Below are 288358 nucleotides of genomic sequence, written 5' to 3'. Positions count from 1 at the left end.
CTCCATCAGCCCCCTCCCTTTCCTGTGTAAAGAAAAGATTCTGTACTGCCTGGACTATCATAGCAGCGGGATGCTGGGCTCCTCTCCTCCGCACTGCTTAATGTCCTGCCTGGACTGTCATAGCACCTGGAGGCTGCCTCCTTCTCATTTTATCTCACTAACAAGTCACTGTTTCTTATTCCTGCAGTCTTTATAACTTCATGACACAAATGGGGGGGTCACTGCCACGGTAGCCCAGGAAGGTTGGGGGAGAAGGGAAGCAACGGGTGGGCTTGTTGCAGGGGCACCCCCCCATGAATGGCATGTAGCTCATCATTTCTGCGGGATCTGACACAAAGCAGCTGTGCTCTCTGATACACTAGTTCTCTAGTACACTTGCCCCATATTCTAGGCAGGACTGACTCTATTTTTAGAAATCATAAAGGAGGGATTGACTCGGAGTCATTCCCAGTTTTGCTTTTGCACCCCTGGCCGATCTCAGCCAGGGGCACCCATGATAGCAGCGGACAGTACAGAAAGACAGATAACCGTCTCTGCTATCATGCAAAAGCAAATGAATGCTGCTGTGTAGCACTGGAGTATCGCCTCTGTCCGCGGCATCCAGTATACATACGGTGACTGTTTTTTTAAAAAAAAAAAAAAAAGGCTGAACGGGCTCCATGGTTGCCGTGCTATGGCGTCTGCCAGGGCAATCCAGGGAAAAAGGGCGTGAAATGATTGTCTGCCGTTGCTTTCCTGGAGGAAGGAATGAGTGACGACTTTTACCCAAACCACTCGCGACAATGATTTTTGTCCCATCAGTCAATGGGCTCTCAACCCAGAATTCTAAGGGGCGGGAGAGACTGCGGGAACTATGGGATAGCTATGGAATAGCTACCCACAATGCAATGCTCCGGAAATCGACGCTAGTTCGGACCATGGACGCACACCGCCGAATTAATGTGCTCAGTGTGGCCGCGTGCACTCGACTTTATACAATCTGTTTTATAAACCGGTTTATGTAAAATCAGAATAATCCCGTAGTGTAGACGTACCCCCAGAAGTGTCTGCTCTGGAGCTTAGGCTCACTTAACACCTTGAGTAATGTAGCTAGTTTAGGTGTAGACCAGGCCTAAGTTTGTGAGTCTGTAGAAACCATTGGAATATCTGAGCACTATAAAGTGAATTAAGGATAGCAGATTAGCCTAGATGTGTCTGCCACATGCAGATGAATTTAAATTTAATTTAAATTCGGATACTGTCTCACTTCTTTAGAATTCCACTTTCCATTGCTCATTGTCCAGATTTTTCTGGAAAAGAATTAATGTTCTTAATAATTATTAGCTAGCTCTTGCCTTACTCCTGGTTTTTGCATTTTAATGAGTACAGAAAGCATCTTCATAATAGTGGAGTAGTAGTAAGAGGCAGTAGCAAGCAGAAAATAGGAAAATGTTCTTGTAGACCTTTTCTTTATAGAAAAAGGTCTTCCATTCTCCCTCAAAGCAATCCATGCAAACAAGCACGTAGCTTTTTAACTTTTTGTTTCAAAATTTTAGAGGTTTCAGTACTCATTGAGTTAAAATTGAAACCCGTGCCGATCTATATTTAACAATGGTGGTTACTCACTTCTGCTGTCATATGTAACAATGCAATGACTTGGGGGGGGTGTGGGGAGTTATTTAGCTGTGAACTTATAGAAAATACTTCATCTCTATTGCACATAAGTTGCTTTTCAGCTATATGACTACAAAAATGCTCTCTAAGAGGTTCTGATTAATGATAGTACAACAGTTTGATATACATAAATGCCAGAATTAACCTTGTTCAGGTTTCATGTAGTTTGTATGTGTGGGCCTACACCTAGGTAGAAGATAGGATGTTTTTCAGTCTTTCTAAAATGTTAACCATCGATGGATCCAGTAAACCATCAGTGAATTCTGTGAGCGTACATAGAATGTCACTGATGTGCAGAAAAGCCTCGAAATCAGTTGCTTAACACACTGAATACTGGTGCCAAAACTGCATTTGTGTGTTTAGGTAGCTAAAACACACATTCTTCATACCTCATAGGTAGAATGTTACTCATTACTATTTTAACCATAATTATTTCCAAGTTAGAAAGAAAGATAGGGCAGCATGGCCTACACTGTTACTGGAAGAAAGCTCTCAGCTTTCTGATATTTAACCAGCTTAAGCCACAGCTCTTGTGTACAGTTTTTAGAGGCAAGTACTAAAACTTGTTAGCCACTGATTGTATCTGAAGTCTTAGGGCTTGGCTACACTTGCGAGTTACAGCGCAATGAAGGAGCCCCAGGCACACTAGCTCACTCCCCGTCCACACTGCCAAGGCATGTAGAGCCCTTTGACTCCGTGGCTACACTGCTGCTGGTACTCCACCTTGGCGAGTGGAATAACGTTTGCTGTGCCCCCGCTGGAGCACCCCAGCGTCAGTATGAACGAGGTGTTGTTACTGCACTGCGATCAGCCTTCAGAAAGGTCCCATAATCCCCTTAAGTCAAGTGGCCACTCTTCTCATTGTTTTGAACTCGCTGTAGGAATGCTGATATGCCATTTGAAAGCTCCGTTTCTGACAGCTGGCTGCTTCTCTGCTCCAAGACAGATTAATGTGAAATGGTGTGTGTGTGTGTGAGAGAGAGGGTCTGTCTGCTGTCTGAACTTACAAGACAGCGTGCTGACCTGCTCTCAGCCCCCCAAAAATTCACTCTCTCCCCCTTCACATACACATAACACACTCACTGTCACACTTCACCCCACCCCGCACTCCCATTTGAAAAGCACGTTGCAGTCACTTGAATGCTGGGATAGCTGCCCATATTGCACTGCTCCCAATGCTACTGCAAGTGCCACGAATGTGGCCACACCAGTGCGCAAACAGCTGTCAGTGTGGACAGACTGCTGCGCTTTCCCTACTGTGCTCTCTGAACACGGGTTTAACTCACAGCCCTCTACATCTGCAAGTGTAGCCATGCCCTCAGTAAATATAAATGTAAGTAGCTTCTATGTTATGTACTTTATGCTTTAATGCTACTGTAGATGAATACAAAATACTTTATTTTACTGGAACTTTTAAAAGGTTTTAATGTTGAATGACTAATTAAGATTCTATAACGTTTTCCCCCTTAAAAATAACATTTTAATAGTTTCCATTTGTTTTTGGAAGCAAAGATTTATTCTAATGTAATACTGGATTTATTAACACATACCAAAAGTTATACAAAATGGAATGTGCAAGGGGTATATCTAAAAATTAAGCATGCCAGCAGAAAACAGGGGCATGGTTCGAGTTTTTGATCTTTCTGAGAAGGCTAGTTTTTCATTTTAGACGCTGCAAGAGATTCTAATCAGCAGGATATCTGGGCAAAATTGTTTGTCACAACTAGCTTAGCCAAATAGGGCTGTACTATTTACTGCTATGTTTAGCTACTATTTCGTTCTTGCATGGATTAATGTGTTGTATAACTTAGGGGTTTTTTTTAAACTTCCTCTCTTCTGGTGAACAGACAGCTTTACAATGTACAAGATGGAAAGAGCAGTCTTGCTTTAATTTACAGAAAGTATTACAAATGGTGCAAGGAAACTTGATAGGCACTGCTTCGTACTTAACAGTAAATACCTACAGTTTACATACCAGGATACTGACTCATGATATATTGGGGGGGAAAAATCCTCCATTTTGATAGAATTTAATAGGAACAGTGCTCCTATGGGGTATTTGGCCTGCTGTTCTTATAGTAGTTATCAGTATACCTAAAAGTTGGATTTATGATGCCGAAGTATTTTTCCTCATCCCAAAATGGATCTTTCCCAAATAGCTGTTTATAAAGATTTGTAAAATTTGTTTTTATAGGTTTTAAATTTTTGGACACTGGAGAGAACTGGATTTGTGCCATTGCGAAATTCTATTATATTCGGTTTAGGTGTAGATGCAGCAAATTTTGTGTCAGGTATTGAATGAGGGCCAGGAGTTTAAACATAATATGCTAGACAAGTGGAGTAAGTGAAATGATTTCAGAAGGAAGGGATGATATGAGGACCAATGATGGGGAAGATGACTTTTAGCTTCTGAGTTCAGCTGCTGTATTTTGGTCAGGGAAAACAGCCTTCCAACCTCATGAATCCTGGGGAAGGGATGACTTAATAGTGTGGATGCCATGGTGTCTGTATGGAGGACTGCTATCCTGTACTGATCTGTCTCATGTTCTCCCCAGACTTCACTTGGAACTGTGCTGCCATTGGCTAATTACATGGTTCTGTTAGAACATTCAATTAATAAAGAATGAGGGTCTCACAACACATGTTCCTATCACCAATGAATGTCATCTGTAGCTTAATTAAATCGAGGAGGCCAGTTCAGTTTCAGATGACAGACCATTATTGAATAATCAGAGTATTAAAAAGTTTAAGGAAAAGGAGGATTTGAAGTCCATGCACTCTGCAATGCTCAGTGTACTGAGATGTAATTACACTGGTATTAACGACTGCTTGTCAGGGCCGGTGCAACCATTTAGGCAAACTAGGCGTCCGCCTAGGGTGCCTAGTGGTTGGGGGCGCTTAAAAGTCCCCTCAGGCGAGGAGGTGGAGTGGAGGTGAGCTGGGGGGGGCGGGGAGGGCTACCCGCAGTAATGGGGGGGGTGCTCACAGGGGAATAGCTCCCCGCCCTAGCTTACCTCCACTCTGCCTCCTCTGCTGAGCACACAGTCCAGCTCGAAGTCTCCTCCAATCAGCGCCGCAAGCCTGGGCGGGGAGGAGAATTAGAGCAGCGCCAGCATGCTCAGTGGAGGAGGCGGAGCCAAGGTGAGCTGGGGTGGGCTACCTAGGCAGGTTTAGCTTCTGCAGGGGGAGGTCTTCCCAAGCAGGGTTAGCTGCCGTGGTGGAGGGGAGAGGGGGGAAGTCTCCCCAGGCAGAGTTAGCTTCTGTGGCAGAGGGGTGAGGGGAGAAGTCTCCCTCCCCAGGAAGGGTTAGCTGCCATGGTGGGGGGAGAGGGGTTAGCTGTCGCGTTGGGGGGGTAGCTGCTGCTGGGGGGCGAGGGGTTAGCTGTCGTGGTGGGGGGGTAGCTGCTGCGGGGGGGGAGAGGGGATAGCTGTCATGGTGGGGGTAGCTGCTGTGGGGGGGGCTGAGTTAGCTGCCGTGGGGGGGCGGGGTTAGCTGTGTAGGGGGTGCAAGGTGGAAGTTTCACGTGGCCCTGCTGCTAGTGTTTAAAGGGATAGACAGATGGAAGGTGGGAGCTGAGGTGGTAGTGGATCAGTGGTGAATCTATATTTAGATACCTATTGTGATCCTTTTTTATCTGACTCTACGGCTGGCCACTGGTTTTGTTTTAAAAATCTTGCTCTTCTCTGTGTGTGAATGCACTTAAAACTGCTGTATCCCACTTCATATAACAATTTTTGTGGAGGAAAATTACTCATGCAAAGCAAAATGTGTACATCCCGATGGTCAGAATTGTCAGGTCACTAAGGCAAAAAAACATGCTATGTCCAAACCAGATTCATCACTTTTACTTTCTGTCCTTCAGGGAACAACCCATCTTCAGCACCCGAGCTCATGTCTTCCAGATTGACCCAAACACTAAGAAGAACTGGGTTCCCACCAGCAAGCATGCTGTTACTGTGTCCTACTTCTATGACAGCACAAGAAATGTGTATAGGATAATCAGCTTGGATGGCTCAAAGGTATGTCTATTTATTTTAAGATCAACTTTTTAACTATGTTTCAGTCTGGCATATTTCACACATTCTTAGAAATGTGTCCTATGTCACAATCTCTCCCAACAGGAAATTTATTGTTGGCGTTTTAAAATGGGAACACTTTTATTGACAATGTTTAATCATGAGAAAATACTGTTGTCAATACATTTAATATATAAACCTATTACCAAAGTTCAGGAATTGGCTTTTAGTCGCTGGGCTATCTCAAAAAGTTCATTTATTGTAAAAGATACTGGAAGTTATGTGTAGGTGATGATCATATCTGTTTTCAGCTTTGTTTTCTATGGAGTATTAATATAACTAGTTCCTTGGCATTATGAAGGACATCTGTTCAGTGATCATAATCTCTCAGTAAATCCTTGTTTGACATATAATCCTCATTTCTGTATGGAAAAAATGACGACTTTTCTCCTATAATGCTTTCAAAAGTAACCTCTTATCAAAACTCAATACATATTTTGATTAGGTATTGTAAATTATCTAGTACCTGGATTTAGAGGACTAAAAATCAGGAATCTTTTTCTATTGTGTGATGTGAACAAGACCCTTGCCTGTCCCTCATATTAGCCGTCTGTAAAATACATATTAAAATACTGACATGGAGTTGTGAGCTATTAAATATTTGTAAAGTGTTTTGAAATCTATGGGCTAAGGGTATTATGTAAGTATAAAGTATAATTCAAAAATTTAAAAGCTGGAATTTTTCCCGAAAGTCTTAATTTACAAAAAGGTTGCAACTTCTGTGGGCTTTGCTGAATTGAAAAATAGGGATAGAGCAAAAACAACTCAAGAATTCTGGGGCACAGATGACATGTATCTTAACCAAAGTTTTAAGGCCTATACTAGTGCTAATTGCATGATGCAGTAGAGTGTTTTAATTCCTTAATTCATGTTCTGTATTACTTGAGGGTTTACTGTGTTTTGTAAAAATTTCGTAGGGTTGGGCAGAGTGATCCAATGGATAGAGCACAATAGTTGGAGTCAAACTCTTCGGATAAGCTTTCATGCCCACATGAGCTCCCATTGAAGTCAACAGGGTGTTGCATAGTCACAGAGATCAGAGGCCAACCCTAGTAAAATAAATTTTGCATACAGATATTTTGAATAAAAATAAGTGTAAGTTCTGACCAAAATTGACATGGTTTCATATCAGATATGTAAGGTGAACAAAAGCTTATAAGTGTAAGTACTCTGAAAATTACAATAGCTGCAGATGTAGCTTACAGGTGTCTTTATATTTACACTGACAATAATAAATGAAGTATGAATAGTAATATGACAATATTTGCTTCAAAGGTCTGTTTACATTGTGTTTAATATCAGTTTTCTTAAATACCCAAATCAACATAATGCTCACATCTGTATTGATAACTTTTTCTGCCTTGAATTTTATTTGGATCTGATTTGCATAATTAAAAAAGCCACAAGCTTGGGAGGTAAGGGGAGACACTAAAGTAGTGCAAAACTCTTACAAATTAAGTAGCATGATTTGGCGCAAAGTGCAGTTTCTAGAGGTTTTTTTAAATAAAACCTAAAATGTGAACCTCTGCATTTCTTAAATAACATTCTTGATGTTTTTTTAAATAAAATGAAAACCTTTTATTTTTATAGAAACCTGTAGGGTTTTTAAATGGATGTTTTGTATGACGCCACTTCAGGCAAGTTTAGAAGGGGGTATCAAAAGAATTCTAGCAGACTTCTCTAGTATTTATTTTAATTGCAGCTACTCTACTTAGCTGTTCTTCACATAGAAGGGAGAATGATATATGGCTTTCTTCCTGACTCTGCTGCAGACTTATTGTGTGATCTTAAGTCATTTGGTATCTCTCTCCATTTCGCTAACTGTAAAATAGGGATAATGCTTCTCTACCTCACAAAAGTGTTGAGCTATAATTCGGCAATGTTTGTAAAGTATTTGAAGATCTCAGATGGAATGTGCTATGTAAGAGCAAAGGTAGTAATTAAATCGGCTTATACCTAGATTTGTTCAATCTGTTTGCAGCACTAATCCTTATTCATATGTTCATCATTTTTTTCCTTGATGTATAGAGGCTTCGTTATGTAAAAGCATCAACAGTCCCAAAATAGTTGTTGAGTTGTGTTGTCCAACTGCTAGCATTTGAAGAGTGTAATACCTATATTTATCTATTGGATCTTTTCTTTTGTGTATTTATGTATGAGGGCAGCTCACATTAATAATTATCATTTCCTCTCCAAGCTTTCCATCAGTAATACAGTACTCACTGAGATCTTTGCAGAAAATACATGGGCTGCTGTTGCTATTTATTTTTTAATTTTAATTTTTTACTTGTTGCCCAGAAACCCCAGTCAGGATCGAGGTCCCTTTGAACTGGGTACTGCTGCAAACACTGAAATACACACATTCTACCTGTGTAAATAAGGCACTAGCGGAAGACTGAATTTCTAGTTTGAATCTTAAATTCAGGATATTACGCAGATGTATCTCTAGGAATTAAGCTGTATTTAGTCTTGACCCCTGCCCATTAAGTGTGTGCATGTGCATGAGTGGTGTGTAATATACATATATTGCTAAGCACACCATTCCGATATCACAAAACTTCAAGTTCAAATTGTATCCAGATGATATCTCTTCTACTTGGGATATAGCTGGGTGTCAATAACACATTGTTGTCATCTGAGCTTGTAGTGCCTTTCTCTATTGGTCAGACAAATGTTAAATTAGAGGAGGGAAAGTCTATAAAGCTTAGTTCCTGGAGCTGCTTGAGGTAATGCCTGCATTTAAAACTTCTTTCTTTAAGGAATAGATCAAAAATTTCCTCTTGCACCTTCATTTTTGCTTTATCTTTGAAACTCTCCCTGTATCTTGGCTACTTGAAGATCACAGGAAAAATTGTTATAAGTCTAATTATTAAATCATTCCTATACAAGTCTTAGAATCTCTTAAGAGGTTTTTATAATAAACTTATTTAGTTTTTACTTCTGCAGCATTCCCTTATTTCCTTCCCCTGTTTGCCTTTAGGTTCTTTCTGTTTCTTCAGAATGTGTGAAAAAGCCTAAGGGAAGGAAATATCTTGGTTTACCCTAGGTTTACCAGCACAGAGGAGTAAGGAAGTATAAGATGTTCCTTTACTCTCCCATAAGCTATTCACATTGTGAGAGACATGGAGAAAAGCCTCCCTGAAGCTGCTGCTGCTCTTCCTCTGTGTGCTAGAAGTGGGCAGAGCCTTGAGTGGTTCTGTGTGCAGACCAAAAGGCATGGCTATCAGTTGGAATAAATCTGAGGGAATATAGAAAGTAGTGTGCGCTTTTGCTGCATGCAAGGCACACTTTTAGGCACTCCCTCCTAAGATCATGTGTGATCCTGTGAGTGGACTGTACAATGCCTTCTCTTGGATCATTGATATGAGGTATGGAATAAAAGTGAATTTTTATATTGACTGTCTGAGGATATTCAATCCCAATTTTCACTTGAGCCTCTTGTTAGATTGCCGCTACCATTCATTCCAGATTTCTATTGGGATTTTGGTGCATAAGAATCAGGTTTTTAGTGTACTAAGAATATAAGAATGGCTGTACTGGATCAGACCAAAGGCCCATCTATCCCAGTATCCTGTCTTCTGACAGTGGCTGGTGCAAGATGGTTCAGAGGGAGTGAACCATCTTGGTTTAAAAACCATCAAGAACATATCCTCTGTGAAATTATCTAATTCTTTCTTGAACCTAGTTATATTTTTGGCCTTCACAAAATCCTCTGGCAACAAGTTTCACATGTTGATTGTGCATGATGTGAAGTACTTTCCTTACATTTGTTTTAAACCTACTGTCTGTTAATTTCATTTGTGACCCCCTGGTTCTTGTGCTATGTGGAAGTGTAAATTACACTTATTCACTTTCACCACACCTTTCGTGTTTTTATAGACCTCAGTTATCTCTCTTCTAAACTGAACAGTTTAGAAGAGAGATAACAGCAAGCTAGAGATAACAAGGTTAGTTCAATCAGGGAGGATGAGGGCCCTGTTCTAGCAGTTGAGGTGTGAAAACCAAGGGAGGAGAAACTGGTTTTGTAATTGTCCAAGCCATTCACAGTCTTTGTTAATCCTGAGCTGATGTCAAATTTGCAGATGAACTGAAGCTCAGCAGTTTCTCTTTGAAGTCTGGTCCTGAAGTTTTTTTGCTGCAGGATGGCCACCTTAAGGTCTGCTATAGTGTGGCCAGGGCGGGTTGAAGTGTTCTCCTACAGTTTTCTGTATATTGCCATTCCTAATACTTGATTTGTGTCCATTTATCTTTTCTGATAGAGACTGTCCAGTTGGCCGATGTAACATAGCAGAGGGGCATTGTTGGCATATGATGGCGTATATTACATTGATGGACGTGCAGGTGAATGAACCGGTGATCTGGTTAGGTCCTGTCATGGTGTCGCTGTGTAGATATGTGGGCAGAGTTGGCATTGAGGTTGTTGCATGATTGTTTCCTGAGCTAGAGTTACTATGGTGCGGTGTGCCGTTATTGGTGAGAATGTTTCAGGTTGGCAGGTTGTCTGTGGGCAAGGACTGGCCTGCTACCAAAGGCCTATGAAAGTGTGGTATTGTCCAGGATGGGTTGTAGATCCCTGACGATGCGGTGGAGGGGTTTTAGCTGGGGACTGTATGTGATGGCCAGTGGAGTCCTGTTGGTTTCTTTCTTGGGTTTGTCTTGCAGTAGGAGGCTTCTGGGTACATGTCTGGCTCTGTTGATCTGTTTCCTTATTTCCTTGTGCGGGTATTGTAGTTTTGAGAATGCTTGGTGGAGATTTTGTACGTGTTGGTCTCTGTCTGAGGCGTAAGAGCGGATGTGGTTGTACCTCAGTGCTTGGCTGTAGACAATGGATCGTGTGATGTGCCCGGGATGGAAGCTGGAGGCATGAAGGTAGGCATACCGGTCGGTAGGTTTTCTGTATAGGGTGATGTTAATGTGACCATCACTTATTTGCATCGTGGTGTCTAGGAAGTGGACCTCCCATGTAGATTGGTCCAGGCTGAGGTTGATGATGGGATGGAAGCTGTTGAAATCGTGGTGGAATTTTTCCAGAGTCTCCTTCTCATGGGTCCGGATGATGATGATGATGATGATGATGATGTCATCAATGTAGCATAGGTAGAGAAGGGGCGTGAGTGGACGAGAGCTGAGGAAATGTTGTTCCAGGTCGGCCGTAAAAATATTGGCATATTGTGGGGCCATGTGGGTGCCCATAGCAGTGCCACTGATCTGGAGATAATAATTGTCATCAAATTTGAAATAGTTGTGTGTGAGGATAAAGGCACAGAGCTCAGCAGCCAGTTGTGCTGTGGCATCATCAGGGATACTGTTCCTGACGGCTTGTATTCCATCTGTGTGTGGGATGTTTGTGTAGAGAGCCTCTACATCCATGGTGGCTAGGATGGGGTTTCTGGAAGGTCACCAATGCATTGTAGTTTCCTCAGGAAATCAGTGGTGTCACGGAGATAGCTGGGAGTGCTGGGTGGCAGAGAGTAGAGAGTCCCATATGCAGACAGTCCTTCAGTGAGAGTGCCGATGCCTGAGATGATGGTGATCCAGGATTTCCGGGTTTGTGGATCTTGGGTAGTAGATAGAATAACCCTGGTCAGAGCTCTAAAGGTATGTTGTTTTGTTCCAGTGTTAGTGTAGGAGTGTCTGAGTAGATGGTGCAGTTTCTTGTGTATTCCTCAGTGGTTCTGAGGGAAGTGGCCGTAGAATTTGGTATTGGAGAGTTGCTGGCGGCCTCCTTTGGTAGTCAGACCTGTTCATGATGATAACAGCACCTCCTTTATCAGCCTCTTTGATGATAATGTCAGGGTGGTTTCTGAGGCTGTGGATGGCACTATCAACTCAGGATTAAACAAAGACTGTGAATGGCTTGCCAACTACAAAACCAGTTTCTCCTCCCTTGGTTTTCACACCTCAACTGCTAGAATAGGGCATCATCCTCCCTGATTGAACTAACCTCATTATCTCTAGCTTGCTTGCATATATATACCTTCCCCTTGGAAATTTCCACTACATGCATCTGACGAAGTAGGTATTCACCCACGAAAGCTCATGCTCCAAAACGTCTGTTAGTCTATAAGGTGCCATAGGATTCTTTGCTGCTTTTACAGATCCAGACTAACACGGCTACCCCTCTGATACTATGTAGCATTGTTACTTTAAACTAGTGGACACTGACTTCCCAATTTAATCAAGTTTTGTTCACTCTGAGTCACGTGGAGGATGATAAACTCCAGTGCAAAATGGTGATTAGTTCTTCATTTAGTTTTTGCAAAAGTCTCAGAACAGGTGTTCTATAGTGCTTTGAATATGCAAAGTGCTATGTACGTGCGACATATCTCTTGTTTATTGATTTTATATGAAGTAATTCTTAATGAGTACAGGTAAACTCCTAATTTTTCAAATTTGTTGCACCCGAAATTGATGTTGCCATTATGGTAGTCTTAGGAAAAACTACTGTTTTGAGAAGGAATTGTTTCTGGGGAGCTACACAATTTATTTTCTATTATGGTGCTGCACTGAAGACCTTTCTTTGAGAGTTCAGGAGTGCAAATGACGATATCACACCTTAAGCAAGGAGGGGGAGGAACAGTAAGGGGCATTGTCCAGCTTGCTGGGGGAAGGGGAAAGGCACTTTACAGGTGGGAGGTGAGAGAGGGGCTCAGAAGCAGCTACAAAAGGGGGAGTGGACCAGCATGGCAATGCTGACTCGCCCCCAGGGATGGAAAGGCTGGGGAAGTGGAAAGCCTGGTGGAAGAAGCCCCTTTTCCCTGGACCAGGTGGAGCAGCACCCACCCACCCTCCCTCCGTCCCCTTGAGATGCCAAAAACCTGGTTTGGTAAGGACCTGCTGTGGGCATTGCACTAGCCGTTCCTTTCTAAGACTGCTGGGAAGCAATTTTTCCCTCACCACCAGATTTGGCTTAGGTGGAGTGCAGGTTTTTTCACCTTCCCCACAGCAGGTTTGGGAAGGGCTTTGTTATGATGAGATGGGATGGGAGTTAAGTTATGATGTCACAACTCATTGTGTAAGTTTGGGGCGGATGTCCCATGCAGATACTCCATAGGGAAGGGATACAGTGATCAGATAAATGTCTTGGTAAAAGACTTTTAGATAGTATTGGTTGAAGAGTGGAACCGGGAGGGAGGGGGTGCTTAGGGCTCCTATGACTGGCATGGCAGGGAACCACCACCCCTTCTTGATAGCCCACCTAAACACTCATTTGGGGAGGGGGGATGGTAGAGTCCTAGCAGTGGGTCAGGTGGAGGACCTGGATGGAAAAAGAGAGGGGCTGGCAGAAGCCTCTGGGTAGATATTGTACGATCATGGAGTTACCGGTACTGTACTTCCCCCCCCTCCCCCACCCCTGACGAGATAGTTCCAGACATCTAATATTTAAGTTGCAGACCGATTAAAACCATATCAAGTATCTCCTGTCCTTCTTTCATATAGAAGGACGAGGTAGGTTGTGTGTTTCAGAGGTCCTAGAAAAGAATTTAGCATCCCATCCCTTCCAAGGAGCAAGTTAATTGATCTAACTTCAGAGAGGCAACATCATAAAGACAGAGGTAAGAGGCAAGTGTGAAATCCTGGCCCTGCTGGAGTCAATGGCAAAACTCCCATCAACTTCAGTGGGGCCAGGAGTTCACCACCCCACCCTCCAGGCATGTTATGAGGTTTTGTTTTGTTTTGTTTTTAGGCCCTTGAAGTCACTAAGTATATCTTTAAGCCAGTAAGAACTTCTCAACAGAAATGTACTAGTTTTAGGAGATGTTATTTTTCTTCCATCTCCTGTAAAAAGGAAAGATTGATGTAATTATGGTGGAAGACTGTGGCCACCATAGAACTCTGAGTTGCAGACCTTGACAAAAAGTTTCTTTGTATGCAGTGTAGTTATAGCCATGGACGTTAGAGAGACAAGGTCAGTGAGGTAACATCTGTTATTGGATCAGCTTCTGTTGGAAAGAGACACAAGCTTTTGAGCCACAAAGAGCCATTTGAGGCGAAATGGCCCATTAACAGGCCTTCATCTTGAATGGCCCCTTGAAATCTGTGTTAACTATTTATGCTAAACAATCAGTTCCATCTTTGTATTTATCTGTGACACAAAGTCTGTTCTATACTACAGACCTATATTAGTATAACTGCGTCACTCAGGAGGTTGACAAATCAACACCCGTGAGCGACATAGTTATACCGACCTAACTCCTGTGTAGACTGCACTATTTTGGCAGGAGAGCTTCCTCAACCAGCATAGCTATTGCCTCTTAGGAAGGTGGTTTAACTACACTGACAGGAGAGCTCTTTAGTCACTGTAGAGCATCTCCGTCTCCAGGGACGGAGCACCCACAGAATTGGCACCGATGGTTCCATGAAACCTATTTTTGGATGTTTTGGCAGCTATTTTACAAAAAGAAACCATTTTCATCCATTCCAAACTGGCACTCTTCTGTGTACCAATTCACTTGCTCCTAACACCTTCACAAATACTGGGCGGTGTAGGGAGAATTCCAGTTATTTGTGCTTGCTCTCTCTGAGATTTGGGCTTGCGAAAGCTAATGTAGAACAAGAAGAGTGCTGCTCAGATTTGAAGACACCAGGAGCCACATGAGTGTTACTCATAAGCCAGCCATGAGTATATCACTGCTGGAGAGGATCTTTATATTTAACTGTTGTAAAATAAACTGGTTAAGTGTTATTATATTATCTGTTTAATAGTAAATATAGATTAAAATGAGGCTTTTAAAGTGGATCTTCACTGCTATGGTTTTTGAAGAAACTGAAAATTAATATTACCATTACTTTTAGTACAAAATAAAATATTTGACTGCAGCTGTTGTCTGTTTAGTCAGTGAAAAGAACAGCTCAGATATGTGCCTTATTTCCTCAAAGCCAGGTAAACTCAGTTGAAAGGAAAACATGAAAGCTATTTTATTATTCCAATCCAATTTAGAGGAGATAAAAAATGCAGTTTTCTTTAAAATGAAATTGATTGTTCAGTTAGTTCAATCAGGGAGGATGAGGCGCTCTTCTAGCAGTTGAGATGTGAAAACTAAGGGAGGAGAAACTGGTTTTGTAGTTGGCAAGCCATTCACAGTCTTTGTTTAATCCTGAGCTGATAGTGTCAAATTTGCAGATGAACTGAAGCTCAGCAGTTTCTCTTTGAAGTCTGGTCCTGAAGTTTTTTTTGCTACCTTTAAATCTGCTATTTTGTGTCTAGGGAGATTGAAGTATTCTCCTACAGGTTTTTGTATATTATCATTCCTAATATCTGATTGTGTCCATTTATCCTGAATGGAGGTGAGTGTACCCTGTTACAGGTCCTTAAGCAGGACCCATTCCACCAGGTACAAGTACCTGTCCCCACCCTCTCTCAACTCATGGGACTTTGGAACCCATGTCTTCTGCCTAGCGAGTGTTTAGTTGAGAGTGAGTCCCTCAGTCAGGGTATGCCAAGCACAGTTCTGCTGCCCTTGATTCACACAACAGGAATAACAACATTTTATTACAGCTGCCCCAATAACAAGGAGATTGTGGATTCAGCACCAGCCAAAAGTGATCATTTGGGCAACCAATCACATGCTGAGCACCTGGGCAGGGTGGGTGTGCCTATGCAAACAAGATCAGCTCCTGCAGTTGTCATAGATTTCAGGATAGAGCTCACTCAGACCCTGCTTACATATATATTGAACAGAAAGGGACCAAAACTGACCCTTGTGGAAGACCATTGCAGAGATGTTTCACTACTCATTTTTCTCCCTGAATTGCCATCTGACACTTCAGTTACTAAACAATTTCTTGTATGAACTGCACCATCGGCCTAACTTATGACTGCTCCCTTTGAGCCACTAGCAACCTGCTTGCTGCTGTACCTGTCCTGGAAGACAGCCTTCCTTGTAGCCATTACATCGGCAAGATGAGTTTCAGAGCTTCGGGCTCTCAGGGTGGACCCCTCTTATACAGTATTTCATAAGGACAAGGTACAGTTGTGACCACATCCAGCCTTCCTCCCTAAAGTGGTATTGGCCTTTCATATCAACCAGGATAGCTTCCTTCTGGTCTTCTTTCCGAAGCCACACTCATCACGCCGGGAGCAGCAACTGCGCTTCCTAGACGTCCATAGGGCGCTCGCATTTTATATCAAGCGAACAAAGCCCTTCCGTAAAACACCCCAACTCTCCATCGTGGTCGCAGACCGAATGAAGGGCCTGCCTGTCTCCTCCCAGAGCATTTCATCTTGGGTGACATTGTGCATCTGCACCTGCTATGACTTGGCTCCTGTTCCAATGAGCCACCTTACCGCTTATTCTACCAGGGCTCAGGCTTCATCTGCCACTTTCCTGGCTCATGTACCCATCCAGGAGATATGTCGTGCAGCTACCTGGTCCTTGGTCCACACCTTGGCGTCACATTACACATTGGTTCAACAGTCCAGAGATGACGCGGCATTTGGATCAGCAGTTCTATTACATTCTATGACATCTTATTCCGACCCCACCACCTAGGTAAGGCTTAGGAGTCACCTAATTGGAATCGATATGAACAAACACTCGAAGAAAAGACAGTTACTCACCTTTCTAACTGTTGTTCTTCGAGATGTGCTCATATCCATTCCAAACCCGCACTCCTTCCCCTCTGTCGGAATAGCCAGCAAGAAGGAACTGAGGGGTGGTTGGGTCGGCAGGGGTATATATCCGGTTCCATGACAGCGCCATTCCAGGGGGCGCCCAGCCGACCCACTGAGTGTTGCTAGGGTAAAAATCTTCGGACAAATGTGCACGCGGTGTGCGCACTCCTAATTGTAATGGATATGAGCAACACATCTCAAAGAACAACAGTTACAAAGGTGAGTAATCGTTTTTTAAGTGCACTTAACTATAGGTTTGTTTTGCCTCGTGGCATTGTCTCCTCATTTGGCTATTGTTACAGAATGTTTTTGTTTAAATGCGAACTCATAAAGTAATTCTCTAGCCCTTGCTCCTCTTCCTTCATTTGCTCTCCCTTCTCCCCACGCATTCTGCAAACACATGCCCTGATGCACAGGGTTTACCACAGGCTAAAGGAGAGATTTTTTTTTTATTTTTGTGAGGGATCTTTGTTAAAATATTTGTTGCACATACTGATCTGTTCTTAGGATGGGGAAGAGAAGAAACTGAAATTGCCAGTAACTTGTTTTGTTGTAGTCTTCCCTTTTTTCTGTGGTGCCAGCTTTTGTGGAAGGTTCCTGAGAAACTGTCTTGAGTGTTTGTGTTATATGCGCTTGTGGTGGAGGTTATAAAAAACTTTACTGTGTCTTTCACTTACTAAATCAATGCTTTTCCAGAGTTGCTCCTCCCCTCTGTTTTTAATAACTAAATCCAATAGGATTGGCTTTATTATGACTTAGCATTGAGGATGCTAGCACTGATTTGCTAACAGTGGTTTTTTTAGTCAATTGATGTCTCTAGGAAAAAGGTCCAATTCTTCTAATGTGGGTACTACATGCAAAATGATTACAGGCTTGTCTTCTCTTGAAAGTGAATGCAAAACAGAGTGTGAATTTAAAGTGCAGTAGCTCTTCCAGTATGGATGCCTTTGTTCCTGATTAAACCTGGGACTCTTCTGTCTCTCAGGATCCTAGAGCCCAGGCTCTAGCCCAAACCTGGAAGTCTACACAGCAATGAAACTGTCCCGCAGCCTGAGCTCCATGAACCCAAGTTTGCTGGCATGGGCTTGGGTGTCTAGTTGCTGTGTAGACATAGCCTTAGAGCTCAGAGTCATCAAACTGGTGTGTTTTACGACACTCACTGCAGATATTGACAGGCTGCAGTGTACTATGTAAATTAGCAAGGGGATGCCCACTCATCTCTCCCTCTGTCAAGAAGCAATCACTTTGGAAATATTGTCACCTACATAGAATGACGTCAGTGGTGCTCCATGTCTCAGGAGCCAGCAGTGACCAGACATATGTCCTAAACAGACTGTCTATCACAGGCCATGAGTGGTCGCCACAGAAATCAATCACCAACTTGATACTTCATCCATTGATAGAATTGTTCTGCTACCAAGGAAGATACCAAGTGTCAGAACTTCTGCCCAGTGCCGGCGCTACCATTTAGGCAGCCTAGGCAATCGCCTAGGGTGCCAGAATAATTGGTGGGTGCCATTTTGCCGTAGGGGGCGGCAGGCGGCTCCGGTGGAGCTGCCGCAGTGGTGCCTGGGGACGGTCCGGTGCTCCGCGGCTCCACTGGAGCTGCTGCAGTTGTGCCTGCGGATAGTTGGCTGCTCGCGCGGCTCCGGTGGACCGTCCACAGGCATGACTGCGGCAGCTCCACCAGAGCCACAGAGCACCGGATCCTCCGCAGGCACCACTGCGGCAGCTCCAGCGGAGCCGTGGGACCAGCGCGCGGGGTGGCGAAATTGCCGTCCGCCTAGGGTGCTCAAACCCCTAGCACCGGTCCTGCTTCTGCCCCAGAGGGGGGCATGAGTCCAGGATCACTACCAAAGCTTTTCTTGTACAGTGGAACTGAAACCTCATATATGCCTTTTCATGCAACTCTTCTATTCCAGGATAATTGCAAAGGCAGATGAGACTAGGCCGTTCTTTTGACTCTATTATGTATTTGCAATAACTACTATAGGTTGCCTAAATAGTAAGTTGGAAGTAGTTTGTAAAGACCCAGGCAAAGAGACATTGCCACATTTCATATTATCTGTAGTACAGAATAACATCTGCTGAATACTATGTAGCCAGTGTTTCTTGGTCAGTTTGGCTAGTACTGAATTTCAATAATCAATAGGTCTTGACTGATTTTGTTCATCTAACAGAGTATTTGGGTATTTATTAACACATTAAGTATTTTATTTTCACATGAATTTTGAGTCAGCTGAGTAGTCGTGCTTCACAGGGATTCGAATGTAGTCCAATTGACTTCAGTGGGGCCAAAAAGGTCACTCAATAGCTGCTTTTTTTTGGTGCTGTGTGTAACAGAGGAATACACAAAAACAACAAGGAGTCCAGTGGCACCTTAAAGACTAACAGTTTTATTTGAGCATAAGCTTTCGTGGGTAAAAAAACACCTCTCTTCTTCAGATGCAACAGAGGAATACATAAAGCTTTGCAGCTTGCTGTGCGTATGTAACTGATCTATCCTATGCTATATTGCAGTATTTTTCCTTGACTTTAATAAAGCTTTTGATACAGTATTCTTGCCAGCAAGTTAAAGTATGGGCTGGATGAATGGATTATAAGGTGGCTAGAAAGCTGGCTAGATCATTGGACTCAACGAGTAGCGATCAATGGCTCTCTGTCTAGTTGGCAGCCAATATCAAGCGGAGTGCCCAAAGGGTCGGTCCTGGAGCCGGTTTTGTTCAATATTTTCGTTAATGGACTGCACCCTCAGCAAGTTTGCAGATGACACTAAACTGGGACAAGTGGTAGATATGCTGGAGGGTAGGGATAGGATACAGAGGGACCTAGACAAATTAGAGGTTTAGATGAGGTTCAACAAGGACAAGTGCAGAGTCCTGCACTTAGGATGGAAGAATCCCATGCACTGCTAGGGACTAGGGACCAAGTGTCTAGGCAGCAGTTCTGCAGAAAAGGACCTAGGGGTTATTGTGGATGAGAAGCTGGATATGAATCAACAGTGTGCCCTTGTTACCAAGAAGGCCAATGGCATTTTGGGCCGTATAAGTACAGGCATTGTGAGCAGATCGAGGGATGTGATCATTCCCCTCTGTTCAACGTTGGTGAGGCTTCCTCTGGAGTACTGTGTCCAGTTTTGGGCCCAACGCTACAAGAAGGCTGTGGAGAAATTGGAAAGAGTCCGGCGGAAGGCAATGAAAATGATTAGGGGGCTTGAGCACATGACTTATGAGGAGAGGCTGAGGGAACAGGGATTGTTGATTCTGCAGAAGAGAAGAATGAGAGGGAATTTGATAGCTGCTTTCAATTACCTGAAAGGGGGTTCCAAAGAGGATGGATCTAGACTGTTCTTACTGGTACCAGATGACAACAAGGAGTAATGGTCTCAAGTTGCAGTGAGAGAGGTTTAGGTTGGATATTAGGAAAAACGTTTTCAGAAGGAGCGTAATGAAGCACTGGAATGGGTTACCTAGGGAGGTGGTGGAAACTCCTTCCTTAGAGGTTTTTAAGGTCAGGCTTGACAAAGCCCTGGCTGGGGCAATTTAGTTGGGGATTGGTTCTACTTTGAGCAGGGGGGTGGACTAGATCTCCTGAGTTCCCTTCCAATCCTGATATTCCATGATATTTAAAACACAGAAATGTGAGGTTTTTTCCTATAGTTAGGTGTTCTCTCATTAATGCTAGCCATGTTCACATAAAGGAACAATAAGAAGAGTACCGAAAACTACAAAATTGTGTTTCTGAACACACATTTTGAAGCTTTTATTTTCGTGTAAGACAACAGCTGTCTTAGCAGTATGTCTTTAGAATGCCGCATCAATGTACACATCACAAAATCTGTTTTTTGTGTTTTTTTCTTCTGACCCCATTGGCATCTCTCCTAGAAAAAAATGCCACTCTGCATATTAATAACTGTAGATGTGATTGGAACAGTTTGTATCACCTCTAAATCATGGCTACCAGTTTATATGACTTTGCTAAAGAGTTCTCTTGAGAGCATGTAACTATACCCACATATTTGGAGATATCTGCATGTTGGCTGATGGATCTTACATTATTTAAAATGCGGTGAAAACTTCTTACAACTGCTATTACATTTTCTTTGCAGGCAATAATTAATAGCACTATCACCCCCAACATGACATTTACTAAAACATCCCAGAAGTTTGGCCAGTGGGCAGACAGCAGGGCGAATACTGTCTATGGCTTGGGATTTTCCTCTGAACATCATCTTTCAAAAGTAAGTAAACGTGTTGTTTAAAAATACCCAAGAGATATGGAAATTCTGTCCCCCTACCCCCCCAAACAGGATGATTTATGAAGAGCTGGAACCAAATTAATATCTTGTATAGCCTTGACACTCAGTAGTGTTAAGGCTGGATTCAGAGAGTATGTAAATATTACCTTTTATAACCCGGAGAAGTGAGAAGGGCAACCCTGGAAACAAGCTTTTAAACTGCTTTGGTGATACCAATGAATTTTTTTTTTAAAGGAGAAATTTTACATTGATTTTTTTCTTTTAAAACCTTACTGTACAATGTAAAATGTCAGATTTTTTATAAAAGTGGGTTTTTTTTCCCCCATAGGAAACCAAAACATTTACGTGGAAGATCAGTTTACTTTTTTTCTTTTAAGGAAGAAGATTCAGGCCCTAAATTCAAATAGTTTTTCTTGCTATATTTAGATCTCATCAGGAAAATTTTTGCTCAGTCAGTGACGCACTTTTTTCAGCTGTAATTTTCACCCACATTCATGTTTCATCTTTTCCTCCATTCTCTGCCATATAACTATTTTATTACAAACATTTTAAGAATTGAAAACTTAAGAGAAAGTTAGAAAAATACAGCAGGGATAAAATAAAACTAATATTATTGGAGTATAGAAAATGCAAATAGATTCCAGCAATATTGAGAAACACCTTGTGAAGTATGTGAAATTTTATGCTGGCCTGCTTGAAAATAAAAGTCCATTTTCCTAGTGCGAGGTAAATTGCTCACATTTCCCAGAGAAAACCCAGTTAGTATTCCTGATGTCTTTAGTGCCACAGTTTGAACAACAGACTGCAAGTTGTTAGTAGCATATGCAGTAGTTCATAGGGTGTACTGAATAGAGAAACTCATGAAAGGTTTTCTCACTGGATTACCTGGTTTTCCAGTGAACCTTGGGCCTTCCAGAAGACGCTACCTTTGCTTTCCTTGGAGCTCTCTTAAACCAGATTATTGGCACTACTGCAGCCACTCTACACCTAGGGAAGTGTAGAGCCAGCCTCAGTCCAGATCAAGAAGTTACAACAGTTCCCTTGTGCCAACCCCCTTCAAAATATTTCCTGATGGAATATCTGTCCAGTTGGATATTATTGTGATTTACTTATTAAAATTATTTCTGCTTTACATAATCAAATAGCATCAATCTCTACGAAGTTACTTAAAACCAAGGAAGAAATTGTGAATGACATTGATTATAATATAATATGCATGTGCATTCTCACACATCACTGCATCAATAAGCTTAAAAAATAAGTTAATGTAGCTTGTTTTAAACTGGTGTCCATATCTACCCAAGAGACAATTACTCATTAACGTGGTGTATATATATTGCATTGCTAATACTTACACGGGTCATTTGATGAGTGCTGGTTTGATTTTCCTTTCTAATGTATTAGTTTGTTGCAGGTCACTTTCTCTTCACTTCTCAAAACAGAATATCAAAGGAGCTTAATAAGAGTGCCTTGTATTCAGAGCAGGAATTCATAGGGTGTGTTTGTTCGTTTTTTGTTTTTGTTTTCCTAGCATCTTGATACTGCCTCTTCATTTGCACCTTTCTGTGGTTCGTGGTTCTTAATCCTTTTGGGATGTGCATATACATTGACTATATCATTATTTTGCATGTGTGATACCAATGTGCTGATGAGGAATTGAAAAAAAATTAGAATTATTGTAGGAAGTGGTTGTTAAGCAGTGCACATCCTGAATTCCATGCTCTTTGGCAGATATGTAAACTTTTTTTTTTATAAAAATCAAACTGTCTTTCTGAAGTTCATGATAATGAACATTCAGTACATGTTCAGTGTGCTATATTCATGATGCCTTCCTTATCTTAATTATTAAACCTACGGATATGTTAGTCGCCAGTCCTTGTTGAGGACTCCCTCCACACCTCAGACACGAAACAAGACTGAAGTTTTAAAATTAAGCTGTTTTGTCAGTGTTGTTTTATTTAAATAGCAAAATGTAAGAAAAGGTTATGGAAACTTCTTAGCAGGGGAAAAGAAATCTTCACTTTTTGATCGTAATCTATTCAGTCACTTTTGAATTGGGAAATTAGTTTATTTAGTGGACACAGCACTGAGACAATAGAAGATCTGGGTTATAATCCAGCTCCATTAAATTCCTGTGTGACTTTGAGCAACTCACTTCCTCTATTGCTGTGTCCCCTTCCAAGTGTCCTGTCCACAGTGACTGCCTTTCACTAAGTGTTTGTACAGTGCCTAGTGGAATGGGACTTCAGTTGTGACTTGGGCCTGACGGTGCCAGAGAAATATTAATTTATATAAACATTTGTTTCTGAAACAATTTATTCCTTTACCTATAAATCCAATTTTAAAATTGCTTTTTTGTGTTTGTGACTAACAGTGCCCCTAAATGAGCTGTTTCATTTTTATATATAATTTGAGTTACATCAGTATACAGGGGCCCTAATCAGAGTCCCATTGGGCTAGCCGCTGTAAAAACATAGCAAAAAGATAGTTCTTACCCCAGGAAGCTTATTTTCTAGGTTTGAGTAGACACTGTAGATGGATGAAACAGACAAGCAGAGCTGTGGAGGACAAGGTAGCTGTAAAAATGAGTATCTTTTTTGTAATTAGTAGCTTTCTCAGCTTGCTACTTGCCTGACCATTGCCTGTTCCCTTAGCAGGTGGCACATCTTCTCTAGGTTGACAATAAATCCTTGTGCCGGTATTACTGCCCTCTCAAACCAATCATCCAAGCAGGATAGCCTCTTTCCTTAACACAGCAGCTATTGTAATCATTACTTTAGTGAAAATCACCAAACTGAAAATACTAATGCTGAAAAATAACAAAAGAGAAAGAAACAGCCTCTGGAATCTCTGGTGGCTCATGTGCAAATGTGTAACCTTGAAGAGAGAGAAGCTATAAATCAATCTTAAAATATGAGGATGAAATGAAGAATCTGCATTTAAACTTATCTGTTAATTGAGTTGTGCATTGGGAAAAGACATCTGTTACTGATGGTTAAGGAAGGCTCTCTTTAGTTTCTTGAACCAAATAATTTGCTGACAGAATAGGAGTACTGGAACTGTATACACAGTAGCTCCAAACGGTCATTAAGATAACTTGTTTCTTATCCAGGACATGAAGTCATGCTTCCTGGAACTAAACTACTATAATTGTTAGAAATTTTTCTCAGGCTTGTTAGCAGTTTGGAAGGTCTAAGAAAACTTCTAAAAGGAGTTGTTGGAATTTCAGTCTTAACTTTCTGACCTGATTTCCCACTGCTTTGCACCTTGTGTATTCATACACAAATGCACAACATGTAAAGTGCTACCCTACCAGAGCATCCTCCCTTTGTACTCATTTTGCACAAGAGTGAATGACTATGCAATGTGTGCAGCAATGGAAAATCTCTTCTTCTGAATGTAGCCAATAATCTTCAGATGGGGAACACGATGAGAATGTCCAAATAAAAAAGTTGATCTTTCAAGCTTGAGTCATTTAAACAGAGATAACATTCTCTTTTGCTTCCTTAAGAGTGGAATGTAGCTGATTTGCAGAATACAGAACTCCCCTGAATGAGAGGACTGTTCATTTTTGTTATGTATGGAAAATTCCTAAGGATGCAGCCAAATTATTTGTTTAGCGCACACTGAGGTGCCCGGGATGTTGGTAGCTAGCTTCAGGGAATATTGGAAATGTAATATTTAAAGGCAATGAGGTACCTAAATGGGATAGCGATGCTCTTTGGGGACCTTTGTGCACAGTGCCTCATTAGCCACAAAGCTATCAATCGTAATAATTTGTTGAAATATTTTTAGTCCACAAATTACATCTTAGTTGTGAAATGGTCCATTTCCTGAGTAGGGAACTTGTTTTCTTGTGCAGCTTTAATCTGATGGAGATCTTGGAATCCAAAGGAAGAAAGAGAAGAAAGAAACCTTAGCGTGAGAAATCCTAGTCATAGCTTGTCACTCCAAAATTGTAGCCAAAATCTGTTGTTCTCACTTATTTCAAATAGTTTCTCTGGAGGAGAGGATATTGACAAGGGGTACTGCATCAGACAGCATTCAAGTAATTGCGAAGGTGTCATAAACAGATACTCAAAGGTTAATGCCTCTTTTACCTGTAAAGGGTTAAGAAGCTCAGTAAACCTGGCTGACACCTGACCAGAGGACCAATAAGGGAACAAGATACTTTCAGATCTTGGTGGGGGGAAGTCTTTTTTGTGTTTGCTCTTTGTTTGGGAGTTGTTCGCGTTTGGGACTTAAAGGGACTAGACATCAATTCAGGCTCTCCAAAGCTTTCTGAACCAGTCTCTCATGTTTCAAGGCGTGTTAGTCTTGTTTTTGTTTTCTTAACTTGTAAATGTTCCTTTTTGCTGAGAGGATTTTACCTCTGTTTGCTGTAACCTTGAACCTAAGGCTAGAAGGGGTTCCTCTGGGCTATATGAATCTGATTACCCTGTAAAGTATTTTCCATTCTGATTTTACAGAGATAATTTTTACCTTTCTTTTCTTTAATTAAAAGCCTTTTTTTCTAAATACCTGATTGATTTCTCCTTGTTTTAAGTTCCAAGGGGTTTGGATCTGTGTTCACTGGGGAACTGGTGAAGTCCCTCAAGGCTACCCAGGGAGGGGAAAGTTTTTTGGGGGAACAAGGAGTGATCCAGACACTGAAAATTCTGGATGGGGACAGTGATACCAGACCTAAGCTAGTAGTTAAGCTTAGAAGTGTCCATGCAGGTCCCCACATCTGTACCCTAAAGTTCAGAGTGGGGAAGGAACCTTGACATGGTGGCAGAGGTGGGATCATTTTAAACCAAAAGCCAGTAGGTTTTTTTTTCTTCTTTCTAGATGCTTAGAAAGCAGCCTGAGGGCAGAGGTGTTAAGTTTATTTGACAAGGGTCTTTATTAAGAGAAGGCTTCAAGCTGTGAGCAAGCAACCAGCAAAAGGAATTTACAAGCTGAATTGTTTTTCTTTCTTTCTGCCTCTCGGGTGTAGCTAGTTAGAAAGTCTCTGTTAACCAAGCAGCCCTGAGCTGAGTGCATCCCAGTTTCAGTGAACTGTAGAGGGGTGTGGCCAGCATAAGAAAGCAGGAAAATGAGTACCAGTGAAGCAGCTAACAAACTAGAACTGGCTAGGCTGGAAGCAACAGAGAAATACAACGAACATAAGAGACAGATGGAACTGAAACAATTAGAAATTAATGCAGAAATAGCCAGGGAAGAAGCTGCCTACAAGAGAGCTATGGAGGCGAAGGAAAAAGAGATGGAGAGGAAAAGAGCGAGAAAGCATGAACTGGAATTAGCAAGGGCTAAGCAGAATGTACCAGCCAACCCTAACAACTCTTCTCCAGGTACTGTTTCCCATCCCAGAAAATTCCCCACCTACAAGGCCGATGATGATACTGAGGCCTTAGAAAATTTCGAAAGGGCCTACCATGGGTACAGCATCCCTACAGACCAGTAGATAGAGCTGAGGCCACAGCTCAGTGGACCCTTAGTAAAGGTGGCTGCTGAAATGCCTAAGGAGAACATGAACAATTATAAACTTTTTCAAACCAAGGCCAGAATCAGAATGGGGCTAACACCTGAGCATGCCCGTCGGCGGTTCAGAGCCCAAAGGTGAAAACCAGATGTGTCATTTACCCGACATGCCTATCACATTGGAAAGAATTGGGATGCCTGGATATCAGGAGCAAGTGCTAACTCTCTGGAAGAGCTGTCCTCCTAATGCAAATGGAATAGTTCTTAGAGGGTGTTCCTGAGGAAATAGAAAGGTACATCCTAGATGGGAAGCCCAAAACTGTAACCGAGGCGGGGGAGATTGGAGCCAAATGGGTGGAAGTGGCAGAAAAGAAAAAAACTACTAGCAAAGGGAGCAAATATCATAGGGGGCAAGCCGAAACTAAACCCTATCACCGGGGGCAACCCAAGGCCCCACCTACAACCCAAGGAAAGTCCCAGACACCCTATTGTCCCACCTCACCAGTCTCCAGCAACCCACCTCAGCCCAGTGACCAGTCAGCTGGGTGATGTTTTAAATGTAATGAACTGGGACACACAAAGGCCCACTGCCCCACGAACCCCAACTGATTACAGTTCATTACACCACAATCACACCAAAGATCCCCAGGCCCAGATGCCTCTCAAATACCCTCGGAGCGAAGGGAGAACTTGAGAGTGGGCGGAAAGAAGGTTATCGCGTTGAGAGACATGGGGGCACAAGTGTCAGCTATCCACCAATCCTTAGTGGACCCCAAATTCATCAACCCAAAGGCCCAAATGACAATTCACCCATTCATGTCAAAATCTGTAAACTTGCCTACAGCTGAGTTCCTGTCCAGTAGAAGGGCTGGTCAGGAATGTGGACTTTTGCAGTCTGACAATTATCCTATCGCCATGCTACTGGGGGAAGACTTGGCCAACCATGTGAAGCTGGCCAAGAAGGTGGGAATGGTCACACGCAGCCAGGCCAAGCAAGCTTCCACACCCATCCCTGTTCCTGAGCCATCCGCCAGGGCCTCCGTCTGTGTTACCAGAGACCCAGACAGAGGTGGTGGAACCGGATCTTCTACCCATGAATGCTACAGCCATAGTGAATCCAGTCCCAGAACCGGAACTGGCAAAGCAACCAACACCAGAACCGTTGTCAGCACTGACTCCAGCACTTGCAAACCCATCTACATCTCCAACGCCAGAGGGCATCAGCAGGCCTGAACTGGCAGAAGCAGCAGACAACCCTACCCAAGAGGCTCAGACAGAGCCTGAAATATCACCTAGTGCACCAGCGGAGAGTGATTCACAATCAACGAAAACAACCTCATCACCTACATCACTTCCACAGGGACCAAGCCCAAGTCCACAGTCTAAGGAGGAACTGATGTCTCCAGCATCAGGGGAACAGTTCCAGGCTGAGCAGGAAGCAGATGACAGCCTTCAGAAAGCTTGGGTGGTGGCACGGAGCACCCCACCACCTCTCAGCTCTTCTAACTGATCCCAATTTGTTGTAGAACAAGGACTTTTATACAAGGAGACTTTCTGGTGGACACCAGGAAAACTGGCATCCTCAAAGACAGTTGGTATTTCAACTAAGTACTGGGTAAAGCTCTTAAGCTTAGCCCATGATCATCCCAGTGGCCATTCTGGGGTGAACAGAACCAAAGGCAGGTTGGGGAAGTCTTTCCACTAGGAGGGAAAGGGCAAGGACATTTCTAATTATGTCCGGTCTTGTGAGGTGTGCCAACAAGTGGGAAAGCCCCAAGACCAAGTCAAAGTCCCTCTCTAGCCACTCCCCATAATTGAGGTCCCATTTCAGCAAGTAGCTGTGGATATTCTGGGTCCTTTCCCAAAAAAAGACCCCCAGAGGAAAGCAGTCCATACTGACTTTCATGGATTTTGCTATCCGATGGCCGGAAGCAGTAGCTCTAAGCAACATCAGGGCTAAAAGTGTGTGCCAAGCCTTAGCAGACATTTTTTTGCCAGGGTAGGTTGGCCCGCCGACATCCTTACAGATTCAGGAACTAATTTTCTGGCAGGGACCATGAAAAACCCGTGGGAAGCTCAGGGGTGAATCACTTGGTTGCCACCCCTTACCACCATCAAACCAGTGGCCTGGTGGAGAGGTGTAATGGGACTTTGGGGGCCATGATATGTAAATTCGTAAATGAACACTCCAATGATTGGGACCTAATGTTGCAGCGGTTGCTTTTTGCCTACAGGGCTGTACCACATCCCAGTTTAGGGTTTTCACCATTCTAACTTGTATTTGGCCACGAGGTTAAAGGGCCATTACAGGTGGTGAAGCAGCAATGGGAGGGGTTTATGCCTTCTCCAGGAACTAACATTGTAGACTTTGTAAGCAACCTACAAAGCACCCTCTGACACTCTTTTGCCTTTGCCAAAGAAAACCTAAAAGATGCTCAGGAAGAGCAAAAGGCCTGGTATGATAAACATACCAGAGAGCGTTCCTTCGAAGTAGGGGACCAGGTTATGGGCTTGAAGGCACTACAGGCCCATAAGATGGAAGCATCATGGGAAGGGCCATTCACAGCCCAAGAGCGCCTGGGAGCTTTCAACTATCTCATAGCATTCACCACCTCAATCCTAAAGCCTAAAGTGTACCATGTTAATTCTTTAAAGCCCTTTTAATCCAGAGAATTAAAGGTTTGTCAGTTTACAGCCCAGGGAGGAGATGACGCTGAGTGGCCTGAAGGTGTCTACTACGAAGAAAAAAGTGACGGTGGCATGGAAGAGGTGAACCTCTCCGCGGCCCTTGGACGTCTGCAGCGACAGCAAATCAAGGAGCTGTACACTAGCTTTGCACCAATGTTCTCAGCCACCCCAGGACAGATTGAACGGGCATACCACTCCTGTCATAACATTTTTTCCCAGATCTGGACCTTAGCATCCAAAATATGGGTGTTAGCATGAAAACCTCCAATCTTAGTTACCAGCTAGAACCTGGTGAAGCTGCCACCAGCCAGGAATTATACGGTGCCTAGCTCACTGTGGTCTCCCCAAAACCTTCCCTGGGGGACCCCCAGACTCAATGCCTTGAGTCCTACAACAAAGGGAAATAACCTCCTCCCCTTGTTTCGTGGTTACTTCCTCCCCTCCCTGGACGACCCTAGGAGATTCCCTGCTTCCAGTCCTGGAAACACAAGTACCGAGAGAGCTAATCTCTCTCCCCCCCTCACCCAGAGGGTATGCAAAGTCAGGCTTAGTAAATCTAACACAAAGAGATTTTTGCCCTGACTTCTTCCTCCCACCAATTCCCTGGTGAGCTGCAGACTCAATTCCCTAGAGTCCCCACTAAAGAAAAAACTTCAACAGGTCTTAAAAAGAAAGCTTTATATAAAAAGAAAGAAAAAGGACATTAAAAATAGGCTCTGTATCATGGTGACAATGTACAGGGTCAATTGCTTAAGAGAAAAAAGTGAATAAACAGCCTTATTCAAAAAGAATACAATTTAACACATTCCAGCAACTACACACATGTAAATACAAGAAAAACAATATAAACCTATTGTCTTACTATCCTTGTACTTACAACTTGGAAACAGAAGATTAGAAAGCTTGAAGATAGAGAGAGATCACTCTGAGCTGAGACGGTCACCGAACCAAGACAAAGAACTCACACCCCAAAACTTCCCTTCACCCAGATTTGAAAAAGTCTTGTTTCTTGATTGGTCCTCTGGTCAGGTGTTTCAGGTTACACCTTTCCAGGTGAAAGAGACATTAACCCTTAGCTATCTGTTTATGACAACTCCATTGACACAGGTAATGCTCACCCCGTTAGAACCCCACCCTACTGTCTCCTCCTGCCCAAGATGCTATAGAACAAGAGATCCAAAGCATGCTACAGATGGGTATAATCCACCCCTCTAACAGTGCATGGGCATCTCCAGTGGTTCTAGTTCCCAAACCAGATGGGGAAATACGCTTTTGCGTGGACTACCATAAGCTAAATGCTGTAACTTGTCCCGACAGCTGTCCAGTGCCACGCATCGATGAGCTATTGGAGAAATTGGGACATGCCCAGTTCATTTCTACTTTAGACTTAACCAAGGGGTACTGGCAAGTACCGCTAGATGAACCCACCAAGGAAAGGTCAGCCTTCATCACACATGCAGGGTTGTATGAATTTAATATACTTCCTTTCGGGCTGCAAAATGCACCCGCCACCTTCCAAAGACTTGTAGATGGTCTCCTAGCAGGATTAGGAAAATCTGCAGTTGCCTACCTCGATGATGTGGCCATTTTTTCTGATTCATGGGCAGAACACCTGGAACACTTAGAAAAAGTCTTCGAGTGCATCAGGCAGGCAGGACTAACTGTTAAGGCTAAAAAGTGTCAAATAGGCCAAAATGGAGTGACTTACCTTGGACATCAGGTGGGTCAAGGAACGATAAACCCCCTACAGGCCAAAGTGGATGCTATCCAAAAGTGGCCTGTCCCAAAGTCCAAGAAACAGGTCCAATCCTTCTTAGGCTTGGCTGGATATTACAGGCGATTTGTACCACACTACGGCCAAATCGCTGCCCCACTAACAGACCTGACCAGAAAAACACAGCCAAACGCAGTTCAGTGGACTGATAAGTGTCAGAAGGCCTTTACCCAGCTTAAGGCGACACTTATGTCTGACCATGTGCTAAGGGCCCCAGACTTTGACAAACCATTCCTAGTAACCACAGATGCATCTGAGTGTGATGTAGGAGCAGTTTTAATGCAGGAAGGATCGGATCAAAAATTCCATCCAGTTGTGTTTCTCAGCAAAAAACTGTCTGAGAAGGCAAGCCACTGGTCAGTCCCTGAAAAAGAATGCTACGCCATTGTGTATGCCCTGGAAAAGCTACGCCCATACGTTTGGGGATGGCCCTTCCAGCTACAAACCAACCTTGCTGCGCTAAAGTGGCTTCATACTGCCAAGAGAAACAAAAACTACTTTGATGGAGCTTAGCTCTCCAAGATATTGATTTTGAAATTCAACACATTTCGGGAGCTTCTAACAAAGTAGCTGATGCACTCTCCCGTGAAAGTTTCCCAGAATCCACTGGTTAAAAATTGTCCTTGAAATGTAAAAAATCTTGTTGTTTTACATAATTAGTAGTATATGTAAAGGTGCATGTCGTTTATTAACCTGTTTGTTCTAAAGTTCTTGGAAGAAATCACCGCCAGTGTGGTTCAACACTGTCTGAGATTTGGGGGGCGTGTCATAAACAGATAGTTAAGGGTTAATGCCTCTTTTACCTGTAAAGGGTTAAGAAGCTCAGTAAACCTGGCTGACACCTGACCAGAGGACCAATAAAGGGACAAGATACTTTCAAATCTTGGTGGGGGGAAGTCTTTTTTGTGTTTGCTCTTTGTTTGGGAGTTGTTCGCTCTTGGGACTAAGAGGGACCAGACATCAATCCAGGCTCTCCAAATCTTTCTGAACCAGTCTCTCATGTTTCAAACTTGTACGTAACAGCCAGGCAAGGCGTGTTAGTCTTATTTTTGTTTTCTCAACTTGTAAATGTTCCTTTTTGCTGAGAGGATTTTACCTCTGTTTACTGTAACTTTGAACCTAAGGCTAGAGGAGGTTCCTCTGGGCTATATGAATCTGATTACCCTGTAAAGTATTTTCTATCCTGATTTTACAGAGATGATTTTTACCTTTCTTTTCTTTAATTAAAAGCCTTTTTTTTCTTAATACCTGATTGATTTTTTCTTGTTTTAAGTTCCAAGGGGTTTGGATCTGTGTTCACCAGGGAATCGGTGAAGTCCCTCAAGGCTACCCAAGGAAGGGGAAAGTTTTTTGGGGGGACAGGGAGTGATCCAGACACTGAAAATTCTGGATGGTGGCAGTGATACCAAATCTAAACTAGTAACTAAGCTTAGAAGTGTCCATGCAGGTCCCCATATCTGTACCCTAAAGTTCAGAGTGGGGAAGGAACCTTGACAGAAGGCTTTCCACATTTGCATTTGGGGTCATTCCTCAGCTTCTACTTGGTCATACTGTCACCAGTCTTTTCCATCCCTTCTCACTCAATTTAGAGTACATCACTGTTTTTGTTCAAGGTCAGTACCTGGTGGGAGGTTTTTTTGGAAGGAACCAAGTTCTCCAAGGTGATTGGCATTTTCTGCCTTTTTTGTGTAGGAAGTAATGATAGTCTATTTTAGATGACACTAGTTTGCTCTTTTTTTGGTAAATGTTTATATTTGGTTTTTAAGAACTCAACTCAAAATATTTTATTGTCTGAAGGAGAGAACCAGGTCTCTTGTACTAGGATATGAAGGGCAGAATGATCTACCACAGCTTTCTTGAATTTACCTTTCTCTAGGAAAAGAGAAATTCTTGTTATAATCAGATTCCTGTTAGGAATCTGCAGTGTGTTTCAGGAAAGAGGCATAAACTTCTTGAAAAATTCTCCTGACTCATTTTCTCTCTAAATCACCACCTCCTGAGACTTTAGAGGAAGGAGATGTAATTCTGTACGCTTTCTCACATCTCCAGGCAAATAAATCTGAGTTTTATTGAAAATTGATACAATTCCCGTGAGGAGGATACCATATTCCTCCAGACTTTAGTGGACCATCTAGAAAACAGGTTTATTTACAGTAGCTGAGCAGTTGACCTCTGGATTAAGTTATTCAGAATTGCTTTCATTCTGAGAAACTGGTGCCTGCTTTGTCTCCATTTCTAGATCTTTGGCAACAGGTCAGGTTTTTCTTAAAAACAGGTGAGAAAGTTATATAATACAATAACATCTTCCATTCCCTCCAAATCCATGTGATCATATGCAGTGTAAAAAAACAACCAAAAATAACAGAGTATACCAGTATCAGAGAAATTAAAATATTTCTGCAAACTCTTTAATCAGATGTTGCTTCAAAACCAGTTGTTTTCAAGGAGGTCTTAATTAGAAAATCATAATTCAAATAAAAAAAATAGCTTGGGTACTATGCTGAGTGCAGTGCTTATCGGGTTTAGGCACATCAAGCCAAATTCATCTCTGTAATTCCATTACTTTAATAAAGTTGCTCAAAAGATTAATCCATCATGTTTAAATTTAGCATTTAATTCAGAATAATTTCTCAATCACTATTAGAACTAGAAGAAGAAGAATCTGTGCCGGAAACATTGACCTTTTATGAAAATTCATGAAGCAAAGTATGTGAATAGTAATCCTTGAAATTAATCTGAGCTAAATATTTACTTAGACATAATGAAACAAACTGAGACTTCATGTAACTCCATTGACTTCAGTGGAGCTACATCAGAGATTAATTTGGTTTAGTATTCCTCTGGTTGATTTTTTTCACCCATATGAGTTTCAGTTTTAGCCAAGATATGGAGAGAAATCAGTATATTTTCCATATGAGAAAGGATTAAGGCTATTGAAAACCAAGAGACTCCTATTGACTTCAGTGGGTTTTACATCCATCTCAACATCTGTAAGGAGAAAAATTAATTTCAAACTTCAAGGAAGCTTTTCAAGGCTACCTAACAAACCTAATACCCATGCTTGAAGTGGCTTTTTCACACTTTTTTCATTTGTGTATAGCATTATAGTTTGTTGGTATATCACAATTTTAATGTAGTGATTTGCTGATGGGCGTGTCTGTATTGCTAACATACAAATGGCTTCTTAAGTGTATGTAAACTCATGTACCATAAATAATACAACACAGTTTGGGTAAATGGTCATTTACTAAGGGAAAAACCCTTGACTGACTGAATCTGTAGTGGTCTTATTTTGTAAGATGTTTTGTAACAATTATTTTGTATTTATACTATAATCTTTTTAAACGTGTACCTTCAGTTTGCAGAAAAATTTCAGGAATTCAAAGAAGCTGCACGATTAGCAAAGGAGAAATCCCAAGAAAAGATGGAGCTAACAAGTACACCTTCACAGGTGGGTTTTATGGTTTGATCTGAGATCAGGTCTTTATAGCTTAAATTATTAAATACATAAACAAAATCTATTTGGCAGGCAGTGACCATTGTATAATGCAAGTGGTCACACTAGACTACTAACACGGGCCATGGACTTGAACCACGAATTAAGTCCTAATAGCTGTGCTTGAACTATAGCATTTTAAACCAGTGTAGCCTTTCTCCACTGTGGCTCTTTGGATATCTAGTAAAATATGCTTAAACAATTCCCAATTATCATTAGTATTTTTCTGTTTAAATTTTTTTTCTTCTAGCTGACTTGACTCTCAATTATTTTCTGCTATGTGAAATTGGCCCTTTTAAAGCAACAAGCACATATGTTACTGGCTTGGAATTGATTGAACTTATATAAACAGAATTAAGTTATGATTAGTTGTACTTAAAGCAGCCACTCATTTTGAGTTCTGAGATCAGTTCATTTGTCTCTGTCAAGACGAAGTCCTGAATAGAATTTCCCTGTGGTGGGTGCAGCACTTTTTGAGTTAAGAAATTGATATCTATATTTTTTTAGAAATTCGAAAGATGTTTTAGTATTGGCAGTGAGACCCCTCCAGCATGTCACTTGAATTGAAGTCTCCTATGTCAATGCAACTTTTTTTCCCTACACATTATAGATAAGTGAATAAGGAGCCAGTCATTCTGTTCTCTAGTGTGATTTGGTGATCTGTAGCAGATACCAGCTAGTTAACCCATCTTGTGTCTTATCTGTTAGAACACTAATCCATAAGCATTAAAGGTCATTTGCTTCAGAGTTGTCAGTGACCTGGAAACAAGTACAGTAGAACCACAGAATTATGAACACCAGAATTATGAACTGACCAGTCAAGCACACGTTTCATTTGGAACCAGAAGTGCACAATCAGGCAGCATCAGAGAGGGGGGAAAAAAGCAAATACAGTACAGTGCTGTGTTAAACATAAACTACATAAAAGGAAAGCAGCATTTTTCTTCTGCACAGTAAAGTTTTAAAGCTATAGTAAGTCAATGTTCAGTTGTAAAACTTTTGAAAGACCAACCATAATGCTTTGTTCAGAGTTATGAACATTTCAGAGTTACGAAAAACCTCCATTCCCAAGCTGTTCTGAGGTTCTACTGTAATGCTATTTTTGACAGAGTGCCACTCCCCCTCCCCCTTTGCTCCCACAGTCCTCTTTAAGAAGGTCATAACCATTCACATTCATGTTCCAATAATAGGAATCATCCCACCTGGTTTCAGTAATGTACTGAGTGTTGCTTAGTGTTTTTAAAATGACTTTTTTCTCCAGTTTTACCTTTTTTTTAAAATGCTTTATAGTCTGCTGCCATGTCAGTGTTCAAAGTAGACATTTAGGGTCTGATTCTCAATTACTGTAGCAACGAAGGCATTATTGTCATAGAATCATATGACTGGAATGGACCTTAGGAGGACATCTAGTCCAGTCCCCTGCACTCAAGGCAGGACTAAGTATTATCTAGACCATCCCTGAAAGGTGGTTGTCAAATCTGCTGTTAAAACCTCTCCAGTGATAGAGATTCCACAGCCTCCCTAGGCAATTTATTCCAGTGTTAAACTTCCTAACAGTCAGGGTGATTATTCCTAATGTTCAATCTAAACTGCTTGTACTGCAGTTTAAGCCCATTGCTTCTTGTCCTATCCTCCGAGGTTGAGAACAATTTTTCTCCCTCATCCTTGTAGCAACTTTTATATACTTGAAAACTGTTATCCTGTCCCCTCTGTCTTCTCTTCTTCAGACTAAACAAACCCAGTTTTCTCAATCTCCCCTCATAGGTCATGTTTTTTAGGCCATTCAATAAAAAAAAATTGAATGTCTTCTCTGGACATTCTCTGATTTGTCCACATCTTTCCTGAGAGATATGGTGCCCAGAACTGGACACAATACTCCAGCTGAGGCCTAATCAGTGCGGAGTAAAGCAGAAGTACTACTTTTTGTGTCTTGCTTACAACACTCCTGCTAATACATCCCAGAACGATGTTTGCTTTTTCAGTAATATGTTATACTGACTCATATTTAGCTTGTGGTCCACTCTAAGCCCCAGATCCTTTTTGTGCAGTACTCTTTTTCCTATGCATTCATTTACCATTTTGTATGTATGCAACTGATTGTTCCTTCCTAGGTGGAATAGTTTGCATTTGTCGTTATTGAATTTCATCCTATTTACTTCAGACCATTTCTCTAATTTATCCAGATCACTTTGAATTCTAATCCTATTCTCCAAAGCACTTGCAGTCCGTCCCAGTTTGGTATCCTCTGCAAACTATATAAGTATACTCTCTGTGCCATTATCTAAATAATTGAAGATATTATACAGAACCAGACCCAGAATTGATCCCTGTGGGACCCCATTTGATATGCCTTTCCAACTTGACTGTGAACCACTGATAACTACTCTTGGGAATAGTTTTCCAACCTGTTATGCACCCACCTTATAATAGCTCCTTCTAGGTTGCAGTTCCCTTGTTTGTTTATGAGATGATTCTGCAAGACGGTATCAAAAGCCTTACTAAAGTCAAGATATACTACATCTACTGCTTCCTCCCCATCCACAAAGCTTGTTACTTTGTCAAAGAAAGCTATTAAGTTGATGTGACATAATTTGTTCTTGACAAATCCATACTGACTGTTACTTATCTTATTATCTTCTAGGTGTTTGCAAATTGATTGCTTAATTATTTGTTCCATTATATTTTTGGGTACTGAAGTTCAGCTGACTGGTCTGTAATTCCCTGGGTTGTCCTTATTTTCCTCTTTATAGATTGGCACCCTATTTGATGTTTTCCAGTCCTCTGGAATCTCTCCCATCTTCCATGACTTTTCAAAGATAATCACTAATGTCTCAGCTATCTCCTCAGTCAGCTTCTTGACTATTCAAGGATGTATTTCATCAGGCCCTGGTGACTTGAAGACATCTAACTTTTCTAAGTAATTTTTAACTTGTTCTTTCCCTATTTTTAGCCTCTGATCCCACCTCATTTTCACTCGCATTTACTACGTTAGAGGTCCAATCGGTACTAAACTTTTTTGTGAAAATTGAAACAAACAAGTTATTTAGCACTTCTGCCATTTCCAGAAATCCTCAAATCTTGATTTTTCAAGACTTGAAGTTACAGAGAATCCACCATTTACTCTTGTGCAAACCAGCAAGTGACCCAGGCCTCGTGCTGCAGAGGAAGTTTAAAACTCTCCAAGATCTTTGTCAATCTGACCTGGGGGAAAATTCCTTTCCAACCCCAAGTGGGTATGCTCCACTACCCAGACAGCTGAGAGAGAATTATTGCTTTTATGTTCAGTAGAATTTGTCTTTCCTGATCACATATATTGATGGTACTTTCTAGAAGTTAGTCCCATATGTGACAATTTGATTTAACTTTCATACTGATTAAGATGGTGAGAATTTGTTTGAAAAGATCAGATTAGAAACAGTCTTTGATGTTTTCAAAGCCAGGAAAGAATTTCTCACTTTTGGAATACCAGTTGGCTGTAGGTAAAGAATTTAATATCTAGTGGAAGCTCTAATTATATGAGAGCCCTAATTATAATTTGATTGACCAACCTTATTGGAAAAATGGCTACTCGAAACTGATCTAGCCTTTCAAGATACAGATTTCATCTCTGAGATCTGTATGGATTTGGATGGAATAATTAAAATGAAGTATACTGATTTGTCAACAGAAGTCCATTGTTCTTAAAATAGATTAACTTGCTTTACCCCCAAAATGGTGCTAAATGTAATTTATGGATTTCTTTAAGTTAAACTGAACTAAAAATTTTCATGTTTAGGATAAGTTCTGACCTCAAATAGTTGTGCCTTTTTATCTAATGTCAGCAGAAGTTACTTTATGTATCTGAGGACAAAATTTGGGCTGTCTCTTTTACATATAATAGCATAATATATGCCTGTATGTATTTCTCCCAAACCTTCTGGCAGCAGTGTTCTTAAACTAGTTTTTTCCCACTTGAGACTGTTCTGCCTTTAACATTCATGGATCTAGACTGTTCTCAGTGGTACTGGATGACAGAACAAGAAGTAATGGTCTCAAGTTGCAGTAGGGGAGGTTTAGGTTGGATATTAGGAAAAACTTTTTCACTCAGAGTGGTGAAGCACTGGAATGGGTTACCTAGGGATGTGGTGGAATCTCCTTCCTTAGCGGTTTTTAAGGTCAGGCTTGACAAAGCCTTGGCTGGGATGATTTAGTTGGGAATTGGTCCTGCTTTGAGCAGGGGGTTGGACTAGATGGTCTCCTGAGGTCTCTTCCAACCTTGATATTCTATGATTCACTGTAGTTAAGACTAAATTCTGAGCTTCACTATAGTGCAAACAAAGAAAGTAGTTTTGGGCACAGAAATGGTAACAAGATTGAAAGAGAGAAGTGTGTACTCCCTATAATTTGAGTTAATAGACTCTTCATTCTGGACTGAAGTGGGAGGAAGGGAGGGAAATACTTATGTATTGTGTGACTTTATATTTTTTATTTTTTTTTAAAAACCAAAACATTTAACATAATACAACTATAAGTCAAGTATCACAGAAAACTGTTAAAAGGTACGTTTATATCATGCCGCTTTTGCAGCTCTTTAAGATATAAACACTGCATATATGAATCAAAAGAAAAATGTTAAGTTATTAAGCATTTGTCAACCATGTTTCAACGCTCTTGTAAAGGTCAAGTTGAAACTAACAAGTTTTGACTTGAATATTTTTGATTACACAATATCTGTCCTGTGGGGAGGGAAAAGAAACCTCCACTTTCAGTGCAGGTAAAGAAAACTATTGTTATTTGTCATCTGAAATTGGAACTTTGTGGTCTGCTTCTGTCTCGATAACCTCGTCAACTTTTCCTGCAGATTTAGTGATTCGGAGTAACTAGGTCAGATTCAGAAGTGGCAGCTCAAAAGGGTTAATACTTGTAAATTATAGCTTTTGTTTTTAGGGAATAAAACTAAATGGGGAAGAATGTGCACAATGAGGGCCTCGTCCTTTACAGTTGTGAGCACCTTTGACAAGGTTCTGTGGCCTTCAGTTCCCGTTGAGGTCAGTGTAATCAAGGGGATGGGGAGGATAGACATAACTCTTACAAGTGCAGCCTTTTCATTGCTCCAGCCCTTAGGGTTACGTAACAATAGCTTTTGTCACCCACCTTCCCCCCACACCCTTAATTCAGAGGTATAGGAAGTGCTAGTGTGACAGATTTTTGTTACCAATCTGCTTGAAGACATCAGTTGATCAGGCTGATGCCTCAGGATCTCAGGGAGAAGATGATGAAGCACACCAAAGGGTCTAAATTTTTTAAAGCTTTATTAATAAAATACAGCAGAGTGTGCTGGGAACGCTCCCACGTCACTCAGGGAAAAAAAGAAAGCATTAGAGCCCCAAGGCCTAACCCACTTTCATACTCTCACTCGCACTACCCATGACTGGCCAGGTCTGGTGTCATGTAAGAAGAAGAGAGGGGAGGGGTAGATGGAAGTTTTTGCCCTGGGCCCAGGTTGTCCAGGGAATCTGCTGTAATCTCCAAATTGCTCCAGCTCTCGGGAGGGTTTTTAAGTCTTGGGTTCCTTTGTGGGTGTTGTCGTCCAGGCCCCTCTCTGCCTGGTGCTCTTTGTACCAGTTCCAATCAGCTTGCTGTGGCCTTCTCAGCTGCCCAAAACACACTGGCTCTGAAGAATTTGTTTTCCCTTGTGTTGGCCATCACCGTTGCTGCCCCATTTGCTCTGTTTTTGCTGCTATCTTTGCAGCTCTGCTCCACTTAGTTCTCCTCTTCTCATGACTGGGCAGCTGTAGATTTCTTGTCTGTAGATTTTTTGTCTAGCCCATGACCTTGAGCCAGGGCCAGTGTCTCATCGTCACATGGAACTAGCTAAAGTGCCGAGTTAACCTGTTCTCTGCTTTCTCACACCCCCGCCCCTTGGCCTCTTGTGCTCCTGCAAAAGAATCTTCCATTCCCCACTTTCTCACCTTTGACCCTCCCCAAAATGCTTTGTGATGCTTGCAACAGCATTAGCCACATACAATGCTGATCTACCTTCCCTGGGGACTCCGAGGGAGGGGGCCATTGGCATGTGACACTAGAGACACAGGATGTGTTTAGTCATGGGAAAACATGGTGCTTCCTGTAACCTATTCATGTCAGGTAAATGATACATAGTGAGTGAAAAAAGTCTAATTCCTAGATTTAGGATTCAGGGTGAGCGATGTTTCTTTTAAAATTAAAATTACAGTGAAATATGTCTAATGACCAGGATTTAATAAATATTAGTTGCTTGACAAAGACAGCAAAACACAAATGTACCTGTGTTGTGGTGATGGAGATTGTACCAGTGCCATACAGCAGTGGATATCCTTTAAGTATAGTCAGGGATCCAGAGACCCACACTAGTGGAGACTGCTCAAGGGATGGGCTGAGTCATGGGCGGTGCATGACTCCTCCATTTGGGGAGGCTGCATGCACCTGGACCGTGGCCCTGCCCCAAGGCCTGCCCACTCTCAGCCTCTTCCCGGGAAGGCCCACCCATGTCCCATCCCCACTCGGCCCTCTCCCCAAGGTCCCCACACACACTACTTATGCCTCTTCCTCACCCACTGGCAAGCCACTCACATGCCTCTTCTCCTCCAGTCCCCCTGCCTGCCACTCACACCTCTTCGTATTTCCCCCCCGCCCCACGCACACACACCCCAGCTGGCCACTTACCGTTTGTACACACCTCTTCACCCTCAGCAAGGCTCCCATGTAAGCAGAGTGGGTACAAGAAGAGGCAGAGCCTTGGGGGAAGAGGACGAGTGGAACCAGGTCTTGGCGGGCAGGCTGCTTGGAGAGGCTTAGCCTCCCCTGGCCTCTTATACTTGCTGCCCATGGGCTGAGTCAGTACATAAACTAGCTGCCTTGGCCAGCACTAGCTAGGTCCAGGCCACGCTGCTGAACAAGGTTTGCAGATAGATTCTTGTACAGATTTTACTGTAATTAGTGTGCAGCTGAAGCTGTGATTGTACCAACAGTGATGCTTCCACTTTCAACTTTTGATTTTTTTTATTAAAGTAAAATGAGAAATAGCTTTAATACTTCAAGGTGGTTGCACTATGGTAAAATACAAAGTGGATGGTAAGAGTTGTAGTCATGGTTGTGAAGAATTTTCAATGACAAAGTCTGTACTAATGTGTAGGTAGAAGATAAAGGAAGGGAAAGAGGTCCAGGAACCCTATAAGGAGGAGACTGCATACTTGTTGATATATTGTACATATTGATGTGTACAATCTTTTCATACAAATAATATTAAGTTTCTGAATCATATCACATGATAGCTTGGGTGTGTTTGGTTGTTTTTTTTCAAATTTGTATACTGATTTTGGGTGCCTCAGCTTAATGTCATTTTAAAATTAGTAACCATGCACTTAAAAATGTTAATTTTGTCATTGTTTCTATGCACATTGTGGCATAAGCTTAATGTATAATTGTAATTTTTTTTCACTAAAGGAATCCGCAGGAGGGGACATTCAGTCTCCTTTAACACCAGAAAGCATTAATGGAACAGATGATGAAAGAACTCCAGAAGTGACACAGAACTCGGAACCAAGGGCTGAACCAACCCAGAATGCATTGCCATTTACACATAGGTACAGATTCAGTTCACAGATATTAATTAAGTAATTCATGTTTACTTCATTGTTAAAAGGATCTTTTTTTCTTCAGATGGCTCCAAAATGGCAGTGTCATGAATTAAAGAATCTAATATTTTTAAAAAAGCAAAGTACAGGACTCAGCTTCGTGTTTATAATAGTCTGTTTTCGCAGAAAAATTGTATAGGAAAATCTACTGAGGTGGTTTTTTGGAATTTCTCTTACAATGTGAATATTTTAGTACAAGCACTTTATTCCTGAACACAAGGTGTCCCTTTAACAGGAAGCAATACTTACATGCCTGAGACCTCAGCAGAATTAACTGCTTCAAAGAACTTGTTCCAATTAACTTACATTTTTTGTTCCCTTTCGAATTATTTTAAAAGATTGATAACGTTAGACTCAGCCTTGTGGTGATAAGTTGTTGAAAGATGAATGTGTCTATGTAATCCTGAAGTGCTTACATTTAAAACAGCCTTCTAATTAAACATCTCTCTGACTGTTTAAAATATTACTCGATATTTTTTTCAAATACAGAAGAAAGTTACATTTGCACTTCAGCATGAATTATAATTCATTGAACTGAGCATGTTTTGCTCCACTGCCCCTTAGGAAAATTGAAACAATGTTTTTATTTAAAGTTGAAAGTTCTAAGCTAAAATGGATCTAGCTTGAAATTATCATAAATGGGACATTCTTTCTCTGCAAGCAGAATAAATAGAGCAGGGAAAAGTTAGGTAAATATATAATCGAGCAAAGTTTTGAAATATTAAATTTCTCTTAAATTATGAGTTTGATTCAGTTTAAGAAGAGGTTTAAAAACTTTAAATTGCTAAGATAGTGCTTGAGAGACTGGGTGATAACAGAATCTTTTTTGAAATTTTGTGTAGGGAATTCAGGATGAGCAGAGACATGGACTTTAAATTGTTCAAGAATTCAGTATTCCTTATGAAGAATGTGTTAACATCACCCGGAAAAGCTCACAAATGTCCAAACTCTAAAATACTCAAAATTTTACACTTGAAAATTGTTTGACGAGTGACTGTGTGAGATGTCATTTTTATATTTGAACTGTCACCAGTGTAGTCACAGTACGTCTGTAGAGGAAATTGTCTTTTTGAGAGAGAGAGAGAGAGAGAGAAATTGTTTTTGAGGGAGGAATATTCGAACTATGGTAGACGCTTGTTTGCAGCAACAGCTTGTTAAAAGCAACCACTGCTGATGAGCAGTGTTCCCCCCAGGACCACTTTTTCTACTGTGAATTGTCAACACTCCCCATAGTAACAGCCACTTAGGAGCAACATAGCAACAGGACAATGATATGTTGCTACTAGGTTTGTCGATTAATCGCAGTAACTCACACGATTAACTCAAAAAAATCAGTCACGATTAATTGCAGTTTTAATTGCACTGTTAAACAATAGAATACCAATTGAAATTTATTAAATATTTTGGATGCTTTTCTACATTTTCAAATATATTGTTTTCAATTATAACACAGAATACAAAGTGTACAGTACTCACTTTATATTTTATTACAAATATTTGCACTGTAAAAATGGTAAACAAAAGAGAGTATTTCTCAGTTCACCTAATGCAAGTACAGTAATGTAATCTCTATTGTGAAAGCGCAACTTATAAATATATATATTTTTGTTACATTACTTGTATTCAAAAACAAAACAATGTAAAACTTGAGAGCCTGCAAGTCCACTTAGTCCTTGTTCAGCCAATTGTTCAGAGAAACAAGTTTGTTCTTCTTCGAGTGATTGCTCACATCCATTCCAGTTAGGTGTGCGCGCCGCGCGTGCACGTTCGTCGGAAACTTTTTTACCCTAGCAACTCCAGTGGGCCGGCAGGTCGCCCCCTAGAGTGGCGCCGCCATGGCGCTCCATATATACCCCTGCCGGCCCGCCCGCTCCTCAGTTCCTTCTTACCGCCGTGTCAGTCGTTGGAACTGTGGAGCGCGGCATAGCTGTCCTCCACGTCCCTAGCTCTCCTTGTTAACTTCGTTATTGTTCTAGTTGTTAGTTAGATTAAGTGTAGTTAGTGAGTAATTAAGTGTAAATAGTCTTGTAGATAGTTATTCGCCGGGGGCTGTAGCCCTCTCCGGCATCCGGCACTGGGCTCATGCCTGGTGCGCCGGGCTTCAAGCAGTGTGCGGCCTGTAGGAAGCCTATGCCTAGCAGCGACCCCCACGACGCGTGCCTGAAGTGCCTGGGGGAATCGCACAGATCGGACAAGTGCCGCATCTGCAAGGCTTTCAAGCCCAGGACAAAAAAGGAGAGAGAGATCAAAGCATCCCTGGATCCGGGAGACTGGTACGCCGCCCTCGACATGCAGGACGCGTATTTTCACATTGCCATTTGGCCACACCACAGACGTTTCCTTCGTTTCGTGGTGGGCCCCCTTCATTTCCAGTCCTCCCATTTGGCCTTTCTACGGGCCCGAGGGTATTTACAAAGTGCATGGCAGTTGTTGTGGCACATCTTCGACGCAGTTGTATCCACGTGTTCCCTTACCTAGACGATTGGTTAATTCGGGGCACGTCGGAACGGCAAGTTTGCAGCCATGTCCGCGTGATCACCGGCCTGTTTGCTACTTTGGGCCTCTTGATAAACATGGACAAGTCCACCCTGATCCCCACGCAGAAGGTGGAGTTCATCGGGGCCGTCCTGGACGCCACTGTGGCCAGGGCTCTGCTGCCGTTGCAGAGGTTCCAGGCATTGTCGGCGATCGTTCAACGAGTGCGGGCAGCCCCCTTGACATCAGTGCGGACATGTCTAGCCCTGTTAGGCCACATGGCGGCTTGCACCTTTGTGACCGGTTACGCTCGGCTCCGCATGAGGCCCCTCCAGTTGTGGCTCATCGATCATTACCGGCCGGCAAGACAGCCGCTAGACATGCTGGTCACGATCCCCCAAGGGGTGTTAGATTCTCTCGACTGGTGGCTGGACCAGTCCGTGCTATGTGCGGGGCTCCCTTTCCACCCACCTCAGCCCTCGGTGTCCTTGACAACGGATGCCTCAGATTTAGGCTGGGGGGCCCACCTGGGAACCCTGAGAACTCAGGGCCTGTGGTCCCCGAAGGAGGTGGGGTTGCACATCAACATGCGGGAGTTGAGAGCAGTCCGCCTTGCTTGTCAAACGTTCTGCCATCAGCTTCAAGGTCGTTGTGTCGCGGTGTTTACCGACAACACAACGACCATGTACTATATCAACAAGCAAGGCAGCACCAGATCCTCTCCCCTGTGTCACGAAGCGATGCGACTCTGGGACTTTTGTGTAGCACACTCCATTCACCTCACGGCTTCCTTCCTCCCCGGAGTACGGAACACGCTGGCGGATCGCTTGAGCAGATCCTTCCTGTCGCACGAGTGGTCCCTTCGCCCGGACATCGCCCTCTCCATCTTCCAGAGGTGGGGTTATCCCCGTGTGGACCTCTTCGCGTCCGGGGGGAACAAGAAGTGCCAGGCGTTCTGCTCCTTTCAGGGCAGGGAGCCCGGATCGATAGCGGATGCCTTCCTTATTCCGTGGTCGACCCACTTGTACTACGCGTTTCCCCCGTTCCCACTGGTCCACAGGGTCCTTCTGAAGGTGCGCAGGGACAGGGCTCGCGTGATCATGGTAGCCCCGGCGTGGCCCAGGCAACATTGGTACCCCATGTTGCTGGACCTGGCCATAGCCGACCCAGTTCCCCTGCCCCTTCACCCGGACCTGATTACCCAGGAGCACGGGACCCTCTGTCACCCGGACCTGCAGTCGCTGCACCTAGTGGCGTGGTTCCTGCCTGGCTGACCGGCTCTGAGCTGCGCTGCTCCACACCGGTGAGGGAGGTGCTTTTGGGCAGCAGGAAGCCTTCCACGAGAGTGACATATTCGGCCAAGTGGAAGCGTTTCTCCTGTTGGTGCGTGGAGAGAAATCTCCGCCCTAGGGAAGTTTCGGTGGCCAATATCTCAGACTACGTTTGGTCCCTCAAACAGCAGGGTCTGGCGATATCGTCGTTGCAAGTCCACCTGGCAGCTATCTCCACCTTTCACCCGGGTGCGGATGGTCGCTCTGTTTTTTCTCACCCGACGGTGTCTAGATTCCTTAAGGGTCTGGAACGGTTATACCCTAACGTCCGACTCCCTGCTCCAACCTGGGATCTTAACTTGGTGTTGTCTCGGCTCATGGGACCCCCCTTTGAGCCATTAGCTCCCTGCTCCCTGCTTTACCTCTCTTGGAAGACTGCCTTTTTAGTAGCTATCACCTCAGCTAGGCGGGTGTCGGAACTCCGGGCTCTTGTGGTAGACCCTCCGTATACAGTCTTCCACAAAGATAAGGTGCAGCTGAGGCCACACCCTGCCTTTCTGCCCAAGGTAGTCTCGTCCTTCCACATCAGCCAAGAGATATTCCTTCTGTTTTTTTCCCCAAAACCTCACTCCTCAGGCAGGGAGCAGCAGCTCCACTCGCTTGATGTCCGTAGGGCTCTCGCGTTCTACGTGGCGAGGACCAGGCCCTTCCGCAAATCCCCCCAGCTTTTCGTGGCGGTAGCGAACCGCATGAAGGGGCTTCCTATCTCCTCCCAGAGGTTATCCTCATGGGTAACGTCCTGTATCAGGACCTGCTATGACTTGGCCTACGGGCCGTGTGACTGCGCATTCTACCAGGGCGCAGGCGTCGTCGCTGGCTTTCCTCGCCCGTGTGCCCATCCAGGAAATCTGTCGGGCAGCGACCTGGTCATCGGTCCACACCTTTGCTTCCCACTACGCCCTGGTCCAGCAGTCAAGAGAGGATGCGGCCTTCGGATCTGCAGTGCTCCATGCCGCGACTTCTCACTCCGACCCCACCGCCTAGGTATGGCTTGGGATTCACCTAACTGGAATGGATGTGAGCAATCACTCGAAGAAGAAAAGACGGTTACTCACCTTTGTAACTGTTGTTCTTCGAGATGTGTTGCTCACATCCATTCCACACCCGCCCTCCTTCCCCACTGTCGGAGTAGCCGGCAAGAAGGAACTGAGGAGCGGGCGGGCCGGCAGGGGTATATATGGAGCGCCATGGCGGCGCCACTCTAGGGGGCGACCTGCCGGCCCACTGGAGTTGCTAGGGTAAAAAAGTTTCCGACGAACGTGCACGCGCGGCGCGCACACCTAACTGGAATGGATGTGAGCAACACATCTCGAAGAACAACAGTTACAAAGGTGAGTAACCGTCTTTTTTTGCAAGAGATAATGCTGTCTGCTTCTTATTTACAATGTCACCTGAAAGTGAGAACAGACGTTCACATGGCACTTTTGTAGTTGATATTGCAAGGTAATTACATGCCAGATATGCTAAATGTTTGCATGTCCCTTCAAGCTTTGGCCGCCATTCCAGAGGACATGCTTCCACGCTGCTGCTCATGCTCGTTCCAAAAGTAAGGCATTAATTAAATTTGTGACTGAACTCCTTGAGGGAGAATTGTAAGTCTTCTGCTCTGTGTTTTATCTGCATTCTGCCATACGTTTCATGTTATAGCCATCTCCGATGTTGTTCGTTTTAAAAACACTTTCACGGCAAATTTTGACAAAACGCAAAGAAGGTATCAAGGGGAGATTTGTAACAATAGCTCCAGCACTTGACCTAAGGTTTAAGAATCTGAAATGCCTTCTAAAATCTGAGAGGGACAAGGTGTGGAGCATGTTTTCAGAAGTCTTAAAAAAGCAACACTTTGATGCAGAAACTACAGAACCCGAACCACCAAAAAAGAAAATCAACCTTCTGCTGGTGGCATCTGACTCAGATGATGAAAATGAGTCGGTGGGCACTGCTTTGGATCATTTTTGAGTAGAACCTGTCATCAGCATGGACGCAAGTTCTCTGGAATGGTGGTTGAAGCATGAAGGGACATATGAATCTTTAGCATATCTGCCATGTAAATATCTTGCAACATCAGCTACAACAGTGCCATGTGAACGCTGTTCTCATGTTCAGCTGACATTGTAAACAAGAAGCGGGCAGCATTATCTCCTGCAAATGTAAACAAACTTGTTTGTCGGAGCGATTGACTGGACAAGAAGTAGAATTGAATGGATTCTTTACATTTGTAAGTTCAACTTTCATGATAGATTGCATTACAGTACTTGTATTAAATGAATTGAAAAATACTATTTTTATTTTTACAGTACAAATATAAAAAATTAATATAAAATGAGCACTGTACACTGTGTGGTCTGTGTTGTCATTGAAATCAATATATTTGAAAATGTGGAAAATATCCAAAATATTTATATAAATAGTATTCTATAATTTAACAGCATGATTAATCATGATTTAATTTTTTAAATTGCATATTAATTGTGATTGATTTTTTTAATTGCTTGACAGCCGCAGTTGCTAGTAATGAGCATCTACTGTATTGCACTTCTCTGAAATCCTGAAGACAGGGTTCTTGTCAATGGGTTTATTTAAACTTGTTACATTTGCATGTTTAAATTTTCTATAAATATGTTGTGTGAAAAGGGAAAGGGCTAAGTCCACAGTGTTTTTTGTTTGTTTTGTTTTTAAAAGAAAATTATGATCATTGCAGGAACTGCTCCTTACATAATTTAATAGTCATTTCTGTTACACCAGTATAGTAAATGGACCTCCATTTTCACTGAGTATGCACAGAAAAATTTACTTTGGACATTTTAAAAATGAGCCATATGAACCATTATTTTTCTGAAACTACGTTACAACAAATTTTCTGAATTTCTTTTTTCTATCTACTTCATGTATGTATTTTGAATTTTCTGTTTATTCTATTATACTATGTTTAACTTTACTAGCTAGGATTTGTCTTCCAGTATTGACTCTGTATTTTGAGTGTCACTTATTTATGAAGTTGATTTTCACAAAGCTAGTGTTTGTTTTGCTAATGGCTACTTACAAGTTAGCCAATGAGCCATTCATGTTTTTTTTTTTCAGAAGAAAATCCAAAGGAGGTAACCTTGTGAAAATTAAGTTATTTCTAGGTTAAGTAGTTTATACTGTAGTTCAATACAGATTACAGAAAACTATTTTTCTAATTTTACTAAAAAGCTCAATTGCAGATATTTATATAGTGATATTTAACATGGAGAGAAATATTATTCTTCAAGGAGTTTTACTTGTAGAAAATGTTTCATATGAAAGTTTTTTATTTTTATTAAGGATTATGAGAACTCAGTCTTTGCTATACTGGAATTCAGTATTTTTTCTGATAGAGATAAAGTTGCCTCTTTTCAGGAATAGCTCAATTAAGTAAAATCATTTTTTTTTCCCCAGCCTATGACCGAACTAAATTTTGAAAATCAATTGCTTTGATTATTCTGTAATGGTTTGGTGTTAGGTTTAATGAAGTCTCCATGGGCCAAATTCTGTAGTGCGTGTACAAAACAGATGTAAAATGATGTAGGCATGTAGTCATGGTCAGAAGTGCAAATATGAGATGGGATTCTACAATGTTGAATGGACGAGTTAGACAGATGCAGTTTTTGGTGCATTCATTGGTAGGGTACGTTGTATTGATTTAACAGTTCAGTTTTGCTATACAGTTCAACTTGCAGATGCCCTTAGGAAAACTGTTTTTGTGTTAGTCTACAGTGTTTAGTGTGTATTTATCTGGGATTTTCACAGGAACTGAACTATAGACAGGAATTACACTCCTGTAGTGCCTGCTATATCTTGATAGCATTTCTCAATACTTGGCAGATTTGATCTACCTTGAGATAGATAGATAGATAGATAGATAGATATTCTGATGCTTCCCCACCCAACCCCCACCACTCCAGATGCACAGATAACCAGTAATGTTTATTGACCATAGCATTGCTGTAAAGAACAAAGTGAATGTCCCCTTTCATTGTCACAGTAGTGCATTTCTGAAATTATTGCTACTATGCAATTGTCAGGTGTCTCCTTGGTGAATGTGTAGTGACAAAGTTGATATGTTGGCGTGTTTTTGGTTGTGAAAACTAATGGAGAGCTCTTATGTGTAGTTCTGTATTTTTAAAATGTTTAGTGTTTATTTTATTACTGATAGTGTCCACAATTTGCTAAGTATCAGAGGGTAGCCGTGTTAGTCTGGATCTGTAAAAGCAGCAAAGAATCCTGTGGCACCTTATAGACTAACAGACGTTTTGGAGCATGAGCTTTCGTGGGTGAATACCCACTTCCTCAGATGCAATTTGCTAGGTACTTTCTAAACACAAAAGCAGCCATGATCTTTTCTCCATGGAGTTCGCAGACAGAGAGTAGGGAGAAAGGATACAACAAATTAATAGCAAGGTAAAAATAGTGATGGGCCATATTTTGGTAAAATACAGTTAGCTTAACAAGTTTATTTCTCCAACAAATAGAGTGTGTGTGTGCATGTTACTCCCAGATATACAGAATAAGTCAGCTAGTTTTCCCACTGATGGTACAGTAGAAGTGGGTCTTCAGGAGAGATGTGAATGCAGGGAGCATGGTTGCCTTGAGTTCAGAAAATGCAGCTCCTGGAAGAAGGCATGGGAGCAATGTGGAAGAAGCTGACAAACTGGCAGACAGAGCTAATTTAATGGACAGAGCTGAGGAGGCAGGAGGGCCATGCAGATGAGACAAGGACAGGTACATAAGGAAAGGGAATGAAAGACTTTACAGGTAGTTACAGGAAGCTTGAACTTGATCCAGTAGCAGGAGAGAGAGTAGAAGGATTCAAAGAGGTGATGTAAGAATAACGGGGAGGATGTGAGTGTTGATGAGAACAGATGATCAGAGGTGTAGGGGGTGGTACTTTAGTTTGCACCTTTCCAGTTAGTCACTTCTAGTCTGCTAGCACATCTGCACAACAGGTTTGATTTATAGTTTTCTCATGATGTACCTTCTCTTTGGCCAGCCATACTCCCTTTGACAGACATACACTCGCCTCTTTTTGCCTGTTAGTGGAGTTGTTTTATTTTGCACATTTACACAATATGTCAGCATCATAAGTTTAGACTGTTTTGGTCAGACACAAGTGTAAGTAGCATTTTGCACCCAAATGTTACCTTACAGCACCATGTAAATCACCACACCACAGAGTTTTGGCTATTTTGTGAACTTTAACTTTTAATTATTTTAGTTAAATAATTAAAATATTGAGACAAATTCTGCTTGTCAGTAAATTGCTGTAACCCCATTCATATTCCGTGAATGTAACGGAGCAAAATTTTGTTCAGTCATTTCAATTCAACCTTAGTTGAACTAGTGTTAATACGCTTTGTAGCAGTTTTATTAAGTGGTCAGCATATCTTAAGGAGATCAGATTTTTTTTCAGCATATGCTAGTTTGCACAAATATTCAATGTGACCTTTACAAAGAAAGATAAACGCATACAATTAAATCTCTGCCTATTATCTTTGTTCAGAGTGACTACTGTAGTTAGCATTGACTGATCCAGTAATACTGTTTTGCAGTTCAATCTCTCCCTTCTGCAATAGTTAAAATATAGTATAGCATTAATCTTGCTCTGGTAACTGAAACCTGGGATAAAAAATAAAATGATTTGTAGCCTATGATGCCACAAGTAATCGTTGGCATCATGCACTTTTAAAGGTGCACTTTTCACTAGTCTTCTTTCTTCTCAGCCCTGTCTAGGCAATGTATATCCTGTATATGCAAACTAGTTTTTAGGAAGATACTAATGAACCAGAGGTCATGTGTAAAGTAAAATGAGACCTAGTAAAATGCGCAGATAATCTTCTCCCTTAACTTGAAAGGGGCAAGAAAGGACTAAGATTTTTAATACCATCAGATGTCTTTTTTTTTTTGGGGGGGGGAAAGGGTTGTAATTCTTTTTCACATCCTCAGTCTGAGTTTTATTTTTAAATGTTAACTGTAAAATGGCATCCAGAGAGAAGAAAGACAGTTAAGAAGGAGCACTCTTTTTGTTCAGCCTTTGAAAGCAGATCTAAAATTATAAGTTTAATAAATAGATCAGTGAACGCCTATCTTATTACTTTAAATTTGCCTAGTATCTGTTTGATGCTTTATAAAATATTGTTTTCCTAGCAGAGTTAATTTCATTTCTCAATACCTTGTAAAACTACGTGATAAACTTGAGCTTTCAGAGGCTTTACTAAATAGGTGAGGACTTTGTTTTTGACAAATCTTGAAAGATTTTTTTCTCAGCAACCATGACTTGAAGCTGTTACCTCACATTTCATGTTATGCAAAATCTTTCAGTACAATAAATTTAATTGGCATACTACAAATTTAATGAACCGTTACATATATGGTGTTATATTTTGGAAAAAGAAGTGTGTGTGCTACATAATGTTTTGACAGTAAACAGATATATAGATATATAGATATATAGATATAGATATAGATATGATAGATAGATAGCCTGTTCATTAAAATAATTCCTATTTTTGTATTCAAATAAGGTTTTTAATAAGAAAATTTGATTCATTGCCTTTAGTGAAAAATAGGCTTTTATTTCAAATGTTGGTTATATCTTAGATCTTTTATTGTCTAGACTGAATACCATTTGATAATGTTGTATGTAAATCCAGTGCTGTAACAACAAAAAACCTTGCTGCTAGTCCATGTTTTTCTATGGGTTTTCATTAAAGGTTGTGTGCAGAAATCTTATTAGTAGATCAATTTGCTTCTTTATTTTGTTACAATTGCACTTTTGCTAAAAGACTGAATATTTGTGGGTTTACTTCTGCATTATAGTAAACTATATTTTCATGGATTATGTTGAATTCTTACAAAGTTTATCTGAGTTACAAAGAGAAGTTGAGATTTGAAATAACTCCCTGATTATGGAGATAAATTTGTTCTGGAATCCAAATGTATATTTTCACTTTATTTATTGTCATTTTTAGCTTCTTTTGCATGGTCTTAAAAAAAGTTTTGAGTTAAAATGATTAAATTTGACCTTTTATAAAACAATATGGTTGATATATTGTCTCTGAATAGTAACCCAAAGAGAACTAGTTGCTTTTAAAAGTTTTTTGCCTTTTTATAAAATTAAGCAGTCTATAAGTGACCGGTAACTTTTTTTCATTAAAGATAAGTTCTGTGTGTATTGGAAGAACTCTAATGGATTCAGTTGTTTTATTGTGAAGAGAAAAAGAATCCCTTGAAGTGTGCTCAAAGCAGTGACTACTTCAGCCCATTAAACGACGTAATGCGTTCTCCCCTGCCAGTGCTGGGGGAGGGGGAAGTGGAGGGAGGGGCTAGCTGCATGTGGCTTTCACTTCAACCAACTTGTCCTTCACTAACTGTGGAGCACCTGTCTGTGGTGCTGTACTCTTATCCCTTTGTGCTCAAGAAGTTCCAGACCAGTATGCTGGTTGCCCACTGAACAACTGCAGAGAGAGAGGGGAAGAGCTTTCCTGCTTCCCCCTTCTCTCTGGCACTCCTCATGGGCTTCCAGAATTTAGCCTAAGGAGTTTCCTATCAGTAAAAAAAATAAATAAATAAATTCATAGTGTTTGTCAGTGTTATGTTCTTAATTTGAAAGAAATGATAGCCAGCCTTAACTGAATTAATGTTACTTGAATCTTTGAATTTCTTCTAAAGACTTTCCTAATTGTGACAATCCTGGTAAGTAATAAGGAATTTCTAGATTATATAGTCAGGCCTATGAAGACGTTCAAACCAGAAAATATTGTACTAAATATTTAATACAGATCTCTTTGATACTTACCTTTAGTTACACTAGCAATCTACAAAGGGGGGGGGAGCTTAATCATGCTGTTGTAAGTGTAGACATAAAGCATACATTGCTTGGTGCCTTGAAAAATCGTGTGCAAAACTGAAGTTTGCATTGGTTGGAGCTAATTTTTAGCAAATGTAGGAACTGATGATAACTGTAACTAAAAGCCATAAACAATTAGAATAATTATTTGTCACTATTTGTTTGACTAATATATAAAACAGTCTATCAAGCACATTCTTAGAAGACAAATACAATCATTATGTAGTTTACATAAAAGAATGTTCATACAATCTATATTGTCATGCTATTTTCCCCTCCAGCTTATCACATCCATAAGAATTCTATATAAAAATTAAAAGTTGGAGATGGCTTGCTTAACTGCTGAACTTATTTCTAATATCAGGAACAGCCAGTCTTCAACCAATCAAAAGCCAGATCTTTCAAACCCGGTATTTTTTTTTAAATATTTGATGATAAATACTATTTATGGCTCTATAAACCTGGATTGTGTCCTTTGGTACTTAAAAATAAGGAATCAAATTTCAAGTTCTCTATTGGTTAAGAGAGTTGCTTTTAAGCATAGCCATTAGGATTGCCCCAGCATGTCTCAAAAATACAAATTTGATTTCATTATTCCTGTTCAAATGCTCTTTCGCATATAGAGTGATGAGTTTCTTGTCCTTTTGAGGCACTGGTGAAAGAGCTTTGTCTCATTCAAATTTTGCTGAGATTATAGGTTAGTGATAAGATTGCTGCTGTTTAATTACTATTTGTCATAGTTTTTTCTAGTAAATGTCATTGAGAGTAGTAAGTCTTTATTTTAGTTGTAACATTATATGATGGTTTTGTGTTTGTCCTTGTGTGATTCCTCTGGTGTTCTTCTATGAGACAGTTTGGTCTGAAATGCTGTGAGAATATGTACACAGTTTACAATATCATGAGTTTTAAGACTGTGACCCTTATCTTCCTTCCAATGAAGAAATCTTTAGGGGATGAGTTGTAGGAAAAGCCTTCTATGAAAGATAGTTATGTCACCTTGTTGTGTTCTTACACACACTTCCATCTTTCAGCGCTTTTGTCATTTTTTGAACACTAGGGCACTACAAAGAGCAGATTTAAACTGCACGTTAGATCTTCTTTATTGTAGGACTAGGGATTCCAAGCTGCCATGTTCCATTCAGCAAATATCTGTCTTGTATTTGTGATACTTTCCTCTGAGCTAAATTGAAGATTCCAACTTTTGTCACAAAGATCTTTCCTGTCCAACATGTCTCTAAACATCTTAAAACATTTAAATCTTGTCTCAGAAAATAGACACCAAATTAATGTTGTGAATCCTAGCAAAGTGTATTCCCGAACGATCAAGCAGACTATCATAAAGCATTTTTAACCAAAAATACACAGTTCTTTTGTGGAAATGACATTTCTTGAGTCACCAGTAGGATGAGGGATGAAGAATTTACTTCTGTGTATTTTCTGTAACAACGAATGTCATCTTACTTGGATCTGAAACCACAAATGTGTATTTGGTCAAAGGTAACTCCTAAAGGCCTGCTGAAAGCTTTTCTTCCACAAAAAGGATGAAACTAATAAAACAATTTGCAGCTATTAGGAAAAATTATGATAAAGATGTTATCCAGATAGCCACAACAATACTTAAGATAGTCATGACTCTTCTCTAAGAAACATGCCTTTATGAAAATAAGGATTCTGCTATCTCAGGTCACACACACCTGTTGAACCATATCTATAACCAAACCTAACTCATCAATTGTAGTAAACATGCTTGCTGTCCCAATTAGCTAGAGAAGTTCATATGTGAAAGTATTTCATACCAGAATATTCTGCCTCTTCAGAGTCCTAGCTGAATGTAATAATACTTATAAAAATGCTTTAAATTGTCTTCAGAAATGAGGTACCTAACATTGTACTCATCAGAACAGATGCCCAGGAACTGGTGACTTTTGTCAGCCTGCGAGGGGTCATGTTCACCCTTCATTAGTGTGGGAAACTCTTAAAGGTTTGAAATTTGACTGTAGCAAAATTATTGCAATCTGTAAGAATATTGAACACTCGTTCACATGATACCTGCTTTCCTCTGCCTCTCCAAGTAAGAGCTGTCCAAAATATACCTGAGCAGCCTGTTATAAATTTAATACGCTAGGAGAAAAGAAACGCACTGGTGAAATGAAGGAACAGTGTACCCATTAAGTTAAGACTTACTTCTTACCATCTGATACCTCTAAGGGCAAAAGTTTCATCAAATACAAGAGAGAGAAGATTTATATAATTATAATTGCCTCTGCTGCCAGACAAATCTTCCCTTATATAATTCCAACTCAATAAACTAAGTACCTAACTAGATTCTATATCATGGTCTGGTTCCTATGGAGCAGAAGAAAGACTTGAACTTAGATTTCAGATGTCAGTATTCCTCATGGCTACTAGAAAGGACATCCAGCAGAAGGGCATATAGATTTAAACAGGAAAAGCTTAAGATACGGCTTGTAGGACTTAAGAGCCTTTTACTTCTACAAAATAACTGCTTCGCTATCTTTTTATCTATCCAGCATAATCTCAAGGTTAATTTGGTGTTCGGTTTTGAATTTTTATGATACATAAGATAAATTCATATCCTAATTTCCGGTTGTCTGATTTAGCCAAGGTCTGAGGCCTCTAAAACCTCCATCTAATGTTCTTTAATAATAATACCTAGCTTTTATATAGTGCTTTTTCATCAGCACATCTCAAAGTGCTTCACAAAAGAGGTTAGTATCATCAGCAGTAAAGGACAGTGCAACAGTACCTAACAAACTCTTCAGCTCCCAGGAGTCCAGAGCCTCCAAACTAGCTTTTCAGTAATTGAAAACTGATTTAAAGTGGGTGTGCATTTAGTGTGGGGCAGTTTTGCAAAGACAAGACTGTCAGATTTCACACTTCAAAATCTGTTTGTTGCATGTGCACAATAAACATTTTTGAAAAAAAAAACAGCTTTTATTCTTATGGTCCACATTAGATTGATACAGTACTAAATGCAGACTTGCACATTCATCACAGCTGGGCTAATGGATTAGTGCTGCACCTTTTAACTATTTTTAAAATTCATATTTGACTGAAAAATCCTCTGATGCTAGATTACTGATCAGGCCTCCAGGGACCCGGTTCAAAGCCTCATTGGGTTTATAGAAAACTGAGGCTGTCATGCAAAATAAAGTTGGGTGGGGGGAAGGAGGGTGAGATGGGGGTTGGTGTATGCACATTTCTTAAAATAAGTGGTTTTCTCCTCCCCCTGCGGGCTCTTTATTTTCCCTTGTTTTATGTTTTTATCCCTTTGCCCTCAAGCACACCCACTGCAGTTTGTCCATTCTTCTATTCCTCTCAAGTTCCTGCAGTACATAATTCTACTTCGCTGTTAATCTTTGCTATGTTTGGCTAGAATCCTGCTGTTTTAAAGAAACAACATAAAGTTTTTCAGAGATCAGGGCCCAAATTTAAATGTGAGTGTATGTATGCCTAAGGAAGACTAGCTTGGTGTAACTGGAAAGGAATGTATCCAGAAAAGCAACTACAAGCAGAGAGTAGTTTTAATTTGAATTCTTCTGTCAGTTATTTCTTCCCTAAGATTGACAGGGAAGCTACCTGAACATAGACCACTTTTTAATTTGTGCTTTGGTGTATTACTAAGGTTCTACTTTCTGGGCACATAGCAATTTTACACTGAAACTTTTAACTCCTCTTTCATGTATATTCTGGGGAAACCATTTCAACCCTTTAAACTTTGTGTCTGGGAGCACAAGTAGTTCCTTTGATGTATAGTATCCTAGCAGTGAAACATTCATCCTGGCCTGGAAGTCAGAACAATACACTTCTTTAGACAATGAATTAATTGTACTGGAAATTGCTATATTGAAAACATTCCATTTTAAAATTTCCAGTAACGCTGCTGGTACAGAGGGAGATACAGCAGCACCTACATATCTTTGTTTCCCAGTATGACTTAATGAGGTTAAGGCTCAGTCAGGGCCGGCTCCAGGCGACAGCGCGCCAAGCGTGTGCTTGGGGCAGCACACCGCAGGGGGCGCTCTGCTGGTTGCTGGGAGGGCAGCAGGCAGCTCCGGTGGACCTGCTGCAGGTGTTTTCTGCCGAGGGTCCGCTGGTCCTGCTGCTCTGGTGGATCTCCCGCAGACACGCCTGCGGCAGCTCCACCAGAGCCGCAGGACCAGCTGACCATCCGAAGAAACGCCTGCGGGAGGCCCACCGGAGCCGCGGGACTGGCGAGTGGCAGCGCGCCCCCCGCAGCGTGCCACTGTGCTTGGGGTGGCGAAATTGCTAGAGCCGCCCTGGGCTCAGTACAGTAAATAACATGGCCTTATATTCCAATGTTGGATATACTCCTCCTTGCTCCTTCAATATACCCACAGTGTTTCCAGCTTGGACCTGGATCATCAGACCAAAACTGAGTGTTTAAAATCTTGTATCTTCCTCCATATTCTTTGTATCCTGTTTTTGTTTTGTTTTGTTCTTATTTTTTACCTTTTTTTAGAAAGCGTGTGGAGAGCTTTGTTTTTCATATAAGTGTCTTTCATGCCAATCTAGCGCACATCATGAGTACAGGTAAACTTCAATGCATGCCATTTTTTAATAGTATTTGCCAGCAGATGCATAGTTATTCTTATTGTAAAGAAAGGGCGGTTGTGATATTTCATATGGTAACTAATGGCAAATAATGACTTTTAAAATGCCAACCACTGTACGGATTACTCTTTTTAGGCAACTAACACTGATTTTATTTTAGATAGCAGATAGGGAAACAAAATCAGATATCTTTACTGTTCAGAAGTCCTCTGTTTTAAACCTTACAATCCCAAAGATTATGATGATTTAGTTATGTACTATATATCTCAGGTGTCTCCTACAAAGACAGTCAACATTTCTGAGCAGATATCTCCAACAATACTGCCAGTTTTGAATTGTCTTTTTTTATTTCACTTGCATTCCTGGAGTGGTTGGTGACTATTTGTCATGCTGTTGCATGTTTCCAAACCTTAAAGGGTGGATGATCAAGTGGAACTGTTTTTTTGAATCTATAGCAGCTTTTCCTGACTTCTGAAAGCTGAGCCACTTCAGAGAAATGAAACCAAATATGCTCCCACTCCTCACTTCCATAAACTGTTAAAGGCTTAAGTATCTTCATTTAGACATTTTCCCATCCCCTTCAGCTAATTCTTTGTACGCTAATGTACCCCAGGAGGAGGGACACACCCCACACTTCGATAGAGTAGGCCAGAAATCGGCATTGATCACCACCACCTGTTGCAATAATTAGGGTTGAACAGTTTTAATTTTTTTTACCACAATTGGTGTTTATAAGGGCCCTATTATGTATGGAATTTATAATTACCCAATACATCTCTCACTGAAGCTTATACCACAGTGAACTTCAGATCTTAATAGCTATTGATGAGATTCTCAAGTCTCATGATGAATTATCAATCAGGGATTCACCCAAACTGTGTTTAGGAAAGTCATGAAGTGTTTGGTCAGTCATAAAACACTTGTTTTCATAAGCTCTGTGCCACCCCCCACCCTCTGGCCTACCACATTATTTGTAAACAACTGTATTTGAGTCAGAACAAGTTTCTTAGTTGGAAGTTTCCTCTTCGGCTGTGGCTGTAGAATCCCCCATGTATTACTTCTAAACTATCAACGTCAAATTAAGAATTTTTTTTCTTTTAAATTAAATTAGGGTGAGCTGGATTCTGAACTGTGCAGAGGGTTTGTCAGCAGTTGATTGCAGCTCCCAATATTCCCCCACACACACCCCTGTATAAGTTAGATCTGTTGAGAAACTCTATATTATACCTCTAGTGTAAAGTCTTTCAGTGACTATAAGCCAGTGGGAGATCAGAAATGGTATAGCTGAATGCTCTTATGCCCTGGAACATCACTTATCTACCTCTACATCTGGGGTGTGGGGGAGACCAGCACAGGAGCAGGCTCTTTTGCCTCTGCCAACTTTGTAGCAGTAGAGCTCCCCTGTGCAACTTTGTGCTGCCTGCATAGGCGCCGACTCTGTGGGTGTTCCGGGGCTGGAGCATCCCGCGGATCAGCTCCTTCCCCTTAACCCCAGCGCCTCCCACCCACTGGCAGCCGCGCCAATCAGTGCCTCCCAGGGGCCAGAAAAAGCACGGTGGGGTGGGAAGAGGTGAGGTGGGGGCAGGGCCTTGGGGAGAGGGTGGCGGGGCTGAGCACCCCACGGCTATTGACAAAGTTGGTATTCTGGTTGCCTCAGTGTTGTAAAGCAGCTGTACTGGGCTGGAGAATCCAACGCCAAGTCTCTGCATGTGTGTTGGCAGTATTGTACCTAAGTCATTCTGCCAAACTACTCATCTTCGATAGATCTTACATTTAAACTAGACTTAAAGAGAGACTTTCATTTTATGACGTGCTGATGCCTGCATTTAAGAGTCCTCCAAATTTTTGGAGTGGGGGGGAAGCACAATGCTTTTAAAAATAACATTAAATTATTGGAACTATTGAAATAATTTTTTAGTTGTTTTGGTAGTTTGAGTCAAATAAACACTAAACTTCATCAAGATATTACTTTGCCTTTAAAATGCATCTGAAATACTGGATATAATATCTGGCATCTCTATAGCACTTTTTAATACCAGGAGGTCACTTTTGTGAAAGTATACCCTACTGTGTTAGGAAAAACTCCTGTTATAACATGAAGGCCTACGAGATCTTAAAATGTTCACACAAAGCAGACAGCTTGCTTTTAACAATCTCCTTCAAAAGGCCCACGTAGAGTTTATTGCATGGTACTCTATGGACTCTATTTTTGTTAGATTAATTAAAGGATTCCTAAAGATCTTCCTCACCCCCAAATTTGAAAATGTGCTATTGCAGAAGTCTAACATATAGTAAATTCTTTGAGCAGTTCTCTTTGCAGTTCCCCAGTCAGACCCCAGTATTTACACAGAGCCCCACTGAATGGGGCTTACATCCATCCACACAGTTCTCTTTAGAGGATCAGGCATTTATTTGTGCCTTATGGTAGCCTCCTCATTTGAGTATTGTGTTTTGTTGTTGCAAAGTTCTTACTAACTGGGATGTCACAAAGTTACTTCATTCAAATTTCATAAAGTTTCTCATAAAGTTTAAGTAAACAGTGTTAAGGCAGTGAATTATTTTTCCTCCTGTAAGAAAATATTAATTTTCTTTTAGCTATTGTCATTTACAACTTTTATCATCACTGTTATAAGTACACAAATCAGATTTATTTTTTGCTGGTATGTGTATGTTTATAAATATGCAGTATTGTAGCTTCTAAAGATAGTAAACTGTTCATCAGAGTGAAATAGAACTGTGTTGTGTTTGCAGATAGTACAGCTGTAGAATGACAGACTTTTATAATTGACATCCTACATATTTGTGTAGGGACTTGGCAAAACCTGGTTCCTTCCCACCTCTAGCGTATGGAGCCACTCCATGAAGAGTACTCCAACTTGAGTAGAAGTAGTCTCCACTGGGACTTATGGGATTGTAGGAATCTATGTAGCAACAGATCCCCCAACCCCACTTTTGCCTTCCTCCAGCTCATCTATACTTTGTATGCCCTCAACCCTCTCCCCCCTACCCATTTGATTTTTCTCTAAAAGGGGGGCTGTACCTGAAGGAGGAGGCTGAGTTTGCCCCTAAAAAGCAAAGAGTGAAAGTTCATTGAAATGGGTTGAAAAGCTTTGAATTTCCACTTCACTGTAAACATAAATTTATAGATTCCAAAGCTAGAGGGACTGTTGTGATCATCTAGTGATAGTCTGATCTTCTGTATAACAGAGGTGAGAGAACTTCCCGAAAGTAATTCCAGTTCCACAATATCAGAGTTCACTGTAGATAGGGTTCCAAAGCTTGCATGTAACAGTGATATTAAAAATTGTAAATGACCTTAACCATCCAGTATTAATCCATCTGATGTCTAACATATCTTTCAAATACATTTAACTTACATGCAGAGCAAGAATTAGAGTATAGTGTCTAGAGGTCCCAGTCAAGGATTCGGGCACCATGATTCACACATGTAATAAAAAGACAGTCCCTGTTCCCACGAGATTAGAATCTGAATATAAATGAGAAGAGGGGATTACAACAAACAGACTGGAGGAGTCAGCTGTCTGTTTTTCTGGTTCTGTCCCATAATGGTCTAGTTTAAATGCCAACTGTGAATTTGAATGTAAGTTTTAATGTTGGGGTGTAGCTTATGGGCAACATTTATTAGCGTGTTTGTTTTGCTCAGGATAATTATTTTTTGTCACCACGTGGCAAGCAGAAGCCCCTTGCAGTGGAAGTTGAGTGATATTTCTTCTTAAAACTTTGATGTAGGTTTGGGCTTAGGAGCAGGTATGCAGATGGAAATGAGCACAGAGATGGACTTTTTATTATCTGGTGTTTAGATGAGAGAAGATTTAGCTTGGGTAGGGGGTTACAGTTAAGGGCAACAGCTCTAGGGGCACTGGAACAGTTTGTACAGTGGGGGTGCTGAGAGCCCTTTAACAAAACTGAAAACCCTGTATATGTTGGAAACCACTTCAAGCCAGGGGGTGTGGCAGCACCCCTAATTCTAGCACTCATGAACAGCTCCCTTATTTGGACATAGCCTCTCAAAAGCTTGAAATTTTTCAGGGTCTTAATAGTGCTAAAGATGCCAGTAAACCTTGACCTCAGAAAATTTCTCTTTGTGTTATATCAACAGCACCATAAATGCCAGTAGCAGTGGGTAATATTGTCAAATAAGATTTCACACTCCCTCTTGTTCTGATGATATAACCTGAAAAATCCTTAGTCTAGAGGTTAAAAGGTAGCTCTGTTTCTCCTTTTGTTTGCTGAGACAGTAATCTAGGTTGCCAGATAGTACCATTCGACCACCAAACTAATTTTACAGTGGTCAGCACAGAGCCATCAGATGCCAGCTACTTTTGATTAGTAGCAAGGCAGGTTGGATTCAAACTGGTAATCTAGAGGTGAAAGGCTATAGAACTTCTTATCAACCATCTGAGCCATTTAGTCAATAAAACCCTCAGGCTTTGTTTTTCTTAAACATATGTCCAAATGAGAGAAGCCAGCACACTTCAAATTAATTAAGAGGACAAAATAAAATGTCCAGGATACCTTTGACCTCTTTCCAATACACATATACAGGGATCTGTCATCAGGCCATTCATTATGATGAACTTTGATACTGGAGTTGCTATCATTGCAAATCTTGTCCAGTGGAAGGAAGAAGCCAGATGATCACTTGATGTGTGATAATGGTATTCCATCATCCTGTCATGACACACCCAATTTTTTAAATTATTTAAATATAAAGGATTTGGTATCCTGCAAGGTGTTCTTGCAGAGGATGTGACTGAGGTGTGAGAATTAGAAAGAATCTTGTGAAATTCAAATCAAATGGAAACCGTGTGATTTGATTAAGCCAGTGTGGGTCAGTCAAAGGAAGCCAACCCTGAAATGCTTCTAAAGCTCAAAATAAACTATCCAATTGCATAGTTTATCAAATAAATCTTCCCATAACAGAAATGAGATCTTATTCTCCTTTTCCATAGTTAAAAATGATGAATGAAATGTAAGTAGACTCATCATGTCAACATAAACCTAAATGTAATTGATCAGTTAAAAGAGCTGTTCACTTTATTCAGCTTCAAGTTTCAAATTTTAAAAATAAAATGAGATAACAGTGTCTGTCCTGTAGAATTGTCAAGTCATGCTTGCCAGAGGCTTGCATATTGCCTACTTTCTTGGCATGTTGGGCCAAGTCCTTAGTGAGCCTATGTTGAGTACAGTTGGAGATGGGAGAAAAAGGGCTTTAAGTTCCATGAGTTCTGTCACTTGGGGAATTTTTCTGGCATTTTAACTACCATGTTGTTTCCTGGAGGTTAAAATGCTGCCACCTGCCAGCGCTTATTTTTCCCCCCCCTACACTTGTGATCTTGCCAGTGAAGCTGAGACAATGGTAGCAATAGTGGAAAATTCTTTTGGCAAAAAAGTTAGTGTGGGCCTTGCTTTAGAGGCTAACGGGGTGGGGGGTGAGGGGGTGGGTCTGAAGATCCTCTTCTTGATGAAACTGTCGTTTCATTTTGCCTGAAACTTACAAACCATCCAAAAAGTACAGATGGCTATTTGCCACTCAGTCTGTTTCCTATGACTTACTTCAAGAGATGAATGACATAAACTGATAATAGTTTAAATGTTTCTTCAAAACTATTATTTCAATAGACTGTTGAACATACTCATCTTGCTCAACTATTTCATTCTGTAGTTTACAGATAAAGATGCCTTGACCTCTGCCAAGTTCATTCAAAAAAGGTGCTAACAGAAATCTAAGATACTTCAGGACCTGCAACTTCACTTAAAGTTTGGCTCGGGATCAAATTAAACTAGAAACTATCAGAGTCCAATGAATGAAGATCCAGCATTGGCTATGTAAAGTATCAGTTAACTTGCTTATTTCATATTGCCCACAATATTACTGTAACTAGGTTAAAAAAAATAGTACCCAACTATGTATGGAAGACAGTCAGGGAGGAAACGAAGGGGACAAACTAGGCCTTCATAAATCCTCTCATGGACCACTTTCCCATTACCACTCCAGTGCGTACACACACACCCCTCCCCACAAACACTTGGTTCTCAAAGCATGTTGTTGTAGGGAATGCAAGAAAGTTTCTGCTAATCAGAAATTGTTCTAAGACTATAATTTGAGCATCACTGTTCTTTACCAAGGAAGTGTGTATCTTTGAGTGAAAAAGTGAAAGTTTGACCCCTAGTAGCCTTTTCCTAGACTCAGATTTGGTTTAAGTGAAACAAATTTGATAGTTTTAGTCTAGTGTAAAATCCTGATGTTAAATGGCACAATTGTCAGTATCTGAACGCAGAGGGGTGTTGAAAGCCCATATTGAGTTATGTTGGCTTTGTGAGGGTTGAACACTGTGAGTCAGGTTATTGCTAATACTATGTTTCTTTCACATCCCTTAACATTTACTTGTTAGTATCTTTTAACAACTCAGAAGAAAGAATAGGTTTGGGCTGTCTATTTAAGCTACTGACTTTAAATTGCATGGTTATCAGGGGAAATATAACTAGGCTTAATTAAATTTACCATGATCTCATGTAGCTTTTGCTTCCTTAATGGAATTAAATTGTTGTTGTCAGCATGTAAAATGACAGTAGATCTTGTGCATTAATTATGCATTTAATGTGTCACTGTACTTATTTGGATAAGTAAAATAACAATCATAACATGAGTATGAGTGCAGCAGCTATTTGATATTACTGTTATAAGATAGCCTAGAACCCAGAACATACAGGAAATGAGGAACATCATCAAAACCAGTCAAAATAACCATTCTTAATCATTCGCCATCTTCCTAATCAAACCCCCATGGATGGCTCCCCTACTTTTTGTACTCAAATTGTGGGGCCTGTTAGCTGTGTCAGAGCTTCAGCTAGCCTCAGCATTGCCAAAGATAAAGGGATGGGCACTGACCCAGGGAAGGTGTGTGACACAGTTAAGGATATCACGAAGACATCTCAAACGGTTCAGGTAAATATTTAAACTTTAGTCCTTGTTTGAACTGAACCAAATCAGCCACTAGTAGCAGCTGTCAATGTGTTGTCATTGGTGGAAACGTCACAAGCAGGCTAAAGGCTAGGCTGTGATAGGCCTATACGCAAGGGTGCAAGCCTGGAAGTATGTGAAGACTCTGGCCTGGTCCACACTATGCTGTTAAACCGATTTTTAACAGCGTTAAATCGATTTAACGCTGCACCCGTCCACACTACACTGCTCTTTATATTGATTTAAAGGGCTCTTTAAATCGATTTCTGTACTCCTACAAAACGAGAGGAATAATGCTAAAATCGATATTACTATATCGATTTAGTGTTAGTGTGGATGCAAATCAACATTATTGGCCTCATTATTTTACAGTAGCTACCCACAGTGCACTGCTCCAGAAATCGACGCTAGCCTTGGACCACGGACGCACACCACCGAATTAATATGCCTAGTGTGGACGCGCACAATCGACTTTATAATATCTGTTTTATAAAATCGGTTTAAGCTAATTCGAATTTATCCTGTAGTGTAGACGTACTCTCTATCTCACCCCCTTGCCTGGCTGGCATAGAGCCTGTCAGCTGCCTTTCCTGCACTCAGAGACAGCACAGTTAATTACTTCCATGGCTTTGCTGAAGAGCACACTGTACTTGCGGAGAGGCAAGAAGAAGGTGGACGATGGATCTGTCCCCTTTGCAGTCCCCTTTGCTTATGCAGTCCCCCTGTATACTGGACTACTCAATTCCTCCCAGAGCTCATTGTAAGGCAATGTGAATGCCTGCCACCTGGTACACAGGGTTGTGTTGAAATTCAGCCCAGAAATGGTGGACGCAAAGGAACAGAAACACTTCTTAATTCCACCAATGTAAACATGGGAACCTCTACTGACTTTGATAGAGTTATTTTAGGTTTACAGTGGTGGAATTGAGAGCAGATTTTGCCCTTTTGTCTCTACCATCTTGGCGGGATTTGACAGAAAGAAAGAACCAATTCTGCTCTCAGCGACTCCATTGAAGCCAGTGGAATTTCTCAGATCTACACAGGTGTAACTGAGAACCTAATTTGCCCCAGCACTTACAATCTAGAACAATACTAGCACAATAAATAAGGGGACTCTAGGTTAGGGAACTCTACAGTAACTGGAACCTCCTTTACAGCAAAGTAATTTTCTCTTGGTAGTGCATGGATTGCAGCACTGTGTATATATCAATGATCACTTTGGATAACATTTCCAAAAGTGCCAAATTTCTTAGGTTCCTAAGTCTTATTTTTAAAAGTTACTAATTCGTATTGATTTTCATTGACTTTCAAATTTAGACAATAGAACTTAAGTACCTAAGTGACTTAGGAGCTCTTGAAATTGTATTCTTAATATAATTTCTAAGTAAGTATTTTGTACCACATCAACTGAAGGATATTCCAAGCCCAGGAGTCTGGAACAGCTTAAAGTATCTATCCTTTGTAACCATCAAAATCATGGAAAACAATAGTTGTGGTAAAAGTGCAAGACTATTGCACACCTATCCTAGCAGCACTGATGATCAATTCCAGTCATATCTGTGGATGGAGTACTAGAATGGTTTTTACTTTTTCAGAGTATATAGTAATACTTTACATTTACGAGACTGTAGTGTTAGTACAGTAGTGAAAAATGTTTAGAAAATATTTAACCCTTTGGGGGAGAGAGCTTTAGCAAAAACTTATAAAACAAAGTTGTTAATGCTAGCTAGACTTTCAGCAGAGGCACACAAAGGTGACCTAGGTGGTGGCATCCTTTTGTATTGTATAAATTAAATTACTAAGTTAAAGTATAGTATCTCTTTTTGAAATAATCGAGCTCACCAGATAGGACATGAGTTCCCCAAATTGTATCCTTATAATGCAAGTTAAATAACTACAACATATATACTTTTCTCACTAAACAATGTGCAAAAGGCACAAAGGACAATGCTGCTTACAGCACAAGTTCAATGAAAAACCAAGTAGAGCTAAACTGGAAAAAACCCTATATGGAAGTGGACAGGAAACTCTGAGATTGGCATTGTTCTGTTGGGGAGAAGAGGTATGTCTCCCTTCTTTGTTTGGGTGAGAGGTCTTGTCCCCAAATCTGTGGATTTCTCAAGTTCCACAGCAAAAGCGCTGTGCCTCGGCACTGTCTCTTAGTACTCTGGATTCCATGAGAGCCCGTTTCTAGAGCTATGATCACATGCTCTCATTCATTGTCTGCTAGCTCTGAAGCTATTCCTGGATGGTATATATTTCATTGTACAGTGGGTCAAACCCAGTTTTCCCTAGGGCATCATTCTCTTGCTCTGGAATGCCATATGGGGTTGGTGAGAGAGATCCTGTTATGGAGAACAGTTAGCTCTCTGGAAATGCAGAACCACGTTCCCTGTACTACTCCTGCATGGAAAGGTATTGTTTGCATTATGGTAGTACTGAGGGGCCCCAGTAATGGATCAGGGCCTCGTTGTGCTAGGTACTGTACACACACAACAAAAATATGATCCCTGCCCCTACGAGCTTACAGTTTAAATGTAATACTAGAGATAATAAATGGATTTAACAATTCCAGAGGCAGCTCTCCCCATTTCTATGGACCATGATTACACGGCTGACCTTCCAGAATTAGAGATCTTGGATCAAATTAAATGCTAAATGCAAATGAAAATAGTAAGTCTGAATATCAAAAGTCTTTGAAAGAGAAGCTTGAAATAGTCCCACAAATACCCACCCTGACACGCTTGTCCAAAAGAGTTGGTGTTTTCTCTCTTCCACTAAAAGGGAAAAAACAAAAAGACAGTAACAGATTCTTTCTTGCCTTCTCTTCCATTCCACTTGATTCAAGAAGCACGTCTGAGGGTGAGACTAAAGTGTTCAAATTACCTTGGTGGCCCCAGGAGCCTGCCTGTTTTTGTTTCTCGATACCCCTGTTCGCCAGGGAATCTACTCTGAATCATCAGGTTGCCCTAGATACTCTCCTTCAGAGGGGGTGTGTTTTCACCCTATTTCAGCATTGCTTCATGTGTTGTCTAGAATCTTGAGTCACAAGCTTTTGATACGCCTCATTCATTGACCAATATACAAAAATTTCTGTTACTGTCTAAAAAATTTCCACGTGAAAGACATACTTCCTGAAATGAGATCAATCTTCTATATTTGTCAAGAAGAAAAGAACCTCAGATAAGATCATGCGCAATGACTTTAGTCTGTTTAGCTGCCATTGCTGCTTTTCTTTAAGTGGTACAATAGATAAGTCTCTCTGTCCTTAACCTGTGTGTAATCAAAACATTCTTATAACACTTCGTTTATCTTTTTTCCTCTGATCAAATCTGAAATTTGGGGCCTGATTCACAAATGTATTTCTCCATTTCACACTGGCATAGCTCCATTGACTTAATATAAATATTCCTTAGTGCAGAGGGAAGAACAGATCTTTCACACTTAATGTTTCCTTGTCCTCTGCCTCTCCCCCATCCCGCTGGGAACTATCATCCTTTGCTAAAGATTCTTTTAAATGCTCTAATTAAGGATAAGGGTCCTTTTGAAAGTTAATTAGTCTTTGACTGGCCTTGTTTAAAGTGTTAAACCTGAAGCAAGTTCTCAGTATTTATCTCTTGGTCATATCTGTAAAGAGACCATATTTTGTTAAAAATTTCAATTAATCAATAACTTCAATCAATATCCAATATGATCTCCTTTGTGTACAATGTCTACTTAATCACAACAATAGACAGGAAAGAAGTACCCAGTAACCAAACCTTATCTCATGGTTTAAAAAAAGAAAAAATGTAACAAAACCATCATTCTTGTATTCTTTCTCCCATCGTACTTGTCCGTTGCTTTATATTATTTGGTTTAGATTATAAATATATTGGGGCAGGGAAATGTGTAATTACTCTGTAAATTGACACAAGTGTGATTCTATGAAAACGAGATTGAAATCATAGTGGCGGTACGTACGAACTATTTCTACAATTCTGAAGCAAAACTTAAAGCAAAATTTTGATATCTTGGTATATATTGGAGTGACCAAACTTACTGACCCTCAGAGCCTCATGTAACTGTCTTCATAAGTTCAAGAGCTGGGGTGCACCTGCTGGGGCTTCAGCCCTGTGGGGAGGGTGGTCTCAGGGCTTCAGCCCCATGGGAGGCACCTACTAGAGCTCAGGGCTTCAAGCCTACTCTGGCTGAAGCCCTGAGCCCTGGCAGGCATGCCCTGCAATCTGAAACGCCAAGACTCCCCTACCCACTCAGTAGAAGCCAGAGGTGACATGGGGGGGGTTCACATGCCTCCCCCTCCAGATTTTTGCAAGGGTTTGCTGACCCCACTCGGTCACATGATGCTGCCAGGCCCCCTCGCTGCTGGAGCCAGCAAGTTGGGAGTTGCGGCCTTGATGAGAGGCAGCAGCAAACAGCTGGGAGCTGCAGGGGGAACCATTGCTTTGCTGCTGCCTCTCTTCATGGACCTAAAGCAGTGGCCCCTACCTGCAGCTCCAGCTATTTGCCACTGCCTCTCCACATGGAGCTAACACCTGGGAACTCCAGAATGGGGCCGCTGGGACTAAGAGGGGGGATGTTACTGGGAGGTCATGACTCAAGCTGTTGGGTGTGTGTGAACCTTTAAATTGTGCCCCCCCCCACTCTTAGCAGACACCAGTTGTCTCTGGCAGAAGCCTCTAGCCCCCCACCCCTTCTCAGGGCAGAAGCCCCAAGCACCCCCCCCCCAACCCCTCTCCTGACTGGTAGGCAGACTGTGGGCGGGGGGGGGGGAGGGCTCTGCAAGCTGCACTTTAATTGTAAAAGAGCCACATGTGGCTAACAAGCCAGTTTGGCCATCCCTGCTATATACATAGTGCAGCAAACCAAATGAATAATCCTCTAGTGACTTGAAATGTAGAAAATATTTGTTACTTCGGCCATCTCTTGTATTCTCACATGTTGAAGACATCTGTTGGAATATCCTTCACGCTAAATGCAGCAATTTTTATTTATTTTTTTATTTTATTTTGGCAAAAACAACTAAATATGGTGATTTGAGCATTCAGGATTAATATTCTTAAGTGACCTAGTTTGCAGAAAAAAATAGGCATGCATTTATAGCCTCTGGCGCTGTATTCGGGTCACAGATGGACAGATAACAAAGCTATTCCTTAGTGATTTGCTTACATTATAATACTAATACCCAACAAGAATGAGGATAGGCTCAATGTTAATTGTTCATGTTGCCTACAAAGATGATCAGTGGAATATACTTTGATATTAAGCGAGGGAATCAAGGTTATTTCAAACATGTAAGTAAGCAGTTGTTTTGTACTGACAGTCAAATTATGAAAAAGACAAGGTAAGTGAGGTAATATATTTTATTGGACCAACTTCTGTTTGTGAGAGGGGCAAGCTTTTGAGCTTACACAGGGTATATCTAAATTTAAAAACGCATGGCTGGCTAGTGCCAGCTGACTCGAGCTTGCGGGGCTTGTACAAAGAGGCTATTTAATTGCAGTGTAGATTTTTGATTTCGGACTGAAGCCCAAGCTCTGGGACCCGCCCTCACCCCTCGTGGAACATTGTGGGACAGTTTCTGAAAGGCAGCAACAGTCAGTGTAAGCAATGCAGTGTCTACAGTGGCCCTGTGTCAACCTAACTACATCTACTTTAGCTCTATGCCTCTCACAGAGGTGGAGTTATTAAGTCAGTGTAGTGGGTGAGTTACATTGCTGGGAGCGAAATTTTAGTGTTAACACTTACAGAGTTAGGTCAATGTAAGGCAGCTTGTGTCGACCTAACTCTGTAGTGTAGAGCAGGCATAGGTCAATGGAAGAATTCTTCTGTTGACCCAGTGCTATCTACACCAGGCCTGCCAACAGCAATTCCGGACCCCAGGGCAGAACAGTCAATGGGCACTCTTCTGACATTGCCAGGTCTTCCACATGCCTGGCTGCCTTTGCCATTACCAGTACCACTCCATGCATGCCTAGGAGCATTGCAGCCTGCCTGGGTGATTTAAAAGGGCTGGGGGAAATGAGGAGAAAAAAATGGCTGGGGTAGGGATTTAGTGGGCTATATATTGTTGTAATAAGCCATAAATCCAGTGTGTCTAATCAGTGTGTGATTTTTAGTGACTAGCAAAGTTGTGAGACAAGATTTAGAGTTTACACAGAGCTCTTCTTCAGGTCTGAGAAATGTACTCAGAGTGTCACATCTAACTACAAGGTATTTAGCATAAGTAGTTAGCATATTTTAAGGAACTGTGAAGGTGAAGTGAACAGTAATACCTTTCCAGTCATGGGTGGGATGGGAAGGAGGGTAAAAAAGGCTAGGGTGCGAGGGGATTTAGTGGGTTATTGTTATTGTTATATAGATAGTTATAAGAAGACATAAATCAAGTGTCTCTAATCAGTCCATGATTCTTAGACCATGTCTACACTAGCCAGCTTACAGTGGCACTGCAAGATCCCTCGTGTAGGCGCTCTATACCGACAGGATGCGCGTCAGTAGCTATCTCCATTGAAGAAGCTCTCATAAGAGCGGCCATATGGGTCAGACAAAAGGTCCATCAAGCCCAGTATCCTGTTTTCTGACCGTGGCCAGTGCCAGGTGCTGACATAGCATTGTGCATTCTACCACTTAAGTCAGTGAAACTTATGTTGCTGGTGGGGTGTTTTTTCACACTCCTGAGTGACATAAGTTTTGCCAACATAAGTGTTAGTGTAGACATACCCTTAGTGACTAGCAGTTATGAATTTAAGCTTCCAGGCTTGTCTTTTGAAGGTGTTATGCTGGTTTCCTCTGAGAATGAGGACTGAGAGGTCAGATATAGAGTGATTGCTTTGTGAAAAGTAATTAAATTAGTAAACTTCTGTAGACACTAAAATTAGGGTTGCCAATTTTGATTGGATGTGTTCCTGGAGGTTTCATCACATGACACAATCTTTAATTAAAGATTAATCTTTAATTCCTGGAGACTCCAGGACAATCCTGGAAGGTTAATGACATAACTAAAATCCTCTCACGAGCAGGAGTTGTTCCCATGAAAGATATTACCTCATCCACCTTGTCTCTCTAATATCCTGGGACCAACATAGCTACAACACCACTGCAGTCAAATTATTATAAATCATAGAAGTTTGAGACTGAAGAAAATCTATTACTCTGAATCCCTCCCCTTGAGAAATGCAAGATTCATTCCCCAGATAGCAGATACACTATATCTACACCAGAAAGCCAGGAAAATATCTCATAGATTTCTAATGGACACTCAAACTCTTTCTCTCCCGCATGTGTTTATGATCATAAAGGCAAGTGATACATAAACATGGTTTTATGTACAGTAGATAAGCCTTTATAAATCTACTGTGGAAAGATTCCTCTGTATATTGTACATATCTACAGTATATGTATGTCGTAGTTGACCCTAGTAGCACTCATTTTATTATTACATAGCACTATGGTCTGTTTTCCTCTTTATCCACATGCCTGGAGGCCATATTACTGTAGCACTAGGGTTGTCACCCATCTGGATTTTACCTAGACAGTCTGTTTTTTGGCCTCTGTGTCTGGGTTCCATTTAGTGTTGCAGGTGCCCAGTTTTCAACTGGAAAGGGGAGGTGCCATGTCATTAACCCATGCCAGCCCCTACTCAGCTTGAGCTGCCTCCTATCTGCAGGCAGGCTCCTTGTCAGGATGCAGCAGCTCCCATTCCCAGAGCAGAGGGAGCCTAGCTGGGGGGAATGGTGGGGGAGGGAAGTGGAGACAATCCAGCTAGCAATGAGGGGAGGGGAGGAGAGGAGCAAGCCATGGAGACAGGAGTTTAGGGGAGAAGGCGGAGCAGGACTGCGGCCTGGGGGAAGAGGCAGAGAGAGGGCAGGACCTTGAGGGAGAGGTGGGGCAGGGAACGGGGCCTTTGTTAGAGGTTACCAGCAATTAGAAAGGTGGCAACCCTAAGTAACACTACTGTAGTTGTTGTTGAAAAGTCTCTTCCATTATAATCTATTTTCAGGCATTCACTGTTTTCTGAAATCCATCTGTTAGGCTGAAAATTTTCCTGCTTTATCATCCGTTATCAACTGGAGGACTGTAGTGCACTCCTCCATGATCGATATTCCACCCTATGGGCTGGAACTGTGGCTGCAACATCTCTGCATTTCCTGTGTAGTGACCGTATATACTCTTCATAAGCCAAATTTTTTTAGTAAAAAAGGGAAGGGGGTCAGCTTATGAACAGGTATAGAGAGGGAGAGGTGAGACACAGCCCCTCCCCCCAACAGAGGGAGCAAGGAGAGGCAGCAGAGCCAGAAGGGAAAAGTTGGGGCCAGAGTCTCTCCGCTTCTGGCCACACTGCTCTCCCCACAGCCTCTGACGCAGCTGCAGCTCCGGGGCTGGCAGGCTGCCGCGGTGCTGCTCGTCCCTCCCCCCAGAGTAGGCTGTGGCCACACCACCTAGCCTACCGGAGCATGCTGTGGCCGTGCCGCCTGGCCAAGCCCGCTGAAACATGCTGCGGCTGCGCAACCCGGTCTGGCTCACCGGAGCAGGCTGCAGCCATGCTGCCCAGCCTGCTGGAGCAGCTCCAGCCAGGCTAGAGACATCCTCCCCTGGCCCTCCCGAGATAAGGTGGGAAGGGAAGGGATGGGGAACGTGTGGGGGTCTCGGGCTAGGGGTGGGGTCATGTGGGGGGTGGCCACAGGAGTTACTCCCCTGACCCCCAACTCCTCCCCTCCACAAAACATTTCCCCACCAGTTGCTGTCCCGGCCCATTAGGGTAAGCAGCTGATGCGCTGGGATGCTTCGTTTACTTAGGTTTACCTCTGTGTCTGCGGACGCTTGAGGTAAACAAACCATCTCAGCCCACCAGCGGCTTATCCTGATGGGCCGGGAGCCATAGTCTGCTGACCCCTGAATTATAGGGTTGGCTTATGAACAGGTCATAAAAAATTTTCATTTTTACTTATCCATCTTGTGGGAATGGGCTTATAAACAAATCGGCTTATGATCGAGTATATGCGGTACTTTTAACTGTTAGATCCATGTAGCCCCTGCCTTGGCTTATGCCCTACCATCCTACCAGATTATGCACACAAAGCATGCAAAGAATGTATGTTTCCTGTGGGACTAATGACATGATATTAGTTAACTATGGTGTGGGCTACAAATGTGGACTGATTTCGTTAAACTGGTGTAAATGCCATTGTGGACACTCTGATTCCTAACAGATTTAAACTAATCCAAAATAAATCTGGTTTACCCAAAATAAGTATCCAAATAGCATTTTGCTCTGGATTCAGTCAATTTAAAATAATACCTTTAGTTAAACTGGTGCAATATCGGGGCAGATCTTCAGTCTGCATAAATTATTGTTGCTTTGTTTACTTCAAACCGGAAGCTTGACTTCAGTGGAGCTATGGCAGTTTGCACTATGTGAGGTTCTGCCCCTTGTGTAGACAAGCTCTATATTTCATGGGAAACCTGGAATTTTGATTTTCTCCGGGTATGTCCTCAGTTCAGTCAGCAAGTAGTTAATGCCAGCTTGCTTTACTTGTAGATATGATCTGCCTGTTTTGGTACTTGGGAAACCTCAGTCTGAATGGCTTGCATTGGAGTCTTGTTTGACATTTTTACTCTCTTTCGTGGATGTTATTCCTGTATTTTCAGCACTGCTATTGGAGGACATTGTTGGGCTATAATTGAGTTATTCTGCAGAGGTTTGCACAAAACGTCACTGTGATTATTAAGAAAATGAACAAAGTAATGTGATGCTGATTATTTTAATCAGGTCCTGATTCTATTAGGTATATAACTTCAAATATGTTCAAATCTTGTAATGTCCAAAGGAAAAGAAATTATAATAATATTGTCATAGTTTTGTTAGAGGATGTGCAATTTTATTAGGGGAAAGTACTAATACCAAAACAATTGTGAAGTTATTCTGCTTCATACAAAATAAAACTAGACAAATTAAGGAAGAATATGGCCAGTTATTTTATGTAATCATAAAAAATGAGCAGAAGGCACAGTAAAATCCTTTACAGAAGCACCACTATGTGTTGTGAACAATGTATTATGAAAGTCTGCATTAAAATAGCAATGTTCAAGTCCGCTGTATAAATCTATTGCCTGACAATATGCTTGAGAAATCATATTGGTGCAGTCTTATTGAAAATTCCCATTCTAAATATGTAAAAAGTTCTAGGGACAATGTCTAAGTTTTAGATCTGCATAGCTAGAGCTGTAATAGAATTGTTGCTGAATCTAATCTTCTAGAAAATGAATGCTTTGGGAATATTTAATGCCAATATCCTAGTGTTCAAGCAGTAATAAAACAGGCCAAGGCTGTTTACTTGGCATGGTGGTGAGGGGATAATACAAAAGTACAGGTGCAATGCATTCAGGAAAGATCACACTTGCATCATTATTTATAGTAGCTGGACTATACTTTCTGAAATCTTAATCATTCATAAGTTTACCTAGTATTAAGATGGGTATATAAAAATTAAACAAATATATCTACTTACCTATGCTGCATTAAATTAAAATATATAAAATAATCAATCCAGTCTTTGATTAGCCTGTGTATTTATTTGGAAAAAGAGCTTTCATGTGCTATAATACATTAGTATAAAATCTTGTACATATAATTGTTTCATAAGGAGGAAGGGGCCTCAAGTGTAAACACACATTTGAGCAACTGTACTCATGTGATTAGTCCTGTTAAATTCAGTGGGACTACTTGAATGCATTAAGTTACTTAGCTGGATAAGTGTGTGCAGGATCAGGACATAAGGGAGGAAATATGCATATGACATATAATTAAGTAATGCCTATTAAAGGGAATGATCTGGCTTCCTTAAGCATGTTCTTAATAGATTTTGCTCATCTGTTATGCTGCCACCACTGTAAAGTAAATCTGACCATCACCCGCAGAAGCAAAGAATGAGAAGTTCTTTTTCAATAGTTACTTCTCATGCCTTCTCTGGAAGAAATGTGTCACAATCTTCCCTTGTAATCTTCATACTTTTGAAAGTAGGATTTTCATTGTTTTAAAATTTAGTCATTTTACTCTAACAGTTGCGGGAGGCGGTTGACATTTCTAAAGTGTAAGCTTCTAACTAGTTGAATAGATCCTAAAATGCCATGCTAGAGGATATTTTCTACATTCTGATAGGAAGGGAGGTGGGTGATTTATTTAAAACAACAACACTATTCACTTTTTGTTGGGGGGAACCCATATGTAATTAGTGAAATGCAGGTTTAATGCTAAGAAGAATTGCATAGGATGTACTGAATTGCCCACAAGCACCCCTCAGCTGCTGGTTTAGAATGGCATAAACATCTTCTTAAAACTCTGTCAGCTAGTTGATATGTAAGGTTTGCAGCAGTGTAGGTAGGCTATGTATATGCATAGGATGAGAAAAGGAAACTCAATAGGTGAAATAGTAACACAGAATGAGATACTGCATATGTAGGCAATGTTCAAACCACATGTAAACCTGCAGGCAAACCCACTTTTCTTCAGGGGCAGAGAGCACTTGTTTTTAAATGTTGCTCTTGCTCTTGTAAAAACAAAACAAAACAGGCGAAATACATCATACTCACAGAGCAAGATAAATGCTTTTCAATCCATGCTTTCATATTTATTTATTTATATATTTATTTATTTGTTTAATGCCAACTTTGTGCAAGACTGTATGTTTGAGACTGTACATACCCAACTGTGTACATTAATACATTCACCTATGTGTATCTACCTTAGATGTTGTTTTCCTTCCTTTGTATGTATTGCATATTAATGTAGGGTTTGTGGATGATACTAGATTGATTACTCCTAGAAGCTGAAACTCTCTGTTTATCCAAAAAGCAACTACAGGATAGCCAGGGGCAGTTTACCTATAGTGCTCTGCCAATATATCTCAACCCCAACCTGGATGAACTTACTCTATGTGAGGGCAAGTCTACACTACAAACTTAAGTTGACTTAAGTTACATCGACTTACAGCCACTGCAGCAATTAAGTCACTTTTGCATATCTACACTGTGCTCCCAATGTCAGCGGTGCGCATTCTCACTAGTAATGCTTGCATCGATGCAGAGAGTAGTGCACCATGGGTAGCTATCTCACTGTGCAACTTGCCACCATCTAGCACAGGGTATTTTGGGAAGGTTTTGCATTGCCTCATGGGGGCAGATGAATCACGTACAGGTGACTAGGAACATGGTTTCAGTGTCCCATGATATAGTTTTCTCCATCCCATTTTATCTGCATCCCATAATGTTTTGTGCCTCTTTTCAAAAGCCCCGCAACCCTTCATGTCCTCTATCTCTGTGAAAAGCATGGATCCTGCACAGCTCTGCGCTATTGTGACGAGTGTTGTGAGCATGGTACACCTGATCCTGCAGTATTTGCGGAGCTGCCAGAGGAGTCCCAGGAACATTATAATTCCTTAGAGGGTAGCTTACTATGGGACACAGAACATAAGAACGGCCATACTGAGTCAGACCAAAGGTCCATCTAGCCCAGTATCCTATCTTCCGACAGTGGCCAATTCCAGGTGCCCCAGAGGGAATGAACAGAACAGGTAATCCTCAAGTGATCCATTCCCTGTCATTCATTCCCCACTCTGGCAAACAGAGGCTAGGGACACCATCCCTGCCGATCTTGGCTAATAGCCATTGATGGACCTATCCTCCATGAATGTATCTAATTGTTTTTTTGAACTCTGTTATAGTCTTGTCCTTCACAACATCCTCTGACAAGGAGTTCCACAGGTTGACTGTGCGTTGTGTGAAGAAATACTTCCTTTTGTTTGTTTTAAACCTGCTGCATAGTTCTTGTGTTATGAGAAACAATTCAAGGTTGTTGTTGGCATTCACGAAGCAGCTGCAGACAGTGGAGTGCCATTCTGGGCCCCAGAAACAAGTACTGACTGGTGAAATCACATCGTTATGCAGGTATGGGATGACGAGCAGTGGCTGCAGAACTTTTGGATGCACAGACCACATTCCTGGATGTGTGTGTGGTGCTTGCCACAGCCCTTCAGTGTAGTGACACCAGAATGAGAACTGCACTGACAGTGAGGAAGCAAGTGGTGAATGCTATGTGGAAGCTGGCAATGCTAGATTGCTACCATCAATCGGGAAATCCTCTGAGGAGGTTGTTGTGATGCAAGTGTGCAGGCCCATTAATGACATCCTGCTGCAAAGGACTGTGACTCTGGACAATGTGCAGAACATAATGGATAGTTTTGCAGCAATAAGGTTCCCAAACTGCAGTGGGGTAATAGATGGCATGCGTATCCTGATTTTGGCACCAGGCCACCTTGCCACTGACTATATCGACAGACAGGGCTACTTTTCTATGCTATTGCAAGCACTGTTGGATCACCAGAGATGTTTTTACTGACATCAGTGCGAGATGGTGAGGGATGCATGTGGGACTTCCTTTTCGGACCAGAAGATTACCATTGGGAATGTCGAAATGCCAATAGTGATCCTGGGATACCCCCCACCAGCCTAACCCTTACTCCCGTGGTTCATGAAGCTGTACACTGGCTACCTCGATAGCTGCAAGGAGCACTTCAACTACAGGCTCAGCAGGACAGTTGACTGTTTCTTTGACCATTTGAAAGGCTGCTGGCCCTGTCTGCATGTGAGATTAGACTGGACTTCACTGAAAAAAAATCTCAATGGTTATAGGTACTTGCTGTGTGCTTCATAATATCTGTGAAGCAAAAGGGGGAAAGTTTCCACCAGGGTGGAGGACAGAGGTGGTGCAGCTGTCTGTTGATTTTGAGCAGCCAGATACCAGGATTAGAAGAAGAGCTTGACAGGGAGCTATACAGTTCAGGGAAACTTTGAAAGACCATTTTAATAGTAAGCCACAGTAAGGTGTGTTGCTGTAGTGTGCTCTGCCTGGCATTGTTTTTTCGCCCTCTGGTATGAACCTTGTAATGAGTGTTGTGTGTGTAGTAATATAACATTGCAAATGTGCCTATTGCTATTATCTGTGAATTATGTCAGCCCCAGCCAGCATATGTTGTGAACTAATAAAAATGAATTAAGTTTCCATAGTAGACACCATGTGGAATGTGGGTGGGTGGGTGCGTGGGGATAAAAAGAAGTCCCGGAATGCAGTTCTCTGTGGGCTGCAGAGGGAGGTGAGCATGGGTCTGTTGAACCTAACGGTCAACAACAGTCCCCAGCATGTCTGTGTGCCACTTGAAAATCGCTAGCTTCTCCTGCTGCATGTGTCTCTCCTTTTTCTCCTCTCCCCTCTATCCTTGTCCATTCTGTCCATAAGGGTGATCCTCCAAGCCTTGTGCTTGGTTTCCACAGCACCAGAGGTTTGCAGGATCTCTTAGAACGTCATGCTGCATCTTCTCATCCTTATCTGACTGAGCTGCTCCACTGGTGTAGATGGAGAAACCCTCAAGGCCACATTTCCAGCTGCAAAAGATACAATGCACAGAGGCACTATTGTGAATATATTCACAAGATAAATGGAAATGTAGTATACTGAACTCACTCCCCTTGGTCCACACAAGTTGCAATCACTATATTCTCACTTCTCCTTGGGATTCAAAGAGCACAGAGGCTGTCCCAGCAGCCATAGTGACTGGCCTGGGAGGGAGAGAGCGAGCGAGTTGGGACAATAAGGGGGACGGGTGTGAGTATATGCAGATAGGTAGGGCAGTTAAACTGAATACTGGCACCATTTTCCACAGGCAGTGGTGATTTTAGCTGATATCTCATTCCCAAGGGTAATGGAGGCTGGTGATGTGCATTAATGGGGTTATGCACATGTCTGGCTGTAGACTGGATCCATATGCTGCTAGCTTGTGTGTTGCAATGATGCCTGCTTAAGTAATTGCTGAGTGGAATGGGAAAGTGTCCTACCATGGCAGAAAAAATAATACAGCCCTCCCTAGAAACCTTGAGCAGAGGCTTGCAGTGTACCTTCAGAAAAGTTTCTTCAAGATGCATCCTGGTGCACATAAACAAACTGTTCTGCAGGACCCCCTCTGCCTAACTCTACAGGGGAATAAGAAGCAGATAGTGTGTCTATCTCTGTTGGTTATTTCACTACCTTTTCTAGCATGATTAAAAAAGAGTAAATGAACAGGTGTGCCCCTGCAATATCAAAGCAAACTGCACACTTACCAGAGGTTCCTTCCCCGGCATCAGGCTTGCCCGTTCTGGACTGTAGGGATTGGCTTGACTATTCTGGAGTCAAAAACACGTCCTGGATCGCTGCACCACTGGATCCCCCAGTCACCTGTCCCGCATGCTGCTCCTCTTCCTCACCCAACACCTCCTCTTTACTGTTCACTTCAGCGGCCTGTGATCCGAGCTCCCCCGAAGTATGCACAGGGCCCTGGGGGGAGCAGGGAGTCCCCACCAAAGATGGCATGCAGCTCTTTGTAAAAGTGGCATGGCTGCAGCTCTGCACCACTGCGACTGTTGGACTCCATTGCCTTCTGGTACGCCTGCCTCAGCTCCTTGGCTTTCATGTGGCACTGCTGCAGGTCCCTCTTGTCGCCCTTCTCCCCATGCCCAAGTGATCTGCTCATAGATATAGACGTTTCTATCAGTAGTGTATCTGGCGGGATTCAGCAGAAGCAGCTGCTTCCCCTCAGACCGGCCGATGCAGAAGCAGCGCCTGCCGGCCGGCCACACACCCAAAGGAGCCGCGGGGCGGCAGTGGCAACCCAGCGTGGAAGTGATATCTGCCGGCCGGTGCTGCATCCCACACAGGCAGAGGAGCAGCGGGGCTGCAGGCTGGCATGGAAGCCGTGGCTGTCGGCCAGCGCTGCCCACCACACGGCCGGAGAAGCCGTGGGGTGGCAGCGGCAGGCAGCCCAGTGCGAAAGCGGCGCCTGCAAGCTGGCGCGGGGTGACAGGCCGGCGTGGAAGCTGTGCCTGCCAGCCGGTGCAGGCACAGCCAAGTGCAGGGACAGGCGGCACCGCAGGAGGGAAAGTGGGGGGGCGGGAGGGGTACGATCTGGGGGCATGGCCAGAGGGGGAGCCAAGGGAGGGGTGCCTTTTTTATGTTGTTTGCTCCCCCTATGCTGAAAACCTGGCTACGCCACTGGTTTCTATGGCCAGATCAGAGCTGTGCCTGCACAACCTCTTCTCCCCACTATCATAAACAGATAGTTAAGGGTTAATGTCTCTTTTACCTGTAAAGGTTTACAAACAGTGACCAATCAGGAGACAAGATACTTTCAAATCTCGATGGAGGGAAGTCTGTTTGTGTTTTCTTTGTCTGTTGTTCTCTCTGGGTTCTGAGAGTAACCTAACGTACCTACAGGCTCTCTAATTTTCTGTTCAAATAGTAAGTACAAGTACAAAGGCGGTTTAGTCTTTTTGATTGCTTTCTTTATTTGCAAATGTGTATTTTGCTGGAAGGATTTTAATTTGTATTTGTGCTGAGGAGAAGGCTTCTCTCTAGTGTCTATAAGCTAAAAGATCCTGTAATATTTACCATCTATTACAGAGACCACTTTTATTTTTTTCTTTCTTTTATTAAAAGCTTTTCTTTTTTAAGACCTGATTGATTTTTTTCCCCTTGTTGAGGCTCAAGGGAATTGAGTCGGTACTCACCAGGGAATTGGTGGGAGACAAGGAGAGGAAAGAGGAGGGGGGAAGGTGCATTTCCCTTTGTTCTAAGATTCAAGGAGTTTGAATCACAGTGATCTTCCAGGGTAACCCAGGAGGGAAAGCCTGGGAGAGGCAACAGTGGGGGAAAGGGTTTACTTTCCTTGTGTAAGATCCAGGGGGTCTGAGTCTTGGGGTCCTATGGGAAGGTTTTGGGGGGACCAGGGTGTACCAGGCACTGCAAGTCCTGGCTGGTGGCAGCACTACAGGATCTAAGCTGGTAATTAAGCTTAGGGGGATTCATACTGATACCCCATCTTTTGGATGCTAAGGTTCCAGAGTAGGGGTTATACCATGACACCCACAGACCCAGGAGATCCACCACCTCCTCTGTACTCCAGGCAGGCATATGTCTGCAGTGTGCAGCCAGCATGGTCAGCTGGGCAGTTGCTAGGTGCACTCTCCATGCCGAACAAATAGGAAATGGAATTCCAAAAGTTTGTGGGACTTTAAAGGGGAGGGCTGTCTACCTGGCCACCGGGTAGTGGAGTTCAAAATAGTGACCAGAGGGGTCATAGTAGGGCATTGTGGGAAACCTCTTGGAGGCCACTAAAGTCAACATAAGTCATGCAGTGTTTACACTGACACTGTATCAACCTAAGTGTCAGCCTAAGTGCTACGCCTCTCACAGATGTGGAGTTATTAGGTCGGTGTAGTGAGCATGTTACATCAGCAGGAGCAACATTTTAGTGTCGCTGCTTACAGAGTTAGGTCGACGTAAGCTGTCTTGCATCAATCTAACTCTGTATCGTAGACCAGGCCTAAGTCAGTGTAGTGGGTGATTTACATCAGTGGGAGCAGCATTTTAGTGTAGATACTTGCAGAATTAGGTCAACATAAGCTGTTTTACTGCGACTTAACTCTGTAATGTAGACCAGGGCTGAGGTAGAGTGATAAAAGCACCATGCCTATTCTGTCCTTGGTCTCTTTTGCTGATGCTGCTGACAAAAGTGTAATTGTTATGGTGATAGTTTTTGTGATGTGGAAATTTGTCCATTGGAATGGACTGAGGCAATGATTCTTTATTTAAGCCATTAACTTGGCTGGTTTTTTTCTACAGGCATTAACTGTGAAGCACAAAGAGAAATAGCTAAAATATTCCTTTCTGTTTGATAATTAATGTCAGTATTACATTATTTTATATTGTCATGTTAAAACACAGTACTGTAACTAGTTAGAATAGAAGAGCATTTGTGAAAAGCAAAGCTAGAAAATACTGGTATTTCTAATTATCTTTTTATAATTTGGATAAAAATCATTTTTATATGGACGCACAGATGTCAAATGGACTCTAGTTTTAGACAACTATGGTACTGAAGTTTTAAAATCCTGTGTGGACCTATGGACAACATTTAACCTCCATAAATGTAGATCAGGGAAGCCAATGTGGGATAAACCATTGGTCTTGATTCACTTGTGTGGATGCAGGGAGGGCAGCTGTATCCAAGAGAGATTTACCCTTAGTGAAGGAAAGCCTTAGGGAATGGCTACACTTGCAGCTGTACAGCGCTGGGAGTTACAGCTGTCTTTTATACAGCTGTGTAGGGAAAGCACTGCAGTGTGGCCACACTGACAGCTACCAGCGCTGCAGTGTGGCTGCATTTGCAGCACTGTTGGGAGTGGTGCATTATGGGCAGCTATCCCACAGAGCACCTCATCCCATTTTGGCGCCATGGGTTGTGGGAAGGGCACGGAAGGGTGTGGGTCATTCCGCTTCCTGTCCCAACACCTCGTGATGCATCACTTCACATCCCAGCAGTCACTGTTTTTCCATCCACGTTTGATGCCATTGTGACTCTTCCCAACGGTTTGTGTGTAGCGCGATTTCTGTGGGAAATGGAGCCCGAGCTGCTGAGGAGTATGCTGATGAGTCTCGCCAGCACATCTCGTTTGGCAGTTGAGCTATTCCTTAAGATCCAAAGTGACAGTGAGGAGTCCGATGATGATAGCGAGTCGCCTGATGCGTATGACACTAAATTGCTTGTGGCATTCACGGAAATGCTCAGCACCGTGGAACGCCGCTTTTGGGCTCGGGAAACAAGCACTGAGTGGTGGGATCACATCATCATGGAAGTCTGGGATGACGAGCAGTGGCTGCAGAACTTTCGGATGAGAAAAGCCACTTTCATGGGACTGTGTGCTGAGCTCCCCCCCACCCTGCGGCACAAGGACACAAGATTGAGAGCTGCCCTGCCAGTGGAGAAGCGGGTAGCTATTGCAATCTGGAAGCTGGCAACTCCGGACAGCTACCGATCGGTCACGAACCAGTTTGGAGTGGGAAAGTCGACCGTTGGAATCGTGTTGATGCAAGTTTGCAGGGCCATTAATTGCATCCTGATAAGAAGAACCGTTACTCTGGGGAACGTGCAGGACATTCTGGATGGCTTTGCACAAATGGGTTTGCCTACTGTGGAGGGGTGATAGATGGGATGCATATTCCTATTCTAGCACCACCCCACCTAGCATCCGAGTACATTAATTGGAAGGGGTATTTCTCTATGGTTCTTCAGGCGCTTGTGGATCACCGTGAGCGTTTCATTGACATTTACACAGGATGGCCTGGAAAGGTGCATGATGCACGCATCTTTCGGAACAGTGGCCTGTTCAGGAAGCTGCTGGCCGGGACTTTTTCCCCAGACCGGAAGATCACAGTAGGGGATGTCGAAATGCCCATTGTGATCCTTGGAGACCCTGCTTACCCGTTAATGCCTTCGCTCATGAAACCGTATACAGGGAAGCTTGATAGCAGCAAGCAACGGTTCAACTACAGGCTGAGCCAGTGCCGAATGACTGTGGAGTGTGCTTTCGGCCATTTAAAGGGCCACTGGAGATCTCTTTATGGGAAGCTAGACTTGGGGGAAAGCAGCATCCCTGCAGTTATATCCACGTGCTGTGCCCTCCATAATATTTGTGAAGGGAAGGGTGAAACATTCAGTCAGGAATGGACCTCTGAGGTTCAACGCCTGAAGGCTGAATTTGCACAGCCAGAGAGCAGGGGCTACTAGAGAGGCCCAGCACAGGGCTACAAGGATTAGGGATACTTTGAGGGAGGAATGTGAGGCTGAAAACCAACAGTAATGTTTGGTGCCTTGCACGGGAGTGAAGTGCAGTGGTTACAATGTTAGTAGGAATCTGTTTTTCCTAAGCTGATTTGCAGTGCCTGTTTCTTTTTGGGCTACGGTATCTTTAACTTTCTGCAATAATAAAGACTGTTTTCAAAGCCAAGAATTCATTTATTGAAAAGAAAATAACTTTCTTGACAGACACCCAACATTTTGGGAACCTAAAAGGGCAGGGGGGTGGGTTGGTGAACTGTACAGTCACAGGTTTGAATATGTCCTATCTGGAGTGCTGTGCAATGACTGCTGCACTTCAGAATGCCTATACTGCATGGTGATGGGGGTTGAGTGCAGAGGGTAGGGGTCGTAGTTCTCAGGGCTGGTTGGTGAACGTACAGGTGTTGGGGGCAGCTGGTGGTGGTAAGAACCTGGCTGCTGGGGAAGGGGGGTTGGAGCTGACATTGAGGCACAAGGGAAAGAGCTTTGGGACGGGGGTGGGCTGGCACGGTAGTGCTCTGCCTGCATGGCTACGAGTGACTGGATAGAGTCCGCTTGGCGCACCAGGATGCTTATCAGCTTCTTTGTGCTTTTCTTCTTAGCTGCTGCGTTTCTTTGGCGGATCCTGATTTCCCTTTCCCTCCAGTCCTGCAGTTTTTTCCTGCAGTTTTTTACTCTCTCTCTGGCAGAGTGATCCATAACTGCTTTCAGCATGTCGTCTTTGCTTTTTTCGTGGCTTCTTCCTGATGTTTTGTAGCCTCTGAGCAGTCGATGATACAGGCAGTCGAGTAGTCAAGGACACTTTTCGAAAGGCAAAAATGGCAACAGTTAACAGAGGCAGCATTGTTTATAATCTCACCCAGACAGTTATTCCCACACAGTGAAGGCGTTTACAGTCTTCTATTTAGCATACTTTTCTCATACCAAACAGAGCGCACATAACCCACAGGAGCCACGAAATGGTGAGTAAGGGGGACTGATTGCTTCAGGGCTGTGCTGGGGTTTCTGTGCATTGGGGAAAGCAAACTGCTGCAGGGGGCATCTACAGTGAACAGTCTCCCAACATTTTCCACAGGAGTTAATCCTGGAAGATATCTCGCTGCTGCGGGTTACCTGGGAAGAGCGGGAGGGTCTTCTACAGCAATGCAGATTCTGCCCTGGCCCCTATGCAGCTTGCCTGTGTGCAGCAATGGTCCCCCCACCCCTCGTGGCACAGTGGCGCAGACGCATTAGCCTGACTGGAACAAGGACCACAGTGGCTGTCCCTGTAAACTTGCACAAGCGCATTGCCTACGCTCTGGCTGAAACTTTTGAAGAGATTACTGAGGCCGATTATCGCGACGTGATAGACCACATCAATGGGCTGTTCCACATCTAGGCATGCATGCATGCAGCTCTAACCCCCCCCCCTCCTTTCCCCAAACATTTCCATCCTGAAAATAAAAGCCGCTTACCGGTAACCCGCTCCTCTGCTTGTCCTTCACCAAGTACCGGCTGCTGCAACTGGCTAGCTTCCTCCTGGCTTGAGAAGAGCTCCTGGCTGCATGCCTCCTGGGACTCCGAGGTGTCTCCCCCCACCCCAGTACCCTGAGTCTCGGTTCCCCCCCCCCCGCTCCACCCCACCTTGCTCTGAAGTGTCCATCATGGTCATTGGATTGGCGGTGGGGTCACCCCCAAGTATCGCGTCCAGCTCTTTGTAAAAACGGCAGGTCATGGGGGCAGCGCTGGAGCGGCGGTTTCCCTCTCGGGCTTTGCAATAGGCACTCCACAGCTCCTTCACTTTAACCCTGCACTGCACCCCGTCCCAGTCATGGCCTCTTTCCAGCTTGGCCCTTGATATCTTCCCATAGGTATCGTAATTCCTATGGCTGGAGCGCAGCTGTGACTGCACAGCTTCCTCCCCCCAAACACTGATGAGGTCCAGCAACTCGCCATTGCTCCATGCTGGGGCTCGTTTGGTCAACTGGAAAGATTCACTGATTGCACTCCACACCTGGATGAGCAAACAAGAAGGGGATTTTTTAAATTCCCGGGGCATTTAAAGGGCGGGTCACCTGAGGCCAGGGCAGAAGAGTGCGAACTGATGAGCAGAGTGGCTGAACAGGCATTCTGGGATACCTCCGAATACCTCTGGAGGCCAATAACAGTGCTTTTGGTGGCCACACTGGCGGTGCAGCACTGCATCACCAGCGCTGCAATCATTATACCCCAGACAGAGCAGGAGTACAGCCAGCACTGCAGCCAGGGAGATGCAGCGCTGTATGTGCCTTACAAGTGTGGACAGTGAGTAAGTTGCAGCACTGTAAACCCACCACCAGCACTGCAACTCTCCAGTGTAGCCAAGCCCTGAATCTCCATCTAGGGTAATAAGACTAAAAGGAACCTTTACTTCTATCTTGTCCTTATTGCAGGTAGTATTTATCTGCATAATATTTCCTTGGTGCAGGAAAAAATAATCCTTTAAAAGTAGCTAAAGTCATAGTAATTAATTTTATGGTTGTTTAGATTTGGTCATCAGATTCCACACATGATTTTTTTTAATCTTGTAATGAAATCTGAGAAGTAATCGCTGAGACATTTTACTATGTTAACTGAGGCCTCATCTTTTATCGTATTTAACACCTAGAGAAAAGGTTACAGAAACATGCATGATTTTCATACTGTTGACAACAGTGTTATCTGCATAGAAGTGTACCTGATTTTGATTATCTACAGATGACAGAAAAGCAGAATTACAGCGTTAGAAATAGGGATGCATATTTAGGGAAATATATTAATTCCCCATAAAATTATTCTCAAGGAGGTCCAGGATGGACTTCCTAGGAGGAGAAGCTTCCCAGTAAATTCAGGATGTTTGAATGTATGTTTGAGTATACTCTTCAGGTTTGATTTACTCCTGTACTAGAGATATCGTAATTAGGCTGACTAAACTGTAGCTCCAAACCACTGTATTAATTCTCTGAAATCAAGATGGTACATGAACTTTTTTAAAAATACACTTCGAAAATTTAAAGCTAAAAAAAATCAGTTACATATGAAGCATATATGTTTAAATCATTAGGATGGAATTATGTTGAATACATTTTTTAAATCATATGCAGTTACTTTTAGAAAGCAGCCCTGGGCTTCAGCATCTATTTGTGGGAGGATAAAGTGGACTTTGACGGTTTTTTATAATTATACTTTTCTATGGTGGAATCTATTTTAAGTGTTCTGAGAATTTTAACTTTGAACTATTTGAGCAACTAAACCAGCATGGATATCTTTCTCATGTGAGCTTTCAATGGAGTGAGATTTTTTTAATTAGTCCCGTTGATTTTCTGTATTTTGAATGTTTGTTTTCTGAAAGACAGCACTCTAGCGTTGAAGAGACAAAAAAAAAAAAAAACCACAACGTGATGCTTTGGTGATTTGCATTATTATGATTGTTCTTATTCTCTGTTTGTAGTTCGACAATCAGCAAGCACTGGGAGGCAGAACTGGCCACACTTAAGGGTAACAATGCTAAGCTCACAGCAGCTCTGCTGGAGTCCACTGCCAATGTAAAACAATGGAAACAACAGCTTGCTGCATATCAGGAGGAAGCAGAACGTCTACATAAGCGGGTGAGTCCAGACAAACAGCTAAGGTCTTTGAAATCCATAAGACTGAGGAGCTAATGAATATATATTGAATATATTTAATTATTTTGAAGTAAATCAAACATACAGTGTAGTAATCGCTCAAGAGACTATCTTTTCATATTGCAGTTGCCAAACTGCACCCAAGCAGGGTTTTGTAAGAGAGCGAGAGAGAGAGCATGTGTGTGTGTGTGAGAGAGAGAGAGCGAGCGCGCAATACACCTTAACATGTGCACTGACTTTTTTCTTAGGAATTTACTCAAAACCCAGGGTGGAGTGAAGTATTCTGTAACATGAAGGGTTGTAAATTGTCATAAGAAATGTGAATATTTTTATATCGCTTAGAGGGTGCTGTAGAGGTGTGGCACCTTATAGACATGGGCAGTGGGTGACGATTCCCCTGGGGGAGGCCAGCTCCCTGTCTACCTCTTCTGCCTGTGGTCCTGCCCACACTCTACCTCTGCCCACTCGCCACATCGCTCCTCTCCTTCCACCCTCATTGCTCCCTCCCCCCACAGCCCTCCTCCCACTGGAGCTCCACAATTCCCTGACCTCTGATTTCCCTGCATTGACCCATCCTCCATGCTGTGCACCCACTTCCCCTGCCCCCCATCCCACCCTGCCCCTTGCATATCCCTTCGCCCGGCTGTTGCCCCCTCATGCATCCTTGTTTCCCCTTCAGTCCCCTCTTGCTCACACCCCCGAACAGCTGATAAATGGATTTTCCCTGCAAGAGGTACACTGGGCTGCCCTGCTTCAGAGCACACAGAGTGCAATATAAGCTCCATAAATGGAGGAGGTCAAGAATACCTCTTTCAAAAGTAGCAGCAACTTTTCATTTAGCTTCAGAGCAAGGGGGTTTGGTGGAAGAAATAATGGTTCGTCAGCAAAATTCTGGTACCTAGGAGTGGGAAGGAAAATCTCTTCAATTGGAAGTCTCCTCCTTCACCTAACCCAGGGGTAGGCAACCTATGGCACACATGCCAAAGACGGCACACAAGCTGATTTTCAGTGACACTCACACTGCCCGGGTCCAGGCCACCGGTCCAGGGAGGTCTTTATTTTAATTTAATATTAAATTAAGCTTCTTAAACGTTTTGAAAACCTTATTTACTTTACGTACAACAATAGTTTAGTTATATATTATAGACTTATAGAAAGAGACCTTCTAAAAACGTTAAAATGCATTACTGGCACATGAAACCTTAAATCAGAGTGAATAAATGAAGACTCGGCACACCATTTCTGAAAGGTTGCCAACCCTGGACCTAACCCAATAAAGCCACTCTCTTAATAGACCGGGGTGGGGGGTTAAAACTGTGTTAGAAAGGAACATTATATTGCTCAAGATTCACCTCTCCAGCTGCAGCCAGTGCTCCAGGCTCCCCAGCAGCAGTCCCAGGGCTCAGGGACCTTGCAAGGAGCATGGGACCCAGAGTCACTGCAGCCGTAAGTGCAGTTCACTCCCTGCTGCTGCTGGGATGCAGGGAGTCCAGCCATTCTTCCTACCAGCTCCTTCTGGGTCATAACAAGGAGCCAATTCCATTGCACTGCAGTCCCACAGCCCCAGACCTTGCCTCTTGGTGGCTCCACATTCCCTGGGCATGGGCAGCTTCTCCCCGCATTAAGGGGGCATAGTACACAGAGGCCATTGTACTTCTATAGAAAGGTGTCCAGATCCTGGGGAGAGGAGAGGAGGGACCGGCAGTGGGGGTTAAGGGGGAGGAGAGAAGCAGCCAGGCAGCAGCGGGCTGCTTGGAGCTGCCTCTGAGCTTTGATATGTGCTGCTATTCAGGTTCCTAGGCATCTCAGGAGGCAGTATCTGATACTCAGCTTCCTGGGTTCATCAGTAATCTCCCTGGATTCCAAAGAGGTTGCTGATAAACCCAGGAAGCTGAGTAACACATACTGCCTCCTCAGCCACTTCAGAAACTGCATGGCGCATAATAAAAACTTCCTCCAGCAGAAGCCCAGACATGGAAACCTCAGTGCTCAGCATCCACAGTGAGGAGGTGGAGACTGAGAAGACTGCAGAAAAGAGTAGTCAAGTCAGAAGCAGGGTTTGGGGGCATCAATGTTGCTCTTACCTGGCTATATTATCTTTTCCACAAAGCTTCCATCTGGGGATCCTTGAGTAGCTGCAACCAGGGGAGTGCTCAGTAGCGAGATTGTAAAGGAAATGTAGTGCCAAGGTGCCTGTGCTAGGGGTTCTTTGTGAGTAGCTGCAGAGGCCCAGTCCCTCTTGTGGATTCCTGCGGCCTGCAAGGGGGGAGGTGGTGGTGAGGTAGATATTGGGATTGGGGGCGAATCTCGGGGAGGAGATCCTTGTGGATATTTCCTCCTCATAGTCTCCTTCTGAGGGTTTTTCTCTGGGAAGTAGGGTGACCAGACAGCAAGTGTGAAAAATCAGAACGGGGTGGGGGTAATAGGAGCCTATATAAGAAAAAGACCCAAAAATTGGGACTTTCCCTATAAAATCAGGACATCTGGTCACCCTTATGGAAAGGGATGATGATCTGGGCCCTGGCAGCATCCTTAGACACGATGAGCTTGATTGTCCGCTGACATGGGGTTTCTGACACAGAAGATGTTGGAGCTAATGGCAGAGCTGATCCGGGAAGAAATTCTCCAGTGGCATTCTCCAGGTGCTTTAGGTTCACTTTGTGTCAGTTCCACTATTTTCTGCAACAGATCTTACCTCCCACCCACCCAAATGCTGTACCTGACTCTCCACTGCTGTTAGTCCATGAGGTATCTTACATCTGTGGTGTAAGTTAAAGCTCCCTCCCCCGCCCCGCAACTTTTATATGCACCACAGAGAGGCAGCTGAGAATCAGAGTCACAGCCAACCTCCTGACAGCCTCTTCTCTCCGCTGCACCTGAGCACACTTGGGTTCATTAGAGAATCAAGCCCATCATGTCTCACTGAAAACCCAATCCTGCATACTCTTACATTACTATGCGTAGACCTATATGCTCAGTAGTAAATATCCTCCTATGTAAGCAGTGCAGAAGGAATTTGACAGACTAGAGAATCTGGCCTGATAATAGGGAGTATGACAATGCATGACAGAGGAATGAAGTTTACACAAAATTGAAGTAATGAAATGATCTGTTTCTGTAATATATGCATTGTGCTATTTCTCTTTTTTTCTTGTAATTATTTATATTTTAATATTATTTATTCTTTATATTAAGTTGGCACAGGAGTTTCACTCTGACCAGCCTGGAATGTGTTTCTGCACTTATGAAATCATATTTCCACATTTGTGAATAAATTAAAAAGCAAAGGCAGCATCAGTACTTGGAGAAAGGAGCTGTGACTTGTTTAGTGATTTGTTTACTATTTTATTAATTTGTTACCTTAGAAAATATTGTGAAGGTGACCTCAGTTTAAAAACAAACCCATAAATTTCTTCCATAAATGCCATCCTCTTGAGTATGCTGAAAGAAAAGCACAACTGGAAAAGATAAGTGTTTTAGAAAAGTGGTTCTCAGCCAGGGGCCAGACACCCCCTGGGGGGCCACCAAGCAGGACCAGCAGTAGATTTGCTGGAGCCCAGGGCAGAAAGCTGAAGCCCCACCACATGGGGCTGAAGTCTGACGCCCTGAGCTCCGCCACCCAGGTCTGAAGCGGAAGCCTGAGCACCTTAGCTTCCTGGAGCCCCATGAGGCATGTGGCCTGGGCAGTTGCCCTGCTTGCTACCCCCTAATGCCAGCCCTGGCTTTTATATGCCGAAAAGCAGTTGTTGTGGCAGAGGTGGGCTGTGGAGTTTTTATACACCTCTACCCCAATATAACGCTGTCCTTGAGAGCCAAAAAATCTTACCGCATTATAGGTGAAACTGCGTTATATCAAACTTGCTTTGATCCGCCAGAGAGCGCAGCCACACCACCCCAACCCCTCCGCTTTACCACATTGTATCTGACTTTGTGTTATATCGAGTCCTGTTATATCAGGGTAGAGGTGTAGTATGTTGGGGGGCGCCTCAGAGAGAAAAAGGTTGAGAATCCCTGTATTAGAAGTCAGATCCTTCCAGTTTGGTGTTATAAACTGGCATGTGAATACCTATTGCCATCTGTTCCATGGAATAATGTATGTTGAGTCTGCTTGTGTATATGTACAGGTTTCCTTTGCTACCTCTTTTAGTGAGCTACTCCCTTAGCTCTTGTAGATCTGTGTTTTTTGGGAATGTGAACATCAGTTGTAATCATGATGCTCCAGTTATGCAGCTGGCTGGTAGTTATGGTATGATGTCTATAGGTATGTAGTCATAAATTATTACAGTGGAATCTCACCCAGTATGCTGTTGTCTTTGGGAATTCCTAAGCATGGGAGATAGACCTGACCCAATAAATCCAGCTCTCTAAGCAAATATATAGAGTTCCGGCATTTTTAAAAAAAAGATCAACATCAATATGCAGTCAGTATGATTGATGCAAAAGTGGATCAAATCAGGATGCAGGTTGTTAATCTAGACTGGTCCTGATCCTGCAAGGTTCTGAGCACTTTCAACACTTCCCTCAGCACTTTACAAGAATCAGTCAGTACCTTTTAGGGTCAGGTCCCATGTTTGGAACTGGAGAAGCTGTTAGATTTGGTAGTTAATTCAGCGACATATTTTTTTAAAGCACAATTTTGACATCTCAGTTAGCTCCCTCTATAAAAAAGATAGAAACTGGTGTTTAAAATTCTGCTGAAACATTGGAATAAGACAAGGAGGCAATGTTTTAGCTACAGCGTATGATGGCAAGCAGAGGTTAAGTGACTGTGCCTGTTTTGACAAATGGATTATCATTATATTAGTTGTTAAATCTGACTCTTTCTTCAGAGGGCATATAGATGAAACATGACCAAAAATCTGTCCATTAAGCTCCTAAGAAACATGCCATTTGGTCCCGAGAGAGCCCTGTCAAGAAAAGAGACTCCTGTAATGAATAGCCCTGATTTTTAAAAATGTTCATATTAAGATAGATTTCAAGAGGAGGCAAAAACTCCAGTACAGGTTTTCATGTTAAAGGGTAGTTAAATGGGTTCTCTGTACACAAGATTTTTCTGTGAGAGCATCCTGCATGGGCAGTGTTTATATCTGTGCCTGTGTGTCTGTCTGTGTTCTCTTGGGAAGCTCACACATCAATCAGATTGCCCTAGAAAACCACAAAAAAAACAGTGTACATAGTGAGAGGGAGAACCCTAGTGGATAATCAATCACATTTGTTACTGAGAAAGGAAAGAAACAAAAATGAATTGGAGTTTCCAGAAATAATTACTTGTTTTACATCTGTTTAATGATGCATAGTGTAGTTTTGAAAATTAAATTTTCTATGTAATTTGGTAAAACTGCATTATAATTTGTATTTTAGAAGTGTAAGATCATTTACTTTAATTGAATTACTCATTTAAGTAAAGTAAAGTGAGTGAGTATTTGCAGGATGGCGGCCTAAGTCCTCAAGCTGGGAGCTGTAGCAGACTCTTATCCTCTATGAATCAAACACAGAAGCGACCTATCACACGTACTGAACAATGGGCTACATACTATTATCTTGATCTTATTTTTCTGTATTTAGTCCTGCCCTATTGTTTTTGTTGCTAAAATTGTTACTGCTTGCCTTTTTCCTGTATATTTTTATGTTCCCAGCACCTTGATGTTGTATCTTTATAATTAGCGTTCGTCTTTACAGTTCTATATAACCCTTCTTTCATGTTTTATTATTCTCATTAATCCTAGCCTGTCTATCTTGCTGTAGAATATCATAAGTATGATATCAGCCCTTTTCTGCATTTTTTTGAAGGTGTTGACACCCTAAAACCCACCTGCTCAGTTAGGCTACCAACAAGACTCTGTGTGCAGACACATTGCTCAGTGTCTGCCCTTCCAGACTGTGCTACCACTGAGCCCGTGGGGCCTGGGTTTGGAGGCAGCCCTGTTTTACTGCTCGCTCTATATTTCCCCTTGTTGTATTTCTCCTCTCATCCCTCTGTAAATAAATATTTCCCTTTCTTATATCCATTGTACTTTTCCTGTGGATATGTGTGTGTTCACTCTGGAAGGGGTTGGAACAGGTGCCCCTGGGGTGGAAGGGATTTCTCCTACTGCATTCCTGCTTACGCCTTCTGTTGGCCAGAGCTGCCTGCAGAGCAGACTCCATCTTGGCCATGAAGGCGCTAAAGTTACACAACTAAATATGTTGTTTGTTTATTTAAAGGTGCAGACAGTCAACATCTGAGTGTTTGTATTTAACTCTTTAGGGACTGTTGCTGAGTTTGTGACATGGTCACCCTGCTCCAGGCAGGCTGCCAGAACTTGTGGTCTAAGGCAGGGAACACCTGCAGTACCACACTTGGCCACACAAGAGGCACTGTGGAGCAGCCCCAGCTATCCCAACTTGGTATTAGCAATGGGATTAGCATGGTTCTCCTTTCTGTAAAGGAGAACCATGGAGGAGACTGTGTAAAGGAGATTCCCGGCTCTGCAGCAGGGGCTTTTCCTGGACAACAGGAAGCCAATGAGACCACGCAGAAGCAGCAAGCTGTGCTTCTCAAGCTACTGTAGAGGCAGCAGCCATAGCGGCAATGACAGTTGCAGGAGGCAATAAATGAGTGGATCACCAGTGGCTCCCATTCCAGAGTGACACTGTTGCGGTCAGGAATAGACCTTACCAAAATAGGACGTGATGATGATCTTGAGATACATGTTACGCTGTTCAGTGGGAAAAGACGACTAAGCTGCATGACTAGCTCCTTTTCTGTCTGCGGAAGCTCAGACAAGTTACTGGGCCTTCAATGATGAAGCCACAAAGGACTATGATACCCTGAAAGCTGCCATCTTTGACTGACAAGGGGTATCAATGGAGACTTACCAGCACTGGTTCCAGATAGAAACTTTCTCCTTTGGGACACAACCCTGTTCCATGGCCCAGCAACTAAAGGATTGAGCCACCCTGTTGCTTCAGCTGGTTTCCTGCTCTCCAGTCGAGATTGTAGAGTCTGTAGTGCTCAGACAGTATCTAGAGGCTTTGCAAACCACCACTCAAACCTACTGTATGCAGACATAACTCCAACACCACTGAAGGTGCCATCCTATTCACAGAGGACTTTATGCTGTTAGGTTGACCCGACCAGTGTGAGCCACCTAGGCCTAGAGAAGCCTGGCCCCAGCCTCCCGAGGAATCAACCTGAACTATCAGGAAAGGGCTGAGAGTTCTTGAAGAAGTCTCAGAATGAGGGGTACCCTCCTCATGGACCACAGAAGGCATCCCTCAACACCACCAAAAGAACATCAGAGAGGAAGTACATGGAGTCACAACTGGGAGCGAGTCAGGGAACTTCCCCTAAACAAATGATCATCTGTTTCTACTGTAGAAAGCTGGGGTACATCAGTCACTCATGTGATTTCACAGTGTGTGGTTTCATGGAGTACTGGGGTCTCTCAGGAAGAACAGATTAGAACTGTTGCTAAGGATTTGTAAATCCAGTAGTCCTATGGAGCTGAACAGTATCAGAGCTAATAAACTCAAGGGGCTGGTCTACACTAGGGGAGGGGATCGATCTAAGATATGCAACTTCAGCTACGTGAATAGCGTAGCTGAAGTTGAAGTATCTTAGATCAGTTACCTACCATCCTCACAGCGCGGGATCGACGTCCGTGGCTCCCCCTGTTGACTCCGCTACTGCCGTTCGCATTGGTGGCGTTCCGGAGTTGACCAGAGCGCATTCGGGGATTGATATATCGCATCTAGGTGAGATGTGATATATCAATCTCCGAGAAATCAATTGCTACCCGCCGATACGGCCAGTCGTGAAGACATACCCAAGGTGCTTCTGAACCATAGTCTGGGAGACCTTAGTGGATTCTGGAGAATAACAGGAGGATGATCCAGTGTATGTGACCTGAGTCCATGAGGATACTCATACCTACCCAATAGCCTGACGACATTTGAACATAGTGAACCAACCAGAATGCTTCAGGTTGGTGTAACACTCAGTTTGCCATGGGAAGTAATAATTGGGAGGGACTGGCAATGCTTCTCTTCGCTATTACTGCACCGCTTAGAGAGCTCAGATGTCAGATCTGATCACCGTTCTGACATCTTCCCAATTGTGGGCTCCAACCTCTGTAATGGCTTCTTGCAATTCAAGAAGACTCAGAAACAGAGACAACTTGCTTGATTGCAAACAGCCTTGACAGCTGACAAGATGGCTGGCAGCTCAGCAGAACAACCTCAGGATAACTCTCTCTTCCCAATGTCAACCCAATGCTGTTAGCCAGTTCCTTTGATTTGGTCTGAGAAGAACAAGGAGATGACACCCTTGGAGAGGCATACACATAGATTGTGGTGGTTAATGGAACCATCTGTCAGGAGGTTTAAACCTCCCAATGTCCTTATTTCAAGTGGCAAAATGACTTACTCTATTGTGTGGAGAAGAACTCCTGCCCAGGTGAGGTATGCCACTAGATCCTAGTGCTTTGAAACATTCAGAAAGAAATGCTACAGCTGGCACATGCAGTCCCTTCATTGCTCACTTGGGCAGAGACAAAACCCTAGAGAGGGTTCTGGGCAGATTTTATCAGCCAGGGGTCCACAAAGAAGTAGAGAATTTTTGTGAGGCTTGCCCTCAGTGCCAACAGGTAGCACCTAAAGGACACCTCTGGGATCCCTTGATCTCCTTCCTCTCATAAGTACATCATTGGAGCAGGGTATGAATGGACATAGCATGACTGTTAGGGGAGAGGAAATGCTTTCCTGGGAGTGGACCAGCTATTACACTAGGTTCATGCCCCACTTCACAAGCCTTGCAGCACCATCGAGACACCTCACAAAGGCCACTGCACCCAGAGCAGTCCAGTGGACAACTGACTGTGATGAAGCCAATATCAAGATAAAGAGTATCCTATGTCAGCAGCCTGTACTTCAGAGTCTGGACGTCTTCTCACGCCAGTTCTTACTGCAAATGGATGCTTCTGCAGTACATTTGGGAGCAGTGTCACAAAACTGTCAGGTTGTGGAAGATCTTATACTCTATGTAATTCAGAAGCTGCAGCCACTAGAGACTAGATTCTTCTTCATCAAACAAGAATGCCTGACCATCAAATAGGTTGTAGGGGAATTACATTATTATCTTTTAGGGTCTCCCTTTGACCTAATAATGGACAATCCACCCTGTAAATGGTTGCAGGTGATGAAGGACACTAGTCCTCGCATTACTCAATGTTGTTTGTCACTGCAACTATATGCCTTTTGTGTGCAATACCAAGGTTCACAGTGCTAGAATGCAGGTTTCTTTTCCCGGTATGGTGTGGATATTCTAGGAGGAGGAGATTGGGCCCTTGGGATCCATCAGGCCTTCTCTAACCCCAGGTGTTGGCATCTTGACACTTCCCTCCCCACACACACGTCCACACACACAGTCAGGCTGGGCTACCAACAACACTTAGTCCTCCAGAGCCCTAGAAGGGCAAGGAGGAGAACTGACCAATCAGAAACTAGCAGGCCAGTTAAGAATATTTCCCTGATTCTTCTCGGGCAGAGCTGGGTGAGACTGGGCAAAGACTCAATTCTGCCATGGGATCTCAATTAAGTCTTAGCGCAACTCATAAAGTTGCCTTTTGTGCCTTAGGCGGAGTGCTCTCGATTCTATTTGTCTATTAAAACTGCTTTTATAATAGCTATAATTTCAGCTGGGAAAGTGAGCAAGTTACATACTCTTGTGGCTGGACCAATTTTCACTATTTTTCACAAATATAAGGGTGGTGCTTTGTCCTAGCCCAGTATTTTTACTTAGTATTGAAGTTTCATATTAATCAAACAGTACATTTACCAGTTTTGTTCCTCACGGTGACAAGAGTGAATTGAGCTTACATACTTTGGATACTCAGAGAACTCTTATCTTGTCTAAATAAGACTAAGGAATTTCACAGGCTTCCTAAATCTTTTTTCCTATGCAGACAAGCTGTCTTGTCACAAACAATATCTAAATGGGTTAGACAATGTATTCAGGAACGCTATAGATTAGCAACTATTCTCCCCTTGCTGGATTATATCACATTCTGCTAGAGCAATGGCTACATCCTTGGCATATCTTAGACATGTGCCAGTTTGGAAGGTATGTAGGGCTGCCACTTGGAGCACTGTACATACATTTACTTAACATTACATATTAGTTCTGGCACCTAGAGTAGATACCCAGTTTGGTAGAGTTGTACTTCAGTCCTTATTTAATTATGACACTGAGTTCCACCTCCCATTTATGGAGTACTGCTTTCCAAACTATGCCATGAGTGGAAATATAAAGAGGACATTCAAAGAAGAAATGAAGGTTATGTACAATCAACCAATGGAACTCATTGCCAGAGGATGTTGTGAAGGCCAAAATTATATCTGGGTTCAAAAAAGTATTAGATAAGTTCATGGAGGGATAGGTATGTGACGTTGCACTCTATATGATTTTATGAAAGTATGCTGATGAGTATGAATATAATGTAAATGGAATATGCTTCAAGCAAAAGGTCTCTTGCAAGGTATTATTACAAAGCTTATAATCTACTGAGCATGGTCATCCTATTTGTATAAATGTATCACTCTTGTATGTGAAACTAGAAATATAAAATATAACTCTGAGGGCCTATTGTAATTATGTAAAGTGTGGGCCATCAATGGTGGTTTGGAATCTTGATGGTTCCCGTTAACCAGGACAATTGTCTGTACATGGCTTTGTTTTACTTGTAAGTCTTCCTGTATACATGTGTGCTGGCAAGTGGGTAATAAAGTCTTACAGTGACATGTGATCGTGTCACCTGAACTGAAATCCACCTTTAACCTTGTGCTTTTCCATTTAGAAGTGAGGGGTGGGAACTCAGAGGGACTAATGATTCCCACCTTATTCAAAAGATATATAAGTGGGTGAAGAGAACAAAAGTGAGGGCTGCAATCATGAGAAATCCCCTAGCTACCACCTGAGCTGGAACAAGGGCTGTACTAGGGAAAGAATTGTGCCCAGACTAGGAAAGCAGCAAAGAATCCTGTGGCACCTTATAGACTAACAGACGTTTTGGAGCATGAGCTCCAAAATCTTACATGCATCTGAGGAAGTGGGTATTCACCCACGAAAGCTCATGCTCCAAAACGTCTGTTAGTCTATAAGGTGCCACAGGATTCTTTGCTGCTTTTACAGATCCAGACTAACACGGCTACCCTCTGATACCAGACTAGGAAAGCATCCAGTCTGTGAAAGAAACTTATTGAAACTTCTCTGAGGGTGAGATTTTATCTGTATTCAGTTTTATTACTGTATTAGATTCAGATTTGTGTGTTTTATTTTATTTTACTTGGTAATTCACTTTGTTTTGTCTGTTACTACTTGGAACCACTTACATCCTACTTTCTGTATTTAATAAAATCACGTTTTACTTTTTTATTAACCCAAAGTATGTATTAATACCTGGAGGGGCGGGGGGGCAAACAGTTGTTCATCTCTCTCTATCAGTGTTATAGAGGGCGAATAATTCATGAGTTTATCCTGTATCAGCCTTATACAGGGTAAAATGGATTTATTTGGGGTTTGGACTCCATTGAGAGTTGGGCATCTGAGTGTTAAAGACAGGAACACTTCTGTAAGCTGCTTTCAGCTAAGCCTGCAGCTTTGGGGCATGTGGTTCAGACCCTGGATCTGTGTTGGAGCAGACAGGCATGTCTGGCTCAACAAGACAGGGTGCTGGAGTCCCAGGCTGGCAGGGAAAGCAGGGGCAGTAGTAGTCATGGTACATCAGTTGGCATCCCCAAGGAGGTTTCTGTGATCCAACCCATCACAAGGTACATCAATGGCTGTTAGCCAAGATAGTCAGGGATAATTGCCCTGTTCTTTTAATTCCCCTTGAAGCATCTGACATTGGCCATTGTCGGAAGACATGATATTGGGCTAGATGGACCACTGGTCTGACCCAGTATGTCTGTTCTTATGTTCTTACCTGTAACCAGAGTTCTTTGAGATGGGCTCTGGATAGTCACAATCTCCACACACGCGCGCACACACCCCCACCACTCTTCCTCGCAGTCTTAATAAAATCTACCTCTGAGGCAGGGGTGGAAGGAAGTGAGGCAGCAGCAGTTCCTTCCACTTTTTATAGCCTTTCTGTCAGAATATTCAGAACACTGAGGGAAGTGTCCCTTTAACGGACACTGCTAGGAGAAAGCTCCATTGTTCAGGCTGCACCAGGCAGCACAACCCATGAGTGTGAGTATGCAGAGTCCATCCTGAAGAACTCTGGTTTCATATAAGTAACCTTCATTTTAAACCGCTGAAAATCTGTCCTTTTTAAAAGATGCTTCATGCAAATTAGGAGCACATCGTATCTGTAATTGAACAGACTCTTTGTAATTATGGTCTTTAAAGAAAATTAGAGCCTTAAGCTTCAGAGGGAAATAATTTATTTAGAAAACTGAGTTGTTGCTTTGTGCAGTAATATTTTTCACTAACATTTTATTTATTATTCATAATATATTTTTAGCTTACTTCACACATGCAAGAGCTGGATTGATAGAAAACATAATGGCTCTATCAGTGTTCTGAATGATTTATGAACAACGTTTCTAAGTAGAATATTGTATTATAGAATATAATTCATGGATGTACAAAATGTTACCCATTATTCTCTCAAGGATCATTTGTTTGAGTATAACAACAGGCATATTAACATCTCTTCAAATCAAAATGGTACATGCCATTGCTGTGCGTTTTATCCAAAGACAGATGGACAGAGCACTCTGTCTGCTAATAAAGGGAACTCTGTAGTACCAAAATGTGCCATTTAGCCACTGGCCTAAAGGTGAGATCTGAAAATATAAAGGAGTTAAAATGTTTGCAGCCATGTGTTGGTAGGTAAGTATGCAGCACTACACCTTGCATGCAAATTCAGAAATTGAGTCTGAGAAATTGTAGTTGTCTTTTGGAGGACTGGGTGGTCATTGATTAACATGATGCAATATTAAAAACTTTCAATGGATAGATTAGATAGATCAGATTAGACAAATCTGTGATCAATCCTCTAGACCATGTGAACTCTAGAGAGATAATGCTGCTTCTTCTGAATGTTTTCAAAATTAGTAAGTGCACATTTTCATGCAAAAGGGGCTTTTTTCAGACTACAGAACCAATATTTTTCAGTTATCAGAAACTGCAACAAAATTTAGAATTTCAGAGGCTGGAAATATTATACAAAACAATTGGGTAAGGAATTTTATACTAATGTTTTACAAAAATATTTTCAGCATCTTAATCCATATATATTTTTACAGTTAATAAGTATATTTCAGCAGATGTATATTTCAGATGTAAGTGTTAATGCAAAGAGGCAATAGCACCTTGTAATTCTTCATGTTGTCACTTAATTTTATATTTATTGCTGACATTTATTTCTACAGGTGACTGAGCTGGAGTGTGTGAGCAGTCAAGCAAATGCAGTCCATACACATAAAACAGAATTAAACCAGACAATACAGGAATTAGAATCCACACTGAAGAAGAAAGAAGAGGTATTTGCTAACATTATTCATAACATTTTAAAGTGGCTTTAAAAATCATATTATTTATAACAGTTTGTAATGTAATCTTAAATCTGCTTGTGAGCACAGAGGTAATTTCTGTGTGGACTAAAGTAAGAAGAATCCATTTTTTAGCCTTTTTGAGGCTAATAAATTTTCTTACAGATTGTCAGTTACAACTATTGTGTGTATTTTAGTGTATCTGAGCCAAAAATCTGTGTTTTTCTGTTCACTCTCCCCAAGTACTTTTCTTTGCAAAAGAAAGCATGTACTGAAGCATGCAGCATTTCTTCACAGCAGCAGTCAAAATGAAGCACTGTGAATCCCATTTATAGACAAGCAATGTCAGTGCAAGTATTTATTTTAAAAAGTAGCTATAAGCACTGCTTTCCTTTATTGAGGAAGTGAGTTCGTGGTGAGAAACAAACCAGTCTTTATGAGTTAAGATTTATTTTAATATAGCTGATTTTGGGGTCCTAAGGGCCCTGCCCCTTTCTTCTAAATAAGCTCCACTCCGTATTTGGTGCTGCTTATTGTGCCGTCAGCCAGGATCTGGGCCAGCAGTAGGAAGGTATGGGGAATTAGAGAAGCCACCTGTGCTGCCCCGAAGTGAAGCATACCCGCCCCCAAAAGAGATAGCTAACTGTCTCCATACTGAAGGGGAAGGATAAAAGGGAGAAGGGAGCAGACTATGGCGGGAATTGGCTTTTCTGGTTCCCCCATTACCAAAGATTCTATAAGAAGCAGTATGTAGGAACATTGGCATTGCCATGCTGGATCAGACCAGAAGTTTCCAACAGTGGCCAGCACCAGATGTTTAAGAGAGAGTGCAAGAAACCTGGACATTGACAGTTATGGAATTACTTCCCCACAGGGCAAGTTTCTTCCTAACCCCTGTAAGAGGTCGGCTTGTGTCCTGAGATGTGGGGATGTGTATTGGTTTCTTTTTTCCTGTTGTTTTTTTAATCATTACTTTTGAAATTCTGTATGCTCTTGTTATCCATGTAAACATCCAGTCCTTCTTTGTTTCCTGCTAAGCTCTTGGCCTCAGTGATATCTTATGGCAAATTGGTCAACATGGTAATTGTGCGTTGTGGGGGAAAATATTTATCAGTTTTAAAGTTGCAGCCTTTCAATTTCATTGACTAACTGCTTGTTCTTGTATCATGAGAATGAGTGAACAGAAATGTCTTATCTAATCTCTATACCATTTATTTTGTATACTTTTATCACCTTCATTCCCTCATACTTTCTCTAAACTAAAAATACCATTTTTATCTATCTCTCTTCATATGGCAGTCAGTGGTCAGAACTTTGTATTCAGGCAATTTCTGTTCCCTCTCTCTTGCCGCTGCTGGCTTCATCCCTTGCTAATGATATAGGAAGCAGCTCCTCCCTTAAGTCTAGATTTCTCTTTTGAAAAGGAGGAGGAGTACATTAGTGTGCAGTAAAATATTGTTTTAAAGTAAGCACAGACCAGGATTGAACTTTAACTACCATGACCCTCAATTTTCCAGAAAAAATATTCCAGCCTTGCTGGGATGGGAGGGTAAGAGAAACTCCACAAAGGTTAAATGTTGATGGCAAATATGTTTGAGTTATTACACTTTTCAAGATGGAATTGCTCATTGTTGGTATATGTCTAACATGCAGATGAATAAATTGCAGAAGTTGCTGATTCCATACTATTAGTGTGTGTGTCTGGGTGGGGGGGTGTTGAACTCCACACACAAGTGTCGAGGTAAGCAGCTGCACAGTGTCCGTTTTGGTATAATTGGAATGATTTGGCCAGGAAGAGAATAAGTGGCTTATTTGCACTGAGTTAAGATCCGGTAATATGTAGTTAAAGGAATTGTTTTTCCTCTCTCAGGAAATAGAAAGATTGAAACAAGAAATTGATAATGCCAGAGAGCTTCAGGCACAGAGGGATGCTTTGACCCAGAAGCTCCAGGTAAGCATCAGTATTATATACATATTAATTTAGATGTAGGAGAAAAAGGAAGATGGGCAGTAGGCAGACACTTATAATTATCATATTGCAGCTTATCTGTTCCTGGCTAGGTTCACCCAAACTGACAGAGAGAGGTGTAACTTATGCCTCCATGAACCAGTCTGGAGTCCATATTCTCCAGGGGGAATTCACACCAAATTGCCATTTCCCTGCCCTTCGGCCATTTGACCTAACTGCTCCATAGGGGAGCAATTTTAAGTTGCAGCTGAAGCTCCATAGAAGCTACTGTAGTGGAAGCTGCTTAGGAGATGCACCACATTAATGCATTCTCTGGCCACATTCCTTCACTGGCCAACACTGTTCTCATTTTGAGCACTACTTGCTTCTCTTAGGCCTTTATGGCAGACCTGCTGCCATTGAGTGCCTTCATCAGGTTCTTTAGCACACACTGTAATGAATCTAGATCAAATTGCAACGGTACTCTGATTTTAAAGTGTCCATATATACAGTATCTCATTATTCCTTGTTCGTTTGAATAACTCAACAATTCTTAACATTCTCTCAGGAGTCTCTAAACCCAGGATTTGGGTTGGGGATCCTATTGGGGTGTGTTTGTTTTGTTCGTGAAAATTGTTTTGAGAGCTGAATGCCTCCACAAATTGGAAATGGAACATGGAGCCTTTCATCTCTGTCAGTTTAAATTTAGCACCAGTTTGAAAATAGTTAGTCTGACAATTCAGTAGTTCTGTGTAAAATGAATCGGTGACCTCAGTCTGTCCCTTTAACTGAAAACCCTATGGCAGACTCAGCAGAAGCCCAGATGTAGTTGGTGACTGAACTATTCTTTTATTTCGAGCAGAGATGGGCATTAAGTAAGTCCCTGTGTTCAAACACTTCCAAAATTTAGGAGCTTTGAAATTCGTATCTGAATTATGTCTCTTGGGCCCACATCTAATTCCTAGAATAGGTCTCTCTACAGATGTAGACTGAAATGTGTAGACAGGGCAAGGAAGAGGCTTGCATTGCCTTTTTCTGTATCTGTTAGAATCATAGAACCATTGGGTTAGAAGGGACTGCAAGGATCATCTAATCTACATCCCTGCCAAGATGCAGGATTTGTTGTGTCTAAACCATCCAAGACAGATGGCTATCCAGCCTTCTTTTTAAACTCACAATGAAAGAGTTTCCCTATGCAGTCTGTTCCATTGTCCTACTGCTCTTACAATTAGGACGTTTTTCCTGAGATTTAATCTAAATCTGCTATGCTGTAGTTTGAACCCATTTCCTCTTGTCCTGCCCTGTGTGGCAAGAGAGAACAACTTTTCTCCATCTTTTTTATGGCAGCCTTTCAAGTATTTGAAGACCGCTATCATGTCCCCCTTAATCTTCTCTTTTTAAAACTAAAGATGCCAAATTCCTTCTGCCTTTGCTCTGATATGGCTTGCATTTCATCCCTCTGATCATCCTTGTCACTTGCCTCTGGATCCTTTCCAGTTTCTCTGTATCCTTTCTATAAATTGTTGACCAAAATGGGACACTACTCCAGCTGAGGCCTAACCAGTGCTGAATAGAGCAGTATTATCACCTCTTGTGACTTGCATGTTATGCATCTGTTAATACAACCTAAATGCATTTGCTTTTTTTGCAACAGCATTGCATTACTGACTCATATTGATGTTGTGATCCACCACAACTCCTAGATCCTTTTCAGCAGTGCTGCTACCAAGCCAGTTACCCCCCTCCTCCAGTTTGTATGTGTGTATTTGTTTTTTCTTTCCTAAGTTCTTTGTTTGTCTTTGTTGAATTTAATTTTGTTGTCTATACCCCAGTTCTCCAATTTATCAAGATCCCTCTGAATTTTAGTTCTCAAGTTGCAGTGGGGGAAGTCTAGGTTGGATATTAGGAAAAAATATTTCACTAGGAGGATGGTGAAGCACTGGAATGGGTTAATTAGGGAGGTGGTGGAATCTCCATCTTAGAGGTTTTTAAGGTCTGGCTTGACAAAGCCCTGGCTGGGATGATTTAGTTGGGATTGGTCCTGCTTTGAGCAGGGGATTGGACTAGATGACCATTTGAGGTCTCTTCCAACCCTAATCTTATATGATTCTATGAGGAGTCAATCCTGGGTCTGGTATTATTAAATATTTTTATTAATGACTTGGATAATGTAGTGGAGAGTATGCTTATAATATTTGGAGATGACACCAACCTGGGGGGGTTGCAAGCACTTTGAAGATAGGATTAGAATTAAAAATGACCTTGACACATTAGAGAATTAGTCTGAAATCAGCAAGATGAAATTCAAAACAGACAAGGGTAGTAGTTGGCAACCTGCCACATGTGGTGCGTTGGGGTAATCCACTGGCGGGCTGCGAGACACTTTGTTTACATTGACCATCCGCAGCTACAGTCGCCCACAGCTCCCAGTGGCCGCCACCTGAGCACTGCAAGTTTCAGTGCTGTAAAGTGGCAGTGTAGACAGTGCACCAGCGCTGGGAGCCGCGCTCCCAGCACTGGTAGTTACTCTCCTTGTGGGGGTGGTTTTTTTACAGCTGGTGTGCTTTAACATTGCTAGTGAAGACATACCCTTAGATTAGATGTTAGGAGGAAAAGCTTTAATTATGTAGCTCTGCTCTGGACTAGGCTTCCAAGGGAGATTGTGGAATCTCCATCTTTGGAAGTTTTTAAGAACAGTTTGGACAACATCTGCCAGGGATGATCTAGGTTTACTTGGTCCTGCCTCAGCAAAGGGGTTTGGACTTGGTGACTTCTCAAGGTCCCTTTCAGCCCTGTATTTCTGTGATTCTCCGATCCATCACCTGTTTTCAGATCTCATTTAAAAACAGATGTTTTCTCCTTTCTGCATAACTATTCATTTCTCTCCTCTCTCGGTTTTATTTTTTATTTTCAATTTAATGTATTGTGTACCTCTAAAATATTTTAAAATACAACTTGTATAAAAAAGGCTATACAAAATAAAGTATATCACATTGTCCTGCATACCAACTCGATAAAAAGATATTGATGAACAGGAATGAAATAGAGAGTAATCCATTAATGGTAAGAACTCCAGTGGGGAACAGTATCAAATAAGCTATCACAGTAGAGGGGTAAGTATTGGGAGCCTTGTTAGTTAACATTTTCATTAATAATACAGAGAAAGCATACGCAATCAGCCATGATCACATAAGCTCACAATAAGTAAGTATTCCTTTATTAGAATAGCAGATTCATAATATAGCTTTTACTCAAAACATATATATTTAATTCTGATCTGTTACTACATACCTTGGACTAAGATCCACAGGACTTCATTATGATGGAAACAACAAACACTATTTGTTGTGTTAATATTTTTTTCATTTAGAATAAAAATGTTTTAAAAATTAATCACAATACCATTAGAATAGGAGGAGCTCAAAAACACAGGACAGAATATAGCTGCAAATGGACCTGGAGAGATCAGAAGAGTGAGTTGATTATAATAAGATGAGATTCATTACTAATAAAGTTAAATCTCATACCTGCAGATAGGAATGGAGAGAGACAGCTATCTGGAAGGCAACAAGTGTGAGAAAGATCTAGCTGTAATAGCAGACACTAAACTAAATACGAACTTGCAAGGCAATACTTGTGCCAAAAATGCTAGTGCTGTTCTTTGGGTGTATATGTAGGAAGGCTGTATGTAAAGCTAAGGAAATACATTTTTATAACACTTCAGCAACAGGAGCTGGAATATTGCATGCAGTTCTGTTTCCTGCAGATCAGTAAGTATACTGAATCAAAGAAGGGAAACAAATATGATGCAAGAATTGGAGGAAATATATATGAGAAATATTTGGGGAAGCTAACTGTGTATAGTTAAGAAAAGAAGACAAGAAAGGACATAAATACAGTCTGTAAGTACCCACAAAATAATTTAAATGAAGAAAGTAAGTATTCCTATTCTCAGAAAATATTAGGAAAAGGAGCAAGGGCACAGTAAGGAATGGAATGTTTATGCTAGATATTAGATAAAAATCCTAACTTTTTAAGAGCAATTGGACAGTGGACTAGATTGAGGAAGGTGTTCAATATTAGGTATAGGCAAATCAGCCATTATTTAGACCTGGATGATGCACATATTCAGGATTACTAATATTTAGATGATAGTCACACATCCATCTATATGAATATCATTAGATATGAGAAATGTTCTAGTACATCCTCTTGCCCTCCCTGCTTACAGTATTTTAAGTTCTTGGGATTAAGGAAGACCACCCCACTGCATGTAGCATTGGGAAATGGAGAAGGGGCTCTGCCAGGAGGTCAGAAAGAGAAGAGGAGAAAGAGAGCAAGTAATCAGTTCCACTTTGGAAGAAGAAATAGACATTGTGCAGCTAAAAAAAATATTAGAGAGTTAACACCTTCTTTTTAGGCATATGTCATGGATGATCTGGACAAAGGAGGCCTGAGTCTTTACTGCATTGCATTTGTGTAATCATTTACATGTAATTTGGTACAGTTTTACACACTTCACAGCACAGGTGTAAACACTAAAGAGCAGGGCAATAGAATTTAGCACAGGTATGGATTCAAAGATGGATAATTGGTCTGTTCTGTTATGGCAGTTGTTACATACCTAGTAATAATAGGAGCCTACAAAGCAGTGCTAAGTGCTCCAAACAATGCCATTCAGTATAAATAAATCTGAAATGCATCTTTTTCAGTCAATTCTCCCTTCTAAGTACTTCCAGAACTATCGTATAAACAGACTAAAAGCACTCTGCTGTGGACTCCAAGAGCAGGGGGGAAAGTCCTACTCGGATGGTTTGTACAAGACACAGTAATCAAAACCCAGTAATTTATTAAGATTTTTAATACTCCATATCTGTTTACAAATGAAAAGCAAGCACAGGGTTCCGGTTTAACTTTAATGTAACCCATGACCACATGCTCACGTAGGGCGGGTTGCTGTGCATACATGTAAGTGTGGTTTTTAAGCCTCCTTTGTGATTCTCTGATTCTGCAGCTTTCTGGCCCATAAAGGCTGCTGAAAGCTGTGCTTGCTGCCACATGCTCCAGGGGCTGTTCTTTGGGGCTGTTCTGAGGGGCTTTGGCCACATCATCTTTCCCCAAGTTGTATTCTGTGACCAGTAGTCAAAAGGTGGGATAGTGTAGGAGTCAATACAATTATCTGCACCACCCAAGGATTTCCCTGTGTAGTGAGAAGCTGATTACATGACTTTAGGGTAGTTTTGAGCCACTTGGTACCCCATCATTGGTGGGTGCTTATTGTCCTCGTCCAGCTCCCGCTGGTGTACGTCTGGGCCCATATCAATGGAAAACATTAGTACAGTCATTAGGGTAAGTGAGGTGGTGCAGGGGGGAATGGCAACAGGCAGTGCAGAGAGGGGAGGTGGTGAATGGAGGCAGCTGCAGGGAAGAGTAGGACACACAGGAGGAGAAAAAGTGGCCACTGTAAATTGACCGCTTCTCAAAGTGCTTTTCACCAGCAGCTTGAAACCAGTCATTGTAAAACCTAAAATGGGAACTATTAAATATTCCAAATTTAATTTGATAAAATGCCGCCGAGTTGAAAGTGACTCTTCTGTCACAGAGTGCTGCTGAAAGGGCAGCTGGCTTCTGGGAGATGGGAGGACAAGGGGAAGCCCAGTAGCCCACAAAATGATGAAAAAATGTTTATAAGTAAATATATAAATATTTTTTTCTGTCCGTTTCCTGAAAACAGTTTTTCATAGTAGAAGGTATATATATAAACCCTCCCTATGCTGTTTTTAAAAGATTTTTTAAATAACTGAAATTTAAATTGAGACACAATTATAACAATAAGCTACACCAGACACAAATAAGGCTCATGTTGATAACTTGTCAGGAGCCCCAGGGCAGCATGCAATTTGCATAAAATGTAGCTTATTATAGCCTGCCCTCCCCTTTAATACGTGACCCACAGAGATTAGAGGTCTGAGTATACAGTTCTGCATCTTGATCCAACAGCCTGATTTGAGCAGCATCGTGTTGTGTGACCTATAGCAACTGTGGGCTGCTCCTGTGCTTAAAGATGAGAAAAGACATTTACCATGGTGTAATTCCCCTTGAGCTGCATTTGAGATGCAGACACGTTGTCTCCCCTCCTACCCACTGTGATATTGGAACAGCTTCTATGTATGGCAGCTCAGAAACTACTCAAATAGCACCCAGGAGCAGAGAGAAGCTCTGAACATACATTTCAGTACAACAAAAGATGTAATTAGTACTTTGTTGTTTATACATTTGTACAGTTATCTTGATATTAGTCTTAATCTATATAGGTCAATGTGTCGTGTGAAATAGCATATACAGTGGGTTTACAGTGTGATAATATTCATTCACACATGAAGGATGTCTAAGACATGAAACCATTCTTTTTATTTAATGGGGTGTGTGTCCTTGAGTAATCTGTGTATTCTAAAATGGAGAATGGCTGGCTAAGATTAAAATAATCCCTTGAGAAGCCACTTTCAGTAAATGGCATATTTATATATCAGAAAACCATAGCAAATTTACTTCAGTTAACGTCTTGCATTCAAGATGGCACTCAGCGGCTATATAATTTTATCACTCTATTCCAAATGTCCTGTCCCTTGAATGTTTTACTGAGAAGATAAAAGGAGGGTAGCGTTTTTTTCAAACTCCTCACTGGCCTTCAACAAAAACCTGTGTTTTAGTTAGCAGTAACTGAAAGATTGCAAATAATTTAACTGTGGTCTTTTAAAACCTGGATTAACTGAGACAGACATGACTGACAGCAGAAAGAGAAAACTACATTCTATTTATAAACAGTATATTAACATACTGCATGTTTTCTCTGAAGGAAGTAGAAATTCGAAACAAGGACCTGGAAAGGACAGCTGTCTGATCTAGAGCAACGTCTGGAGAAAAGTCAGAATGAGCAAGAAGCTTTTCGCAATAACTTGAAGACACTTTTAGAAATTCTTGATGGAAAATCTTTGAACTAACAGAATTACGAGATAACCTGGCCAAGCTAATAGAATGCAGCTAAAGAAATGGGATTTCAGTGCCAATCATCTTAAAGATGCACTGTCTCTCTTCATGGGACTATGTTGGGCTCTGCATCAAAGTTGCACAAAATTAGAAAAATGCTCCTCCAAGAGGGCCTATTTTAAATTTGAACAGTATTTCAATGTAAAATTTAGAATTCATCTTGTAGCTAGTTAAAAAAGAAACACTTGAATTACAAATTACCTCCATGTATATTATTGGCCATAAATAACTTGAAGAAAGATATTAACAGTAATTAAATGCAATGATTTTCTCATTATTAGCCAGTGGAAGAATTAGCAGTGTCCCAGGTCACATCCCCTTTTTGTGTTAGACACAATGTAGATTATCTGCTTTTTTATTTAATTAAGATACCTAATTGATGTGGTTTGTGCAAAAACTTAGTGATGACAGCCCTGTCTTTTGTTGTAATCTTAATAATTTCTCAGGATATTTTGCACTGTTGAGAAACAGTGCCATTACCAATTAATTCTTGCCAGGAGTGAGAGAGAATTGCATCTTTAATTGAAACATAGTTAACAGAACTGCTTGTATAGAGTTCTTCCTTTTTTTTATACTGGAAGATACTGTATTTCTTTATGAAGTTCACTCTGGTGTTCTATAATATTGTCCAGTGTATGGTTTACTTTCCATATTAATTCCATGTATTTACAATGAGATACTGTCTCCCATTTTATTACACATTTTGAAGTCAACCAATGAAGGCAGGTGAGTTCCTCAGAAAAAAATTTTTTTAATTTAAAATTTGACATACACACATAAATATAGGTAGCCAGTCATTTATTGTCTGGCCTTATTAAACATCAAATATAATTAGAATATGCAGTTACTTGAAGATGTTTTATTAGCCTGTTTTGCAAGAAATCTTTTCTGAATGATCAGTGCATTTCAGTTTTGTGTAATAATGGCTAGTGGAGAACACTGTTTATTGATCATTTCAAGGATGCAGAGCTATTACAAGGGGATTACTTTTACGTTGAACTTGTGCAGCCAAGAGAAATGTCTCTAGAAGCTGTGTAGTCATAGCAATTGAAATGGAGACATGTTTTCTCTGTATAGTTCTTCACAGCACACCTTTATCAAAACTACACCAGGCAATATTCTGAACTGTTACATAGTTGTTCAAAAGAGGAACTGAATTCACTTATCCTCAGTGAATGGGTTTTTAAGTTGTTTTGATGTAATTTTAACAGACTTTTGGCAAACATGCATTTCTCTATATAATATTTATTTTAAGAAAAGTCATTGAAAGGTAAGCCAAGAGTCATATGTTTGCTTATTGAATGGGAAGTGCATCAAAGTATGTTGTTGCCATAAATTGCCTGCAATGTTGGAGAGTTTTAAAAAAAAAAAATGTATGAATGAGTATCAGACTCAAGAGTCTCAAGATGCACTGAGGTTTTGTTTGCACCCAAAATGAATTTGAATGTTAAATACAAAATCTAAATGATTACTAAATTTGTAAACAGACAATTTTCTCCACTTTTACAGAGTGATATTCAAAACTAGAAAGCGTAGGTCTGATTTGTGTGTGTATACCGTATGTATAACACATGTTCTGATTTACATTAGAAACAGAAAATACCTGGTTTGTTTATAAAATATCATTTTTCTTTACAAGTGATTTGTCAGGTTCCCCTGACAAGTCAGGAGAGCAGTTTAGATCAAATACTAAACCATCATGTATTATACTGTTTGTGGTGTACACATTTACGTTTCCTCCATATTTTTTAGTGTATTTTCTCACCTATTTTATTTATTAAGAGGGGGGAAAAGCTTAGTTCAGCGTGTGTATGACTGAAAGCTTTCTGTGGGAGTTACATATTTTTTATTTGGTGGATGTTAAATGATGATGATATGGGTAACTTCATCAGGTGAACAGAAATCACCAGGTTTTAATTTACATGAAGATATTTGGGGCTGATTCTCTTGTGATTTACACCAGTGATTACACACAGAAGAATCTTCAGTGATGTCAGTGGAGTTACACTGATTAAAACTGGTTTATGTGTCAGGAGAATCAAGCCCATTAAAACTGGATGGGCTTAATTAGGAGGAAGTAAAAGGTAAAACAAAAGCAAGTTGATAGGATATTATATTATTTTAAATTATATTATCAGAACTTTTAAAAATGTCATCATTTACATGTGGGAAAATAGCTTACAAAAATATTTCCACTTAATTTTTGTATATGTGTGTTACATGAGTATTTTTATGTGTACATACATACACATATGTATATATAGTACATGGAAAAAATTTAGATGTGCACATTTTTAATATTTTCCTAGTGAAATGAAATTTAAAATTGGAAAATATATTTGAAAATTTCTTTTCTCATAAAGTAGAGATGCTTGATTTCATTTTTTAAAATAATGCAATCTGCTGAGGGCTGCACCTTTTGAATTCCCACGTAGTCGTCAAACATGGATATGGGATAAGGTGGACATAAGTGCACATATAAATAAAATCTTATTGTTAAGAGTATTTTAAATGTTCATTTTCAGTAGGTGAGTGGTAGAATTGTAATCTAAAGTTCATAATTAGGTGGGTATACCTACTGTAGCCTCTCCACTTCTGTATTAAGATATTTGAAACATTAATTTTTCCCAGAGACAGGTATTGTACATTGTATCTAATTTAGATAAAACTGTGGGATATATATGCCAGAAAACAGCGTTGGGTACTGTAGCCTGAAAATGTGAAACCTAAACAGGAGAGGAGAGCAATCATATTATGTATAACTTGTTATAAGACAACTATGGAGTCTTGTAAAAAAAAAAATCGGAAAAAAGAACCCCAACAAGAAAGAAAGAGAAAAAAAAAACAAAAATATAATTTTATTTGAAATACACTTGCTGTCTCTGGAGAATGTACTTTTTCTCTTTATTTTTTCTTAAAACTTTTTCAAGTATTAAAAAGTGTGCAAGTGATGGCAGCAGTTACCTTAATCCTTCAGGTGCTACTGGATTTTACATTGGCATGTCATGTTGTGAAATCCTGACTTTGACATAAAGGGTTTTATAAGTACATCCCCGTCTGGAAAGTTAGTTTTTGGAGTGTCTCTCTCATAATCCATATGCCGGAATGATCCCGAAGTTGTATTCTTCTATACAGACGTATTAAAATCTGTCAGCTGTAATATAGGCCATGATTTCCTGCTCTCAGCAAACTTCCAAGTAAACTGGAGAGGATAACAAAATAATTCATCAACAGTGGACTTTACATGGTACAGGGAAGAATATGGAATAATTAATTGTTATAAAATCTCAAAGAAGAGCACATTTCAGGTAAGAAGTAGTTTAGCATAGTGAATACACAGATATAATTGAAACTGAATGTAAGAAAGTGGTGACTGTGACTAATACTGTGATGGTGACATTTGGAGAAGATAATTCCTTTATAATTAAGTAAATTTTTAATAAAAGAGAGTGGAGAAGAATGCATCAATTGAAGAAAAAATATTTTTGAATATACTCCTTCAGTTGCCAGCCATGGAAAGTTTCCTTTTTCCATGGCTTTTCCTTCTCCAGCCTATCAATTAAGGGTTAAATCCATGTTTAATTTGAGTAAATGGGTGAACCTCAGTTGGTTCCATCCTCATGTTCTCTGCTTCTGTGCTGAAGAGGCACAGAACAATGTCCTGTATGCATCGCATCCTTTGAAGGAGGTAGTTAGAGTCAAATGCAAAATTGGCATCAGGCTATTGTCACAGATTCAGGGTGGGAGGCAAAGGAGAAAAAGGCTGCAATCCTTTCTTGTCATTCTCTATTTTGCAAAGTCTGGCCCATTAGCATTAAGAATATATTGACTGCTTTACTTGTCATTACCTTAGAATAGGGCCGAATGTGAATCTGATTAGAGTACAGCGCTGAACATTGAGTAGTCATTTTAAAAAAATCAAGCCCACTTGAGCCAGAGGTGTGTGCACTCTCAGTAACTGACTATGCCAATTAGACATACAATTATGCACTCATTTTCTCTAAACAAGGCTCTGGATTGTGCAAAGCAATGTCCTGATTGGCTGGTTGAGTTTTTCCTTACATCCGTGCACCAACTCTCAATGGTATAAAGCTGGGACTTTATCGCTGAATAGTATTTTTAAAAGTCCTAATACTGCTTAATAAAACAAACCCCTGGATTTACCCAATTTACATCAGAGTTTAATTTGACCCACTATGTTAAATACAAGATAGTGAGTAGGGTCTGTGGGCTAGATCTTGGATCCTTGTTCAGCTACTTTCCACGGCTCTGGCAGTGTAAAGGAACTGGAAAGCTGGTCTAATAGTCTGTGTTCCACATGTGTAGGGCAATCCATAGGTGGAATAGTGGTTCCTGTGCTCCCCACTTTGCTCATGTCTTGGCATAAAGCAAAGGAGACTTGGGGAACCAATATGTCCAAACTGCCAGAATGACCTTTTAGGGTATGGGCAGCCAGCCCTGGGATCAGGAGAGCACATATATGATTTAGAGCCACATTTGCAGCTTGTGGTCCAATCTTGAATAAAGGTAAGCTCGGGTAGACCACTATATCTGGGATGTTATTTTAGATCATTTAGTTTGTGGACATGGAAAAAAGCACAAGTTTAAAAAATATTTTAGAATGTAAAAGAATCCTAAGAGCTTTCTCATCAAGAATCTGTCACATGACACAGCTTAGAAATTGACAAAGTTTCATAGCTTTCCAGGCAGGACATACAACTCCTGAAGTAGGGATCTGCATCAGCAGGTTCATGAAGAAGGCACGCTTCCAAATCCCTTATGCCACTCTAACTTCGGGTGCATCCAACCTAGCTGGATAACTCATTGTGCCAGGAGGAAGTGTCACACGCAACCAGGGATCCCAAGAGCAGTATAAAACATACTGCAATATGGAATATATTTTATAAATCCATTGAGAACCCTGGTACCTGCAAACCCCATTTTCTCATGGCCTTCTGCCTCCACAAATCCAGAAAGTAGTATTGTGGTGATCTTGCCATTCATAGTCTCTAAATACACTCTGCTTTGGTGTCACAGCAGCTGTAGGCCACCCATGTCTCACATCTGTACACTATTAGCATGACAGAAGGTTGCTCTTTGATTAATTTTTTCCCTTCCTTTCCATTTTTGGGTAGTTTAGGATGATCCACTGTTGAAACTTCCTCCAGTTGTTTATTCAGGATTTTCAATACTTGTCAAGCACTGCTTCCACTAGACAAACGAACTAAATATTTTAGTGGAAAATAACTTGCACTTCGGTGAATGTGGGAATTTTTGATGAGGAACAAATTCTTCCTGTAGGTCAGGTAGCACCAGCCTCCTCAGAAGCTAATGCAGAGGTTCCAGAACCTTCACAAATGAAGGCCACGCCGAGATGTTGAGAGAAGAAATAGAACCACAATTAACAGGTAAGATTAAACAAAAAAAATCTAGTATTAACAAAGTATGTCACCAGATGGGAAATCAAATTTTCCTCCATAGGATTTAGTGCCATTAGAGGTTAATGTGCTAAAAAAAAAAATTCAGAATTCCCAGACCATTAACTGATATTCATCCCCTGATAAGAGAAATCTCTTGGAGGGAAAAATCCTCCTGATATCCCTGCCTAGTAAGAGGATTATATCCTCCAACCAGCAGACGTAGATGCAAAGAAACCAAGCTCCACCGCTGCCACAAACACACACACATCCATCCCCTATGCAGGTCTGGCTGTCTGGATATGCTGTCCTTTACTTGTCTCTAGCAGCTGCTTTTCTGGGTTACCCCTCTACAACTTTCGTTTTGTTATTTTTTTGTAGGCATCCGTTTCTAGTTCTAAGTTAGCTCCCCAGGGGAGGTTTTTTGTATTCTTCAGTCCCCTCATTCTGCTCTAGTGTGGTTTGTATATACATAAACATGTAGCCGCAGAAAAAAATGAAGAGAGACCAGGAGAGAGAATTTTGTTCAGCAGCACTAAAAGGGAGAAGCAGAATTGGCAGCCAGGACTCAAGCTAGACAAATTTCTCTTCCCACGGAGCATTTTATTGCACCCTTTAAAAAAAAAAATAACCACATAGATGTCTGTGTTCTATCATTTCTGCATCACACTATTACATAAAAATGTCTTTATCTTCCTTGTATTTGTTTTTTCTTTCTCACTTTGTTTTTTCTATGCCCTTTTCAGTCTATTTTACCCTCGGAGAGGATCAATTTGCATCACTGATTTTAATCACAATTTAAATAATTGATTTGAATCTTGTTTTGCATTTTAATTATAGCTATTTTCCTAAAAAGAGGTTGATTCCCATTGATAGGTAACCAGTAAAACATGTTGATTTGCAACTGAATATACCCTTCACACTAAAATTGGGGAGGGGGGGGTTACTAACCAGGAGGACATAGTGTGTCTATATACATTTATGTAAGCAGTTATGTAGGTTTTAATTTATATTTATTCAGATTCTTAATCTTTACATGTTTATTGTTAGGAAAAATGGTGAATAATGCATTTATTTACTAGCTGATCATGTTTTACTCTTGATTTGTGCATTTGGATGAAAATTAGAATTCAATTAAAATTTTCATAAAATCTTTAAAAAAAAAATACCTTAAATTTGATACATAAGAAAAACAGTTTATCCAAACATGTTTTGCATTGAAACTCACTTATTACCTCACCTTTGTTGTTTAATATCTTTTATTGGACCAACTTCTGTTGGTGGAAGGGACAAGCTTTTGAGCTACACAGACATGCAGCGCTCTGTGTAGCTCAAAAACTCGTCCCTTCCACCAACAGAAGCTGGTCCAATAAAAGATACATCAGTAACAAGATGGGTAACGTATCCTGGGACCAACACAGCTAAGACACTGCAAACAATTACTAAACAAGGAAAGTATTATGTGTAGTTAGTGAACTGAACTGATTGTTTCTGGTTGCCATGTCTGTAAAGATTTTAGAACTAGCCGCTCTCATTGTCTCACAGCTAGTTGTTGTTGATGGCAAGAAGAAAACAAGCTTTCCGGCTTTTTCAGTTCCCAGTAAGTTTATTAACTTTGGCTGAACTAGCTGAGTAAACTCAATGAAGAAAATATTCTCCCTGCACCTTTACAAGAAGCTATTGCTGTCAAAATCTGGCTTAGCAGTTCAGCAGACTCTGCTTCCAGGTGACTAGCTAGTAACTTCCACCAGTTCAAGTAGCTTGACTATCTTGAAAACTTTGGCAGCAAACATATAACACTTGAATGGTATTATTTATTTTATTTAAATTATTTTATCATTTTAGTAAGTTTAGGCTTCAACATAGGTTGCCATAATTTCCAATTTAATAGTATTTTAATGTCTTAATACATCTAATTTGAATTTTAAAATCTTTTATCCATGCGACTTTCAGTATGTTTCTATATTGTGTAATAATTGTTCCTTCCTTTTCTTCCCCTTCCTCTTTCTTTCCTTTTGTTCTCTCTCCTTCCTTCAAGTTTTCTCACACTCCCTCTCTTCTCCTTTGCACTTGTTGGTGTTCCCTGATTCTAATTGCTCTACTCTTCCCCCTTAATTTTCTCTCTCATATACAGGTTCTCTCTCCCCCCACCAAACACTTTCCCACTCAGACTTTTTGCCTCCTAGCTTTCCTCTTCAGTTTCTCCTTCTAGACCTCTCCCTAGGCTCACCCTCTTCGCTCCCTCACTAATTCCCCCTGTCATAAATGGATAGTTAAGAGTTGATGGAATAGAAGTACTTCATATTGCTTTTGCCTGTAAAGGGTTAACAAGATCAGTGAGCCTGGCTGTCACCTGACCATAGGACCAATCAGGGGACAGGATACTTTCAAATCTTGAGGGAGGGAAGTTTTTGTGCTGTGCTGTTAGTGTTTGGTTGTTGATCACTCTGGGGGCTCAGAGTGACCAGACGTGCAACCAGGTTTCTCTCCAATCTCTCCAATACAGGCTCTTATAAGTTCAGAATAGTGAGTACTAGGTAGGTAAGGCAAGTTAGGCTTGTGTTTGTTTTCTTTATTTGCAAATGTGTATTTGGCTGGGAGGAGTTCAAATTGGTATTTTGCTGAAAAGATTTTAATTTGTACTTGTATACTTAGGCTGGGAGGGTATTCCCAGTGTCTATAGCTGAAAGACCCCGTACCTATTCCATTTTAAATTTACAAAGATAATTTTTACTGTTTTTTGCTCTTTAATTAAAAGCTTTTCTTGTTTAAGAACCTGATTGTTTTTTTATTCTGGTTGATACCCCAGGGACTTGGTCGATTCACCAGGGACTGGTGGGGAGAAAGGAGGGAAGGGGGAGAGAGAGGTTAATTTCTCTCTGTGTTAGGATTACTTTCTCTCTCAGGGAGAGTCTGGGAGGGGAGAGAGAAGGAGGGAGGAAGGTGAATTGTCCTCTCTGTTTTAAGATTCAAGGAGTTTGAATCACAGTGATCTTCCAAGGTAACCCAGGGAGGGGAAGCCTGGGAGAGGCAACAGTGAGGGAAAGGGTTTACTTTCCTTGTGTTAAGATCCAGAGGGTCTGGGTCTTGGGGGTCCCTGGGCAAGGTTTTGGGGGACCAGAGTGTACCAGGCACTGGAATTCCTGGTTGGTGGCAGTGCTACAGGTTCTAAGATGGTAATTGAGCTTGAGGTACCAGCATGAATTCCTCTATCTTTTGGACGCTAAGGTTCAGAGTGGGGGATTATACCATGACACCCCCATATGTCATTCCTGAGGCTCTTCTTACCCACCCTCATACTCTTCATTCCCCAGGCTGTCTTAATCATTTTCTCCTCTCTACCTCCTGATGTTTCCAGTCACCTCCTTCTCCTACTGCTGTCCTCTTAGGATAGAGGAGTAGGGAACAGCAGACCTGGCTCCTTTTTTAGGTAGCAGGCAAAGTTGGGAAGAACCACCACTATGAGAAAAAGTTAGTGAGAACATGCCCCCACTCTGATTGCATTTATGGCTTCATGAACAGGTCCATGTGTCCTACTCCCTTTAGAGGCAGGCATCAGTGTGGTGCTGGTTTAAGGTAACTCCTGGATTAGTCTTTGATAGCCTGATGGATAGTCTAGCCTCGTGGATAGGCAGAGGTGACTGAAAAAGAGAATTTCCATGGAAAATTCTTAACATTTTTTTTGTTCCAAACTGGGAGTCAAAACTTCACAGAAAGTTAAAGTTAAAAAAAAATCAAGTCAGGATTATTGAAATCGTTCTGAAGATTATATTTCTAGATTACATTTGTTTCAAAGTTAGTATTTTACTAAGTAAAATGTTGACATTAAACAAGTGAAAGCTATTTGTTTACTTTTCTGTTGAAAGTTTCATTAAAATTGAAATGATCCTATTAAGTGTTTTGATTTCTACAAAATTATTTTCTAGTGGAAATCTTTTGTCAAAAAGTTTGATCTATGCTAGTCGCAGACTCAGTGATTGATAGAACATCTGGCCTCATCAACTTCACTTACTCTTGGATTGCTGTTGTTGGCTATGAGTGTATGGGAGCAGCACCTAGGGAATCCTAAACTCCCACAGTTTTTAGTATCCCCGAGTCCCAGAGCTGTAGTTAATGTCCTCTCTGACATTATCAGTCCAGGGTCTGAGTCTCATTCAGCTATCAGATTATTTCCAGTAAGTGTGAAAAAAATTATATGATTCTGAGACTGATGTTTGACCTTGATGGGATTCCTGGAATGAGCCAGGAAGCCCGAGGGGAGTTGAGCACGGGCTAACACATGACTGGCATGGCAGGAAAGGAACATTTTTTCTAGCTACAACATGAGTGGGTTAGAGAGCAGGCAGGTGGAACTGCTGGAGCAGTGCAGACAATAGTATCAAAGGTGTGGAGGAGACTATTAGTAGTTGGGATAGAAAAGGTGGTGCAGAATTGGACAAGTTATAGAAAATGTGACACAATTCAATGAGTGGAGGACAGGATGACATCTCAGCAACCAAAGAGACATTTTACCTGCAGTCCTCCACTGTAGAAGTGGATAGAAGGTTGCCCTGTTAGAATATTGTGACTGAAGCGGGCTACTCACTTTGCTGAGCAGAGAAACAAGTGTATTGTAAACAGAAAGTTGAAGCTTTAGTAGACAGGAACTGCAGAGCAATCACATGATCAGTTGAAATGTTACCAGTTTGTGTGTATGGAAGTGTCCTAAAAAATTCTTTGTTTCACAGAGGCTGTCTTTTTGCTGTGGCAGTAGGTGTAACAGAATAGGTTTTCTCCAAGAAGAAACGGGAAGAGGAGCATTGGGAAAGGAATCGAGTGGTTTGGTTTTGTATAAAACTTCTTTCCCTTCGTTCATTTTCTGCTGTGAAAGGTGGCTAACCTACATCCCCCTTTGGTGGAGATAACAGCCTGATGTAATGCTTTATTCCTATAGGACTTGGAAGAAGAGGACTGTTACAAAGTGGCTTACTAGTGAGTAGCTATTCTTTGTATCTAGCATCTCTCTATTACCAAACGTGGCTAAGATCACCACTGTACTAATCATTTTATTTCTTAGTGGTGCTTGTTGAGTTATTCGCTAATTCACACAATCTAACATGCAAGGAGTAGCTCAGTTCCTAGGGTGCAGTGGTTCTGTGTACACATTAAAAATACATTGTTGAGATAGGGCCCAATCAATTAAGATGAAAGTGTGCACAGAGGAGCTGCTCATCCACTCAAGCCTATTCCAGAAGAGAGACCTTGCAATCTCTACACATGTTGCTCACAGCTGCTGATTCATACATGGAATGGCCTGAAAAGTCAGTAGAACTAAGGAATAAGTACAAAACACCAGGAAAGAGTAAGTACACTGCTGCAGCAGTCAGGGACAAGCATGTAGAGATGTATCCCAAGATTAAAAGATCCAGATGGAGATCAGTCACAAAAAATGATACAGAGATGTATCTGTTGAGTAGATCCCTAGTATAATCCACAGTACCAGACATGCCCTCCAAAATCTGTGTAAACTGAGCTAATTTAATATGAAATTTGAAACAGCAGAGGAACTCAAGAGTAACATCTTTTTACAAAGACACTTTGCAAAGTATAACTGCCCATCCAATGTAACCTTACTGCACTTTTAAAAAAAAAAAAAATTGGGAAAGACTGAGCAATCTTTGTGGTGCTTCCAACAACAATCTGCCTTTTTATATTTGCAAAATGCATAGCAGAGTCCCTAGCCTCCACAAGCTAACAATTTAATAGCAGATTCCTGCAAGTGGATTCAAATGGGTGTAGGATCCTAAATATCAAACAGAAAATGGCTCAGTATACAAGTAAATGGTATAGCCATATTCAATAATGTAGTAATTTAATATTTTTGTAAAAGGCTACATAGAACTTAGCTTTATGTCCATTTTGGGAGGTACTTAAATCAGCCAGTTGGCACAAAAGGTAATAGTTTCTCTTTGGAAATTTCACCCCGGTACCTATTTCTGGGTTCCTAGATAAAAAACTACTCTCTCTCCTCCCCAGAACACAAATGGGTGAATCTTTTCAAAACAACCATAAGAGCATTTTGTACATACAGTACTACAGGAGCTGGTAACTAGCCCTATATTTTGACTGCCTGACTCCATTATAATACCTAAGGACTCTCTCACACCACTGTTGCTTTCAAAATTGGGCAGGGAGAAGATCCTTAGGCCTTTTCTTTGTTCCATGAAATTCTGTTCAGGTTTGGGTGACACAAACTGTTAGACTTTTCCATCTGGCACTTGCATTGTCAGCAAAATTTTGAATTGTGCCAAAACCACAAATTTCATTCTAATGTAAGCACAAGTGAAAACATCAACAAGACATGCTGCACTGGAAATTAGGCATGGATACTGTGGCTGAAATATGATCTATCATAACAGCTATACCAGAGAAGACTAAATGGGAATGGAGATTTCCTAACATTTGTGTGCGTGACTTTGCAACCTGTGTAACACCCTTTTAATGCAGATTTATTTTTTGTAATAATGTAAGGGAATAACAAAGACACTAGAGATAGGTAGGCAGTCTGCTAATTTGGGGAAATCCATACTCATAATACAGTCTCTTAATTGTTTCTGGAAGATTATATTGTACATATTCCAATAAGCAAAGGCAAACTGATTTTTGTATTTGAGTCTATTTTAACTCTAACTCAGGTCTTTTTAAACCAAGTAATTCCATCTGGAGGCTTGTTTTGGTTCCACAATAAGATGTAGGTGCTACCTAGTTCCATAAAAGGATGAAAAAATAAATGCAGAATTTTTCAGTGTCTCTTTAAATATTCATGGATGCAACAGTGTAATGATAATACAAACACTCAGGAATTTAGAATCTCAGCGACCTGACATACACCTGTGCTTCAGCTGGCAAAATTTAACTCTTAGAAGTGCCTATCAGCAGTTAAGAATAGGATAGCAATGGAAGGCTAACAGTACATAAATGTTATCTTGGGAACTAAACTGTGTTGATTGTCTCTCCTCCACTTTTTAAAACAAACAATCTGATAAAACAAGTGTTCAAATAAATATCCTTTATTAAAGAAAAAAATCATTTTTAAGCACCAAAACTGTGAGTATGTTGTTACATCACCTGTACAAGAAAAAGGTAATTTCAGTACTTGGTGTACAGGTTTCACTTTGAAGTCATGATAGTAAAAACATGAAATACACAGAATAATAATAATTACAGAAAGTTGCACTAAAGAAAGAGCAAAGGGCAAACAGTCAAACCAATATTTTTTCTTTTTAGTTTTCAGGTATTGCTAGAAATGCTCAAATAGTTTTTATTTTTTACACTTGTTGCTTAATACTTAACATTGAGCATTATTAGGTATTGTAAATTTGCAGGAGTAGTTTTATAATACAATGTGCATTTAAAATGTCCATTTAAATATAATTGTGTTAAAGACTTTCTTAAAGCCAACCACAATGTGCTAGTGTTTGATTCTATTCATAATATTGCACAAAGCTAGTGGATGGTGAATCAGTTTTTTCTTATTTATTCAACCAAGCTAGAAAGTGTCAGTTTTCTTAACCCTTTATTCATGCAAATCTGCAGCTTTCTGCATTTTACCTACTTTGAGGCTCTGCACTTAGAAACACTAAGATAACTTGTAAAGTAGGCAGCAACCACAGAAACATGTATGGAGAGGTCATAGTGGTCTGTCTCTAATCACATACCTCTCCACAATTCATGAGGATGAAAAGTATCTTCCGATGGATGTGAAGACTTGAAAATCAAGCCACTCTACCGGTAAATTAATTACTGTGGAACCTCTGAATGGCCAAGCAGAATGTGAATAAAAACCATGATGAATTATTTATAAACTTGATGCTGTGCTTTGTATTTGTTGGGCTCCTACCCACTGAGACCATAAATGAGCAATATGCTCCTAGTCAAGATTTTTCTTTTAACAGACACCCGCTTAGTTGGTCTTTTCTATCAGCTGTAGGCAGTCTTCCTCATTCACATACTTATAGGCCCAGTAAAGTCACAAATTGGTCATATTCCATATTTAAAGATATCTGAACATCCACATGGGGGAATGGAAGGAAGACCATTTTGGTAATGTTAGGAGGCCCAAGGGCACAGGTTTTAGGAGATGGGATTTACAGAATTTCATTGTAATTCACAAGTTGCAGATTCACCATGGTCAAAGCCAGGAATTTTGGACGAAGTCGTAACTGAATGGGCAGTGCAAGGCATAATATATACAACACACCCTATCCCAAAATACATTGGCATACCCAGCCCCTTCCTAAAATTCTAACCTTTAATACACAATGTTTTAGGCAGCAACTAAATATAAATTCATTTTGTAGGAAAACTTTAAATTACAGTATATTCATAGGATAAAAACAGCCACTGCTGTATTTTACACAGCATTAGATAGCAATGCAGGTTAATGTGCTTCACTATACCAAAGAGCACTTTTAGACTGAACCTACTGTCCAATATACTTTATAGCATTCAGGGCTGATGGGGGGGAAGGGGAAGAACCCAGTACAAATTACCAGGGCCCAGCTTCATCAGCCCCATTTAGCCAGTCCACCCTTCCTGGGGGGGCTTGAAATTTTTTTTTAACAGGGGCCTGCACCTGCTCTTGGCAGCCCTGTTAGCATTCAGTAAATGCAACATGCTCTGTCAATAAGATGCTTCCAGTTCTTACTGCTTCTCTGTAGCACATTGATTCTCTAACATTATACATAGTATCTTGCTTCGTGCTTATGGAATCATTACCAGAAATAACACAGGTAAAGTAAGTACATAAGCATTACAATGAAAACAGCTGCTTAAACTACAGATAACCTTAATTTACAGTTACTTTAAATTCAGTGCAATAAAGGAATAAGAGAAACATTAACTAATGAAAGTTTCTGCTTCCTCATCTCAATTGGTTGCAATTTCAATAAAGAACTGCTCAGCGTTTGAAGATTTGACGTTACAGAACACAATGCTGAAAGGCAAAGTGATTCTTACAAAGAATCTGATTAAGTCTATTGACCCAAAGTCCCTGATGCAGCCATTGAACACCACAATATCTGATCAAGTTTATTTATTTAACAGCTATGTGGTGTTGCATACAGGCTGCTAAACTCTTTAAAGAAATCTTTACAGTAACATTTAAAAGAGAAACAAAACTTTCATCTATGCATTAAAACTAAATCACGCTCAAAATACGCAAACATAATATGCAAAAGTGAATAAAATAAGAATGTTAGTAATTTTAATGGATTTTGGGACCACTGTAGGAAGGTACAGAAATTGAAATAAATGCTAATCCCATTCCTGATCAAAAGACTATTGTTGTTTACCTTTCATTTTGGTTGCTCTAATAAACCATTTTAATTCCTTTTTCTCACTGATAAATCTCAGTCCCCAAAGTACAGTATATACTCATGCTTCATGAATCTATATGTATTTCAGATTGGGAAATTCCAATTCCTTACCTTAGTGAACCCATTTCACTACCAAACAGCTCTATTTTGAACAAGCAAGCAAGTATCTTGGCATGTAAAATCCGCAAAGTGAGCAATTGTTGAAGATCAGTGGCTAGGAACAGAACAATTCAGCATATCTGATGTAGTGCATCCATGAAGAGAAAATATGAAAATCTCTAGTGATCATTTTATGGGCAAGCTTTTTTTTTCCTCTTATACACAAGTAAGTATTAATGCCATCCCCATAGTGATGGTTGCCATGGTCTCTCAAGTGCAGAGCTGTTCAATAAACCTCCTGTCAGTTACAGCAAGGATTGTCCAATTCTCTACACACTTGTGAAAGTAGTTGGACTTTCCCCCATATAACTTTTATTGCAATACCAGTATAAATCATCATCTAAAAGCACTGGGAGTATTTTTATGCATGAATTGTAAATGGCTATTAAACTGAAGAACTATTTGAAACTGTGACATCCAGTAACGACTTTAGATTAAAATCTGATTTTTAATATTCTCTAGAAAACACACACCTTCTTTCCTTTTTAAAGTTGCATTTGAATTTGATATAAACTGTTATGCTCAGCACAGCACCTATCTTTTGTGTGCATGTGCATAAAATATGATATTCCTATTAATAAGCAATGTATACAGACTCAGTCAGGAATCTAATATTTTAACTAAATATAAGTCTATCAAGGACAGGTTATTTTTAATCATGAACAAGTTTTCAAGGCAAAGTTGACAAATCATATGTAGATAAATCTGAGAAACACCACAGTACAGAGCTATTTAAACATCTCCCTATATAGTGATAAATTTGTGGATAATAAATTTAGTGTAAGGGGAAGGAACATTATGCCTGTTTTTCAAATTACCTATTCACCCCCCAACTCAGTTTTATGCACACTGTCCAATCTGCACTTTTGTTTCTTGCAGCACTATATCATTCTAATTTGCAGATACTTCTGTTTTGTGCTACAGCTAAAAATTCATGCATTGGACCCAGTTTATAGTGTAATGTAATCTGGAATATGGATGCCTGTAAACCATCTGCACACAAACTACTTACATTTATGATCTATGCTAAATGATTACACATGATAAATTTTGAAATGATTAGTTAGGATGTAAAACCATAGAATAAACTGGGAAGAAGTTTAAGTTGTCAGGTCCTTGACAAGCTAATGATGGACAGAGCCTCGTTCTTGATACATCCAAGAAAGATACTGCCCCAAACCTGATACCTGGAGCAAAACTGGTATCATTCTGAAAATGCTGCTCATAAGCTTCCTTTTGAAATGAAAATGTTCACTAGACATTATAATAAGGCCAAAAAAAAATCAAGAAAAATGTCTATCAATGCCAAGTATAGTGTGGCAAATTATCTTTCAAAACATGACAGATCTTATTATTCAGGACATAATTGTAGAACAGCCTAAAGGTTCAAGATCTGAGGTTCATTTGGTTATATAACCTATTGCCAAGGTAGGTATCTGCTCCCACACCTATTTTAAGAAGAACTGTTATAAAAGTTGAGAATAGTACATCCGTTAAACAGTAGCAATTCACGAATCTGCTTCTAAATGAAAATGAGTACAGTCATTTGTCCTTCATAAAGTGAATACTGAACAAAAATATCATTTTGTAAAAGGAAAGGGGTGGCGTGTCTCTCAAACAGTACGTAAAATTTAATAAAAATAAACGCTGGTCAAGACTTTCATATAACTAGAGTGTTTCTCAACTAACAAACATTACACAGAGCCTTTAACATAGTACAAGATTACTTAGAGGTACATCTTATACAGAGTTCTAAGTACTCTGGCATTATAAAACTAGCTGCCCGCAGCTATTAGTCATGCAGTTCAGGATTATTTCTTTTTAAGTTCTCACTGCGTTGAAAACTGTACCCTCCCCTCCTTTAGAGCCACATACAGCCAGTATTAAAAGGAAGTGTAGTTTTCAGCCAAACAGGCTGTTAGGTATGGATGATTTTTTTGTAGCTGCTAAAGGAATATTAACAACTAACAGAGAAGCATAACTTCCGTAACTGATGTTAATATGTTAAGTTCCTGCGCTCTCCTTAAATAAGAAAGTAAAGAAGGTTGCATACAGTAATCAAACAAGAACAGTTCAAGCTAACAGAGAAAATAATGTAAGTATTATCAAATTACAAAATATTGCTTCTTATAACAAATGTGTATGTATGGTATAACTAACTCAGTTCATCTCACCTAAATATTACTGTTTACAAGAGCATGGAAATCTACTTTTAAAATGTAGGGTGTAAGATTATATATGACCTTCTAAAAGTTGCTGCAATATGCCATGTTAAGTGTACCATATTGTAAACCCTACATTCTTAAATACATGTATTCCACTATTATGGTACTTAGACTGTACAGTCATTTGTTGTTATTTTTCATACTAACATACATTTCTTTGCAGTGAGAAGAATAACTAAAGAGATCTTATTTGCATCTCTATCTGAATTTTAGCTATTGTGGTACAGCTATTAAATTTGTTTTTCAAGCAGATGATATTTTCAGTGCACTGAAAAGTAGAAGTAGGTTTCATAGCTGTCCTGATGTTTTAACTGCATCCCCCAGTAGCTTTATCAATGCAGCATTCTTCCACTTAAAATGTTCCCTCACTTAACTGGCCATATATACTAATGCAAATGTAAAAAGTGCTTAAATAATTGAGAAAACATCCTGAAGACCCTTTTCTCATTAGTTATATAAAATGCATATCTAAACAACTTAGCTTTTTGTCCAACCTTGCACTTGTGGAATGAATAAAAATAATCTGAAAAAAAAAATCAATGTTTCACGTTTTTTTCACATACTCAATCATTTGCCAAAAGAAGCTATTTCTGCCATGCAGCTGATGGTCAAAATTGCTGGCTTTGAATTTTCTGAAACGAAGAGGAAGATTGATCTCCAGCTGTGGGGTATTTTTTGTTGATGTTTTTTTCCTTTCTTCAGTGGCTGCTAGTCACCTGTGTAAAAAAACAAAACAAAGAATAACTGAAAAAAAATTTAATTTCAACTGTACAAACTGCCTCCATTAAATACATTAAGCAGCATTTTTAAACTCTTAGATTCTCCTTAATTCCAGTGGTTTAGAGCCATCATAATGGCTCCTAACAATCCCAGCAACCAGTGTATTGGGCACAGCCAGGGCTTCACTGTGCCCTCTTGGGCTTATTAGCAGCCAACACAAGTTAGAGCACTGTCAGGTTGCTCTAAACTGCAACAGGGAGCTGCACTGTCAAATAGCTGGCCCCAAATCAAGGTAGTCTAGAAAAATCTTAGTCACCCCATCCCTGGGCATTCCTTGGTCTCAGCTGAGAATCTGGGCTCTTATGTTATTACAACATTTGACTGATGACTCAAGTCAACACAAACTTCTTTAACAGAGACTATGCAATCTTAAAACGAAAAGTATAAAGGATCTAAAACTTCCAACTGGCTATTTTCTGAGCATCAACAATTTTCTGTGTGCCACTGCATCTGCTGGTAGTGATTCAAATGAATGCAGCTGACTCATGTGTTGTCTTGTAAGATTTAGAAATTATAGGGAAGACATCAATGGAAAAAAATTTAGTTTCAGAAGCTAACCCATATAACAGGTAGTTAGATTAAATCTGGTCTGTCAGAGGTTCCTTCATGTGTTGTTTCATTCTGTATATTTATAACTGTTTTTCAAATTACAATCTCATCTATAGGATTTCTAAAATACTTTCTTGTGAAAGTATACAAGGCTTGCTAAAATGCTTAAAATAGTGAATGGATATTCCACTTTTCCCTTTCATTATGGCATAAGCATGCAATTAACAGAGGATGATACTCCATGCAAGGAAGTATAAATTAAGTGCTTCAGAAAGTGCAAGAGGTGGATATTTTTTTTTTTTTAAAAAGGACAGTTTGTGTGATTTAAGGTCTTAGAAACAGGTAATTATTTGAAGACAAAGACGAAGAAAATATGAATGAGAAATGGAAGTTTCAACTCCCTTCTTAGTGTGTTAGTCTGAGGCGAACACTACATTTTAAAACTAGTAGAGAAACCAAATATTCCATTTCAAATGCTCAGTTTTACAATTCACATGCCTTCTCTTTTAAAACTTGTATAAATGCTAATTTCCCCTCAAAATGGAAGAAAAAAGCAATACTCCTTTCACTCCACCCTCTCCACAGCTCCCAAATAGCTTACCCTTCTTTTTTATCATACCCTATTTTATAAGCCCCCTGGGACAAGGACTTAGTCTTTGTTTGAGAACATGTGCATTTTTAAGACTGATTAATAAATTAGGATAAATATGTATGTATGTATTTATTAATAAATTAGGATACATATATATAGATATATATAATATCCTAGGGCACCCTATGAAGTACTTATAAAACATTATTACTAGGGTTGTCAAGCGTTTAAAAAATTAATCGTGATTAATCACACTGTTAATAGAATACCTTTTATTTACATATTTGTGGATGTTTTCTACATTTTCCAATATATTGATTTCAACTACAACACAAAATACAAAGTGCAAGTGCTCAATTTATTTTTATTACAAATATTTGCATCATAAAAGACAAAAGAAATAGTATTTTTAATTCACCTAATCCAAGTACTGTAATGCAATCTCTTTATGATGAAAGTTGAACTTACACCCTAGAAGTCCAATCAGTCCTACTTTTTGTTCAGCCAATCACTCAAACAACTTTGTTTACATTTGCAGAAAATAATGCTGCCTGCTTCTTGTTTACAATGTCACCTGAAAATGAGAACAGGTAGTTGCATAGCACTGTTGTGGCCAGCATCGCAAGATATTTACATGCCAGATGCAATAAAGATTCATATATCCCTTGATGCTTCAACCATCATTCCAGATTCTGCATGATAACAATCCAAAGCAGTGCGGACTGACACATGTTCATTTTCATTATCTAAGTCAGATGCCACCAGCAGAAGGTTGATTTTCTTTTTTGGTGGTGTGGGTTCTGTAGTTCCTGTGTCAGTCTTGCTCTTTTAAGACTTCTGAAAGTATGCGCCACACCTCATCCCTCTCAGATTTTGGGAGGCACTTCAGATTCTTAAATCTTGGGTCAAGTACTGTAGTTATCTTTAGAAAGTTCACACTGATATCTTCTTTGTATTTTGTCAAATTTGCAGTGAAAGTGTTTTTAAAACGAACAACATGTGCTGGGATTATCATCCGAGACTGCTATAACATGAAATATATGGCAGAATGCGAGTAAAATCATGGAGCAGGAGACATATAATTCTCTCCCCAGGAGTTCAGTCACAAATTTAATTAACACTTTTTTAAATTTTTTTTTTTTTTTAAACAAGCATATCAATGTGGAAGCATGTCCTCTGGAACAATGGCCAAAGCATGAAGAGGCATATTAATCTTTAGTGCATCTGACGTAAATATCTTGCAATGCCATCTATAACAGTGCCATGCAAATGCCTGTTCTCACTTCCAGGTGAAATTTTAATTAAGAAGTGGGCAGCATTATCTCCCATAAATGTAAACAAACTTGTTTCTCTTAGCAATTGGCTGAACAAGAAGTAGGACTAGGTGGACTACTTGTAGGCTCTAAAGTTTTATATTATTTTGGTTTTGCGTGCAGTTATGAAACAAAAAAAACCCTACCTTTGTAAGTTGCTCTTTCATGATAAAGAGATTGCTCTACAGTACTAGTATGATGTAAATTGAAAAATACTATTTCTTTTGTTTCATTTTTACAACGCAAATATTTGTAATAAATATAAAGTGGTCACTGTACACTTTGTATTCTGTGCTGTAATTGAAATCAATATATTTGAAAATGTAGAAAACATCCAAAATATTTAATAAATTTCAATTGGTATTCTATTGTTTAACCGTGTGATTAATCACAATTAAGTTTTTTGAGTTAATCACGTGAGTTAACTGTGATTAATGAACAGCCCTAATTGTTACACATCCTCTATACTTTTTTCCCCCAAAACCTTTACTGCTATTTGGAGTTATAACTAAGTTATCCGTATTCAGGGAAAGAAAGCATTTACCAAGCCATTTTACCATCTTCCTTATATTATAGGGAAGAGACGTATCCAAGATCAATCAAAGGGACACCTTTCTACCAAGTCAGCTCAGATTTTATTCCAATTTATTACAGACCGAATTTTTCTTAGGGCAATTCTTTTAAATTGTTTTATCCTCTGACTGCAGTTATAAAGGAAATTTTAATCAGCAATGAAATCCTTTTAAACAGATCCTGCCATTAAACTGATTGCCTTGTACTAGAAAACATGCTCTGAAATTTCTGCAGTAGACCATTATTTAAAGTACTAGGTAATTAATTCTGTTAAATCAATTTATACATTCAATCCAAGTAGGGTCATGTCTGTGAAAATAATAGTAATTCAGCAGAATAGTGTTACATATGTTTCAGTCTAATGCTTCTAAAATCAGATTATTTCATACAATTCCTCAGCATAGCCTAGTTTTTGTAAGGTTTGTTTGTTTTTAAACACAAACCATTACAACTCTATCAAAAACTGTCAGTTACAATTACATCTCACTGAAGTATTTTCATGGTAACAGAGTGTGGAGGGGGTAGAATGCAAATGCCAATGTGTGTATAAGTCTCTGCGGAACTCACAGTCCAAATTCCATAAGATTCTAAGCACCTTCAATTTACTTAGAATATTTAAGGCCCACATAATGTTAGCTTACAAAAGAAAATGGCAACTAGTGCCCTATCAATACCTCAGGTTAAAAAAAAAGGGAAGGATTTTGAGGAAAGCAGTTTACAATATTCTGAGGTATTAAAGAGTATTCTTCCCAAGAGGAAAACAAGATTCAAAAAAAGAACAGGAGTACACCTGTGGCACCTTAGAGACTAACAAATCAATTTCAGCATGAGCTTTCGTGAGCTACAGCATCTGTGCACAGGCATCTGAAGAAGTGAGCTGTAGCTCACGAAAGCTCATGCTGAAATAGATTTGTTAGTCTCTAAGGTGCCACAGGTACTCCTGTTCTTTTTGTGGATACAAACTAACACGGCTGCTACTCTGAAAAAAGATTCAAAAAGACGCAATTAGGTTTACAAAACTATTACATAAAACCAAATCACTGAAATAGGTTTGGTCAAATGTCTAGGAAGAGTGACAGAAGAACGAACACGCTAAAAAAGTAATTCAGCCCACATCTTCGATTTTATAACAATCGCCATCGGAAATCATGAGGGACCCAAACCTGTAATCGTGAAGTTAATAATAGTTTTGAGGAAGGCGTCAGCTCTTGAGTGATCAACAACTGTAGTGAGAGACAGAAAGCCCTGCAGATCATACCAGCTTTTGACTGTGCATTCCATCAGCATGCAAGCATATCTGCGCCTTCGGATTTAAGACAGGTTCACACTTCCTAGCAATAAAGCTGGATCAGGAGAAATACAGTAAAACTAAATCAAATAGATCAATTGATATGGCTCTCTAGTGACTAATCTACCAGTGGGGATGGAGGGGAGAACTGTTTATTTTCCTTTTTTAAAATTTAGAATAGGATATTAAATTGGCATAACAATTTATTTAATAGCTTTAATTTAGTAAAGATTGTAACCACATTAAAATACTACAGGTTGTTTGTTTTGCTGGGCTACCATCCCTTTTTAATACCTGTGGTACTTGCACTAAATGTCATTTCCCAGCTGTGGCAGTGTCCCAAAAGCTCTCAATCCCTGGAGTGCATTACTGCTTAATTATTAACATACAAATGGGGTTTCTTCTACTACCACTATATGTGGTTTGAATGCAAAATTTATTATTTATTCCCTTTAACTCACTATACACCTTGTGAGAGTCCATTTCTAAGAAAGTTTTTGAAATAAGTTCTTTAGAGATCCTTGTGGCTTTCTCCTCGATCTAGATTTACATTTTTATTTACTTATAAATATATTTATTTGAATCCTTTATTTATATTTAAATATGGCCATGTTCTAACAGCAGACTTGCTACAGAAAAACAGCACTCTGTCAGTCCAGTTCATAGGAGTAGCACAGAAGAATGTCTCTTTTTGACTACCACCACAATCTTGAAAATTAAAATTCCTTGGCTATTTCTGCATTGTTCTGAACTCACTAAAACTAGCTATCTTAAGTCTAAGTTCTGTTCTTGTATCACATCTAACTACAATGCCTGGAAATTTGTGGGGTATTTTATGAATAGCACAGGTGTAAATTATACTGGCATATTTACTGTTTATGATTTAGAAATCTAATCAGACCCTTCACAAATCTGAAAGAAAGCTATCAAAAAGCCAGCCACCAAGAAACCAGACAGACAGGGTAGCCAACAAGATTTCAATATGCTTAGTAGTCAGATCTAATCTTCTTTGACTTGTATTATTTAGCTTCAAGTGGGAAATACACTGGATTTTTACACATCAGAAGCAATTAGAAAACATTTGACATTAGTAAATGTAGGGGTATATTCAAGAGTGATTTTGTTGCATTATTATTTCTGAAAGCCCTTTTCAATCTTATAAGGTACAGTCTGGTCAATATACTGAGGTTTGGGTTTTTTGTGAGGACAATTTCTCTCACTGGTTTAGCAAAAAAATGCTTACCAAAAAAATGTCTGGCAACAGTCCAGAAATATGTTTCCCTTATAAGTTTAATTAACTCCCTTTGATATGCCATTGGTTCAGATTAGATATGCACATTTTTACTAGTTTATGTATACTGCATGATTTAGGCACACACCTAAGTCTCCTAGACTTTCTAGCCCAAGCTTAGCAGGTATTCCTAAAAAAAAGTGTCAACAAAATAAAATTTAATTTTTAAAAATATAGGAAATTTACAGGTTAATTTTCCCAGTCTGTGCAAGTCAAACTCTCCTCTTCATCTTCTGATTCAGGTGATGCCTCCTTAATTCTTCGCAGTGCTTCATGGATGCTACGTGTTAAAGGGTCAGTGTCAGGCAGAATTGTAAAAGACTCTCTCAGAACATCTTTCTGCACCTTCTTCAGTTTCACCCCTTTTCTTATCTGTGCCAAGATGTTATTGCTGTCATCTTCATCAGGGAAAGGAGGGAGATTTCTCTGCTCAACTTTTCTTAGGTGAAAACTACCACGCTTCAAGGAAGCCAGCACCTCATCCATTGGGGAACTCACTGCAGCAAATCAAAAGACCGCGTTAGTATTAAATTTAATATATTTACACTTTTCAGCATCTTTATTTTTATGTCCTATATGACAAAGGGTAGTTACCACAGCAATTTTGCATCCTAAATAGAGGAAAAACAGTTGGTAAGTGTTAACTTTCTAATGGTGTTTTTATCTTTTTATTTACTGGCAAGAAGAAATTATATTTGTACTGTGAACACTATAATATGACTTCTGAAAACCAAATAACATCAGCATATGGTATACAGTATGGCTACTTTGGCAGATAAGTTTTCCTGCTTGCAAGACAACAATCAGTTACAAAATCAAAATACATTATGATGTCTTTTTCCTGTGGCTGAAACTCTGATAGTGAGCACACAACTTAACTGACTGGACTGCATACTCTGTGTAATGCAAGCACCAGAGGAGAAACTGAATTCTCAGGACATGCCTGAGGTAGCTAGTTTGTATCCACTGCATGACTTCTACTACAAGCCATCCAGAACTAGCAGATGTGGTCAGCTGCAACAGCATGTATTTCCCTCTCCTTCAATCTGATATGCAGAGGTTTTGGCCAGTGGATTTTCACAGTACTAATCCCAGCCTTCTCAAATGCCCCCTCCCCTGTAATTAAAGCAAGCAGAGCAGTAATTTAGCTATGTTAAGGCACAGAGTAAAGGCCTTTTACAGTCAACCTGCAGCTTTACTCCCCTGTGGAACAAACATGGTATTTCAACTGGATTCTGGCTTTGCAGATCTACAAATTAGGTGGAGGCCAGGATTAGTGTGTGTCAAAAAAACAAAAAAACCCAGCATAGTATTTTCAATACAACAATGGGAACTAGCTATGTACCAACATAACACATACCCAAAGTGAAACATTTATCCATAGCTGAAAAACTCTCCCCAATTCTCCTAAGTGTATTGTGGAATACATTTTTATGACATCCTTTGTTATCCATTTGTGGATATCAACAATCCTGAGTTGGGACAAGCATTTTTATTTATTGATATATTTGCTGTGATGGGGCCTCACATTTGGAAGTGAGAGATGAAGTTTCTCTGGCAAATCAACATTATACTCAGCTCTAAGAAGCTACTCAGAAGTTTGGAATGTTAAATAAATCCAATGGGAGATGGATTAGTGGGGAGAGTGTATATGCAGAAGTCAAAGATATTCTTGGAGAGGAGAGGGTAGATTTATAGTTTTTATATTATATTACACAATGTAATGTGTGCAATTTGTTTTTATGTTTTTATTATTATTAGGGCTGGAAAACAATTGAAAAATTCTGATTTATCAAGAGATTAAAAAATAATCGCAATTAATCGCAGTCTTAATTGCACTATTAATAGCATACCATTTATTTAAATATTTTTTGATGTTTTCTACATTTTCAAATATACTGATTTAAATTACAACACAGTACAGCGTACAATGCTAACTTCATCTTTCTATTACAAATAATTGCATTGTAAAAGAGATAAACCAAAGAAATAGTTATTAATTCACCTCATACAACTACTGTAGAGCAATCTCATTGTGAAAGTGCAATTTACATAATTTAACTCAAAAATAAAACTTTAGCACCTACAAGTCCGCTCAGTCCTCCTTCTTGTTCAACCAATTGCTAAGACAAACAAGTTTGTTTACATTTACGGAAGATAATGCTGCCAGCTTGTTATTTACAATATTACCTGAAAGTGAGAACAGACATTCCCATGGCACTGTTGTAGCCAGCATTGCAAGGTATTTACGTGCCAGGTATGCTAAACATTTGTATGCCCCTTCATGCTTCAACCACTATTCCAGAGGACGTTTCCATGCTGATGAAAGGTTCTGCTCAATAATGATCCAAAGCAGTGTGGACCAACACACGTTCATTTTCATCATCTGAGTCAGATGCCACCAACAGAACATTTTCTTTTTTTGGTGGTTTGAGTTCTGTAGTTTCTGAATCGGAGTGTTGCTCTTTTAAGACTTCTGATAGCATGTTCCACGCCTCATCCTGCTCTGATTTTGGAAGGCACTTCAGATTCTTAAACCTTGGGTCCAGTGCTATAGCTATCTTTAGAAATCTCATACTGGTACCTTCTTTGCGTTTTGTCAAATCTACAATGAAAATGTTCTTAACTCTAACAACATATCCTGGGTCATCTTTCGAGACTACCATAACACAAAATATATAGCAGAATGTGGGTAAAACCATGGAGCAGGAGACATACAATTCTCCCCCAAGGAATTCAGTCACAAATTGAATTAATGCAATTTTTTTTTAAACCACTGTCATCAGCATGGAAGCATGTCCTTTGAAATAGTGGCCGAAGCACGAAGGGACATGTGAATGATTAGCATGTCTGGCACGTAAATACCTTGCAATGGCAGCTACAACAGCATTATCTTCCGTAACTGTAAACAAACTCATTTGTCTTAGAGACTGAGAAAGAAGTAGGATTGAGTGGACTTGTAGGCTCTAAAGTTTTACATAGATTTTTTTTTTTTAACATAACCACACTAAAAAACAAACCTAAGTTGCATTTTCCTGATAGAGATTACACTACAGTAGTTGTATGAGGGGAACTGAAAAATACTATTTCTCTGGTTTATCTTTTTATACAGCAAATATTTGTAATAAAAATAATAATATAAAGTGAGCACTGTACATTTTTATTCTGTGTTGTAATTTAAATCAATATATTTGAAAATACAGAAAGACATCCAAAATATTTATAATACATTTAAATTGATATTATTGTTTAACAGTATGATTAGAACAGTGATTAATCATGATTGATTTTTTAAGAGAGTTAATTTGTTTTGAGTTAATTGTGACTGACATGCAATTAAAGATGGGACTGGTAGCCCCTATTATTAATGTTGCCTGATGCTTTCCATTATTAGGTTCTGTTTTCAGTTGCTTACTTTACTAAACCAAGCATTTGGGTTGATAATTTCCGTATCGGGTGTCTGCTGCAAGCAAAATTTCTATGGAAAATTTCACCTAAAATGGTTTAGGTGTTTCTGAGAACAAGACTGAGGGAAAATGTTTTTTGTCCATGGAAAAAAACAAAACCTAGTGAGCTTTTTGTAAGAAAAGTCTAGCATCGCTATGCTTTGGAGCAGGGCCTTGGGCTTTGTGTCAGAGATATGCCTTTTGAAGTCCCTCCTCCTCTGTGAAAATCTGCCCAAATTTGGTCAAGCTAGCTCAGATTTTTGTAAAGACAAACACATAAGGGTACATTCTAAGCTCGTTGTCTGATCTGCTTATGATGTGTTCAAGGTTTGGATGGTCTCTCTGCAGTCACAAAAAGGGGAGTCTTTGGTTTTCCACTTGTGCATCAAGGATAGCAGCAGAATACGGACCCTGGACTTCAGAAAAGTGGACTCTGACTCCCTTAGGGAACTGATGGGCAGGATCCCCTGAGAGAATAATATGGAGGGGGAAAGGTGTCCAGGAGAGCTGGTTGTATTCTAAAGGATCCTTACTGAGGTTGCAGGAAAAAAACATCCCAATGTGTAGAAAGAATAGTAAATATGGCAGGCGACCACCTTGGCATAACAGTGAAATCCTTGCTGATCTTAAACGCAAAGAAGCAGCTTACAAGAAGTGGAAGACTGGACAAATAACCAGGGAGGAGTATAAAAATATTGTTCAGGCATGCAGGAGTGAAATCAGGAAGGCCAAATCACACTTGGAGTTGCAGCTAGCAAGAGATGTTAAGAATAACAAGAAGGGTTTCTTCAGGTATGTTAGCAACAAGAAAAAAGTCAAGGGAAGTGTGGGCCCCTTACTGAATGAGGGAGGAAGCCTAGTGACAAAGGATGTGGAAAAAGCTAATGTAATCAGTGATTTTTTTGCCTCTGTCTTCACAAACAAGGTCAGCTCCCAGACTGCTGCACTGGGCAGCACAGTATGGGGAGAAGGTGACCAGCCCTCTGTGGAGAAAGAAGTGGTTCGGGACTATTTAGAAAAACTGGACGAGCACAAGTCCATGGGGCCGGATGCGTCGCATCTGAGGGTGCTAAAGGAGTTGGCGGATGTGGGTGCAGAGCCATTGGCCATTATCTTTGAAAACTCATGGCGATCGGGGGAGGTCCTGGATGACTGGAAAAAGGCCAATGTAGTACCCATCTTTAAAAAAGGGAAGGAGAAGGATCCGGGGAACAACAGGCCAGTCAGCCTCACCTCAATCCCTGGAAAAATCATGGAGCAGGTCCTCAGGGAATCAATTCTGAAGCACTTAGAGGAGAGGAAAGTGATCAGGAACAGTCAGCATGGATTCACCAGGGCAAGTCCTGCCTGACTAACCTAATTGCCTTCTATGACGAGATAACTGGGTCTGTGGATGAGGGGAAAGCAGTGGATGTGTTATTCCTTGACTTTAGCAAAGCTTTTGTTATGGTCTCCCACAGTATTCTTGCCCGCAAATTAAAGAAGTATGGGCTGGATGAAAGGACTATAAGGTGGTTAGAAAGCTGGCTAGATCGTCGGGCTCAACGGATAGTGATCAACGGCTCCATGTCTATTTGGCAGCCGGTTTCAAGCGGAGTGCCTCAAGGGTTGGTTCTGGGGCCGGTTTTGTTCAATATCTTCATTAATGATCTGGAGGATGGCGTGGACTGCACTCTCAGCAAGTTTGCAGATTACACTAAACTGGGAGGAGTGGTAGATATGCTGGAGGGTAGAGATAGGATACAGAGGGACCTAGACAAATTAGAGGATTGGGCCAAAAGAAACCTGATGAGGTTCAACAAGGACAAGTGCAGACTCCTGTACTTAGGATGGAAGAATCCCATGCACTGCTACAGACTAGGGACTGAATGGCTAGGAAGCAGTTCTGCAGAAAAGGATCTAGAGGTTACAGTGGATGAGAAGCTGGATATGAGTCAACAATGTGTCCTTGTTGCCAAGAAGGATAATGGCATTTTGGGCTGTTTAAGTAGGGGCATTACCAGCAGATGGAGGGACATAATCATTCCCCTCTATTCGACACTGGTGAGGCCTCATCGGGAGTATTGTGCCCAGTTTTGGGCCCCACACTAAAAGAAAGTTGTGGAAAAATTGGAAAGAGTGCAGCAGAGGGCAACAAAACTGATTAGGGGGCTGGAGCACATTGCCCTATGAGGAGAGGCTGAGGGAACTGGGATTGTTTAGTCTGCAGAAGAGAAGAATGAGGGGGAATTTGATAGCTAGTTTCAGCTACCTGAAAGGGGGTTCCAAAGAGGATGGATCTAGACTGTTCTCAGTGGTACCAGATGACTGAACAAGGAGTAATGGTCTCAAGTTGCAGTGGGGGAGGTTTAGGTTGGATATTAGGAAAAACTTTTTCACTAGGAGGGTGGTGAAGCACTGGAATGGACTGCCTAGGGAGGTGGTAGAATCTCCTTCCTTAGGGGGTTTTTAAGGTCAGGCTTGACAAAGCCCTGTCTGGGATGATTTAGTTGGGGATTGGTCTTGCTTTGAGCAGGGGGTTGGACTAGATGACCTCCTGAGGTCCCTTCTAATCCTGATATTATGATTCTATGATAGCTGCACCTTTAATGATTGTTCAGGTGCAGTTCAGTGTGATCTAAAGTCTGTGTGGATGGTTGAAATGGGAGGGTGGCTTGCTGAGTCAGTAATAATGTACTTGTTTGGAATGGTAAATGTGGTCCAGTCACTTTGCCATTCCCTGGCCAGAGACATGAGATGTGATCCATAGTGGTTTTGGCAATTTCAGGTGTTGTTGGGGTATGTTATCCATAACCTGGCTGGATGGGAAGTTCTGGGTTGCCTTTGGCACAATTAGGTTCTTGTACTGCAGCTCTATCTCAGTGGTTGAAGGTTTGAAGTTTGCTAATACTGAAAGCTACAGGAGAGGTGCTGATTTTAAAGTTCCCATGATGATTTGCATGGTCTGATTCAGCTGCCTATCCACAAATGGAGTATGGTAGCTTCTTGTCCACACTTGTGCACAGTACTCAGCAACTGAGTTCATCAAGAGAGGGCTAGAAGCAGAATTTATAACTAATAAGTCCTACGGTGCATATATTGTTAACTGCTGCACTTCTCTTAGTGAAGAACTGACAGTGGTTACAAGTTCTATCAACTCTCATATTTTTCACCGAGTGACACCTGTAAGTGTTTTCAGGGTTGGCCTAGATCGAATGGCACCCCCGGTGAGGAGTATCTTCAGCATCCTCCCCTCCACGTATTTACCCACAAGGGCACAACTGACAACATTCTAGGTGGTTGAAGGAAAATGTCACTCAGGAAGTCTGCAAGGTTCCACAAGATTCTAAAAAGGTCCAGAACATTCTAGGAGGTTAGTGAAAAACAAATCCACATACAGAATACCTGAAACATTTTACATTCTATTTTTCCTTTTATCACTAACAACAAAAATAGCACCCTGAGCCTGGTACCCCAGGCGATCACTTGCCCCTAAATCTGGCCATGAGTGTCTTACAAGACCCAATAATGCTCCTGGAGTTTGACCAAAAGTAGCTGAAATATATTTAAACCTAACTTAAGAGAAATGATCCTATATATACACACACATTTGTTGTACCTTTGTGTGCCAAGCAGTTTAAATGCATCAAAATGTTGAGGACATTTTCCAAACACTGAAAAAACTGCTTTAAGCTGGACTAATATACTTCAATTGTCCCAAAAGTTTCCTTTCAGACCGACCACTAGGAATTTCAGGCCAAAAGACGTTTTTGGAAAAATCCAAAAGGAAGTTAAAAACAGACAAAGTTACAGAAACTCACAGAATTAACTGCTGAGGCATTAGTGTAATCCATATTAATACTAAACAAACATAATTATACTCTTCATTTCACACAGATTTTGCAATCCCTAAAATCAATGTAAAACAGAATTCTAGAGAGTAAGGATCATACCACCTAGAAACACATGGGTATATTAGACCCCAATCAAGCATGGAGTTTCATGTAGGCAGAGCTCTGGGGCACAGCTGACTTCAATAGAAAGCTGCCCAGCTGCATGGGTTTCCACACACAGACATCCTTGCAGGATCAGAGCCTTTGTGAGCTTACAATAGTAGAGAATTCTTTTGTGGATGGTATAAGAAGTTAGGAGCATCAATATATCAGTAACATTCACCTTTGCCACACACCGATCAACCTCAAGAAGAGTCTGTGCTGACATGCCCATGATGTCAGATACCTGACAACACCTTTGTGTCTCGGGAGATTTAAAAGTTCTTGCAACACTACGGAATTTTGACAATGAAGATAATTAAAGATTTGTACCCAAAATTTATAAGCTGGTCAAATGCTTAAGTTTCATTCAGACTTAATTTACAATCTGTTTGAACTTTACAGATTTGGGTCATGGACAAATTTGGACAACACTTTTTGAAAACAAAAATGTTTGTCATGGGTTTAAAAAAATAGACTGTTGAATCTACTTCAGACTAAAAATATCCTGTGGTCTCATTCGCCACAAGACATTTCAAAAGAAAAAAAAAATTTTTTTTTTTTTTGAAGGAGTTAGGTGATTAACAATAAGTATTGCAAATAAAGGCTCCATGGAGTCACTACCATAGCTCTGTTCATGAGGCACAAAAGGAGCTTCACTTATGTCCGACTACTACTCAGCACACTTTTAGTTAAGGTTAATAAAATCACAGTACTGGCACACAGCCAAACAGGTAGATACTTTAGAAAACAAACTTTGCTAAATGAAAAGTACAAAGTGTGAAATCCTGGCTCTATTTAAGTCAATGGGAAGATTGCTACTGACTTCTTGGAGCAAGGATTCCATCCTAAGTTGGTATGGAAAGACCATTTTCCCATGCTTCCCAGAGGAAACAATGAAAATTAAGTACTAAAATTTTAAAATTGATCACCTATGTCTCAATGTTTATTTAATTTCTAACTAGCAATCTGTGGTGGTTTATTCAAAGCTGCCAACACCAACTGGGTTGGTGGAAAGAAAAAGGATACACAGAGGTGGCAGGGTGAGACAGATAAGGTAAATACTGCAATTCATTTCATTTTTGTATACAGTATAAGTTTTTGCACCCATATTTGATCTAAAGACGTCTGTTATGTAATGTCTGTCAACTGAAAAACTGCATCATGAAGTGCAATTTGTAGTTTATGTGGAGTTATATATAACTGAATCAACAGCATACACTACAGTACAAATTCCCACCACATGAGATCACCAAACTTTTCAGTTGAGGGCATTAGAACAAGTGTTGCATTGCTAATTATACATAAAATCCAACATACCCTTTTCTACACAGCAATCAAAAAAGGAGGAAACAAAATGACAAGTACATTCTTTAGCAGTTAATTATGTTTAAATAAATATAAACAGAAATATTACCTCTCCTCCTTTGTAAACCCTCTAGATCTGTCTTCTTAAGTTTCTTCTTGGCACTGACTAACTGACTGCTATCAAAAAGATGTGCTGATGGGACAGTGGTAGACTGTGGGACTCCTGTATCCTCACTCTCCTGTTTAACAGGGCTGTCACTTTTCTCTAAAGGTTCAGTAGAGTCTTCCTTGATAGGCAGAGGTGGCGGCGGTGGTGGCGGCAGCGGCGGCAAAGGAGGCGGAAGTGGAACTACAGTAACAGTATCTGGTTGAAGCTCATTACTGGGAAGAAGAGGAGGAGTAGTATGATGAGACAGTTCAGAGGTAATGCCACTGGGAGGTAACGAACTATCTTCAAGTTGTTCTAAGCTTCTGGGCTCCTGGGTTTGGAAAGGCTGGATTACTTTTCCTGATTCCACCTCCTCAGTTTTCTTTTGGATCTGCGTGGTTACTGGTAGAGATTGAGGTTGATCTACACAGGGCACTGAGCTGGGTATACTACTACTTCTTGCATGAGCCAGTCGCAGTCTGGTTGATTTAAGTATTACTTGCCCAGGGTACCGCTAAATGGAAACAGTTATTTAAAATTAGGTAAGTGTATGCAATATACTATACTAGAAACTAAAGAACATGTGATCAGATGATTTTGCCTTTGTGACAAGGAAACTCACTTTAATATTTTTGTTCTTAGCTGTTGTATAGCACTGGAATTACATAGGAGGCCTCTTGCGCTGCAGTACATTTTCAAAAACACATTTCAATAAAATGTGCCAGCATATGGCAGTACAGTGGTGTACCGTGTGTGTGTGTGTGCGCACACACACACACACACACACACACACACACACACACACCCCATGTCATAGTTTAAAGTTTTGCAAACATGTAAATCCATCATTCCCAGATTATGACTTCCACATATTGCAAGCTTCCACCTTCTCCTCCCCTAACTCATACCAGGTGGTGATAGACAAGCACATTCCTCAAAAGTTTATAAATGCTGCACCACTGGGATTATCCCAGTCATCTTCTCTCCTCTTTATGTAACTACTGGTTACACCAAAGACCGGAATGGCAGAAAGATCCTACGTTCTAAATCAAGGGTGATCTAGTCTCACTGCGAGGTCTTGGTCAACTCAATCTTTGTGATTAAATCAACTCAGGGATGCAAATGGACAGACATCATACTTCTCCAAGAACCAAGCTCTTCATCTAAATTAATGGTTCCTGAATAATAAAAAAAATACAATCTTCCTTCTCCCCCCCATAAAATAGGCCAATGAGTTGCACTGGAGCATGTTCAGGCCATCAGGTCCGATGAGCTGGTCTCAGATGCAGCATTGTACTACTTACTCAGACAACAAGAAAATCTTCAACAGTTTTCAATAGTTCTCTTCTACTGGTACTCCAAATACTAGAATTTTTTGTCAAAGATGAGCTTTCAAAGTGGTCTTAATCTGGCTTCTTACATTTGCCCCCCTAGTTTGTGTCCTTGCAAATTGCAACTGTTCATACAAACTGCTGAAGGTGAAATTAAAGGCTGCTTTTGAAAACTGGGCCCAATGCGTATTTTTTTTAAAATTACCACAGATGACTTAAAACATAAAAATTTTACAAAGCTACATAGATCCTATCCATATGGATATACTATACATAATGTAGCCATTAATTACTTGATTAATATCCTATTGTTTCAATGTGTGAATTTACTAGTATATAGAAGCTGTAAGTTTCTAGCAGCCTTGCAAGCAATTCAGGTGGAAAGCTTCAGTTTTATATCACTACTAAACAAGATTTCTCGCTAATAATAGTATCAGAGGGGTAGCCGTGTTAGTCTGGATCTGTAAAAGTAGCAAAGAGTCTGTGGCACCTTATAGACTAACAGATATATTTCCTTGTATTCTCGTCAGCATCCATCTGTTGTCTGTTGTCTGGTATTAGGCTGTAAACTCTGAAGGTATGGCTACATTTGGAATTTCGGAGCGCTGCCGCGGCAGCGCTTTGAAGTGTGAGTGTAGTCAGAGCGGCAGCGCTGGGAGAGAGCTCTCCCAGCGCTGCATGTAAACCCTTATGGGTGTAGCGTGCCGTGCTCCCAGCGCTGCTGCCCTGATTACACTGACGCTTTACAGCGCTGTATCTTGCAGTGCTCAGGGGGGGTGTTTTTTCACACCCCAGTTGCAGCGCTGTAAAGTGTGAGACAAGGACTTTTAGGAACTATGGTAATACAAATAACAGGTCACATGATCCAATACATGTGTAAAACAGCACCTGGATTATATCTATAAGGAAAGACCAAGCTTCAGTTCCTGATTATTTTCCTGTAAATATTAAATAACTAAGAAGAGAAACTGCGAAGATGGAGGTTAAGCACAGAACTATGCTGCAATACATTCAAAGAACTTTATCTAACGCTGTACCTTATTTCCTCTTAAGTCTTAGAGTATGGGAATTTTAACACCTATTCCCAAAATGAATCCTTTAAGTATTTAAAGAAGAACAGATCTCTCTCTCAGGATATTACCAGAATATAACGGAAGCGTATTTTTATGAATAAATGCCACATGATGGTGAAAAGTGGTCATTACTTCTGTTACCTGTTTAAACGTGCGAAGTCTGTCCAGTGTTTTCTGTCGCTCCTGACTAACCCAGGAGCTCTTTCTTTCCTCTTCATCTTGCAGCTGATCTTGCTTCTAAGAAAGGACATCAAAAACACATCACTTACTATGTACAGAACAACATTCATCATAAGAATTTCCAATTCAAGGTATTGTTGAGGTCAAGAGCTTATCAGGATTCTACTCTTATCAAGATTAGATATGTATATGAATAACAAGAATATCCTGAGTTATAAAGGTAAACTAAACAAGAATTTTGAAAGGTGTATAAACTCTCAAACTTCAGGGCATAAACCAACCTTTAACTTTTGGGAGCTAGAAGTATGCTCCCCTGGGGACTAGTTACCCCATAACTGCTTACTGCAGATTTTCTCTCTCTGAAGCAGCCAATATTAGTCACTGTCAGAGATAACATATAGGACTCAATGGGCCACTGTTCGATCCAGTTTGGAAGATCCTATGTTATTAAGTAATTAAACTTAACTAAAAAAGGAATTGCTTAAAAAAATCAAGTGTGCTTTGGATTTCATGTTTTGACTATAAAACAGGTTCCCTGTAAGGAATTAGTGCAGTTGGAAGATTAAATGGATTTAAAGGCTCCCTAATGAGACCTCAGGTTTCAAATTTATTCTCAATTTATGCTGATACAAAAATGATCTAAAAATAAATATTCTTAATTTGCCAACAAAATTCAGCAAAACACATTCTTTGGCTCTAGATGTCCACTACTAGAAAAGGAGTGCAAATGCTGGCTGAAATACATTAACAGAAGTGTGGGAAAGACTGCACAGCATTGCCAATGTCATCCTTAGCTCAGATTGGTACTATTGGTCCCCTGCTTTCATATGTTTAGAACTGAATTTAGGTGCTTAAGAAAAATGATGAGCAAACAGAAAACTATTAGTTACGTTGATACATGCCCAGTCTACACATTAAAATGCCAGTCTATACAATTGTGAAAAGTGAATCAATTTAATGGTTCACTTTTTCTGGTGTAAAAGAATTCTTTTAAAACCCATTTGCAGTCAAATTAGAGAAAGTAGGTTTGGTCCCGTTCTCCTCCCCCCTCCCCAATAAAAGTATTTGCTTTGGCAATGTGAAGATACATATTACAAAATTTTGTATGAGAGGAAGCAGTTTAACTCCCTCAATCCCAACCCCAAGATGCTATCCCTCAATATGTGACTGCCAAAAGACAACACAAGTACAAACAGAAATACCAATTAATTCATACAAATATTACAAGTGGAACTGGTGGCACTGCCTGTTTGAAGGTTGGCCAATACTTCCCATTAAAAGACCTTGTTTTCAGATATTTATAAAAAACTTTGCCAAACTTTTACCATTTGTGCTGAAGTTTTCCATATTAAGTATCTACTTCATGCTGATTTTTTTGGTGTTTTAGTCAGAACGGTTTAGTGATTTCTGAGAACTAGACAAGGGCAAAATAATATTAATGTTAAAAGATTCTGACAACTTTGTCTATGAAAAGTGTTAGTGGCAGGCTTTGGAGTGGATACCTGAAATTTGGCAGGGATTGTGTGAGAGATATGCCTTTTGCCCTCCTGGAGAAAATCCATCCAAATTTGGCCAAGTTATAAGTCTATGAAAACAAACTGCACAAATTCTAGAGATTTAGATTTTAGTAGCTAAACTCCCTGAATATTCCATCCTCACCAAGCATGCTTGAGCCTCTCAGTTCTTAGTACTGACCAGACTGTGCATACACCATCTGCACGGAGCATACTGCACCAGAATTACAGGGGCAGAGCTAGACCTTCCTTGCAACTGCTGCTATTCTCCGCTGGAGAGGGGCTGGGCAGCAAAAATGACAACAAGAGGACTTCTCTCAACTGTACTCTCAATAATGGCCCTTGTCTAATACCCACACAGCATGGAGGAGGAAGCCACCTGACTTGAATTCACAGGAGACAAGAGCCTGACTGGAGGTGAGGGAGAGGAAGAAATACAAAGGATCAAAATGGAATGGAGAAGAGAGGGAGGAAGTGACAGGAACAGAAACTGTCATTGAGATTTGGTGGGAGGAAGGAGTCTGGAGCCAATGGCGGAAATGAGGATGAGGGGTTGAGTGCCAGTTGTCCAAGGATGGAGAGGACACTGAGATCAGCCAACGAGCTAGGGGGCAGAGGAGAACTGGGACTGGCTGGGCAGGGAGATTGAGAATGGAGAACCGTGAGGAGTGGAGACAGACGGGGACAGCAAGGTCTAGGGGACTAGGATAAGGAGCCCCATGCAGGAAAGAGACAGGACAGGGACAGGTTAGAGGGACCAGGACTGAAGGCATCAAGATTGGGGTGAGATGAGGTGAGAGAGAGAAAGAAAGGTGTTTGTGCCCACAAGAAAATACTCATTCCAAAGCCTGGAACAGAACCCAAGATCACTGAGCTTCACCACTCCTCTGCTGTCAGCAACGTCTGGGAAACCCTCTGGCAAAGTGTCTCTCATCCATCTCCAGTGTGTCCACATAGAGGATGACAACCTGTTACTGCTCTTAGTTATTCCAGAAACTCAAATGGCAGAGATCTGCGTGATGGATCTAGAAGTTCCCACTCTGACGACCCACGTGGACATCAATATAAGCCACATAATGGCATTTGATTTTTTCTGGTTTGCTTTTTTAAACACAGAGGAAATTACATACAAAAATTACATTAACAGAGCATTAAAGCTGACAAGTCAAACAGTCAAAAGTTAAGATATGCTAGAATTAAGATTCAGCCCCCTTTTACTTATGCAGTATGATACAGTCTTTAATTACAGGATCACATACTGTTTTTTCCATAGGCCCTTGCCTTGTTCATTGCACAGGATAGACATGTTCTGGGAATGACTCAGGGTTATATAGTGAGGAAGACTATTGATAGGACCCTCTGCCTCACTTGTAGAGGAAGAGGGAAACTGAGGCAGGGGACTGCAGGAAGAGAAAGAACAGTCATGGTTAAGGCAGCTGAATGCTGACTTGGATTATATCCCTGCCTCGGTCACGAAGTTCCTGGGTGATGCTAGATAAGTCACATAAACCACATTTTTCACAGGTAGTCACTAAGCTATGTCTACACTGTGAAGAAAAACCCATGGCTGGCCTGTGCCAGCTCACTTGGGCTGCCTGTGCTGTTTCATTGCAGTGCAGACTTCCAGGCTCAGGCTGCAGCCCAATCTCTGGTACCATTCCACCTCGCAGGGTCCTACAGTTTGGGCTGCAATGAAACAGCCCCGTAGTCCGAACCCTGCGAATCTGAGTCAACTGGCACGGGCCAGCCATGGATGTCTAATTGCTGTGTAGACATACCCAGATTGTCTGTTCCTTATTTTCTGGGTATCAAACTTGATATGCTGAAGTGTGATTTGCAGAAGTGCTAAGCACTCATAATTGCAACTGAAGTCACTAGGAGCTGTGCCTGAAGTGCTATACAATGCTAAGAACACTGAAGAATCAGGTGCTACGCACCTCAAATTGGGCACCTAAACTCAGAGAATACTTTTCATTTTAATCCCTCTGTACCTCCATTTCCCCATCAGAAATTCATTCCCTGATCTCACAGGGGTTTGTGAAGATAAATTCATTAATGGTCATGAAGTATTCATACTACAGTCATGAGCATCATAGAAAAGCCGAGGAGGAAAAACAGATACTTACCTGCACAGAAACTGTGGTTCTTCAAGACGTATTGTTCATATATACATATATAGTCCACTGCTGATGGGTGCAAACCCAATGCGCTTGAGCCGGAGACTAGGATGGTGCATGCGCCCTGCATGTCACTGTGCTTCCAAACCAAGGGCATAAGGGATGGGATCATTCCAACCACTCTCAATTCTCTCATCACCAGCAGACTCAATGATGAAAGACTCTACAGTAGTGGGAATGGAGGGCTGGTTATGGAATATATGTATGGACTATACATCTCAAAAGTAACCACAGTTATGATACATGCAACAGGTTCTTCGAGTGATTGTCTGATATATTGTATCTATATTTGTATGTTCAACTGTTGGTGACTCCCAAGCAGTGACCTGTTAAACAGAAAATGAAGCACAGTTCTACCAAAGACGGCATCATCTCCGCAAGCCTGTGAAATGGCATAGTGCTGAGTGAATGTGTGGACAGAAGGTCACATTGTTACTTCTCAAGTGCCTCAAAACAGTAGGTTCCTGAGAGAGACACTGGAGTGAATTGAGCTCTTATTGAATGAGAAATTATTTTATCAGGTGGGGTTTTACCAACCAGCTGATAAAGTCTCACGGGGAGATCCAACTGGAGATTCTTTGTGCAGAGATAGTGTCACCCTTGACTTTCTCGATGAGCTACAACCAATATAGGAGACTTTCTGAAGTCTTTAGTTTGTCAAAATAGATGTGCATAGAGTACTTTCTAATTAATGTAACCTCTGTTACCCTTTATCAGAATGTGGCTTTTGAAAAAACTTCAATGATCTGGTTTAAATAAAACTCTGAAGCCACTTTAGATAGAAACTTGGGGCGTGATTTTATGGAAACCTTGTTCTTGTGGGAAATTGTGTATGGAAGACCTGCCACCAATGCAACTCCCCTATCCAAAGTTCTTGTCACCAGGAAAGTTGCCTAAATGCAAGATGGAAAAGAGCATATGACCCAGGGTTTGAAGCGTGAGCACACAAGCCCTAACAGAACTAGATTTAAATCCCAAACTGTAACAGGATCTTTTACTGGAGGAAAAACTTTTGTTAAATCTTTCATAAATCTCTTTACCACTGGGTGAGAGAACACTGAGGATCCAAGTACAAGGGGATGAGATGGCTCCTAAGGGTATTTGCAGAGAGCTTAATCAAAGCCCTAATTTGTTAAGGTGTAATAAGTAATCATGAATAGTAAGAATCTGAGATTTTGATGGTGACAGATGTTGTAGCGCTGATTTGGAAAATCTCTTCGATTTTACTCGGTATGTAGACCTGGCAGAATACATTCTTTATGGTATTGTAAATTAACACTACAGCATAAGTTTCATCCAGAAACTGACTGGCATCCAACTCATATCATAAAGCATAAAACTCCACCTAATAAGTGCGTAGCCACATTTTGCACTAGCTTCAGCTTCCAAGTGGTATCAGTGTAAACAGCCCATGCTCCTTGTTTATATTTATAAAACATAGTGCTTGTGTTGTCCATTGATACTTGAATAGCAAGGCCTTTTATTTCTTGAAGAAAAACCTCAGAGGTTTGTAGATGGCCATTAACTACTGTATGTTTATGTGGAGGAACTCGTCCCAAGCAGACCAAACTCACTCAACTGTTAATCTGCCAATGTGGGCTCCCCAGTCCAGCACAGAACTGGAGGACCTTGGTTGGGATGTATACTAACACATGCAGGTGAGGTTTGCTTGGTCAGTATATTGATCCCAATCAGCTCTGCACATTTCTCAGATGGGAGACAAAGATGCGTGATGCCATGAGGCCTAGTCACCTGACGCACATTCTGACAGAAGTCAGTTGGTAGGCTTGGGAAGCACGGTGGGAGAGATTATATAACTGGACCATTGTTTAGAACGTTTCTGGAGCTAACTATGGTGGAGTCTAATACAATTCCGGTGAATTCTATTCTCTGAGAGAAGATCAATACAGACTTTTTTTTTTTTATTAATAGGTCCAGATGACAGAATAATTGAAGGATATGTTGACCGTTTTCCTCCACTTTTTGTGATGTCTCCCAAATTTACCCAGTGATCCAAGTACGGGAATACCTGGGTACCCATTTTTCTGAGGTAGGCTGCTATGACAGTTAGGCACTTTGTGAATATCCTGGGAGCTGCTGACAGTCCAAATGGTAGAACCCTGTATTGTCATAATGGTTTCCTACCATCAACCTCAGAAAGTGTTTGTGGACCAGATGGATTGTGATGTGAATGCAGAAATTCTCGCATAATCACTGACTCTAGTAGCTAAGGATTTATGGAAAAGAACAGTAAGTAGTGAGAAACTTGTGATAAAATGATGTGAGATGGCAACATGGTTAAGCTCTTTAAAGCTTACTGTAATTTTCAAGAGATACTGAAATCAGTTTTCCTTGTATGTCAGGATATGATGAATAAAACAGTAAATTAATTTACTTGACATACCAGAATCCTTTTCTTTATAGAAAAAGCTGAACTAAACTATCAATTTTTACTGTCAGAGTGAAATTTAATATTTTTGCATTTTCTTGAAAGGTTATATAAATTCATATGTGATATTTCACATGTAGCCCTTTCATGATGCTAATTATGAAACATGATCTCAGGACAAGTTTATCATACATGTTCGATATAAAATGTGTCCACTTTACCACTTTAATCAAAGTTTGACAGTGAAGAGACTATTTGGATTGTGGTGCATCTCTGTCCCAAGTATTGTTACTAAATATAAATATTTAAATATAAACAAGTGTCCAAGACCCACAAGGAATTCGGAAAAATCACCCCATCTAACCGGAACTGTGTGAGAAATATGGCAATTTAAACAGCTAATACGGCCTCTGTGATGGGGGCGAGAGGGGAAAAATGCCATGAAGTATACAGATGAGAGATTCTGGGACTACATATTGCTTTATTTAATACTTGGTAGAAAGTGACTTTTCGGAAAGTCCCTATAATTTCATCCCTACCATCTGTTGCTGAGACAGTATGAGATAGTTACCCAGGATTCTCAATGTCCAGTTACACATTGCTATGGAGGCTGGTAACTGTGAACATGCCAATGCGACTGAAATATAATTTTGACAAAGTCTGTAAGCAAGTGGATTCACCTACCCACATTAGGTTCAGTTGTGTGTGGCATGGCTGTAATTCATGGTGGAAAGCTATTGTTCAGATAGCACCACTCCCTGCCAGCTCTAGATGGGTTTCTGAAGGACAAGTATCAGGGATGGATACCGTGTTATAAACAGCCTTTGACTAACTGCATTTGGTGCCCAACTTAAATACAGCCGCAAACCCTAATGTAGCTACATAGTACAAGACAAGATTCACTGGCAGTTTAAATATGAAAGAAATCTTTCGTATGCTTTTCCAAGTTATATTATTTCACTGCTTTTTGCAAAACAACCTTTCAGCAGTTAATGGCAGCGATACTACTTCATATTCATAGACCACCACAATTTGCCAGTCTTGCCTAACTGGAAGAAAAATACCTGTTTCTTTGCAATTGTTAAGATACGGTACCAGAGAGACCTCAGTATTGATGGAAAATGATATTAAATTATACATTTTTAGTTGATAGGTCATTACAAACTTGTCTGCATCTTAACTGAATAATAAGACATAGCTACAAGTAGGTTATAGCCACAATAAAAAAACAATACATAACTAGCTAAACTTAATATGTCACAAAATGTTCAGTCTAATCAAAGAAATTCCATGAGGTTTCTGTTTGACTCCCAACGACAAGCAAATGCCAGAAAGATAACAACTCCTTAACCATAACCCATGTTTATTACCCATAAGAGTTTATACTATGAAAAACCTCTGCTACTCTTCAAAACGCCAGGAAAAACATTTGTAGTTGGAAATATTTTAAACCTTTTTTTATTTCTTAAATGTTTGTGAGATGCATGCTTGCAAATACGTTAACCAAATGCTAAGCTCCTAATATCATTCCTACATAAATGGTAAAATACTTTATGTACCAAGATGGACCTTGCTAACTAATTACTAATGTAAGAAGCTACTAAAGTATAGGCTATTTATATTCATGGCAGAAAATAATTAATTAATGGCAGTACTTAAGGAATTCTCATACCCAACTCAGGAAGACAAGGATCATCCTCTTTCTAAAAACTGTCACATAGAATCAACAACTTCTTTAATAACTGTTTAAGCCAAAGACTTTGCTTTAAGAACAAAAAAACAAAAACAAAAACAAAAACAAAACTTTTCTATAAAAACAGGAAGAGTTTCTGGAAACAATTTCATTTCCTGCTGAACTCCAATACCTTCATACATTAACAAACTACATATTCATAAGATGAAGAGGCCTCTAAGAACAACCCATGGAAGTAATCAAACAGTGAAGGGGTGACAGCAACCAACTTTTAATCTAAATAAATCTGAAAGGTTTGTTTTTCTATAATTTTATGAAAATAGGAAGAAGGGCATAAAACACACCCTCTGCTACCCTGCTCAAACACAGTACTCAATATAGTTCATCCTGTCCATCTCTACAAGTAAGCTACCACGAACAGCTACGAAAGAGAAGACTCAAAGAAATAACCCCATGAAAACCTCACCAAGATTTCAGCATGGTTTGAGAGAACATTAACTAAAACATTAAAACTCTTTTAATGATTTTATTGGGATGTAAAAATGCTGCTGTACCTTAAAATATTAACAGTTTTTCCTGTTAATTACAAGATGATTAAACCATGTATCCTCAGAGAGGAGACAGAAGCTAAACAGAAGAATAGTGGGGATTTAAGATTGTTGATATTTGTAAGTTGTCTGTTTCAAGACAGCTCCTTACAGGACTTCTAAATAGCTAATTTACTTATTTTGTTGATTTCTTAGGATTTAACTAAGATTGTTTACTATGGCCATCTATAAAACTGACTTTTTTATTAATAACTGGACGAGTCCCATCTGCCCTTAAACAAACTGTTTGTGTATGAGCAAAACAATTTAAGTATCTAATAAGATACTAAGAGTGAACTTACTGTAATTTGGGGAAACAATATAATTGTGTCTTGATTTAAGTTAAATTGGAAAAGATGGGGATGAATATGAAAGTTGTAAGGTGGATAAGGAACTGGTTAAAGGGGAGACTCCAGCAGGTCGTCTTGAAGGGTGAACTGTCAGGCTGGAAGGAGGTTACTAGTGGAGTCCCTCAAGGATCGGTTTTGGGACCGATCTTATTTAACCTTTTTATTACCAACCTTGGCACAAAGAGCGGGAATGTGCTAATAAAGTTTGCAGATGACACGAAGTTGGGGGGTATTGCTAACACGGAGAAGGACAGGAATACTATTCAGGAAGATCTGGACCACCTTGTGAACTGGAGTAAGAGTAATAGGATGAAATACAATAGTGAAAAGTGCAAGGTCATGCACTTAGGGATTAATAATAAGAATTTTAGATATACGTTGGGGACGCATCAGTTGGAAGCGACGGAGGAGGAGAAGGACCTTGGGGTATTGGTCGATAGCAGGATGACTATGAGCCGCCAATGCGATATGGCTGTTAAAAAAGCAAATGCGATTTTAGGATGTATTAGGCGAGGTATTTCCAGCAGGGATAAGGAGGTGTTAGTACCGTTATATAAGGCGCTGGTGAGACCCCATCTGGAATATCATGTGCAGGTCTGGTGTCCCATGTTCAAGAAGGATGAATTCAAACTGGAACAGGTCCAGAGACGGGCTACTAGGATGATCCGAGGAATGGAAAACCTGCCTTATGAAAGGAGACTCAAAGAGCTTGGCTTGTTTAGCCTGGCCAAAAGAAGGCTGCGGGGGGATATGCTTGCTCTATATAAATATATCAGGGGGGTTAACGTTAGGGAGGGAGAGGAATTATTTAAGTTTAGTACTAATGTAGGCACGAGGACGAATGGGTACAAACTGGATATTAGGAAGTTTAGACTTGAAATTAGACGAAGGTTTCTAACCATTAGGGGAGTGAAGTTTTGGAACAGCCTTCTGAGGGAAGTAGTGGGGGCAAAAGACTTATCTGGCTTCAAGACTAAACTTGATAAGTATATGGAGGGGATGTTATGATGGGATAGTTTAATTTGGGCAATTGATCTTGGATTATCACCAGATAAGTCTGCTCAGTGGTTTGCGGGGAGATGTGGGATGGGATGGGATGGGATGGGAACTGAGTTACTGCAGAGAATTCCTTCTTGGGTGCTGGCGGGTGAGTCTTGCCCACATGCTCAGGGTTTAGCTGATCGCCATATTTGGGGTCGGGAAGGAATTTTCCTCCAGGGCGGATTGGCAGGGGCCCTGGAGGTTTTTCGCCTTCCTCTGCAGCGTGAGGCATGGGTCGCTTGCTGGTGGATTCTCTGCAGTTTGAGGTCTTCAAACCAGTTTTGAGGATTTCAATAACTCAGTCCTGGGTTAGGGGTTGTTATAAAAGTGGATGGGTGGGGTTCTGTGGCCTGCCTTGTGCAGGGGGTCAGACTAGATGATCATATTGGTCCCTTCTGACCTATGAGTCTATGAGTCTAAGAGAAAAACGCTCCCCAAAGGCGGTTTACTTTCAAGGGTGTAATTTCTTTTAAAAACTCTCCACACAGACACATACAGAAGAGATCCTAACAGAAGTAACCAGTTTATCATTTATGTTGTCATGTGTGTTGTTTTGTTTAATGTTTTCTTTTCCTTTCTTTATAACCATGGTTAATAATTTATGATTATTTTGGTTGGACACAATCGTGGTATCCCCTAAGATATGTAAAAGAACCCCTCTGACTAAAATAATGGAGTTACACCCCAGAATTGGCAATAAGAAAAAAAAATTAAGAGCTGACTTACCATTTCTCTCTCTAAACTAAGTATTTTTATAATTTTTAAAATAAACTTACTGGACATCCAACAATTTAGATGAACCCCCTTTTTACAACACAACACATTTCAGGGTTCTAACTATATAGCAAAATATTTCGTTCAAGATATCGCTTTAAAAAACTAGTCCAAAGATCTATCTATAGTCACTCACTCACTCACTCATGCCCGTCACCCCAATCGCCAACCAAAGATCTCCAGAGTCCTCTATCCATTCGCTCTAGCTGGTTCCAAGTATAGCCCACTTTTTTGCTATCAGCCTGAAATTGGCTTAGTGGCTTCCACATGGCTTTTACCACCCAGCGTCATGCATCTTCGAGTTAAAGACCGTTCTTTTTCCAGGGTAAAAGTCTCTGTTGTTGGCGTTTCTGTAGCAGGTTGATTTTTTACGAGGTGGAGTTGCTAGCCCCACGCCCAACCCTCCTCCTTTATCCTGACTTGGGACAGGCAGATGGCCCCAAAGGAGTTCTATCTATAGTAAAAGAGAATAAATAACCTCCAATAATGTGTGGGAGTCATTAGTTTAACAACATCAGTTTTACTTTAAAAAATTAGATAAGATATCTTATCATGAACTTCTACTTACTCATCTTTATCCAAAGTTTCCAGGTTATATGCCAACTGTTCAAAATAGTAATCCATCTGAAAACACTGCTCTAATTAATGCATGGCAAGGGATATAAAAAATGAATCAAAGGCTAATTTCAATAACCGAGCACAAACTCACTAGTTGCACAGTATGATGCATTCTGTATTTCTCTTCACTCTGATGGCGCTGCTGGAACTTTTCATTATGCTTTGCGATGCAGATCTCCTGTAGAGACAAAATATTACCTATAAAGTATACATTCCAAATATCAACTTATAAAGGCATACGGTAATATTTTACAAACAGCACTAAGCATTAAAAAGTAAAATTGTTTAAGCAGTCATCATATAGTAATCTAATTTAACTTTGAATAAAGACACAAAACCTAAACAACTGTGTTAACACTGTTCTTGACTACCACCAGAGCATATAGGTAGCAGCTACTAGCCAAGTCTAACACCATTATCGATGTAGCACAACTCACTGATTTTTCAAAAAGTTGAGAGTGCACAGCTACTCCTGCAACTCCATTTTAACTGACGTGAGCAATGACTGCTAACATTGAAGCAAAATTAGATAATTATGTATTCAGCTAGACAACTGGCAACTCACAAGTGCAAATTCCTAATTTCCATGTGCAATTGGTGACTGCACACACAAACATGGATGCTATTGTATCTACATTTCTGCACCTGCACCTTATTTTCCAAGAGTCATTTCTGACATGTCTAATTTAAAGAACTGATGAAAAAATGGCTCTTTAGCTATTACACTTACTGTGTTACATTATACACACACAGTTACCTCACATTAATTACAGGAAGTTCTCACAATATTGTAAACTTGACCAAACTTCAGTTGGATTATGCTCCACATGTAGAACTGATTGCAAGCGTGCCCCTCCATAAGGGGAAAGAGGCACTGGGTATGCTCATCCATTACAGACAAGGCACCATCACAGGCATCATCAAAGATAGTTGATTTGACCTCAGCCATCAATCAACAGACACCTGCAGTGGTGTTAGGAAGGCTCAATTAAGTCAAGAAAACAAAGAAATCAAAATGTCTAATGGAGACCAAAAATACAGCAGAAGCCTAACACCAACTCTCAAACTTTAAGAAGGGAAAATCATTTACAATAGGAATAAAAAAGGGAAAATGCTACATTCTCCTCAAAGAGGACCAGTGGGGATAGTGATGGGCAAGAAGTAGGCAGAGTTTGTGTCCAGCCTCAACAGGCAATGTTACCTAAAAAATTTCAAAGAGCAGACACCTACATGGAAATTCATGCAGGCAATACTCAAAGAAGAATGTAGGTTCATAATGGAATATCCTTCTGAATTATTGGTAAATACTAACACTTTAAATTTTTAATCATTTTATTGGTCATTAATAGGGTTGGAAACCTGAATCCTCTATTTATCCATAAAATAAAGGCACTAGGCAGCAAACGTTTCCTATAAACTAAACTTTGGAAACTACAACAATAAATTTAGAATATGATAAATGACTTTCAGAAGCTGAGACTTAAACGTTAGATCTCTGTTTTGTTGTCTCTCAAACCTGTTAGCTTGTTTAAAAGATTATTGTAACTTTTTGGGCAAGGTACTGCATTTCTACGCTAATATATTTTAAGTTGTGACTAGTACGGTGAGGAGAAAAGAGAAATCAGAGAAAGAAAATGACAAAGGTTACTATACTTACAGATAATTCCTCAGACAAATGTACCAAAAATGCCATTTCACTTAAGAGTTGACAATCAAAACAATTTGAAACAACAAAAATGAAAGATGTTTCTAATGAGTCAGACAAGTAAACAATTAGCACAAAACCTATAGTGAGCTCACTTTCTAGTGATCAAGAAATGACCCATTCTAATATTTTAGGTCTCTATTTCTTTTATATCTAAATAAAAACTCTGATTTGGAACTATTAAATAAGACCTTTTAAATTTGAGATGCTCATTAGAATGTTGCTCTGATGTTACTTGAGCAGGACTGAATTTACAAATTATACACTTCCATTTACCCCAATTTTAAAAGTTATTAAACTTAAATAAAGCCCTGAAGAGAGAGAGAGTAATTCAAGGTCTTATATAAAAAGACACAAACATGAAAAGATGACTAAATGTTCAACTTTTATTTTTAGTACAGTTGCCCTTTCTTTGGTTGTAAGAAATGCTGATTATATGCTAATTAAAATAGGAAAGCTTAACGTTAAGATGAAAAAATAAAGGATGGTATCAATGTAAGAAATCAAAGTCTTTGTTCTGATGCTCTTTAATTTAGAAATTAGATATTCAGAAGATCATGCAGACTTAGCTAAAGATGCATGCTATTTGCATTTTACGGCTTTGTTTCAGAAAGCATATGGGAATAGCTCCAAAGAGTAGGCTTTTTTTAATGGATTCTATAGTAATAGGTTCTCTCTCTTCAAATCACTGGGCTAATTTCTACAGTGATATCAACGTGTGCTTCTATTTTTTAAAACAAAAAACAAACAAAAAAACCCAGAAAACCCTCAAGTTTACAAGCTATCTTCACTTTTTCTAACAAAAATCTGGTCAACCCTTTCAGCCTTTGTCACTTAATAAAACTACTTGATTACTACTAGCAAAAATGAACACATATGTTGATTTCCTAAACTTCCATTGTACTTTGTATTCATATTTAAATACAATGCATTAAAAAAATTGTCTTGCATGGGTTTGTACTCCATAGCACCGCTGTTATAGGCAGCGATGGTCACACTACCTGCAATAGTTATGTTTGCCTAACACTTTTCATTAAAAGATCCAGTTTTCAGTTGCTTGTAACTCTGCCAAATTTTAATAGTGAGTGTAATTAACCAATTTACCAAGAGTTGTGGTAAATTCTACATCACTGGAAATTTTAAAATCAAGACTGGATTTTTTTAAAGACGTGCTCTAGCTCAAAATAAATTATTCTGCGGAAGTTTTATTGCCTGTGTTATACAGGAGGTCAGAGCAGATGATCACAATGGTCCCTTCTGTCTTTGGAATCTATGAATTTAACCATTCAGGTTGAAATTTTCAATGCCATGTGTCTGCCTAAAGTTCTGGGAAAATGTCAGCAAAAATACTTCAGACATCAAGAATGAGGTTAGGGAAAAGCATACATCACTGGCAAAACAATGACTCTTACAACTGTTTAATTTAAAACATCTAGAGCAGCATTTCTCAAATGCAGCCACCATGGCTTTTTGTGCAGTCACAGCCTCCTGGACAGTGATTGCGGGGACAAACCAGTGTAAACAAACATATAAATATCACTTTTCATAGAAACAGACTTACTAGCTAGCAAGTCTTAATAAAAAACAACCAAAAAAGCAAAAGAAACAACAAAAACAAAAAACACAAGAACATGCAAAGTACATTATGTGTTTCTATTCTGTTTAGGTCCAGTAAAGAATAGAGACAACTGAACATTATTTTTATTTTTATTATTGAGCCTACAGAAACCTACAGAAATAAAAGCAGCAAAGAATCCTGTGGCACCTTATAGACTAACAGATGTTTTGGAGCATGAGCTTTCGTGGGTGAATACCCACTTCGTCAGATGCATGTCTATAAGGTGCCACAGGATTCTTTGCTGCTTTTACAGATCCAGACTAACACGGCTATCCTTCTGATACTACAGAAATAAACTACAATTTGGACATGTATGTGTGCATATTTATTTTTCTTAAAATTAATTATTTTAGGAAAAATTGTCAGAGTGGCCTCCAGCAAGAATTGGTGGCCACACTCCAAGACCACCAAAAAATTTCTTGAGAGCACTCTCACATTGGAGCTAGGATTTCGTATTTGATCCAGGGGTGGGGGAGGGAGGATCGCCCTGGGAACACAGAGATCTTTGCCTGTTGTCATGGAAATCCACCCAAAATTCAGCCAAGTTATAAGCCTCTGAACATCACCTTTTGTAGGTGCTCAGTAGAGGTTAAGGGGCATTTACAAAACTTTTTAAATATTTCACCTCCACTAAGCATTCTCCTCCCCCACAGAGCTCTGTGTCAGCCATACTGAGCAAAGCCTTTCCTGTAATTGTTCTTCCCAACTGCCAGGGTCCCTTGGACACTAGAACAGAGTATGGCGGCCGTATCTTCTTTGATCTCAAACATTCCGCTTGCTGGAATCCAGGCAGTATGGAGGAGAAGGAAACATCCTGAGGAAGAAAAGGGAAAGAGGTTGGGAGAGAGGGGAGAACCCCTGGGGCTTGATTTGCAGAAGCGTTAAGCACTGACCTGCAATTGAGGTCAATGGGCTCTGTGCTTCAAGTATATAAAATGCTATCTGATGACAAATACTCTGAAAAAGTCAAGTCCTAGAGTCTCAAACTGAGCACTCAAAATTAGTGGACAATGGTCAATTTTGTCCTTATTCTCTGTGCCTCAGCTCCCCAGCTTTAAAATCACATGACCTCACAGACGTGTGAAGAAAAAATGACCAATGTTCATGAAGCACTCCAAATACTAAAGTGATGAGTGCGATAAGAAAAAAGTCCATGAGAAATTAAAAATTTGGCATTCGATGCAAGGTTTGGATAGTGTGCAGTAAATAATGCATGAAGTCATAATAAGGATAAAAAGTAATATTGAATAACTATCATTCAGTGAGAAATGTCCATCCCATGTACTGAATTAAGCATCCTTAATTCTGGCATTTCCAGACTGAGTTCTTGACTTTGCAACTTTAATGTTCTTTTAAACAGTTTTTAAAAAAATACATACATAATCTAATCTATCAGGATTGAGGGCCATTTGTTAAGATATTACTACTTCCCAGGAGAGTTTGTAATCTTTGATCCAGCTTGTGATATTCTTACGGAATAGCACCTTACTCCACAAAATCTCACTCACTTCATCAGGGCTCATTGGGGAGGTGAGGCACTATCTTAGTGGAAATGTATGGTTTCCTCTTGCACTACTGGCTTTTCACTGATTGTGTGGAAATCCAAGCAGGCTCATGACGGGGGATAGGAAATCATTATTCATGGTGCCTAAGACAGCTTCATTGGCCAACTGTTTTCCCAGCCTGCCTATGATAAGGAATAAGTTCCCAGAGCAAGGAATATTTCAGGATCTTTACAGCTGTTCACTTGTTCCAGGATGTGCTCCCAGCAGGGTTGGCTCTAGGCACCAGCTCAGCAAGCAGGTGCTTGGGGCAGCCAAGGGGAAGGGGTGGCAAGTCGGGCTCTTCGGCTGTAATTCGGCAGCGGGTCCCTCGGTCCCTCTCGGAGGGAAGGGCCTGATGCCAAATTGACGCTGAAGAAGAAAGCAGCATGGTGGAGCTGCCGCTGATCACAATTGCGGCTTTTTTTTTTTTTGCTTTTTTTTCCCCCCCCACTGCTTGGGGCAGCAAAAACCCTGGAGCCCAGTGATGGCCCAGACACCTGCTTGAGCAGAAAAGTGGACACCACCTGTTCTTGAAGAAGGTATTGCGATCCATCTCTGTGCAGTAACTGCAGTTCTTCAAGAGGTTGTGTCCCTATGGGTGTGCCACTTCAGGTGCTCATGTGCCTCTTGAGCCTTTGATTGGAGATTTTCACTTAGTGTCTACTCGGCCCGCAAAAGCACTTAATACCACCTCGTGCCAGATACAAAGACTATATACGGGCATGCAGGCAAAGCACCCTCTGTTCCTTTCCCACCCAAACATCCCCTAAGGAATAATCCAAAGCAGAGGGCAAGGAGGCTGGGTAGTGGAGCACCCATAGTGACACATCTCAAAAAACTATGGTTACTGCACAAAGTGAGAACCTCTTTTTCTTGTCTGAGTAGCATCTTTATGGGTGCTCAACTTCAGGTGATGTCTGAGCAGTATCACCAGATGGAGGAGGGGGCTTCAGAATAGAGTCCAGAACTGAAGAGAGTACTGCACAACCAAGTGCCACAGCAGATCTGACAACATGAATCAGGGCACAATGTTCAAAAAACATATATATTGAAGCCCACGTAGAAGCCCTACATATTTTAGATACTGGTACATTCTTCAGTAATGCCACAGATGTTGCCTGTGATCTAGCTGAACATGTTTTCACACACACGCCCTTTTTGGGGTAAGAGAACGCCCACAGCATCGTAACAAGTGGTAATACATCCAGGTATCCATCTTGATAATCTGAGTAGAGATCGAGAACCCCATGAATCTATCCGCAAAGAAAATGAAGAGCCTACATGACTTCCTAAATTACTTGGTCCTATCTAAATAGAAGGATAATACCCTGCTAACACCCAGGATATGTAAACAGGATTCCTGTAGTGAACTATGTGGCTTCAGGAAAAATACTTGTATATGAATGGGTTGATTACGATGGAACTTCAATAGAATCTTAAGTAAGAATTTAGGGTGTGGCTGTAAGGAGAATGTGCCCTTAAAGAACACCATAAAGAGGGGGTGGGAGAAATCTGTCATCATGGCTCCAATCTCTCTGACCCTATGGGCCGATGTGATAGCTGCTAAGAAGGCCATCTTCACAGATAAATGCAACAGAGAACAGGTTACTAGTGTTCGAATGAAGGTCTCATAAGGTAACCGAGTACCAGGTTGAGGTCCCAGGTCAGAGTAGGTGCCTAATCTGTGGACATTTCTAATCTGTCTCCAAACCCTTAGTAAACCTAGACTATTCTGGGTGAACAAATATGGAGAATCCTTCTACCAGAGAATGAAAGGCTGATATTGCAGCCAAATAGACTTTAACTGAACTCATAACCCTGATTTCTTTAGATCCAATAGATCATCTAAGATGACAAAGTGACACTGCTGCAGGCAGAAAGCAGCAATGACACCATCAGTGGAAGAATCTCTTCCATTTCTGCAGGTAAGTAATGCAGGTTGATCTTTTCCTGGAAGTACAAGAGGTGTTACTGAGTAGTAGAGAGCAGGAGGATTCTAGTTCCGTGAACCATCGAGGAGTCATGCTTTGAGGTGGAGAACTACTAGGCTGGGATGAAGCACAACCCACAACCTGTAACAGGAGATGAGGAAAAGTTGGGAGCCTGAATGATGGTTGGACATCTAGGTGAAGCATGTAAGCATACCAAGCTTGTTTCGGTATTGCCAGCACTATAAGGATAACTCTCTCTGTCCCTGTTCATCATCCTTAGTATCAGTGGTGTTGGAGGAAATGCATAGAACAAACCCTTCTTCCAAAAAAGGCATCTCCCAAGGAGTGGTGGCCCAGACACCTGCTTGAGCAGAAAAGTGGACACCACCTGTTCTTGAAGAAGGTATTGAGATCCATCTCTGTGGCAGTCCCTATTTTAGGAACATGCTGTGGAGAACTTGAGTGTTCCGTACGTAATCCTGTGAAAAGTGTCTGTTGGGGATATCAACTGTGGCATTCTGAATATGTGGGGAGGCAGAGTGCTAAAATTTGGATCTGATGAGCTACACACCAATTCCATAGTTTCATGATAAGATTATGAATATAATAGATGGTAAGCTCTGGCCATCAACAAATCCAAATATGTCCCCACAAACTGTATCTTCCATACAGGGGTTAATGGGGACTTTTTTACATTCAGCTGCAGACCCAACACCTGGAACAGGCAAGGACGGTCTGGGTGGAAGACAGCACCACTTCATAGGAGCGGCCCTTGAATAGCCAGTCATCGAAGTACAGGACACTTCTTGTCAGATATAAACAGCTGCTACTGCCAGGACTTTTGACACCACCACTGGGGCTGACGAAAGACCAAAGGGAAGCACTCAGGAGTAGAAATGATCCTGACCTATAGTGAAGTGTAGGTATTTCCTGTGTGATGGGTATAGCATTATATGGAAATAGGCATCTTGTAGGTAGAGAGCCAAAAACCAATCCCCTTTCTCCAGTGAGGGAATTACAGCTGCCAGAGTCACCATCCTGAACTTTTGAGACTTTCTGAACTTGTTTTAGAAGTCTTGGATCTAAGATTGGTCTCCACTCTCTGTCCTCCTTTGGCAGAAGGAAATACTTCAAGTAAAACCCCTTGCCGTCCTAAGTTCCCTCTAAGCTGCACAGCTGCTCAGAAGGCTATCAAGTGCAATGCACTTCAGGTGCCCCTCCCCCTACACCATGCTGCTCCTGCCTTCTGACTTGGTGCTGCTCCCAGGAGCCTCTCCTGCTTGCTATGCAGAGCGGGGGGGGGGGGGCGGAGGGGGCGGAGAGGAGAGGGTTTGCTGAAGTTAGGGTGTCCCCCTGCTCCCACATCCCCTCTCCACAGAGCGGGGAGAACGTGACAGAGCTCAGGAGTGGGACAACGGGAGATTGTTGTTGACTGCTGCTGTGGCTGCTTTGAGTGCTGATCTGCTTAAAAGGGCAACATACTTAAAGCGGCAACGCGTCTCTGTCTCACACACAGTGTACACCTCCGTCTTTCACATTCACCTCCCAACACATATGTGTATTATTATTATTGTTATTTCTTGAAACTTCCTGCAATACACATATATTCTCAGTAATTTTATTCTTTCAGTGTGCTGCTGTTTGAGTTTTTTGACTGGTCTATGCACTTCATAATTTTTATTTCTCTCTTACGATTAAATTTAATTCTTTGAGTGGTGAATTCTAAAATGCCTAAACCGTCCTGGCTGAAGTAATTATCTGTATGGTAACTTTTTAAAAATGTATATTATATCGATGTTTTTTGTTTCTACTGGTGGCGCACATCCACACATTACCTCAATAATTTGGTGCCCATAACAAAATTCATTCCGCACATGGATGGGAAAAATTAGAGGGAACATTGTTCCCTGTGAGGCGGAGGAACCAGCGATCTTGCCCCTAATCAAAGGAGAGTTCATTTCTTGTCTCAATAAAAACTCAGAGAGGGGTCCCTGAACGATAGGAAGAGGGATGGAGTGGAGAAAGTGATGTAAAATGGATGGTATAACTCGATGTTATGACCTCTATGACCCACTTGTCTGTAGTGATCCACCTCCAAGCATGTTTGAAATAGGCAAGGTGATCTCCAAAATGGGGAAGGTGGGCTCATGGGCGCAGCTGTAAATCCAGAGGTGCAGGAGGATTTGAACCATCAACCAATCCATTAAAACTGTTGCTTCAAGATGGCTGGGTCATCATGGAGAGTGGTCATGCAGCCCTCTTTCTCTGAAATCTATGTCTCTTTCTAGCGGGGGGTTTGGTGGATCTATGGAACCTTGAACACTGAATGGGATGTGATCTCTGGGCAGTTTGTTATCTACTAAACTTTGTCTTATTTGTAGGTGTATGTATACCCAGGGATCATAAAACAGTCCTAGAGTCCTTTAGCATGCACAAGCAGTCACGCATGATTTCCAAGAACAGTTTACAACCAAAGGCAAGATCCTCCACAGCGGTCTGTACTTCCCTCAGATGCCCTGCTCATAACCACAGCCGTGGAGATGGACCTGGCAGCAGTGTGTGCGCAGCACACCAACATGCTTGACAGGCAGTTCTGACCACCAAGTGGCCCTCAGATGATGGACTGGAATTGCTCCCTATGTTCTTGTGGCAGCAATTCAATAAAAACTGTGAATCTGTTATAATGTGTAAAATTATATTTGGCCATGACCACCTGACAATTCATCATCCTGAAATACAGGGTTGCTGACAAAAAGGCCTTTCACCCAAAGAGATCCTGCCTTTTCTAGTCCTTATTATATGGGGTAGACCTGGAGAAGTGCTCCCTGCTCCACTTATTTACCACATCCACCATCTGGGAGTTAGGTGTTGGGTGGGAGAACAAGTAGTCAGAAACCATAGGGGAAACATAATACTTCTTATCCGCCTATTTCCACATGGGTGGAACAGTGGCAGATGTCTGCCACCAGTCTTATTCAGATCTACAAGTGCCTCAGTGATGGGTAACGCCACTCTGGACAGGTTACTGACTACAAGATATCCAACAGTTTGTGCTGTGAATCACTGACTACTTCAAGAGGAATTTGAAAAGCGTCAGCTACCTTCTTAACAAGGTCTTGAAACTGTCGAAAATCATCAGCCATGGATGGTGGCAGAGGCATAACCAAGTGTTTGAGGGGTGACCTCCTTATCTTATCCTTATCCTAGCTTCCTGAACCTCAAACATCTGCTATGGGAGGGCTGGCTGGGGAGGAAAGGGCTGTACAACTCTGGCCTTCCTATGAAGAGTACCAGTGGTCTGGAAAATTCTTGATAGGCTGCCCAGAGATCCAAGTATGGACACTGGGGGTGAGAGGGCATATGGAAGTGGGAGTGGCATGAGGGGCCACCTTGATAATGACCCCAATCTTCCCTACGTCTTTAAGAGAATGGGTTGCTGAACAGATATGTTGGAGAGGCCTGAACAAAAATAGAGACCGACTGAAAGTCTCTTCTCCTCCATCTGATCCAAAGAGAGAGCACCCAATAAAAGTGATGGAGAAACCTGCAGTACTGGAGGACAGTAGTCTGTAGATCAGGGTCTCAGTACCAAGAGATGATCACTACCCATAAATAGTAGGGACTCTGGTTATTATTGAGAGGTCCTCAGTATATCTTAATTCCTATGCTATCAAGTAGGGCATCGGTATCACCACAGTAGCTAAAGCCAATAGTGGGTGGCACCACTGTTTGCTTGGTGCCAAGAATGCAGCATGCATGGGTACCAATGGCTTGGCTGAACACATAGGTACCAACAGCTGGGTGAACTCGAGATCACCAGCCCCGAGTGTCTATGTTTGCCCTTCTTGCTGGTAGAGGGTACCAAGGCCCTATTGGAGATCTCTCTCTTCTTTGTGCTCTGGGACTTTATGGCCCCACCAGTACTGGAGGAGAAGCCGTTCAATTCAATGGCATGGGGTTGAGTTGAAAGGTCGAGGTTTCAGAAACCGTAGATCTCCCTGGGACCTGGACCTTTTCAGAGCTGTCTCCTTAAGGTGAAAGCATGCACTCCTCTTTTTGGAAGTTTTCCCTTTCTTAGGGGAAGCCTGTGCTGAGATAGAAGGGGTGCTGGAACACGTATGGGGGTGGAGGGATGGTAGGGGGGTGTCCTGACCTGACTCAGAAGCTGGCCATCATTAGCACTCTGAGTTTAATCTTCTTGTTTTTCCTTGCCCTGGACTTGAGGGACAGGCAGAAGTTGCAGTTCTGGGAGACATGGGACACCCCCAAGCAACGGACACACTTAGAATGGCCATCACTCACATGTATGGTCTCTTGGCAGAGGCGCAACATTTGAAACATGGAGAACCAGGCATGCCCTGCCAGGAAAAAAAAAACTCCCTGAGGGGAGAGAGGAGTAAAACAATTACAAATATACTAACAATTAACTATAAAAACTAATATTAGAAAAAAAACCAAAGCACGCTCAAGGCAGACACTATGGCTCCGTCTCAGGCCAAGATGGTTTAGAAGAAACAGAAGGCAGTTTGCCCATGCCTGCCTAATATGGCCTTTTTGACAAGTTTCAGAGTAGCAGCTGTGTTAGTCTCTATCCACAAAAAGAACTAGAGTAACTTGTGGTACCTTAGAGACTAACAGATTTATTTGCACGAAGAGGCACAGGGCGCATATATGGGCCAAACAGACACTCCTAACTGAAAATCTCCAATTAAGAGCTCAAGAGGAAAATGCGCACCTGATGTGGAGCAGCCATATGGACACTAATAGAAGAAAAGGCAGTTGCTCATGTCTGTTCCACGTCTGTGCATCAGTGCCAGAAGTTTTTCCCCTACCTGTATCCATAGGGGAGCACCCTAGCAAGCCTGGAGTGGCACCTCCATTGTGCGGTATAAGGGGCGCTGCACACTTCCCCCACCCTCAGTTCCTTCTTGCCAGACAACTCCAGCAGAGGGGAAGAAGGGTGGGATGTGGAATAGACATGAGCAACACACATCGAAGAACACTAGTTACGGAAAAGGCAACTCTTTTCTTCTTCGAGTGATTGCTCATGTGTAACCCACAATACGTGATTCCAAGCTATATCAGCTAGAGGTGGAAAGGAGTTCACAAACTGTCGGGACAGAGAACAGCCCTGCTGAACCCGGTGTTCTCCCTGGTCTGAGAGACAATCGCACAATGCGAAGTGAATGTGTGAACTGAAGACCACATGGCAGCCCTACAAATGTCCTGAATGGGGACATGGGCCAAAAAGGCAGCCAATGAGGCCTGTGCCCTAGTCGAGTGCACCTTCACAATTGGTGGCAGAGGGATTTCCGCCAGATCATAACAGGTACGGATGCACAAGGTGATCCGGTTGGAGAGCCACTGAGTGGAGATCAGCCGACCTTTCATGCACTCGGCCAAGGCAATGAACAGCTGCAAGGACTTTCTGAATGGCTCAGTCCACTCCAAGTAAAAAGACAGAGCCTGTCGCACATCCAGCATGTGGAGGCTGCGCATCTCACTGGACACATGGGGCTTGGGGCAGAGGACCAGCAGAAAAATGGCCTGATCCATATGATAGGCGGAGACCACCTTCGGGAGGAAAGAAGGGTGTGCGCGGAGCTGGACCTTATCTTTATGAAACACCCTGTACGGGGGCTCAGAGGTCAGGGCCCTGAGTTACAAGACCCACCTAGCCCACATGATTGCAACTAGGAAGGCCACCTTCCATAAAAGGTGTGACCAGGAGCATGTGGCTAGCAGCTCAAACAGGGGCCCCATGAGACGGAACAACACCAGGTTTAGGTCCCACTGTGGGACTGTGGGCCTAACTTATGGGAAGAGACGATCCAACCCCTTAAGGAATCGGCCAGTCATAGCATGGGACAATACCGTGTGGCCCTGAACTGGCGGATGGAAAGCTGAGATGGCCATTAAGTGCACCTTGACTGACGAGGGCGCCAGGCCCTGAGCTCTAAGGTGAAGGAGGTAGTCCAGAATAAGAGGAATTGGGGCAGCCCCCGGGGAAACACCCCACTCATCTGCCCATCTGGAAAACCGAGACCACTTTGCCAAGTAGGCTCAGAATGTGGAGGACTGCCTGCTTTCTAGGAGGACACGCACGTCCTTTCCTCCGTACCTAACCAGTGAGCAGCTATATCATGAGGTGGACTGCCGCTAGGTTGCGGTGGAGGAAGCAGCCCTGGTCCTGGGAGAGGCAACAGTGGGGTGACCACAAGGCCTGTGAGGGTCCCATACCAATGCAGCCTGGGCCAGGCCGGGGCAATCAGAAGGACCCGGGCCTTGTCTGTCTTTATCTTTTCCAGGACCTTGAAGATCAGTGGAAACATGGGAAAGGCATAGAGAAACTGGCTTGACCAGGACAGGAGGAAGTCATCAGACAGAGCACCCAGTCCCAGCCTCCCCGCCGGAGCAGAACTGGGGGGAGTCCTCAAACTTGGGCAGGGAGCCTCACAGATTGAACTCATACCGGCCCAAGAGAGCCTGGTGGTTCACCACCCATAACTGGAAGCTCAAGGATGAATAAATCTTTCTTCCAAATGAGTCCAGCCACCTTGAATCTTTATTTTTCAAATTAGGGGCTACTTGGCCCTGCCGTTCCCTGTGGTTGACTGACTCAACCATCAGGGAGTTAGGAGCGGGGTGGGTATGTATGTATTCATGCCTCTTGGCGGGTTCAAAAAACTTGCGTTCCACTCTCTTAGAGACTGAGGCCAATGAGGCTGGGGTTTGCCACAGGGCATTTGAAATTTTTGCCACCCCTCAGTGAAGAGGCAAGACTTATCTGCCTGGTGGCATTGTGGAGTCGGTGGTTTGGCCTGGCTGGCCTAGCCCATCGATGGACGACTATGAAGGGAGGCCGGGCTGACATACGACCTGCCGCTATCCCTGGACCGGGAGGAGCAGCGATGCTGGGAGTGATGCCGACCACGGGACCATGATCCCAATGTGGAGGACCTGTACTGTCGGTAACAGCTGCTTGGCGATCTGCTCCGGTGGGCGGACCCGTGACGGCGAGATGCCAGCAATTGACGCCCGGGGCTGCAGAGATGGTGCCATGGCGAGGTCCTGGAGCAGGATGACAAACAGGAATGACATCGACATTCGTGCCGTGACCAGCTGCGATAGCCCCTCCAAGATGAGGACCTTTGGCATTGTCTGCCTCGGTTCCGTCGCTGTTCGCTCCTTGAGGCAGAGCAGTGCCGAAAGTCTCAATCAGACAGAACCCAACCAGACAGCCTGGTGAGTGTCAAGGGAGATCCACGTGGACTTTTCACTGGATGGACGCTGGGTAGCGAACAGCGTCGGGCATGTTCCCTCGACCGAGACTGGTACCGAGCTGGGGGCGACTAGGGAGATCCCAGCAGTGGCTTGTCTTTGGAGTGCGGGCCTGACATCAGCGGTGCTCCTGGTACCGGCATGGATGTAACATCCCAGGCTGCCTGCAGAGCCTCCAATGTGGAGAACATCCGGGGAAGCCAGCTCTTAATGGGCCAGGCTACTCTGCTTGACTTGAGTCAGAAGCTTAGAGGCCAGTGGGGATCAAGGACTGCCCAACATGGGTCGAGCCTCTGTCCTGGGTTTACTCTGATGCCGCACCGAAGAAGGCCTCTTCCTAGCCTTCTTGGCATGCCCTGTGGATGGGGAGCGGAGCCAACTAGTCGATACTGCCACAGGGTCACTGCGTACTGACACCACGGTGCCCGGTGCTGACTCAGAATGGCGCACTGGAGCTGGGGTCAGCACCGATTCCATCAGAATAGTCCAGAACCTGATGTCCCTTTCTCTCTTGGTACAAGGCTTAAATGACTTGCAAATCTTGCAGCGATCACTGAGATGGGTTCCCCCTAAACAGCTTAAACAATCTGTGTCCAGATCACTCACCAGCATAGATCGCCTACAAGTGTTGCGCAACTTAAAACCTGGGGCACGGGGCATGCCCCAGCACTCTAGCTAAGCTAAGCTAAGCTAAGCTAAACAAAACAATTAACTAACTACAGGTTACTATACTGAACGAGCAAGCAGTTTTGGAGACAAGCTACAGCAAAGCTGGAGCAGAGCAGTTCTGAAGAACCTTCATTGGCGGAAAGAAGGAACTGATGATGGAGGGAGCGTATAGTGCCCCTTATACCGCACCATGGTGGCACCATTCCAGGGATCGCTAGGGGAGAAACTTCCAGCCCTGGTGCATGTGGTGAGCACGCACACCTATTGTGGAATACTCATGAGCAATCATTCGAAGAATACCTAATCCTATACTACTGTGCAGACATCCGGTGGTAGAAATAGGGTAACAATACAGCTACAACATTTGCAAGCAGAATCCAGAGCTGGCTGTTTAAGAACGATGGAAAATAAACAACTACTTTTACATTATATTACCTATTAAGAACTAGTTCATGAAGAACCACCTCACCTGGACTGAGGGAAGGGAAAACTAATAGCACTGGAAAAATGACTGACAAAGGTGAAAAAAGATCATCTGTGAAACAAATTTAAGTTTTACAAAGATAAGATGGTGCACAGTCAACTTAGATATAAGGCTTTCATCAAGCTATATGTTGCACTTACTTTTTCACCCTAATCTAAGCAATTCTGCCTCAGTGGCATCTTAAAAAAGTGTCTCAAAACACATGCTTCATGTACCGTGTAGGGGCTTCACTTTTAATGAAAGATAAGGTGTTTCCTTATTGATTTTAAATTGTAATAGTTTCTTACTTTATAAGGTTTGTTACAATGGTGCTATGATTTGACAATGTTTTCATAGAATCATAGATTATTAGGGTTGGAAGGGACCTTAGGAGATCATCTAGTCCAACCCCTTGCTCAAAGCAGGACCAATCCGTAAATCCCTAAATGTCCCCCTCAAGGACTGAGCTCACAACTCTGGATTTACCAGGCCAATGCTCAAACCACTGAGCTATCCCTCCAAAAGGAAAAAGAAAATGAAGTACAAGTTTTGAGAAAGATCTTACACTATTACCAAATGTCAGGTACAATGTGTATTATCAATTGTACATTACACTTCATTTTATGTTTCTGTATTTTTGACGTCAGAACTTTATGGATAAAAAGGATTTATAATACATCACTATATTTTAACTTTTCTGAGAGAGGGTTTTCAGTTTCTTGGACAATTAGATTAGCTATATCTCCTGCAAAAAAGAAACAAAAGCAGGAGCTAGTGAGGGAGATGCAATCCTAGTCTTCTCCTATTCAGGATTTTAGCTCAAAAGAGGCAGCAGGCTACAGAGAACCCTAATACCTAAAAATCTATACTGCAGCTAGAGATATTAGATTACTCTAATCTACAGCAGAACCTTGTGGCATATGCCATCTAACATACAGCTTGTTTTCTGTAGTTTGACTGCATAGGCTCTAAGGCAGGGGTGGGCAAACTATGGCCTGTGGGCTGGATTTGGCCCATCTGGGCTTTGGATCCGGCCCACGGAATTGCAACCTCTGTGGTGCCGCAGGCCCCACACTGCTCTCAGAAGCAACCTCAGCCACTGGAGGAGAGGGGGCAGAGGCCTGCGTGTGCTGCCCTTGTCTGTAGGCACCATCTCCCGCAACTCCCATTGGCAGGGAACGGGGAACTGCAGCCAATGGGAGCTTCGGGGGAGGTACCCACAGGCGAGTGAAGCGCACGGAGCCCTCTGCTCCCCCTCCCCCATGGGCTGCAGGGACGTGGTGCTGGCCACTTGCAGGAGAGGAGCAAGGCCAGGGCAGGCAGTCGGAGAGCCTTCCCTGGCCCCGGTGCATGCCGCTGCTACCCAGGAGCCACTCTAGGTAAGACAGTGGTGACTGAAAACCAGATAGTACCAAAAAAAAAAAAAAAAAAAAAAGTTAGCTGGTATAAAGATAACTGCTTGGTGACTGTTTTAACTCTTCAGCTGGTTTTCAAATTTAGTACACAGCAATGGATGAAAAAACTCAAGACTATCTCTAGTACTGTCATGTTTTTTGTGATGTTTTACTTTCAATAATATATTCACTCGTAAATAATGCATGTTCATATAATTGCATGGGCTTTAAGGGAACTACAGACAAGTCATTCAGAGAAATGAATGAATGTGCGTTTACCAAAATTTAACATATGACTTGAAAACGTAATCCATATTGCAACATTTCTGCATACAAATCACAACCGTTAATCTTTCAAGACAGGTTAATATTAAAGAGATAATCCATACCGTAACTTAAATCTCTTCACATACTGATTACAAATTAAAGTTCCATGAAAAACTGTTGCTTCTCTACTCAAGTCTTTTGACATTTTTTTAAATTGGGGGAAAAAAACCTGATTTTTCTTTAAAAGTCTATTTAATCTAATCTGGGAACCCAAACCCTGAAATGCCCTAATCGTAACATTGCATGAGGTCACTACAGGGCAGAGTTAAAGTTATTTCAGTGCTCTAAATTGTGAATTTTCACACTTCTAACAGGACTGAAACCAAGCTGCCCAAAGGAAAGATCGTGGCCCCTATGCTGTTACAAAGTAGAGAGGATGACTGAGCAGCAGATGAATGAAGACAGTGACTATCTTTGCTAAGGGCAGCCTGTGGTCTCCACCGCACTGGGAACAATCAGAGATGGAAGCCATTTTGAGAAGGGCATCTTAATTGTGGGGAGACTATGCTCCACTGAATTGGGAATAATAGCTATTTTGAAAGAGGATAATTCTTGGCAGAATTCTCTGTAGAAAAACATTAGCCTCTACTAAAGGAGAAACTTCCAGTTGTGAAGAACAGAAGCAGCCACCAAAATAAACAAACTAATGAATAAATATATTTAACGCTAACAAAAACTTCTTCAAAAACAAGGTTTCAGGACATTTTGATTATATTGGAAGTCTGAAGAGTCTGTTTTTCCATTATTAAGGTTACTAGAGACCAAAAAAAGTATTAAAGGACCCATTTTTAACAGACTGATTTATAAATTATCTAAAATGAATTATGTGCTCCAAGTGTTGTAATTGTGGGGTACAGAACAAGGTTGAACTGTTGCAAAACTTCTCAGCCTTCAGTGTGGAACTAAAACGGATAGCTCCATAATTTTAAGGAGCATCAAAAACTTGGTATCTTATATCCCTTATCCCAGAACACTAATGTGCAGCTACTGTTCCCGAAGAGATGCAATTTACAGGGTGTTGAGTCTCCCTCTGTGGACTCCCATCCAAGTTTGGATGTCTCTGTGGTTTTACTAAAAAGGGGACGTCTCTGTTAGAGAAGAATTGTACAATTTAATATTACCTTTTTATTTCTGAGGTAAGCTTTCTTGGCTGAAATGCGTCCACGCCTTGCTTCCAGCTGGCGGATTTTCTGTTGCAACTTCTGCAGCTCTTCTCTTTGTAAGTGTATAGATGTTGCCATATCTTCTTTTTCAAGCATGGCTTCCATACTTTCATAAGTATCGTAATATACCACTTCATCTTTCTTCTCTGTTTATAAAATGTCAGCAATAAAAAGTCAAATCAGTGAATGTGACTGAGATAAAACACTAAGTTAGTGGATTCCTTTTTTTTGTTTAACATTGAACCTTGCATTAGACAATGTGCAGGAAGAGCTGGTCATGACAAAAACAACAGTTGAGAGCCAACGTGTTAAAGAGGCACAACGTCCGAAGGCTCTACAGCAGGGGTCGGCAACCTACGGCATACATGCCAATGGTGGCACATGAGCCAATTTTGCCTGGCACGCGGCTGCCAGCCGGGGTCCCGGCCACCGGCCCCACTCAGCCCACTTTCAGCTGAGTGAACGGAATCCCAGGCCGGCAGGAGGCTGAGCGGGGCTGGCGGCCGGGATCCCGGAACGGTGGCAGGCACACCCCCCAGCTTCCCCCTCACTGTGCTCAGGTTCTGCAGCTCCCAGGAGTGTGAGCTACCAGGGCACGGGACCCTGAGCCTGCTCCGAGAGAGGTGGCAGTGGCAGCTCACACTCCTGGGAGCCGCAGAGCCCGAGCACAGCGAGGGAGGAGCCAGAAAGAGCACGGGGACTGCTGCCCGCATGCATCTGGTGCAGGAGCCCCCCGGGGGGGCACCAAGATTCAGGCTGGGCAGGCACATCCCTCGGCTCCCCCCTTACCGTGCTAGGGCTCTGCGGCTCCTGGAAGTGTGAGCTGCCGGCACTGCTGCCCCTCCCACAGCTCCCCCCCTTCCTGGCATGTGAAACTTTAAATCAGAGTGAATAAATGAAGACTCAGCACACCACTTCTGAAAGGTTGCCAACCCCTGCTCTACAGTTTAGCTAAAACATAAAAAGCTACATCAATTATGTACCTCCTGTACCTTATTGGCTCACACACCATTCTAAGAAAGAATAAATGTAAGCATGGATTTGGGAAGGAAACATAACCCCATGTCAACCCAACACTACAACCCTGGTGTTTGAACTTAACTAACGTGAGGGGAGAGAGTTTATGCTGCACAGTCATCCCATGTGACCTCCACTGTAAAGTTCAAGCTATATAGCCACTTCCTAGGGTGTCCGTTGTGTGACTCTTCTTCAGATATCTCTTATATATATATATATACACACACACACACACACACACACACACACAGCTTCTGCTCACCGGAGGCAGGGTGAGTACCTCTGCTAGGCTTCCCTTGAAGACACCACACTTAAGAGGACAATGACATTATCAAAAGTCATCTTATATCTCCTGCAGTCAGCCACCTCAGGAAAGCTGCTACTCTGGTTGCATACAACTCTAACTTCCTCCTACCCAGCTGTAGGATTCTTCTGGGGCAAGGGCTTCCCTCCTCCCTTCTATGAGGCTACCGATCTTAAAAGCAGCAGCCATTTACTGTGTCATCTGCATGAAGCATCTTCTGCCTCCTGGTGCTGACTATATCTCCCTGCTAACAAACAGCAACTCGGAAGAAGAAAGTGATTCTAGCAAGTAAGGACAGAACTTCATAACTCTAAAATTAAAACAATGTACAAAAAATCCCACACTAGTCATTGAACCTAGCACTCACTTAGAAAAAAAAATTCAACCAAAAAAAAAAAAGTCAGCCATACATATCACTGGACCACTTTATGAAAAATCAGCCTGCAAAATTTCATGTTTGAATCATCTAAAACTGTATTTTCTTAAGCAGCTATCAAAGAGAGAATCTGTGTGCAGTTTTCATTTTAAAATGAGGAAGAGTTGTAAAACAGGATTTTACAAATGAACTGACAGACTCAATTACTGGCTGGATAAAAATCAATGATTTAAAAAAACTAAATCAAAAAATGATTGGTTGGTTGGTTGGTTTTTTGGTAAAATGCTTTTTGAGGGGGAAAAACCTATCTAAAGATAGTTTTAATTAAGATACTTTATAGCTCAAAGATATCTCATCATGGAATAGGGATTATAAATTCGAATTCTATGGTATGAGACAATATATTCATGTAATGTTTAAGAAAAGTTTTTTAAATGAGTTCTAATAGTTCATGGATTAGGGACCCAATCTTATGGGGTCCCAGGAGTTTCATAGAATCATAACAGAGCAGATGTTGCAGGCAAATTGCTGGATAAAGTGTATGAAAGAGAAACTGAGCAGTGTGCAAAAGGTCTAGAGGGTAAAATTGCTAACCTGAGTCTTGATGGGTGGAGCAATGTCCACAGTGATCCTGCTGTATGTGCTTGTGTGACAACAGAAGAAAGGAATGTCTCTTTACAGAAACAATTGTTACATCAGGAAATGCGCACACAGTAGAATACTTACAAGAAGTAGCAGTAAAAGCAATTAAAAAAATCAAATGTCTAGTACACGGCTTGGTCACAGACAATGCTGCAAATGTATCCAAGATGAGAAGAAATTATTTAGAAGAGAGTCCCAAGCTAATAACATATGGTTGAAGTGCTTATTTGATGACCTCCTAGCCAAAGACTTCAGTGTTCAAGAAATAAAGGCTAATGTTGTTGAAACTGCAAAATACTTCTGTAACAACCACTTTGCAGTAGCTGCTCTGACAAAAGTGGGAAGAACCAAGCTAACTCTCCCACAAGATGTGCGACGGAACTCAGTAGTGGACTGTTTTGAGCACTATATCAAGAACTGGCCTCATCTGTGAACAAAATCGTGAAAAAATAGATGGCACTGTCACAGACAAAGTTCTCAACACTGGGCTTAAGAGAAATGTTGAATACATGCTGAGTACCCTGAAGCCTATTTCTATAGCCTTGAACAAAACGCAGGGAAATAGTTGTTTTATTGCTGACGCCATTGAAATTTGGAAGGAACTGAGTGAGATCTTAAAGAGAGAAATATGCAATGACAGACAGAGTTAAATTACAAGCATTAACAAAACAAATGGGACAAGCACTATCACCAGCTCATTTTCTTGCAAATATTCTCAATACTCAATTCTCAGTACCAGGGTCAAACCTTAACTACTGAAGAAGAATTGGCTATGACATGGACATCCAGCAATCATCCCTCTATAATGCCAACTATAATAAACTTCAGAGATAAGAGTGAACGAATCAGAAAATATATGTTTGCTGATAATGTTTTAAAGAAAGTCACACCAGTGAACTGGAGGAAGTCACTTAAGCACTTGGATTCAGAGACTGTTGAAGTGATAATCTCACTTTTAACAGCAGTAGCTTCTTCTCCCAGTGTAGAAAGAATATTTTCTTCCACTGGACTAATTCATTCCAAACTGAGAAATCATTTGGGACCTGAAAAGTAGGAAAGCTTGTTTTTCTTTTCTAGATTATGAACAAACAGGAAAATGAAGGTGAAGACGACTGAGTTACCTGCAGAACCCAATATTTTAAGTTTCTCATGTTGACCTGGCTGACACAGTCAATTTCTTTTTTTTTTAAATATTTAATTTAACTATTTTAGTTAAAAACAATGTTAACAAAAACAAACCTTATTTTAAAAAACTTGAATGTTTAACTACATTCAAAAATTCATTTGCTTGTTTTGTTAAAATATTTATTAAATGTTTGCCGTTGAAGAAAAAAAATCCACAACACAGAAGGCTGTTGTTTTAGTTAAATAAAACAGTTTAAATGTCTGTCTGGTGATATTCTCCTCCTAATACTGCATGGCAAGAAAATCCTCCAAATATTAATGATTAACCTGTTGATTTGGAGATAGTTCACTTCCCAATGACTTCAGAAATATCTGCTTCAATTACCTTTGGTAAATAAAATACCCAAACAATCATTCATCTTCTGATATAGCTGTAAAACTAATCTGAAAGGTTTCAAAATAAATCACTTTAAAAATGTATAGTGTGTCCTTTCTAAAAATGAAACCTACATCTATCTCTGAGTTGTGAAGAATGTGTATTAAGGTTATAACAACCAACAAGAATGCACTTTTATGTAGAAATCCATGATTAAATTGAGTCTTCCTGACTAGTGATTTAAATCAAATCCACCCTGCTCAATTATATCTTTAACAAGCACTTCAATGCTAAAACTGGGACATGCAAGAGTTTTCTTTAAAATATTTGTACATTAGCAGGTTCCCTTTCAATTCTATTGTTTCTTTCATCAGAAAAACACAAACTATTATTTTTGGCCTTTAAAACATGTCTGTGAGGTTGGTAAATACTGAAGCTCTCTTATAACCTGGAACATGAAAAATATGCAAATTAAAATAATTCCTTTTCAGTTTAGCCCCACAACATTCAGACTTGCCAGATAAATTAAAATACTAAGCTAGCAGCCAACTCTCACATTATCTGTTGATGACATTCCATCCACCAAAAATCCCTCAGCAGAGAGAAAGCTGGCCTGTTTGGGTATGTTGACCCTTTAAAAGCCTTAATTTACAGAATGTGAATTCAAGTACAGATCTTCTGTTGGTAACTCTAAAGGCCATCATCATGGAATTCTCTATTTACTGTTTCAATAGCTACCAGAGCAACGGGGTTCCATTTACAAGTAAAACAATGTTTTTTCCCTCCCTAACTAACAACTGGACATTCAAGTTAGGATTTTGAAGTAAAGTTGTGTTTTTTCTTTAATGCTTTAGCATTATCAAAAGAAGATTCTCAGCCAGAATTTAGTCAATTCTGCTGATGCCTTCTCATGGCACTACAGAGTGAATGTAGCTACCAGGAGTAAAAAGTAGTTCCAGTTTACAATGGTTACTAAAATGTACATAGTACAGATCTGTTTCATAAGAAAAATGCTACTTTTCTGACCATAACTGTACTTTAAAGGAAGTAGGATTGATTATCCAATAAACAGCACTTTTCTCTCTGAGTCAGTAGTAATTCGCGTGTGTTAGAGGCCACTGTACTTTGAGAGATGCCATGTTTCAGAGGAGATGCAGGATCCTATGGTATTTTTTACAAGAGTAACTGCACTAGTTCTGCTGGATTAATTCCAAATAGGTAGTTTCATTCTGCCTAACTAAAACTCCCCCATAAATTTCAACTGGACCAGTATTCTTTCAGTATTCTGTCCTAACTTGTATGTAGTATTGCTATACATTATTTAAAGACGCTAACTCCTAACAGACTGTTGCATTCAATAAAGTCTGTCAAACCCTTTAAGCTTTTTTGGATAAAGGCTTAAATATAAAAGTGTAATATTGTGAAATAAGAATATTTTTAAAACTTAAGCAGTGAGCTATGAAGAATTTTTCTGATTCAGTAATCATCTGAAAGCTTGCTTAAGTGTACCATAACCAAAACAGTGACGTATACTATTTTTACAGCAGTTCTACTGTTCTTTTGATGGAAAAGTTGGTAATAGTGGAATGATCTCAATACCCAAACTGAATTTAAGTACTGGTGACAATGTACCTCTCAACTCAGAGGTCCTTCAAATTACTGAGTGAACCTTCCAAAAGTAAAAGTCAACATAACATTATAGTTTTGCTAATATTAATTTAAAGAAAATTGATTTAATTACTTCTTCCTCCTTTGTCTCTCTTACTAGATAGGTTCCTTTCTGGCTGCATGAAAGTAAACTGTGCAGTGACATCAGGATCAAAACTAGAATCATATCCTAAAGCAGTCTGTGAACAAAGAGCTATCTATTGAGCACTTACTCATGGCCTGCAGAGAGCTGGCTAGGCTGACTGCTAAATTTCATTAAAAGACAGCTAAAAATGTATTAAGCTCTCTCTCTATGGGCTCAATTACAGTAATTGCCATAAGGATGTTATAGGATCAAACATGTGAGAAGAGACGGTCCACACTACTGTAAATGGGGGAAAAGGTGCCATCTCCCAAGACGTAACTCACAACATGAGCACATTTGAAAATTTCTGCTCTAGAGTGACTTTTCTGATGAACACTTCCTCCACAAGTCCTTTAGCATTGAGCCAGCATAGACAGCTAACATCTGAGTAAAAGTATAAGCATAAGAAAACCCAGGAAACCAGGCTGGACACAAACACACTAAATTTCCCTGCATCATGTCTATGAGTTGGTTTTAAATGATTTGTGAGCTAGATCAGGTCTAGGGGCCCTAGCTTGCTGTCCCTGATCTAAAAACTCTGTTATAAGGGCAGCATAAATGTTTCAAAATGTATCAAAAGCTCAGCTAGAGGATTCTAATTTGCATGACGCCTCCTTGACAGCCACTTGCTAGACTTAAAAGCAGCAAAGAGTCCTGTGGCATCTTATAGACTAACAGACGTATTGGAGCATGAGCTTTCGTGGGTGAATACCCACTTCGTCGGATGTCTAAAAGGTGCCACAGGACTCTTTGCTACTTTTACAGATCCAGACTCACATGGCTACCCCTCTGATACTTGCTACATTTAAACATTTATTTCAAAAATTTTGAGAGCAACAACTCTTGTAAGTTAGCCAAACATGCAGTACACAAGACTATTTAGAAAATAATTCCTTCCTTTCTAGTCCTAATTTTTCCAAATATTGCATAAGATGTTAGGTATGTGATTCCAACTGAAGGTAAGGAGACAAAGCAATACATTATTTGGGAATTGGTCCTGCTTTGAGCAGGGGGTTGGACTAGATGACCTCCTCAGGTCCCTTCCAACCCTGATATTCTACTATTCTATGATAAAGATTTAAAAATTTACCTCCTTCTCCCAGATGCAGATTTTAACTTATTTTAATTGTACTTATGTTCAAAGTCCTAAGTCTTTACTTATTTAGAGAATGCTAAAATTGCTGATTCTAAGTTTTACAGTTCTAGTAGTAGTACTGTCTTAGATAACAAAGATTATGCACATTAAACGTGTACTGCACCTGACAAAAGTCTTTTGATGCTTTCAAGTTGTGCTGTCAGCAGCAGCTCTTCATACTTCAAAATCTCAAACTGCACTTCATACAACTGAAGCTGTAGATCATAATAATCAGCTTCCAACTGGTCCAAATGGGCTATGGCTTCTGTACCACCTTGCAAAGTCTGCATCTGAATGGAGAGAAGAAAAAAAAAGAAAAAAAAAGAAAAGTGAATAAACACGTCCACAGGATCCTAGTAAAACCAAGACCTAGATATTCATTGTTATGTTAAAAAAATTAAAACATGAAAAAAGTAGTTTTAATAGAGGCAGTTCAGGTTATTGTAAATATGGATAAACTCAGTACTGTCAATGCTGTAAAAGTTTTGACTACTCTCACTTCAGATGTAATAGTCAACGTATTTTCAGTATAGCACTAGGAGGCCTGTAACATCAGGTTACAGTTTATGACTGCTCATTCTTTCAGGATGAGGAGAGTGAGGTACAGCCCCAACTTCCTGTTTCTTCTGTTTCTGTATGTATTTCATGTTTTTGTGTTTGTTTGTTTTTGTAGATAGAGCAATAGGGGTCTAATGTAACCATTCGGTACTGTGTTAGCTTAGATGCAAAAATGTTTTAAAATTGTTAGAGGCTGTTATACCAACAAAACCTAGAAAACTCAAGTTAAGATTGACAGTATAGGTCACGGTGAACTAAAAAAATGACTAGATGTATATCTCTCTCTCTCTCTCTCTCTCTCTCTCTCTCTCAATGGGACAACAACTGAGGAATCTTCCAGCAAATAAAATACATATACTTTACTCTATGTTTTCCACTCTCACACACTATGTGGCTAACCTTCCTAGATGCAGACATAAAGCAGCATACCTGCCTAACCCACAGGCTTTTGTGCCATTTCTCAGGCCTCCCTTCAAAATCTCAGGACATCCAGTGCTCCAGGAATGAACAGAAGAGAACTTTTAGATCCTTTTTAGTTAGAGAGAAAAGTTGATAGTTCTTGAGCCTCACTGTTTTGGGAGTAAAGTAAGAGAATAGAGAATTTCCCAGGTTTAAAACAATGATGTCAATTTTTCTGGTCATATGTCAGAAAGGAATATGTAAAACAAGGTTTCAGAAAACAGCCAAAATGCAAATTCCAAGCTTTTCCATTTCCCACAGTAGGCAAATATGCATAGCAGCCAGATCCTGTTTTGCTGGAAAGTGGGGATTGGAGTTCAGAACTGCACAGTCAGCTGATATTGAAAGGAATCTCTCATTCGTTGCTGCATTTTACAGAAGAATCTAGCTTTAGATTTCTCTGGTTATCTTTCCCACCTACCAGTCACTGCCAAAGCCAAACATAAGTTCTTAACAAAATGAGTCCCTATCAGCTTCTATGGAGTCTGGATCCCCTCCTAGCTGAGGCAGGAGAGAAAGACATTTTGGTTTCAGTTGGACACATTTTTCTAGTCTGCCCATCCTCTTTTCCTGAGGAAAGAGGATCCAGCTTCTATATTATAAATCCTCAACCAGGAAGTGGGGCCATCTAATGAGAAAATGCAAAACAAAGTAAAAGTTTGGGTTGTATTTTTTTTCAAATTAAAAATAACAAAATTTTACTTGCCAGTAGATTTAAGTTATGGTCATATCCTCAAGGATTAAAACTTCACTGTAATTAATAGTCAACCATAAATTGGCTTCCTAGTTTTTATTGATTTGAAATGATCTTTAAAGAGTTTTCTGAATTAGAAAAGCATGTTTCCACACAAGATTGAAGCATGAAGTGGGCAAACATGGACAGGCACTCTGTCCAAAAAGGCATTACCTGTTTCCAAGTCATTGGCAACTTAGAAGAAAATGATCATAAACACTTAAGGATCCATATTCTAACAGACAAAGCAGAAGATGTGGTAGTAGTTGGTGTTTGCTATAGATCACCAGCTCCCACTATAGCAGTGTTTCCCAACCTTTTCTAGTCTAAGGTACTTCAATAAAATGTGTGTGGGGCGTGCTAAAATTATTAAAAGAAAACTTACTTTTAATGAGAAATTTGAGCTTGCCCTGATGCACAGAGTCATTGAATCCTGGCAGGAAATGTAAACAATGCAACTTGGAGCTCTTGCTCCACCAATCTCAGACGCTCTTTGTTTTTGATGCAAGGCGGGCTTAAAAAACTTACACAGGTACATTGTTGAAAACAGGAACAGAATGGAGATAGCACAGTGTGACATTACTGGGTATTGATCTGCCACCATCAACCAGAATGAGTCCAAAGACATGTCACCATACTTTAAAGCACAGTCCATCCTTAATTTGGCAAGTTGCTCGAGCCATTTTTGTAAGATTCTTAGCACTTCCCATGGCAAAAGAACTCCAAAGATCCAGTCAAAATCTTTTGTATAGGCTGAAGAAAAATATAACCTGAATTTTTCTTCCAGACCTTTCAGATGTTCAGAAATTACATTGACCAAAATACTCCCAGTAGGATCTGCCATGTTTGTGAGGGGGGGACATTTCTACTGTGACTTCTGCTACCAGAAGGCTAACTTAGATCTAAACCAGGGGTCTGCAACCTTTCAAAGGTGGTGTGCCACATCTTCATTTATTCACTCTAATTTAAGGTTTCGCGTGCCAGTAATACATTTTAATGCTTTTAGAAGGTTTCTTTCTATGAGTCTACAACATATAACTAAACTATTGTTGTATGCAATAGTTGTATGCAAAAGTAAATAAGGTTTTAAAATGTTTAAGAAGCTTCATTTAAAATTAAATTATAAAGCCGAGCCCCCCAAACTGGTGGCCAGGACCCGGGCAGTGTGAGTGCCACTGAGAATCAGCTCGCGTGCCGCCTTCGGCACTCATGCCATAGGTTGTCTACCCCTGATCTAATCCCATGCAGTTTATCCATGCAAGAGAGAAGATTCTCATTTCTACCTTGCATTTTCCTGCTCACGTGGTGTTGCAATACATAAGCCAAATAAGCAAGTTTTGCACACCATGCCACATCAGGGATCAAGTCTGTATATGTGGATTCCTCCAAAGTTAAGAACAGTTTTAATTCGTCTCTCAGCTCATACAAATGAGCGAGAACTTTTCCATGGGAAAACCAGTGGATTTCTGTGTACAAAAGTAAACTCTGGTTTTCTGTTCATCTGCATCTCATCGCTACATCCTTTACAGACCTTTAAGGAATCTGATTATTATACCATTAGAAAAAACAGACTGGTTATCCATACAAAGGTGGAAAGCTGATACTGCTGCCAGATGAACCTTGGCAGAGGAAACTGCTAAGCCTTGATGTTTTAGGTGCAACAGACAGTCAAGGATATGTTGGATGGACGAATGCATCAACAAGATGCTGATTTGACAAGCCCAGAGAGAGAACCACTTCCATTTTGACAAGGAGGCGTCCTGTTGGAGGGGTTTCTACTTCTTAGTAAGACCTGGCAAATTTGCTCCGAGCAAGACTGTTCTCTGGAATTTAGCAATGGAGCTTCTAGGCCATTAGGTGAAGCGATTGCAGGTTCAGGTGGAGTAGCCAACCACAATCTTGGGAGATCAGATCCAGGTGCAATGGTAATGGGATTGGAGATGTCACTGGGAAGTCAAGTAGAGTGGAGGAACCAGTGCTGGGGCTATTCATATAAACCAGGCATGATCCTGTTTGATCTTTAATAGCACTCTGTAGGAGTGGGATCAGGAGGAAAGCATCGCTTTTCTGTCCAGGGTAACAGGAAGGTATCTGTGATTGAGCCTGGACTGTGGCCTTGCAGGGAGCAGAAAGTTGTTTGCAAATAGATCAATCTGGGGAGTCACCCACTGCTGGAAAATTAATCTTGCCTCATCCAGGCAAAAAGACTATTTGTGGTGACTAGAAAATGACCTGCTCAGATGGTCTGCTAGCTCATTCTTGCAGCTATGGAAAGAGGCCTTGCGGTTGATTGAATGGATTATGCAAAAATTCCTACAGGTGAACTGCTTCAACAGAGGAGGGATGAGTGAGTGCCTCCCTGCCTACTGAGGTAAAACATAGCTGTGATGTTGTCTGTTAGAACAAATGGCGTTTTCCCCCGCCCTTGAGGTCTATCACTAGAGATTGGAATTCAGACTCTGGGAGAAATGCTCTGGCCTGGGAAGACACAAACACAACCCCTAAAAACTATATCCTCTCTGTACTGGGCAAAGGGTATGTGACGTTGCACTCCATATAATTTTAGGGAAATATGCTAATGAGTGTGTCACATTACTGATTTGAACTGGAACCATATAGAACATGGTTGCAACCAAAGTCCTATAGAGGCACCAAATCTTGTATAAAGGGGGTCAAATGAGGTGTCTAAGACAAGGTTATGGGTTGCTGGTTATGATTATGCTGTCTATACGTCTGTATCAATTTTGCAGTTGAAGTTATGAATATTGGCTCTATACTGTCTGTATTTCAAACTTAAGCTATGCTTCTGGGAAACATCCCAGATAAGTTGGTGTTAGCTCTGCCTAGCCTGCTTGATGGCACATTAAGTATCATCAGCTATACAACTGGCCCATTGAGAGAAGGCAGATATACCTTATAACGCAGCAAAGTATGCAGGAACTTGCCCATGTAACTCCAGACTCCATTTTGCTGTAATTTTCCACAGTAAGAACTAAGAGGTGTTCTTTTATAGTCTGGAAAAGACTATAAAAGGCTGATGCCTCATCTCCATCTTGTCTTCAATCCTGTTTCTTACCTCTGGAGGGACTTTGCTACAAACTGAAGCTCTGGACAAAGGACTGTTGACCCATCCCAGCTGTGGATGTACTCCAGAGACTTGATTTGAACCTGCAGTTTATTCTAGCACTGCTATAAGCCTGAACCAAGACTTTGCCATTACTGTATGTAATTGATTCCATTTGACCAATTCTAGCTCTCATCTATATCTTTTTCCTTTTATGAATAAATCTTTAGATTTTATATTCTAAAGGATTGGCAAAAGCATAATTTGTGGGTAAGATCTCATTTGTATATTGACCTGGGTCTGGGGCTTGGTCCTTTGGGATCAAGAGAACCTTTTTTATTTTACTGGGGTATTGGTTTTCATAACCATTTGTCCCCATAATGAGTGGCACTGGTGGTGATACTGGGAGACTGGAGTGTCTAAGGGAATTGCTTGTGTGACTTGTGGCTAGCCAGTGGGGTGAGACCAAAGTCCTCTTTGTCTGGCTGGTTTGGTTTGCCTTAGAGGTCGAAAAACCCCAGCCTTGGGCTGTAAAAGACGGTTACTCACCTTTGTAACTGTTGTTCTTTGAGATGTGTTGCTCATATCCATTCCAGTTAGGTATGCGCGCGCCATGTGCACGTTCATCTGAAGATTTTTACCCTAGCAACACTCGGTGGGTCGGCTGGGCGCCCCCTGGAGTGGCGCTGCCATGGCGCCGGATATATACCCCTGCCGACCCAACCGCCCCTCAGTTCCTTCTTGCCGGCTACACTGACAGTGGGGAAGGAGGGCGGGTTTGAAATGGATTTGAGCAACACATCTCGAAGAACAACAGTTACAAAGGTGAGTAACCGTCTTTTCTTCGAGTGCTTGCTCATATCCATTCCAGTTAGGTGATTCCCAAGCCTTACCTAGGCGGTGGGGTCGGAGTGAGATATGGCAGAATGCAAAACTGCTGAGCCAAAAGGCAGCAGCATCTCTTGACTGTTGAACCACAGCATAATGTGAAGCAAAAGTGTGGATCGAGGACCAGGTAGCTGCGCGACATGTTTCCTGGATTGGTACATGAGCCAGGAAGGCAGCAGATGAAGCCTGAGCCCTGGTAGAATGTGAGGTGAGATGGCTCGAGGGAACATGAGCCAAGTCATAGCACGTATGGATGCATGCCATCACCCAAGATGAGATCCTCTGGGAGGAGACAGGTAGGCCCTTCATTCAGTCTGCCACTGTGATGAAGAGTTGGGGCGATTTACGAAAGGGCTTTGTCCGTTCGATATATAATGCGAGCGCCCTACGGACATCTAGGGAGTGCAATTGTTGCTCCTGTCGTGATGAGTGCAGCTTCGGGAAGAAGACCGGAAGGAAGATGTCCTGATTGATATGGAAGGCCGATACCACTTTAGAGAGGAACGTTGCATGTGGTCGCAACTGCAACTTGTCCTTGTGAAACACAGTATACGGTGGGTCCACCGTGAGCGCCCAAAGCTCGGAGACTCGTCTGGCCGATGTAATGGCTATGAGGAAAACTGTCTTCCAGTACAGGTATAGCAGCGAGCATGTTGCTAACGGCTCGAATGGTGGAGACATAAGTCCGGTTAAGACCAGGTTGAGGTCCCAGGTAGGGGCAGGGCGGCGTACTTGGGGGTATAGGCGCTCCAAGCCCTTGAGGAACCTGGAAACCATAGGGTGTGAAAAACGGAGAGGCCACTCTCCTCTGGGTGGAAGGTAGAAATGGCCACCAAGTGCAACCCTCAATGATAATACCGCTAGGCCCTGCTGTTTGAGAGACCAGAGGTAATCCAGGATGGTGGGCATCAAGACCTCGGGGGGAGTAACATTTTGCGTTTCGCACCAGCAGGAAAAACGCTTCCACTTGGCCAGATATGTAGACCGAGTGGAAGGTTTCCTGCTATCCAGGAGTATTTGTTGTACTGAGGCAGAGCAGCGTAACTCTGACTGGCTCAACCACGCAGAAGGCATGCCGTGAGGTGAAGGGACTGCAGGTCTGGGTGGTGAAGTCTGCCGTGGTCCTGAGTTATGAGGTCTGGGTGAAGAGGCAGGGTAATTGGGCTGGCTATCGACAGGTCGAGCAACATAGTGTACCAGTGCTGCCTGGGCCACGCTGAGGCGATCATGATCAAGCGAGCTCCATCCCTGTGGAGCTTTAGCAGGACCCTTTGTGAACCAGTGGGAATGGTGGAAAGGCGTAAAGCAGTTGGGTCGTCCACGGTATCAGGAAAGCATCCGAGATCAAGCCCAGGGAGAGACCTTGGAAGGAGCAGAACATCTGGCATTTCCTGTTCTCACAGGAAGCGAAGAGGTCTATGCAGGGAAATCCCCACTTCTGGAAAACAGAATGAATAATGTCCGGACGGATTGACCACTCGTGAGAGCGGAAGGATCTGCTGAGTTGATCTGCCAGAGTGTTCCGAACCCCTGGGAGAAAGGACGCTACCAGGTCTATCGAGTGGGCTATACAAAAGTCCCAGAGTTGAATGGTTTCCTGACAAAAGGGGGGAGGACCATGTCCCCCCCGTTTGTTTATGTAATACATGGCCGTTGTGTTGTCTGTGAACACCGAGACACAACGGCCTTGCAGATGCTGTTGAAACTCCTGGCATGCAAGGAGGACTGCTCTCAACTCTCGGACACTGATGTGCAAGGCCAGCTCCTGAGATGACCAAAGGCCTTGAGTGTGAAGATGTCTGAGGTGAGCACCCCAGCCAAGAGATGACGCATCCGTCGTCAGGGCCATAGAAGGCTAGGGCAGATGGAACGGCATTCCCTGCACACACCAGAGAGGGGGTCAACCACCAGTCGAGGGAGCCTAGGAGTCTCGGGGGAACCATGAGGATCCTGTCTATATTGTGTCTCCCCAGGTGGTATACTGAGGAGAGTCAAGTTTGAAGGGGACGTAGGCGTAGCCTGGCTCGCTTGGTAACGAACGTGCAGGCAGCCATGTGACCCAGGAGGCTGAGACAAATTTGAGCCGAAGTAGTTGGGAATTTTTGTAGGCCTTGTATGATAGATATCACTGCGTGAAACCACGGCTGTGGTAAGCAGGCCCTGGTGAGATTGGAGTCCAGAATGGCCCCAATGAACTCTATTCTTTGTGTGGGAACTAGAGTAGATTTCTCTAGGTTGATCATCAGGCCTTGTTGGATGAACAGGTCCTTGACGATGCTCACGTGCCGCGTTACTTGGGTCTCAAAGGCCCCGCGAATGAGCCAATCGTCGAGATACGGGAAGACGTGTATGCGTCGACGATGGAGGGAGGCGACGACTATGGCCATACACTTTGTGAACACTCTTGGGGCTGTGGAGAGGCCAAAAGGAAGGACCGTAATTTGGAAATGTTGATGCTTGACCACAAACCTGAGGTACCGTCTGTGCCGAGGATAAATGGCAATGTGAAAATACTCGTCCTTTATATCGAGGGTGGCATACCAGACTCCAGGATCCAAGGATGGGATGATGGTCCCCAGGGATACCATGCGGAACTTCAACTTTATCAAGAACTTGTTGAGTCCCTGCAGGTCTAGAATTGATCTGAGACCTCCCTTCGCCTTGGGGATTAGGTAATAGCAGGAGTAGAACCCCTTGCCCCTCAAGTCCTCTGGTACCTCTTCTATAGCCCCCATGGCAAGGAGGGACCGTACCTCCAGCAAGAGGATTTGCTCATGAGAGGGGTCCCTGAAGAAGGACGAGGATGGCGGATGGGGGGGGGGGGACAAAATAAACTGAAGGCGGTATCCAAATTCTACCGTGCGTAAGACCCAACGATCTGAAGTTAGTTGGGTCCACGCAGGGAGGAAAAAGGAGAGGCGGCTGCAAAAGGGAGGGAAAGGATCCTGTTGAACAACTGGTACGTTGCCCTCGGGTGCACCTTCAAAAGTTTGGTTTAGGTGCTGCGGGTGGTTTGGCAGGGCCGTGATTCTGACCCCCTTGGGGTCGGGACTGCAGTCTACGATTGCCTCGGCCAAGCCTCCTGCCGAAGTCCTGCCGCTGTCTAGGCGAGGGGTAAGGGTGCTGAGGCTGGGGCCGGAAGTGTCTGCGCTGAGTCTGCGGTGTGTGCATCCCGAGCGAACGCATGATCACCCTATTGTCCTTCAGACTCTGCAGCCTAGGGTCAGTCTTTTCCAAAAATAGGCCCTGACCTTCGAAGGGCAAGTCCTGTATTGTATGCGGCAATTCAGGTGGAAGGCCTGACACCTGAAGCCATGATATTCGCCTAATGGCAATTCCTGAAGCCAGAGTTCTGGCTGCGGAGTCAGCTCTGTCTAATGAGGCCTGGAGAGAAATTCTCGCCACCTTCTTTCCTTCCTCCAAAAGGGCTACAAACCCTCGACGCGAGTCTTGGGGGACTAACTCTGTGAATTTCTCAACTGCAACCCAGGTGTTATAGTTATAATGGCTAAGCAGGGCTTGTTGGTTTGCCACCCTGAGTTGGAGGCCTCCCGCAGAGTAGATTTTACGTACCAATAAATCCATGCGCCTAGCCTCCTTTGCTTTTGGGGCAGCGGCTTGCTGGCCATGGCGCTCCCTTTTGTTAACCGATTGGACGACTAGGGAGCAGGGAGGAGGGTGTACGTACAGGTACTCGTACGCCTTAGAGGGCACCATATACTTCCTCTCAACTCCCCTAGCCATGGGTGGAATAGATGCTGGAGACTGCCAGATGGTATCAGCCTTCGCTTGGATCATCCGAATAAATGGTAAGGCTACCCTTGTGGGAGTGTCAGCTGACAAAATATCTACCACCGGGTCCTCTATCTCCGGAACCTCCTCCACCTGGAGGTTCATATTCAGGACCATTCATCTCAGGAAGTCTTGATGTGACCTTAGGTCAACTGGAGGAGGGGCCGAGGAGGATGTCCCCGCCACCACTTCATCTGGAGAAGAGGAAGAGGAAAGGCCAGGGACAATTGGGTCCTCTGTTGTCTCATGGACTTGGGCAATGTCTGGCTCCGTGGGACCTGAGGGTCTGGTGCCTGAATAGGAGCGTCCTCCGTACCCACAGGACGGGGGGCAACTAACAGTAGCCTCCGGCACCCGGTGCTCCGAAGGTACGGAGTGTGATGGCACTGGAGGTCCACCTTGGGCTTGGCGATATGCCCAAGGCGTCCAGACGGACCACTGATGAGGTCCTTGGTCTTGAGCCTGGGTCTCTCGGAAGACACAGCTGGGGACATCTAAGTCACGGTCCTGTGCATAGGAAGCACTGTCCGCATGGGATGACATAGATGCATGGCGAGATGGCCAAGGAGGAGCTGAAAACCCGAGAAAGGTCTCCATCCCTGGGTAGTCTGTCTGTACGCTGCAGCGGAGAGCAGTACTGGGCGCTATACCGGTACCGGGAACAAGACCGGGACCTGCGACCAGAATGGTGCCGGGAGGTCGACCGGGATCTCGAAGCTCGACACCGGGAGCGGCTGTGAGAGGTGCTGTGCTGGGAGCGGTGTCGGGAGCTTGATCGATACCAAGAGTACCGGGCCAGCGAACGGGGTCCTGAACGGTGCCACGAGTGCGACCAGTACCAAGATGGAGAACGGTACCAGGACTGCAAGCGGCATCGGGACCGGGATCAGCGATGGGACCGAGAACGCCGGCGGGACCGCGATCGGTGCCTCTCAGCGGTGCCAATGGAGGATGGTCTCAGTACGGCAGGCTTGCCTATGGACTGTATAACCTGCACCGGTAGTGCCAGGGGTTGAGGCAGCGCAGACTCCATCAGTGCAATCAGTTCCCTTGCTGTAGAGAATGTCTCCGGTGTGGAGGGAATAGTAAGCTCAACTACGGCGCATGCGGGGGAGCTGTCAGGCACCAGACTCGATGGCGCTTGCGGGACCGGAATCGACGGTGCTGAAGTTGTCGGTGCCACGGCAGTTGTTGGTGCCAGGCGGTCAGACTTAGGCAGGTGCTCCAACTGCGACGTTTTTTTACCCATGGAGAGAGGGAGCGGTGCCGAGCAGACATCTGGGCCAGCGACGATTGGTGTCGAGGGGCCTTAGCGGTACCGGTGCGCTCCGATGCTGAAGATGCACTTCTCCCCAGTGCGGACTGTCTGGCACTCAGTGCCGAGGGTGGAGGAGTAAGAGCTGCCTCCATCAGGAGCTGTCTGAGATGAAAGTCCCGCTCCTTTTTGGTCCGCGGCTTGAAGGCCTTGCAAATGCGGCACTTATCTGCGAGGTGGGATTCCCCGAGGCACTTAAGGCAGGAGTCGTGAGGATCTCCTGTAGGCATCGGCTTGTGACAGGCCGAGCACGGTTTGAAACCCGGTGAACCGGGCGTGGGCCTTGGCACCGGGTGAGAGGAAGGGGCTAATCCCCGAACCCCTCTTAACTATATACACTATGTTAAATAAAATAATAAACTAACTGCAAGTATAGAAATTTGAACTATATAAACAATAACAACGAGAAAACTACAAGTAGCTAGAGAGGTGGAGATCCACTGTTCCAATGACCAACACGGGCGGTAAGAAGGAACTGAGGAGCGGTTGGGTCGGCAGGGGTATATATCCGGTGCCACGGCGGCACCACTCCAGGGGGCGCCCAGCCGACCCACCGAGTGTTGCTAGGGTAAAAATCTTCCAACAAACGTGCACGCGGCGCGTGCACACCTAACTGGAATGGATATGAGCAAGCACTCGAAGAAGAACTGCCTTGTTTTAAACAATTTGTCCTGAATTGGCACTCTCAGTTGGGTCCCATCAGAACCAGCATTTTTACAGAGTGTGAATATAATGTAACTGGGTTAACTGTACTCCAGTAATAAGGACCTGTGGCTTTCTCTAACTATCCTAATTTCTCTTCATGTTCTTGGCTTTTATAAATATTTAAAATTGCATCTGCACTATTGGCATCATCCCACAGGTGTCTGGTCAAGTCCCTTTGCAGTGCTAACCTAAGGGCAGCCCCTCCTGAACAATTAGGATGTGTAGAGGTGATTTGGAAATTAGATACGGGCAGTGTGAATTTTATGTTCCTAGAGTAGTATTAATCACAATCCATCGAAATCCTAACACCTCTCTTTCGAAGCCAATTAGGGAGGGCAGTCCATTCTGATGGTACTTGTCCATAAGCACAGAGCCCAGCCCCTGGAAGAACCCCACCCCACCATTTAACTCCACATTCCCAAGAATGGTCCCCACAAGTCCCTCTCTGCCACTTTACAATACTACATCTTTTTCACCAGGGTCAATTTTTAATGTCTTTAATAGTCAGGAATTCCTGGACCTTGGGGGTTTCAGCAGCATGAGTGTTCCTTCTTCTTTCCTGGAACAGCCATGGTTTAGCATTATGCAGGGGAGAGGTTAGTAGCACATCACCCTGATATGGTTTGGTTTGTCTAGCAAAGTCCAAATGCATCACAGGTCTGTCAGTGGACAAGAGAGAGGTTACTAGCACTTCATCTTGTCCTTTTCTTCTGATGTCACCTCAAAAAAGATATACTGGCACTGGAAAAAGTTCAGAAAAGGGCAACTAAAATGATTAGGGGTTTGGAGAGGGTCTCATATGAGGAAAGATTGAAGAGGCTAGGACTCATTATCTTGGAAAAGAGGAGACTAAGGGGGGATATGATAGAGGTATATAAAATCATGAGCGATGTGGAGAAAGTGAATAAGGAAAAGTTATTTACTTATTCCCATAATACAAGAACTAGGGGTCACCAAATGAAATTAATAGGCAGCAGGTTTAAAACAAATAAAAGGAAGTTCTTCTTCACGCAGCACACAGTCAACTTGTGGAACTCCTTACCTGAGGAGGTTGTGAAGGCTAGGACTATAACAGCATTTAAAAGAGAACTGGATAAATTCATGGTGGCTAAGTCCATAAATGGCTCTTAGCCAGGATGGGTAAGGAATGGTGTCCTTAGCCTCTGTTTGTCAGAGGATGGAGATGGATGGCAGGAGAGAGATCACTTGATCATTGCCTGTTAGGTTCACTCCCTCTGGGGCACCTGGCATTGGCAACTGTCAGTAGACAGATACTGGGCTAGATGGACCTTTGGTCTGACCTGGTACGGCTGTTCTTATGTTCTTATGGTGAGTTACATGTTGTTTCTGCCCTTAGTTCAATGACCCAGAAACTGCTACCACCAATGGTGCTAAACATCACTGGGGCTGGGAAGGAACTGCAGTGGGATCTGGCATGTTCAGAGGTTCACGATTTCCTGAATGCCCAGTTAATGGCCATTTGGAGTGATCTTGAGCATCAGGCTTGGCCCACTGTCCTTACAGATACTTCAGGAGTATCATCTGATCTATGGCCTGGAGACATACTTGGAGATTTTTTGGGTGGAAGTGCAAATGTTCGCAGTGCTCCTTCCAAGTGTATTGACCAAATGGAGGGATGTGGGCTCCCACAAACCGAACTCTGCCAGGTTCATGGGGAGGATGCATGTAGGATTGAATAATTCACCGAGAGATTTGGAAATTAAACTACCTGCTATGCCTAATCGCTTTTTAAGTCAATGCTCCTGCAATAACACCCGATATTTGGATAAGAATAAGGAATAAATGGACACACTGGCCGTTGGAACCCCCATAGCTTCAGTGTGTACAAAAACCCAGCAGAAGTTGTCACTGTTCATGACTGTGTTTGTTGGGAGGGTAGAGGACAAGGAAGTACCCTGACAGGACACCTACTTTTCTAAGCTAATAACAGCCGTATGTTAAGGCCACCACTTTGCAAAGCATACATTTTATTCTCACCACTGCTACAGGCAATAATATCATTTACTGGCCTGCAAATCGGATTGTAGAATCAGCCCTTAAGATTTCAAATACCCTTCAACTGGACTGCTTTAGTGCCTGACTGATTTCACAATTTGCTTTCACTCCTATCAAAGGTTCAGAAAATCTCTGAACTGCAAGGGACAATTCAGGTGCTCAAAAATATATATCAGATTGAAAAGCATGCTTTCCAGACTGCCCATAAAGTGTCTACTTTATGTACTAAGTATGACGTAATGTGTTCTGTGACTAAGGCTATACAACAACCCCATCATGCTATTACAATGGGAATGTTAATGCTCTTAGTGTTTTTAATATTTCTGTTTCGCTTGGGATCATGTTGTTGTTGTTGTTGTAAATGATGTAATAATAAATAAATATAGCAGCAGCACCTTCCATGTTCATACTGACCATGCATTGTTATCTTCAACCAGAACCCCAAAGGCTGAGCCATTTGATTTGGAATTAAAAATGCAAACTTTAATAAAAAATAAAGGTTTTTAGATTAATGGTGGCACTAAAAGAACAAAAGGGGGGATTGTAAGGGAAAATTGAGTAGGCCCAAACTTTAACCATGATAACTTTGATTAAAATAACTGTGTACAAGGGGCAGGAGGAGAGAGAGGATGAAAAATGCCAATCTTGCAAAATGTAACTGTAATCGCTAGTAGTCTTAACTGCAAAAGTACAACCTGATAATAAATAGGAAAGCGTGTTGCTTTTGTATTCCTAATAAGAGCTGTTTTTCTGTTTTAAAGGATATTACGAATGAAAAGTGTGTTTGACTGAACATGGTTTTAAGCTATACAAGCTTCTGTGTTCCTTTGTTAAACAGACCGGCTAGGCTGGCTGTGTCTCCCTGCATACTTATAATAAAAGAGCCTCAGGCTGTTCTGATCCAAACACATTGTGTGGTAATTTTTCCACCTCAGTAACTTACTTTGTTCTGTCTGTTATTACTTGGAACCACTTAAATCCTACTGTTTATACTTAATAAAATCACTTTTAGCTTATTAATTAACCCAGAGTAAGTAATTAATACCTGACGGAGCAAATAGCTGTGCATATCTATCAGTGTTATAGAGGGCAGATAGTTTGAGTTAACCCTGTATAAGCTTTATACAGAGTAAAACTGATTTATTTGAGGTTTGGATCCCATTGAGAGCTGGGTGTCTGGGTGCTAAAGACAGGAACACTTGCTAAGCCGTTTTCAGTTAAGTCTGCAGCTCTGGGGGCATGGGTCAGATCCTGGATCTGTATTGTAGCAGATTAGCATATCTGGCTCAACAAGACAGGGATCTGAAGTCCCAAGCTGGCAGGGAAAACGGTTTAAACATGTGCAACCACTTGAAAAATCAGTGATCATGGACTGCACACTCAGCAAGTTTGCAGATTACACTAAACTGGGAGGAGTGGTAGATACGCTGGAGGGTAGGGGTAGGATACAGAGGGACCTAGACAAATTAGAGGATTGGGCCAAAAGAAACTTGATGAGGTTCAACAAGGACAAGTGCAGACTCCTGCACTTAGGACGGAAGATTCACATGCACTGCTACAGACTAGGGACCGAATGGCTAGGCACCAGTTCTGCAGAAACGAACCAAGGGGTTACAGTGGCGAGAAGCTGGATATGAGTCAACAGTGTGCCCTTGTTGCCAAGAAGGCTAACGGCATTTTGGGCTGTATAAGTAGGGGCACTGCCAGCAGATCGAGGGACGTGATCATTCCCCTCTATTCGACATTGGTGAGGCCTCATCTGGAGTACTGGGTCCACCTTTGGGCCTCACACTACGAGAAGGATGTGGAAAAATTGGAAAGAGTCCAGCGGAGGACAACAAAAATTATTAGGGGGCTGGAACACGACTTATGAGGAGAGACTGAGGGAACTGGGATTGTTTAGTCTGCAGAAGAGAAGAATGGAGGGGTGGGGATCTGACAGCTGCTTTCAACTACTTGAAACGGAGTTCCAAAGAGGATGGATCTAGACTGTTCTCAGAGGTACCAGATGACATAAGGGTAGGCAACCTATGGCATGTGTGCCAAAGTCGGCACGTGAGCTGATTTTCAGTGGCACTGACACTGCCCGGGTCCTGGCCATCGGTCCAGGGGGCTCTGCATTTTAAATTTAATTTTAAATGAAGCTTCTTAACATTTTTAAAACCTTATTTACTTTACATACAACAACCATTTAGTTATATATTACAGATTTATAGAACGAGATCTTCTAAAAACATTAAAATGTATTACTGGCATGTGAAACCTTAAATTAGAGTAAATGATGACTCAGCGCACCACTTCTGAAAGGTTGCCAACCCCTAAGATGACAGAACAAGGAGTAATGGTCTCAAGTTGTAGTGGGGGGATATTAGGAAAAACGTTTTCACTAGGAGGGTGGTGAAGCACTGGAATGGGTTACCTAGGGAGATGGTGGAATCTCCTTCCTTAGAGGTTTTTAAGGTCAGGCTTGACTAAGCCCTGGCTGGGATGATTCAGTTGGGAATTGGTCCTGCTTTGAGCAGGGGGTTGGACTAGATGATCTCCTAAGGTCCCTTCCAACCCTGAAATTCTATGATTCTATTAATTGTAGGACAGGAAGGGACCTTGAGAGGTCATCTAGTCCAGTCCCCTGCATTCATGGCAGAACTTATCTAGAACACCCCTGACAAGTGATTGTCTAGTCTGCTCTTAAAAATCTCCAATGATGGAGATTCCACAACGTCCCTGGCAATTTATTCCAGTGCTTAACAATCCCGACAGCTAGGAAGCTTTTCCTAATGTCCAATCTAAACCTCCCTTGCTGCAATTTAAGCCCATTGTTTCTTGTTCTATCCTTAGAGGTTAAGGAGAACAACCTTTTATGTACTTGAAAACTTATCAGGTCCCCTTCTCTGTCTTCTCTTCTCCAGACTAAACAAACCCAATTTTTTCAATCTTCCTTCATAGGTCATGTTTTCTAGACCTTTCATCGTTTTTGTTGCTCTTCTCTGGACTTTCCCCAATTTGTCCACATCTTTCCTGAAAAGTGGCACCCAGAAATGGACACAATATTCCATCTGATGTCGTATCAGCACGGAATAGAATGGAAGATTCACTTCTTGTGTCTTGCTTACAACACTCCTGTTAATATGTCCCCAAATGTTTTGTTTTTGTTTTCGTTTTTTGGGCAAGTGTTACACTGTTGAGTCATATTTAGTTTGTGACCCACTATGACTCACAGATCTCTTTCTGCAGTAATCCTTCCTAGGCAGTCATTTCCCATTTTGTACATGTGCAATTGATTGTTTCTTCCTCAGTGGAGTACTTTGCACTTGTCTTATTGAATTTGATCCATTCAGTCGTTACTTTTAGATGAGGTGGTTCAGAAACAGTAGACACCAATAGGACAGACGCTCTTGCTCTGGAGCGGGCCAAAGAATCGGACCGCAAAGACCAATGAGCATCTCAAAGATTCCCAGAAGGCCACTGGACAAATGGACATGGCATTGCTGGCCAAGCCAAGAGCCCTGTCCTGCCAGCAGGAACAATGCTAATCCCAGTATCAAAGGTATCTGAGGATGGTCTCTGGCACCTATCAGGTGACAACGAACTGGAGGATGACCCCAATATGGATCTCAAGGAGTCCCAGAGATTCTCTGGTGACAGTGGGGGAGCCATCCCCAATGGACCAAATACATCATCGGACTCATCTGAATCTCAAAACAGGGACAGCATCAGTGTCAAAGAGGAATAAGGAATCTGCACTGGCAGTAATGAGCAAGACACTCCCACCTGATACCAGAGGAGGCACCAGCACTGAGGCCAAGGACAGGTACCTGCTGTCATGGCAATGATGGTGCCAAAAGACACACCCACACCAAGGAGGTCTTCAGTGCCAGGCACAGTGTTGGCCTCCATTCTACAGCCAGGGATACCAGTGGTGTGAATTGCAGTGCCGATGAACCTGGCAGCTCTGCAACACAGTCAAAAGCTACCAAGAGCCTTAGCAACTGCAGCACCAGAAAACTCCTGAAGTAGTGGAAAGACAGGGACTAAGAGATACAGCACCTCTAAAGCAGCCTGATACACGACCAGTGTGGAGACAGTCAGCACTGGCGCTAGCATCATTTGTACTGGACTCTAAGGATGCTCACGGCTAGAACTGGAATCAATGGTATGGTCTCTCACTGATCTCGGCCCAGTACGTGGAAGCAGTTAGACGGACCCGCTCCATTCAGTGTACCAGAAGGAGTCTGATGCCAGTCAGAACTCCTCTTAGAAGATGAGGAAGAGTCTTCCTAAGCCCTGGAGCAGTCCTGATTAGTTTTATGGGATCTCTTCCTCACTGCACCAGAAGAGGGAGAATGACTCCTTTTCCTCTTAGGGGAAACAGCAGGGTCTAAATGTGGAGCAGCATCACTTCTTAGTTCCGAAGGTGACTGCCAATCAGACAAGGGCCTCCATGCCAAAGTGTGCTTCATGGCCTACTCCAAAAGGTACTGCTTCAGCCATAAGTCCCTCACCACCCTAAGTCCTCTTTTGAACAACTTATATATGGCACATCATTCTTTAATGTGCCCATCACCAAGACAAAAGCACCTCCTATAGGGATTATTGGGGATGTGCCCCCCCCAGCCATGACAGACAATGCTTGAACCCTGGTAAAGGCAACACACGTCACCCAGCTACTATAAACAACACTATGATAACACTAAACTAAACCAAAAAGTACTACTAACTATTACCTAGAGCAGTGGTTCTCAGCTTATTTACCATTGAGGGCTGCAGATGCAGCTCTCTCTATCCTACGTGGGCTGCACCCATACAATATATATACACTACCTGTATGGCCTTGAGAATGTCACATACGCTGTAGCTGTGGGCTGACTGGGCCACAAGTGGGCCGTGGGTAGAGAACCACTGATCTAGAGGAAATAACCCTCAGAAAACAGACTAAAAATGTGAAGTGAAAACTCTATACCAAGCTCCATCTCCGTCCATGAAGAAGAAAGTGAAGGGGTTCGAGGCAGTGCTGCCATCCTATGGCCAGGAAGGAGCTAGGGCCACAAAGCACGAGCGCAACCCCTACGAGTACTGGTAGGCAAAATTCTCTGGCTTCAGTGCGCCGGGTGTGCACGCACACCAACATGAAATACACACCTGCATCTAAGAAAAGGCAAAAAAAGTGTTCAATAAATATCTGTTCTGAATTTGAAAAAAGCCAGATGTAGCCATATATGAGGATGAAACACTTTCTACTCCAATAGCAGTTCAGAGGGATATTAAAAACAGCAGCTACTAAACTTAGATATTTTTAAAATCAGCAGGTTTACATTACTTGCAACCCCCAGTTTTAAAACAGCTGGCCAGGCAGTTCACTAGACCATTAATGCTGATTTTCAATGCCTCTGAGAACACTAAGGAAAAAAAGCTAATATTCTCCCAGTATTTAAAAAGGGTAAGTGGGATGATCGTCAGACTGACGCTGGTTCCAAGAAAATAATGGAAGAGCTGTTCCAGTACTCAGTTAATGAAGACTTCAGGGAAGGTGATATAATTAGAGTCCCCCACGTTGACAGGCATTATCCCAGGACAAAATGATTCTGAAAAAGGCCCCGGGAATAGGGGTCAGGGTTAGGGTCATGGTGAATAATCAAGTGAACATAAGTCTCTAGTACGATGCTGTGGGGACTTATGATCCTTGGAATCTTGAGCAGGAGTAGGGCAGTTGTATATTACATCTATCTGGCACTTGTGTGACCGCTATTGGAATACTGTGTCAAATTAAGAAGAGTATTGATAAAATGGAGTGGGCTCCACGAGGATGATTAAAAGACTTGAAAATATGCCTTGTATCAATAGATACAAGGAGCTCAGCCTGTTTAGTTTAACAAAGAAAAGGGTAAGAGGTGACTTGATCAGAGTCTAAGTACCTACATGGGAAGCACAACTTTGATAATGGGCTCTTCAATCAAGCAGACAAAAGTATAGCAAGATCCAATGACTGAAAGCTGAAGCTAGACAAATTAAGGCACACATTTTTAATAGCGAGGGTAATTAATCATATAGCAATTTAAGGGTTGAGGTGAATCCTCCATCAGTGGAGATTTTTCAGTCAAGACTGATTTTTTCCTGAAAGATATGCTCTAGTTCAAACAGGAATCAATTCAGGGAAATTCTATGGTCTGTGTTATGCAGGAGGTCAGACCAGATAATCAGTGACCCCTTCTGACCTTGTAATCTATGTTATTTACCTGTAAAACCATCTCACTGCTAATCAAGTATTCAGAATACTATTAAACATTATAAAATTTATTTCAAAAACATTTTTACTGTATATTTACTGAATACATTTGTGTATATATAATAAGCAGCCTGATATGACTGGAGCATCTCTTACAGAGAAGTTAGGTTCTACACATTTATATTGTAGTGAAACACTGCAATTGCGAATTAGTAGGCATCTTTCAGTCTCAAGAGACCATGGGTATGCAGCCCTGAAAGGTAAAGAATTTACCCTGTTTTATGGCACCTGCAGATGTGGCTGAAGAGACCCACTCGAGAGACACAATCGCTGTCGAATCTGTCACATTTAGAGATATTTCAACCCTTTAGGCTCTGCCTTCTGTGAACTCTTTTCTCCTCTTCTAAGCTGGACTGCTTCCTCTCAGTCCTTCCAGAGACTTTTGTTTAGCTCTTGTCTCCAAAGGCTGTGGTCTTGAGTGCGATCTTCCCAGTTGTCCACATCCATGTCCATTTCTTGAGGTCTCACTTGCACACATCCTTGAAATGTAATTTTGGTCACCCTTTGGGTCTTTTTCCAGATGCCAGTTTGCCATAGAGAATGTCCTTTGGGATGTGCCCACCATTCATTCAGCACACATACCCAAGCCAGTGGAGGCATCTCTGTTTGAGGAGTGTTTGTATGCTGGGTGTGCTTGCCCACTTGAGCACCGAGGTGTTGGTGACTGTCCCTCCAGGAGATGCTGAAGATTCAACGAAAACAATGCATATAAAAGCTGTTGAGCCTCTTTTCCTGATAGGAGTATAAGGTCTAAGTCTTGCTTCCATACAAAAGCTAATATATGCATGATATACACAGATCTTTGTGTGTTCTGTCAGTTTGTTGTTTTACCATACCCTCTTACTCAGTCTAGACATTGTGGTGGTGGCTTTTCCAGTGCAGATGTTGAGTTCCATTTCAAGTGAAAGGTTGATTATGATAGTGGAATCCAGGTACGTGAACTCGTTTACCACTTCAAGTTCACAGTTGTTGATCTTGATGGAGGGTGCTCAACTCCTTGGCATATTGTTAGTCTTTTTTAGGCTTACGGTAAGCCCATAGTATTGGCAAGCTTTGGAAAAACTATTCATAAAGTTTTGGAGATGAGCTTCTATGTGGGCTGTCACTGCTGCATCATCAGCAAAGAGGTGGTTTTGGATAAGGGCTTCCCGAATCTTGGTTTTAGATCTGAATCTTGCAAGATTGAACAGCTATCTATGAGATCTTGCGTGCAAGTAAATTCCCTCCATTGAGGAACCAAAAGCTTAGGGTATGGCTACATTTGAAACTTCAAAGCACTGCCGTGGCTCTCCCAGTGCTGCACGTACTCCACAACCTGATGGGGTTTAGCTTGCGGCGCTGGGAGCCGCGCTCCCAGTGCTGTGGCACTGTTTACACTGGCGCTTTACAGCGCTGTATCTTGCAGTGCTCAAGGGGGTGTTTTTTCCACACCCCTGAGCGAGAAAGTTGCAGCACTGTAAAGCGCCAGTGTAGCCAAGGCCTTATTTTAGTAGCAAGGAGAAGATCCCAAACAAAGCTGGGTCAAGTACACAGCCTTGCTTAACTCCACTACGAATCTGGAAAGCCTCAGAGACTGAGCCGCTGTATTGAACTGTGCCGTACATGTTTTCATGGAAAGATCGACCCATGCTTAAGAGCTTGGGGGGAACATCTAATCTTTTCTAGAATCGCAAATAATCCACTTCTACTGACAAGGTCAAAAGCCTTTGTGAGATATGTAAAGAGGCTTTTGTTGTTCTCTGCATTTCTCTTATAGTTGTCTCAGTGAGAAGATCATGTTAGCAGACCTTTCAGCTCTGATGCCGCACTGTGATTCAGGATAGAGTCTGTCTGCAAGGGTCTGAAGTCTGTTCAAGACAACTTGGGCAATGGCTTTTCCCATAATGCTAAGAAGGGAAATGCCATGATATGCTGACATCTCTCATTTCTTGTGGTACTTCGGCCTCTTTCCAGTATAGGCAGAGGAACTCATGAAGATGTTGCAGTACAATAGGTTTTACGCATTTTATGATCTCTTATGATATGCAGTCTTTTCCAGCAGCCTTTCCATCAGGGAAGCCATCTATGGCATGGCTAAGCTCCTTGACAGCTGGTTCATCGAGTTGGTTCATACAGGCAGGCTTTCGATGGCGTTGACAGCTGCATGAGTAACAATATTTTCATGAGAGTAAAGTTCAGAGTAGTTTTCTACCCATCCATCCAACTACTTGCTGCAGTTGTTGATTGTTTCCCCTGTTGTTGATTTCAATGGGGCTGTCTTCTTCGAAGTAGGACCCAAGGCTTTCTTGATCCTATCATACATGTTTCTAATGTTGCCTGCATCAGCTGCTACTTGGATGCTTTCACATAAGTGCAGCTAATACTCATTAGTGTAGCATCAAGTAGTTTGTTGTATCCTGGTTCTTGTCACTCTCAATGCTTGTAAGGTTTTTTTTAATTTGGGTCTCTCTTGTAGTTGATTTGGGCTGTGCGTCTGGCCTCCATGAATGGTGTCAACACACTGAGATATGTATGAAACCAGTCATTAGTCTTATTTTCCTTCTTCCCAAAGACAGACAGAGCTGCATCATAGATTGCGTTCTTCAGCTGGTCCCACTTCAGCTGGTCACTTGTGGCACAATCACTGGAGTCAAGGGATTGTGGTAGTATATTTTTGTATTGCTGTGACTTTTCTTGGTCCAGAATGGCACTGATGTTAATACAAGGACATCCCTTTACTTTAGATCTGTGTATTTTCTTTGGTTTAAGTCTGACCTTGCTGCATACCAGAGAGTGGTCTGTGTTGCAATCAGCACTTTGATAGCTGCAGGTAATGAGAACGATGTTAAGGTTGGTATGCCTTATGGGAAGATCCAGATAGTGCCGGTGGCCAGATCTGGGATGTTTCCAAGACACTTTGTGTTGTGGCTTTGTCTGGAAGAATTAGTTTGTTACACAGAGGATGTAATAGGAAAATTCTAGCAGTCTCTGACTGTTTCCTTTCATCTTACCAGTTCCATGTTGACCAAGACAGTTGGTCCATGCTTCATGATCAGCTCCCACCTTTGCACTGAAGTCCCCTAGCAGGAAAACATATTCATGTTTTGGAATCCTGCTGATGGTGGTGTTCAACTGGTCACAGAATTGGTCCTTGATGTCAGAAAATGAGGAGAGAGTGTTCGGGCATACACATTCACGAGGTTGACTGGGCCCTCAGATGTGAACAAGCGTAGTGCCAAAAATTCTCTCTGATCCATTTATAGGTGACTCAACCATCCCCAGAAGTGAGTTCTTGATGGCATATCCCACTCCATGCTCTCGCATTTCTTCAGCGCTGTTTCCCTGCCAGAAAAATGTGTAGTCTTTTTCCCTGAGAGATCCACTTAATGCTAGCCGTGTTTCTTGGAGTGATGCAATATCCACATTGAGTCGATTCAGCTCATTATTATTATAGCAGAAGTGGTGCGGGCCACAGAGACATCCTGGCCGCTGCTTCCCGCAGCTCCCATTGGCCGGGAATGGCAAACCATAGCCACCGGGACCTGCGGGGAGACATGCCTGCAGAAGGTCAATGTAAAAAAAATGTCTTGCAGCCCACCAGCGGATTACCCTGATGAGCCACGGACCGATGGTTGCTGACCCCTGATCTAGACCCTGCTGCAAGTCATCACTTTTCCAAGATATCTTTTTGCAACTCTTCCGTTTTCTGCAACAGATCAGTTTATTCTACACCCCTAAACATTTCTGTGAGCATGCTAGATATTTTATGTCCAAATCACAGACGAAACAATTTGGCTAAAATGTTTGCCTTCAGAAAGTATAGGGTGGGGAAAGAGATTGGTTGTTTTTTTAAAACTTAGAATGAAGTGTTTTCAAGTGAAAGACTGATGAGAACAGTCTTGACTTTCTTATTCTTGCCATAAGCAGATGCAGGATGAGTCACAATGAGACACAGGATAACAGTTTGAACGCAAACACTCTGAATGCTTAGTTTTTCGTTGTGGTCATGAACACATGATAAACTTCCCACTCAACATTTTCAAAGTCTTGGCTATTCTCTGGGAAAACTAGTTAAAATAATAAAGGAATAAGACCTACGTTATCTTCTAATTACTGTAATTTCAAAAGAGGTTATTTGTTTTTTTGCCAACTATTAAAAGCAAAGCAGGTAATCACTATGAATGAGTATTCCACTACTCACTTGTTATTACATAATTATAAATCTAACTGTTACCACTAGCTGAATCAATACTGACCACCAATACATTCACTTAAGGCACTTAACCTTCTCCGGGTTTTGTTTTTTTTAATCTCTTCATTAGAGAAGGAAAAGTGGCTCCCAATTTTAATTAAAAGTTCAAAACTAATCTGAGCTGAAGGAATCTACACAGAATATATATTAGAAGATTTTTTTTTAAAGATATCTGTTGCTTTCATCTTTTGATTTGCTGCTTTGTACATTTTTGGAGGGACATGAGAACAACCATACTCGGTCAAGACCAATGGTCCATTTAGCCCAGTATCCTGTCTTCTAACAGTGGCCAATGTCAAGTGCCTCAGAGGGAATGAACAGAATAGGGAATCATCAAGTAATCCATCCTGTCACCCATTCCCAGTTTCTGACAACAGAGGCTAGGGACACTTCAAAACATGGTTTTGCATCTCTGCCCATTCTGGTTAATAGTCATTGATGGACCTATCCTCCATGAACTTATCTAGTTCTTTTTTGAACCCTGTCATAGTCTTAGCCTTTACAACATCCTCTGACAAAGAGTTCCACAGGTTGACTGTATGTTGTGTGAAGAAATAGTTCCTTTTGTTTGTTTTAAACCTGCCAGCTATTAATTTCATTTGGTGGCCCCTTATTCTTGTATTATGAGAAGGAGTAAATAACACTTCCCTATTTAGTTTCTCTATACCACTCCTGATTTTATAGACCTCTGTCATATCCCCCCTTAGTCGCCTCTTTTCCAAGCTGAGAAGTCCCAGTCTTCTTAATCTCTCCTCATACGAAAGCCGTTCTATACCCCTAATCATTTTTGTTACCCTTTTCTGAACCTTTTCCAATTCCAATTTACCTTTTTTGAGATGAGGTGACCACATCTGCATATAGTATTCAAAATGTGAGGGTACCTTGGATTTATAGGAGACAATATGATATTTTGTTTTATTACCCTTTTTTAATGATTCCCAACATTCTGTTTGCTTTTTTGACTGTTGCTGCACAGTCAGTGGATGTTTTCAGAGAACTATCCACAATGACTCCAAGTTCTCTTTCTTGAGTGGTAACAGCTGATTTAGATCCCATCATTTTATACATATAGTTAGGACTATGTTTTCCAATGTGCATTTTTTGCATTTATCAACACGGAATTTCATCTGCGATTTTCTTGCCCAGTCACCCAGTTTTGTGTATTCCTTGTAATTCTTTACAGTCTGCTTTGGACTTGACTATCTTGAGTAATTCTGTATCATCTGCAAATTTTGCCACCTCCCTGTTTACCCCTTTTTCCTGATCACTTATGAATATGTTGAACAATACTGGTCCCAATACAGACCCCGGGGGGACACAACTATTTACCTCTCTCCATTCTGAAAACTGACCATTTATTCCTACCCTTTGTTTCCTATCTTTTAGCCAGTTACTGATCCAGGAGAGGACCTTCCCTCTTATCCCATGACAGCTAATTTTGCTTAAGAGTCTTTAGTGAGGGATCTTGTAATAATTTAATGCAATATTCTCTATTTATAAATGTCCTGTAATAGCTTTATAAATAAGCTATTTATAAAGCAGGTCAAGTCTATGGAATTCAGCAATACAACAATAAGCAAAAAGTCTGCAATGAGGCACTGGTGGAAATGCATTGACCAATAACGCACTTCTATGTATCCAAACAATTTTACATATTTATAGACTTACAAAGAGAGCACTCACTATGATTTAATACATTCCTGTTTGTCATCATGACAAGAGTTGGCAACCAGTCCACAAAATGGAATCTAGTCTCCTTTTGAGGATGCTTTACATAGTCCTTCTCAAACAAAGCATGAGCACAGCAACCACACATAGAATTTAGGAGGTACAAAGGGGAAGACAGAAATTTAGTTATGTAAAGATGTGGCTATTCTTACAGACCACAATAGAAAATGGTTATGTTTTAAATATGAGGTGAAAAAATAAACCAAGACTAGCTTGTCCCTCTCTCTCCAATTCAGAGGCCCCAGGTGTTAATTCATAAATTCCAAGACAGTGGATACACTGGCAAATAAGGACCCACAATTCAATACTGGTAAGGTTCCACCAATGTAGCAAAAATGGAAGCAGAGGTATTGATGGTGGTAAAAATCCCTGAGCCCTTACCACAGTACAGCTTCCACCAAGGCTACCATCAGTGGAGCTGCACCAGTGGTGTATTATGGCACTAATCCACAGAAATGTAGGGCAGGAAAGGACCTTTAGAGGTCATTTGGTCCAGCTCCTGCACTGATGATGCTAGTTTAGACAAGGCCTTAAAAGCTGGGACTGCATTACCTCTAATAGTGGCGTGTTTGATCGTGGTCAATTTGAACAGCTAGCACCTTTTCTACAATGGCTTTTTCAACAGATATCTTTGTGGAGTTGGAGTGCTCTTTTTCCAACTTGTATATAGGAAAAGCCAATATACAGTTTTGTTATAATTTAGTTTAAGAAGAGTGAACAGAATGTATCATTATGATGAAAAAGTTGATAGAAATATTAAAAGGACAACATCCTTAAGAGGATTTCAAATCACAACAACTTCTAAAACGTTAAGATACTATCCCTTAAGCAATCATTTTTAGTTATCCATAGAGATTTACAGGAATTAGTCAGCTACATGCCAACTATACTACTATTCCCTGAATACAACAGTTACAAATAAATAACTTTAGAAGTTGCATGTAAGGACTATATTCATTACTCAACCTATTCCCTAGTTCACATGCATATGTATATATAGAGAGAGAGAGACGATAGATATACTGTATGACTGTTTTCACCACAGTAAGGAAGCAGAAAACCGGTCCTGGCTGATCATGTAATAATGCCATGATTACACCATGGGGCTTCAGAAACAAACATAAGTTGTGTGGATAAAGCGCACAACAAGAAGCCAATAAGAAGCACATTTAAGTGCAAGGATTCAAAAACTGAGGAGAAAATTTTGAATTTGCCAAAAATAAATCAGGCATAAGTATTTAAAACCAATGAGCAGTTTGTTGCACTTTCCAACATATGAACAGCATCCAAACTATGCTACTTTGTATTTACCTTTTTAATGTGCTAATTTGTGATAAAAGTGATAATATGATTTTACATTATAGAGATTTGGCTCACATGGAAAATTCCATGTTGAAATCAATGTCAGAAGAGATTCTGTTTGTGCACATAATAATTTATATGATTCAATGATTCTGGAATCATTTTGGCTAGTGAAACAGGCTTAAATATTTCTCGAGAGAAAGAGGCAGGTTTACATACCCATAATTGTAGCAAATTGGAAATTCAGTAGCATTCTAGTCATTTATAGTAAAAATTGACACACACAAACATCACAAAAACAAAGTGAGTAACATCCTTCATGAAAGCTAAAGGAGCAAGAATTTTTTCCTCATTTCATTGCCCTATATGCTATAAATTAAAAAAAAAAAAGAAAAAAAAAAGAGGACAATGAAAATGTAAAACAAAGCTTCTTGCTTCTGCAGCTTTCACCAAATATGCTACCATACCCTCCACCCCAACTCCCCATAGATAGTGATTTTTGGTGGGTTGTTTTTGTTGGGGGGAGGGAGTAGACTGTCATCTTTTTCTGGATCTCAGATGTTCATGTACATTGATCCACTGTTAATCCAATACTGCTCTCAGGTCTCCAAAAGCTCTCTGGAACAATGATGTGCTGAGATTATAACTACGAGATTTCTGATCCTACTACTTCCCTCTGCACTCCCATTCTATTGCTCCACTAAGATTGTTCGTAATTTTAGGATTACTAAAACATGTCAAAGAGTTTCTAGACTGCTTATTAAACAGTACAATGAAGGAGACAACACAGGGTATGGGAAAATACGGAAGGAAAATGATACAAATACAAAATCTAGCCTTATAACATTAAACTCAGAATTAATTCACAACAATCCCAATATTTTTAATTTTAAATAGATTTGTATGAGAAATTACCTCTTCTTTCAGTGCATGTTTCTTCTGCTCCAAACAGATTTCTTTAGCTCTCATCAGCTGCAGAGTCTCCTTAGAAACTGCATACTGCAACTTTTCCATACGTTCTACTGCTGCCGCCCATGCTGCCTTACCAAACCTTTTCTGATCTGCTCGCATTCGATCATACACAGCTGTAAAAGAAAAACAGAGCTCTCATTAATACAGATAAAATACATGAAATTTGATGTGCTGTTAAATTTCATATACAATGTTAGCACTATCACAATTCCTATAAACACATCAACAATTTCTGCAATAGTAATAGCTATTATGAAAATAAATTTCCAGGAGCTTAAACATGATGTATGATTTCTGCAACTACACAATCTCCCCAGAACTATCATTCTCCATTATACTTCTGCTTCTGACACTGCAGACACAGTCTGAAATTTAGTAAAATTTTAGAAACCTAGTTTGTTTCAAATTTTTGTTTTCTTTGTTTGAGGTACTTGTCAACGTAAAGTTTCGAGGTATATCATAGTACTCCATAGTTCTGCAGCCACAAAAACCACCCACTGACAGAGAGCTAAGCCTTTAAAACAAACTATAAGAACAACAGTGTAAAACATACTTTCCTGAACTAAATCTGAACTGGGAGAGACTTAACAGTTTTCAAGTACATAAAAGGTTGTTATAAAGAAGAACGTGATAAATTGTTCTCCTTATCCACAAAAGACAGGACAAGGGCTTAAATTACAGCAAGAGAAATTTAAGTTAGACATGAGGAAAAACTTCTCAACTGTAAGCGTAGTTAAGCACTGCAACAAATTACATAAAGATGTTATGGAATCTCAGTCTCTGAAGATTTTTAAAAACACGTTAGACAAATGTGTCAGGATGATCTACACATCGGGGCTCCCAAATTTTGGTATGCAAACCCCCGGAATGCTCCCTCCCCCAGATATTTCTGGGGGGCATGCAGGAGAAATTACGTAACAGTGGATTTATTATTTTATTTACTGCATTCTCCTAATAGGCTAACCTTAAAGCTTTAAAACTCTGTGGGAATTTGTTACATAAAATATGGTAGTTAATTTACTTCAAAATATACCAATGAAAACACAGATATACAGAGACGCTGATGTAGAGAACCCTCACCTCCAATCACCGTACAGCCTGGGTTCAATTGCCCAGCAACTGTTCGGTCTAAACAAAAACAACTGATACAGACTAACACGGGTACCACTCTGAAAAGTTGTCCAGTCTAACTGAGCTCAAAACTTAGTCAGGGGCTTTTTTTTTTGGTTGTATACGTCACACTATAACTATATCTGCACGTAACACTGAAATATGGACAAAAGGCTAAAGACAGGTATTGTTAAGAAGAAAATACGAAGGATAGGGGTACATGGGGCAGCTGATAGATCTGCAAGTGGGTGTGACCAAGTGCCTGGGATGGATCACACTAAGAATGCCACACTCACGGCAGTCTGCAAAAAATAGGGCAGGCAATCCCCAAAGCTGGTGGTTTATTCTATAATTAGATTCACCACACTAGTAATAAAACAGCTTCTGCAGTACCACACTGGTTAACCAGAACCAAAACACAGTCCCCTTTAGGCATTCCAGCCCTTGGCTCCCATCCAAACAGCCAAGTCTAATATAGCAAGAAGTTATTAAAAACCCATTTCACCATATGTGAGGTTCTTACTAATCCCAAAAGATCAGACAGACACTTACACCCAGGTCAATATATATCCCAAATCTTACTCAAATATCATGCTTTCAGCCAATCTTTAGTAAACTAATGAAAGATTTATTAATAAAAGGAGAGATATAAATGGTTACTAGATCGTATACATACAAAAATAATTGCAAAGTCCTTATATCGGGTTTGTAGCAGTGATGGAATAGACTGCTGGCTTGCAAAAGTCTCTGGTAACTTTCAAAAGATTGGAAGGGCCTCAGTCCATAGTTCAAGATGCTACTTTTACTGTAGTTGTACATCCACAGTCCAGAGAATTAGAGTAGGAAAGAAGAAAAATCAAGTTGTTTCATGTGTCTTTTCTATTCTTTGCCTTGTGCATGGAAATTTACTGTCCCAAACAAAGCCCACAGCCCCTATGTATGGAAAGTTACTGGCCCAAAATGGAGTCCAGGGTCACATGAATATCTCACATGTCCCTATATGTTTTGCTGAATCATAAGGGGTGGCCACTGGCTCCTTGCTGTCTGAGGCATCCACAGGAAGACCTACTGAGCGGGATGAGTTTCTTCAACGGGCCATATCAGAGAGTGGAGTGATTTTAATGGGCCATCAATACATAGCTCAGGGGTGGCCAAACTTACTGACCTCCAAGCGATAATCTTCCGAAGTTCAAGAACCAGGCGTATCTGCCAGGCTCCTGTCCTGGGGCTTGGGGCTTCAGCCCTGCAGTGGAGTGGGGGGGATGGGTGGTGTCTTAGGGCTTCAGCCACATGAGAGGTGCCTGCTGGGGCTCGGGGCTTCTGCCCCACTCCTGCTGAAGCCCCAACCCCAGGCAGCCATCTTCCATGGGGCTGAAACCCTGAGCTCCCTGCCCCAGTCTGGTAGGCAGAGAAGGAGGGTGGGGGCTGCGAGCCAAATTTTAACTGTAAAAAGAGCCACATGCAGCTAGCGAGTTGCAATTTGACAATCTCCGATAGAGGTTTACATTAGGGCTAGACAGCTATCTGGTGGAAGTCATCCAGGAATACAATAATGTTTAAGATACAAGTACATAGCCAATATTCATAACTTCAGATACAAACATGATATGCATATAAAGACCATAATCATACTTGGCAAATCATAACTTTTCCATTGAAGTTTTATATACCATACTTTGTACCAGATTTATGGAAATTGTTTAACAGTGGTAACAACAGTGATATAAATGGTCACCTTTCTTATATACACAGCAACACTGGAGGTACGCAGGCAGCTGGTTGATCTGGAAGTGGGTACACAATAAGAAAAGTCTAGAAACCTCTGATCTAAATAATACTTTGTCCTGTTTCAGTTCAGGAGACTGGACTAATGACCTACAAGGTCCCTTCCAATCCTACATATCTATGATATCTCCAGGGCCCTACGTTTTAGCTTAACTGGTTGCAAAGAAAACTTTCCAAATGTAAACTGAATGATAAAAGACTCAACTCTGCAAACAGCCTGAATAATATCTTTAAAATAAGTGTGAGCTTCCACAAATACCTATTGAGTGTTATCTTTGAGCCCTTATAATGGTAATCTAAATGCCAATATTATTTCACTGCTAATCATTTAAGCACAATGGTGCAAACTATCTCCAGAAGCAACCACCACCTGCCCCCATGCAAACTTCCTCCCAAATAGCAATATGTGAGAGGCAATATAACTGCAAATTCCTAATATCTATTTATGACTTCCAGGTTGAGGCCCCTGATTTAACAGAAATATCCAGCTGATGTGTTTAGCCTGTAATTCTAAACTGCCTCCCATATGTTCACAACTGCTAAGAGTCCTAAATGTCACCTTCTACCTACCAAAGCCTCCAGCTTCCCTTGACAACTTCTACAGTGCAGTTGTGTGTTCAATACAAATCTACAGCACTAAGAAAACTAAGAATTATGGGGCAACAAAATTACACTTTAATATTAAATTTAACACCACAATGAACATTGTACTGACTGGGTATTCAACGTAACAAAACATTTTATTTTAAAAGTTGAAGCTGTTGGAAAATCCAGGTTCCTTGCCAAAGAATTAGGTTCAAGTTAACCATACAGAGTACAAGAAGACCTGGACATAACCAGGTGAATCAGAACTTCTTCAGGAACCTTCCAAGATAGCAGAAGTCCCTTGCCTGATCAAGGTTAGAACTCACTTATCTTGAGCACCAACCACTACTTGGGCTGAGACAGATAAGCCATTCACTGATTTAAACCATGCAGGGCAATTACATGATATTATCTGAACACTTCTGCTAAGCAAAACTCACTGAAATTCAGGAGTCTACACATGAAGCAGTCAGTCTCCAGGCCCCAGATCCTCAAAGGAATACAGGCCTAAATCTGGGCCCAGGTGTTTAAAGCAGTAGTACCCTCAGTAAAGGATAGCTGTTGAATGGCAAGCTAGTAATATGGTTACTCACAACTTGCTTCCTCACTCAGTAACAAAATCTGTCCTTATTTTTATTATTCTTAGAATTGCCATAGCACCTAGGAGCCCATTGTGGCAGGCACTGTACAAATATGAACAAAAAGAGCTGCCCCAAAGATCTGACAATCTAAATATAAGACAAGAGACAGAGGGATGGACTGATGCAGTGTTGTAGCTATGTCAGTCCCAGGATATTGAAGACAAGGTGGGTGAGGTAACATCTTTTATCGGATCACCTTCTGCTGGTGAGAGACACAAGCTTTTGAGCTTACACAGAGCTCTTCTTCAGGCCTGGGAAACCTATTCAGAGTGTCACAACTAAATACAAGGTGAAACAGATTGTTTAACATAAGTAGTTAACACATTTTTTCAAGGGACCATTCTAGATACTTTACCTACATTGATGGTAAATAAGTCACAGGAAAACATTTTTCTGACTTAAAGTCTTGTCTATACTTCACAGCGCACTTATTTAACTAAATAATGTTTTTAAAAATTCACTGTAGTTAAACAAGTTTAACCCTTGCTTAAATCAGTGTAGCTTGCATTGGTAAGATACTGACAAGCTAAATCAATACAAGGAAGGGGAGACCAGGGGTTGGCAACCTTTCAGAAGCGGTGTGCCGAGTCTTCATTTATTCACTCTAATTTAAAGTTTTGCGTGCCAGTAATACATTTTAACATTTTTAGAAGTTCTCTTTCTATAAGTCTATAATATATAACTAAACTATTGTATAAGGTTTCAAAAGGTTTAAGAAGCTTTATTTAAAATTAAATTAAAATTCAGAGCTCCCTAGACCGGTGGCCAGAACCCAGGCAGTGAGAGTGCCACTGAAAATCAGCTCGCATGCCGCCTTTGGCGCACATGCCATAGGTTGCCTACCCCTGGGTTAGATCAATTTAAGCAAGTCTACATTAGGATTTAACGAGAGTGACTTTTAAATTGATTTTGCTAAACTGTTGCATTTTCTAGTGTAGAAAAGGCCTCAGTTACATCAGGGTAGACTTCCAACCAGCAGATACCTTTTGCAGATGAACCTGGGTAAAGTATTCTCTGAGTAGTGTAGCAAGATAGTTACAGTTATGTAAGGTCTAACTGATGAGAAAAGGAACAAGAAACGCTGAGTCAGATGAAAGAGTGAGACAAAATTGATATTACGGTTCCCACCTGCCTGAAAAAAGAAAATCCTGCAGGAATTCTAGTCTGCATGGGGGGTGCCTAATCACAAAAAGTGCTGCTGTGGAGGAGCACAAACACAATTGCATTGAGGGGGCATTTTTGTTTGCTATTGTGGGTGTTTCAGAAGGAGGACCAATTGAAGAGAGAGATGGACAGGCAGAAACAGGATGAAAGGAAAAAAAGCTCCAGTTTCCTCCTAGGGAAAAGAAAAGCCAACAACACAGAATCACAGACTTTAAGGTCAGAAGGGACCATTGTGATAAATTATTCTAGTCTGACCTCCTGCACGTTGCAGGCCACAGAACCTCACCTACCCACTCCTTTAATAGACCCCTAATCTCTGACTAAGTTACTGAAATCCTCAAATCATGATTTAAAGACGTCAAGTTACAGAGAATCCACCATTTACTCTAGTTTAAACTTGCAAGTGACCCATGCCCCATGCTGTAAAAGATAATGAAAAACTCACAGGGTCTCTGCCAATCTAACCCAGTGTATAATTCCTTCCCAATTCCAAATATGGTGTTCGGTTAGACCCTGAGCATGTCGGCAACACCTACCAGCCAGACACCTGGGAAAGATTTCGGTACAGTAACTCAGAGCCCTCTCCATCTAATGAACTGTTACTGGCCATTGGCAACATTTGTTGCTATCAAAGATCGGCTACATGCTGTTGTGGGCAGTTTCATCATAATATCCCTCCATAAACTTATCAAGCTCAGTCTTGAAGCCAGTTAGGTATTTTGCCCACGGTGCTCTCTATGGAAGAGCTGTTCCAGAACTTCACTCCTCTGATGTTAGAAACCTTCATCTAATTTCAAGCCTAAATTTGTTGATGGCCAGCTTATATCCATTTGTTCTTGCATCCATGCTGGAGCTTGGTATTTACCCCTCTGATATATTTAGAGAGAGCAATCAGATCCCCCCCTCAGACTTCTTTTGGTTAAGCTAAACAAACCCATTTGTTTGAGTCTCCTCTCATAAGGTAGGTTTTTCCATTACTGAGATAATCCTAGTAGCCCTTCTCTGCACCTGTTCCAGTCTGAATTCATCTTTCTTAAACCAGAATTGCACACAGTATTCCAGATGAGGTCACACAAGTGCCTTGCACAGTGGTACTAACACTTCCCTGTCTCTATTGGAAATATCTCGCCTGATGCACCCTAGGACTGCATTAGCCTTTTCCACAGCCATATCACACTGGTGGGTCATACTCATTCTGTATGAGTACACCCAAATCTTTCTCCTCCTCCGTCACTCCCAACTGATACAAGAAGAATTTTTGCTATAAGCTGGGTATGTTAGTTCCTACATGCATTACCTTGCACTTTGCTCTATTAAATATTATCCCGTTTCTATTACTCCAGTTTACAAGGACATCCAGATCTTCTTGTATGACATTCCAGTCCTCCTCTACATTGGCAATACCTCCCCACTTTGTCTCATCTGCACATTAGCACATTCCCACTTTCTATGCCAGTAATAAAAATGTTAAATAAGATTGGTCCTAAGACTGATCCCTGAGGAGCCCCACTAGTAACCTCCCTCCAGCCTGACAATTCACCTTTCAGTATGACACATTGTAGTCTCCCTTTAACCAGTTCCTTGTCCACCTTTCAATTTTCATACTAATCCCTATCTTCTCCAATTTAACAAATATTTTCCCATGTGGAACCTTAACTACCTTAGTGAAATCCAGGTAGATTAGATCTACTTAATTTCCGTTGTCTAAAAAATCAGTTATCTTCTCTAAAAAGGAGAGCAGGTTGGTCTCGCACAATCTACCTTCTGTAAAGCCATGTTGTATTTTATCCAATTACCATTAACATCTATATCCTTAACTACTTTCTCTTTCAAAATTTGTTCCAAGACCTTGCATAGAACTGGGATCAAACTAACAGGCCTATACTTTCTCGGATTGCATTTTTCCACTTCTTAAAAAAAGGAACTATTAAAATTCAACTTAGATTTCAAATAACCTTTATGTGAAAAAAATAAGACAGTGGAAAATGGTTACCTTTCTGTGCTTTGGCTGTTATTTCAAAGTACTTAACGGTAAGATCCTGAATAGAAAGGACAGCCATGTAGGCTTTCCGCTGCCAATCTGCATCTTCTTTTTGTAGACTCTCAATCCTCCTGGGGCCTAGGTAATCATTCTCTATGGAGATCTGAAAATAAATCAGTCCATCATTAACATCAACAAATTAAATTTTGTCAATGGCAGCTAGTTGCAGTCAACCTGGGTGGATAAAAATCAATGAATTAATCAATGGATTAAAAAATGAAGAAAAAAAACCTTTAAAATGCTCATTTATGCTGAAAAAGGACAAGCGTAGGGCCTTACTAATATTCTTACTGTAAGAATAGAAAATCAAAACAAAAAATAGGTAAACAAAGCAGCCATACTACATTGCACCAATGCCACCTTCAACAAATCAAAATAGCTTAAATGCTTCAACCAGGCAGGCTATAGTCCCAATGAAGGTTTGCAGTCTGAAGTCAATGTAAATTGTACTCTAAGGTAGAAACAGGCACAATTTTTCAGTAAATTGCTTATTTGCCAAAAACTGCAGCTTCAGTTGATCCTGAACTGTTAGAGACTGTGTGTAGAGTTCACAAAAGTGTCCACCAAACAAACAAACAAATAAAAAGACATTTTAGTAAATGTTGAAACAAAACATTCTGTTTCAACCCATTTCAAAACAATTTTGTTTAGATTTTTGACATTTTGACAAAAGTCAAAGAGGACTATTTAAAAAAAAAATGCTTTGAGGGAGGAGTTTTGAGGCGGAGGAGGACCTCCCTTTTAACTTTTAGCTCACTGATTAGAGTACTCTAGGATGTGGGTTCAATTCCCCCTTATGTCAGACACAAATAATAGGTTAATTGACTTGCAAAGCTCCCAAAGTCAATCTTTGGCCAAGCCAGAAATTAAACCCAATTTTGCAGTCCAGTACTCTATACATTAACTATTCTTCCTCCCCAACTGACTCTTCCACTAGTATCCAGTGTTTGTACAGGCCAAATTAAGTCTTTATTTACACAAGTTTGCCTTTATATTGTGCCTTGCAGTAATACCAGTGTATTGTCATTGCATTCAGTGGGCTTGTAAACAACTCTGTTCATGTACAAGAACAGAATCCATTTACTCTCCCTCAAACAAACATTCTGGCTCTGCAGTGCTAAGAGGAGTAAAAAGCAATACAAATTTTGCACATCAATGCTGTATATTCTGCTGTCAGGGTATATTTTGAGTAACATGCCATTTTCACACAGCCTCTTTTCATATTGAAAAGGCATTTTACATTAAATCTGATTGTTCTGGAAGGAGTCTGAGATTAACATTCTATTCTAAAAGTTGGAGAATTAATCCCAGAGAAGAAACAAGTCAGCAAGGCATTTATTACTGAATGTTAACACTCTGGAGTGACAGATTTGATTGATGGTGTCTTTCCCTTTCAAGAAAGTTGCAATTTATTGAGAACCTATGCTTCCTGGCTCAATCAATTTTTTCAAGCGAGTCACCAAACAGCTTGCTGCCTCTGACAGCTTTATGTATCAGTAGAGGGGCACTGAAATAATTACCCTACAAATTTATCCTAATTGTGAACTCAAGAGTGAAAAGTGAGTGAAAGTGTATAAAACATCACAATAAACCATCAACAAAAAATGTTGATGGGAAGAGGTGCAAAGGTGAGACTGAATTATTCCAAACAAAAAGGCCTACTGATATAACTCAAGGACTGTGTTAAGATAATGCCTGGTAAATATGAAGAGTAAGAGTCAATAAACCAAAATTGGTGTGCTGGAAATTAGGCCTACTGGTAGACAAAATAATGCAAGGATGAACTACTATGCCCATTGATCTCTTCTGTGGTCCTTAAAAAGAAAAAGGGAAATTGGCAGAGCAGCAGCAAAGAGAGACACATGCTGACTGAAAAAGGGGAAGAAATGAGCTTCACCATCATGGCTGCTATCTCCCGCTATCTCTTGGGATCAACTGTAACATCGCTAGGCCTTTGTCGTCCTGGTCCCAAGAGATTTCCTGACCAGACCAGGCCAAGAGGGACCCAGATGATACTGCCACCTCTATCAGATTCAACTAAATCCTGAACACCACCAGGGATGTGAGACTGTCTCTCTCTCTCTCTCTCTCTCTCACACACACACACACACACACACCCCTTTTTCCTTCCCCCAACTTATTTCTTCTTTCCTATGCTTGCAAAGTGAGAACAGAAACCAAAGAAAAAAGCTGCATTTTCTATCTTCTACAATGCCACAACACCACATACACAATTGCATTGTTAATAAAACATCCCCTTTAATAAGGTTTAACTTTATTTAATAAAATTTATTTAATTCCATACGGTCTGTTCAGGATATGTCAGTCTGTAACAGCAGGTTCCTAGTCCCTCCTAGGGCCAGATGGGATTGAACAAGGAAGACACATAAAAGTAGGTCATTATTTGCCCTGGAAAGTCCTCAAAGTTTGTTTTTGTTTTTAAGGTGTGCTGAGGAGGGAGGAGAAAGTGGATGTGCTATGGGCAGCATGTTTTCAGAAATGGGACCTGCAACTATGGCTTTTTCCTAAAATCTCATACTGCATACATCTCCCTCAGTTCGGAATCTTCCTCCTTCCTTCCCCCGTTTTTTGAACTTTTCCAGCTTGTTTGTGTAACCAGTCAACGGAATGTGGGCAAGATTGTGACATGAACTAGACTCTGGCCAGGGCACACTACTGCCTGAAGTGGGAATTTGCTGTCCTGCTCATCTTCCCTCCACCAGCATTACCACGAGTTGCCTAGGCCCAGAGCGTAGAAAAGGATAACTAAGATGTGCCAACAGCAGTTAAAGTAATAAGAAAGAATGAAAGCAAGTTGAGGGATGTGACAGGGTCAGGCCAGATGGTTACAGGAGAGTGATAGAAGGCAGATATATTAGCCTCAGATTAAGCAGGTCCCTTTTCCCTGGGTAAGGTAACAGGGCTGGCTCCAGAACAATCAGGAACTTGCTGGAACCAATTAAGGCAGGCAGGCTAATCAAGGCACCTGGTTTAAAAAGGACCTCATTGCAGTCAGTGAGGGGCGTGCGAGGAGCTGGAAGCAAGAGGCGCACAAGAAGCTGAGAGTGAATAGGCATGCTGCTGGAGGACTGAGAAATACAAACATTATCAGACATCAGGAGGAAAGTCCGGTGATGAGGACAAAGAAGGTGTTGAGAGGAGGCCATGGGGAAATAGGCCAGGGAGTTGTAGCTGTCATGCAGCTGTTACAGGAGACACTAAAGACAGCTGCAATCCACAGGGTCCAGGGTTGGAACCCAGAGTAGAGGGTGGGCCCGGGTTCCCCCTATCCCTCAACTCCCTATTTGATATAAGAGGAGTTGATCTGGACTGTGGGTCCCACCAGAGGGGAAGGTCTCTGGTCTGTCCCACAACCCATTAGGCGGGCCCAGCAGAGACTGTGGAGGATTGTTCTCCTTTTCCCCATGCTGGCCAGCGATGAGGTTAGCTGAATGAACAGCAAGTCTGTGCCACTAACAAAAGGAGACAAACTGAGGACTGCCAAAAACCTCTGAGGCGAGCAAATCCGTCAGAAAGTGCAGAACTACAGAGGAGAATCCACAGAAAGGCAGAGGAAGAACTTTGTCACAGGGAGCATAGTATATCTATGATAAAAGGCAGTATACTGAAGAAATATATATAGTTTTATATGTAGGGGGTGGTTTGGCACAAAAGTTATCAAAGTTACTTCAGTGCATTCCTGCAGCCAGAACACCACTCAGACCTGACTTTGGCTTGGTTGATATAATAGCAAGTGAGAATGTATTTCAGCTCCATTTTCCCTCCAAAAATTATTATTAAAAACCTGTAGAACCAGCTGTAACATAGCTATACTTCCAAAGATATTTTTGAAACTGTATTAGGACTACACGCTCCCAATCCATTCTAAATAAGTTATCTAAACTCTGAAATGAACTTGGGCTTTTAGGCTCTAACTTCTTGAATGCAACGATGGAACTGAACATTGATAAATCCAAATTTTTCCTCCAGTGTAGATTACTTTGTAACTTCTCAGACCCCAATGGGAACTGCTGGAATGGTGTGGGCCGAGGGACATACCAGCCACCGCTTCCAGCAGCTCCCATTGGCCTGGAGCAGTGAACTGCGGCCACTAGGAGCAGCGATCGGACGAACCTGCAGACGCGGCAGGTAAACAAACCGGCCCGGCCCACCAGGGGCTTTCCCTGCACAAGTGGCAGAACAAGTTTGGGAATCACTGATCTAGACAGCTGCAGCAGCACAGGAGCCAGCAAACAGAGCTGTAAACAGGGGAGTTTCAGTGGGAGTATCCAGGGGGAGGTTGCAGGGGAGACTACGACAGAGGAACCGACAAGCAAGTCAAGGGATAGGGTGGTGGTCTGGTGCCTGCTGGGGGCTTGTGTTGTGTTGACTACCAGGCGGCAGGTGGGAAGGCCATGACTGATACAGAGGCAGCAGGGAAAGACACAATGAGGATGACTGGATGTGGAAGCTGCGGCATGTACATGATCCTGGAGGGGGCGCCTGAGAAGAGTTTTGTCTGCATGAAGTGCCGCCTGATAGAGCTGATGGAAGAGAAGATCCGAGGACTGGAGATGCAGGTGCAAACTCTGGTCGAGTCCAGAAGGGGGTTTGAGCAGACGATGGAGCACAGACACGAGGGGGGTGAAGGGATAAGCTCAGATGTGCAGATGGAAGCAGGACCAAAGAATTCAGAGGAGAGACTGCTGGGGGAGGAAAGTGAACGGTGGAAGCATGTGACTAAGAGAACCAGGCAGAGGAAAAGACGGGCCAGTGAAGAAGAAATAGAACCGAGGAACAGGTTTGCAGAGTTGAAAAATGAAGAAGGGGCACAGCAGGTGGTCGCTGAAGGAGAGAGGGCAAGGAAAAAGAGAAGAGTTGACAGTCCTGCAAGAGGAGGAGGAGAGGAGTCAATGAAGGCAACACCAAATATATGAGCACCAGGAGGATTGCAAGGGGGAATAGGAATCGAGAGGACTTGCAGCCGGTGGGTGCGGGAGATAGACCGGAAAAGCACACTGTCACCAGGAAAAGGCATGTCTACGTGATTGGAGACTCCTTACTGAGAAGGACAGACAGGCCTGTGACTAGAGCTGATCAGGAGAACAGAAGGGTGTGCTGTATGCTGGGTGATAAGATACAGGATGTGGACCTGCGGCTGAAAAGGATACTAGCGGGAGCGGGGAAGAATCCGTTGATTGTCCTTCATGTGGGAACGAATGATACGGCTAGATACTCTCTGGAATGTATCAAGGGAGACTATGCCAGAGTGGGAAAGACACTTAAGGAAATCGAGGCTCAGGTGATCTTCAGTGGGATTCTGCTGGTTCCTAGAGAAGGGCGACAAAGGTGTGACAAGATTATGGCGATCAACAGATGGCTCAGGCAGTGGTGCTATAAGGAGGGCCTTGGGATGTACAGCCGCTGGGAAGCATTTATGGACAGAAGACTGTTCTCTTGGGATGGACTTCACCTGAGCAAGGAGGGAAATAGACTTCTAGGATGGAGGCTCGCCGACCTGATTAAGAGAGCTTTAAACTGGAAATTTGGGGGAGATGGTTGGGAGATGTTTGGGAGATCTCCAAGCCGGAATTTAACCTTGAGAGGGAAGTAAACAAAGTAAGAGGGGATACAGCCATGGACAGAAGAATTGGCATAAGGAAGAAGGGTAGTGTAGATAACAGACTAACAGGTGATGTTGGTGGTAGAATGTCCGTGCCTAACAGGGTACAGAATGTGAGTGAAGCCAAACAGCAAAAATTAAGATGTCTGTACACTAATGCGAGGAGCCTAGGGAACAAAATGGAGGAACTAGAGCTACTGGTGCAGGAAGTGAAACCAGATATTATAGGGATAACAGAAACGTGGTGGAATAGTGGTCATGACTGGAGTACAGGTATTGAAGGCTATGTGCTGTTTAGGAAAGATAGAAATAAAGGCAAAGGTGGTGGAGTAGCATTGTACATCAATGAGGAGGTTAACTGTAAAGAAATAAGAAGTGATGGAATGGACAAGAGAGAGTCTGTCTGGGCAAAAATCACACTGGGAAAGAAAGCTACTAGAGCCTCCCCTGAGATAGTGCTTGGGGTGTGCTACAGACCTCCGGGATCTGATTTGGATATGGATAGAGACCTCTTTAATGTTTTTAAGGAAGTAAACACTAATGGGAAATGTGTGATCATGGGAGACTTTAACTTCCCAGATATAGACTGGAGGACAAGTGCTAGCAAGAATAGTAGGGATCAGATTTTTCTGGATGTGATAGCTGATGGATTCCTTCACCAAGTAGTTGAAGAACCGACAAGAGGGGATGCCATTTTAGATTTGGTTTTGGTGAGCAGTGAGGACCTCATAGAAGAAATGGTTGTAGGGGACGACCTTGGTTCGAGTGATCATGAGCTAATTCAGTTCAAACTAGATGGAAGGATAAACAAAAATAGATCTGGGACTAGGGTTTTTGATTTCAAAAGGGCTAACTTTAAAGAATTAAGGAAATTAGTTAGGGAAGTGGATTGGACTGAAGAACTTGTGGATTTAAATGCGGAAGAGGCCTGGAATTACTTTAAGTCGCAGCTGCAGAAACTATCGGAAGCCTGCATCCCAAGAAAGGGGGAAAAAACCATAGGCAGGAGTTGTAGACCAAGCTGGATGAGCAAGCATCTCAGAGAGGTGATTAAGAAAAAGCAGAAAGCCTACAAGGAGTGGAAAAAGGGTGCGATTAGCAAGGAAAGCTATCTTAGTGAGGTCAGAACATGTAGGGATAAAGTGAGAAAGGCTAAAAGCCAAGTAGAGTTGAACCTTGCAAAGGGAATTAAACCAATAGTAAAAGGTTCTATAGCCATATAAATAAGAAGAAAACAAAGAAAGAAGAAGTGGGACCGCTACACACTGAGGATGGAAAGGAGGTTAAGGATAACCTAGGCATAGCCCAATATCTAAATAAGTACTTTGCCTCAGTCTTTAATAAGGCTAATGGGGAGCTTGGGGGTAATGGAAGGATGACAAATGAGAATGAGGATATGGAGGTGGATATTACCACATCTGAGGTAGAAGCCGTACTTGAACAGCTTAATGGGACAAAATCGGAGGGCCCGGACAATCTTCATCCAAGAATATTAAAGGAACTGGCGCATGAAATTGCAAGCCCCTTAGCGAGAATTTTTAATGAATCAGTAAACTCAGGGGTTGTACCGTACGACTGGAGAATTGCTAACGTAGTTCCTATCTTTAAGAAAGGGAGAAAGAGTGATCCGAGTAACTATAGGCCTGTTAGTTTGACATCTATAGTATGTAAGGTCTTGGAAAAAATTTTGAAGGAGAAAGTAGTTAAGGACATTGAGGTCAATGGTAATTGGGACAAAGTACAACATGGTTTTACTAAAGGTAGATCGTGCCAAACCAACCTGATCTCCTTCTTTGAGAAGGTGACAGACTATTTAGACAAAGGAAATGCGGTAGACCTAATTTACCTAGATTTCAGTAAGGCATTTGACACTGTTCCACATGCGGAATTATTAGTCAAACTGGAAAAGATGGGGATCAATATGAGAATTGAAAAGTGGATAAGGAACTGGTTAAAGGGGAGACTATAACGGGTCGTACTGAAGGGTGAACTGTCAGGCTGGAAGGAGGTTACTAGTGGAGTTCCTCAAGGATCGGTTCTGGGACCAATCTTATTTAACCTTTTTATTACCGACCTTGGCACAAAAAGCGGGAATGTGCTAATAAAGTTCGCGGATGACACAAAGTTGGGGGGTATTGCTAACACGGAGAAGGACGGGATATCATACAGGAAGATCTGGACGACCTTGTAAACTGGAGTAATAGTAATAGGATGAAATTTAATAGTGAAAAGTGCAAGGTCATGCATTTAGGGATTAATAATAAGAACTTTAGATATAGATTGGGGATGCATCAGTTGGAAGCAACAGAGGAGGAGAAGGACCTTGGGGTATTGGTAGATCACAGGATGGCTATGAGCCGCCAATGTGATATGGCCGTGAAAAAAGCTAATGCGGTTTTAGGATGCATCAGGCGAGGTATTTCCAGCCAAGATAAGGAGGTGTTAGTACCGTTATATAAGGCGGTGGTGAGACCTCACCTGGAATACTGTGTGCAGTTCTGGTCTCCCATGTTTAAGAAGGGTGAATTCAAACTGCAACAGGTTCAGAGATGGGCTACTAGGATGATCCGAGGAATGGAAAACCTGTCATATGAAAGGAGACTCAAAGAGCTTGGCTTGTTTAGTCTAGCCAAAAGAAGGCTGAGCGGGGATATGCTTGCTCTTTATAAATATATCAGAGGGATTAATATTAGGGAGGAAGAGGAATTATTTAAGCTTAGTACCAACGTAGATACAAGAACGAATGGGTATAAACTGGACACTAGGAAGTTTAGACTTGAAATTAGACGAAGGTTTCTAACCATTAGAGGAGTGAACTTCTGGAACAGCCTTCCAAGGGGAGTAGTGGGGGCAAAAGACATATCTGGCTTTAAGATTAAGCTTGATAAGTTTAGGGAAGGGATGGTATGATGGGAGAGCCTAATTTTGGCAACTGATCTTTGATTATCGCCAGATAAGTATGCCCAGTGGTTGGTGATGGGATGGGATCTGAGTTACTGCAGAGAATTCTTTTCTGAGTGCTGGCTGGTGAGTCTTGCCCACATGCTCAGTGTTTAGCTGATCACCATATTTGGGGTCGGGACGGAATTTTCCTGCAGATTGGCAGAGGCCCTGGAGGTTTTTCGCCTTCCCCTGCAGCGTGGGGCATGGGTCAGTTGCTGGTGGATTCTCTGCAGCTTGAGGTCTTCAAACCACAATTTGAAGACTTCAATAACTCAGGCACAGGTTAGGGATTTGTTATAGAAGTGGATGGGTAGGGTTCTGTGGCCTGCTTTGTGCAGGGGGTCGGACTAGATGATCACATTGGTCCCTTCTGACCCTAGAATCTATGAATCTAGATCATCCCTGACAGGTGTTTGTCCAAACTGTTCTTAAAAATTCCCAGTGATGGAGATTCTACAACCTCCCTAGGCAATTTATTCCAGTGTTTTACCACTATAACAGTTAGGAAGTTTTTCCTAATGTCCAACTTAAAACTCCCTTGCTGCAATTTAACCCCAATGCTTCTTGTCCTAACCTCAGAGGTTAAGGAAAACAATTTTTCTCCCTCCTCCTTGTAACAACCTTTTATGTGCTTGAAAAAACTGTTATGTCCTCTCTCAGTCTTCTCTTCTCCAGACAAACAAACCCAATTTTTTCAATCTTCCCTCATAGGTCATGTTTTCTAGACCTTTAATCACTTTTGTTGCTCTTCTCTGGACTTTCTCCAATTTGTCCACATCTTGCCTGAAATGTGGTGCCCAGACCTGGACACAATACTCCAGTTGAGGCCTAATCAGCGTGGAGTAGAGTGGAAGAATTATTTCTTGTGTCTCACTTACAATACTCCTGCTAATACATCCCAGAATGATGTTTGCTTTTTTTGCAACAGTGTTACAATGTTGACTCATATTTAGCTTGTAATCCACTAAGAGCCCCAGATATCCTTCCGCAGTACTCCTTCCTAGGCAATCATTTCCCATTTTGTATGTGTGCAACTGATTGTTCCTTCCTAAGTGGAGTACTTTGCATTTGTCCTTATTTAATTTCATCCTACTTACTTCAAACCATTGCTCCAGTTTGTTCAGATCATTTTGAATTTTAATCCTATCCTCCAAAGCACTTGCAACCCTTCATAGCTTGGTATCGTCCGCAAACTTTATAAATGTACTCTCTATGCCATTACCTTCATCAGTGATTTCGAAATTGAACAGAACCGGACCCAGAACCGATCCCTGAGGGACCCCACTTGTCATGCCCTTCCATCATGACTGTGAAACACTGATGATTACTTTCTGGGAATGATTTTCCAACCAGGTATGCACCCACTTTATAGTAGCTCCATCTAGGCTGTATTTTCCTAGTTTGTGTATGAGAAGGTCATGCAAAACAGTATCAAAAACCTTACTAAAGTCAAGATATACCACATCTACCACTTCCCCCCATCAACAAGGCTGGTTACCCTGTCAAAGAAAATGATCAGGCTGGTTTGACACAATTTGTTCGTCACAAATCCATGCTGTTATTTATCACCTTATTATCTTCTAGATGTTTGCAAATTGATTGCTTAATTAATTTGCTCCATTATTTTTCCAGGTACAGAATTTATGCTGACTGGTCTGTAATTTCCCAGGTTGTCCTTATTTCCCTTTTGATAGATGGGCACTATATTTGCCCTCTTCCAATCTTCTGGAATGTCTCCTGTCTTCCATAACTTTTCAGAGACAATTGCTAATGGCTCAGGTATCTCCTCAGTCAGCTCCTTGAGTATTCTAGGATGCATTTCATCAGGCCCTGCTGTTCAGAAGACATCTCCTCCAAGTAATTTTTGACTTGTACTTTCCCTATTTAACACTCTGATCCTACCTCATTTTCACTGGCATTCACTATGGTAGACACCAACCTTCTTGGTGAAAACCGAAACAAAGAAATAATTAAGCACCTCTGCCATTTCCACATTTTCTGTTGTCTTTCCCCCCTCATTGAGTAATGGGCCTACTCTGTGTTTGGTCTTCCTCTTGCTTCAAATGAATTTGTAGAATGTTTTCTTCTTTCTTTTATGTCCCTAGCTAGTTTGATCTCATTGCATGCCTTGGCATTTCTAATTTTGTCCCTGCATACTTGTGTTATTTATTTATATTAATCCTTTGAAATTTGACCGAGTTTCCACTTTTTGTAGGACTCTTTTTTGAGTTTTAGATCATTGAAGATCTCCTAGTTAAGCCAGGGTGGTCTCTTGCCATACTTCCTATCTTTCTTATGCATTGGGATAGATTGCTCTTGTCCCTTAATAATGTCTCTTTGAAAAACTACCAACTGTCTTCAATTGTTTTTCCCCTTAGACTTGCTTCCCATGGGATTTACCTACCAATTCAGAGTTTGCTGAAGTCTGCCTTCTTGAAATCTATTGTCTTTATTGTGCTGTTCTCCCTCCTACCATTCCTTAGATTCATGAACTCTACCATTTTCATGATTACTTTCTCTCAAGCTGCCTTCCACTTTCAAAAGTCTCAACCAGTTGCTCCCTATTTGTCAAAATCAAATCTAGGACAGCCTCCTCCCAGTAGCTTTCTCCACCTTCTGAAATAAATAAAACTGTCTCCAATACATTTCAAGAACTTGTTGGATAATCTGTGCCCTGCTATATTATTTTCACATACAACCTTTAATTAAAAGTCATTAATTTGGAGTAAGACTTGACAAACATTTCAAAACTATTTGGAGCAAGACTTGACTATACCATAGTGCCCCACAGCAGCAGTAGGGGAGCAGCTTCTGCAGATACTGCCACAGCAAAAGCAGGGGGGGAAATTGACTAGGATCATGTAAGTTTCTCACTGCTGCTGGAGAAGAAATAGCAGCATCAGAAGCATAAAAGCAACTTATTCCATTCAATCAAGAGATTCAAATAAACATTGGATTGCTTCCTCTTATCTTTCCCAAACAGTTAAGTCACTTTTCTTTGCCCTCAATACCTTGCACAATTTTATTTCAAACACAAACTCTGCTCAACATCTTTCATCCTCTCCCTTGCCCCCTTCACTCTATCCTGGTCACACAATGTGCCCCTGTCTGTATTCTTCTCACTCAATGTGCCTTTTTCTGTATACAGTAGAACTCCGTTTATCCAACCCTCCTTTAGTCGGCTCTTTGTGTTAACCATACTACCAGCGCAGACAGATACAATCTCTCCTGTGGCCGCTAGATGGCACTGCAGCACTGCACTTTCCCATTCTCTGGTTTATCTGGATTTTTGATTATCCGATCTGGGCCCCATCCCAATTAGATCAGATAAACAGGGTTCTGCTGTATCTTCCTATATTCCTCATTGCCTCAGTCCACTATATCGCCACCTTCTCTCCATTCAAAGCTCAGCTCAGCACACCCCTTTACCCAAAAGCTTATGAACTCTAGATTTACATTTTAAAGCATTTTAGGATCCTTCGAGATAAAGAAAAGAATATAAAAAGTATAATTCCGAACTTAAACATTCACTTGCATACAAACTTTGTTAATCAGAATGACAGACTGGATGATTTAAACAGTAAAATGATCACAGCATATTTCACTGGTTGAATTTGTTAGACCACACCAGTTCCCCGTGTCATGAGAGATCATTTGGAGCACTGGGGAAGTTCCTGAAGACTGGAAGAAAGCTAATGTCATGCTAATTTTTTAAAAGGGTAAATCGGGTAAATGGGGTGACCTGGGTAATTATAGGCCTGTCAGTCTGACATTCACCCCAGACAAGATACTGGTGTGGCAAGTAGGAGCCCCAGTAAAAGAAATAAAGGGAGAATAATGTAAATCAATAGCATGGAAACATGTCCTCTGGAATAGTGGTGAAGCATGAAGGGGCATATGAATGTTTATCTTATTTGGCACATAAATACCTTACAAAAGTGCCATACAAATGCCTCTTCCTGTTTACAATGTCACCAGAAAATCGAGAAACACCCAGCATTATCTCCTGCAAATGTAAACAAACTTGTTTGTCTTTGTAATTGGCTGAACAAGAAGAAGGACTGAGTGGACTTGTAGGCTTTGAAGTTTATATTATTTTTTAAGGCAGTTACGTAACAACAACAAAAATCTACATCTAAGTTTCACTTTCATGACACAGATTGCACTACAGTGCAAATATTAGTGAACAAAAATAATATACACTGATTTCAATTACAACACAATACAATATATATGAAAATGTAGAAAAACATCAAAAATATTTAATAAATTTCAACTGGTATTCTACTGTTTAACAGTGCAATTAAAACTGTGATTACTTTTTAAATTGTGATTAATTTGAGTTAATCGCATGAGTTAACTGTAATTAATCAACAGCCCTAGTTTACAGCAAACAGATGCTGTCAAACTAACTTGATTTTATTTTTATGAGATTACAAGTTTCGTTGATAAAAGTAACAGCGTTTATGTAATATATTTAGATTTCTCTAACATGTGTGACTTGGTACTACAGGATATTTTTTATTTAAAAATTAGAACAATATAAAGGTTGACATGGCATGCAATAAATGGATTTAAAACTATCTAACTGATATGTCTCAAAATAGACAGACAAGGTGGGTGAGGTAATATATCTTTGATGGGACCAACCTCTGTTGGTGAAAACCAGCTTTCAAACTGCACAGAGCCCTTCAGGTCAGGGAAAGGTACTCAACTAAATACACTTCTACCTTGACATAACACTGTCCTCGGGAGCCAAAAAAATCTTACCGTGTTATAGGTGAAACCGTGTTATATCGACTTCCTTTGATCCACCGGAGCGTGCAGCCCCCTACCCCCCCGGAACACTGCTTTACCGCGTTATACCCAAATTTGTGTTACATCGGGTCACATTATATCGAGGTATAGGTGTACAAGTGAGTGTCACAGCTAAATACAAGGTGGAACAGATTGTTCAGCATAAGTAATTAACACATATTCCAACCATTCAAGGTGAAGTGACACATGAACACCCCTGCAGCCACAAAACAAAAAAGGGGGGTTAGTGGGTTACAGATCATTGTAATAAGCCATAAATCCAGTGTCTTAGCTTGATGCTAAGAAGCATGGTCTTAAAAGTTAAGAATTTAAGCTCTAGACTTGCCTTTTGAAGGTGTTGTGCAGGTTTCCTCTGAGAATGAGGACTGAGAGGTCAGATATGGAGTGATGATTTTGTGAAAAGCGTATGCCCATGGATGATATGGTATATTTGTCTTATTTTTCTCTCTGAGTTCATTCAAGAACATAATGATTGTTGGTTTCACTCACATAGTTGTTACTGGGGATTTAGTGTATTGGATGAGCCATATCACATGTTGTGATAGGCATGTGTAGGACCCAGGGATCTTGAAAGGTGTGTTATGGGGAATGTTGATCATTGTTGCAGTGTAGATATGTCTACAGGTTTTGCATCTGTTGTCACAGCACGAGCTGCTGCCGTTTTAAGTTGGTGGCTCCTGATCTGTGGGAAGCTTGTTTCTAATCAGCTTGGTGAGATCAGGGGGTTGTTTGAAGTCCAGAAGGTGTTTGGGATATATTTTTTTCATGGTGTGGTCCTCATCAAGTATGGGTTGTAATTGTTTGATGACATCCCTTAGGGATTTCAGTGTGGGGTAGTAGGTGACAACCAGGGGAGTACAGTTGGAGGAGATTTTTTCCCCTGTATTGAAGCAGGTTCTTTCAGGGTAATGAAGAGAACAGGACACTGATTCAGTGTGATCTGCAATCGTATGGTAAGCTGGGTGCAAGCAAACATGCATTTTAATACATCTAAATCAGGAGTGGGCAAACTTTTTGGTTCGAGGACCACATCAGGGTTGCGCAATTGTATGAAGGGCTGGGTAGGGAAGGCTGTACCTCCCCAAACAGCCTGGCCCCAGCTCCCTATCTGCTCCCTCCCACTTCCTGCCCCCTGACTGCTCCCCTCAGAACCACCAACCCATCCAACCCCCTTGCTCCCTGTCCCGTGACTGCCCCTACCCCTATCCACACCCCTGCCCCCTGACAGGCCCCCTGGGACTCCCACCCCCTATCCAACAGCCCTCTGCTCCTCATCCTCAGGACCCCCCGTCCCTACCTGCCCCCTGGGATCCCACCCCCTTATCCAACCTCCCTGCTCCCTGTACCCTGACTGCCCTCCCAACCCCTATCCATATCCCCGTCCCCTGACAGGCCCCCCAGGACTCCCACTCCCAACCTTCTCTGTTCCCCCATCCCCTGACTGCCCCCCATAACCGTCACCCCATCCAACCACCCCCTCCTCCCTGACTGCCCCCCAGGACCCTCCAATCTCTTACTCAACCCCCCCCCACTCCTCACGCCCTTACCAGCAGCAGGAGCTCGCAGCCGCAACATCTGGCCAGAGCCAGCTGCACTCCCCACGCTGCCCAGCGGGAGGCGTGGGCCAGAGCATGGCTGTGTGGCTGTGGGAAGGAGGGACGGGGGGGGAGGAGCCAGGGACTAGGCTCTCAGCTGGGAGCTCAGGGGCCAGGCAGGATGGTCCCACAGGCCAGATGTGGCCCGCAGGCTGAAGTTTGTTCCCAGATGTATACATTTCCATTTAGATCAGATGTGGGCAAAGAAGGTAGGCCATACTTAGAAGATGAGGGACTCTATCCTGGGAAGCAGTGATTCTGAACAAGATTTGGGTATGGTAGCAGATAATCAGCTGAAAATGAGCTTCCAGGGTGACACTGTGGCCAAAAGTGCTAATGCAATCCCGGGATGCATAAGCAGGTGAACTCTGAGTAGGAGTACAGGGGTTATTTTACCTCTGTATTTGGCACTGGTGAAACCACTATTAGAATACTGCATCCAGTTCTGGTGTCCACAATTCAAGAAGGATGTTGATAAATTAGAGAGATTCAGAGAAGAGCCATGATAATGATTAAAGGATTAGAAAGCATGCCTTGTAGTGACAGACTCAAGTAGCTCAATCTAGTCAGTTTAACAAAGAGAATGTTAAACGGTGACCTGATCAGTCTGCAAGTACTTATATGGGGAAAAAATATTTAATAATGGCATCTTCAATGTAGCACAGAAAGGAACAACACAATAATGCGTGGAAATTGAAATTAGACTAATCTACACTGGAAATGAAGGTGTAAGTTTTTAACAATGAGGGCAATTAATCGTTGGCACAATTTATTAAGAGTTGTGGTGGATTCATCAATGACCATTTTTAAAGCAAGACTGGATGTTTTCCTAAAAGATATCCTCCAGGTATTATTTTGGAAAAGCTCTATGCCCGTGCTATACAGGATGTCAGACCAGATGATCACAAGGATCTTTTCTGGCTTTGGAATATATGAAAAATGAATATGTTGAAGTCATTCTGAAAAGACATTTGCCTGGAACAGGTAAATTTCACATAAGCTCATTTTTATTATTTTTTTCCCTTTTTACTAGTTTCTCTAGGTATTATGTAGCTGTATCCTGGATCATTTTTCTTACATGATCTTAGGGCAGATACCTTCAACTGGGGGTACTATTGTAGAGGTTGGGAGTTTTCCGAAGTGTTTCTTTTTCCCCACTATCATCACCTTGGCCTGTTCAGGATTCAACTTTAGCCAACTGTTTTTCATCTACTTGCTGTTCTCAGCCAAGCCACTACAGGGCTGTGACATTAGGTTGTTTGCATACGATGAGAAGGGAGAGGTAGAGCTGGGTGTTATCTGAATATTGCTGTTTCACAGTCTCTCCATGTGGGCTTCAAAATAGACATTTTCAGGCTTTTCTCTGTAACCATGAGGATAAGAAACTTACTATTTTTTTCCTGCAATCACCTCCAAGCGATTGGACCCCTTTACCCACACAGCGCCTCATTAACTTCAATGGAACTCCATGAAGATGGGAGTCCACTCACATTGACTGTATTGCAGGATTGGGGCCTAAAGGGTCTTTCATTCCAATATATGGAGGACATTTTCTAGAGTATGTTTGGAGAGAGTCTTTTAAAGTCCCCTTCTGTGTTAACATTTTTCTTTTCAGGCTACATATTCTTAGTTACCCTCACATTAAAGTGAGAGAATAGGTTTAGTGAAGTTTAAAATCATTTCATACTATATGGTAGCTTTTAGTAAAAATCTGAAGTTTCATCAAAATATAAAGCTGTTTTCAAAAGATATCTGTCCTTTTAACAGTCACATTAATACCCAAACAGTTGTAACTTTAAACATTAGTATAGTTCGCCATCAGGCCTTGATCAGTTAAGTTGTCAAGCTAATTAAATTAGACATTAGACATTATTAACAGTAGTTTAAAAACAGAAGCACAACACACAGAACAATTATCAATTCCGCAGCTTCAGAAATAATTAATAAGCAAAATGAACTGTAAGTGAATTTCAGGCTCTCATATTTCTCATGTTAGCCCTCAATCTGGCCACATTTACAAAGTTATGCTTAAAAAAACACATTCGTGTGAATTCACAATTGCTGCTGAAGGTAGTTAAACCACATACATTTTCATTAAGTGCAGTGTTTTTAAATAGACAGTACCACTTTTAATTATAACAGTGTTCTCATTTTCCTAAATTGAACTGACAGGTAATTATAAATTCCAGAATGTGTTGGGAACAACTTTTTGTTTCAGAAAGTGGAGGAAGTAACTAGGGGGACAGCCATTTTAGACTTGATTCTGACCAACAAGGAGGATAGCAAATCTGAAGTTAGAAGACAACTTGGGTAAAGTGATCATAAAATGTTAGATTTCATTATTCTCAGTAAAAGGACAAGAGCTGCGGAATAAGGACAATGGACTTCAAAAAGAGCAGACTATAATACTCAGAATTGGTAAGTGAGGTTTCATGGGAAGAAAAATTAAGGGAAACAGGAGTTCAGAAGGGCCAGCAGTTTCTCAAAGAGCCAATATAAAAGGCACAACTGCAAACTATCCCAATGTGAAGAAAGATAGGAAGAATAGTAAGAGGTAATAAGGAGCTCCTGATGGAGCCATGAATCACATGAAAAGTCAAAAAGAAATCCTACAGAAAAAGCAATGGATAAATTGCTACTGTGGTGAACAGAAGCACAGCACAAAACATGTAGCACAAATCAGAAAGGCTCAGGCACAAAATGCCTAGGCAGTGATATAAAAGGCAATTTGAAGGGGTTATTTAAATACATTAGGAGCACATGAAACATGACGCGAAGTGTCGGTCCCTCTACTTAGCAGGGAAGAAGAGCTAATAACGGATGAAATCGAGAAGGCTGAAATGTTTAATGCCTATTTTGCTTCAGTCTTCACTAAAAAGGTTAATGTTGACCAGATACTCAAAACAACAACTAATATTAACAATAGAGGGGGGGATGGGGGAGAGATTAACTGGCTAATAATAAGTTAATGAATACTTAGATGAATTACAGTTAGGGTCCAGTGGAAAAAATCATCCTAGGTTACACAAGGAACTAGCTAAAGCAATCTCAGAACTGTACCTATTTTTAAAAAAGGGGGACAAAGACGACCCAGGAAATTATTAACTAGTCAGCCTGACTTTGATACTGGAAAGAAACTGGAACAAAATTAAACAATCAACAAGCACCTAGAGGATAAAAGGGTTAGATTTTCCAAAACCAAATCATACCAAACCAACCTAATTTCCTTCTTTGACAGGATTACTAGCCTTGTGGAAAGAGAGGAAGAAAAAAACATGATATATCCTGATTTTAGTAAGGCTTTTCACACAACCCCACATGACATTCTAAGAAGCAAGCTAAGGAAAGATGGTCTAGATGAACTTACTAGAAGGTGGGTGCACAACTGGTTGGAAAAGCTGTATTCAAGGAGTAGTTATCAATAGTTTGCTTTCAAACTCAGAAGGTGTATTTATAACGCTGACAGACCCCGGTCGTCGGTGGGCAGAATCGAACCTGGGACCTCTGGAGCTTACTGCATAAGCCTCTACTGCATGAGCTAAAAGCCGCAACTGTTGGCTAAGGCTGTAGAGCAGACCTCATTAATCTCTCTCTCTCTCTATCTCAGTGGTCTCGGTACCACTAGATGGGACAGAACACCACACCCAGGAGGCCTGGGGGTTACACACTTCCCCAAGCTGAGGAAGCACATCCTGAGCTTCAGAGAGACTTCCCGGTTGAAATCCAGGACAAGCCCCCACTTGTAATGCTGACAGACTCCAGTCACTGGCGGGCAGAATAGAACCTGGGGCCTCCGGAACGTAGTACATGAGCCTGTACTGTATGAGTGTCATAAACAGATAGCTAAGGGTTAATGTTCTTTTACCTGTAAAGGGGTAACACCAGTAACCTGAAACACCTGACCAGAGGACCAATCAGGAAACAAAACTTATTCAAATCTGGGTGGAGGGAAGTTTGTGTGTGAGTCCTTTGTTCTTTGTCTTGTGTCTGACCCTCTCGGCTCTGAGAGTGATCTTTCTGTCTCCTGGCTTTCTAATCTTCTGTTTCCAAATTGTAAGTGCAAGAATAGTAAGACAATAAGGTTTATATTGTTTTCTTTTGTATTTACATGTGTGTAGTTGCTGGAACGTTTTCAATTGTATTCTTTTTTAATAAGGCTGTTTATTCATTTTTTAAGCAAATGACCCTGTATTTGTCACCTTAATACAGAGAGACCATTTTTATGTCCTTTTCTTTCTTTTTTATATAAAGCCTTCTTTTTAAGACTTGTTGGAGTTTTTTCTTTAGTGGGGACTGCAGGGAATTGAGTCTGCAGCTCACCAGGGAATTGGTTGGAGGAAGAAGTCAGGGGAGAAAATCTCTTTGTGTTAGATTTACTAACCTGACTTTGCATACCCTCTGGTTGAGGGGGGAAGTACTTGTGTTTCCAGGACTGGAAACAGGGAGGGTGGAGTCCCTCTGTTTACATTCACGGAGCTTGCTTCGGTATATCTCTCCAGGAACCCAGGGAGGGAACACCCGGATGGGGGAAGGGAAATGGTTTATTCCCCTTTGTTGTGAGACTCAAAGAATCTGAGTCTGGGGGTCCCCCAGGGAAGGTTTTGGGGACACCACAGTGCGCCAGGCACTGTATAGATTCTTGGCTGGTGGCAGCTTTACCAGGTCCAAGTTGGTAACTAAGCTTGGAGGTTTTCATGCTAACACCCATATTTTGGACTCTAAGGTCCAGATCTGGGAAAAATGTTATGACAATGAGCTAAAAAGCCAACTGGTGTTAGCTAAGGCTGTAAAGCAGACTTATTAATCTCTCTCTCCGTAAGTTGTCTTGGTGCCACCAGATGGGATAGAACACCACACCCAGAAGGTTTGTGAGTTACATATTTAGGAGATGCTACACGGGTCAGTACTGGGTCTGGTACTATTCAGTATTTTTATTCATGACTTAGACAGGGGAGTGGAGAGTATGCTTATAAACTCTACAGATGACACCAAGCTGGGTGGGGTTGCAAGCATTTTAGTGTACAGGATCAGAATTCAAAACGACCTTGACACATTAGAGAATTGGTCTGAAGTAAAAACCAAATGCACAACCTACAAAATCGGGAATAACTAGCTAGCCAGTAGTACTGCTGAAGGGGAGTAGGGGATAATAGTGAATCACAAATTCAATAAGTCAACAATGTGATGCAGTTGCAAACAAGGCTAATATTCTGTGGTGTATTAACAGGAGTGTTGTACATCAGACAGGGGAGGTAATTGTCACGCTCTCCAGCACCGTATTATCGCCTAGGCCAACAAGGCCTAGGCCTAGAGCAGCAAATTTGCTCATGACTCCTCCCCAACTCCGACCCTTCCCCAAATTCCTGGCCCGCTTCCTCCCTCAGGCGCGCTGTGCTTTCCTCCTTCCACCTCCCTCCCAGGCTTGCCGCATGAAAGCGCTAGGAGGGAGGGAGAAGCGAGTAGCGGTGCGCTTGGAGGAGGCAGAGCAGATGTGAGCTGGGGCCTGTGGGTACGGGGAGTAACCCGGGGGGGGAGGGGTGACGGGAACCGCTTCCTGCCCCAGGTCGCCTCCGCTCCACCACTGCCATTCCCCGAGTGTGCTACAACTCCTCTTCTCCCCCCTCCCTCCCAGGCTTACCGCGCGAAAGCGCTGGGAGGGAGGGAGGGAGGGAGAAGCGAATAGCCGCCAATCGGAGGAGGCGGAGCAAAGGTGAGTTAGGGCCGGCGGGCATGGGGAGTGACTCCTGGGAGGGCAGGGAAACACTTCCTGCCCCAGCTCACCTCCCACTCCACCGCTGCCATCCCTCAAGCACGCCACAACCCCCCTTCTCCCCCTCCCTCCCAAGCTTACCGCGGGGGAGCAGAGGTGAGCTGGCGGGGAGAGGGGGGACAGCAATTTTTAGAGGGCCTAGGGGTGCCAAATTTGTTAATCCGCCACTGACGCTCTCCTCAGCATTGGTGAAGGCTCAGCTGGAGTATTGTGTCCACTTTAGGAAAAATATGGACAAACTGGAGAGACAAGAGAAGAGCAACAAAAGTGAGAAAAGGTATAGAAAATCTTGACATGTTTAATCTTGAGAAAAGAAGACGACCAAGGGGGACCTGATAACAATCTTCAAATATACTTAGGTCTATCAACTCTCATATGTTATGCACAGTCAATCCAAGCCAGAACTCCAAGAATACCTATGTGCTGCAGAAAGCAGTGCTGGGGACTTCCTCCCACAAGTTTGTTTTGAAACCATTTATCTTAGGCTAGGTCTACACTATAGCTTACGTCAGTATAACTTACGTGTGATACTCCATACTTCAAAATAGCACCCTGGAACTCCCATATTCACCACTGTGTTATGTTATGATATCTTTTGTACAATGTATGCCTTGTGTGGTATCATTTAAAAAGTCTTAATCTGTTGAACATCAATATCCTGTTGAATTGTATGTACTATCATTGCATGTGATGTGATGAAGTATTGCTGTATGTTTGTTCCTGAAATATGTGGTCAGTGGGAAACACCTACAGCTAGCCTTTCGGCCATCATAGCAAAGATCTTTTTAGCTGCTTTAGCACCTGGAGAGAAAGTATAAATGAGGATTGATGACATTACATCAGCACTTGGCCTCTTGCCTCCCCCATCTCAACACCTACAACAGGCCTGCACAACATATGGCCCGTGGGCCGGAGGCTCACTGTGCGGCCCGCGGCCGGGAATCAAAGGGCTCTGGGCTGCCCGCAGCCGCGGGGAGCCCAGAGCCCTTTCAATCCCAGCCGCGGCCGGGATTCAAAAGCCTTTGAGCTGCCCGCAGTGGCGGGGAGGCCAGAGCCCTTTAAATCTCAGCTGCGGCCGGGATTCAAAAGTCTCTGAGCTGCCCGCAGCGGCGGGGAGCTCAGAGCTTTTTAAATCTCAGCCGAGGCCGGGATTCATAGGGCTCTGGGCTGCCCTCAGCGGCGGGGAGCCCAGAGCCCTTTTAATCCCAGCCGTGGCCGGGATTCAAAGGGCTCTGGGCTGCCCGCAGAGATTCCCGGCCGCAGCTGAGGTTTAAAGGGCTCAGGGCTCCCCGCCACCACGGGCAGCCTAGAGCCCTTTGAATCCCAGCGGCGGCTGAGATTTAAAGGGCTCAGGGCTCCCCGCGGCTGCAGGCAGTCCAGAGCCCTTTGAATCCCAGCTGTGGCTCCAGCGGATGGGCTGGTGCTGGCATTTCAAGGGCTTGGGCTCCCCTCAGCAGCAGGAGCTCTGTGCCCTTTAAATCCCTGCTCCAGCCCCGCAAAGCTCCGGGTTCCCCCAACTGCTGGAGCCCCGGGCCCTTCAATTTGACCCTGAGGGCTCCCAGCCACCTCTTCAGCTGGGAGCCTCTGGTTGATTTAAAATCAAGTATCATCTCCCCACCCTCAACCTTCCTTTTTGGCCCACAGCTGTTTTGGTGGGGCGGCGCTGGGGAAGGAGGGTTTGTTTCTGCAGGGCTGGGCGCTTCCACGGGGCCGGGGGGGTTAGGCCCTCAGCTGTTTTCTTTGGAGCAATGTGGCCCTTGCCGCTTTACGAGTTGTGCAGGCCTGACCTAGAAGATCATTTGGAAGACCATTTAACCGGGAAGATTGGTCCCAGGCTGAGAAAGAAATCCACCCTGTATATTTAGAACTGTAAACTGCCTGGAACATCCAGTGGGGTGAGAAAAGCTGTTTGACTGAAATCTTGCTTAGTTTGTTAAAGTTAGAATAGCATTCCAAATTCTATTTTTATTTCTTATGTAACTAACTTTGATCTTTGTGCCTAACACTTTATCACTTAAAATCTTTCTGTAGTTAATAAACTTATTTTAATGTTTTATCCTTACCAGAGAGCTTGTATAAAGTGCTTGGGGAATCTGCTCAGATTACAATGGCAGGTGCATGTCCACTTTCCTTTGATGAAGTGGCAAACTAACTAATAAGCTTGCACTGTTCATGAGAAGGTCTTGAGCAGTGTCAGGTGGGACATCACTGAGGTACAAGATTGGGGCCTGGGGAGATTTGCTGGTGTCTCTCTCTGTATAATTCATGAATGGTTTATATAGCATTCATGCAATTTAGCTAGGTATCTCCCTGCATATTGTTGGCTGACTGATCACAGCACCTGGAGGGGTTTTGCTGCTTGTCACTAGCACAGCATTGTAAGACAGCTCAGGGGGGAGAATTAAGGGGGCACAGAGGTGTCACAGTTCTAGATTGTACCCCAGGGACATGTAATTCAGGGCTGTGAATAAGCCACCCCCTTGTCATAACATATTCCCAGATTTGGACCTTAGCGTCCAAAATATGGGGGTTACCATGAAAACCTCCAAGCTTAGTTACCAGTTTGGACCTGGTAAAGATGCCACCACCTAAAAAATTAGAGTGTTTTGGGGCACTCTGGTCCCCCTAACAACCTTCCCTGGGGACCCCAAGACCCAAATTCCTTGAGTCTCACAACAAAGGGGAATAAACCATTTCCCTTCCCCCCTCCAGGTGTTCCCTCCCTGGGTTCCTGGAGAGATATACAGAAGCAAGTTCCGTGAATCTAAACAGAGGGATTCCACCCTCCCTATTTCCAGTCCTGGAAACACAAGTACTTCCCTCTTTACCCAGAGGGTATGCAAAGTCAGGCTTGTAAATCTAACACACACAGATTTCCCCCTGACTTCTTCCTCCCATCAATTCCCTGGTGAGCTACAGACTCAATTCCCTGGAGTTCCCCACTAAAGAAAAACTCCAACAGGTCTTAAAAAGAAAGCTTTATGTAAAAAGAAAGAAAAATACATAAAAATCGTCTCTCTGTATTAAGGTGACAAATACAGGGTCAATTGCTTAAAAGAAATATGAATAAACAGCCTTATTCAAAAAGAACACACTTCAAAACACTCCAGCAACTACACACATGTAAATACAAAAGAAAAAAACCCTATAAATCACTATCTTATCTTTTGTACTTACAACTGGGAAACAGAAGATTAGAAAAGCAGGAGGCAGAAAAATCTTCTCATAGCCAAGAGAGTACAGGCAGAAAACCAAGAACAAAGGACTCACACACAAACTTCCCTCCACCCAGATTTGAAAAAGTCTTGTTTCCTGATTGGTCCTCTGGTCAGGTGTTTCAGATTACTCCTTTCCAGGTAAAAGAACATTAACCCTTAGCTATCTGTTTATGACACTCCTCAATGACATAAGTTACACCAACATAAGCACCACTGTGGACAGCACTATGTCGGCGGGAGAGCTTCTCCCACTGACATAGCTACTCGCAGGGGCTGAAGTAGTGAAGCCATTCGTTGGCTTAAAGTGGCTATACTAGAGAATTTACGGTGGCACCATAAACTCCATAGTGTAGCCACGCCTTTCAATTTTTACTTCACATTAGACTCTCACAGAAGTAAGCAGTGCCTGGATCAATCCCAAAGTGCCTATTACCATGGTAGTAAACCACTGTCCATAACTGAAGCACACAATAAGCCAGAACAAAAAGGTGAGATCTCACTAAAATCAAGATATATCATGTCTTCTGCTTTCTCTCTTTCCACTAGGCTGGTAACCCTGTCAAAGAAGGAAATTAGGTTGGCCTGGCATGATTTGTTTTTGAAAAATCTAAATCTCCAGCTAATGAAACTTGATGTCATGCATTCAGAATGTTTTGTTCTTTCAGAAGAGCACAGATTCTCAATAATATTTTTTTAAAAAAAGTGTGCTTTATACTTGCTGGTCCAACTCCCAAGAATACTCTGTTTCCTTAGAATGCTAAGGAGCACCATGCTAGGTACAGTAGAATGAAGCGTACAAATTAAGATAACCACTTGTAATTAAAATACAAGAGAGAGGTTGTTAGCCATGGTGACTTTTCCAAATTTTCAGTTTTGGTGGTTGTATGAAACATACCTGTTCCAGGCAAATGTATTTGTGAAATTAACACTATAATTCACCGATTGAACCTCATTACACCCAAAAAGACTATGTTAAAAGAACAAATGAGGCTGAGTCAAACAGACAATCACCTCTTCCATTACACAACTCCAATGCATACCCAGAACATCACCCATCTTATACACTGAATAAGGCAGCAGTCTTGTGGCAAAAAATGTATGATCACGTAATTAAAGACTATCATAATACACACAAAGGAGCCAAATTAATAATGCACAGGCAGCCTTAATTCCAGAGTTTACTAACTTTTGACTTTGCTGCCTTAACATTCTTTTAATGCTTTATAGAGTTTAAGGCCAAAAGGAGCCATCACATAATCTAGTCTTATCTCTGGCATATAAGAGGCCATTAAATTTTACCCAGATACCTGTACATTAAAAGCCCACAGACTTTAGTTAGACCTGGGGTAGGCAACCTATGGCACACGTGCCAAAGGTGGTATGCGAACTGATTTTCAGTGTCACTCACATTGCCCCTGTCCTAGCCACCAGTCTGGGGGCTCTGCATTTTAATTTAATTTTAAAAGAAGCTTCTTAAACATTTTTAAAACCTTATTTACTTTACATACAATAGTTTAGTTATATATTATAGACTTATAGAAAGAGACCTTCTAAAAACACTAGAATGTATTACTGGCACGTGAAACCTCAAATCAGAGTGAATAAATGAAGACTCGGCACACTAGCTCTGAAAGGTTGCCGACCCCTGAGTTAGACCAGCACATTTCAATTCTCAGGAGACTAAACTGTGCCAGTGACACAGAAAACAGGATAGACCAAGGTGCCATCAATGTCCAAGGCCCCTCCAATGGCCAGGAACTGTCTAAGAGGGATATGTCCAAATGATTCGAGCAGGCAAACCGCAAGCCCTCACCCACCCACATCTACAAAGGAAGGTGGAAAAAACCATAGAGGTCCCTGCCAATCTGACCCGGGGGAGATTCTTTTGACATTAAATCTGGTCCCAGTTGGACCCTGAACACATGAGTAAGACATTCCAGCCAGGCATCGAGAAAGAAGAGAGTCTCTGTACCCACTCGGAGCACTGGTCCCTCTTGTCCACCAGCCCATCTCCAACTGTGGCTGAATTCTCTGATGCTTCAGAGAAAGAAAAAAGAACCACTATACACCCACAGAACATATAAAGCCAATTTTGCATTGGGGAAAATATTTCCTTCTTGACCCCCGCAGGTGACAAGTTGAAACACTGATGCAGGCAATTTTGTTACAGTCATTATCTTAATGAGAGCTGCAACCATTATGACCACCTCCTAACCCCAGCTTCTGCCCCATCTCCTCCTCACCCCCCCATTCCTATCCTTCCTTGTCTCCTGCCTCTCGTTTCTCATCCCCAGCCCATACTCATGTTCTCTTCCCTCCTTTCCCTCCCATCCATCTTCTACCTATTACTCTGCTCAGATCCTACTCCTAACCGCCCCCGCTCTACCACACCCTGCATCCTACACTCTCCCCACCTCTCTCAGACCCTGTATATGCATAAAAATTTACCAGGGTAACTATTCCTTAGAGGGCTAAATTATTACCAGTAAAAGTCACTAAGTGAATGTATATATGGGGGTGATTTATACCAGTATAGCTATTATTTGTATTATCATAGAGACTAGGAGTCTAGAGACTAAGAGTCTCACTCATGCTATTCCCCTTCACTAATGGGACTAGCTTTACCAACTAAGTTTTACACCAGCATAACTGTGTGCACCCTAGGCAGGGTTGTACTGCTCTAACTATACTGGTATAGCTAAAGCAATACATTTTTCTAGTGCCTCTTGCCTGGGCACTAACAGGGAATGCATTGAAATCACAGGAAAGAATATGCCTGCTCAGTTTTTATGCCTTGTGCCACAGAAACTGGAACAAGCAATTGTAAGAAAAATTCTGCTCAGTCTCTACAGACCTGGGATGGACCATGCTCAGTCACATTGTGGAGACGTTACATGTACCGGCAATTGCAGATAGGTGCCGTGAAGGGACAGAGCATTATTAGTGCAGATGGAATCACTAAAGCATTTAGCTGCCCAAATCTAATAAGTCTCTATTGAGCATGTGTGAACTAAGATTTTTCCCAAGGCTTCAAAATTTCACCAAATTTTCATAGCAACTGCAAACTTTACATCCCTGACACCAGGGCAACCTCCTAGCCAAATGTCAAGCCCTTGCTCCAAAGCACTGGGGCATGAGCTGAAAAATTAAAGGCAAAACATTTTTTTCCTAGTCTCATTCCCTGAAAGAGCTCAACTGTTTTATCTGAACCTTTTTTTAAAAAAAAAAAGTTCAGCTCAAGGCAAAACACCCAGCACTGAAGGGTTCAGCCCAAACAGTTTAAATTTATAAAGCTATAAGCAACTGAAAACAGGGTCTTTTAATGGACAGTGTGGGGCAACCATAACTGCAAGTGTCACTAGCTGTACCACTTGTAGTTACACTTGATATCCTGATAAAAATATGATTTTTACATTGTTTTAAACTAACATTTATTACAATTATTCTGTAGGCATGCTTGACTGAAGAAGCTGGGTTCCATGCAAGCTGACGTTAATATTTTTCCTCTTTCATCCATTTTCTTTAGACAAACTGTTGTAGTACTTGTACTGCGTGCCCACAGCTGCTACTGGCATTCAGATGTTGAGTGTTCTACTGAGCCTGAAAAGGAGCTCCAAGAAGCTATAGCAGCCCAGTGGAGTTTTGTTACACTTCTAAGGGCTGGTCTACACTGGTGGGGTGGGGTGTCGATGTAAGATACGGAACTTCAGCTACGAGAATAGCATAGCTGAAGTCGACGTATCTTATTTCGACTTACCTGCCATCCTCACAGAGCAGGATCGATGGCCGCGGCTCCCCCGTTGACTCCGCTTCCACCTCTGGCCCTGGTGGAGTTGCGGAGCCGATGGGAAGCGCGGCGGGGATCGATTTATCGCATCTAGACGAAACGTGATAAATCGATCCCTGATAGATAGATCACTACCCGCCGATCCGGCGGGTAGTGTGGACGTACCCTAAGCCTTCTAGAACTCAATATGCTGCGAGAGTTAGCGTAAACAACTTTATTGCCAACAAGTTTAATTTATAAACCAAGTCTTCTACCGTAGCTACTAAGATTAACACAATTTGTCATCATAGATACAAGTACTGCTTTCTTTCCACCCATGAAAATAAAACAAGAGATGGCATCTTTCTTTGTCACAAGTCCAGCTGACTAACTTGCATACTCAAAGTTTTCCAAATTAGGAAAAGATTTTAACATACATACATTCACCTCATTAGACTCGGCTATGTACCACTCAAGTTCTCCAATCCAGTAGTTGCAAACAGTCTGCCAAGTCTCTGGAGTTTATAAAATAAAATATCACCTTTTGTATGTAATTTTTATTTCACTTCTAACAATGATTTTTGTTAAAACATCAATTAAAGCTTCCCCTTTAATGAAGCATTAGTGTTTCTCTTCTTGATTAGCAAAAGAACAAGAGTTCACCTTTTCCTGTACACTGAAGAGTTAAGTAAAATGGGGAATATTTATCTTGTACTGAAAGAGGCTTTTATTAACTATAATGTTGATGATCTCTAACTGTATAAGTATTCTGAGCTCTGCACCAGAATTCTCTGTTCTTTAAAATTTATCCAACAGGAAAGGAAAATATGTAATTTAAGAAGAACCTATATACTAACTCACTGAGTTGTCTTCAGACTACTAGAGTTCCTGAAAGTTATTTTAGTTTTAGGCACAGTAATAAGTCAAAATAAGAAGTTCTTTTTGGAAGCTCTTTAACCGTTCCCCCAACCTCCCCTCCTTTACAAAAAACCTGAAGCCACCGAGTACTACTGATAAATGTATAGAAGGAATCATAATGAGACAAGACAACATACTCTCTATACAGATTCAACTAAAAGACTCCATTTTGGCCCCTATACCTACAGTACCTGTCTAGAGCCAGAAAAGGCTCTTCATACTTTATCAAAAGTGCAGAATATTTCCAACCAAGTGTGACGATGAAATTACCTGTCTCACGATTATCATTTTTGGCTCATTAATTGCTACATGAAGACAATATAAGATTTTCTAAAAGTTTAACAGAATATATCTATAAAAATGTTTAATGACTTTAGCTTATTGAATGTTTTTTCTTAAGAGCTAAAACAGATGTAGAAACAATTTTAAAAAGGCCATTAGTGTTCGGCCAAATTACAAGTTTTTAAAGTACACTGTTATTATTCCAATGTTTCTACTAATTAAACAAAGAATGGGTAACTAGCAACTTACTCCAGTGCTTTCACTAGCAAACACGGGGGGTGTCACTTTCCAAAATAATCTCACTAAATAATTCAACAGTAACAAAGATTTTAGAAAGCACGTTTTTCTTTTTTACACATTAGTCAATACTCACAGTAAGCCATAAGACAGTAAACTTCACATACAGTAACTCCTCACCTAACGTTGTAGTTATGTTCCTGAAAAATTCTACTTTAAGGAAAACAATGTTAAGCAAATCCAATTACCCCATAGGAATTAACGTAAATGGAGGAGTTAAGTTCCAGGGACATTTTTTTCGCCAGAAGAAAGAACAAAAGAAAGTCTCTCTGTCGATTAGATAGATAAGATAGATAGATAGATATTACATACACAGTAGAAGTTTTAAACAATTTAATACTATACACAGCAATGAAGATTGTGAAGCTTGGTTGAGGTGGTAGAGTCTGAGGGTGGAAGAGGATGGGATATTTCCCAGGGAATGCCTTACTGCTAAATGATGAACTAGCAATTGGCTGAGCCCTCAAGGGTTAACACATTGTTAATGTAGCCTCACACTCTATAAGTCAGCAAGAATGGAGGGAGGGGAGACAGCATGGCACAGAGAGACAGAGACATACACTATGTGAGTGAGTGGAGATGCGCACTGCCCCTTTAAGTACACTGTCCCTTTAAGTAGATCAACAAGTTCAGACAGCAGCTGGTGCCAGCAAATTCCCTCTGTCCTGAGCCCTGTTGTTTCCCACCCCCCTCCTTCTATGGAGATGGGGTAAGGAACACGGGGGAGGGGGATACCCTCACATTAGCACCCTTCTTTCTCCCCTGCTCTCCACGCAAGCAGGAGGCTCCCAGGAGCAGCTCCAAGGCAGAGGGCAGGAGCAGCACACGGCAATGTGGGGGGGGGGGGGAAGAGACAGCTGAACTGCCAGCAATTGATAGCCTGCTGGGCAGCTGCTGCACAGGGAACTTAGGGGAGCAGGGAGCTGATAGAGGGGTTGCCGATTCACTCTGGTTCCAAGTTCCAACAGGCTGCTCTTTCTGCAAGCAGTGGATAAAGCAGGCAGCTGCCAAACAACATTATAAGGAACACTGCACAACTTTAAATGAGCATGTTCTCTAACTGATCAGCAACGAAACAACGTTAACCGGGACGACTTTAAGTGAGGAGTTACTGTACTAAATAAGAACTTGAATGTGGAATTAAAATGTTCACAAGCACATAAAATTAAACAAAATGATGGCTAACTGCATGCTTTAGGTACTGGCTTAAGAAAATGACTGCTTACTCTTCAATATACTCACAATTCTGAGTGAGCATAAATGAAGAAACTAGTATTGTTTAGTTGAAAAGCTTGCAGTGAAGGTTGCAAGGGAAAAAATTATCTATCTAGGTACTTTTATGATTCTCCTCACTATAGTACTTTAGCACCCCCACCCCCCAAATTAAAAATATATCGGTCTTTCCCTCCCCATCCTCTCTTTAGTGCTTGTAGGAAAACCTTGACAGGTAAGAAATGTGTGTGGATGTGCACTCACCCTTTGGTAAGTATGTAGTCACTCTGCGAGATGTTTGGGGGTCGGGGAGGGGAGAAGAGTGGAGGCCTAGAAATGTACTGGTCTACAGATATTTTAATATAGACAGAAGGTTCTCAAGCAACAACATATTTTAAAACATGAAATTCCACATTCAGGTATAACAGGTTTGGTTTCAATCTACACTGCTATTTTATATACAAGTTGAAATAATGGCTTATCTCTTGATAAAAAGTTTGTACCTTGATCTGCTGTCTTCTGAGCATTGCAAGTTCCCTCATATCTCGGAAGGGCTGTAGTAGGTATTGGTACAGTTCTGTGGTGGCTTCTGCAAGACTACTGTAGGCTTCATCTTCCATTTGATACAGTTCAAGCAGCTCTACCATGCTTTCTGTATTCTTGTGTTTTTCCAACAGCTATAAAAAGATAAGAGAAATATTGCTTCAAAAAAAGTGTGTTCAAAATTTCCTGCTAAAAAATTTGATGGATACTTGCAGCTAATGGCCAATCCCCACCCTATCCATCCCCTCCTCTCCTCCCCCGCCCCGATCCACCTAGACATGAAAAGGTTCCATGGTGCAGCTTGCCATACTAAGCAAGGAACTAAGCCAGTCAAGTTTGAACAGCCCTTTGATTACTGAACATCCAGAGTTAAAGTTATCACTGCTTTCCAAGAGCTTCCCGAAGCACAGTAGCACTGGAGACATAGCCATAACTGGAGGTAGGAGGATAAAGTCTGATTTGCTTTTCACTAGTTATGCCATTTACTTACTGCATTTTACTCCATTTAGACAAAATAAGAGAGAAGTCAAGTTTTGATTTTTCTAGTTGTTATTTTTTAATACCACAAAGATGAGAGATGCATCACAGAAAAAACAAGTGCATTACCACAAAAGACTTACAATCTAAGCCCTGGCTTTTTGAGCTGCTCCACATAAGTGGACCCCAGGGGCCCAAAAACAGCCCTAATAAAGTCACTGCAGTTCCACACAGGTGAAATGGTTTGCCTGTGTGGCACAATCTGCAGGATAGTGGACTATATTTCTAGTCTATTTTAATTTCTGGTTGACGTGCTTTAGCACGTTTTATTATTTAGGTTACAAATGAAGCAAACAATGTCTTAAGAGTTTAAGGCCAGAAGGAACCACTAGCTCATCTTGTCCAACCACCTATATATCACAGGCCACTTGCACCACCCAGCATGCACACACTAAACTCAACTGAAATGAGATCAAAGTATTGCTGCCCACTGGAGATGAGACTATTATGTGCAAAGAACCAGGGAAACCAAGATACACAACACCCAAGGGCCCTCTCAATGACAGAAAATCCTGGCAAGTGACCTACACATCCATGCTGCAGAGGAAGGTGAAATAAAATCCAAGGTCTTCAAAGAGTTTTCATTAGAATTAAAAAAAAAGTTGTGGATGTATTTTAAACTTTGTACAAGTCCTTAACTTGAGGCTTAAATCAACCTAAAACTGTTTCCTCAAGAAAGTGACTACTTGTACAATCTTCTCTTAAATTATTGTCTGTATATAATCTAGTCAGTCAGATAAAAGAGAAACTTTCACAAATATGTTACATTAAATTTTTATCTCATATGCCTGCTTTGAGACCATTTTATGTACATGCATTGGCAGGTCAGGCCATATAACTTAACTCACTTGCCAGATCTAGAAAGCCACTTACTGATTAGCTAAGGCTAATGTTTTTAAAAAACTCCCCTACCCTTTATCTGAGATGTTTCCAAGTATCTACACAAAAAGCAGATTATCTTAATAGTCTTTTTATCAGCCACTAAAAAAATCAAAGCTCATTTTTTGTGTTACTGCCTCAAAAGCTTATACTCTGTTTATATCACTCATTACTTTTTTTTCTGAACCATACATCTGAAATGACTTTAACCTCCCCTTAAACTAAGTCATATCTTCTAGTTATTTGTTTATAGTTTTAAAATGAAACCCCTAAACTAGAAGTATGCCAAGTATACCTTAAACCAAGTTGTTGTGGCAGGAACTGTTACCATACCTCTGATCCAATAAGTGATGTCTTAACTCCAACAGCATGGACATTTCTGACAGTGTAGTCCCTAAAGAAAAGCCACCTGCTCCCTCAACTCCATTCCTTCTCATTCTTTACTCATTTCCTCAGTTCTGCCAGTGTCATTCTTTCACCTCTAACTTGCCCCAACTTTTCTATTGCCTGCCCCTTTTTTAAAAAGCCCTCTCATAGTCTTGGCAAAGCAATCTTCCCTCTGTTAGAGTACTCAAGAAAACAGCCTTATTTCTTCTTGTACTTATGCTGGGCACAACTTTAAATGTCTCCACTTTTTAAGATTCTAAATGTCAATCCCACAGGAAGGAAATAAGACTAATTTTAATTCTTTCATTGTTTCTGGAAGAATCATAAGCAGTCTTACATCAAGAATTCAATAGCATAGATGTAACTTTTACTAATTATTCTATACTGTAGTTTATGATTATTTCTGGGAAGCACACAGTAACTCTGCAGAAGGAAGTTTTGGTGGACAAATGCTAAGTGAAGGGCTGAGACTCAAATTTATAGTACTTTAAAGTTGTCTTTTCTTTTTGAATGCCGAAAGCATGGGTACATATATAATAGTTGTATATGAAATCAGAGTTAGAGTGTTCATATTACCGTATAAACCCATAAATGGGGAAAAAAAGATAGCATAAAATAAAGTATCTTGAAAATCTGTGAAGAAGAGTTACACACCTTACAGTAATGGTCATTCTTAGAGATGTGTTGTCCACGTGGATTCCACTCTTAATGCGCATGCACCCCACAAGCATGAGATCAGATTCTCTTCGGCTTGCAGTGTTTGTTGGGGCTGCGCCTGCACCCTAGATCCCCTTAAAACCAGCTACTCAAGGTCATAAAGGATGCTTCAGAATAAACCAACCCTTAGTTCCTTCATCAATATAGAATTCCAGAGAAAAAGAACTTCTTAGAAGCTGGGAAGGAGAGTAGTCATGGAATCTGTGTGGATAGCACATCCTGAAGAACTACAGTTACTGTAAAAGCAGCAAAGAATCCTGTGGCACCTTATAGACTAACAGACGTTTTGGAGCATGAGCTTTCGTGGGTGAATACCCACTTCCTCAGATGCATGTAATGGAAATATCCAGGGGCAGGTATATATATGTGTGTGCTAGCAAGCAAGCTAGAGATAACGAGGTCAGTTCAATCAGGGAGGATGAGGCCCTGTTCTAGCAGTTGAGGTGTGAAAACCAAGAGAGGAGAAACTGGTTCTGTAATTGGCAAGCCATTCACAGTCTTTGTTCAATCCTGAGCTGATGGTGTCAAATTTGCAGATGAACTGAAGCTCAGCAGTTTCTCTTTGAAGTCTGGTCCTGAAGTTTTTTTGCTGCAGGATGGCCACCTTAAGGTCTGCTATAGTGTGGCCAGGGAGGTTGAAGTGCTCTCCTACAGGTTTTTGTATATTGCCATTCCTAATGTCTGATTTGTGTCCATTTATCCTTTTCCGTAGAGACTGTCCAGTTTGGCCGATGTACATAGCAGAGGGGCATTGCTGGCATATGATGGCGTATATTACATTGGTGGATGTGCAGGTGAATGAACCAGTGATGGTGTGGCTGATCTGGTTAGGTCCTGTCATGGTGTCGCTGGTGTAGATATGTGGGCAGAGTTGGCATCGAGGTTTGTTGCATGGATTGGTTCCTGAGCTAGAGTTATTATGGTGTGGTGTGTAGTTACTGGTGAGAATATGTTTCAGGCTGGCAGGTTGTCTGTGGGCAAGGATTGGCCTGCCACCCAAGGCCTGTGAAAGTGTGGGATCATTGTCCAGGATGGGTTGTAGATCCTTGATGATGCGTTGGAGGGGTTTTAGCTGGGGGCTGTATGTGATGGCCAGTGGAGTCCTGTTGGTTTCTCTCTTGGGTTTGTCTTGCAGTAGGAGGCTTCTGGGTACACGTCTGGCTCTGTTGATCTTTTTCCTTATTTCCTCATGCGGGTATTGTAGTTTTGAGAATGCTTGGTGGAGATTTTGTAGGTGTTGGTCTCTGTCTGAGGGGTTAGAGCAGATGCGGTTGTACCTCAGTGCTTGGCTGTAGACAATGGATCGTGTGATGTGCCCGGGATGGAAGCTGGAGGCATGAAGGTAGGCATAGCGGTCGGTGGGTTTTCGATATAGGGTGGTGTTAATGTGACCATCACTTATTTGCACCATGGTGTCAAGAAAGTGGACCTCCCGTGTAGATTGGTCCAGGCTGAGGTTGATGGTGGGGTGGAAGCTGTTGAAATCATGGTGGAATTTTTCCAGAGTCTCCTTCCCATGGGTCCAGATGATGAAGATGTCATCAATGTAGCGTAGATAGAGAAGGGGTGTGAGTGGACGAGAGCTGAGGAAGCGTTGTTCTGGGTCGACCATGAAGATATTGGCATATTGTGGGGCCATGCGGGTGCCCATAGCAGTGCCACTGATCTGGAGATATATATTGTCATCAAATTTGAAATAGTTGTGTGTAAGTATAAAGGCACAGAGCTCAGCAGCCAGTTGTGCTGTGGCATCATCAGGGATAGTGTTCCTGACAGCTTGTATTCCATCTGTGTGTGGGATGTTTGTGTAGAGAGCCTCTACATCCATGGTGGCTAGGATGGTGTTTTCTGGGAGGTCACCAATCCATTGTAGTTTCCTCAGGAAATCAGTGGTGTCGCGGAGATAGCTGGGAGTGCTGGTGGCATAGGGTCTGAGTAGAGAGTCCATATATCCAGACAGTCCTTCAGTGAGAGTGCCAATGCCCGAGATGATGGGGCGTCCAGGATTTCCGGGTTTGTGGATCTTGGGTAGTAGATAGAATAACCCTGGTCGGGGCTCTAGGGGTATGTTGATTTCTTCTGGTGTTAGTGTAGGGAGTGTCCTGAGTAGATGCTGTAGTTTCTTAGTGTATTCCTCAGTGGGATCTGAGGGAAGTGGCCTGTAGAATTTGGTATTGGAGAGTTGTCTGGCTGCCTCCTTTTGATAGTCAGACCTGTTCATGATGACAACGGCACCTCCTTTATCAGCCTCTCTGATGATAATGTCAGGGTGGTTTCTGAGGCTGTGGATGGCATTGCGTTCTGCACGACTTAGGTTGTGAGGCAAGCGATGTTGTTGTTCCACGATTTCTGCCTGTGCACGCCGGCGGAAGCATTCAATGTATAGGTCCAGGCTGTCATTTCAACCCTCAGGAGGAGTCCATGTGGAGTTCTTTTTCTTGTGCTGTTGGTGGGAGGGCACCCGTGTATCAGTGCACTGTTCAGTGTTGTCCTGGAAGTATTCTTTGAGTCGGAAACGGCGAAAGTAGGCTTCCAGATCGCCACAGAACTGTAACATGTTGGTGGGGGTGTACTGTAAAGTAAGCAACTGTTCTTTCTTCAAGTGATTGTCCCTATGGATTCCACTCGATGACTATGCAGCAGTTGTTTCCCTGCTTGGAGATGAGTACTAGGGGTTCTAATTAAAAAATGACTGCAGGTCAGCCTTATCAAAACAGGCACCCAATCTGGAAGCCTCTGCCAAAGGCTAACACCCTATAAGGTGTGCACCAAGCTCCACATAGCTGCCCTACGGACGCTCTTCAAACAGGCAGCAGAGGCTGCCTGATCTCTAGACAAATGAGCTCTAGTGTGATAGATGGATCTGACTTGGCTAACTCAGACCACGTTTTTATATAGTTGCAGACCCAATTTAGACTACCCCTGTGAGAATACTGACTGATCTATAACCCTCTCTACAAACGCCAGAAAGGGGCTAGATGTCCCTCAAGCACGGAGTGACATATGGAACATTGTTTGGGGATATGTCCCTCTCCTAAGCAGAGAAGGCATCAGGACTGCCAGTTATTAGCCAGCAAAGCCTCACATGAGGGATAGGTCTTAAATCCTAGAGATTTAGCTTCTGTCATGTTAGTAGCAGTCCTGCAAGGAGCTGCAGGGGATATGTGGGGATCACAGAGGGTGTCATGTCTAGCCTAACCAAAAAAGTCTATCTAAACCAAAATAAACTCACACACAACACTCCCCCAAAACCTTTATTGTCTATGAGAACTAACAACTAACACTAGCAGTTTTCAGAAAGAAAAGTGGACACTGCAGGGGTTCTGCACAGGTGGTAAGAAGGAACTAAGGCCTGGTCTACAGTACACGTTTAAACCGATTTTAGTAGTGTTAAACTGATTTAACACTGTACCCCTCCACACAAAGAAGCCCTTTATATCGATACTAAGGGCTCTTTAAATCAGTTTCTGTCCTTCTCCCCAACGAGAGGAATAGCGCTAAAATTGGCATTACCGTATCGGATTAGGGTTAGTGTGGCCGCAAATCAACGGTATTGGCCTCCAGGCGGTATCCCACAGTGCTCCACTGTGACCGCTCTGGACAGCAATCTGAACTCAGATGCAGTGGCCAGGTAGACAGGAAAAGCCCCATGAACTTTTGAATTTCATTTCCTGTTTGTCCAGCGTTGAGCTCTGATCAGCACGGGTGGTGATGCAGTCCCAAATCCAAAAATAGCTCCAGCATGGTCTGTACGGGAGATACTGGATCTGATCACTGTATGGGGAGACAAATCTGTTCTATCAGAGCTCTGTTACAGAAGACGAAATGCCAAAGCATTTGAAATAAATCTCCAGGCTATGATACAGAGTCCACAGCACAGTGCTGCGTGACATGCATAACGGAAAGCCAAAGAATCAAATGGATGCTAATGGAGGGAGGGAGGGGGTACTGAGGACTCCAGCTATCCCACAGTCCCCACCGTCTCTGAAAATCATTTGCATTTTTGGCTGAGCTCCCAATGCCTGTAGAGTCAAACACATTGTCCAGGGTGGTTCAGGGTCTAGCTCACCAATTTACCACCTCTCCCCCTCCTTGATAGAAAAGGGGGAAAAATCATTTCTTGACTTTTTTATGTGTCACTCTATGTATACTGCATGCGGCTGGTAGACATGGTGCTGCAGCAGTAAACAGTAGCATCCTCTCTTCTCCCCTCCCCTCCCTGGTGGCAGACGGTACAGTGCAGTAGGACTGATAGCCGTCCTGGTCATGAGCCTGTGAGTGTTCCTGGCTGGCCTCAGGTGAGGCCAGCCGGGGGGGCCTGGGGAAAAATAGGAATGATTCCCAGTCATTCCCAGCACATGGTACAGAACAACTGGTAACCGTCATCATCATAGCAACTGGGGGCTGAGCTCCATCAGCGCACCCCCCCCGCCCCTTCATGTCTAAATAAAAGATTCTGTACTGCCTGGGCTATCATAGCAGCTGGAGGCTGCCTCCCCCTCATTTTATCTCACTAACAAGTCACTGTTTCTTATTCCTACATTATTACTTCATCACACAAATGGGGGGGGGGGACACTGCCACAGTAGCCCAGGAAGGTTTGGGGAGGAGGGAAGCAATGGGTGGGGTTGTTGCAGGGGCACCCCCTAGAATGGCATGCAGCTCATCATTTCTGCAGGATCTGACACGGAGTGGCTGTGCTCTCTGATACACTGGTTCTCTAGTACACTTGCCCCATATTCTAGGCAGGACTGACTATTTTTAAATACTATAAAGGAGGGATTGACTCGGGGAGTCTTCCCATTTTTGTCTTTGCACCCCCAGCCGACCTCAGCCAGGAGCACCCATGACAGCAGCAGACGGTACAGAACAACTGATAACCGTCTCTGCTGTCATGCAAAGGCAAATGAATGCTGCTGTGTAGCGCTGCAGTATCGCCTCTGTCAGCAGCATCCAGTAGACATAAGGTGACAGTAAAAAAAAGCTGAACGGGCTCCATGGTTGCCGTGCTATGGCATCTGCCAGGGCAATCCAGGGAAAAAGGGCGCGAAATGATTGTCTGCCATTGCTTTCCTGGAGGAAGGAATGAGTGACAACATTTACCCAGAACCACTCGTGACAATGATTTTTGCCCCATCAGGCACTGGGATCTCAACCCAGAATACCAAGGGGCAGGGGAGACTGCGGGAACTATGGGATAGCTACGGAATAGCTACCCACAGTGCAACACTCCAGAAATCAACGCTAGCCTCGGACCATGGACGCACACCGTCGAATTAATGCGGTTAGTGTGGCCGCGTGCACTCGACTTTATACAATCTGTTTTACAAAACCAGTTTACGTAAAATCGGAATAATCCTGTAGTATAGACGTACCCTAAGGGAAGATTGCCCTAGACTACAGAAGGTGAAGCAGGCAGAGGGACATAAGGCATTTAGGGTGCAAGCTGCTTAATGGACACTGCAGACCAAAAAGAATACAATCTCATGTGTATGAAGTGCATGCACACCAAGAATTGAATATGTGTAGATAACCATTCAAAGAAGGACTAAACCTTATCTTCAATTCCATATACAGTCTCTGTTTAATGTCAGAATTCACTTATAGTATGAGGCAAATTAGATCCTCTAAATCCCAATAGAAAACAGTATACCAGACAGTTTCACTGTACATGTTGAAAGTTTCCCACAGGCACTATCAAGAAGAAACACTATATACTCACATGAAAATTGGTTAAGTACTTTTCTATAAGATGTAGGCCTTGGAAGAGTTAGGTGACTGCCAAAATAAACTTAGTGCATAAAAAGTGCACAGTTGTAAGAGGGTTAACATAAAGTTGATATATTTTCCCCCTCATATCTTTAATTAATTCTCAGTGTTACTTTAGCTGCCAATTTACTGCAGTGTGTGAATAGCCTAACTTCAGTATAAAATTTGCAATCATTCATAAATTTGTTTTAACTGAGAAATGAGAGGCAAGGGGAAGAGTAACCTCTGAATTTACAGGCCTGAGGGATGTTGACTCCTAAAAATAAATGCAGTATTCAATAGATAACTTTTTACAGATGTTACATTGTTCACAAATAAATGAATCTACAGCTTGGGTAACTATTATGCAGATAGGGTCTGGCTGGTACAAAAACCCAAGTCTTCAACTGAACAGTCCATGCATTTGAAAATATAGCAGATTTTTTAAAATTAAGGATGGAAATAATCAAATGCTTTGCCACTACAGCTTTAAAAGCACTGCACTGAATTACAGAGGTCTGTGCAAACATGTATGTGCTGTTCTTTATCTTGGGCCTGATCCAAAATCACTGAAACGAGCAGGAGGCTTTCCATGAATATTGGATCAGGGCCTTTAGTGTTGCTCCTTTGTTTTACTCTGTATTGAATATTATCTTCATAACCACATAGATTTAGATGTTTTATTTAAGATGCTAAAGTGTTACAAACACACCTCTTTATGTCACTTATGGTTTCATATATGCTTGTTATTGAAAACACAAACACTTCAAGAGTATTGTGGTGCCATATGAGCGAATGCAAGGTCCTCAGAAGCTTCATAATCCTGCCTGTCATTTTGGATGTCTCTCTCAAGAAGGAAGAATCCCTGAGGTTATTTTAAACTTTTTTTTAATTACAGAGGCATATTTAGCTACTGCCAAGCTTTATCTGTCATTGTAATTTATAAAGCAGGAGTTCACTACTCTCACTAAAGCAACTGCTAAATACTCCTGCCCTTTTCTCCAAACAGTGGTAGCTTCAAAGATCTCTCTCCTTTTGTTGCCAAGTCCTTATAGATCAGCAGGACTACTGAACATACAAGTACCAGAAGATCATTTCCAAAGCCAATGATACATAAAGCTCAGAGGCAATATTAGCAGCAATTAAAATTTGATTGGAAATTGTATGCATGTTCTAATGTTTAAGTTTTTTGTATTTCTTCACTCTCTGCACCCACCAAAAGATATCCCATTAACCCACTCTTCTGCCCCCCAAAAAACAACAGAAGCCACATCCTGGACAATGATCCCACACTTTCACAGGCCTTGGGTGGCAGGCCAATCCTTGCCCACAGACAACCTGCCAGCCTGAAACATATTCTCACCAGTAACTGCACACCACACCATAATAACTCTTGCTCAGGAACCAATCCATGCAACAAACCTCGATGCCAACTCTGCCCACATATCTACACCAGCGACACCATGACAGGACCTAACCAGATCAGCCACACCATCACTGGTTCATTCACCTGCACATCCACCAATGTAATATACGCCATCATATGCCAGCAATGCCCCTCTGCTATGTACATCGGCCAAACTGGACAGTCTCTACGGAAAAGGATAAATGGACACACATCAGACATTAGAAATGGCAATATACAAAAACCTGTAGGAGAGCACTTCAACCTCCCTGGCCACACTATAGCAGACCTTAAGGTGGCCATCCTGCAGCAAAAAAACTTCAGGACCAGACTTCAAAGAGAAACTGCTGAGCTTCAGTTCATCTGCAAATTTGACACCATCAGCTCAGGATTGAACAAAGACTGTGAATGGCTTGCCAATTACAGAACCAGTTTCTCCTCTCTTGGTTTTCACACCTCAACTGCTAGAACAGGGCCTCATCCTCCCTGATTGAACTGACCTCGTTATCTCTAGCTTGCTTGCTAGCACACATATATATACCTGCCCCTGGATATTTCCATTACATGCATCTGAGGAAGTGGGTATTCACCCACGAAAGCTCATGCTCCAAAACGTCTGTTAGTCTATAAGGTGCCACAGGATTCTTTGCTGCATGCACAACTAGTACAGAATAGGTTTCGCCAGAATAGTAGTCTTCAATTATATGGAATCAAGATTACTGATAAACTATTTTTGCCTTCCTCACACACATGGTCCCCTATTCTGGCCATTAACTATTGCATTTAGGAATCGAGTAGCAGGGATGGTCAAAAAAGTCTTACTGTATAAACCTCACCAGATTTGGAGATGGGGATCTTGCTATCAACACCCATGCCTTTCAGGGCCCGATCAACTCTCCTGTGAGCGTGGGGTTATTAGACTTTGGGGGGCCCCGTATACAAGTCTTTTTCCTAATTTAAAACAAAATGATCATAATTATGGCATCAAGGCTATTAATTATATACTTGACTTTTAATTAACATAAAACTGTTCTGTAGTTACATTTCAGTCTTAAAATATGTAGAATATAGTTAAGTTAATTCAGAATAGCCTACTTCTTACCTCAGAACAGCTTTCAGAGACGTGCCAGCAGCCAGCCGCTTCCGGGAGCAGCATGGAGCCACTGCATGCAGGAGCCTGCCTGAGACCTGCTGCGCCGCTGGACTTTTAGCAGTCCGGAGATCACGATCAACTGGCAGAGGCTCCAGGATTGACCAGTAGATAGCGATCAACAGGTTGGTGACCACTGAATTGTATATAATTATGGATTTATTTTTGCAGGGGCCCCCTTAGCCAAGGGCGTGAGCTGCAGCCCCTAAAGCCCCTGCGTTAATTCGGCCCTGATGCTTTTGTAACTTCAGGGTTATTATTTTTAATTACCGTATCACCTAGGAGCCCCAGTCAAGGACCAAGATCTTATTGTGGCAGGTGCTGTACAAATAGGGTGACCAGATGTCCCAATTTTATAGAGACAGTCCCAATTTTGGGGTCTTTTTCTTATACAGGCTCCTATTACCCCCCACCCCATCCCGATTTTTCACATTTGCTGTCTGGTCACCCTATGTACTTGCATGGTACTCTCCATAAAGGCCAAGAGACTCCAGAATACCCTTCCTCCCTGGTCCAAAATACCTCATATTTGTCAGCTTTTAGAGTATGCTGCAGGGTTACTTTTTTCACCTGGCCTTTGAACAGCAATAGGGATTGAGGCAATTGTATGGCAGGGGTTAGTTAGTATTCGATTATGAGCTGCTGTTTAGTACAAAGAATGAGTTGATTAAAATAAAAAAAAAAACAAAAGACATAATTCAAATAATTGGAAGGGTTATCAGATAGCTTTAGTTATTCTAAATAAGAACAAAATGAAAATACTGAGAAATAGCAAGCAAAGTTTTTTATGCACACACACATTCATGCTTTCTCCCATGCAGCCCCATATAATTGGCATAAGCTCCTTGTAAACACCCAAAGCCACTGCCCTCTCCTTCAAATCTCTCCTTTGCTGTGATGCCTAAAAAAAATTTGACAACACTGAGCCACTGGTGTGAAAGATTAATGCCTAATGTGCTGGCGAGTATCTAATTTTTGACTGACTGTGCCACACACTGTGGAAAGTGTTTTAAAAATATTTGAAAACATTTTTTTAAAAACTGGCACTGGATTCTAACCCTTTGCCTTTAAAAAGGCATATATGCGAGTCCAGCTGTATAAACCTCAGAAATTATATACCCTTTAAAAACTTATAAAAATGATCTATGTCTGTCTCTTGTATTCACCTTTTGTGGTGTCTTACACTTAAAGACTGGCAGTTTTTGAGGTAAGAATAGTGTTTTTCATTATGTGTATGTACACTGCCTAGCATAATGTGGCCTTGGTCACTGACTGGGGCTCAGTCCTTTGCTCTCTCACAGTGCAAATAATAACCAAATCACCGCAGATAGTATAGAAGGAAAAAAATGAACTGCTGGACAAGGAGGCTACAGAAGCTGAAAGAGTAGAATATTTACTGTTAAAAATACTACTGTGGTTAAGTAAACCACAAACTAATTTAATCTAACACATGCTTTATTGACGACCATCATCACTAATTTTTCTATAGTTCTTAATATAAATCTCCGAAGAGCATACATATAATTGTGTGCACGCGCACACACCCCCAGATGGGGTTCACAGTTAATTATTCTATTTAGTTAAGTTGCTAACTCTGATCATAATTTACAGTCACTAGAGCAATTAACAGGCAATGCAAAAGATGTCAGTTTAAAACCAAGGATCTTTTATAAATTAAAAAAAATGTATCTCAAATTTCTTCTCTGAAGGCCAGTAAGCAAATCCATGACAGCATAGTACAAGTATTTTTGTTTTAAGATGGTAATTGTCTAACCTGCATAACTGGCCTCGTAACGCAGCTGTCCCATTCTTGACTAACACTATCATACTAAACAAGGACCAATAAACACCTGCCATTTGCTTGGTTTGGGCACATTACTCAGAAAGATGAAGCCAGAAACAGGTTATGCAGGTCACTCATGTAATTAGTCCTTGTTTGGAAACAGTCACATACTTTTTCTATTACTAACAGAATGAGGACACATTAGGTATTTATCTGTATTGGGATGTATTAATACTATGTATTCTGATGAGAAAAACAGAGGGGATGGATGAGTTCACTCTATTTCAAGGTAAACAGAGTATCCAAGATCTCCTATTTTTCCATTTGGGAAGATGAAAAACATCACAATAAAAATAAAGTCACTAATGAATACCTTTTCCAACAATGATCAGTGAGGACAAAGTCACTTTGAACCAAAAAAATTTCTAGGTAACACTTTATTCTAAGGGTTTGGCAAAGGACTCTATTCTACTCAGATCCTTATAAATCTAGAAGAACTTGCCTTGTAAAAATCAGGTCCAAAAGTCTCAAAAGACCAAGAATTTGAGAGAAGGAACTAGTGTCAGTATTGGGGAATCTATGCTCTAACATAAAGCATGTTAACTCCTGGCCTAAAGACATTCTGTGTAGGATATCTACTGTAAGCCAAGAGGTGAAAAAAGATGATGTTATTCTAACGCGCCAACACTGAATAGTATTTTCAGATAAATATATAGTAAGGCCAGTGTCCTCAGCTGCAGCCAAAGACTTCACGCTCAAGGACTTTTTTATTAAGACAACATGAAGTCTGTTGTTTGCAAGCCCAGGGAATGTAGGCCTAGCCCACCAAACAAGTCCAGAAGTTAGTTAGGCAGATCAAAAATTAGATTTGAGGGTCTGATTCTCAGAAAACAGCAAGATAAGAAGTGCACCTTTTCCATCACTTTTTAGTTAGTTCATGGGAGTCAAAATACTAGCACCAAACCATAATTGCTTTGCAACTCTAGATGCACATCACCACATTGATAAGATTTTCAAAACTATTAGAACTAAATTAAAACAGAGTCAGATGGGGGGACCAGGCAAGAAGGGTATTGCAAAGCCAGACTCAGAGCACAGCTGAGTTTCCTCTTCTCAAATCCATGGAGAAGGAGAAACCAAGTTGCTTACAGGGACCACGTCTACTTTAAAGCCTTGAGCAGCAAATGCCTAGTGCCACAACCAGGCCCTTGTGTGCCCACTTCCAAATGATCACAGCTTTCCTATATGGTTCCAAGGCTCTACAACACCATATTCAAACAGAGGAAATATGAAATGGCTACCCTAAGAAGAAAGTAGTGCAACCCAATTTTAAAAGATTTATGAAAAAGTTTCCAAACTGAAATCATTTTAGTTATCAGCAACTATTGTTATATCAAAAATAACCAATTATTAGACTACATGACCTTTGCAGTCCCTTCTAACCCTATGATTCTATGAATTAGAAATAAACCAAACCATACATGATTAACATTCAGAGAAGACAAAATTTAGAACCTATTACTATTAATAAAAGGCTAAACTTGTGCATGGAATTGTGCAAGTCCTATATTGCTCACATTTTTCCTCCCACTCAAAACAGTCAAGTCCCTTATAATTAGCAATCTGTGCAATCACTTCCGTAGAGTACAGCTTTCTTGGTAGCAGCAATTTAAATTAGTATCAAAGGAATAAAGTGCCACAGAATAAACTTGGAGAGTTTGAGAGGTTGTTATTTTGCTTATTTGATGTTGGGGGGAGGGAACATTAAGGAAAAATAAACCGTGGGAGCAGGGGGAGGTTGATATCCACACTGAACCATAAGATAAAAGCAATTTATCATGCACCTCTTATCACCTCAACTGCATCAGTCCCACCAATCTCTTTCTGCCAGAACTACTATAACATTTCAGAAGAGTCTCTAACCTCCATACACCCTTACCAACTAAAAAAAAAACAACACAAAAACAAAAAAGTGCCACACTTATATCCATTCCATAAAGTATGGAATTTTCCCTAAGTTGCACTCGCCTGAAGAGTCAAATTTCAATTAGTGCTTGACCAGTGTTACACTTTAGTTCCAGTCTTGTAATGCATCATAGCTAGAATCAAATTTAAAAATTTCATTAAGATAATGTTAAAAAAAGTGAACAGTACAGAGTTTAAGCATAGAAGTTTCTGGTATACAGATTATCGAGGGCGCAAAGTTTGGTTTAAGATCGGGTGTCATAAGGAATACATAAAGTGCAATATCCCTGACTGGGGATAAAATGTTGATGGGTCACAGTACAGACATTGAGATATGTGGGTATAAAGTTCATAAAGTGGCTATGTTCAAGTGTGGAGTACAATGAGTGGATACGATGATGAGCATGGACTGACCCTCATTTGGTCAGATTTAATGGTCAGGGAGTTTACAGTTCCAGTTCATATGATCCAACGGAGAAAGTCTCTTGGTCCCTTTCTCATAGTCAAAGAACAATGTCACTCTGGCTCATGCCTCCTGGTACTGTTGGTGGCCGGTGATGTGCTCGATGTAGATGTCCCTGGATCATCGGATGGACTACATCTCTTTGAAAGCCTGGAAAACCTGCCTTTTCACTATTACAAGGCATTTGTTTCTAGCAGTGGTGAACAGTATGTAACTTTTTAAAGTCAAAGGGATAGAAGGCTGTTTGTTTTTTAAGCAGCTTTCATACATTTTAAAAACACTTGTTACAATGTGTGGTCATAAACAGAATACTTAATGGCGTAGTATGGCACAAAAGATGTTGTTAGCACTCATTTAGAATGACTTATACCAATGACCTACAAGTCATCCCAAATGAGTTCTAGTAAAACATTTCAATTGCACCTTATCTATCTATCCCAGGTCAAAAAATTAAGGCACACATTATCAAATTAGAGATAAAACCATTTACAGGGATCTGCAATTATCCTCCCTCCCCCCCCAAAAAAAAATAAAATAAAATAAACCCCAGGAAATTCAGACTTAAGACCATCAACAGTGGTTGTCAGGAGAAAGTCCCTGGAATCAGTATTGGAATCCGGTTAAATGCTTGTATTGACCGAAGAAGACATTTTTCAGTATCATTCTGGAAAATATGGAGATTCAGTTATGCTTTCTGAAATGGTAACAAACAATTCTGCCAAGATGACACTAGTACCATTTCTCAATACTCATTCAGGGGAAAGCTGTTGTTGAAAAGCATCATCAGAGTTCTATTTTATAGCACAGCCAGTATTTGCCTATGCCATGAACTGCAAAGAAAAACTTAAGTTTCAGTAAGACAACACAACAGACAAAGGAAGAGCCAGGTCAAAGGAAAGAAAAATGAACAGAATGTGAGGAGAAGCAAATGTTAGTATTCTCTGTGCTAGGGTTTTGATTGCAAAAAATTTTCCACCACTGCCAACACTCGTGTAAGTTATTTTAGTGACAGTCCTAGGTAGATGTGGCCACCAGTGTTTAACACTATGTCATTTAGACCTTCTCAAAGCAGGTTTAAGCAACACTGTGTTAAACACCAGCTGTCATAAGAACCTTGTCCACATCAGGTCTCTTGCTACCAAAAATGGAATTGCACCAGTTGACGAGTTTTGCTACCCAAAAATACAAGAAACACCAAACACATGACCATACCACATCCATCACCTATGCGGAGGAGGGAAGAGTGTGGATTAAAGTCAAGAGATAAGCATGGGAGATGCTTACAAGGATATTAAAGGGAAAAGTTAGTACTGCTGTACAGCACTCAGTGGATATGCACCCATTTACACCAAGGATGAATTTAAGTCCTATTTGTTTTAATTCAATTAACCATTTAAAATAGTCAACTTTCCCAATCTATGCTCCCAAGTTTAGATCCACCTTCCTCTGACTTCAGTAGCTCTGCAAGTTTAGACAATGTACTTTAACTAGAAAACAGCCCTACCCTTATTAATTCATACCACTTATGGCTCAGAAAAACCTATTAGGTCATCTAGTCGATCTACCTTTTACAGTCTAGTTTTAGGTAATTCAAGCAATAGTATTTCTAGCGCTATCCTTGAAGACTATCCTATACACCAACAAATCTCAGTTTCCAGAGTTCTGGGAGAGCATTCCATCAATTCATATAATGGTGATATAATATTTAAAATCCCAGTCTTTACATGCTAACATTGTTTGCTTTTAAATAGCACTACAAGCGAGAAGGTTTTCACTGAGCTACAGATGCTAACATCAAAATCTTTTTTCTGACTGGTACTGTGAATTTTAGTACCCTACAAAGTATGTGAGTAGTTCAAGTGCATTCATTCCAAGGTATACTGTCTTTGTTAACAGTTCTCTGACAGTTTCAGTCATCTCATCTTGATGAGCCTAAATAATTCTGCGAAATCTGCAACTGTGGATTACCCTCTTTCTTAGATCACTAATACACTGAACACTGGTTCTAGTACAAAACATTTGTGCACCCAAGTTTCAACATGGCAAAAAGTTAACAGTGACAGTTAACCCTGTTTTCCTTCTCTTAATCAGTTTTTAAATATATGGTATTCTCTCTCTTACCCTATCTATTAGGTTTCCTTAATAGCCTCTTGTGAAGGACTTTATCAAAGTGTTTTTGAAAGGACTCAGATCAGCTGGTTCTCCTTTAACCACTATACTGTTGACAATCCTAAACAATATCTTTTTTTTTTTAAGTTGATGCTGCCCCTTTAAGTCATTTGACGCTCTTCTCTAAAAAGAAGGAAAAAACATTCAATTATTGACACTTCTTGAGTACTGGAGCTGCCCAAACCTGCATAAAATGTACATACATCACAATCACAAAATTCAGAAAGAACTGATTTTCTTGCTATTTGTAGTGGCTTTGTGACACTAAAAGCTAGACAATAGAATTAGCAGGTCCCAAGACTTGAAATGCAGACTTATTTTCCACATAAATAATTGGTCTTATAAGAAGTTACTGGGTGTGGGGCCATATTTAAAAGGAGTTGCCTGACTTTTAAATAAAGCACTCAAGCATTTATATAGTATTCATCCTATGTTAATTTTCCCTAACAAAGGCACCCCTCTTATCTTATATCCACAGCCTCTTTTTAGCAAATAGTCTTTTTAGCACAGGTGCTAAAATCTCTCTAAACAAAAATACCAAACATCGGGAGGATAATCTGGGTGGGACTGAAGAAGTTCAGAATTAACCTTTCCTCTCCCAACACTATATTCCAGGGGTCAGCAACCTTTTGGAAGTAGTGTGCCGAGTCTTCATTTATTCACTATAATTTAAGGTTTCGCGTGCCAGTAATACATTTAAGCATTTTTAGAAGGTCTCTTTCTATAAGTCTAATATATAACTCAACTATTATTGTATGTAAAGTAAATAAGGTTTTTAAAATGTTTAAGAAGATTCATTTAAAACTAAATTAAAATGCAGAGGCCCTCGGACCAATGGCCAGGCAGTGTGAGTGCCACTGAAAATCAACTCGCGTGCCGCCTTCAGCACCCGTGCCATAGGTTGCCTACCCGTTATATTCTTTAATCATAAATGTCATCTGAAAAGCACGAGAATTCCATAAAAGTATCAGTTAATTGGATCAAACCTATACTTTTGGAGGTGTTCTTCCCTAAAACCGGCTATTTTAAACAGACTAGAATTGTACCAACAATAGTGTACTAAATTAGAGAAAAGGATGTACAAAATGTGTTCTGGCAAAGACTACATAGTAGCCTATAGAGAACTGCCAGGTCCAGCCATTTACAAGATTCTGTTTTTCAGAGGCTCCTCCATCTCAATTATAGCAACATTACAGTTATAAAAAGCTATATCACAGCTAAGCCCTGCTGGCCATTTGTAGCATACTATTGACACACTATAAAGGAAAATGGCTGTTAAAAAAAAGATGCAATAACTAGAAAGAACCAGCTGTATAGTTTGAGCCTACCTACGTGGCAATATCTCAGAGATAGGAGTCTGAAGAAGACAAAACAAAAACAGGATTTTGTAAGCAACTTTGAAAGGACTGATTTTAAAACTAAGCCCTGCAGGACATATAATAAAAGAGAGGAAAAGAAGATGTAGGAATAAGGGAAGGAAACTAGAGAGGGAGAGATGAAGTAAAGTAGAAAGCAGAGGGTGGGGAGCAACACAACAAAAGGTGGAAAGAGAGAAGGAACACCAAGCAATTGAGGCCTTGTCTACACCGGCAAGTTTCTGCACAGTAAAGCAGCTTTCTGCAGTATAACTCCCAAGGTGAACACACTGCAAAGCCACTTAGTGAGCAGAAACTGTGCAGTTGCAGTGCTGTAAAAATAACAAAAACAAAAAACCAAACCAAAAAAAGCCCCCAAGAGGTTTCTGCTTTCTGCGTCAGGGCTACAGCCTGATCGATTGCAGCAGCCTCTGGGAGGTGTCCCACAATGCCTTTTCTCAGCTCTCTGATCATCTATTTGAACTCTATTGCCCTGCCCTCATGTGACCAACTGTGATCCTCAACCCTTAAATTCTTTGGGAATTTTGAAAGTCCCCTTCCTGTTTGCCTGGTGATACGTGCAGTGGTCTCAGAGCATCTTTCCAGGTGGCCGTGCCTGCTCCACACACCAGGCAATCCCCTGCTTGGAGCAACGCCAAGCTGCTGGATATCATCAGCACTTGGGGAGAGGGTCTGTCCAATCCCAGCTGCGCTCCAGCCATATTATGATACCTACAGACAGATTTCACAATGCATGACAGAAAGGGGCCATGACCGGAACACACTGCAGTGCAGGGTCAAAGTGAAGGTGTCAAGGTTCCTCCTCCACTCTGAACTTTAGGGTACAGATGTGGGGACCTGCATGGACACTTCTAAGCTTAATTACTAGCTTAGATCTGGTAACACCGCCACCATCCAGAAATTTCAGTGTTTGGAACACTTCCTGTCCCCCCTAAAACCTTCTCCTCCCTGGGCAGCCTTGAGAGGCTTTATCACCAAGTTCCTGGTGAACACCAATCCAACCCCTTGGATCTTAACACAAGGAGAACTTAACCATCCCCCCTTCCTTTCCCCCACCAATTCCTGGTAAGTCCGGATCCAATCCCCTTGGATCTTAAAACAAGGAAAAATCAGATTCTTAAAAAGAAAGCTTTTAATTAAAGAAAGAAAGGTAAAAATCATCTCTGTAAAATCAGGATGGAAAATACTTTACAGGGTAATCAGATTCATATAGCCCAGAGGAACCCCCTCTAGCCTTAGGTTCAAAGTTACAGCAAACAGAGGTAAAATCCTCTCAGCAAAAAGGAACACTTACAAGTTGAGAAAACAAACATAAGACTAACATGCCTTGCCTGGCTGTTACTTACAAGTTTGACACATGAGAGACTGATTCAGAAAGATTTGGAGTGCCTGGATTGACATCTGGTCCCTCTTAGTCCCAAGAGCGAATAACTCCCAAAACAAAGAGCACAAACAAAAGACTTCCCCCCACCAAGATTTGAAAGTATTTTGTCCCCTTAGTGGTCCTCTGGTCAGGTGTCAGCCAGGTTTAATGAGCTTCTTAACCCTTTACAGGTAAAAGAGACATTAACCCTTAACTATCTGTTTATGACAGAAGGAGCCGCAGAAGGCCTACTACAAGGCATGGAAGGCAAACTGCCACTCGAGTGCTGCACCCATGAGCTGCCGGTTCTACAAAGAGCCGGATGTGATACTCGGTGGCGACCCAACCTCACTGCGAAGGCCACTGTGGATACTTTGGTCGCTCGCATGCCAGTCAAGAGTGGACCGAGTTGGGAGGTGGAAATCTTGGACAAGGATGTGGAGGGGGAGCCAAAAGCAGAGGGCAAAACTGAGGTCAGAGATGCATGCAGCCAGGAGCTCTTCTTTACCCTGGGGACAGGAATTATTATAAGGCCTCTCCGTAAAGTGCTGGCTCTCCCCAAGGAGCATGTGCCCAGTGTACAGTATGGTCCTGGAACACTGATTTCCCCTGCCCCTGAGGTTACTCACCATTTTGGAGGTCTTGTGGCTGTGCGCGCTTGCCTGGAGACAGCCAGTTAGTGACAAGTATGTGAATAGTGGCTGTGTTTTAAATCACTGAATCAGTGGTCTGTGTGTTGCAAACATTACTACTTCTGTAAAATGTTGCATTTTGGCTTCACAGATATGACCTTGGAAGCACAGCCTCCCTCTTTGTTATCGGCAGCTGAAAAGCTGTGCAGAATTAGGAAGCACCACAAAGAACTAAAGAGGACTTTCTGTGTGATGTCATGGTGACTCCGCAGCCAAAAAGCACAAATTGAAGGAGTGGCGGAACAATGAGAAGAGGGACCGAAAGGAGAATGCAGTGCGCCAGAACGAAGCCATGGAGCGGCTCTTAAAAGCTATGGAGAGGAAAGCAGACATGTTCCAGGCGCTATTAGCACTGCAAACTAAGCAGCTCCAAGCCCACCCTCCCCTGCAGCCACTTCTGCAAAAAACTCTTTCCCATGCGCCCCCTAGACACAGCCAACACACTCTTATCAACCTCCTGGATACAGTCTGTACCCACTACATTCCACCCCCACCCACCCCCCATCACTCCAGCCCTACGGACTTCTAGTACCCACTGCACTCAACATCCATCTGTTACAGTTTAGCCCTGCTGAAGTACAGTACCTGTTGCACTGTACTGCAAAGGACAAGGTTGCATATGATACCTGGACATACAAAAATCTAACCATCCCAGGACCCCATCTCCTCCTGGGACCCTCCCTTCCCCTTCAATGCTGATGTGTTTTTTTTTCTTTGTCTCACTCCTCCAGTTGTTGTTTTTTAATAAAAGGATTGTTTTGGTTTGAAAGCAATCTTTATTCCATTAATTGAAAGCAAACAGAGCCCTGCAAAGCATCAGACAATTTTCTCAAACCTTCCTAGTGCGTTGTCTGCACCAATCACAATCACCTCCTAGCATTACAAGCACTGCACTCCCAGAGCATAGCAACAAATATTAGTGGCTTTCTGCTTCAAACTGCTGCCTCAAGTCATCCCCAATCCTTATGGCCCACTCTGTGGCCCTCTAATGGCCCTGGTCTCTGGCTGTTCAAATTCAGCCTCCAGGCACTGAGCCTCAGCACTCCAGCCCTGAGTGAAGCTTTCCCCCTTCCCTTCCCAAATATTATGGAACGTATAGCATGCGGCTATAAGCATAGGAATATTGTCATTGGCCAGGTCCAGACTCCCTAAGAGGTGGTAGCTAGGTCAACAGGAGAAGCTCTCCCATCAACATAGCGCTGTCCGCGTCGGGGATTAGGTCGGTGTAACTACACTGCTCAAGGGTGTGGATTTTTCACACCCATGAGCAACATAGTTATACTGATGTTAGTCTGTAGTGTAGACCTGGACCAAGTACCCTACAATGCTTGGGAACAAGGAGGCAATAGTTAAGAGCAGCAAGCCAGAACTCTGATTACCCTATGGTCACGAGCCTATGGAAGTACTAGGATTTCTAAGCATAAGTGAGAGTGCTTTTTCAAAGATGTATTCATCTATTACAGATGAAGTGCATAAAACTATTAATTTTGTAAGTTTTTCAAGAAGCTCACTCTTGTGTTGTTTTCCCCAACACTGTCAGCAGAAAGCAAAATCACATTTACAATAACCTGAACCTCTGAGAAAAGACAGGGTATTACAGCTTCAAAGACCAAAATTGTTTAAATTTGTTTCCGCCCACAGAACGAAAGTAAAAGGGAAGAGAAATATATAAACAAGCGAAATGTAAAAACAATAAGATGTAGAAAGCTAAGGCAAAATGGTGAACACTTTTTTTTTTTTTTAAACAACAAAAGACTGCTACTTAAAAGGACAAAATAATTCCAAACAGAACTTCAGAAGTTTTACTTAAAGCCCAAGAATTCTTTATAATGTTCCCTTAAGGTAAGCTCTATATCACCCTCAGTCAAATGTTTCCATGTCTTAAAGTTAATATCTTACTCTCAAAATTAAAATGTTGTTGTTTAATTGATAACATTTTAAGCCATATGCATGTATCTTGTATATAACATATTAATCTATAAACAAAATACATTTGATATTTCAGAAGTGCAGAGATGTTCATTTTGAAAAAGAAAAGTGTTAATGTATTTGCATTTTTAGTATGCAAGATGGGAAAGTTACTATCTTTGTGATTTCTGTTTATCTAAAGATATCATCATTCAGTATCTTCAATGCTGTATTAAACAGCTGCAGGATGAGTCAGGTGGAAAATTATATCTTAAGAGGTTTGACTCTGTAAGGCACTTGTAAGCTTTGACTAGTCCATGATAAACTGAAAAAAAATGCCTCTAGGCCTATATACAGATAGCAACTCTAATTTAGACTAAGGCCTTGTCTACACTGCCACTCACAGCGCTGCAACTTTCTCGCTCAGGGGTGTGAAAAAACACATCCCTGAGCACTGCAAGTTTCAGCTCTGTAAAATGGTAGTGTAGACAGCTCTACTCCCAGCGCTTGTAGCTACTCCCCTCCTGGAGGTGTTTTTTTTTTTAAAGTGCTGAGAGAGCTTTCTCCCAGCGCCGGTGCTGCGACCACACAGCCACAGCAGCACTTTAACACTGCTAGTGAAAACATGCCCTAAGTTAAAAAGACAGCTGAATAAGGACAATTCTGGAAAAAAATCCTCTCTGGCTAGGGCTCCCAACTAAGTACTAATTAGTGCACATTATGATTGGTCTTGGAAAGATTAGATTATTGGTAAATGTTGATTTCATCATATACATAAATCAACAATCAAAATTTACAGATGGCTGAAGAAAATGCTGCTTGTGAATTTATTTATATTTTAACAATTATAGAGTTTTAACTTTTTCAATCTCAATCTGTCATTAAATTATTTTATGACCCCCTTCCCACATCTGTGAAAATTTAAATGGATAAAAATAAAAATGCTCAAAAATAAATATTTATATTATCCATCAAAATGTACATAAAATAAAAATCAAATTCTGCCAAACCTAATTATGATGTGGACAAAAGAATGAGGCCACTGGCTAATTCCATACAGAATACTGTGCCAAAAAAACTGGCAGATGTTAACTAAGCTACATTACACACAGAGTAGTTTCAAGATCATTTGTTCAAATATTCAGTGTTGAATCAAGACTGCAGAGCAACAATATTGGTTTCTAAAAAAACTATCATTAACAAGTATTTGAGGTCTGTTGTCAATCATCTACATCTGGAATTTTCAAAGTGTTCAATGCTAGCTTTCTTCTGCTCTCTTTTACTTCAACTGAAAAAAAACAATACCACCCAATTAACCGATGTCTACCACCACAGAAAGTCATATAGAACAGTGGTTCTCAAACTTGGGCCACCACTTGTTCAGGGAAAGCCCCTGGTGGGCTGGGCTGGTTTGTTTACCTGCCGCGTCAGCAGGTTTGGCCAATCGTGGCTCCCACTGGCCGTGGTTCGCCACTCCAGGCCAATGGGGGCTGCAGGAAGCAGCACGGGCTGAGGGACGTGCTGGCTGCCCTTCCTGCAGCCCCCATTGGCCTGAAGCAGCAAACTGCGGCCAGTGGGAACCACAATCGGCCGAACCTGCGGACGCGGCAGGTAAACAAACCAGCCCAGCCCACCAGGGGCTTTCCCTGAACAAGCAGCAGCGCAAGTTTGAGAACCACTGATATAGAACGTTCAGAATAATGAATAAAGAAGCCAAGATTTGAACCCTCTGAATTTCAAATCAAAGAGAAGTATAAAACAAAAGATGTTTTATTCCTCTTACAAGAAGTCTTGCAAATCTTTCAGATTTAACCATTACAGTTACTAGACAGGATTTATCTTTATCTTCTGCAGTATTCAAGCACAATGATTCTATACACAAATTATTTGATAATCCAGAATGGATATAAAAGGGGAATGTTCTGCTTTAAACAGCTGGGCACTGAACTATGAGAAGAGACAGAGTGCATGACTACCTATTTAACAGATACATTTATGTCAAAGCTAAATCCAAATTGTTAGTAAGCAGTCAAATAACTACAGTTTAGTTTTTAAATTACTGGAATTATCATGCAAACATCACTTTCTCACTATACTGCTTTCACCTGTAGAATGCTTCCTTTACCAGAAGCAAAAACATTCAAATGTGCATGAGACAGAATCCTTACAAGTTGTTACTATTTGAATTGTTTTACACTGAAGTTGACACATTAACTCCTACATTGACAGCATCCATTTAAAGCAACACTGTTAAATCTAATCAACTGCAAGATGTGAAATAATTCACTGGCAATATTGTGACTTGACTTTTTGTTTGTTTCTCTCCTCTATGCCCACATAAAAGGCCAACCACATCTAAAAGAAATTCACTGACTCTACAAATAGTATGACTGACCACATGCACTATTATCAAATACAAGTTGTATGCAAATGGGGGGGGGCGTTCAGTGATAGCAACCTTAGTTATTTATATCAATACTTCATAAGACTTCTGACAGAAGATTTTTTTTTAAGGTCTGCCACTTTGAATCAAAAGCAAAATTAAACCAAGAGTTGAAAAATTAAAGATCTATAAAACAATCCAGTTGCTTAGTAAAGTGCTCTGCATGTGTACTAAACTGAGGAAGAGATTAAAATAAAATCCATTAGCCCCAAAACAGTGGTAAACTAGCCACAGCAGATAAAAGAACTTCTGATTTTAAGCTTTCATTAAAATTGTTTCTAGACCTTAAGATCATGAAAATAACCCAAATATAAACAGACTGTAAACAAATGAAGCAGAGTGATCTTCCTGCACCTGCTGGTAGACTCCTGCAATGCCCCTTCAACTGCTGATGGTAACTTTACCAAGCAGTAGCAGGATAAAATTAACAAGTTCTAGCCAGTTTCACAACTACAATTCAGAGCCTTGCTGGCAGCAGTGCAACTGTCAAGAGTGTCAGTTTCATGCTGCTGCAGTAAAGAAGAGATAGGAGCAGCAGCAGAGAAAGGCAAAGAAACTATACACTGAAGGACCCCATAAAGAGAAGATGCAGTAGGCATGTAGTATAGGCATCTCCCCAAATCCTCCACTTCACAGCTGGCTAAGCAGGAGAGAGTAAAGCAAGGCTTAGTCTACTCTCGAAGTTTGCCAATACAGCTATACAGCAAACCCACCTAATGTAGATGAGCTTAAACCTGCAAAAACATTACTTCTATAGTAAAATGCATTTCTAAGAAAAAAAAACCAATTATTAAAATCATTTTAAACAGACTTGGCAGAATTTGATTTTTATATAATCTCCATGAATAATATCGTTGTTCGATTTTAAGCCTTTTTTCTGATTTTTATTTAAATGTTCACAGTTGTGGGGCACTGGGGGAGGAAGTCAGACAATTATTTAATGACATGATGAGATTCAAGAAGTAAAAGCTGAGATTCCAAAAGTAAAAGTTTTGTAATTATTTGTTTTCAATTATATCAAAATATACAAAGGAAATATCCTTAGAACTCTAAAGTTCTCAAGCAGTACGTTTCTTATTTTGTCTCACTGTACATTTCAAGTATTATCTGGGGAAATTATTTTTTCAGCAGTTTGTGTGAAATCGGCATTTACTGATATTAACTGATAAAAATCACATCCTTACAATGCTGATTATATCCTTCCTGTACAACTATTTTTGTCTTCCTTATTTTGAATCTTTGTTGCACAATAGTCACTGCAAGTGGAGAGAAATGCCTATGGTTTATTAAAACTTTACAGTTCAAACAAAGAAAGATGCCTAGGACTAACGGCACCAATTATTAACTGCTGAAAAGATCAATTAGATCTTGTAGCACTTATGAAAAGCAACAGATGGCAAAGAGTGGGACACTACAACAATAAAGACAAAGGGGGTGGTTTTTGCTCAGATTGTTTCGCCCCATACTCCCTTCAAATTAACAGAATGAACACCAAGGGATATTACAAGTATTTTAGAAGTAATATTATAGCATCTTAAAGTGCACAATTGAATTTATCTTATAAAAAGTTACATAAAAAAATGTAAGCCTTAAAAATATGTTTTAAGATGTTAAGTACTGTTTGAAATCTTTTGTAGACTAACCAAAACCATCTACATTCGCCAGGTTTCATAACACACACCATCCCCAATGCTGAGAACACTCAGCATTGCCCCTCAAAGCTCTAAAATATATAGCCATGCAAAACTGCAGGAATCTAATATTCCTATCCAGTGATAAATAGATTTCAAGTACAGATGGAAAAGGCAAGTTGAAAGGGACTATATGAGAGGGGAGGGATAGTTCAATGGTTTGAGCATTGGCCTGCTAAACCCAGGGTTGGAAGTTCAATCCTTGAATGGGCCATTTGGGGATTGGTCCTGCTTTGAGCAGAGGGTTGGACTAGATAGATGATCTCTTGAGGTCCCTTCCAACCCTAATATTCTATGAAATGTGATCCTGCAGGTTTACATTTCAGGGGAAGAGCCAAGCCTGTCTCCAAGGCATAGAAAACTTTTATCTTCAGAATTACCTGTTAACAAATATTGGATACCCCATCATCTGTTCCTCTTTTTTCTTAAAAATTACAAAGCCAAATGATGCAAACTATTTGTTTAAAATGAAGCTATTACCAAGCAAGCTGCTTCAATGGGTAGGGAAGCAGAAACCTGAGAGCCAAAAGTGAAAGAGCAGGTCAACCAGTTGGTCTCCTTTCTAAACATGAAGCACTTTTAATTAAAGATGGATAGATTTACACAATAGGCACTGACAGAGATACACTGTACAGACATTAGGTATACAATTAGTTCAGTTACTATGGGGAGGAAAGATTGTACTGTGGTCAAATACAGACATGCTGCCATGACATTTTGTCTGCACCAAATTATACACATTCATCAAGAACGCAAGACATTGACAGCATCCAAATCTGACTGAAGACGGCTTATTTGGACACCTAATTTTTTTTTCTGCTTATGATTCTGGTGGAGACTTGCCAGGACCCATAACTGTATGGTAATAATACTGAACCAATGCTCTATCACCAAATGAGGTTCAAGGCCTTACACATGGCTCTCTTAGGCATCTCTTTTGTACTACACAGCGCCACACAAAAAGAGTGCTAGGCAAATAGCCAAGAGTCTCTAGGCTACTTCTTATTTCTCTCTTGTGGACAAGAAAGTAAAATGAGAAGAGGAATATTAGGCTAAATTCATCAGTGACATACGATCAATTAAGTTAACACCAAGGATGAATTCGGTCCCTTGGTAAGAATGCCACAAAATGACAATTATCAATTCTGACATGGCATTGTATAAGGTGTCGATGCCATGAAAATGCTGCATTGTGGTGAGAGTAATGACTCAACATCATGGCATGGTCCTCCAAATTAACATGTTGTGGATCTCCATGAGTCTGTTCACTGGGTGAAAACTGGATCTACCCTGAATCCTGATTATTTATGGACCCAAGACCCTTAACTGTACAGTCAGAATAGAGCCCAAATCTAGCTACTTCCAAATAAATAAATTCAGACCTCCACAAATCTGAGCATCAATGCTACAAAAACCCAGATCTAGCAATTGGATCCTGTAGGATCTATCCTATTTTGGCCCTGATCAGCCAAATTCTATGACATGAATGAAGTATGGCTGCTTCTATGGCACTAAAAAAGTTCAGACCCCATTGCATCCCAGCACTTGAGCTTGGTTAAAACCTAAATCTGGCATCTGGAGCTTGGCAGTTTTTTGGCCAACACTGCACAACCTAAATAAAAAATTGTGTAACAACATTGGAAAAAATCTGGATCCTGAAACATCTCAGCCCAGTAGCACTGCAGAAATAAAATCTTGTACCTGGATCCTGCTAATTTTTAACTCCAGTCCTCCAAATTCTACTCTGTAAACAAAACTAAAACAGCAGGTCCCAGTTGACCTAAAAAAAAAAAGTAGACCTTTTTGTAAACTGGCAAAACAGTAACACGAGTAGATTCTTCTTGAGCCAGGTCTTTTTTTTAAATCCCAAATCCCAGAATTCTTCTAGCTAAAGAGAAATGCAACTTCAATTCTACTGCAAAAATCCACAGACTGCTCACTAGCACTGCAAAGAACAATCTGTACCCAGAGTCTTTTGGAGCCTACAATTTTTTTACCTCAAGCTCCCAAACTGAACTGTCAAATTAGACAACACAAGTTGCTAATCTCACTCAAACAGAAAAATCTAGGACTCCAACACTTCCTGGCGCAAGAACAATGCAGAAAACATATACCTGGCACTTACGTCTCACCAGACTCCAGCAAATTTTTATCCATAAACCCCTAATTTACTGTTAGAATCTAGCTGCTCCTAGTGGACATCACAGAAGTCTGGCACCTGCCACCAATGAGCACTTGAAACAATCCAAATAGGACTCTGGATCCAACAAGGTCTAGCCCAGTTTTTCCATCTCCAAGTTTTACCTTTTAGCTAACTACACTCAGAGTAGAGTTTTCTTTTTCTACACTAGTTTCTCTAATTTACTTGTACAATTGTATGGGTGGGAGGAGTGGGGTAGCCGAGTTACAGAGAGTGGTATAGAGTGAAACATAGGGAAGCTCGGCAGTAGGGGTCCTAGGTGTGTTGGGGCCTCACCTCCTGGATGCGTTTGCGAGCCCGCTGCAGCACCTCTTCGTAGCCCTTCTGCCGGAGTTCACTCAAGCTCTCGTAGTACTCTTCGGGGTCGTCGGTCTCGGTGAAGAGCACCTGGGAAAGGATCTTCCACCCGCAAGTGTCCAAACTATGGCCAAGGTAAACCTGTAACTGGTAACACAGCGCGTCCATCTCCTGCTCTGACAGCTGCGGGGCCCCGAACAACACCGTCCACATGCCCGAAGGCTCCTCGGGGAAGACGGGCAGGCAGGGCTCTAGCTCCGAGTTCACCGAGCACAGCTGCTGATGCACGGCCCGCAAGTCCTGGAAGGAGAAGAGGCCGGCCCAGCTGCACTCTTCCCCCGAGGAGTCCGCGTTTGTGGCCGGCTCGGCACCTTGCTGCACGGGTCCCGGCAACAAGAACAGCGGGGCCGCGGGCTCATCCTTCACCAGCTCCAGCACCTCGATCTCCTCGGCCGCACTAACTGGGCTCGGCGCCGCCGCCTCCGTGTTGCGTGGAGGCCTCCGGACCGGACTAGCCTTCGTCCGCAGCGGGCTCTTCAGCATCCCTTCTGCCCCGGCCGCGGCGCCCTTCTCGGTGCTCCGCAGCAGCGAGTCCGCGCGGGGATGCGAAGAGCTCCTGGCCCGGCTGAAGTCCACCCCACAGGCCGGGGTCCGGCGGACCGCGGGGGCGTCAGCCTGGGCAGGGGCCCTGTGCTCCGGCCACCCGGGGCTGCCCCGGCGCAACTCCCGCGAGCCGCTGCGCTGCCGCTGAGCCGTCCGGTTGTGGCAGGTGATGGCGAACTTGCCCTCGATCTCGTTCCAGGCCACGATGAACGCGAACTTGTGCTTCTCTCGCTCGAGGAAGGCGTGGGGCCTCACCGCCACCCAGTCCGCCTCCAGCGTCTCCTCCAGCGCGAAGGCGGACATGGTGCTGCGCTACGCGCCCGCGCTAAGCATCCACATCCGCCGCCGGCTCACTGCCCGCCTTCAGCCATCTTGGGGGAGACGGATGCGCCGGGGGGGAACGGCCGCTCGCTAGCTCGGCCTCCCGCTGCCGCTCGTCTCCCAGCGCCTGCGTCGCGAGCTGCGCCGGCCCCGCCTCCCGCCGCGGTATTGTCCTGCACCTGGCGGGCGGGCGAGCGCCGCCGCGGACAACACAGTTCGCCGTACAGGTACTTCGCACGATCACGTGGGCAGAAGCAGGCTCTGTTTACAAGCGACGCGGCCGCTGCGGCATCTCACCCCGCTTAGGGTCCTATCCCGCCCCCAAGCCACTTGCTGTCCCCGCCCCTCCTCCGGCTCCTCTCCTGTGAACGGCGGGGGGCGCGGGCGGCCGGCGCTCCTCCCCCCAGGCCGCCAGACAGAGCTCCCCCCTCCTCCACGGGGATGCTCCGCCCGTTCCCCTTCCTCACGCTGTCACCGGTCCGTAGCCTGCGTCAGGCTCAGGGGAGCGGCGCGAGGAGCCGCACGTGCGGCGTTCAGAATCGCGGCGGCCCGACCGCCATGGGGCGGGGGAGCTGGGGTCGGCTTGTCCGGGGAGCAGGCGCAAGCGCAGTTGGAAGGAAACAAAATAAAAGCAACAGTTGGGGAGAGAAGAGCCTGTAGGTGTAACGACACTTTGAGCAACCCTCCCGTTTTGCAACTAGCTGCAGTTTCTGCCGCACAAGGAAACCATCTGTGCTCCTGCTCAGGAATTGCTGCCGCCTGGTCCATGAGGTTGAACTGTTTCTGTCGTTACACCGGCCGGCTGAGGCCTGAGTGACACGTTACCCTCCTCATGGTCTCTGTCGGGGGGGAGGATTTAACTGGAGTCCCGCCTTCTCTGCAGCGAGGGGTAATTCGAAGTCAATCCTCTTCCTGACCCCACAGCTGCTGGCTCTGGCGGATGAAATGTCCAGGGGGAAGTGCCATGGGGCGCTGCCACCTCTGGGATAACAGGGTAAGGGAGGAGGGGGTCAATTCCTTCATCTCTGTCCGTTCCGGGGCAGCTCGGCTTTCACGCTTCCTTTGGTCTTTGAAAACCCATTGTCTCTCTGGGTTCCATGATTTAGTTTCTCTTCGTTTCTTGGCATATCATCCTTCTTTTTCCTTCCAACAGATCTGTAATCCCAAAACAACCTCAAGGGATTCTCCCCTCATTAGCTGCTACTCCGTGTAGGAGTCAAACAGACAGCAACTAATCACTAACCCATCCTGCTGTTTCACTTTCTTCTCCACTGTCCTCTCTTCTCACACAAACTTTTGTTTCTAAAATTGCTTCCCTTGTTTTTTCAAAAAGGATACACCTAAAATGTATTTTTCTATTTCAGTTACCCAGCCCAGGAAAGGATTTACTTGTCATTGAAGGACATGTAAATCCCATGCTGTAATAATGAAGCCACATTCACTGATGGCGGGTGTGGTTGGCTTGGGATTTTTTTGTACTCTTCACCTGCCCCAAATACAGTCTTTCCAGGAGAAATGGGAAAGAGTTTGGTGTTTTATGTAAGTTATCTTATTTCCTTATGTTGAGTTACTCATTGTGATACCTGGGCAACTGTTGCACAAGTTAAAAACAAACCTCTGTTACCAGCGACTGACACAAATAAAGGCCACGTCTGTTGCTGGTACTCCCTCCCTTCCTCCTGACTAGAAATTGAATAAATGCATCCTGCATGACAAAGTAAAACCATCAAACTGAGGTGCTGGAATACCTCAAAAGAGTAATTTCCAGAGTCAAGGGACCTCTAGCAAGAATGCTCATCCTCGTCCTTGCTTTAGAAGTTCATGTCCGTAGATAGATAGCAAAAGCACCTCTGGCAGATAACAGCCTCTGTGGTGGGACTTGGGGACAGAAGCAGTCACTGAAATAGCCAAGTCTTGGGTGGTTTTATAGATGATATATTGATGTAAACTGAGAGCACCAAGGCACAGCAATTACATGCTCATGTTTACCTGCCCTACTTAAAGGTGGGCAACTTTATTCTGCGTTGGTTGACACTTCTAGTAATTCCAAATACAGAACATACTATATCTAAACTAGACAATTGCACTGTAAGGACCGCATCATAAAAGGGATAACAAGTCACCTGTAATTCTGCTTCTCTTTTGATATAATTTCAATGGATTCCTGCTTTTGCGACTCAGTTTCTTAGTATGAGACTAGGTGAAATATCTAACTTTCAAGATTTTTGGCACTGAGAATTCACCCTCAGTCTGAGGCCTACTGCCAATGTCATGGTGCCCTTTAGAATGTCTCCTTTCACTTCCTGGATGAGTGGGAAACAGTTCTTCTCAAATTTAAATGTAACAACAATAATAGGGCCCCCAAAATATTTATATGATAGGGCAAGACCATTAGAGAAAAAACAGTAATTGAAAAATGTTGCCCCCCCCCGCCTTTTCAGATCTGAGGGGAGGTGATACATGAGTAAGAATCCGTCCCGAAACAATATTGTCAGAGAAGCAGCACGAGTAATTAAATGATCCCTTTTCTAATGGCAGGAGTCCTAGGAGTCTCTTAAAAAGTCCTATTTTTGGAAACAACAAAGTTTGAGGATAACCTCTGCAAACCCAAACATTCTCCGAACACGGAGGACCAAAGACACTGTACAAAGCCATCTCATGTACCCTGGAAAATTATCATGACTTCTTGAATGCCAAAACTTGGAACTGAAGGGAAAAGTGAGGGAAATGTTGACTCAATAGCAAACAGCCAGAGACAGGACCATATTATATGGTCCTCAGGCTGAGAATGATATACGTTTTGTACTTGTAGCAGAATGGTCACCCCACTCATACCCTGAAGGACTAAGAACAGCCCTGGGAGAGGGCTGGGGCAGGGGAAAAACTAGGCTGATTGGGGGAAACAGCCACAGGTGGGGCCATTCCCCAATCAGGCCACAGCTGGCCCTATAAGAGGGCTAAGGGCCAGAGAGTAGAAGAGACTCTCTCTAGCTTATGTGAGAGAATGACTTGGCTGCCTGGGAGCTGAGAAGAGTACCTAAAGTGGAGCAGTGTTGGGGAAGGGCAGAGGGAGTTTGAGAGCCTCAGGCCTTGCTAAAAGGCTAAAAAGGGCCAGAGCTAAGTGAAGGCAGCAGCTCCTAACCCCCTTGCCAATGATGAGTGGTTTACAGACTGCAGTCTGCCCCAGTGAGCAGGGGTTAGCAGTAGCCACTGAGGCAAGGTGGGGATAGAGGGTGGGGAGACCCAGATTGTGGGTTACTGCTGGGGCAGAACCCTGACGGGGAGGGGCACCAGGGTCCAGGAGGGACATGGGGGCCAGTGGCAGGTGAGAAACTGGCCTGCAGGGGGTGCTCTAGGCTGGAAGAGCTAACTCCCAGGATGATCAGCAGGAGGTGCCGTGCCGATGAGGCATCACCCTGTGACAGTACTCCAAAGGAGGTATCCAGAAGGCAATGCATTCCTTTGCAATCAAGCATTGGACTAGACACATGCAGTGGGACCGGTTCTGTTCAATATCTTCATCAACGATTTAGATGTTGGCATAGAAAGTATGCTTATTAAGTTTGCGGACGATACCAAACTGGGAGGGATTGCAACTGCTTTGGAGGACAGGGTCAAAATTCAAAATGATCTGGACAAGTTGGAGAAATGGTCTGAGGTAAACAGGATGAAGTTCAATAAAGATAAATGCAAAGTGCTCCACTTAGGAAGGAACAATCAGTTTCACACATACAGAATGGGAAGAGACTGTCTAGGAAGGAGTATGGCAGAAAGAGATGTAGGGGTCATAGTGGACCGCAAGCTTAATATGAGTGAACAGTGTGATACTGTTGCAAAAAAAGCAAACGTGATTCTGGGATGCATTAACAGGTGTGTTGTAAACAAGACACGAGAAGTCATTCTTCCGCTTTACTCTGCGCTGGTTAGGCCTCAACTGGAGTATTGTGTCCAGTTCTGGGCACCGCATTTCAAGAAAGATGTGGAGAAATTGGAGAGGGTCCAGAGAAGAGCAACAAGAATGATTAAAGGTCTTGAGAACATGACCTATGAAGCAAGGCTGAAGGAATTGGGTTTGTTTAGTTTGGAAAAGAGAAGACTGAGAGGGGACATGATAGCAGTTTTCAGGTATCTAAAAGGGTGTCATCAGGAGGAGGGAGAAAACTTGTTCACCTTAGCCTCCAATGATAGAACAAGAAGCAATGGGCTTAAACTGCAGCAAGGGAGATTTAGGTTGGACATTAGGAAAAAGTTCCTAACTGTCAGGGTAGTTAAACACTGGAATAGATTGCCTAGGGAAGTTGTGGAGATATCGCTGGAGATATTTAAGAGTAGGTTAGATAAATGTCTATCAGGGATGGTCTAGACAGTATTTGGTCCTGCAATGAGGGCAGGGGACTGGACTCGATGACCTCTCGAGGTCCCTTCCAGTCCTAGAGTCTATGAGTCTATGAGAGTGGTGTGGAAAACATGACTACCAGACATAAAAAGTTAGGAGGAAAGAACATCAGCTCAAAGAAAAACTGGTTCGAAAAAGGGAGATACTCCAATGAAAGGTAACTTCTATCTATCATGTAGTTTAAATGCCAACACAATTCAACAAATATCAATCAAACATAGCTTGCAATTGAAAACAGTTTTGTGTCCAGAGAGGAAAGCTATAGACTGTTTCTGTCAGGTATTCAGAAATAAACTCTTCAGGATATGAGTGTAAATATCAATCTGATTTTGTCTTTAATAATGCACAAATGAAAAAAGTCAATGTGTAATACTTATCAGTAAATATATCCAGTCTTTCTACTAGTATTACTACTTTTGAGACAATAAAACTGTGGAATCACTGTCTCAGGTCTTTGTGAACCCTGATGGACATAGTGCTGAGGACTTGCTCAGAGAGGGATGTATTACCCTAACAAGGAAACTCAAGATTGACCCAACAGTAGGAATTCAGTCAAAATGGTATCTTTAGAACAGGAATGGTTTCACTCCTTGACAACAGATAGGCTGCTGGTGTCCTGATACCACAGCTTGTCATGCTGACCAATACGGTCTTATTTTTGTCTTGTATACCCCCGTTGGTCTGTCTGTTTCCATATTTCATCTCTTGTTTTATACTTAGATTGTAAACTTTTTGCGGCAGGGACTGTCTGTTCTGCGTTAGTAAGCACGTAGCACAGTGGGGTCCTGGTCCATGGCTGGGGCACCTAGGTGCTGTGATAATAGAAATAATTAATAATCATCATCCCAGGGCCAGCGAAAGATGAAAAAAGGCACTTTGAGCCACTGCTGTCACCTGGGAATCTGTGAGCCTTGATATATCTAATAAGAATCTGGGCTGGCAAGCCAGTTAAAAGGTAGATTTAATACCTCATAATGTGTAGTGGCGAGATAACTTCTATAGATTCCTCAATATGTTTTTTCCTGCCCACCAGTATCACCTACAACCTATCCAGATTGAGCCCATGCCAGCTAGTTTTCAGACAGGATCCTAATTCAGCCAGGCACTGGGAAATCAAGTAAACTACAGAATCCGGGTTCAGTGAGGAGACACAAAGTTGAGTACGGTTCAAAACACTTCACAATCTCCACTAGCAGCCTTATATACAGTAAATGTTCAACAGGAGAGGTGGCAGGATGAAACCTTGAGGAACCCCACATGTGAGTGCTCTCAGAGAGGAATAACAATGGCCTATCACAAACCTCAGGGTCCTCCCTGAAATGAGCAGTGTGAACCATTCTACAGTGATCTCACCCACACCTGGATAAATCATCTTCTGTCTACTAATGCCCTGAACAGCAGAAACATTCTTTAAAATGTTTGCTTAAACATTCCTATCACCTAATTTGTGACTTCTACAGAAAGAAAAGTGCTTAAGGCTTAACCATAATTACATCCTCTTGAATGGAATCCAAATGTTTAAACCCTTTGCATAAGCTAGTTCTAGTGCTAAGTCTTTCTGAGGAAACCCAAGTCCCATCACTGTATGGGAAGCCTAGTATATTGGGAGGATTTAAATCATTTTCAAACAGTTACAGTCTCCCATGCTATTGTAACGTCATTTATGTCCACATTGTCACATACAGTGTTTATCAGTTACGCTACTGTAGTTAGAGGGCTAGTCAATCAAAGGGTTTGAAGCACTGTAGCAGTGAAGATATTGTTTTTAAAACTGCCTCTGTCTTGAAGAATTGTTAAGTTCTGGCAGATCTATGTGTTACAACAGTTTTGAACAGGTTGTGTTGCTAGTATGGTTCAAATTGCAATGCAAGTAAGGTAAAATGCAAACTTAAATCTACTGTTTGTAAATATCTTTTGTAAACTGTAGCAACTTTTCTAAAGGTGCATCTACACTAAGTGAGACAGGGCACTTGATTGCATGAAGTGGTTGGTTGTCCTTGTGATGGTTTAGTGCATGTAGATAGCAACATTTTTTATACTTTGATGTGTCCACTTATGGCACATCTTTCAACTGGGGCTGTAGGACTCATTAAGTGCCTATTTTATCATGCTCACAACTGTCTTCTGGAAGCAGAGACTTTTGGTTAATAAAAGATGGCATGGGCTTAAAGCAAGAAGTTGATATTGGCAGCATTCAAGACTAAAGAATCCCTCTTTGGAAAGCTGGAAAAGATACGAAAATGAAATCTGTTAAATTTAGACACAACACAGGAGTGAGAAAAGATTAGGGTATAATTTTAGTTTAATACAATAAGAATATATATACTAAGAAGTATAACTGAAACCGAAATTGTAATTGGAGAGACAACTGATACAGCCTCATGCTGAAGGTGATGCAGGTCTCCAGGAGACACCCTCTGCTACATCCATTCATATGAGCAGTGTTTTCCTGACTGCTGGTCCCACTTCGTAGGTTGGTTGAGTCAAGAATCATGGTGCTTGCTGCATTTGATGGTTCACAGATCCATTCTTTCACTCACCCATTACTGCAACTGCAATTCTAACAGGCTGTTTCTCCAGGTGTGCATGGGATGAGAGAGGCCATGCAGACCAGACTGTGCAGATTTTTATTAGCCAGTATAGGAGCTAGAATTTCAATTTTTAAAAATTCACATGGCTATTTTGTTGTTTATATTTGAATTTTCTTTGTGGTTTGTGGTTTTCCCTTTCTAGTAATAAATGTTCTTGACTGATTGTGTAGACTTATGGTTGTGGCTAACTGTATTGTTTCCTCTTTCTTGAATGCGTTCCTGTGCGCTATTAAAATCTTGGTGTTACAGCATTGATAGACATGCCATAGATATGGCTGAAGAGACATTTTCTTTACAAAACAATTTTGAAGAATCAAAATAATTTGGGGTGTAAATTTCTCACTACTGTTGTCAAACCAAAAGTGAATTTCTGTGGGACTGTTCAGTAAAATTAGATTTGTCCAGTTACAAAGCATGTAACTAAGCATCTAAGCATACACAAATGTTGTTCTCACTTTTTGCACTTGAAAAACATATCAGCTACTTTTGAAAGCTTCAGACTTGCCATAGTTCTCAAGACCTAGTACCTTTGAGATGTCTGCCTTTCTGAAGATGAGTAAAACTATCAGGACTGAGTTAACTCTTTGCATCCATGTAGCAGACAGCATGATAGTAATTGGATAGAATACATGCGCAGAACTGTGTGAAATGTATACTTGGATGCTACAAACCATCTCCTCTTCCTGATAAAAATCATTTTCGGAGAAGGGAGAGTGGATATAAAACCATTTATCAGTCTGAAGTGGCTGTATCCCACAAGGGTATGGACTCATAATACCAATGGTCTCCTGAATGGTTCTACCTGCTGCCAATATGACTTGCCATCACCAATAATCATTCTCACTGTCATAATGAGGATGCATTTCCTACTGAGAGAAGAAGGTTATAACATGAAGACTTCCCTTTATGTAGATGTCTGCTGATGCTTTTGCTTGCCAACATCGGTTCTGGGTCCCCTGAAAATATGGCTTACAGTTGGGAAGAGGAATAATGGGGGAGGTGAAGGATTGCATATATTGAAAGATAAAGAGGTTAATTACCAGTGATTATTCAAATATATTGTTAATTTACATAGAACCTCACTCTTAAGTGTGCATGGACCCTCTACATGAAACTGGAACCTCATATAAAGTAGTGACTTGGAACCATGCACATGCTCTCACCCTCTCCTGAATATTTGGATATATGGTAATATAAGGAGCTGCAGGCTTCAGTTCCTTCCACCTAATAAGAATCTGTATCTTCAACTCTTAAAGTGGAGACAGAGGGTAGGAAGTATGAATCTATACTGACAACCACTGGAAAAACCACAGTTTCTTCTTTTCCTCCTTTGAATATTGTCAGCAAAATCTCCGCTTTTGGAAGATTAACTAGCAGTAACAGCGCTCACAGGAGATGGATCTGAACAGCTGGTTCAGTGAAAGACTGTAGAACTACTTTTCTGAATTAAGTATTAAACCCAGAAGCTGAGTCACAGCAATAACTAAGGGCTTGGCTACACTTGCAGGTGTGCAGCGCTGGGAGTTACAGCTGTCTTCGTACAGCTGTGTAGGGAAAGCGCTGGAGTGTGGTCACACTGACAGCTACTAGCGCTGCAGTGTGGCCACATTTGCAGCATTTGCAGCGGTGTTGGGAGAGCACCTCGTCCCATTTTGGCACCATGGGTTGTGGGAAGGGGGCAGAGGGTGCGGGTCATTCTGCTTCCTGTCCCAACGCCCTGTGATGCACTGCTTCGTATCCCAGCAGTCCCTGTTTTTCTATCCACGTTTGGTACCATCTTGACTCCGTGGTTTGTGTGCAGCGCGATTTCTGTGGGAAATGGAGCCCGAACTGCTGAGGAGTATGCTGACGAGTATCGCCAGCACATCACGTTTGGCAGTTGAACTATTCCTTAAGATCCAAAGTGATGAGGAGTCTGACGATGATAGCGAGTTGCCTGACGCGTACGACACTAAATTGCTTGTGGCATTCACGGAAATGCTCAGCACTGTGGAACACCGCTTTTGGGCTCGGGAAACAAGCACTGAGTGGTGGGATCACATCGTCATGGAAGTCTGGGATGATGAGCAGTGGCTGCAGAACTTTTGGATGAGAAAAGCCACTTTCATGGGACTGTGTGAGGAGCTCGCCCCCACCCTGCAGTGCAAGGACATGAGATTGAGAGCTGCCCTGCCAGTGGATAAACGGGTGGCTATTGCAGTCTGGAAGATGGCACTCCAGACAGCTACCGATCGATCGGGAACCAGTTTGGAGTGGGAAAGTCGACTGCTGGAATCATTTTGATGCAAGTTTGCAGGGCCATTAATCGCATCCTGCTAAGAAGAACCGTGACTCTGGGGAACGTGCAGGACATTCTGGATGGCTTTGCACAAATGGGTTTCCCTAACTGTGGAGGGGCTATAGATGGGACACATATTCCTATTCTGGCACCACCCCACCTAGCATCCGAGTACGTTAATCGGAAGGGGTATTTCTCTATGGTTCTCCAGGCACTTGTGGATCACCGTGGGCATTTCATTGACATTAACACGGGCTGGCCTGGAAAGGTGCATGATGCACGCGTCTTTCGGAACACTGGCCTGTTCAGGAAGCTGCAGGTAGGGACTTTTTTCCCAGACCAGAAGATCACAGTAGGGGACATTGAAATGCCCATTGTGATCCTTGGAGACCCCGCTTACCCGTTAATGCCTTTGCTCATGAAACCGTATACAGGGGAACTTGACAGGAGCAAGGACTGGTTCAACTACAGGCTGAGCCGGTGCCGAATGACAATGGAGTGTGTTTGGCCATTTAAAAGGGCACTGGCGATCTCTGTATGGGAAGCTAGACTTGGGGGGGAAAGCAGCATTCCTGCGGTTATATCCACGTGCTGTACCCTCTATAATATTTGTGAAGGGAAGGGTGAAACATTCAGTTAGGCATGGGCCTCCGAGGTTCAATGCCTGGAGGCTGAATTTGCACAGCCAGAGAGCAGGACTGCTAGAGAGGTCCAGCACAGGGCTTCAAGGATTAGGGATGCCTTGAGGGAGGAATGTGAGGCTGAAAACCAACAGTAACGTTTGGTGCCTTGCACGGGAGTGAAGTGCAGTGGTTACAATGTTAGTAGGAATCTCTTTTTCCTAAGCT

At 41.8% G+C, this 288358-nt stretch overlaps 2 protein-coding genes across 3 annotated transcripts in view; one reads left to right on the top strand and one right to left on the bottom strand.

Annotated features, from left to right (window-relative positions):
- HOMER1 (homer scaffold protein 1) overlaps nucleotides 1-113621 on the top strand; it is a 153022-nt gene extending 39401 nt beyond the window's left edge. Inside the window, 10 exon segments of the mRNA XM_030567547.1 lie at nucleotides 5516-5672; nucleotides 20453-20584; nucleotides 33886-33978; nucleotides 41488-41627; nucleotides 88081-88237; nucleotides 101672-101782; nucleotides 103662-103742; nucleotides 110596-110625; nucleotides 110627-110726; nucleotides 110729-113621. Of these exon segments, the coding sequence (XP_030423407.1) occupies nucleotides 5516-5672; nucleotides 20453-20584; nucleotides 33886-33978; nucleotides 41488-41627; nucleotides 88081-88237; nucleotides 101672-101782; nucleotides 103662-103742; nucleotides 110596-110625; nucleotides 110627-110726; nucleotides 110729-110784 (1057 nt within the window). The 3' untranslated portion in view covers nucleotides 110785-113621.
- A 9615-nt stretch (nucleotides 113622-123236) lies between these two features.
- On the bottom strand, nucleotides 123237-278536 carry JMY (junction mediating and regulatory protein, p53 cofactor). Of its 2 annotated transcripts, XM_030566549.1 has the most exons (12): nucleotides 277301-278536; nucleotides 248109-248282; nucleotides 217116-217266; nucleotides 209781-209950; nucleotides 181916-182081; nucleotides 174983-175170; nucleotides 160878-161066; nucleotides 157021-157107; nucleotides 145748-145843; nucleotides 143164-143716; nucleotides 134516-134826; nucleotides 123237-128659 (listed from the first exon to the last, which is right to left on the bottom strand). In XM_030566549.1, the coding sequence occupies exons 1-11, from the start codon at nucleotides 278225-278227 to the stop codon at nucleotides 134519-134521; spliced, it is 3009 nt and encodes a 1002-aa protein (XP_030422409.1). In that variant the 5' UTR covers nucleotides 278228-278536; the 3' UTR covers nucleotides 123237-128659; nucleotides 134516-134518. The 2 variants fall into 2 exon arrangements, with proteins under 2 accessions (XP_030422409.1, XP_030422410.1); XM_030566550.1 differs by lacking the exon at nucleotides 160878-161066 and having other exon boundaries at nucleotides 277301-278534.
- Nucleotides 278537-288358: the final 9822 nt, after the last annotated feature.

The sequence above is a fragment of the Gopherus evgoodei genome, chromosome 6 (assembly GCF_007399415.2).
Source record: "Gopherus evgoodei ecotype Sinaloan lineage chromosome 6, rGopEvg1_v1.p, whole genome shotgun sequence".
In the NCBI taxonomy this organism is placed as follows: domain Eukaryota; kingdom Metazoa; phylum Chordata; order Testudines; family Testudinidae; genus Gopherus; species Gopherus evgoodei.
The sequence above is the reverse complement of the archived record's forward strand: the minus strand, read 5'-3'. Positions and strand labels throughout refer to the sequence as shown.

Coding starts and splice junctions, on each gene's coding strand:
- JMY (XM_030566549.1), bottom strand. CDS start 278,227: ATGTCCGCCTTCGCGCTGGAGGAGACGCTGGAGGCGGACTGGGTGGCG. Junction 209,951..217,115: donor AACAGCCAAAGCACAGAAAG/GTAACCATTTTC, acceptor TTTCTTTTACAG/CTGTGTATGATCGAATGCGA. Junction 175,171..181,915: donor CATCAAAAGACTTTTGTCAG/GTGCAGTACACG, acceptor TTTTATAAACAG/AGAAGAAAGATGAAGTGGTA.